General features: G+C 42.3%; 3 protein-coding genes, 1 non-coding gene and 2 pseudogenes across 5 annotated transcripts; 5 read left to right on the plus strand and 1 right to left on the minus strand.

Moving 5' to 3' along the window:
• Positions 1-13,295: 13,295 nt before the first annotated feature.
• Positions 13,296-61,261, plus strand: SEL1L (SEL1L adaptor subunit of SYVN1 ubiquitin ligase). Its single transcript, XM_070415511.1, has 21 exons — positions 13,296-13,460; positions 19,616-19,653; positions 20,999-21,230; positions 31,965-32,132; positions 34,453-34,558; positions 35,354-35,516; positions 37,612-37,665; positions 37,758-37,817; positions 39,868-39,949; positions 40,529-40,683; positions 41,345-41,401; positions 43,694-43,762; positions 45,612-45,689; positions 46,625-46,687; positions 47,964-48,051; positions 48,366-48,514; positions 49,723-49,888; positions 50,446-50,520; positions 51,519-51,691; positions 54,310-54,438; positions 57,223-61,261. The coding sequence occupies exons 1-21, from the start codon at positions 13,391-13,393 to the stop codon at positions 57,430-57,432; spliced, it is 2,385 nt and encodes a 794-aa protein (XP_070271612.1). The 5' UTR covers positions 13,296-13,390; the 3' UTR covers positions 57,433-61,261.
• A 17,635-nt stretch (positions 61,262-78,896) lies between these two features.
• On the plus strand, positions 78,897-213,113 carry STON2 (stonin 2). 2 transcript variants are annotated; one of them, XM_070415525.1, is made up of 8 exons: positions 78,897-78,984; positions 111,834-112,089; positions 114,045-114,323; positions 130,209-130,406; positions 155,666-155,845; positions 195,877-197,712; positions 205,770-205,972; positions 207,744-213,113. In XM_070415525.1, the coding sequence occupies exons 2-8, from the start codon at positions 112,002-112,004 to the stop codon at positions 207,825-207,827; spliced, it is 2,868 nt and encodes a 955-aa protein (XP_070271626.1). In that variant the 5' UTR covers positions 78,897-78,984; positions 111,834-112,001; the 3' UTR covers positions 207,828-213,113. The 2 variants fall into 2 exon arrangements, with proteins under 2 accessions (XP_070271626.1, XP_070271636.1); XM_070415535.1 differs by lacking the exon at positions 155,666-155,845.
• On the plus strand, positions 149,621-149,747 carry LOC139001385 (small nucleolar RNA SNORA42/SNORA80 family; annotated as a pseudogene).
• An 11,919-nt stretch (positions 213,114-225,032) lies between the features above and the next one.
• On the minus strand, positions 225,033-227,591 carry LOC139002042 (small ribosomal subunit protein eS27-like; annotated as a pseudogene).
• A 167-nt stretch (positions 227,592-227,758) lies between these two features.
• On the plus strand, positions 227,759-275,008 carry GTF2A1 (general transcription factor IIA subunit 1). Its single transcript, XM_070415549.1, has 9 exons — positions 227,759-228,214; positions 231,445-231,546; positions 247,829-248,033; positions 250,253-250,317; positions 255,243-255,318; positions 256,941-257,074; positions 260,174-260,494; positions 263,882-263,971; positions 270,128-275,008. The coding sequence occupies exons 1-9, from the start codon at positions 228,185-228,187 to the stop codon at positions 270,233-270,235; spliced, it is 1,131 nt and encodes a 376-aa protein (XP_070271650.1). The 5' UTR covers positions 227,759-228,184; the 3' UTR covers positions 270,236-275,008.
• LOC139001466 (small nucleolar RNA SNORA79) lies at positions 249,537-249,680 on the plus strand. The gene has a single exon (XR_011470033.1). It is a non-coding gene; the product is annotated as a small nucleolar RNA SNORA79 (small nucleolar RNA).
• Positions 275,009-288,358: the final 13,350 nt, after the last annotated feature.

Consider the following 288,358-nt stretch of genomic DNA (forward strand, 5'->3'; position numbering starts at 1 on the left):
CATTGCAGGGACATTCAGCCCTGACCCACACTCACTCAGATGATGGAGACACACTAACGGACCTAAGGTGCACATCTCTGTGGTGTGGGAGGAATCCAGAGTCCCCAGAGAAAACTCAAGCAGACCTGGGAGAACTGCAAACTCCACATCGACAGTGCCCCACCCCCAGCATCAGTTGTTTTCTGGTCAATGATACAACAAAACAACATTAAGCAAAACAACGTTATTCAACAACCTTCTGTGTTGCATTGTATGCCTCCATTTTTTAAGAATTAAAAAAAAAAAACAGGGGTTATAGGGAACAGTAACAAGAACAAATGATTAGAAAAAATACCTCAACATGTTTGTCTCATTCAGGAAATCACGTGATTGACAATGCGCTCCGTGGCCCTGTGGAACTGGCTCTTGCTTCAACAGTGCTTGGACGAAACAGACCCAGGACACCCCTTCTTCCCACCTCCCATGACCCTCCAACCTCTTTTCCAGTCAAAACCTTACAAACCATTTGCTCAGCCACCTGCAACATCCTGGACCAGCCGAGAGCCAACACTTCTTTGGTTTCTGTTTTGGAGGGAGGGGGGTTGTGTTGGTAGGGGGTAGCTAAGCTTTCTATTACCCAGCAGCCAGGAGCTCCCAGATTCACCAGAATTACTCCACCCCGATAGAGGCGGGTCAACCTGCATCTGCAGGCCTCCTGCACCTACCTCCCTCTGGACCACGTGCCTGCGGAGGACGGGGGGGCCACTTCTTACTCGGGTTGGGGGAGAAGCTGGAAAGCACCTGGCGTCTCTTGAAGATGGAAAACCATTGGAGAGGAAGTGTCCTCTTCCAGGATGTGCAGAAGTCGTTCCAGGATGAGTGGGGCAAAGCCCGGGAAGCCATGGACGCTCTGTGGTCACGGAGGAGATCCTGAGCCAGACCCATGTGGACACGCATGCCCCGGGGTCCGTCTGCGCAGATGCCCCTTCTAGGCCACTTCCTGCAGAAGCGCTTCCCGGGTGAGGAGGTGAAACTCATCAAGAAGATGAGCGACACCTGTCTGACCGCCCTGGGCTGGGCGAGAGTCTCTTTCAAAGCTCACCCTGCCTGGTTTGGCTCACTGGTTAAGCAGCGGTTCTCAACCTGTGGGTCGCGACCCCTTTGGCGGTCGAACGACCCTTTCACAGGGGTCGCCTAAGACCATCCTGCATATCAGATATTTACATTACGATTCATAACAGTAGCAACATTACAGTTATGAAGTAGCAACGAAAATAACTTTATGTTTGGGTCACAACATGAGGAACTGTATTTAAAGGGCCAGAAGGTTGAGAACCACTGGGTTAAAGCGTCGGTCCACACACTGAAGGGTCGCTGGTTCAATTATCAATTATGGTCAAGGGCAAGGGCATGTACCTCGGTTGTAAGCTGATCCCCCACCCTGGTGGGGGCACATGAGGGAGGCAACCAATCGATGTCTCTCTCACATCGATGTTTCTCTGTCTCTCCCTCTCCCTTCCACTCTCTCTAAAAACTATCCTTGGGTGAGGATTAACAATAAAGAAATAAATAAAATAAAAAGGTTCACCCTCAAGCATGACTAGGAGCCTGTGGAGCCCAAAGGCTTCTGAGGGGCCCCTGCACTCCCCAATTCTGCCTGATCCTCTCCCTGCAGCCACTAGGCAGCCTTTGAACCACCCTGGAGCCCTCTCACATATAGTGGACCAAATAGATACAATAAAGCTTTTTGCAGAAAAAAAAAAAAAAAAACAAGAAGTAACTGGTTTTCCCTGTTGCTGCTTTTCCTAATTTTTAAAAATTAACACAACAGCCCTAGCCAGTTTGGCTCAGTGGATAGAGCGTCGGTCTGTGGACCAAAGGGTCCTGGGTTCGATTCTGGTCAAGGCCATGTACCTCGGTTGCAGGCTCCTCCCTGGCCTGGGCCCTGGTCAGGCGTGTGCAGGAGACAACCAATTAATGTGTTTCTTTCACATTGATATTTCTCTCTGTCTTTCCCTCTCTCTTCTCTCTCTAAAAATCAATTTTAAAAAAAAGTTTTAAAAAAAGTAATAAGACATACACACACTCTATAGTCCCCTGGCCTAGAGCATGACTAGAACCTTCGAATGTGATGGATGTCACTCCTATGATTAGATTACACTCTACAGCAAAGGTGAAGGGACTTTTCATAGATATGAGGTCCCTAATCAGTTGGCTTTGAGTTCATAAGAAGGGAGATTACCCCGGCAGGGCCTGGCCTAATCAGATGAGCCCTTTAAAAGAAGGTTTATGGTCCAGAGATTCAGAGAAACAGACACTCTCACCTGCTGGCCTTGAAGAAGCAATGCGTGTGCTGCCATGAGTTTTATAGCTTCAGGGAGACAAATTCTGCCAATACCCTTGTCAGCTTGGAAGGGGACTCCAGGCAACAGATACCTCAAATGCAGATTTGGGAGACCCTGGGCAGAGGTCTCAGCCACGCTGTGCCAGGACTCCTGACTCATGGAAGCTGTAAGAGATAAATGTATGTTTTACGCTACTGACATTGTTGTAATTTGTTAAGCATAAATAGAAAATAAATACAACCTACTAGGTTTCTAATGAAAAAAGTGTATTTTAGTGAATAAACATAGACTGGAAACCAAGAGATCTGGGTTTATATCACCACCATTATCTAGCTATATGATCTTAAACAAGTCACCTCAAGCATGGAGTTTTTGAAATATGTTCTATGAGAGATAAAGGGATCACAATTCTATGATTCTAAATCTTGCCACAATAAACTCTGAGTTACCATACTTCCCTCCTCCCTGCCTCTGGCTTATAATATAGTCTCTTACTGCTAAAGATAAGAGGCCTTTTAGTTGTGTTGTCAAAGTCTTTTCATAATAAAGAGATTCTCTTAACAGCAGTATTTATTCTGCAAAACATGGCACTTGCCTCACTACAACCCAATTATAATTTGGAATAAAATATGTAGCAAAATGCTTAAGATCAAATACATACAGTCGAGGATAGCACAAAGGAATATTTTATGAAAAGGAAGAAAATCCAGCAAAAGAAGGATTAAACTCCATTTATGCTTCTTAGACTTTAGAATTGGGTTCTGAAAAGGAAGGTTATCAAAAAATAAGGGCAAGCCGTCCAGCCAGAGGAAAGATATAGGAAAGTGCAGGGGCCTGCAAGCAGCTTTAACTGTATCTGAAGCAGAAAATATGTGCTATGGACTGAATTGTGTCACATTCAAACCTTCAAAAGCCACATGCTGAAGCCCTACCACCCAGTGTGATGGAATTTGGAGACAGAGCTTTGGGGAGGTGATTAGGTTTAGATGAGGTCAAGAGGGTAACGTCCTCCTGGTGGGATTAGTCCCGTACAAGAAGAGACACCGGTGTGGCTCAGCTGGGTGAGCATTGTTCCATGCATCAAAAGGTCATGGGGGGGCCCTATCAGGAGTACACCAGATGTTCAAGGCCACTCTGAGCAAGTGAAACAGGAATTTTAGGGGAATATAGGCAGATTTAGGGAATTTTTAGAATTAGGGTCCATGGAAAAACACAGGGCTACAAATGGGGAGAAGGTACATCTCCATAACACAAGGAAGCCAGGTGCAGGGAGCAGCAACAGTGGCATTTACATAAGACAAGGGAGCTGGAAGTAGCCAAAAAGGTCTATATTTACAAAATAAAGAAGAAGAAAGAAAGCCAGAAAGAAAAGAACAATGAGGGAGGAGGACATCACATGTCCCATGTGGTGTTTCACCTTTGAGCTCAGGAGTTACTATAGTAACCAGTCTAAAGGAATAGTGACCAATCAGAGGGAATATCAAGGCACCAGGATCTGCAGCCTTTATAAGCCATAGGGAAAAGGAACTCAGTGGGACCCTTTTCCCCCTCCTCCCGTGGGAGTTCATTCTGTGGGACTCTTTCCTTCTCCCCATGTGGGAGTCTGTACTTGTTCTTCAATAAATTTCCACCTTTGCTATACCACCTTCTGTCCGTGGATTCATTCTTCGACTCTGGTGGACAAAGAATTCGGGTTCCAGTCCAAAAATTTCGTTTCACAAGGATACAGTGATTGTATTGTATACACTGCACAGGCATACTTTTTATAACCCAAATACTGATGTCACTATTTGGCAAGAAGCCTCTTTTGTCTAAGATAGTATAAAGTGTGTTACTGACCAGCCGGTATGAGGCTGCTTTTATGTCAGTGATGGCGAACCTTTTGAGCTCGGTGTGTCAGCATTTTGAAAAACCCTAACTTAACTCTGGTGCCGTGTCACATATAGAAATTTTTTTGATATTTGCAACCCTAGTAAAACAAAGACTTATATTTTTGATATTTATTTTAAATGCCATTTAACAAAGAGAAATCAACCAAAAAAATGAGTTTGCATGTCACCTCTGACACACCTGTCATAGGTTCGCCATCACTGTTTTATGTAAAGTTGGGCTGCTGTGTGTGCAATGGCTCCTATGTTTGTGGTTGCTTTGTAAGCTACTTTGAAGAACTGTTTTGTGTCTAATGGCTGCTTGGTAGCAATGGCTACTTGGTCAGCAATAAAGCCTCTCTTATACACCTATGACTTCTCATGTCTTCTCCATCTAATACCCGTCATCCGAGAAGGACCTGTGCTCCTACAGTTGGCATAGTCAAGCAGGATCACTTGACTGTAGTCAGGAGTAAGTACTCTGACACTTGGCTTCACAAACAGGATTTAGGGATAAGTGCCCCATCTGCCTCACGGGAGATCAGTTCAATTCTCACTCAGGGCACATGCCCAGGTTTGGGACTCAATCCCCAATAGGAGGCATGCAGGAGGCAGCCAACCAACGTGTCCCTCTCTCTTCCTCTCCCTTCCTCTCTCTAGCAAATCAATACAAACATTTTTGTAAAAAAAGGGTTCTCTTTCTCTTGCCTTCTGGTTCCCCATTACTCTCTCTTGATCTGTGACCTGCACTTGCTTGCCATGTGGCCTTAAGTAGCCACATGACCAGGGCCATGTAGACCCTAAACGCAATGGACAGCAGCTGGGAACACAAGCTAAGCCAGATGCTGGACTGGACTATGCTTTAACACGGAGCAGAAACCCTGTGCAGTGGCTTTCATTCTAGCTCTGCTGAAGACACGGCTGGAATTTTTCCATGGCAGGACAGAGGGAGATGGGACCTTGGAAATCCAGGAGTTTAATCCCACACAAATAAATATCGTTCACTCTCCCATGGAGGTCTCAGGAAATTCTTTTCCCTGTGGCACTCCAAGAACTCCACTTCCACCAGTAACTGGTGGGGACACAGAAGGCACCCCACTGATAACAGTTCAACTACAGGTGTGTTCCTGGTGTTCTTCAGCCAGAGGGTATTGACAGTGCCCAAAAAGTGTTTGTTTAAGAAGGAAGAAAGGAAGGATTATCCTATGAATACAGTCAAGCATGCATAATGACATTTCAGTCAATGATAGACCTGATATACAACGATCCCATAAGATGATAATGGAGCTGAAAAATTCCTATCACCTAGAGACTTCATAGCCGTTGTCAAGTTAATGTCTTATCTCAATGCATTACTGTTTTGTGCAGTCTCAGTCTATCAATAAAACTACAAATGCCGAGGAGCACTCACCTGCTTCTCCATGCTTGAGCTTCCCACAGACATCTCCCCTTTCTAAACCATTGTTATTATTGGACCAACCCTATGGTTCTTATTACATTGCAAGACACCCTACAGCGATAACATTGGGAGAGAAAAAAAAGTTTATTGCCGAGACCGGTTTGGTTCAGTGGATAGAGCGTCGGACTGCGGACTGAAAGGTCCCAGGTTCGATTCCGGTCAAGGGCATGTACCTGGGTTGCGGGCACATCCCCAGTGGGAGATGTGCAGGAGGCAGCTGATCGATGTTTCTAACTCTCTATCTCTCTCCCTTCCTCTCTGTAAAAAATGAATAAAATATATTTTTTTTAAAAAAGTTTATTACTTATAGGCCCTGGAGCACACAAGGCACACCAGGGGGCACACAGTGAGGTGAGAGGGGGATAGGAGAAGAAAGAGAGAGAGAGAAAGAGAGAGACGGGGGGAGAGAGATGGAGAGAGAAAGAGAGAGAGAACAGACCTGGGGTTCTACTTTTATTGGGGTCAACAGTGGTGTGTTATCAAACCCCAATATGTGAGTCCATTTGCCTTCCTGCTTTCGCCAAAAGAAAGTGAATGAGCAGGAATTTCGGTGGAAGAAGGAAGTAGTTTTGAGAAGGCTAAAAGGCTAATTCCAATGTAACCCTGATGTTTGGGGGGCTGTGCCAGTAACCTAATGTACATTCTTGTTAACCTATAATTAAGTCACTGCCCCTTTCTCCACAATCTGGTCTTGTAAGACCTGTTACCTAAATGCTCACATTTTACAGACGCCATAACAATACACAACCCCCGGAGGGAGTTATCAGCGCTGGCGCCAGGCCAGACCCTTAGATATGGTCTCAAGGCCCCCATCCTAACACACAGGGATTTTTTCAAAGCCCACAAAAGGTCTGGAAGTTCAATCCATATTTGGGGGGGACAAAGAATCCAAAGGGGATAAAAGAAGAGCTTCCACCATACTGGTTGGCTCAGACTTTCGAGGCAACTCCTCTGAGACCAAAGCTGTGTAACTCCATTCTCTAAGTGTCGCTTGGGTTTCTCCGTTCTTCTACAACAGTTTATTTGGATTGATGTCAATCCAGAGTTCAGGTGAGCTCATGCTCTAAAATACCCAGCTTCCAGAGGGCAGGTAACTTATACCTTCTACAGGGCAAAATCACAAGACACCATGGATTTGGGATTTGGTGTGTGTTAGGAGCTGATTAGTCAAAGGTGAGATAAAGATAGCAAATCATTTCTTCAGCCCTGGGATCCCCTGCAATATTTCCCTATCTGGTTTCATGGAGAGGTAATTGAGGGGGGTCATTCATCCTTAGGGCTCAGGAGCTGAGACATAACTTAAGTCAAGACATATCTTTAGCCTGCCAGAGGCTCAAACCTTGTGACCCTTAGTCAGAACTGGGCTACTGTCTTCTGCTTCCTCAGGGGTTGCTGATTATCAAGGAGAAAGGCTAGGTCTGTGAAGTGTGCAGAGAAAAATGACTTTTAAAACGAAGGCTATGAATCAAATCAAAATTATGAGGATCCTTGGTATAGGGGCCCTAGGGTTTCATGTTAATTTAAAACATAAAAGAGAAAATTTAAAAGGTGGGAAGAGAAATAAGTAAGTTCAAATGGTCAGTTACAGAAATCAACCAAAAGCTCTAAAACAAAGAAGCCTATTTCCGTAATAATAGGCAGTTGGGGGGAAAGAGTGGGGGGAGGGGGTATTTATCTAGTCTGTGCTGTGCCAGCATGGCCAAGGGTGAACCTGAGGAGGGGCAGTGAAGGATTAAAGAAGACAGACAAAGAGTACAGCTAGAGCTTGGCAGATCTCCCATGCCTGGATGAGGACACAGAAAGATCCAGCCTGCACACCGAGGCTTTATTTTATAGTGAGATCAAAACAAGGAAGTGGTCAACATGTTTACAATGTACTTTCGAGTTTCACCTTGTTTTGGCAGCACTTGCTGCACTTCCCACAGCCCATTATCTACCTAGGAAGGAACTAGGGAGGGCTACAAGGTCAGGCTTAATTATGCTAAGAGGGCTCTGCCCTCCAAGCTGGGACTTGTTTGTGGCCCTGCCACAGGTCAATCTGAGGCTTGACCCTATAGCTGCTCCCTACACTAGTTTGGTGACTCGCAAATTGTTTACTTGAGATAGGCTTCCTTGAATTAGGTGCCCCTTTGAAATGGACACCAGCTTTGAAGTGGACGCCTCAGCAACCAATGCTTAGCTCAGGCACTTGCATTATAAAAGGAAAGCCCAGGGTCAGGGTGTGCACTGCAATCACTCCTGTGTTTGTGGTGATGCTGGTGTAAACAAACCTATCTACCTTGCTGTCAGTCCTATCAAAGTGCAGTTACAGTAGCAGGCTATACCATCTAGGTTTGTGTCAGTGCACGCTATGATGTTGGCACAAGTATGAAATCGCCTAACGACACATTTCTCATTAAGTATCGCTGTCATTAAGCAGCACATGACTGTATCATGTTCCTAACCCAACATTCACACATTAAATGCATCGCCATCTACTCAGGAGTTAAATATTTTTAATTGAATGGGAGCTCCAAGCTATTTATTTCCACCTTATAAAGTTCACTTAATGAAATTCTTATTGGGATTTAGTTTGATCTAATTTCTCTCCAGAATCTACAGTAGTTTAACAAATCAATGGGGAGCAGGGAAAAGGGGAGACCAAAAGATGCCTGTCCGTTTATTCAGGGCATGGACGTATGCTGGCTTTTCCTTTGCCTGATATGAATCAACTCCGCTCAGAAAGAATACACACTTCCAAAGTAAATGTCTCTTCAGGATAAAACTTGGTAAATAGAGCCTGAACACACACACACACACACACACACACACACACCACCTCTTTCATTCTCTCAGCTTCAGAGCTTAGGTGTTTTGTTGTTATTGTTGTTGTTGTTTTTAATATATTTTTATTGATTTCAGAGAGGAAGGGAGAGGGAGAGAGAGATAGAAACATCAATGATGAGAGAGAATCATAGATTGGCTGCCTTTTGCACACCCCCTATTGGGGATCGAGTCCACAATCCAGGCATGTTCCCTTAACTGGAATCAAACCTGGGACCCTTCAGTCTGCAGGCCAATGCTCTATCCACTGAGCCAAACCAGCTAGGGCAGAGCATAGGTGTTTTAAGTACACTGCTCTACAACCTGAGACCTATACTCTGACCTTTATGGCACTTGATAATCATGGAAAGTAACAACAAACATTCAAAGCTTATTTATTTTTATTACTAAACTAGAGGCCTGGTGCACAAAATTTGTGCACTGAGGGGAGGGTCCCTCAGCTCAGCCTGCCCCTTCTCACAGTCCAGGAGCCCTCAGGGGATGTCTTACTGACGGTTTAGGCCCGCTCCCCACAGCAGACTAGCCTCCCTCTTCAGGAGACAACTGGACTGATCAGGGGAAGGCACCACCCCTATCACTTCGCTGCTGCTGCCACTGCTGGCCACCACATCCACCAAGGTGTTTTCATCAACACTGACTCCAGTCCCTTCACCACCAAACAAGACAACTTTCTTTAGGCATTTTCAAGATATCTCCTTCATAGGATATGACATTTCTTTCTTTCTTTTTTTTTTATTCTCACATTAAGATATTTTCCCATTGATTTTTAGAGAGCATGGAAGAGAGAGGGAAAGACAGAGAGAAACATCAATGTGAGAGGCACACTTCGATTGGTTGCCTCCTGCATGAGCCCTGACCTGGGCCCCAGCCAGGCAGGAGCCTGTAACCTAGGTACATGCCCTTGATCAGAATCGAACTCGGTCCCCCTGCGAATTTGTGTTTCCGCTTCAGCCCCAGCAGCCCAGCCCCAGCAACCCAGCACCGCAGCCGCAGGGCTGGGCCTGGGGGCTGGCCCCCCCTGCGGGTTTGTGTCTCACCGGGCACTGGCCACCCTGTCTGTTGTTCTCTCAGGCTCTGGGCCCGCACCAGGCCTCTCCTCTTGAGCTGGTGGTGACCATTACGGTGTCCCAGCCTAATTTGTATATTACCTCTTTAAATATACATAGATATGTAACTGGGATTACAGGTGATATGATAAGGTATAAAGCCATTGTCCAGTCCGGCTGTGGTGGCTCAGTAGTTGAGCATTGACCTATGAACCAATAGGTCACAGTTCGATTCCTGGTCAGGGCATATGCCCAGGTTGCTGGCTCAATCCCTGATCTTGCAAGAGGCAGCCAATCAATGATTCTCTCTCATCATTGATGTTTCTCTCTCTCCCTCTCCATTCCTCTCTGAAATCAATAAAAATATATTTAAAAAAATAAAATAAAGCCATGTCCAGCCCTGCCCAGTGTGCTAAGTGGTTAGAGCCTGGGCCCACACACTGAAGGCTCTTGGGTTCAACTCCTGGTTAAGGGCATGTATCCAGGTTGCAGGTTTGGTTCCCTGCTCTAGAGGAAACCAATCAAGGTGTCTGTCTCACATCGATATTTCTCTTACTCTCTCTCATTTTCTCTCTCCCTCACTTCCCCGCCTCCCTTCTTCCCTTCCACTCTCTCTAAAAATTAATGGGGAAAATATCCTTGGATGAGGGGTAACAACAACAAAAAGAGCCATTGTCCATTTTTTCAAGGAGATCAGAATGTACATGTGAGATACCAGGTTCTATCTCACAATATGGTGCAAGGATTTATATTTTCATTGATCCATGGAAAAGGAACACAAAAATAATGACTTTAATTCACTTCATGAGTATCAAAGAAAATATATTCTCCTCCAAGCTCTGGTGGGGGGGGGGGGCATATTTTACTCCTTGCCTCTCCCTAGTTTTACCCTGGCAGATATGCTGATACAAGCACTGGCAGCCTGCCCTCACTGCCAACTCAAATAGATCCCTAAGAATAGCACAGAAAAGGATATAGTGGACTAGAGTTAGCGACAAACACTCCATTCTCAGGAAAAGGCTCTCAGCATTGTCTCACCATCCTTACATGAAGAGCAGGCTGGATTTAAGTCCTCAACACTTTCAGGAGGGTCTCAATATTTACTGATTGCTTGATTCATTTCAGTGGAATAAGGTTACATCAGTGTTATCCACATAAAAGGCATTTATTATCTGGGCCTTATGCTGTGCTGTAATGCAGAGAAAACAGGTTATCTGCAACTTGGTAACCTATGACAATGACTCAGAACAGTGATATGGACAACTTAAACAGAGTACAGACAGCTGAGCAAATATTAAAGAAGTCTATGAATTAATAAATAATTTTACAGTTTGTGCTAGTAGAGTGAGTACATAACTTTTACTGGGAATGTTGACAGGAAACCTTGAGGAGTGTATGCTGGATAAAGGCTATGGAGAATTCACAACCTTTTCACTAACTAATTGTCATGCAATAGAGCAAGCTGATCAAATAAAGCTGGCTTTCCACAATGTATTCAATACCTGCTTTGGAGTCTTGAAATTTCCCCCAAAAGTCAAGGTCCTATGAGCAGTCTCAGAACAGGTATATCACTCATTGCTGGCTAAAGACAATAGCTCTAAACCTTTTTTTAAATTAAGGGGATGAAACTAATATTATTCATCTTAATAAAACTAACTTTTTCGCATTCTTTGTTCCTTTGCTTCAACCAAGCAATCAATGAGAAATAATATCTGTAATGAAGGAAGAACTTTTTTTCTGCATATGTTTTTTGAACCTCACAACAGACCTGGTGAAGAGGGTATTATTAACATACCCATTTTATAGATGAGGTGCAGATGAGTGAAGTAAATTTTCTGCATAATTGGGGTACAAATGCTCCTTAATATTTCACTGTAAGACATTTTAAGATTAAACTTATAGTAGATAACAAGTACTTTGAATCTTATTATTCAAATGCTTTAGAGGTAAGACATATCTATCAATAAATAATTATCTAGTCCTAGTAGCTGGCAATGCCTATATACGTATATGTGCTATTTACCTACCCAGTGCTATATACCTATACACAGGATTATATAATTGTCTCTGGGCTCAGTAAGCTTACAACCTATTTACAAAGCAAGCTTCTGAATGTCCTGTGGACACTTAGAAAAATGAAAATTAATGAGAATTGGCCTGGTTAGAGAAGGCTCAGTCAAGACTAAATGCAAGTGAAACTGAAAAGATGCCAAAATTGTGAAGAAGAAGAAGAAGGAGAAGAAGAAGAAGAAGAAGAAGAAGAAGAAGAAGAAGAAGAAGAAGAAGAAGAAGAAGAAACGACAGTGGGGAGAAGGTAGGGGATCCCATGAGAAGGTGAGAGTGTGTTAATGAATGTGGAAATCTGGGGAGGGGAAGCAGAGTTTGCCTCCCCAAAATATGCCTTCTTGGGATATTTATTATTTAAGCTGGTTACTTTTAAGAAAACAAAAGGACTCAGAAAGGACCTTTGAACCTCCCCCTTTACTTACCTAAACGAACTCAGAAAAACCTGCTTAAAGGAAGGGAGGGATCACCTTAGCATCATAATATGACCTAAGTGTGGCAGACAGGGGGAAGCCAAGCAAAGTCTGTTTGTTAGACTTCCCTCTGTGTCCTATAGGTTCTGGATGGCCAGCAAGAATTACTTTATCTTATTTTTGCTCTTTCTCATCTACTTGTGAATTGCATACTTTCCCTTAGAAATTCCAGACCCCTGTCTACCTCTTGGTAGTCCTGAATGGCATATAAGCCTCAACTGACCGACGTTTCCTGGAGTCCCATTATTCTTAGGGAACCCCTGTATATACATATGTAATGAGTTTAGTTATTTTCTCCTGTTTGTCTCTTTCATGCTAGATTATTAGACCAGCCAACAAAATGTAGAAAAAAATTTTTTTTCTCCGCTACAGTAGAAAACAGTGAAACAGGCAGGGTGGTTAATTTGTCCAGGTAGCATCTACCATGGGGCCTTAAATAAAGAGGGGCGGGGGAGGGGAGGCACAAGTAGACTTACTTGTGAGTACGTTAAATAGTTTATTTTTGTGTTATTATTTATTAATTATTGTATGGTTTTTTCATAAAAAAAACTGTTAACCTACTTTTGCCTCACCCTGTATATGGTACTTATTTATCTAAGTTTAAAAAATACCTCTAATTCACAGAGAATATATACCTCTAATTCAGTCTACCTGTTGTGTTTTTTTCCTCAGGGCTGATATCACTATTCCAATTAAAATGTTTCAAATTAAACGAAGAGGAAGAGTTGAACACATTACATTGCATGTTTCTTGATATTTATTTTGGCTAACAAAAGAAAAAAAAAGCCCAGGGGTTCAAGGCTTTGAGTTAGTGTCCAGCCCAGGTGTTAGCTAAGTTCTTTTAATTCCAACAGCCACCTGCACTTTTAAAGCACACCCCACGGTGGACTACGCCTCCCGAGAGCACTCGACGAGAGAAGCCCATGAAGTGCATTGTGGCACTTGTAGTCCTCGGGGACTTCCCAGCCCTGGAATCCCGCTCTCATTCCGGGCTGGGTGAATCCGGGAGCTACCAATTAACTGGGGCCATGTCGGTGACGCCGTGGCCCAACCGGGAAAGCCGGTGTGGGAGCATCGCATAATGATTGGCCAATGCATGACCCCGTGGGCGGGGCAGGGAGGAGGGCGGGAAGACCGCGGCGATTGGGCGAGGAGCCCGTGGCGGCAGGCGGGGATTGGCTGCGCTCTAGGGCAGAGGGGCCTGGGAAGGGGTGGGGGCAGAGACGCGAGCAGGAAGAGCAGCGGCGAGGCGGCGGCGGCGGCGGCGGCAGAGTCGGTGGTGTCAGAGGCGAAAGCGACAGCTCCCGGGGGTGGCGGCAGCCCCGAGAGCAGGATGCGGGTCCGGGTCGGGCTGACGCTGCTGCTCTGCGCGGTGCTGCTGGGCACGGCCTCGGCGTCGTCGGGTCAGTATCTGCCCCCTGGGTCGGAGGCCAGGAGCCACCGCCCCCCCGGCCTCCATCCCGGGCAGGGCCTTGGGGGCTGGAGCTGGAGACTCCACTCTCTCTGGTCTCACCTCGCAGCCACCTGTCAGCCGCTGTCGTTCCGTGGGCTTCTTTGGGCCTGAGCGAGAGAGGGTGGTTAGGGGACTAGAGAATGGGGGGTAAGAAGGGGCGGTCCCCGTGCCCACACCTCTTCTCTCTTAGCAAACTTTGCAGGACTCCTCACGAATGAGGAATTGACTCCCTGGGAGTGAGTGCCGCAGCTGGTTAGACCCACAGTGACGCGGGAACCCCCTGGAGCTTGCTCGGCGCTCGTGTGGACTGTGTGCGGCATCGGGTCTGACACTCTGGCTTGGGGATCTGTCTGTAAATTAGGTGTTTGACACCCTAGGCCAGCGGTTCTCAACCTGTGGGTCGCGACCCTTTCACAGGGGTCGCCTAAGACCATCCTGTATATCAGATATTTACATGACGAGTCATAACAGTAGCAACATTACAGTTATGAAGTAGCAACGAAAATAATTTTATGGTTGGGTCACAACAAGAGGAACTGTATTTAAAGGGCCAGAAGGTTGAGAACCACTGCCCTAGGCAGAGCCAGGTTCCCCCAAACCAGGATGTTGACAGTGGTGTACGCAGCCCGAGATGGTCCTGTCTCTCTGATTCATCACGAAAACCTTTGATATAATTGTGTTCATTCCCTCCCCCTTTTAAAGAAGTATTCCTAAGAAAGTGGTGTTTTTTTTTTACCTCGGTGTCACAGTATTTGAGTTGTCCCATGTTTGTTGATAGTAGTTTTATGATTTGTAAAAATAATAATAATAATAATAATAATAACGGTCCCTATACATTTATAAAGCATAGCAACTAATTTTAACTTTTTTTAAAAATCCTCACCCGAGGATATGTTTTGATTGATCTTATAGAGAAGGGAGAGAGAAAGAAACATGGATCGGTTGCCCCTCTTATACACCCTGGGAATAGAACCCGCAACCAACTGAGCCATCCAGCCAGGACCTAGTTTTAACTAGTATGTAGATACAGAAATTCCTGTGATTTTACAAATTAGCTGATTTCTACTCTGGTTCTAAAAATAATTATTTTTTTTTCTTTTAGTACTTTAGTCTCTCTACATCTGGAAACTTCTGTTTTGAAAGTGTGTTTGGTAAAGAAACAGTGTTTCTAAGTGTTGGGGAAATAAATAATTAGTACAGTAAAGCTTGTGAATTTTAATCAGTTTTCGTTAACAAGACAGCTGTTCTGTGGCTTTAACATTTTTTTAGAACAAGGCAGGGTATAAATGTCAACTCTTTTTTTTTTTCAACAGAAAATTTCCCAGATGGTTATTTGAATCCCCAAATTGTCTGCCCTAGTTGTAAGTCAATGCCATAACGTCATTCTGCTTCTAAAATTGGAGGTCTAAACCTAAAGTTCTATCCATAATGTGGTTTGAGATACCATTTCAAGAGCAACAAGCATATGCTAGTTACTTTACTGCCAATATCATGCTTTGAGGTCTGACTCGCCCACCTCCCCTTTCATCGATAGTTTAATGACCAAATCTTTAAAACTTGACATAATTCTTGAAGCACTGCTAGCAGTTATTTGATCGAAGGAAGTATGAAAAGTAACAACTGGTGTAGATGGTAGAGTACTTGATGGACCATGGACCACCTGTATCAGAATTGCTCTTAGAGGTTTGTTAAAAATGCAGTTTTATGTCTGGAACAGGTCAGGGTATCTGTAGTTTAACAAGCTTCACAAGTGATTCTTTACACTAAACTGTGAGAACTATTTAAAGAACATGATATATATCCCTGTGAATTCAGTTTGCAGAATTGGAAGAAAATTAAAGCATACAAACACTTTCCTGCATCTTCTTTTGACTAGATTTTATGTACTTAGAGCTTCATGTCCGTGGAGATGATTCTTGAAGTTAGTTAACCAACATTTGGGACTCTCAGTATGTTATAATAGAAAACTGTTATTACTGAAGTGCTAAATCTTTGGGTTGTGTTGATGTAAGTTCAAGAAATGTCTGCTGTGATTTCAGTTGTAGTTAAATTGTGCCAAAACATTTCTCTGGTAGAGGCAGAGAACTAAATAATATAGATGTGCATACTGACAGATAATAAAGGCTGTGCTGGGCTGATAGGAAGTGCAAATATCATAAAATACTTATGTGAGATAGAGTTTTATAAATTGAGTACGTGGATTTTCAGTTGACTTTTTTATTCATTAAATTGCTTATTTATATGGGATGTCAGCCTCAATTTTAGTTTAGATTTAAAGAGTTGTTTCTATTTAAAAATCTGGGTTTTGGGTTATAATTTTGTGTTGATTTAAAAAGTGCGAATGTTAATAGTTACCCAGAAGAAGTTGCATTTATTAGCAGGTAGAATATGATAATCAGCCAGCAAAAAGAATTTTGATCCTATCACTGTCAGTAGCTATTATCTAATATCTTGTTTTAGAGGCATGTATAAAAATGATACTTTTATGGGAAATGTTTTATTTTCTCTGTAAATAAATAAATTTAAAGGAGGATATTGAAAAGATATTTCTCCTTTATTTTCCCAAGATAATAGTGAAAAGTACTGTAGCTTTTCTCACTTAGAAATACATGTTTTCTTATTTTTGGCAGGAAGAGGCAAATGGTTTACTTTTCTCTCTTTGGGCCAAGCACCCTTACAGCATCTTTTACATTAGGTCCATTGCTAGGTATTTCAAGTAATAGTTGTATTAATACCATATATTCAAAGAATAGATTGGAGATTGCAGGGATGTTTCATTGTGCTTTTGTTCCTCAAAAATATTGTGAGTCAACAGGGCAGATGGTATTATTTTCTTTGGTACATTGAGGAAAAGGAGTCTGAGCAAGTTTGCCATATTGAACCACATGGATAACATCAATGTATAATGAAGTCAGGTTTTGAACCCAGGTCTCCAGACTTCAAAATAGGAGTTATTAAGAATCAGGAGTATCCTAGAATCCGCACAGATTCAGTGGCAAAGCGGAAAACAGGATGTCTCTTTGCACCAAACTCTTTAAGATTTTCTGTTTGAAGGTGTATCAGTGTAATTTACATGATGGATTGGAAAATGAATTTGTAATCATTACTTTTCCTGAAAGAATATCCATGGTACTTTGCAGTTTTGTTAGCTAATAAAATAAAAATGAAAATTGATCTTTTTCAAAGGAAGGTGTGCGATTACTAAAGTAATACAAGCCATTATGCTTTGGATGTGATAGTGTTGAGTGAGAAATCCATAACTCCTCGTTGAATCCTTCTTCATTTTTCCTGTTGCTTGATGTCTGATAAAAGCATTACTATTTTTGTTTTATTGATGCGTAATTTCAATGTCTTTAATTCTTACCTGATTTCTACACATCAGAAGTTTCAGGTTATAAGCAACTTCTTTAAATGTGTTGTGTGAGTAGCTATATCAGTTTAAAAGAGAAAATAACTTATGCTTTAAAACTACCATCTGAGGTAGCTTCTCCCACTTTAGTAAAGGAGAAAAAATTATCTTATTTGCCAGTAACCTTAGTATCTATTCCTGTTTGTGAAGAGAAAAAAGAAAGAGAGAGAAGCATGATGCAATTCACATGAAATAACCCTGATGTCACAAGTTTCCATGTCTCTTGGAGTTCAGAAACATATGAATGCCTAAGAGCTTGTAGTATCTCAAATGTATATGTCTTAAAATTTATTTATAGGCATCTGTATTATTTAATGATTAGGTGCATATGTGCCTGTTGTGACAGGATACTAAATTTAGTGATTTAAGAATTCCAGATAATCTAAAGCAGCGGTTCTCAACCTGTGGGTCACGACCATTGGAAAACACATATAGCATATCAGATATTTACATTACGATTCATAACAGTAGCAAAATTATAGTTATGTAGTAGCAACGAAAATAATTTTATGGTTGGGGGTCACCACAACATGAGGAACTGTGTTAAAGGGTTGCGGCATTAGGACGTTTGAGAACCACTGATTCAGTATTTAGGGATTTACCATTTCTGCTCTTGATTTATTAACTAGTTAATGTTTGTGATTAATTAAATACATTCACACATACAACTTCGATATATAATAGAGATGAATTTTTTTCCCTTTGTCCAAAGATTTGTTGAGAATGGAAACTGAACCATATGTTAGAACTTGGGTGATAACTGTGAAGAAGTTAGCATGCTGGATGATTATTAATTAACTAGAGGTTCAGTGCATTGGCCTGGCCTGCGGGGATCGGGCCAAAACCAACTCTCCTACATCCCCTGAGGGGTCCCGGATTGTGAGAGGGGCCAGGCCAGGCGGAGGGACCCCACTGGTTTGGTGCATGATAAGGTGGGGAGGGACCATGGGAGGGCTCCAGGGAGTGTCCGGCCTGTCTCGCCCAGTCCCTATGGGCTGGACCCTAGCAGCAAGCTAACCTACCAGTTGGAGCATCTACCCCCTGGTGGTCAGTGCACATCATAGCAACTGGTTGAACGGTCAGACACTTAGCATATTAGGCTTTTATTGTATAGGATTGACATCACTACCTAAATGTATAGGCACTGTGGATTAAGACATGCTATACCCTCCCCCCACTCACCAGAATGAAAACATGTGAAAGGTAATCTAAAAGCAGTGATATGAAAGGAGCTGTAACTTAAGCTTCTTTGAATTGACAGCACTTTTGTATATGACAAAACCTCACTAATAGACTTTTTTCAAATATTCAAAAGAAGCCAATACTGTGAAATAGAGTTGTTTGTTTTGTACATAATTTTGAGTTGGTTATACTTATTAAAGGTTAGCTCAGTGATAATACAAATTCCAAAACATGTTTTTGTTATATCTTAGAATTACAGGTTATGAATAATGTAACCATATGAAGTAAAGATAAATGGCAACCATAACACAAAATTTTCTAGTAAAAATCACATGGTCTTACAACATTTTGTCTACTGGTTAATTTCTCATATAACTTATGGAACAGGCAAAACTGAAGCTCATTCCTAGCTAAAATTACGTAATTTTAAGAGTAAATGGAAGCTTTGAGATCCTCTATTTGTTAACTGGCCACAAACATAAAGACCAAACATTTGCATATGGACATGGAGTTGTCAAATGTATTTGTATAAGAACAGGCCCTAGCCAGTTTTCTCAGTGGTTAGACTGTTGGCCCTTGGACTGAAGGGTTGACGGTTCAATTCTAGTCAAGGGCACAACATCTTGGTTGCAGGCTCAATCCCCAGACCCCATATCTCTCTGTCTCTCCCCCTCCCTTCCACTCTCTCTAAAAATAAAAATCAATGGGGGGAAAAATTATCCGGTGAGGATTGACCAAAAAAAAAAAAAAAAGAATAGGAAAAAGAGTAAGTGGCCAGAATAGAAGTAATTCCAGGAAAACACAGAATAATAGAAGGATAATTAATGTAATTGGGCAAAGCCAAAGCAGCAGACGTGAATTTGGAAAAAAGGTGTAATTAGTGGTTGGATTCATTGTCTATTTAATACAAGCTATTGATTTCTTAATAAATATATCTTTTGTGAATGAATACATGATAGTATGATGCTACTTTTTACCTGTATCTGGTTATCTCTTCAGTAAAATAGAACACAACTATCTAAGTATAGCAACTCTGCTGTCAAATAATAATAGTTCTTAGGGTGCATCTTTAGTAGTCTTAGTGAACGAAAAGTGCTAATCAGCACTAACATAAGCTGGTGTAACTCCAGATTTTGAGCAGAGGAAAAGAATAGAATCCTGAACCACAAAATCAGAGACTAATTTTTATAAATTTAGTAACTCACTCTCGGTAGTAGTCTGAATATATACAGAAGAATGGTATCTGGTTTTGGTGTGGTAGTTGTTGGTCTTCCTACCTGTATAACAGATCAAACAAATGTCTTTCCTGGAAAAACTACCACCTCACCCCCTTTTTCTCCTTTCAGGTAATCTTTTCTGAGCTGTTGTTGAATACAACCAGCTTTAGAGAATTCTAATTTTATTTATCCAGTGTCTGATTATTATTTGTTGTACTTATCAAATGCTTTCTTTTATTAATACCTGTGACTTCCCAACAAGAAAGATGACTAAGTTGTCTTAAAATTTCTTTACAGATGATGAAAGCGGCCAGGATGAATCCTTAGATTCCAAGGTATGTACTAACATTTGCATTGACTCATATTTGATGCCTGATTTAAAACAAAGGATATGAAATCTACATGTTTTGAGCAACAGAATTGGATTTAAAAAAAGAAAAAGAAAAGATAGCAGGTATCAATATAGTTCCAGTTTTTCGGTAAGAAAAAAACCACTGACCTATGGGAGAGAAAATAATAAATATTTCCATTAAGAGTGTTGGTTATTAGGTTTAATTTCAACTTGAATGTTCCCACATGTGTTTTTGCTTGTGTATGTGTATGAGCCTTCAGGCTCTTATTGCTTAACCAGTAGCCCTGCGCACAAATCCGTGTGCCAGTAGTTCGCTGCTGCCCTCCAGTAGCTCTCCATGCCCCTCCCTTCATAGCTTGCTGCCCTGCCCCCTCCTGTAGCTCTCCGCCTCCCGCTTGTAGCTCACTGCCCCACCCTCCTGCTGATTCGTGATCTGGTCATTACATGGTCGGTCATTATGTAATGACCATTTGCATATTACATCTTTATTATATGGGATGAGAGATTGATTTTATTCTTTTTAATTTTTAGTTTTTTAAATTTTGAAGACTCTCTACCATTTATTTTTACTTACATCATTTAAAAAAAATCTATTGAGTTATGCACTTAAAATGCTTGATTGAATGGATAAAGCTAATTATTATGTATCCAAGGAGAACAACCAGTTATAATCCCTGATCTCTAGATTAGAGGGAATATAGATAAGAAACAGGAAGTTATAGTACAGGGCTATCATAAGGGGAAATATAAGATATGTTGGGAGCATGTATGGGAAGATCCTAACCCAGACTTTAGGAATTAAGAAAGGCTTCCCAGCCCTGGCTGGTATGGCTCATTTGGTTGGGTGTCATCCTGTGGTCCTGTGCACCGAAAGGTTTCTGGTTGGTGCACATGCCCAAGTTGCAGACTCAATCCCCATGCAAGACTCTCTCCCTCCTTCCCTCTCTCCCTGCCTTAAAGAGGCTACTGGTATGTGTGTCTTTTTATGTTAGGTTTCCATTTTGCACAATCTATCCCTTGCCCAGCTCAGCTCTTTGCCTTATCTGTGTTACTGTCACTTTAGCAGAAATACAGCAGCTGTTTGCATCAGAAAAAAAAAAAAAGGCTCCCTGGAAAAAGTAACATCTGAGTTGAAATTTGAAGAGTCAGAGTTAGGCAGGTGATGCAGACAATGTGATGAACACCTACAAAAACCTATAGAAATGAGCAAGTATGGCACATTCAGGGAGCTGTAGGAGAGATATCTTCTGTATTATAAAAGTAATGGTCAGATTAGATTGAAGCAAATTTTGGTACTGTTGATAACTAAAAATATTTTCTGTTCTCAGACTTCTTTGCCATCAGATGAGCCGGTAAAGGACCACAGCACAGCAGGCAGAGTAGTCGCTGGTCAGATATTTCTTGATTCAGAAGAGTCGGAATTAGAATCACCTATTCAGGAGGAGGAAGACAGCCTCAGGAGCCAAGAAGGGGAAAGTGGCACCGAGGAAATCAGCTTTCTAGAATCTTCAAATCCAGAAAACAAAGATTATGAAGAACCAACGAAAGTACGGAAACCAGGTAGTCTGGACTTTTTCTTTGCTTTTGCCTAATTTAGGAAGGAAATGACTGAAATTTTAAAGCTAGTGTAAAAAGATGCAGAAATCTGGGTTTAGTGATTATTAACCACATATAATGTATAAAATTTAGTTTTATAAGATTTTCACATATCAAAGTTAAGAGTTATTCACTTAACAGATTTGACCCACTTTACATTGGCCAAATTCAACTGTCAAAATTGAATTTGTATTATATTTATTCTAACATTTATTTTTGGACCCCAGTATGTAATAATCTGTGAGAGTGGTACACACAATAGAAACTCAGGAAGGATTGTCTAACATGCTACTTTGGTTATTTTCAGAATTGTGTTAGGATTTTTACTGCCGTACCTTTTCAGTCATCCTAGGTAATTTGATCTAGGTATTTATTCCTCTGAAATTGAAGCTTACATAAACTTTAATCCTCTTCTGACTTTCACCTTGACATCCTCTGTTTTTTAATTTAAAACATGATCTTTATCACAGCAGAGGTGTGTCCACTATGCCCTATCCCTCCACACTTCTAACATTTTGTTCAAAGATCACTGCTATGCCCATTTATTATTCCATTGTTAGCCACTTTCAGGACTTGATTGAGATTTTCACCTTTTAAAAATATAATTTTTAATTACAGATATTCCATACTCATTAATAGAAAAACCAATCTAAAAAATTAAAAATACCTTAATCCCATCAACTAGAAATAGCAGCTATTAACATCACGGAGAATTAATTACTCTTTCCAGCTTTTTTGTAGATGTATGGTTTTAAGACTAAATTGGATCAAAATGTATATGCTATTTTACTGCCTGCACTTTGCGCTTAACAGTTTATCTTAACCATTTTCCCATATCATGTATAACTTTGAAATAGGTTGTATATGTATATATTGCTGGGAGATCATTGTAGATGTTTCTTGTGCACATCTATGAAAATTTCCTGAGAATTGGTTCTTAAAAGTGAATTTGATGGACTAAATGTAAAATTTTAAAAGACATTTGATACATATTACTAAATTATTCTTCAGAAAAATAAGTTGGTTTACTTCCTTGGAAACTACCTTTTATTCCAGTATCTAGGCCAGATGTCTATTACCATTTTTAAATTTGGGCCAAGTATTATAGTTTAATTCATTCCTTTTTCTTGTTTATCTTTTCCTTAAATAATTTTTTATTTTTTAATTACAATTGACATACAACATTATATTAGTTTCAGGTGTACAACCCAGTGACTAGACATTATATAACTTACTAAGTCAGCAATCTTCAACCAATATGCTGCAAGAATTTTTTAAATGTGCAATACCTGATCTCTTTCCCCTTAGATAGTGAAATAAAAAAATGACAACAGCCAACACAACAATAGCCATCCAGTATGAATGAATCAAAATTATACCTTTTGGGGGGTCAGATTGGCAAAAAATACATTTTTTGGTGTGCCCCAGAATTTTAGTAATTAGTGCCATGAGATGAAAAAGGTTGAAAATCTCGGTACTAAGTGGTCATCCCGATAAATCTTGTATCCATCTGACACTATACATTGTTATTACAATATTATTGACTATATTCACTATGTTGTACTTTACATCCCCATGACTATCCTTTAACTACCAATTTGTTCTTCTTAATCCCTTCACCCTTTTTACCAATCTTCCCAACCCCACTCCTATCTTGCACCCATCAAAATGTTCTTTGTACCTATGAGTCTGTTTCTGTTCTGCTTCTTCATTTATTTTGTTTTTTAGATTCAATTGTTGATAAATATGTATTTATTGCCATTTTATTGTTCATATTTTTTATCTTTTTTTTTTAACATTTCATGTAATACTGGTTTGGTGGTGATGAAGTTGATAGCTTTTTCTTGTCTGGGAAGTTCTTTATATATCCTTCAATTCTATGATAGTTTTGCTGAGTACAGTAATCTTGGTTGTAAGGTCCTTGCTTTTCATCACTTTGAATATTTCTTGCCAATCCCTTCTGGCCTGCAAAGTTTCTGTTGAAAAATCAGCTAACAGTCATATAGGAACTCCCTTATAGCTGACTAACGGCTTTTCTCTTGCTGGCTTTAAGACTCTCTCTTTGGTTTTAACTTTTGTTATTTTAGTTTTGATGTGTCTTGCTGTGGGCCTCTTTGGCTTTGTCTTGTTTGGGACTCTATGCTTTCTGGAGACTTGTATGTCTATTTGCTTCAGGTTATAGAAATTTTCTGTAATTTTTTTTTTACATAGGTTTTCAATTTCTTGCTCTCTTCTTCGGGCACCCCTAGGATGTGAATATCGGCTTGGAGACTGACAGGTCCTAGGTTCGATTCCAGTCAAGGGCACATGCCCAGGTTGTGGGCTCGATCTCTGTTTGGGGGTTTGCAAGAGGCAGCCAATCAATGATTCTCTCTCATCATTGATGTTTCTGACTCTCTCTCCCTCTCCCTTCCTCTCTGAAATCAATAAAAATATATTTAAAAAAACAAACAAAAAAAACTTAAAAAAACACATAAAACTTTCCCTCATCAACTATTTGGTTACTCTGTAATATAGTCCATACAAGGAAAGCAGGATAAATGCTTGATTCTTTTCCTTGAAATATTTTCAAATAATAATTTGGTGTCCTAGCAGCATCCAAAGGAAACCAGTGAGCATGTTTTTGTTTGTTTTGCTTTTGAGCATCATTACAAATTCATGGGTTTTATATACGTATGCTTCATTCTATTGACAAATTGGACTCTTGGGAATCAGATCAAACATGACTAAGATTTTCAAAGATACAATGATCGCAACACATAGGCAACGTGTGCAGAAATTCATGGCAGCCAGAGCTACTCCCAGGTCCTGTCTTGCCTCACTTAGGATGCACTCTGGCCCAGATTTCAACATGTGAGGCCTCTAAGTGATGTGTGTGGAGTGTGACTTCAGCCAAAGAGAGCTATTTCAGTTTTGAAACATCTCCAGTTTATTCTCTAGTAACTGCATAGCTTGTGTGAAATTTTCTAGGAAATCATGCCTTATGAATACATACATCTCAGGTTCATCTCAGTGAGCAGTCTCGATAGACCACGTGTACCCTGCGAAAGCATTCCATAAGTAAGGACTCCTGGTGGTAAAAACCGCTAGTGTGCTTGTCAGAAGGTCTCTTGTTAGCAAGTTTCTAAGATGATTTGATTGTGACACCTTTCTGTTTCTCTGTTTCTTGAGCAGTAAAAGGAGAGAATGGGTTGCAGATCTGCTGCTAGCCCTCTCTACCCATCAAGGTTTTTGCTTCTTCCTTTTGTTTGTGTTTCCTTTCCCTGATGCTGAAATTCTTGGTACCTAATGACATTAATGTTATATTGCTTTATCCTAACATGTATGTATCCATAATTATCTATAATAATAAAAGCGTAATATGCTAATTAGACAGGACAGCCAAACGACCTTCTGGATGAAGCCGCGGCTGTGAGGGCTGAGCCCCTTGCATGAATTTCATGCATCAGTCCTCTAGTGTATATCCTATATAATAAAAGGCTAATATGCAAATCCAACCGAATGGCAGAATGACCAGTCGCTATGATGCACACTGACCACCAAGGGGCAGACGCTCAACGCAGGAGCTGCCCCCTGGTGGTCAGTGTGCTCCCACAGGGGGAGCGCCGCTCAGCCAGAAGCCCTGAGCCTGGCTCACGGCTGACAAGCATAGCGGTGGTGGCAGGAGCCTCTCCCACCTCCACAGCAGCACTAAGGATGTCTGACTGCCGTCAGTCGGACATCCCCCGAGGGATCCTGGACTTCAAGGGGGCATAGGCCGGGCTGAGATCCCCCCCCCCCCTCCAGTACATGAATTTTGTGTACCGGGCCTCTAGTATAGTTAATAACAGTGGCCACCTTACCACTAACAACAGGGACACTGAATGTAGTTTAAGATTCCTTTATGGTTCTTTTTGTTTTTAGTAAATATTTTACTAGATATCTGTAATAGGGTATTATTAAATCACTTGAATAATTTTGTGTAGTTATGCCAACAACTTTATAAAAATTTAGATTCACTTGTTTTGGCTTTTAAATAATTATTTTATTGTTTTCTGTTATTTAGACTTGTTATTAATATATTATTAATATATGAAAAGCTTATGTAACATAAATTGCATATGCATGGCTTTGTGTGGTTGCAGTCAGACTACATTGGAAGTGGGTTATATGGCAATTGCTTCTAGACTTGCTTCCTTTGTCAGCCTCCCAACCATGTCGCTGTCATATTGCTTCTCCTAAAGAAGTTCAGCTTCCTATCTGGTGTCCCTGCTTTCGACCTCCCCACCTCCACCCCCATTGTCTAATCTTTCTTCCTGTTGAGAAGCCTCCAGTGGCTTCCTGCCACATGTAGAATAAATCCAGCTCCTTACCTGTACTAATGAGGCCTTCCATGATCAAGCCCCTCCTATCTCTCCAACTGCATCTTCTGCCACTCCTCTTTACTCACAGGATTCCAGCCATACTGCCTTCTTGCTGTGTCCTGAGCATTTTAAGCTTATTCCCAATTATGTGGGGGATCTCCAAGATTGCAACCCCAGGCTTGATGATTCTCTAGTACAGGGGTCCTCAAACTACGGCCCGCGGGCCACATGCAAATACAAATATTGTATTTGTTCCCGTTTTGTTTTTTCACTTCAAAATAAGATATGTGCAGTGTGCATAGGAATTTGTTCATAGTGTTTTTTTAAACTATAGTCTGGCCCTCCAGTGGTCTGAGGGACAGTGAACTGGCCCCCTGTTTAAAAAGTTTGAGGACCCCTGCTCTAGAAAGACTCATAGGACTCAGTATATAGTGATATTTATAGCTATGATTTATTACAGCAAAAGAATACAAAGCAAAATCAGCAAAGGGAAAGGTGCATGGGGTGAAGTCTAGGGAAACCAGACACAGGCTTACAAGGGGCCTTTCCTAGGGGAGTCACACAGTACATGCTTAATTTCCCCAGCAACAAGTGACAACCCATGTGAAATGTTTGCCAGGGAAGCTTGTTAGAGACCAAGTACCTGGAGTTCTTATTAGGGGCTGGTCACATAGCATAGGCACTCTGTGTCTAGTGTGTACCAATTGTCAGACTCCCAGAAGGAAAGCAGGTGTTCAGTGTAAATCGTATTGTTTGTATCGTTGGAGTGAGCCACTCTTAACAGTTAGGGTAGCGGGAATCCTTCAGAAATCTAAGCTCCCAGACACCAGCCAAGGGCCAACTTTGTAAGCAGGCCTCTTCAAGAGTGAAAATCTAGGCCTGCTATGTCAGATCTTCTCTGCACAGTCAGCCCCGTGGTGTGGTCATTGGCCAAATTGTCTTCACAGCAAAATTATTATCAGTAAGACCCAGAAAGCGGAGCGAGGCCGACCTGCAGTAATAATTTCAGTTATGCCCTTCACAGGTCCTGGACTTAGCCACTGATCATAAAGATGGCTTCCTCAAGTTTCTGTATTAACCTTTTTACCTGGCCCTAAGCATCAGTTCAGGCCTAGCACAGCTCTGGCGGTAAGGTGAACCTGCCCAGGGCTTAGGCGGTGTCGTGGTGGTCAGGGTGCACGTACAGAAGCACTGTCCCAGAGGGCCATGAGTAACACTGGAAACGATTTTGTAATCGTTGGGGGACACAAGCAGGACACACTTCAGGCAGTACAATGTGGCCTCCCATCCTTGGTGTCTTTTCCAAGGGTTTCCAGGACAAATAATTTAGTCCTTGGTTTCAGAGAGACTGCCAGTCAGTTCCAAAAGGTTTTGTTGTCCAGGACACCAGGTCATACACCTCATGAGTGTGGACAACGTCGGGAGGTTTTCGTTAGGAGAGCGCAGGGCTGGGCCACCACCCCTGTGGCGTGTGATCATGGGCTCAGCCGTCGGAACTCAGAGCACTCTCCACAGCTGGGAAAGGTGTGCAGGTGCTTTCCTTTAGGAAAAGGGAGGGGTTCCCAGAAAAAGTTCTGAAAAACAAAGATCAGAATACCGTCTCCCCTCTCTTGTGCTTCTCCAGTGCAGGAGTTTAGGTTTATTGTCCTTGGTTGTTGCCAAATCAGTGTTTCCATTCAGTTATCATAATTTCATGTTTTTTCACAATCATCCCCTACTCTCATCCAGACCTTCCATCCGGAGGGGTAATGTGCAAGAGGGGCCAAACACCTTCACAGAAAAACATTTTTGTACAACTGAACTAGAAAGACATCATGTTCAGGAATTATTTAAGACAGAATCCTGAATTTTCAAAAAATTTCAAAATCAGTTTACATAACCTCCTTCTCCTTATCCAGTGAGCAGCCTAGAAAAGGTCAAGCCCTCTTTGAAATATGTTTTTATTGATTTCATAGAGAGGAAGGAAGAGGGAGAGAGGGATAGAAACATCAATGATGAGAGAGAATCATTGATCAGCTGCCTCCTGCATGCCCCATACTGGGGATCGATCCTGCGACCCAGGCATGTGCCCTGACTCGGAATCGAACTGGGACCTCCTGGTGCATGGGTCAGTGCTCATCCACTGATTAACACTGGCCAGTAGGTCAAGCCCTTTCTGAGGCGAGCTGCATTGAATAATCCAATTCCACTAGGAGAAAGGTGAGGGAAGCAGAGTCAGGTAATCAGTTGATTATTGCAAACAGCAGCTCATCAGGGGAGCCAGATACAAGGACCCCACCACAGTGAGACATGTTCCCGAGGGGGTCAGGAGCCTTTTCAGCCTGTCAGCAGTGAGTGGAGGGTCACAGCCCCTGAGAGGTATCCTCTCCCAACTTGCAGCTTTGGGCAGGTCACAGGTTAAGTCAGTCTCTGTCAGAACATACAGCTGGTCAGCAGCTTGATTTCAAATGGTCCCAGCAAAGAGAAGCCCTTTTCTGTGGACATTTGTATGTGGCGCAGACAGTTTAGCCCAGCATTCTTGATTTCCTCTCGGTGTAGGCCCCACGGAGGGGGGACCTAATGTGCAGAGGTCCCTGTCTGAGTTCTGTTTATGGAGCCCAGACCTGCTTTCAGTTCAGCTCACACTGAGCCTGGAAGCTATACCAGACAGTATCAGCTTGTAGCTTAGAATCAAGCCCAGGCAGTTAGGATCTGTAAGTTAGGATTTTTTTAAAAGCCAGAGGCTTTTCTACGGCAGCACCAAAGCCAAGATGCTGCAGGGCCGGAAAGTCCCCGTGGCAGCCAAGGCTTTCCTCCACCCTTTTGTCGTGTCTTTGAGTCCAAATTGACCCACAAACCTGCACGTCTGTCTCTAAGGGTCAGACTTCTGCTTTCACAAGCACTCACTAGCAAACTGAATCTGCTTTATAGAACTTCAAAAGTGTATTTCCATCTGTGGATCACCTCTTTTTCTTAATGTGTCCCTCTTGCCAGAGGCTCCAATAAGCAGAAGTCTGTATCATCCATGTGTGGGAGAGTGGAAATTTCCCCTCTTTTTCCTCATTGTTCTTCTGGCTGATCTAATAATCAAATAGAGGATGAGACAGGTTAATAGGAGAAAACAATCACATTTATTATTTATGTACATACGGGGTTTTGTAAGAATCTGGGAAGGGTGGACAAATGGGGCAGTTGAGACTTACATATCGTTTTGAGCTAAGGAGAAGGGGGGCTAGGATAGCGGTTTGGACTTCAAAGGGAATGTAGGCAATTCACGGGTAGGTGGAAAGGAGCAAATATTTAGTGAACAAATTCTTGCAGGGCCACCCAGAAAAGTGGGACAGGAAGGGGAGTCTAGCAGACTTTTCTGGGTTTCTCCCTGTCTGCCTCACTTAGTTCTTATTACGCTAAGGTGATCTTCCTTCCTGAAGCAGGAGTTTTTTAAATCTGAATTCCTTTAGGCAGGTAAGGGGTAGGGGGAGGGTAAAAGGCTCTTCTTGAGTCTTTTGTTTCTTAAAAATAACGGGCTTGCCCTGACTGGTTTGGTTCAATAGATAGAGCATCGGCCTGCAGACTGAAGGGTCCCAGGTTCGATTCCAGTCAAGGGCATGTACCTTGGTTGCGGGCACATCCCCAGTCGGGGGTGTGCAGGACGCAGCTGATCGATGTTTCACTCTCATTGATGTTTCTAACTCTCTATCCCTCTCCCTTCCTCTCTGTAAAAAATCAATAAAATATACTTTTAAAAAAATAACCAGCTTAAACGATATCTCAAAAAGTCATATTTTGGGCTAGCAAACTCTGCTCCTCCTCAATAGCAAAACCCATCAGTTATAGAAACTTGTCCTGTTTCCAGTACTCAGTTTAAATTACAACCCACCCACCAGTAGCAAAAAGCATGGAAGCTGTGTCCCTGACTCGTTTTTTTCTGTGCAGCTTTCCCTGATCAGGATGATTCCTCTGGCATATATGGGATTACAAACATTTAACATTTTCTATCCATTTTTACCATACGTTCAGATGTGATAGCCACAAAACACAGAGCCACTGCAATTTCCCCCCTTTACCCCCCCCATCATTACAAATTTACTGAAAACTTTAACATGTGCTATGTTAGTTAGCATGACAGCTGCCAGGGAAGATCGGGCTGGAATGCAGGGGAGGAAGGGCAGTGGGGGAAGCTACTGCAGCTGCAGCTAGGCTGGGAGAAAACTGCTGGAATGTTACCTCCTTCCCCTTTTTTCTGGTTTATCTAAAATTTGGCTCCAGGCCTAGGACCTAATTTAACTCCCTTCCCCTCACCACTACTCCCTACCCCCATTTTAATATTTTGACCCTTTCAACTTTGGGAATTTGGGGGAGAGTGGGTGGTCCTTTCTCCTTCTATCCAAAGAAGAGAACAAACCCAAAGGCATCACCACTTTAACCAGGATGGCCCAGAGCAGCTGGGGACCCAGCGAGCCTGCTCCCCTGGAGCTGGATCTGTTCTCAAGTTCCACAAGTAGCTTTTACCTCTCACACACATAGCGCTCAGCTGCTGCTGCATGCCAGGGATGACTCCATAACACCGGGGAACCCGAGGTTCATCATACCCTGCCCTTATCCTTCCTTTCCCAAACAACACCCGCACTGGATTTCAGTGAGTCAGGGTCATTCTCCCGAATGCCACGTCTGATGTCAACTAATGTTGGGGGTCCCCAAGACCATCCCTAGGTTTAGTGATTTGCTGGGAGGACTCAGCATATAGTTGTACTCAAGGCTGTGATTTATTATAGTGAAAGAATACAAAGCAAAATCATCATGGGGCGAAGTCCAAAGGAAGCCAGGTGCAAGTTCCCAAGGAGAGCCTTTGGACCCACTTAAGTCCCATAGTACATGCGACAGCACGGGAAATGTTCTCATCAGAGACCCAGCACTTGGAGTATTTAATGGAGGCTAATCATGTAATCACTCTCTGTCTAAGCATGTACCAAAATTACAGACTTGAGAAGGAAAACAGATGTTGAGCATAAACCACATTGTTTTTCTAAACAGTTTAGATATAGTGAGTCACTTCGACCTGTTAGGGAGTGGGAACCTTTTATCTTAGTAAGGACAACCTTCTACTCACTTCCTAAAGCCTAACCCTGGGAGCTTCCTTGCCTCCTCTCCTCTCATCTGCACATCTAGTCAGTCACTAGGTAGTACCATATCTACTTCCTTAGCATCACTTTAGATTTTCCACTTCTTTCATTCCATGATCCTCTTCGGGCTTAGATGACTATCACAACCTTGGATTGGTCACCTTATCCAACCCTCCCTCCATTCTGTTGTCCATTCTTTTAGTAAAATGTGCATGTCACTCCTACTTAAAACTCTTATGTGAGTTCCACTGTTCTCAGGATGAAGTTCAAACTCTTTAATAAGATTTGTCAGGACCTCCCTAGTCTGGCTTCTTTAGCTGCTTCTCTCATCTACTTTGGCACTCACACTGCATGTTCCAACTTCCCGAACTCTTTATTTTGTCTAATGTACGTTGTTTATTTTCTTTACTTACCACACCTGTTCCCTCTGTCTATACTACTCCCCACCCTACCCTGCAGCCTTTCAACCACTCCCTCTGGGACAGTGGTAGCCAACCGGTGGTCCGCAGACCACTGGTGGTCCGTGAGGTCCGAAAGGTTGGCGACCGCTGTTCTGGGAGGTTCAGTGTGTACTTTAGTTCCGGGGAGGAGAGGCTTTCCTTTCCATAACATCGATCACACTTTTGTTTAATGTTTCTCTTCCTTACGAGGCAGTAAGTTCTGTAGAGCAGAGACCTCTGCTCCACCTCATTCCTGGCACCTAGGAGATCCTCAGAACTTATGGAGCAAATTAAAGATAATGGTCTCCACCCTTAAGCTCAAAGTCTAGTGGGAGCTAGAGTATGGTAAAGAAAGAGCCTCAGTATGTATTATAAGTGCTCTAATAAAATGCTGGGGGATCATTTTCCTTGTATTACTTTATATTATTGAAGAAATTGACTTACAGCAGTCAGATCGAAAAGAGGAGAGTTGTGCCAAGCAGTGGAATTGATTCAGTTGCATTTGCCTCATTTTTTGCTCACTAGTTGGGCAGAAGTTGGACAGTAGACTGCATTCTAAGGTTATTGTATCTCAAGACCTTCAGCAATCCTAAGCTAGTTGCAGAGCTGGGTAGTCAGCTAGCCATGCTCACTAAGTTGACTCACCTTCAAGTCACCCCTAAACAGGATTCAAGGATTAGTGCTGACTTTTTGTATATTCCCCATTCCAAATCATGTATCTTCATCTTTAAATTCTAGTAGCTGAAATTGACAGTGTTAAATCCATGAGTACCACAGGTGCTGTTCATGTTTTGATTTTTCTTATCTTTCCAGCTTTGACCGCCATTGAAGGCACAGCACATGGAGAGCCCTGCCACTTCCCTTTTCTTTTCCTGGATAAGGAATATGATGAGTGTACGTCAGATGGGAGGGAAGATGGCAGACTGTGGTGTGCTACAACCTATGACTACAAGGCAGATGAAAAGTGGGGCTTTTGTGAAAGTAAGTGTTGATTTGTAGGAGGAATTTCCACATTGCTCCATGTCTTGGACAGCATCTTTAAGGCCTCTGCTAGCCATCTTTTTCCAGCCTTGACAGACATGGTCAGTGTTGATAATGTGGTTATAGCCTTAAAGAACAGACGTTAGCACAGGAAGCATGCAGTGTACTTACTTATTTCCAGCCTGTCACTCAGGCAGCTTATCACACGGTCTTATTTAGAGAGGTTTTCTGTTGGTGTGCACAAGTTGTTCTGCAAACCCTCAGGCAGGCTGCTAATTCAATAAATGTAAAACATTTTTTAACAGTAAAGGAAACAGCATTATGGAGAGGTTAAGAGTGATAGGAAGAGCCTAGCTTGTGTGGCCCAATGGTTGAGCGACGAGCTATGAACCAGGAGGTCACGATTTGATTCCTGGATTGCTGGCTCTATCCCCAGTGGGGGACGTGGAGGCAGCAAGCTAATCAATGATTCTCATCATTGATGTTTCTAGCTCTCCTTCTCCCTTTCTCTCTGAAATAAATTTTAAAAAAAAATTCTTTTTTAAAAAGAGGGGTTAGGAATAATAACTTTTAAAAAACACTTTGAGCCCTGGCTTTTGTGGCTTACTTGATTGGGCGTCCTGTGCAATGAAAGGTTGCCAGTTAGATTCCCGGTCAGGGCACACACATGGATTGCAGACTCGATCCCCAGTAGGGGACGTGCAGGAGGCAGTCCATTGATTTTCCTTTCTTGCATCGATGTTTCTCTCTCTCTCCCACCTCTACCTTCCCCTCTCTCTCTCTCAAATCAATTTTTAAAAAAATCTTTTAGCCCTGGCTGGTTTGACTCCATGGATAGAGTGTCAGCCTGTGGACTGGGGGGTCATCGGTTCGATTCTGGTTAGGGGCACATGCCTGGGTTGCGGGCTCAACTCCCAGTGGGGGGCATGTGGGAGGCAGCTGATCAGTGAGTCTCTCTCATCATTGATGTTATCTAATCTCTCCCTCTCCCTTCCTCTCTGAAATCAATAAAAATATATTTTAAAAAATCTTTCAAGAACACTTGGAGTAAGATGTGCTGTGCTTAGTAACATTTAACAAATCATGTATGTTTCACCTTCCTGCATGTTAATGTCAGTTTAAGGGGGCTGACCTCTAAAGGTATTTTTTCAGGAAAAACTTTGTAACTAATAAAGAACAGAAAATCTTAAACATATCTCCTTTGATTCCAAATAACACTTTCAAAATAATGGCTCTGGTAGATAATTAGGCACTTCTAGAAGATAACATCAAATATAGCCCATCTTGGGCAGTGGTCGGCAAACTCAGTCAACAGAGCCAAATATCAACAGCACAACGATTGAAATTTCTTTTGAGAGCCAAGTTTTTTAAACTTAAACTATATAGGTAGGTACATTGTTATTAACTTAATTAGGGTACTCCTAAGGCTTAGGAAGAGCCACACTCAAGGGGCCAAAGAGCCACATGTGGCTCTCGAGCCGCAGTTCGCCGACCACGGATCTTGGGTATAGGCCAGTATGATTAGGTACTTTGGTATAATATCATCAGATTTTTTATATATAAGAACTCCTGTTTCTATAAATATTGGTCCTAATGAAATACTCAGATATCTCTTAATGAGTTCTAGATTTCTGGTACAATACTATATTACAATAGCAAAATAATTTTTGGGAAAAAAATAAAAACAAAGTGTCCTTTGACTAAAATGGTGTTTTTCTGATTATTTTTAAAAAATATATCTTTATTGATTTCAGAGAGGAAGGGAGAGGGAAAGAGAGTTAGAAACATCAGTGATGAGAGAGAATTATTGATTGGCTGCCTCCTGCACGTCCCCTACTGGGGATTGAGCCCACAACCCAGGCATGTGCCCTTGACCAGAATCAAACCTGGGACCCTTCAGTCCGCAGGCTGACACTCTATCCACTGAGCCAAACCAGCTAAGGCTAACTATTGTTTTTTAATATCCTTCTGTCCTTCTGATTTTAGCTGACTTGGCACATAATCATAATTTGCTACTGAAATTTCAGTTAAATTATATTAAAAGTTTTAGAATTACTAGCAGAAAAGTACCCTCCAAAAGCAGGTTGATAGTGCTTTCTCTAAAAGAACGTGATGTAGACAAGTTGGGTTGTTTTTAAGTCTTATCTTTTGTCAGGTAAAGGCCACAGTTAAATTATGTGTCTTTGGAGTCAGCTTTGTAAAGAATGAAAGATCATTAATTGTGTTTGTATTCTCAAAAGGCAGAATACATGCTGATGCTTGATAAATAATTGGTGTAGAATTAAAATCCATTTAAGTGCATCTGACATTTTGTTTTTAGCTGAAGAAGAGGCCACTAAAAGACGGCAAATGCAGGAAGCAGAAGTGATGTACCAGACTGGGATGAAAATCCTCAATGGAAGCAATAAGAAAAGCCAAAAAAGAGAGTAGGTAGCACTGCAAGTACATGCCTCCCCTAAGATAGGCCATTACAGAGATAAATAGCGAAGTTTTTTTTTTAAAGTGTTTTGCCAAAACAGAGGCTTTGTTAAGTTGCATTATAAGAAGTTTAATACCATATATGGACTTCAGTGGCATTGTTTTTTTATCAGACATTAGCTTGTTAAGATAAAAAGGTTGTAAATACTGATCCCAACAATGTACAATGAGCAGAATGGAAATAATGGACTAAAGTTGTTGTTTCTGAGAACCAAGAATACATATGCTATTCAGAATTTAAAATTACATAAAGCAAAAAGAGTTATTGTCAGATGTTTGTTTTTTTCGTTTTTGCTTCATAATATTCTTGCAGACAAAGACTAGAATTTAAGAATTTATGCTTAGAAAGAACGTAAAACAAGTGACTGTCTTCTAATGTTTTATGTCCCTTTAATTTCAGCAGGCTTATATTCTATGCAAAGATTTTTTTTTAAATTGCAATGGTTATCACTGGATTATTTATGGGACACCATATTATTACAGTTCTTTCATTGCACATGTAGTTAATGTTTTCAGAAGTTTTGGGAATTACTGTTAGTGTAATTAGACTATTCCAAGATGTTAGGATGAGAGAGAAAACTGGTACCTTAAATAAAAACAAAGTAGCCAGGATGTTTTCTATACATAAGTAACATGACTATAGAATAAGCAAATTATTTATGTTGCATTTCAGTAGATCTTTAAAAAATGTAATAAAAGTTCCAGATTATTGCTGATGTGTTTTTAATTGTTTACATTTAAAGAGCATATCGGTATCTTCAAAAGGCAGCAAGCATGAACCATACCAAGGCCCTGGAGAGAGTGTCATATGCTCTTTTGTTTGGTGATTACCTGACACAGAACCTCCAGACAGCTAAAGAGATGTTTGAGAAGCTGACTGAGGAAGGCTCTCCCAAGGGGCAGACTGTAAGTGAACTTGCATTGGAGAGTTTCCTCCCACACAGCACTTGTTTATTTTAACAGCAGTTTACTCTTTGTGCCCTGACTTCTTTTGAAAAATAAGAATAAAATATCTTGCCCAGCCAGTGTGGTTCAGTGGTTGAGCATCGACCTATGAACCAGGAGATCAGGGTTCGATTCCCGGTCAGGGCACATGCCTGGGTTGCAGGCTCGATCCCCACTGTGGGGCGTGCAGGAGGCAGCTGGTCAATGATTCTCTCTCATCATTGATGTTTCTCTCTCTCTGCCTCTCCCTTCCTCTTTGAAATCAATTTTGAATAAAATATCTTTGAATATCCGTCTTTTTCCTTTGTCTGAGAACATTTATGGTCACTTAAGGCATCTTGCCACAATTATGTCTGTAGTTTTCCAGATTTGATCTGTAGTGAATGAAACATGAAGTAATTGGCTTTTACCTAAATTACTCACCAGTGCATTTCTTTCCAAAGTTCAGCTGCTTCATCTCTTATTGATCTTGATGTTTTTAAGCATATACATTACAGAAGCAGTATAGAGGTCCATTATAAGAAACTAGAAATACAAACTAAAAATGCTAAGGAAGTCAATAATGCATATGTACAACTAGACATGAGCATTGGTAGTATGTTAGTGCATGCACAGCCTTCTAGACCTTTTTCTTTGTGTATAGATACATACAAATTCTTGATTAAAATAAGATGTCATTGTCTGCTGTTCCATAACATGCTCTTCTCAATCGTTAATCTTCACCTTTCCTTTCCAGTAAATTTCTACAACATATAATAACCTTAGCATATTCAGATGGTATTGAACAGAACATTTCCTTTATATCAGTTTTGTCCAAACCTAACCCCGGACTATACCTTATATTTGGTTGTTATTTCTAACATTGCCATCCCCTTTCTTTTTTTTTCTGTGTTAGGGCCCATTTTCTGCAGAATGTCCTAACTCAGTTTACCCATTTACTTCTGCATGGTGTCCTTTAGTTTGTTTTTTCATCATCTATATTTCCTATAAACTGGCTATCACAGCTAAAGACTGATGAACTCAAGTAAAATATTTCTGGCTGGACTGCATTATGGGGATGTTCTGCATTCCATATTGCATCACACCATTTGATACAAAATATCTGTTTGATTCCCTATGGTAAGGTTGACAACTAGGTTTTAGGGTGCCACCACATTTATTTAAAATGCCTTCAATAGCCCTGGCCGGTTTGGCTCAGTGGATAGAGCATCAGCCTGCGGACTGAAGGGTCCCAGGTTCGATTCTGGTCAAGGACATGTACCTTGGTTGCGGGCACATCCCCAGTAGGAGGTGTGCAGGAGGCAGCTGATCAATGTTTCTCTCTCCTCAGTGTTTCTAACTCTCTATCCCTCTCCCTTCCTCTCTATAAAAAAAATCAATAAAATATATATTAAAAAAATAAAAATAAATAAAATGCCTTCAATAATTCAGGTTTACTGAAGGTTTTGGATTTGCTTAGTCACAGTTAGAAGCCTGTTTTCAGACTATTTCAACATTAGTTTATACTTTGATGTTGTCAAGGCAAAGGATAGGACTTTACTAGTGCATTCTTTGATTGGTTGAATTTTTTTAGAAAATGGTGTGCTCTAGGATTGTAAAGTGACCTTCCTTGACCACTTCACCTTGACCTCTGGCTGCCTCTTTGTGTTCCTGGGATAGTGGATCTTGGCAGTCTCTTATCCATTTCCATTGTGTATGCACCTTTGCGTTGATGTAATGATATAGGAGTTGTTCTGTCCTTATAATAGTTGTTCATCAAGATCAAGTAAAAGCCATATTTGTGTTCAACCTTGTTTTTCTAGTTAATAAGTTATTAAATTATCTTTAATCTTCAAGCTAAATATTTTGACTTGTTTAAAGTTGTATTTCATTGTGTAATTTGTAAAACCTTGAATGCATTTCTGAGGCTCTTTAACTCCAGGTTGTACATACTTGGACAATTTAAATTGTTTCCCATTTACAGATTCGTTCATCTTCTCATAATACATAAAACTATGTCTGTCTTGGATAAACTTCCACCACAGGCAGAATTCTTACTTTTATCATTTTATTTCAGGCTCTTGGCTTTCTCTACGCCTCTGGACTTGGTGTTAATTCAAGTCAGGCAAAGGTAATATTATTAAAACTTTAATTTATATGACACTTTCAATTGAGTAAATACATGTGCCTATGTTCAATTAAGTATCTTTTGTTCATTCACAGGCCCTTGTTTATTATACTTTTGGAGCTCTTGGGGGCAACCTAATAGCCCACATGATTTTGGTAAGTAAGACTTAAATGGAAGAATACTAACATTGAGTAGCAGAAGAATTTTTGGTCACGACTTTTCTGACTTTCATGATTCAAATTTACTTTTATTCACTAAGACCAAATACTCAATTGAATATTCTTATTAATGAATACAATAACAATCTACATGTGGATGAAAACTGTTAGAGTTCACAATTTTTTATGAAAATGACTAGTTTGGCTGATTGTCCTTAAAATAAATATCTGATAAATGGCTCTTTTTTTAAGTTGTAATTGTTTGTCAAAGTCATTTTTTTAGATTGGTTGTCATAGATGTTATATTGAAATTGATGAAGGACTTACTATGTAAAGTATCTATAAAGTTCTTTAAACCTATAAAGTGGTCCTTTAAAGTTCATTACAGAGTATCTTTTATGTGCCATTTGATACCATTGATCATTTAAATGGCTTAGTGGTGAAATAGAGAATTTTTCCACTAAATTCTTTACTGTGGTGTATTTAATCTGCCTTATACTTCATAAACTGACTTTGGCTAAGTCACATGACCTCCAACTCATATTACTATGTTTCAAATGAATATATAAATTCATTCTTACAAGAACATAAAGGATAGAGTAAGCAGAAATGAGACTGAAAGCAGAAAAAATGTGGAAAAGAGTTTACAGCTTAGTCATTGATGAGCTATGATACTTTAAAAAGAAGGAAAATCTATTTCTCTGGCCAGCTGGGTGGGTCCTAACTAATTTTACTCATACATTTCCAAAAATATTCATTGAGTACATGTCATTGGGATACCAAAGATGAGTAAGATATAATCCAACAAGCTTTTAATCAGGATAGGGAGGCACAGGTAAGGAGACCATTATAGTACAGCCTGAGAATGTCAAGGAATCACCTAGAAAGTGGCATTGGAAGGAGAGGGATTTAAGGAGGTACTTCTGAGGAAAGAAGCAGCCAACCCTGTTCTTGAAGGGTAAATTGTGGTGAGGGAACATAAAAAGCAGAGGTATCCAGGCAGTGGTTCTCAACCTGTGGGTCACGACCATCGGAAAACACATATAGCATATCAGGTATTTACATTACGATTCATAACAGTAGCAAAATTACAGTTATGAAGTAGCAACGAAAATAATTTTATGGTTGGGGGTCACCACAACATGAGGAACTGTATTAAAGGGTCTCAGCATTAGGAAGGTTGAGAACCACTGATAGAGGGATAGCAACAAGAGGGAATGTGATGTTTGCAAGAAAACACAAGCACTTTAGTGTGGCCAGAGAGTAGAATACCTACCAGTAGTTCACAACAGGGCAGGTGAACAGGAATCCCATAAGCAGCTGTATGTCATGCCAAGGAGCATGGACTTTGTCCTGTTTACATGGACTCTGTCTTGTTTACAAGGGTAAACTGCTGAGGGGGTTTAAGTGAAAAATAGGGTTTGTTCTAATTACTTATCAGTCGTCTTCAACAGCAGCTACAGATTAAGAACATTAAATATTATACATGCTATTATACAGTAATGCCCTAAGGATTGTTAAAGCTTATAAAGTTATTTTGAGTCTGTGCTAAATGACTCCAGAGAGCTCTACTTTCTGTTCCTTGCTCTTTACTATTAGCTCTCTTCCCCGTATTCTGAAGTCATTTATTGCTGGGCTGCTTCTAATAGTCCCTTGACTTCCCTATTTTGCTCATTTGTTGCTTCTTCTTTGCTAATTTGGAAGAGTAACCCTTTTTTAAAATTGTGTATAAAATAAGAATAAAATCTGTTCCAAGCAAGACCTTAATTTTCTCCTATAGGTAAAATGCGCACACTGCATAAAGTTCATTGCACCAATTTTGATTGCTCTAGGAAATTTATTTTCTAGTTCTTAGTCATTTATAGTCTGCTTGTTGACGTGGCTAAATAAATTGCCTCATGACCTAATGCTCAGGAAAAATGGGGTGATAGTGTCCTTGGACCAGAAGACAACAGAATTGCATGCTGAGTATGGTTAGCTGTATTTGTTCCAACGGATGCAATGAAGCACTTGAAACTGCCATCTTCTCACTGAGGCTGTGTTGCAGGGCTACCGCTACTGGGCTGGCATCGGGGTCCTCCAGAGTTGTGAATCCGCGCTGACTCATTACCGTCTTGTGGCCAACCATGGTATCTATGTTTTTGCCTTTCACCTTACAAAACAAAAACCAATAAAACAATTAATTTTAAATACATCTATTTTTATTGCACCACTTGAAATGTCATGAATGGCTCTTTTCAAGTGGAATCGTCCTTACCCTAGTTCAGGGATGGGGAACCTTTTTTCTGCCAACAGCCATTTGGATATTTATAACATCATTCACAGGCCATACAAAATTATGAACTTAAAAATTAGCCTGCTATCTTTGGTCAAACTTTAGTTAACTCACCCCTAATGCCTTGGCAGAGCCAGATCAAATGATTTTGCAGGCCTTACAAGGCCTGCAGGCTGGACATTCCCCACCCCTACCCTAGTTGATTAAGAAGTACTTAACCTTTTTTTAAATTTTGCTATCGACTCCACTTCTTCAGTATTTTGTGGAAAAAACTAAATTTACTTTAGATTGCTGTTTTATATCTATAAACTACTATAGGAACAGTTTCCTGTAACATAACATCTGTCAACAATTTGGCAACTCGAATTGTACTTCTCTCTGTGGGACACCTGCTGACTTTCATCCATGTCCTTACTTTGTCCCCCTGTTTCAGTTGCTAGTGATATCTCGCTGACAGGAGGCTCAGTAGTGCAGAGAATACGGCTGCCAGATGAGGTGGAAAATCCAGGAATGAACAGTGGAATGCTAGAAGAAGATTTGATTCAGTATTACCAGTTCCTAGCTGAAAAGGGTGATGTACAAGCACAGGTATGCGGTTCAACATCTCATGTACTGTCTTAATGCATTATGTATTACAGTCTCTGGGGCAAGCACTTATATCTGTAAGTAACATTTTTATTGCTCTTAGCAGTTATTAGCTACGTTATTATTAGCTATATACTCTCAAGACATTCCTTTTGGACTCCTCTGGGATGTGGACTAGGCATTCATGGTTCCTAAGAGCTGGCAGGGTGACTACTGTGCACCCCAGTTGAAAACTGCTGCTTGAGTGGAGCAGCATTACAGTGATGATGAAGGCTCTTCCTGGAGTCACCAAGGACAAAAACTGCCACTTTCTCCATAAACAAAAAGGCTCCGGGACATGTGGGATTTCAGATTCTCTTCAGAACTGTTCATGTTTCCTTTGCTCATCTTAGATCATAATTTTCTCAGACTAATTAATACTCTTGAGTATTTCCTTTAGAGTAGATTCATTGGTGGCAAATTCAGTTTTGGATTAAAAGCAGATATTTTTAGTGTTTAAGAATGTAGATTAAAGTAACGTAATATCTTCAGGAGGTAAGGCTAAATCTTTCAATTTTTGTAATAAATAAAACCCTTTTTATGACCAAGTGTTTTCTTGTTGGTTTAATGGTAATCACACTCCAGATGCTACCCTTGACTTTTGCCCCATTTTTATCATTTTCAGGTCGGTCTGGGACAACTGCACCTGCACGGAGGACGTGGAGTAGAACAGAACCATCAGGTAACTTTTCTGTTCCTGGGGCTTTGCACTTCCTGTTGTAGCAAGAAATAATTCTCCAGGTGTATTTCTGGCTAAGTCAGTGACAATATCAAGTTTGTGTTATTAAGACAGCCATCACAAATGAACCTTTGAGATTTAACTAACCCCTGAGGAAGCTGAAGAATAAAAATGTGATTATACCTCATAGGGTTGGGAAATGTTTTATCAATTCTAAAATCTAGTTCTTAATAATGCCAAAAATATATAAACAATGTATTTTTTTCTATAGGTATGTGATTGAGGTATATCTTAAAACTCCCATTAGAAAATATTTTATAGAACTAAGGAAAATTCATTGTTGAGTTTATGAGAAATTAGGAGTACACAATGGTAATAGTCAGATCTATATTCAGTCATCAAATTTTGTCTACTTTATGTCCTAAGTGTCACCATCTCTTCCCTTTTCTTCCATCAGGACACCTGTCACTTGTGTGAATTACCTACTGCTTAAATTTCCTGAGCAGTAGCATGTCTTTGTGAACCAGACATCTGATCATATGGCTCCCTTGCTTAAAACTCTTGAGTGGTCCACAGTTTCTAGTAGCTTAAAGACCGAAACCTTTACATGGCCCCTTAGGCCCCATTCCCATCTCCGTTTACCTCACCAGCCCCTTGCTTTCTCAGTCATAGGCACGAGGATCTTTTCTCAAGTCTTTGAAAATATCAAGAACCTCTCTGTCTCAGGGCTTCTGGAATGCTGGCCTATCTGGCTAGAGTAAATATTACCCCACCCCTTTCTTCATATAGCTAATTCCTTGTCATCCTCCAGAGCTCAACTGCAGTATCTTTTCTCCTAATGTCTCCTCGGGCCTCAGCCCCACTCCAGGAATAAGTCATGTACCACAGTTAGGATTTCTGAAAATCTATATTCCTTATGGCCTTGTCCGTTGTAAATTAGTTAATTATGTAAGTTAGTTAATTAAGTTGTTTCCTCTGCTAGAACACAAGGTCCAAAAGCATGGGCTGCATCTGCCTTGTTTTCCAGTCTTTCCCAGCACCTCACACTGCCTAGCACATAATAACTCCTCTATGAATGCTTGTCAGATTCAAAAAGCTTTGTTTTTCTCCCATGCCAGTTAAGTATTCTAGTGAAGGTTACTTCATGTACCCATGTCCCATCAACTTTAAGAATTAGATGTATCAACACAACTATGCCTAATATCTACTTTTAAAAATTCAGATGGCATTTTGACAGCTCTTATTGTCTTTGGGTCATTAAAATGTATGTCACTAGGCCAGTGCAGCATCAGATAAAATCTTAATAAAAACATTAGGTGAGAGGACAGAATTCTGGATAAGTTTGTTGCATACCTTTTGCACAACAAATTTTGAAATATTTTTGGTGTGTATGCCACTTACCTGTGAAGCAACTGCACAAATAAATTATTTTACAGGCTATGAAGAGGGAAGAAAAGGATTTCCCAGTACATGTTAATTCAACAAATATTTGCATGCCTACTATGTGCCATTCACTGCTAGGCATTTCAGATACAATGCTTCAGTCCTTAAGTCCTTACAGAGCTTCAAGTTTAATAAAAGAATTCGATACTTTTTATTTTTTTTTATTTTTTTGCATTTGCTGCTTTTTAAATGATCACAGCAAAAATAGGTAATAAATTATGATTGTTGTTATTAAGGAGAATTAAAGCATCCAATAACAGATTACTGAGTGGGAGGTGGCAGTTGTCTCTGAAGAGAGATGGGTGACATTTAAGTTGAGCCTGGAGGTAAAATTATTCCAGACCAGAAAGAACAGTATGTACATAGGTCCTAAGGCAGGAAGGACAAGGCTGGTATGCCCAGAGTGCAGAGAGCAAGAGGGAGCAGTACTGAGATAAGTAGTGCCTGATCATGACAGTATATTTTCTACAGAACTGCAGGGGACTGTAAGGACCAGCATGAAGAGATTTAAGAACAGTCGCTTTGGATAACCCCAGAATAAAAAGCAGGGAGGTCAGGGGAGTATTTTAGAAGTCAGGTGAGAGATAATGTAGCTTTGACTAGAATTGTGGTAATGGAGGGTAGAAGATAGATGGATTCAGGATGGATTTGGTGATAACAGGACTTATTGATAAATTGGATATGGTTGGGGGGGTACCTTGGAGCAACCAATAGGTGTCATGTTGCCATTTACTTAAACTGAGATTCTGTCATGCAACAAGATTTTTTAACTGTTCCTGAAATAACTATTTTGGTTAAAAACCAAGGGCAGATTCTATTAAAAACTATTTTTAATAAATTCTTTCCTCACAGAGAGCGTTTGACTACTTCAATTTAGCAGCGAATGCTGGCAACTCACATGCGATGGCCTTCTTGGGAAAGGTACTGTATGTCCCATGAATGTATTGTGTAATAGCAAGAGGTATTTGCAGAGTGAGTACATACTGTATTCAAGATCTACAATCTACCCACAACAAACTGGAAATAACATTTCCAGGGCAAAGTTATTGTGTCTTATCCTAAGGCATTTCCAATCTGAGGCAATTTCCTAGGTGACTTAAACCTAATAGCATTTATTCTTCAGTATGTTAATTCTCCACTGATATTAACCACCACTATTCAAGCTCCTACTTTTCATATATCATCTATAATAATATCTGTAATAATAAAAGTGTAATATGCAAATTGACAGAATGGCCCAACAGCGGAACGACAGTCCGGACATCCTTCCGGACAACCTTCCAGGTGAAGCTGGGGCTGCAAGGGCCGAGGCAGCCGGGGCTGTGAGGACCTACTCTTGCACGAATTTCATGATAGGGCCTCTAGTATAGAATAATGAGGAATCAATGCTGTGCGGATTTCTGCTTGTCTGTCATAATTACCTGTTAACTTCCATGCTGAATAAAGGCACTTAGATTTTGTTGGAATTTGTCTGCAGACCTTTTCATCCTCTTAAATGAGACAGCCATTACCCACCTGTCAGTGCGGTCCTTTTCTCAAGAGGACATTTAAGTCTAGAGACTTAATGAGTAGATTCCATATGTCATAGCACAATCTATTAACTTCCTTTTTCATTATTTTGAAAGCTATTCTAATGTAAACTAATCAGTATTTTCATCTATAACCAAATCCTAATGTTAGGAAGCTCAGATAGAATATATCTCAAAGGTTTTTCCAAATAGAAAAATCTAATCAGTATTTGCCACAGGATCACAGTTAATTGGGGCCTAAGAACTTTACATTTAGATTTTAGACAATAGTGGTGTTCCTCACGATTCTTGTTAAGCATTTAAGAACTTTTCATTTGAGCCCTTTCAATCTTTGCTCTAATTATTAGCTAACCCTATCTCAGAAATGATGTCTTTGTCGTTTATGTGTATGTGGATAAAAACAGTATTGGTCATTCTGTTCTTTCTTTTTGTCCTTTATCATGATCCCTGAGACTTTAATCATTTGGTGCTTGAAACCTTTTAGAATAACCATTTAGTTGTTTCTTTTCCTGAACTTTCACTACCTTCAGTCTTAGCCTGGGGGAAATAGTGGTAGAGGAGAACGGAAAAGACATTGCTGATAGCCTTCCTTTCCTCGTTTAATCACAGGTCCCAAGCAATGTGTCAACCCAGTTAACTGCACTGGGATAGAGTGAGAAAATAGATTCCTCTGGGGGTTAAAGATTTCTTCTCCTGAGATTGACCTATAAGTTGATTTATATATTTATGTCTTTATATATTTACCAGAGGCCAGGTACACAAAATTTGTGCATGGGTAGGGTCCCTAGATCAGGGCCGATCTGCGGGGCAACTGGCAGGGCGATCAGGGGACCCCTGTTGGCACCCGCTGTGACTGGCCTGGGGCCTGCGGGCTGGGGGCAGCTCCTGCGTTGAGTATCTGCCCCTTGGTGGTCAGTACATGTCATAGCGACCGGTTGTTCCACCAGTCATTCCACCTGTTCAGTTAATTTGCATATTAGGCTTTTATTATATAGGATATTAAGTTCATGGACCAGATGGTCATAAGGTAAATCATAAATTTGATATGACAGAATGTATAATAGTATAAAAATGTCTACTTTTTAGGTTTTGCTTTTAATTCTAAAATATCCTTTGGGGAATTTTAATTTTGTTAAAAGATTTCATGAGATCTAACAAAAACCAGAATGAGATGAGATAGGAGAACAATGTAATTGGAGAGAGGATTATGCCTCATAATAAAATTGGGGTCTGTTTTCCAGATGTACTCAGAGGGAAGTGATATTGTGCCTCAGAGTAATGAGACAGCCCTTCACTACTTTAAGAAAGCTGCTGACATGGTAAGACCTTGTGACTCAGTACATTCAAATGTGTATCACGTTACTATTATTTTAATAAATAAGTTTATTATATTAAAAGATGAATCATGACTGTCATGCCATAAATTAGTGAAAGCATTCATGTGAATGAATTGAATGAGGAAAAAAGCTCTCAATAAAAAGCAATTTTTTTAGGGACCAGATTATTGTATATTAAGCCTCTCTCAAAATTTTACTGAGAAATGTCCTGATCAGGGAAATGTGATTTTAGTAATGGAATTGAAAGTTACATAATTTTCCTTATCTGTGTTGCATCTTGAGGTTTAAAACTTACACAATTGGATAATTTTGATAATAACAGTACATAATTTAGGCATTCTCTGGTGCAAAGAAAGCAACCTATGAATACTTAAGAACCTATATGCCTCTAGTGTGTACCATACACATATCTCTTTGCCAACTAAAGTCTCAAAACAATGGTTATCTTTGGTTTTGGACACTTCAATAATCGTAAGCATTTCTTTGCTGCCTAATCCCAGTATTGCTGTTATTACATGGTTGTTGACTCTACCCCATGGAGTCTCCCTTCTTGTTTGAGGAGGAAGCTTACTAATTAAAAAACTACCCAAGAAAGTGACCTGTTTTTAGTCTTTAAAAGATGAAATATGTTAGTTATGTTTTATATCATAAATTCATGGAACAGATGGTCATAAGGTAAGTCATGAAAATTTAATTCTAAATGAATTTACTATTTACTCTTTTTCAGAAAATTTTAAAAACCCCAAATACCTAAAAGTCAATATTATGTTTAGCTTGATGGGAAGGAGAAAATTTTATTTTGAATTGAAAAGTGCTAAGATGGGTTTTGAACATGCTTGTAAATTGTTTATTTTGCAGGCATTTAGTCTTGCCTACTTTGTAATTAATTCTTTCACACTCTTGTCTCTGGTTTGCAGGGCAACCCAGTTGGACAGAGTGGGCTTGGAATGGCTTACCTCTACGGGAGAGGAGTTCAAGTTGTAAGTTTCCCACCTAACATTCTGATTTTAACAAGGAGTCAGTTGGTGAGGTAGGGAAGTATTCCTTAACTAGCTCCCAGCCAGCCTAGGCAGGCCACTTCATTATAACCAAACCTAAACTGTTTCCTGTTGTCCTTACCATCCTTCACTCTGTATTCGCTGTACCAACTGCCTTGTTAGAATGGCTCTGACTCAGGCACCTTCTCCTGAAGCTGTTTCTCATCCTTCCACCAATGCTCTCTACCCTATCTACTCTTCCATCTCTCCTAGACTTGTACTTCTTCACTTAAGCCTAAGAAAATGCTAAGGTATCTCCCATTTAGAGGAGAAAAGCTTTCTGTTCTACCCTTTGCCCTTCTAGCCACTACCTCTTTTCTCTGCAGCCCTTCGCTGCACAGCCAAGTTTTTCCAAAAAATGAACTATATGAGCTGCTACCGCTCACTCATTAGCTCAGAGCAGTCAGGTTCTGCCTCATGAAACTGCTCATACAAGTCATCCAGAAACCTCCTGAATGTCAACTCCACATTTTTTGGTTGTATATCATTAGCACTTTCTTCCCTGGAGTTCTGTGACTGCAAGGGCTCTTGGTTTTCCTGAGCCATTGTTCTCATTCTTCTGTGCTACTTCCTGAGGTGGGATGCCCTGGAGTCTCCTTGCTATCCCCTTTTTCTGTGGGATATCTCTAAGCAATATGTTCTTTTTATTTGGGCCTGAAACTAAGAGCTAGGTTTGGGATTCTAATCTGTAGACATTCCTTAGCATAAGAAACAGTAGTGTGATCTCGTTTTTATTCCTTCTAGTCATTTTAGGAAACTGAAGTTCCGTAGTGATCTTTGTTTCAGTTTATCTCTATGGATACATGATATTGGAAGTTTAATGATTGCATAATGTTCGGATGATTACCCTTATTTAATATTGGAAGAATTGAGGTTTTAAAAAGGATTGGTTGGTTAACAGAAAAGATACAACTGTTTCTTAAATCCTGTCCTTGTGTTCCACTGGTGGTGTTTATGCTTTCCGAGAGCCAACATGCAAATTGTCTCACAAAAGCTCGATTTGCTTTTCTTCAGCATCTTAAATATAATTCCCCTGTGACTTCAAGTCTATTATTGTCGGCTATAAAAATTAGAAGGTATTTCTTTTAATGGCTCTTCAAGACTATTTTGTGTGCTTTATTAATTTTTTTAAATAAATTAATCTTCTGACTTTCGAGTATGTCAGCCTTTTGAGGTTTCTCATCATGTGATTGTGTAATGAGATGATCTTTTTTTACAGAATTATGATCTGGCACTGAAGTATTTCCAGAAAGCTGCTGAGCAAGGCTGGGTGGATGGGCAACTACAGCTTGGCTCCATGTACTATAGTAAGTGACGGTGGAATTAATGATAAACACACCAAGATGTAAATTACCTTTTCCACTAGATGTCACTATGATATGGAAATGAGAGTGTTGAATACTGGCTGATTCATGTTCTCCCAATTCAATGATCTGTGCATCTTGCTTTTTATTGTAAATTATGTTGATATATATTAATGTACAGATCTGTGTTGATAGGATTCACATTTTTCCCGAGTAAGAATTCTGAATTTTATTTTGTTTTATCCTCTACTTCTCTGATGCTTCAGCTGAATCTTATCTGAGACTGTTCCTGACCTTTCCTGTGATTTTCCTTACAGATGGCATTGGAGTCAAGAGGGATTATAAACAGGCCTTGAAGTATTTTAACTTAGCTTCTCAGGGAGGCCATATCCTGGCTTTCTATAACCTAGCACAGATGCACGCCAGCGGCACAGGTGTGATGCGATCCTGCCACAATGCAGTGGAGGTGAGGGCTCTTCTACCAACTTCTGTACAGGAAATGAATTTTCCCAGTCGGAAGTCTACTGTTGTTTTTTGTTTGTTTGTTTGTTTGTTTAACATATTCTTATCTCAGAGAGGAAGGAAGTGGGGGAGAAAGAAATATCAGTGATGAGAGAGAATCATTGATTGGCTGCCTCCTGCACGCCCCACACAGGGAATTGAGTCCACAACCCTGGCATGTGCCCTGACCAGGAATTGAACTGTGTCCTCCTGGTTTATAGGTTGACGCTCAACCACTGAGCCACGCCAGCTGGGCGGAAAGTCTACTGTTTTTTTGTTTTTTGTTTTTAAATATATTTTATTGATTTTTTACAGAGAGGAAGGGAGAGGGATAGAGAGTTAGAAACATCGATGAGAGAGACACGTCGATCAGCCGCCTCCTGCACATCTCCCACTGGGGATGTGCCCACAACCAAGGTACATGCCCTTGACCGGAATCGAACCTGGGACCCTTCAGTCCGCAGGCCGACTCTATCCACTGAGCCAAACTGGTTTCGGCAAGTCTACTGTTTTAATTGTTGTTTTCTTGTGTGATTTCTTCTAGAGTTGAAACAGACTCGGCCTACTGGTATACTGAGGGAAGACGGGGGGATCTGTGTGGGGCCGTCATACTTATTTCATTTACCCTCCCTTTTAGAATCAGTGTTAATAAGGGCAGATACTGTGTCTGCTGTCTCTAGCACCTAAGACAGTATCTGATACATAGCGTCAAAAAAGCATATGCTAAGAGGCTAAATGAATATTACAAAGGGGTGTGCTAATATCTCCTAATTGGCACTTTAGAGTGACATCGATACATGTTTACAAAGTTTCTAAAGCTCTCTCTGATCCATTTTCCTTACTTGTAAAATGTAACTGTTAATAGGACTCACCTTATAGAGTGGACTCAATGGGAGAGGGTTAAGTGAGTTAGTGTACATAGTATACATAAATCACTATAACAGTGTCTGACCAGTGTCAGTGGTATATAATTGTTTGCTATTATTTGTATAAACTATTCTAAAGATTAAGTGAAAGCTTCAAATATATATCCCAGACTTTACATATATTCAGTAAAATTACCCGACATTGAAAAAGCGTACTTAACACTCACGTGGCTAATGTGGAAAATGATTTTCTAGCTTATCTTTCTTACTCTTCTGTTATTGTTTTTTTTCTTTTCTGTTCTCACAGTTGTTTAAGAATGTGTGTGAACGGGGCCGCTGGTCCGAGAGGCTTATGACTGCTTATAACAGCTATAAAGACGGCGATTACAATGCCGCCGTGATCCAGTACCTCCTGCTGGCCGAACAGGGCTATGAAGTGGCACAGAGCAACGCTGCCTTCATCCTTGACCAGAGTAAGGTTCATCTGAGTGCTACCTCAGGTTCAGAATGCAAGGACTCACATCAGGTTACCTGTCTAAAAGGAAAAGCCACAAAGAACGTTCTTTGTTGCTGTAAACAGAATTTGTCCCTCTTGTTTAAGTTATTTTACTTCAGATCTCTCACATCCAACTTAGTTTTATCGAATTGACAGTAGAAATAGATTTGACATTCATCATAAAATTGGCTGCTGCTTTCAGCAAATAACATTTTCACAAAATAGCAGATATAAAATACTGTTTTTCCAGCTTATGTAGGTCCCCAGAGTGGCCCAGTACTCAGTCTCATTATTGGTTCTGTGGATAAAAGGTGTTTCAGGATGTAATGTCCTAAATGCAGTGATTCCTTGGAACTCAGTATTTTCTTCTAGTACTTATTTAATTTTAATACAATATATTTTTCATTTATTATTTGTTATATTCCAATTCTTATTTCAGTTGTGCTCCACATACTCATTCTAGCTTGAAAATGAAGCCTAAAAGTCTAGTGTCTTTCCCTAAATGCCTGGTTTGTGTTACCTCTTTCCCTGTAGGAGAAGCCACCATTGTTGGTGAGAATGAAACCTACCCCAGAGCTTTGCTCCACTGGAACAGGGCTGCCTCGCAAGGTGAGTGGTTGGTTCATCTTAAAGGATAAGGAACCTCTCTTTATTTTGTTTTTTTGGGGGTGTTTTCTTAAATCTCCCATAAAAATTAAGTCCTGTCATTCATCGCCTTAAAATTAAGCAGAGATACTATTGCTTAGCTTGTTAGCATCGCGATTGGTATTTGTTCTTAAAATGGAAATTCTAGTCCCAGGGCTTCTAAACTGAATTGCAAGGTATTTGTACTAGACGTTTAAGTCATGCTATGGTTTTCTCTCTGGTTTTTAGTTTGAAACCCGTATATTATGTAAATGAAAATTGAATAGAATATTAGTCCAAACCCCAAAAGATTTTAACCTTTCTCCAGTTTTCCATTTGATTGCATTTCTTTCTCTCACAAACTACTCTCCATGTTTTGTGCCTACCATCCCTTCTTCAAGCATAAACAAGGGTCCAGTTAAACGATTTTAAAATGTAAATGACATCATAGAATAGAGCATGATCATTTAAAGAATATTATTGGAGCCTAGCTGGTTTGGCTCAGTGGATAGAGCATCGGCCTGTGGACTGAAGGGTCCCAAGTTCGATTCCAGTCAAGGGCACATGCCCAGGTTGTGGGCTTGGTCCCCACTAGGAGGCATGCAGGAGGCAAGCCCATCAGTGATTCTCTCTCATCATTGATGTTTCTCTCTCTCTCTCTCCCTCTCTCTCTCTCTCCCTTCCTCTCTGAAATCAATAAGAATATATTAAAAAATAATAATAATATTATTGAAGACATGGCGGGGTGTTGCCACCTACCTTGTTCTACCTCTCCTTGACTATTACAAAACCCTCTTCAGAAGAGTAGTTCTAATTTAAATTTTTACTGAATTTATAGCTTAGCTAAAGGTTGGTTGTAAAATTTGTGTACTACAAATTAAAATTCTGTTTTATGTAATCATGTTAATAGGAAGAGAAATAATAGTGTGATCTGTTTTAAACACTTTATTTATTGGCAGTTTTGCATTTAACTTTTGTTTAAGGCTATACTGTGGCTAGAATTAAGCTTGGAGACTACCATTTCTATGGATTTGGCACCGATGTGGATTACGAGACTGCATTTATTCATTATCGTCTAGCATCTGAGCAGCAACACAGCGCACAGGCTATGTTTAATCTGGGATATATGCATGAGAAAGGACTAGGCATTAAACAGGTGAGCAGTGCTTCAAATTAATGTTTGAATAATATAAACTGTGATTTGGGGAGAGGTCTGCATTTTTATAGAAAATAGGCTTTCTTTGGAATGTGCTCAGATTTTAGATACTAAGTTGTGAGGCAGTTTTGCAATATTTCACAAGATTGCCCCTGCATCTCTCTCATCTTCCAGCATACACACATATTGATATCCACACTCTTATATTTAGAATATTAAGGCAAAAACAGATTCATGAAAACAGAAAGGCAGTGCAAGCTTCTACTGATAACTCCTCGTTTGAGAAACTATCCACCCATAATCAGATAAATTCTATTGCTTCTAAATTATTTTGAAATGAATTAAGATGGTTGCTATTGATAAACTTATTCCTGATTTTTTTCAATTAAAAAATGTTTTGTCAATTACAGTTACAGTCAGTATTATTTTATATTAGTTTCCATTGTACCACAGTGATTAGACAATCGCGTATTTTACAAAGCGTTCCCCCTGATATTTCCAGTACCCACCTGGCAGTATTCATAGTTATTAAAATATTATTGACTATATTTCCTATGTTGTACTTTACATCCTATGACTACTTTGTAACTACCAATCTGTACTTCTCAGTTCCTTCACCTTTTTCACCCAGTCCTCCACCTCCTCCCCTTATTTCTGACTCTTAAGCCTTCCTAGTGAAGTCTAACCGTCTTTAGACCTTAAGTTTTGTCCATGTACCGTTAAAATTTTTGAAAAATTATATTATCTCGTGCATTTTTAAGTTGACATTTAAAATTTTTCATCATAGCCCAGCCAGTATTGCTCAGTGGTCTACACCTGTGAACCAGGAAGTCAGGGTTTGGTTCCTGTCAGGGCACATGCCGTGTTGCTGGCTCAATCCCCAGTTGGGGGTGTGCAGGAGGCATCTGGTCGATGATTCTTTCTCATCATTGATGTTTCTCCCTTTCCCTTCCTCTCTGAAATAAATAAATAAATAAATAAATAAATAAATAAATAAATAAAAATTTTCATCATAAGTTTCAAAGGGTCTAAATTCTAGCTATTTTAAATAAGAACATTTTTAATAAAACGTTTAAATTGCTGTAAATAATTTGACATGCCCATTATTACTTTTTTAAAAATGTGTAGTAAATTCTTTAATTGCATATTGCATATTTTTCTTTTCTCCCTGAATTCATAATTTTAGTCTAGTATTCCCATTGAAATGTATGTAATTGTTATGTTTGATGACTAATATAAAAATCACATGTAAGTTGTGACCTTTATAGAATACACCTAGGAATCAAGATGACTAAAGTCGTATAACTCCGATACTACTTTTGTAATAGATTATAAAACAAGAACCTAATCAGTGTGCTTTTCTCATCTCATCATTTAATTTGTAATGTAATATGATGTATAGCTTATGTAAATTCTTACGAAAAAGAATGTGATAAAAGGCATCAGAGTGATGAGAGGGAACTCTAGGATTCAACTTTTAAGAATAATTAATTATGTGTAAAAATAACAGTAAATCCATTCGTTTTTATAAGACATCATAATGACCTTTTCCCATTTTGTTCTTATTTTTTAAATGAAAGAGACATTCCTGCTACTAAAAACTAATCAGCATCTAGTATAACTAGAAAAATATTAAGTATTAAATAAGACCAGGATTGGTTATAATTGAAATAAATAATTCAGGATATATTTGATAGCTTCAATTTAATTACCCCTATTTACTCAAACACATATAGCCTGTATTATCACATAGTTTTATCCATGAACTTGAAAAATATGGCAGTTCAAAAAAATGTTATATATATTTTTAAAAATCAAAGACACTGACCATACTATTACAGTTAGCTGAAGGTGCCCTTCTTTTCAACTAATGACCCACCCCAGGTACATATAGGGAATAGCTGAAAGCAATTGTTTATATTTAAATATGTGGGGGGAAGTCATCTTTAATGCTTAGCCTTTCTTTCCCATGTCTCGTGGAATTTTTTCCTAGGAGGATGATATTCTTTGACAGTAGTCAGGGTATAGAAGAAGTAAGTTTGGTAAATGAAGATTTCACAACTCCCACCATCCCATTCTACATATATCTGAATACTCCAACCTGTGCCAAAATTACCAGTGACTTGCCCTTCACAGAAATCTGTCTAAGACAGGGAGACACAGGATGTGCCTTAACAGTGTCCCTTGGGAAATCTTGATTGTCTACTCCAGTTTGAAGTTCACTGCTCCAAACTGAAACCTGGAGCTGGCTGAAGTTTTAAGTAGGAAAAAATTAACTTGCAACTCACAGGTCGCCCTTGGAAGTGTCCAGATTAACAGTGTTATGTGTAGCTGTAAGACGGTGCAGCATTTAACTCTGAAAGTCTACACAGCAAGTGGATGTCAGGTTGGGAGGGGAGCATGAATGAAGTCTTAAAAATTTTCAATTAAAATTTTCCAAATTAAGCTGTTAGGTAATTAAAGAACTTTTATCTAATTACAACTTGGGTTTTCTTTAGGTAAGGGAAATTTTAAAATGAAACTTGAAAGATAAAATAAATTTTCCTAATGTATAAACTAAAAAACAATGATTCTTAATTTAGCAAGAAATGAATTTGGGTTTATCACCTATCTTATAGGATATTCACCTTGCAAAGCGTTTTTATGACATGGCAGCCGAAGCCAGCCCAGATGCACAAGTACCAGTCTTCCTAGCGCTCTGCAAATTGGGCGTCGTCTATTTCTTGCAGTACATACGGGAAGCAAATGTAAGTGGCCCACGCCTTTCAGTTAAACACAAATGATGTAACCTCAGTCCAGAGGCTTGTATTTTAAATGTTGGGGGAGAGGGGAGGGGTATCCTGGGGGTGTCTGGTCTCTTCCCTTCTTCCCCCAGGTGAAGTACCCGCTGTCCTCATCAGGGAAGGGATGAATGTGGCCACAAAGCTGTTAGTAGTTTTCAGGTAGCATCACAAGTGGTTCCCAGTGCTAAAGCATTTTGCATTGATGCAGATGTTTTCTGGTTTGGGGAAAACTGAGACTGACCCATGGCAATTTGAAACAGTAGTTAACTAAACATTAAATCAGATGACTGCCTGCCTAGAAGTGACTCAGACCTCCCTAAGAAAAAGAGAATTTAGAAAAGGAGGAAGAAGAAGTAGAACCTGAGAACCTGCCTAGGCTTTTGCACTTCAGATTCTTGTGATAGTGAAACATGTTAAAACCACTACCAGAATTTGTTCTCTAAAAATACCTTGAACTATTTAAATAAGCTAAAGGCAGAACCTAGAGAGGAGATGGGTTAGCCATTCTCTTCCAAGCTACTGACTTTAGTTAACAACACTTATGTGTTGCCCTTAGGTTCTCCAGTTTTGCATTTTGTTTCCAGTACCTAGAGTTCCTCAAAATGGATTAACTAGTACAGCATTGAACTCTGAAAGTCTTCAAATATATGCAGAAACAAGGGCTATTTAACTTTAATTCATTCCTGGAAAGGATGGTGTTGAAATCTTTGGTTAACATCTTTCAGAACAGGTGGATACCTCATCTCAGCAGTGGATTCCAGAATAGAACCCTCCTGTGTTACACAGATATAAATGTAGTCCATGCTGCTCCAGCATCTATAAAGAGAAGTTTGACTTCCCCCTCATGCAGCCCTAGCCCGTGCTACTGAGGGCTCCTGTGTATAGGGCTCCAGAGGACTGAGATGTTGGGCTCTGTCCTACCGATATCTTATGCATTTGTAATGGCAAATTTATAATTGCTTGGTAGCCTGGGCCAGGGCTGAACCCCTTGTTAATTGACAGGATCTTTGTTCCTTCAGTTAAAAAGCTAACAGTGTGGTAGTGTGCTGTTTCTCTGCCAGGACTATTCCAGACCCTGTCTCTCACAATTTTTAAGACTAATAAACTATTGATTACAGTCTAGGATTTGATTATGCAATAAAATATATTCTTTCTTTTTAAAACAGAAATATAAAGACAATAAAATGCCTATAATCCTACCATGTAGATATTCTACCTTAAAAAAAAATAAGTAATACTCTGCTGGTGTGGCTTAGTGGTTGAGCGTCAACCTATGAACCAAGAGGTCATGGTTCGATTTCTGGCCAGGGTACATGCCCGGGTTGTAGGCGCGATCCCCAGGAGGGGGCATGCAGGAGTCAGCCAATCAGTGATTCTCTGTCACCATTGATGTTTCTATCTCTCTCTCTCCCTCTCCCTTCTTCTCTGAAATCAATAAAAATACATTTTTTTAAAGTAGTAAGTATTCATGGCAAGGAAGTTGAATAGTAAGATAAACACAAAATCTCCCATCTCCATTCCCTCCCTAGGAAATGCAGTTAATAGTTTCTTGTAATCTTTCCAAAAATATATAGTGCCTGTACCTGCAAATATATATTACTAGAGGCCCAGTGCATGAAATTCGTGCACGGGTAGGGTCACTAGACCTGGCCAGTGATCAGGCCTATCAGGGCCTTCTAGCTGCCGGCCAGGGCCTCCCTTCCCCAGCTGCCAGCTGGGGCCTTCCTTTGTTCTGCGCTGTCCCCTGGTGGTCAGCGCACATCATAGCAAGCGGTCAAACTCCCGAGGGGACACTTTGCATATTAGCCTTTTATATATATAGATGGGGACCTTTTAAATGTAATGTTATTTAAACACAAGGGATTATACTTGTCTACTTTCTTTGTGAATAAATGGCAGTCAGAAAATAAGAGGAATCACTTAAGTGACACTAGGACAATTAAAATATCATAGACCAGCACAGCCTGTGTGGTTCAGCAGTTGAGCATTGACCCAGGAACAAAGAGGCCATGGTTCGATTCCAGTCAGAGCACATGCCTGGGGTTGCGGGCTTGATCCCCAATAGGGGGCATGCAGGAGGCAGCTGATTGAGGCTGTTTCTTTCTCTCATCAATGTTCCTATCTCTCTATCCCTCTCCCTTCCTCTTTCTCTCTCTAAAAAAAAAAATATATATCTATGTATATTCTATATATAGCATAGACTAAAACCATGACTTTTAAGCTCAAATTCAGGTGTTAAATATTTAGTTAAATCCTGACCAGAAAGCATTATTCATTCCTCTATGAAACATTTGCACTCTGCCATCTTCAGTTACCTGAGAGAAGGGATAACATAGCCCTGTGTCACTAGAGCAGAGCTTCTTAGCCGCTGTGCCCTGACTGCAAATGGGCGGTGGGTGCACCGAGACTGACAATTTTCCCTGACCCTCCATCGTCCCCAGTGCTCATCTCAGACATTTCCTGGGGGAAACGGTTGGGAATGAGTGCATTAGGTTGCTGATGGAAGGAAACCCTGCCAGGCACTTCACATACTCAACTGTTATGAAATAATAGCTGTTCCTGAGACACATTATTTTTTGAGTTTCAGTTCAAGGCTTTTAAAACCTTTTTAAAATAAAAACATTGTAAAATGTCCCTAAAACCAATTATTTTAATAAGTTCTGTATTTATCTCTAATTGGTGATATAATTTTCCTGATTTCTTCTCTGACATGTTACTGAGCATAACGATTTTTCTATTCCCATTAAGATTCGAGATGTATTTACCCAAGTTGATATGGACCAGCTTTTGGGACCTGAGTGGGACCTTTACCTCATGACTATCATCGCGTTGCTGCTGGGAACAGTCATAGCTTACAGGCAGAGGCAGCACCAAGACATGCCCGGCCCCAGGCCCCCCGGGCCACGGCCAGCACCACCACAGCAGGAGGCGCCACCGGAGCAGCAGGTGCCACAGTAATGGCTGCGCCCAGCCTTGATCAATGACAACTGAGGGAATCCTTTGCAGAGAACACCTGCGTTTGATCTGGGACTCTGGCTCCATGGCCACCTCCTGGAAGAGGCACAAGGAAGCATTGAATTCCTACAGCTGCTTAGAATCTGATGCCTTTATTTTCAGGGATAAGTAACTCTTACCTAAACTGAGTTGAATTTCAGTGCCGTTTGGAATAACAACTCTCAGTGGCTTTCCTTTTTTTGGTTTGTTCTGGAAACATACGTGAGACCCTCAAAGTAATGTCTACTGTATCCAGCTCTCTTGGGTCCTTTTGGTCATTCTCTCAATGTGCATAAGTTCTCCGATCAACCATCTTCAAGGTCTTGTGCATCGACACTAAAAACTGATGTGTGAAAAGGAAAACCCAGTTACTCGCAAGTTTAACCTTAATATATTTGAAAGTCTGGAAATAGAACTTGCCTTTAAAGTAAAAAAAAAAAAAAAAAAAAAAGGCTTCAAAGTGTTTCAGAATGGCCATAGCAGAAACTTCTACCAATCCACATGCAAGTACCACGTATTCAGCACATTTGTTACTTTAAAAGGGAAGGAAGGGAGGTTTCTGACTGCTGGTGATTGTCATATTTTATCCCACACTTCTCTCCTTCAGAGACTGAAAGGCCTTGTTAGCATTGTGTGTGAATTTCATTTCTTTGGAATGGAATATCTATAAAACATTGTGAACTGATTCCTTGAGCTAACACATGCGTTTGCCCCACCTACTTAATGTAATTTGCTTGTTTTAAGTACACAGAGCCTTGATTGGAAGCCAGAGGATGGACTAAGTGGGAGAAATTAGAAAGCAATTATTATAGAACCCTGCATGGGGTGCTAAGACCATAGACATCCTTCCCCAAAAGTTGACCCAATAGTTCCCAGGGCTTATTTAGTTTGCATTCCTTGTTGCAAAGGAACAGGTCACCCTCCTGAATTCCCTTAAATATGAAATACTGCAAAGGTACGGCATATGTTGACTACCATGATAATACTAAGGCTGAGACAGGATCTAGGGTGCATGAAACTCAGTGGTCGAGGACAGCCAAAGCCTGTTCACACTGTTCAGGTGGATTTTCACTTTTGCCGTTTTATGTGACAGTAGAAAATCAGCCACTTTCTCAGCTGTCATAGTCATCACCCTCCCACTGTGAACACTAGGAAAAGAAGGCTATTCCACTCGAGAATTGTCTGATTAAATTGTATAGGAAATAACAGTGAAGAAAGCCTGCAAACTTCACATATCTTGCAAATGAAAAAATTAAACAGTTTGTATTTCTTTCCATTGTCTGAGACTACGTTTGCACCTGAGCAGGCTTTCTGGGCCTACTGACCTCAGTCTGTTTTCTTAACCTTTATACTCTCTTTCCATAACCCCTCACCTGCCAGAAAACTTGAAGAGTTTGTTATTGTAGAGTTGTAGGACTGGTTCCTGAAGTTGGGGTTGCATTTAGAACCAGATTTAATTAGTCAGTAATGAACATGAGGGCTTTAAATGTGATGATGTATGCTTTTTGCTTAGAGTAGATTTTACGAGACACCTGGCAAGCAAACTCTCCTCGGAGGTAATCGCCTTCAAATCTGAAGAGGTGATCACAGCGAGAACCCTGTGTCTAAAAGTATATCCGGAAGGCAGGAAATGTTACTCTCAAAAGTATAATGCCACTTTGGGTAGCTCTTGTGAATATTACAACTTGTTTGATCTCTTACACTTGGCGATTCGGGAGCAGTGGATAGGATATGGGGATGTCTTTACTGCCTCTGCCCCCACCCTTCAGAATCCTATCAGCCACGCTTCATTTCAAAGGAACTGTCTTAATTGATTTAAAGTTTAACTTCCACTTTTTCCCCTCTACCACCCACCTACTTTCTCCTTTAGCAGCATTTTATCTCTCTCTCTACTTCCCTCCAATACTTTGGAAAAACATGTCCTATAACAGTGTGCACTACCAAAGCTAGATGGGGAAGGGCAGTCTGTTCTTCATGCAGTAAAAGGCTTCCTACCAGTTTGCCATTCGCTGTGTCCTTTTTATTATTAACTAGAGGCCCAGTGCACAAAATTCGTGTAAGAGCAGGCCTTCCTTTCCCCGGCTGGCGGCACCGGCTTCCCTCTGGCACCCGGGACCGGGGACCTGGGCTTCCCTGGCAACCCCGGCTACATCGTGTCTGGTCTAATTAGCATATTACACTTTTATTATTATAGATACTCCAGATCCCCCTTTCTTGGCCTTTTCCACTTCCTGTTTTACCGTGGGTTTTTTGCTACTGGAAATTCAAACGGTATACTTAAAATAACTTAGTTCCTATGGCTTGGTGACGTCAGTCCTTCTGACTGTCTCAAAATACTCTGCTCCCTTCTCAAGGAACTGGTGTTTCTCCTAAAATAATGCTCAATACTTAACCTAATCAAATGGCATCCATTTGAATAAAATGACAGTAACTAAAGCTAGTTAATGTCAGTGACATTAAACTGACTCCGGGACTCAGGAGTTTTAACAGTAGCATTTAGAGTTAGCAGGTAGAGTGCGGCTTCATTTCTCCGCGGTAGCCCATCACTCCCGTCCCGTTCTCTGGTCTGTCTCTACTTAGGGCATCTCGCTCGTGCATTTGGTGGTTGCTCACTCAACTGTTTCAGAGTCTCCACATTATCCGTTTGCTTCCATTTTATGTTGCAAAGGTCGCATTGGTGTTTGGGTTTCTTTGTTTTTCTTTTTGTGTTTGGAGTTTTTGTTTCTGTTTTCTGAGTGAGGCTTATCTTTTTTTTGGTTACTATTCAGAGGCACAGAAAAATAATTCAAAACTCCTTTTTCAGAGTTCATTATTTAACACTTAAATGAGGTTAACTTGTATTAATCTTAATACTCTTGACGATGTGTTACCCTTATGCACATAAGATTAATTTGCGAGAGTTTTATTGCTGAGCTGTCTTATCTTCCTGCCATTGGGAAGTTGTAGAAGCTTTTGTGATCTGGTGGTGATCTGATGCTTTATTTAATTTAAGGGCTACTCTTGCCTCCAGAAAAATTAAGTATTTCATATAGGATTTTTTTTTTAATTTTTGGCTTTTTTTTTCCTTTTGCTTTATCTGCCAGGAAGGGCAACATGGTACATTTGCCCCAATGACATCTCATATTTGTTTTCAAAGTAAATGTAATACATGTTGCACAATATTAGGACTAGAGGTGTTCAAGAAATAAAGCAAAAGAAACTTATATTTTCATGAAGATATTTTTATCAGTCATTGCTCACAAATATAAATGAAAATACAAAATTTCTGAATACCACATTGTCTGAGGCAATTAGTGCCTGATTTTTAATGTGGAGCAGTCATTGAGAAGTAGCTAAATTTCTCCTTCCACTTGGTATTTCAAGAAAATACAGAATAGCCCAGGTAAAAAAAGATTCGTGTTTTAAAGTGACTATTTACACAAGATCTGATTTTGTGTGCATGAAAAGGACGTCTTGCTTATGTGCAACAAGTCATCTCACATGTGCTATCTTTTCTATTTGGAATGACACGCAAGCTGACGCTATTCTCTGATTTATAAAAAGAAATCAGTGTTGAAATGATCAAGGTGCAACCACTTTCCATATTGAGAAGCTTTGAAAGACGGTAAGCTGGCATCAGAAGGAACATCATGGCAGACTCTTTTTGTAAATTTATTTTGTATTTAATTAAATACAGTATAAAGGCTGGTAAAGTGTAATATAATTGTGTAAACAAATCCTGTTAATAGAGAGATGTACAGATTCGTTTTGTACTGTACCTTGAACCTTGTGAAATAAAGATCCCACCTGGTTATCCTGTGTGCTGGAATGTGCCACGACCAAGCACCTTCCCCGTCGGCTTGTGCTTTAAACACCAGTGGCTCCATTTTTAATGAACCTTTTTGAAATTTCAGAAGCCTCTGGAAACCTTTATTTGGGGAAGTTTGAATCCATCTTTCCTTTCAACTCCTGAAATTCAGGTTTCTATAAGTTGAGTCTTAACCCAGGAGAGACCATGAATTTGCTAGGAAATGTTACCATTTTTTTTCAGCCTATGATTCATAATAAGCATGATCCACTTTAATCCTGATGACAGGAAAATGTATCTCAAGTTCCTTTATGCGTGACCTTGTCCCAGAAAGTTTTAAGAGGGTTTACAGAGCTGCGTATCATACAAAGATATGATCTAAGGGGAAACAAAAAAGAAAGTATTAAGGCAGAGTGAACTTTGTACACAAAATGCACAGCAGAAGTAGGCTGACAAATCTGACCCTCACTTCCTAGACGCCAACTCAAAAAGGAAATTGAGCTAAAATGTTCCCACTTCGAAGCATCCGATCGTTGGCTAAGAAGTCTGATAATGCAGACTGCGGCAAGTGAGAAATTAGATCTCAGATTTCACTTCTGGGAGCACAGCCAGCCACCCCAGATGTCCTTGACTGACCTTGGCGAAAATAAAAGCTTTGGGGAAGTCAGAGCCTTAACATGAGCAGTTGGCTCATTCAACCCACAGTGGGGTGTGATGCTTATTTACCACTGAGCCCCTTTCTGACAAGTCGTGAAAATGAGTCCTCTGTCTTCATTGGATGTGACTTGATGAGAAACAGCCTAACTTTTTATAACACTAACTTTGGTTATACTTGCCTTGAAATTTGCTTATACTATGTTACAGCAAATACATAGATATATGCAAGTAAAAAATTAGAAGTAATTTCTGTAGAAGAAACTAGGGTGGAGGGGGAGGAAGAGAAGGAAGATTTTTCTTGCTCTCTGGATATTTGTCAAATACTTGAATAGTCAAGTAAAAATAAAACAAGCTTTAGAATCTCCCAGTTCAAAAGGAAGTGCAGCAGTGATGGGTCTTGTACATTTCTCCCCGTGTCATCTCTGCCACGACTGTGGAAGCCAACAGCTTAAACAGCTTATGATTGGATCCCGAAGATTCTACTAACCTTGTAATTTTTTGTTAGTGTCACATTTTGAGCAAAACTCTGACATTCCTGGTGGCCAAATGTTTTTCATCTGGATTAACTTCTTTTAAACATGACCTTAGTGTTAATGCCAAATTGTGTATTAAATCCCACATAATTTTCTCCCATGTAAGTTGAGTAGAATGTGGCCATTTAATTGACTTAGAGATTCATGTATCTATGTTCAGTTGTTGCTCAATCCAGTTTCCTTTTACCTTCTCTCTGCCTCGCATAGAACTCCATTGATTAGCCTGTCGGAATTAAAAGGGATTTCTCCTAAGTCTTGTAAGTATTACATAAGAGATTCAAGTGTCCTAAACAAGGATTCTAACTTTGAAAATAAAGACTGAGTCACTGAGTTTTGCATGATTCAAGATTTAAAGGTGAACAACAGAAACTGCCATTCTTGGAAACAGTTATATCAAGATGTGAAAGCACAGCTGTGAGTTTCAGAATTGGCACCTCTGGGTTCCCCCGCTCTTCCCCACGCCCTTGCCTATAATTTGTTTTTTCTTAGGGAAATTTGAGAGATTGATTTGTTTGCTCTGGATGAAATCTTCTGAAATGGGCAGAAACTAACCCTGGTTGTACAAGGGAGGAGGGGAAGAAGGAATCAGCTAGCTGGTCTTGTCCCCTTTGTCACTAGTCAAGCATTTACTTGAATTTTTCCGGTCTGCAGATCTCTGTTATCTTTTCTGGCATACTATTTGCCGCATCAGCAACCTTGGGAGTTAATAAATAGTCCATCCTTATGGAAATCCTCAGTCTTTGATTTGCTTCTAGATAACTTCTCTCTGAACATAATTCCTGCTATTAATTGTGGGTACACAAGAGGGTGACGTGGACCAGCATCAGCTCCAGCCGCAAGGAGGATTGCTTTTAGCAAGGGCCTCCAGGACCGTTTCCTGATTTCACTGTTCAACAGCTTCTAATTTAACTCCAAATGCTAGCAACCCAAATTGTCTACAGATTTGACCCTAGACCTCCCATATCTGTTTTCCTGAAATAGCTGAAGTAACGGAAAAGGTGAATAGATCTCATGGAGACTTCTGGGCATCGATTCTACAAACTGCCTTCCGTCCCCTTTGGCCAGGCCCACTGTCCCCTCCAGTCCCCCTTGGACTTGCCTAGCCCCTCATTAGATCAGGTCCATCTGCTATGCTCCCCGCTGTATTTTTCCTTGACAGCACTTTCTATCCTTGATTACTCACAATATTTGCTTCATCTCGGTCTCCCTGTTGGTAAATCCTTTGAGGACGGACGGACATCATGTCTGTGTTACTCACCAGTGTGTGCCCAGAGCTTGGCAGGGTGCCTGACACAAATCAATTCCTTTAAAGTTTGCATTCGTGGATGGACTTAGAAATTTATAAAAGACAATTAAGACCCAGAGTCAGCTCTTGAGAAAAACCTTCTTAACCACAGATGCACTGGAACCGTTTATTATTGTGTAATTTCCCACATAAGGTAGGATTTCTCCTGTCAGCCCTTCCCCACCCTCTTCCCACACAGTCAGGAGAACTCCCTGTGGGAAAACAGCTGGGAGGTGGAGGAGGAGGGAGAGGCAAGTCAGTGCTCCTGGCAGTTGCTTTTAAGGCCTACGGAGGGCCCAGGAATGACAATTCCCACCCGCTGTGAGGGGGCAGCTGCAACCCAGTAAAGAGAGGCCCCTTGAAGTGACAAAGCCCTCTGCAATTTGAAAAGCAGGAAACGTTAGCACACGAGCCACCACTGAAAAGAAACCAAGACAACCTCTGAGTGGCTGTTCCACTCAGCACTGCCCGGAGGCTTATTATGTGGTAGCCCCTGTGCCAAGAAAGAGGGGGACTCTGACAGGGGTCAGGGGTCACTGGACGGCAAATGGACCGGGAGGGCTGCTGGCTCAGCATCTGGGAAACGGGCCTTTCCACACACATCTTTCTTCATCCAGCAGACTGATGCTGTCATGGGAGCATAATGATGAAAATCGTTACAGAATTCACTTGTTTTTTCCAAAAGTCTTACTTAGTAAATATTACTATTAAAAACTGACAACTGCCCAGCTGGCCTGGCTCAGTGGTTGAGTGTCGACCAGTGAACCAGGAGGTCACGGTTCAATTCCCGGTCAGAGCACATGCCTGGGTTGTGGGCTGGATCCCCAGTGGGGGGCATGCAGGAGGCAATCGATCAATGATTCTCTCTCATCATTGATGTTTCTCTCTCCCTCTCTGAAATCAATAAAAATGTTTTTTTTAAAAAACTGACAACTAAGACGTTGTAAATATCTCTTGCTTCCTTGGGATTTTGTGGCAGGGAGATCCATGACTACCTTTATTCTACTTTCCTCCCCCAGGTGGCCTCCCTGGACTGGGTTTGTTCCTATACAGGGGCAGGCAGCAGAGAGGAGAATGGGAATCCACAGGCAGGCGGTCGGTCCCCTTTCACTCTGACCAGCATCGTTTCTCTCGAGGGTGGACAGTAAGCTGTACTGGGTTAAATAGAGACGCCCCAAGTTCCTTTGGTGGTTGTTGTTTAATAGCTAATCATTTTAAACCTGCGGAATCGTTTCCTCTGAGAATTAGGACTGTGTGTTACCACATGTTCCACTAGAGGGCGCCAAAGGCCACCTCGGAGGAAAGGCCACAGTCAAGTGGTAACTGTTCGAAGCATCGCCTTCGATGTTAGTCATTGTAGTGGGTCCCAACAAGACATGTTCATGTTTTAATTCGTGTATCTCCCTGTCACAAAATCCCAAGAAAGCAAGATATATTGAAAACTTCTTAGTTGTCAGTTTTTAATAGTAATATTTACTAGATAAGATTTTTGAAAAAAACCTAAGAGAATTCTTTAAATGTGGCCTTATTGGGGGGGAAAGCTAAGCATCTGGAGATGAGCTATTCTGAAGCATTGGAGTAAGGCCCAATATCTAATGACAGGTGTCCTTAAAGGCAGAGAGAGATTTGACACAGAAGAGTCCCAGTGAAGACAGAGGCAGAGACTGGAGTGATGCAGCCACAGCCAACCAAGGCCCTGAGCCACCAGCAGGTGGAGGAAGCAGGAAGGAATCTCTCCCCAACTTCCCCCCCCCCCCCCCCCCCCCCGCAGGGTGACGGTGGACTTCTGGCCCCAGAACTGAGAGAGAATCGATTCCTGTTCTTTGAAGTCATCAAGGCTTGGTACTTTGTTGCAATACTCCTAGAAAATGAACAGTCACCACCATGCATTCTCAATGGGGGTAACATGGCCCATTGAATCAGAAAACTGATTCTTGGTTGGGGGGAAGTGTGTGAAAAAGTCTTAGATAGTACAATGGTTTGTCACCCTCCAAAGGACCACAGTACACAAACAGATACTCAATATACGTGTGGTATTAAATTTTTATTATGACAGGGGTTGGGAACCTTTCTTCTGCCAAGGGCCATTTGGATAGTTATAACATCATTCTTGGGCCATACAAAAATATCAATTTAAAAATTAGCCTGCTCTGTTTGGCCAAACATTTAATTAAGTCACCCCTAATGCCTTGGCAGGGCCAGACCAAATGATTTCTCAGGCCCTCCAGCTGGACGTTCCCTGATTTATGGGGGCAGAGAGGAAAAGTAGAATTTGAAGGGGGGAAATGAAAGGCTCCTTAAGGGGATGGTATTTTTTTTTAATATATTTTATTGTTTTTTTACAGAGAGGAAGGGAGAGGGATAGAGAGTTAGAAACATCAATGAGAAACATCATCGATCAGCTGCCTTCTACACACCCCCCACTGGAGATATGCCCACAACCAAGGTACAGTGGGACCTTGACTTACGAGTGTCCCTACTAATGAGTTTTTTGAGATACCAGCTGTCTCTCCGCCGATTTTTTGCATTGAGTTGATAGAGTAATTTGAGTTAACGAGCTCCTTAACGAGCTCGGTCTCGGAACGAATTAAACTCGTAAGTCAAGGCCCCACTGTACATGCCCTTGACCAGAATCAAACCTGGGACCCTTCAGTCTGCAGGCTGACACTCTATCCACTGAGCCAAACTGGTTAGGGCTAGGGAATGGTATTTTTTTAAAAGTTAAGAATCATCACCTACGCTGCATATACATCAGTGCTACTCTCATGGACTCAGCATTAGTTTCACTCTTTTTTAAGAAATATATTTTTTTATTGATTTCAAAGAGGAAGGAAGAGGTAGAGATAGAAACATCAATGATGAAAGAGAATAATTGATTGGCTGCCTCCTGCATGCCCCCTACTGGGGATCGAGCCTGTACCCAGGCATGTTCCCTGATGGGGAATCAAACCATGACCTCCTGGTTCAACCATTGAGCCACACTGGCCCGGCTGGTTTCACTCTTGACAGAACCTGTAGCTTCTGTCCAAAACCCACTGCCAGGGCATTTGGTGGTGATTAACTTGTATAGAAACATGAACCAAAACCCTCAAAAAAACCATGGAGGATCATTGCATTCTTTTCACAGGCTGCAGAAGCACTGCGAATATCAAGAGGCCCCATCTCCCATGTCCACACGGACAGCAGTCAACAGTGGTGGCACCATTGTGTTGGTATTGTTGGTACTTCACCTTGAATTCACCAACATTTAATTTTTTAAAGCTTGCAAATATGATTTTTTAAAACAACTCAGTACTGCCACCTTAGCTTTGGCGGAAGGGCCCAGAGCTCCCCTTGGTTGATGTAGCCTGGCCAAGAGTGGGGGTGCAACCTGAGATCTGTGGGGGAAGGATGGGATGCGGCCCGTCCTTCTGAGGAGCTGGGGTTAGCGGGGGTTGTGGTGGGTCAGGAGCATGGGGCTGTTAAGGAGGGAGGGATCATAGGGCACCCTCTATGGGGCTCTCCTGGGTGATGGAGGGCCCAGTCCAGCAAGTCAGCCTGCTGCAGTCCTGGTGAATGAGTGAAGGGGGTGTGACCTGGGGCTCCAGTCCCCGGAGGCTGAACCTCTAGTCCTGGTTCCAGCCTGAATGGGCACCAGTTGGAAGCCGTTTCACTTTCTTTACAATGGGCCCCTCTGTGTCCTCGCCTAACAGCTCTTGCTGGTGCCCAAAACCCTTAGAGATGACCACACGGCAGTATAACATTTTAAAAAGACAGTTTTTATCAAATTAGTTGTCGGTTGTCAGTGTGTCTGTCTAAAAGTCAATAAAAAATCTTACAAAAATTAGCTCTTTCTCCCTAGAACCCAATTCTTTCTCATTCCAAGGACCTCTATGTAATAATTGTCATATTTTTTTATATACTCAGTTAATGAACTAGGAAGGCCCCAAATGCGTTTACCAGCGGCTTGCGATAACTCCAATGTCCACCAGGGGGCACTAGCGGACATGTTTTAAACCAGGTGTCTATAGGCCAGTACACAATTAGCTTGAGGATGTGTCTTCTAATAATTAACTTAGTTTGCTGACAGATCTCCCTGAACCACTAATATAAAGAATTTGAATAACTGTCCCGGAGAGATCTGCGGGATGACAGAAAAGCATAGACCTTAGAATCTGAAGACACGATTCCAGTCCTGCCTCTGCGTGTGTTGGCTGGGCCTTCTTGGCAAATGATCAACCTCAAGTTGCAGTACCAGGCATCACAACAACCCACACCCTGCCTTCCTCATAGATTGAGCCACCCCATCAGGGTGATGATGTCTGTTTGCTTATTCATCATGTAAAGGGAGGAGGAGAACTTGTAATTCCATCAGTTCCCAAGTGTTGAGAGGCGGGGTCACGTCTTTCCCAGGAGCCTGGTCAGCGCTGCCCTGGCCCTGCCGTGCCCGGCTCTCTCTCCCTCCGCTGCCCTGACGCACGAGGGCGCCCGAAGCCCACTTGACCAGATGCCCGGGGACCAGGGCCTTCCAGACCGCAGCCTGGACCCTGCGGAGCCGCAGTGAGCCACGGTGAGGTCACCCAGCACAGCTGAGAACTATTTCAAGGAAACAGGTGGCAGCTCTGGCCTGCGCCAGGGCGACCTCAGAGCCCAGCATAGATGCCTCTGTGGTGGGGAGGCGGGAGTGCAGGGTGGCCCCTGTCCTCAGCAGCCTGCAGATATCACCTCCTTTCAGAAGGGCGGCCTCAGCCCCAGCCCCGGCGGCACTCAGTCTCCGGGAGCTAGAAGTCTTGTGCAGAGGGATAGGGTGGGGGCTGCACACCAGGCCTGCACAATTGGACTCCCTAGATGGGGCTCAGGGGCCAGCATTTGAAAGCTTCCCGGGGATCGCACTGTGCAGGCAAGGTCAAGACCACCGGTCTCGCCCTAGCCGGCTTGGCTCAGTGGATAGAGCGTCAGCCTGCGGACTGAGGGGGTCCCAGGTTGATTCCTGGTCACGGCACATGCTTGGGTTGCAGGCTCGATCCCCAGTAGGGGGCGTGCAGGAGGCAGCTGATCAATGATTCTCTCTCATCATTGATGTTTCTATCTCTCTCTCTTTCTCCCTTCCTCTCTGAAATCAATAAAGAAATATATTAAAAAAAAAAAAGAAAGAAAGAAAGACCACCGGTCTCACCCTCGAAACTAGTCCCTGGAGCGGCAGCGCCCCCTGGAAGTTGGATACAAATGCAGAATCTCAGGCCCCCTGGGCCCAGGGAATAGAATTGCGTTTCACAGGATCCCAGGGTTCGGAAGCAGGGCTGTGCCAGGGCTGGGAGAGAAGCCCACGGGCGGGGGGGGTGGGGGGGGGCTTGCAGAGGGGTGCGATGCTAGCAAAGCCCCTGACTGCTGTGTGCGCCCGAGACCCTGGAACCTCTCTGAGCCTCATTATCCTCGCTAGTGTCTGAGAAAGATCATAAACACCACCACCCCCCCCCCCCACCCAAATTGTGATGACACCGCTGAGGTGCCTGGTCCTCAGCACTCAGCCACTGTGAGCTCCAGGTTTGCTAGAATCGAACTGTTTTTAATCCTGAAACACCACCTGCTCCTCTGTCCAGCCTGGGGTGAGCATGCCGGCCCTGCTTCTTGCCAGCGCACCCCCCCAGCCCTCCAGCTTCCCTCCAGGGGCTCAGGCAGGGGGACCAGAGAGCCCTCGCTCAATGCAGACCGTCTCCGATTCCAGAGTTGTTTTTCCTGGGGAAATCATGCGATTGCTCCATCATTAGGAAAAGAAAAACAATAAAAGGGAGTCGGTTCTCGTGATGGCCATGGAAGCTGCAAATGTGGAGTGTTTCTGTGCCAGCTGGCCAGCAGAAGGCCTTGGGGGAGGGCAGGGCCTGGTCCCCACGCGTCTGGGCGTCAGCATTGCTGATTAACCTCAGACTGAGGGCCTGGGAAGCTGTGCGAAGGCCTCCCCCTGGTTCCGGGAATGAGACCTGGATAAAGACAAGCGGTGGACAATAAGTTTAAGCAGCGCTGTGCTTTCAAGGGTCCACAGCTCCCTCCAACAATAGTACTGTTTTGTTTGATTTTTGTAAAAGCCCTTTTCATTCACTTAAACATTAATTGAGCATTTTCTAAATGCCAGGCATTGTGCTCTTATCTCATGTAATCATTCAAGTTTCCCCTTGAGGCTGGTACTATCCTCACTTTGCAGGTGATAAAATAGGCCCAGAGTGATTTGGGTTGAAGGCCAAACAGCTGTTGAATGACGGAATTGGGATCCAGACAGAGCCTGTCCCAGGTCCAAACCTACTCTCACAGCTTCTCCCACCCCAGGGCAGCTCTCCAGTTAAGATGGCCTTGTTGTTCTTGGTGTTTTTTTCCTCCTGATGGTGAGAAGGCCCATCTCCCTAAATCCTCCACTAATATTTTTCATCTTCTGAGAGGGAGGCCATCGGTCCCACTGTGAACTCCAGTTCTATATTTGTCTAAAAACCAATGAGAGTTTAAAATCATGTCCTGCACTCTCTGTCACCTTCCATCAAAGACTCATTTGCTGAGAATGCCAAGGAATGCACTGATGAGGAAAAGGCGAGGAGTACTGTTTGAGGGACCAGCGCACGAGAGAAGGAGCCCTGGCCTATGGCAGTGGAGAACACTGTTATGCCCAGATTTCAGGATCCCCAAGAAACCACACCAGGGAGCCAGCCGTGTCCGATGCAAAAGCATAAGAGTCTTTATTCAAGCCCGGGCTTGGCTCTCCTACCCTCCTTACTGATGCGGCAGCAAGTGGCAGAGAGAGAGCTAGCCCTGTGGGAAGAGGGGTTTTATAGGGGGTTAGAGTAAGGGGAGGAGAAAGGACTGTGGGCCCTGCCGATTGGCCAGGTGCAAGTCGGTGTCTTGTTACACAGGATGTAGTCATCCTGGGTGTGGCTAGCAGAGGCTTGGGCTTCTGGGAAGAAGCCTTGCCGAGCACATGGCTGCCCAAAAATGGAGGATCCAGGGTAAGATGGAGGGCATAGCCCTTACCCTGGGGCAAGATGGAGGGCACAGTCCTCGCCCTTTCAAACACATGGTGGTTTTATCATGAATAGCGCTTAATTCCTAACACTGTGTGCCAGGTGCTGTCCTACACGCCTAATGCACATGAACTCATTCACTCCTCACAAGAACCCATTTTAGAAAGGAGGAAACTGAGGCACAGAGAGCCTTAGTGACTTGCCAAGGGTCTTACAACATTTAAGTGACTGGACCAGGATTCAAACACAGGCCTCCTGGCTCCTGAATCTGTGCTGTTACCCACCTGTTATGTCATCTCTCAAATACCAGGAGCTCTAACCTATCACTGCAGCCTCTGGCAACTTCACTTTGAAAATGTTTTCTTCTCAGTTGTTTCTAGTGCAGAGAGACCTGCAGCTCTGCTACAAATATCTGTGTAGTAAACGAATCCTATATAATAAAAGGGCAATATGCAAATAGACCAAACTGCAGAACCGAACAACCAATCAAAGCATACTATGCTAATGATATGCTAATGCTGCTCAACTGCTCACTATGACGTACATTGACCACCAGGGAGCAGATGCTCAACCGGTAGGTTAGCTTACTACTGGGGTCAGGCCAATCAGGACTGAGCGAGATGGGCCCGACACGACCTGATCGTGCACTGGTGGGGTCCCTCAGCCTGGCTTGCACCCTCTCGAAATCCGGGACCCCTTGGGGGATGTCAGAGAGCCAGTTTCAGCCCAATCCCGCAGGCCACTCCCCTTGGGAGGGTGCCAGAGGCAGGGCTCATGGCTGGTGAGCTCTGCTGCGAGCCTCTCCCAATTGGGACTGGTTGGGCACAAGCCCACGGCAGGCACAGTGGGGCCAGGATGAGCAGAAGTGGCAGGTAGGAGGCTGGACTGTGGTTTTGGCCTGATCCCTGCAGGCCACTCAGAGGGACCCCACCTGTGCACATATTTGTGCACCGGGCCTCTAGTAATAAGAAGAAGAAGAAGAAGAAGGAGGAGGAGGAGGAGGAGGAGGAGGAGGAGGAGGAGGAAAAGAAGAAGGAGGAGAAGAAGAAGAAGAAGAAGAAGAAGAAGAAGAAGAAGAAGAAGAAGAAGAAGGAGAAGGAATATTAGTTATCAAATACCTGATATGTGCCAGGCACAGTGCTAAGGTCTGCATAGACATCTCCTCCTTCATTGGTCACCAAAACCTCTGATGCAGTGTATTATTACCCCCACGTTATAAATGTGGGCATGGGGCTCAGACACGGACCCAGGATCACAAGGCTAGGAGTCAGCCCCAGGCCTTCCGACAACATTCCAATGGGGCCTTTTTATCTTGGGATATTGTTTCCCTTTCCTCTTCTTTTGTTTTCTCATCTGTCAAATGGACTAATAGAAATAACTAATTTATGTGTATAATTGTGTAGATTAGAAGGATTCTCAGGTGTATGATCTCATTTGAATCTCACAGCAACCTGATCAAGGTAAGATAACACATCCTCCAACCAGATCTTCTCTAGGTTCTCATCACTGTGTTCCTGGTATGTGACCTCTTTCCGTGCTGGTCACGCCCCTGCCTGCCCTATTCCGCCACCTGTGGTCTCTATCACACAGGCATGCCCATCCCTCATCTTCACAGCTGACGACTGACCCGGGAGAGCGTGATGTCAGCTCTTCAGTGGAAGGAGAGGAAGGACGCGAGCCAGGAGAGCCTGCTGGCATTGTGGAGCGAAGGGCTGGAAAGCTCATGGGTAGGGGCGGGAGGGGGTGCTGGGGTAAATGCACAGAGTAGAGGACCTCTGCCCCGGTGTGCTCGGCTGCTCCTTGCTCTGTGCTTCCCGTGAACCTTCTGCACATCTGAGCCACACGTGGTAGAACAATTCCTGCACATCTGAGCCACACGTGGTAGAACAATTCCTGCACATCTGAGCCACACGTGGTAGAACAATTCCTGAGCCTCCTCACGAGGCGCTGAGCTGCTCAGTGACCTGTCTTTCTTTTTACCCACAAAATGTTCTGGCACAAAATACCCATTTGACAACAAATGAGTCTTGCTCGGGGGGCACCACATTACAGGAGAACATTTAGAACGCCATTACCTTCTACCAATTTCAAGTTCCGTGAAAGGTCACGGAAGGGAAAGATCAACATAAACGGGGGTGGGGGGTGGACTGACGGCATTAATGACATTAAGAGGATTGAGTTGGAAACAGGAAATCTGAATAAAGATTCTTCGACATCAATTCAGCATCTCATCAGCAAGATCCCCCACTTGGAAGTGTATATGATGTGAGAGAGGGGGATGTTGGAGGGGAGAAGGGAAGGAGCCAGGTCCTTGCAGGGAATTTCTCTTGTTCCTTCTTCTTTTCAGCCTCTAGAAGACCAACCCTTTGGGAGATTAAAAATGGTGGCAGAGTAGGAGGATGCTGCACAGACATGCTCCCAGGAACAAGCTGGAATTACAACTGAAATATGGAAAGGCTTCCAGAATAATCAATGGAAAACTCACAGGAGAGAACCCTGATACCCAAGGACTAAAGGTGGAAACCGCATAGAGACTGGTAGGAGGGGCAGAGGTGCAATAGGGCTGGCCGGGCACCCACAGACGGCTACTGAAGTCCCAGAAAGATATCTCAGCTGTGGGGGGGTGCCAATGAGAACTCCGGGATATAATCCCAAAGCTGGGCTCCCCAGCAGAGAGCACCAAACTGAGGAGGGTACCCACATAACATCTAGCTGTGAAAAGCAGTGGGGTGCTGTCTGCCAGGGAGTGGCAGCTGAAAGTTCAGGCACCCTCTTAAAGGGCCAATGCACAAACATTCCCTGTGGAGCCACTGACCTTGTGCTCTGGCAGAGGGAGGGTGAAGTGGACTGGAGCTGTGAGAGCAGAACCCAGGACTGGGGACTCGGGGGATAGAGCTCAGAAGGCAGACACCCCAAGTTTCCTGGGCTGAGTCATTCCCTCACACAGCGGAGGACATCTTTCCCACATAGACATCTGCCCTGCCTGGGGAGAAGACAGTCGACACACCCTATTGGAAAACACCTTGCCTTGAGGCCACTTAAGAGATTAAAAGTAACAATTATCCTCCAGGCAGAAGCAACTGCCCCACCCTGTTGAAAAAAAATTCTCCCTACACCTGAGGATGATTGCCTGGAGCAATTCAAGTTAGAATGCTATTAGTCTGTAGACCAGTGGTTCTCAACCTTCCTAATGCCTTGACCCTTTAATACAGTTCCTCATGTTGTGGTGACCCCCAACCATAAAATTATTTTTGTTGCTACTTCATAACTGTAATTTTGCCACTGTTATGAATTGTAATGTAAATATCTGATATGCAGGATGTATTTTCATTGTTACAAATTGAACATAATGAAAGCATAGTGAGTAATCACAAAAACAATATGTAATTATATATGTGTTTTCCGATGGCCTTAGGCGACCCCTGTGAAAGGGTCGTTCGACCCCGAAAAGGGGTCACGGCACACAGGTTGAGAACCGCTACTGTAGACAGAGGAGGTCTCTGGAGGCTTTGAGTCTTAGCCTGAAATAATTAATCAGAAACAACCTTTAACACTGTCCTGCACTAGTTATTGAAAGGTATAGAGGATCTGCCTAAAACATAGTCACAAAACCAAACAGACAACCAAAATGAGGAAACAAAGAAACAATCCCCAAATGAAAGAACTATCGAAAGAAGAGATAAATGAAGGAGAGATAAGAAATTTATTTGAAACAGAGTTCAGAATAATGATGTTAAAAATGCTCAACAGTATGAAAAAAGATATAGTAACTATGAAAAAAGAACAGTCTGAGATAAAGAATGACATAACACAAATAAAGAACACATTGGAAGGAATACAGATTAGGGGAAGCTGAGGCAAATCAGTGAATTAGAAAACAGAGTTGAAAATATTACTCAATTAGAGAACCAAAAAGAAAAAACAATTAAAAAATAGGAGGACAGCTTAAGGGAGCTGTGGGACAATGTGAAACATAACAATATTAGAATAGTAGGTGTGCCAGAAGAGGCAGAAAGGGAGAAAGGAATAGTGAAGGTGTTTGAAGAAATAATGGTAGAAAACTTCCCTAACCTGGTAAAGGGAAAAGTCACACAAGTTCAGGAGGCAAAGAGAACCCCAAACAAGAAGAACCCAAACAGACCCATGCCAGACACATCATAATTAAAATGACAAAAATTAAAGACAAAGAAAGAATCTTAAAGGCAGCAAGAGAAAAGAAAACTGTTACCCACAAAGGAGTCCCCATAAGGTAGACACCTGATTTCTCATCAGAAACTCTTCAGGCCAGAAGGGAATGGCATAAAGCACTCAAGGTTATGGAAAGCAAGGATCTGAGACCAAGATTACTATATCCAGCAAGGCTATCATTCAAAATAGATGGTCAAATAAAGAGCTTCCCAGACCAAAAAAGGCTAAAGGAGTTCATCACCACCAAGCCAGCATTACAAGAAATGCTAAAGGGATTGCTGTAAGAGATTGCTAAGTAGAAGAAACAGAGAGAGAAACCTAGCCATACAGAATTAAAATGGTTATAAATAAGTACCTCTCAACAATAACCCTAAATGTAAATGGATTTAATGCTCCAATCAAAAGGTGTAGGATAGCTGAATGGGTACAAAAACATGACCTGACTCTATGCTGTCTACAAGAGACCCATCTCAAAACAAAAGACACACACAGGATGAAAGTGAAGGGATGGAAAAAAAATTTTCCATGCAAATGGAAAAGACAAAAAAAAAAAGCTGGAGTAGCAATACTCACATCCAACAAAATAGACTTTAAAAGCATCATGCTAAGCGAAATAACCCAGTCGGAGAAAGATAAATATCATATGATCTCTCTCATTTGTGGAATATAATGGACAACATAAACTGGTGAACAAAAATAGAGCCAGAGGGGGGAAAATATACTAGAATATAATAGAAGTAATCCTGTTATTTGCAGATTTTTAATATTTCCTACAACTTTTGTGATATCACACTATGTTAGTGCAGTTTTAATAATCTATATATATAAAACCCTAATATGCAAATAGACTGAACGGCGGAACAACCGAACAACAGAACAACCAAACAAGCATCACTATGACATGTGCTGACCACCAGGGGGCGTGCACAGAACATGGCAGGCATCGTCAGCAGGCGGCAGAGTGCGGAACATGGTGGGCATTGGCTGAGGCAGGATGGTGGAGCAGGTGAGTGGGTGTGCCAGACCAAGGCAGGGCACCGGTTGCTGTCATCAGGGCGACCTCTGGTGGTTACTGAAAATTCTTTGCTCCCGTGCTCCACACTTGCACCCACTGCTGGTGCAAAGCACGGGTCCTGATTGCTCAGCAAGGTCAGCGGGTGTGAGCAGTGGCTGCTGGCTCTGATCGCCCCTGAGGGCTCCTCCACTTCCCCCTGCTTCTGAGGGGGAATTGGGGCAGCAGCCACCGCTCGCACCTGCTGCTGGCACCGGCCCCATTTGCTCCGTGCTGTCAGTGAGTGGGAGTGGGGCTGCCAGCAGACAGGGGACCGGGGGTCACGGTGGGAGGAGCCGGGCGGGGGCTCGGAGGATGGGGGCAAGACCCACCCCTGTGCCCACCACAGCCTCGCAGCCCACAGTTCCTTTCAAGGTGCACGAATTTGTGCACTGGGCCTCTATTATTATTATACTTAAAATCCTTTTATTCTTGAAATATTAATGTTTATTGCATGTAATATTATTATATGTAAGATCATTTTTCGTGAATAATTAGTGTTTATTGCATGTAACATTATCATATTTAAAATCGTTTTTCTTGAGATATTAATGTTCATTGCATGTAAAAAAATATTTTGAAATAACAGGATACTGAAACATTAAAAAGAAAAAAGACCAACCCTTTGGATTTTGGCCAACATTGTCTGCAATCCTTTCTCTTTCCAGAATTCCACGAAGTGCTGGGTCCATAAATATTTGTGGAATGGGAGCACCTTGCCATAAAGACAAAAGTAAACACTGCATTATTGACACAAGTTCATTAAGAGTTCATAGAAAGGAGAAGGGTGGGAGCAGTGAGATCTTACTGAAGAATTTCTAGTGGATTTAGGCTTGAGCTGGGCTGTGGGGCATAAAGACATAGACTGTCCCATTCCCATGCCCTGCAGTATTTTTTCAAGCTGCCAGTGAAGACGGCTGTAGTCTTCTAAGCCAGCAAAAGCTACACTGTAGGCAGAGTAGCCACTAGCCACACTTGACTATTTAAATTTAAATACAATTTAAAATTCAGTTCTTCACTAACCGCATTGGAGTGGCTAATAGCCACATGGGCTTGGGGGCTTCCATATTGAATAGCTCCGTTAAAGAGTATTTCCATCACCACAGACTCTTTCATGGGACAATGCAAATCTAAGGAGTAAATCCCCTCTGGGTTGCTGAAGGTGGGAGTGTGAGGGGGGGGCAAGGCAACTTTTAAATATTTTTTTATAGGTTCTTCTGTTCCTCCACACTTTCATACTTTTAGCTACTACTCTTTAGGATTTAACTAATGTGTCCTTCAATGATGGTTTCCACTCTCAGAATGCAGGATGTGTGTATTTTTACATTTTTTGATTAATTTTAGAGAGAGAGGAAGGGAGAGAGAGAGAGAGAGAGAGAGAGAGAGAGAGATGTTGTTCCACTTATTTATGCATTCATTGGTTGATTCTTATATGTGCCTGAGGGGAGATGGAACTTGAAACCTTGGCGTCTGGGGATAATGTTCTAAACAACTGAGCTACCCAGCCAGGGCACCACAATAAATTAAGAGATGTGAGTGTGTGTGTAGGGGGGGGGGGGGGAGACCTATAGGAAAGTGGTTACATACTTGCTTTCAAGACATTAGTGCAACCAAAGTCAAATATGAACTGTGCTATTTATTTCTACTCATTGTCTACCCAGGTGTTTGTGGGGATCCTTTTGTGAGGGGTGGACCAGAGTTCTGGTGGCACCCTGATTGATAATGGTTGTTTTTAGTCTTTAGAAAGGTTCAGGGCAGATGGGAGAAAATGCCAGGAGGAATAAAGACTATGGGAGAAAAAATGGGAGGTGTGAACAATTTTTTTAAAACATATTTTATTGATTTTTTAAAGAGAGGAAGGGAGAGGGATAGAGAACTAGAAACATCAATGAGAGAGAAACATCGATCAGCTGCCTCCTGGGGATGTGCCCGCAACCAAGGCACATGCCCTTGACCGGAATTGAACCTGGGACCCTTCAGTCCTCAGGCCGATGCTCTATCCACTGAGCCAAACCGGTCAGGGCAGGTGTGAACAATTTTAATTCCCGACAATCCCTCTCCACTCTCATTTGAACCTCTTCACCGTAGTATGGAGTGACCGAGTGTGTCTTCCAGATGAAAATCTCTCCATCCTCAGAACTGATATCGCTTGTCCACACGTTTTCCCGGACATGTGGACGTCCGTAGGACAGCTGTATTTCTGAATTAAAATACGCAAAAACACTTTGAAAAGTGCCCACAAATAACATGCGCCATAGAAACAGTAGCGTGGTTGTTATTGCTTTCATCATTATCCAGCCTCATTTCCCCAGCGAGGTATAAGTTCCTTGGAGATGAAGATATCATCTTTCTTTCTCACTGTTAAACATTTGGTAACGTGATGAGGACCTTGGAGAAGCCGCTTTGCGCGCCCAGGTTGGACCACATAAAAGTCGTGTGTAATAGTCCGACCGGAGTCCCCAAGCCCAATTTGGTACCCACTGTTTACAAGCCTCTGCCCTGTTTATAGTCAAAGTATCAAAACGAACAGGTAGTCAAACCCCCAGGGAGGAGTGCAGCCGGAGGAGCAATGGTACCCACGGCCCAGCATGGGCGCGGGGTGTGGGAGAGACTCCATGGCGATCCCCACCCCCGACAGCCCCGGGCTACTCTCAGAGATGCTTTTCGCCCCTCCCGCGCCTGAGAGGCAGGCCCCGCGCGGCGCGGAGGGGCAGGACCGCGGGGTCAGCGTCTGGATGGGGCTGCGAGTGCAGCCGGGATGCCAGCTCCGGCGCCAGGGCGCGGGGAGTAGGTCGGGGCGGCGCTGGGCGCCACCCACGGCTCCCGGCCGCCCAATCAGAGCGCGGCTCGGGAGCGCGCGGCGGCCAATCAGGAGCGGCGGGAGCGGCGCCAGGACCGCGAGCCAGCGGCGGCGCTGCGATCCGAGCGAGCTCGGTGGGAGCCGAGCGTCGGGAGGGGATCCCGGGCCAGCGCGGCCGGCTCGCTGCGGCCACCTTCTGCCGACACTCGGGACCCTGCGGGCGGCGTCACCGGTAACCGCGCCGCGCCCCGCGGAGGGAGGGCGAGCGTGCGGGCGAGGGGGCCCCGCAGGTGGAGCGGGCAGGGGGCGGGCCGGCCGCGAGGTCCTAGCGCCGCGGTGCTTCCCGGGCCCCTCGCGCCCCGCGTCTGCCTCGGCAGGTGTCCCAGGGTCCCGGGAGGCGCGGCATTTCCACGCGCCTCGAGCGTCCAGGAGTGGGAGGCGGGGAGGGGAGTTGGTCGAAGCGGGCGGGGGTGTGGGAGGAAGACCCCTGCGTCCCCCGCATTCACACTCAGACACTGTTTGCCAGCGAGTGTCTTCCCCGACATCTGGGTCCCGGGACGGTTTCCTTGTCCCGACTGGGGAGGCGACAACAGGTGTCTCCGGAGACGGTGCCCCCTGCCCCCCCTCCTGGAATCCGGCTTTGGCGGTCCTCCCCAGCTTCGGGGTGTCCCGAGGCAGGACCCCAGCCAGGGCTCTCAGGCGCGCTGCCCGCTGGACAGCGCCCAGCGGCCTCCTGGACCCGCGGACCCCGCGTTTGGATGGAGTTTCCTCCGAGCGTTGCCAAGCAATTACGCGGACACCCGCCTCTGGCTGGCTGAAGAGTTGACGATGAGAGTGTGTTTATGAGTGAGTGAGTGTACAGCGTGTGCGTGCATGTGTGTGTGTGTGTGTGTGTGTGCGCGCGCGCGCTTGCGCGCGTACAGTGTGTGTGAGTGTACAGTGTGTGTGGGGGGGGGCTGGGCTGGAGATTTGAAGATGGGAGTGAATTAGTGAGTGAGTGAGTGAGTGTATAGTATGTCTGTGTAAGTGTGTGTGTCTGGCTGAGATGAAGAGTTGAAGATGGGAGTGTGTTTATGAGTGAGTGAGTGTACAGTGTGTGTGTGTGTGTGTGTCAGCCCTTACTGAAAAGGGCCTGCGGGCTGTAAGTGAATCATTAACTGTGGTTTGGGCAGCTGCTGGCCCCTGCCTGTCTCTTCATGTCCGTCATGCCCTCTGTGCCTCACTCTCCTAACCTGTAAGGTGGCAATAATGACTGCACCCACATGATAGCGTTTGTTCTGAGGATTACATGAGGCAGCATCTGAAATATATCCGGCACTGTGCTTAAGTACTCAGTTATTGCTGGCTCTTATTTACTATACGGAGTGGATGGTCTTTTAAAGCATAAATCAGAGGTGTCTAGAGTGGCCCGGTGACCATTTGGAGCTCCAAATAGCTTTCTGCACTGGAAGGGGAACCATGCTATTAATGTTACTGATGGCATCATTGAAGGGCAATGTATCCCTTGAGGGGACTCCATTGGAATGGTACGAGTTAAATGGAGTCCAACTAGTGTCTTAGAAAACCCTTGTAACACTTGAAAAAATTGGTATGAATGTTGTGTGAAGAGAATATCATGGTACTTTGTTGAATGCTTGTCTTTTAGTAGTGTGGCTGATTTTGGGGGAGAAATTTGAAGTTTCTTATACTTTGTCCTCCTCCCTTAAACAAACAAGGAGAGAGGAGAGAGAGAGAGAGAGAGAGAGAGAGAGAGAGAGAGAGAGAGAGGAGAGAGGAGAGAGAGAGAAAGCCTAACCACAAAACAAAACTCCAGCAGCTCCTGGAAGTCTAAATTGCAGTTGCCACTTGAGGCGGTTTTCACATGTTTGACTGGGTGGTCTGGTTCAGTTCTTTGCCACTGTGTCACTTTCCTTTTCTTCTTTAATCTGAAGAGTCAGAGAAACATTTGACGCCATTCATTTTTCTTTTTAAAACCTGAAATAGCAGGATGTAACAAACCCTTTTGGAATTCTGAGCTCTCTGCTACTTACCTTCCTACCCTGTGACAAACCCAAAGGACCTTCCTTCACAAAGCTTCCTAGGGCCATGTACTAAGTGGAAATCTTCTTGTCTTGCCACACCACAGTACCCCCATAGCTTGAGACGTGGGAAAGGCACAAAGTGCCCCAGTTCTCCTAGGGCCGTGGTCGGCAAACTGCGGCTCGAGAGCCACATGGGGCTCTTTGGCCCCTTGAGTGTGGCTCTTCCTAAGCCTTAGGAGTACCCTAATTAAGTTCATAACAATGTACCTACCTATAGAATTTAAGTTTAAAAAATTTGGCTCTCAAAAGAAATTTCAATCGTTGTACTGTTGATATTTGGCTCTGTTGACTAATGAGTTTGCCGACCACTGTCCTAGGGTTTCCCAGGCCTTTCCCAGGAGCCTTAAGAATAACTGCATCTTCTTAGAGAAAGTGATTATCTTCTCAGGGGGTAGGAAGCCCACTTCCAGATGCAGATTTTGCAAGTGTCAAATGAATTCAACAGCTCTTTCAGTTGTTGTTAGGGACTAGACTTTTACTCTCTCTACTAGAGTGGGAGGATCTGAAAGCTTGCTGCGGGAGGAGGGAGAGAGGGATGGGGGGCAGGGGAAGATTGCTCAGGTCAGAGCCAGAGCTCTACCTGGTGAGAGATCTGTCTTTATGGCTGATGGCCGAGGAAACCTGGGCAAGTTTGCTTTTCTGAGCCAAAGTCTCCCATTCTGTGAAATGAGGACTCAATTTCTTTTGTCTTTTTCTTTCTTTCTCTCTCTCTCTCTTTTCTTGTCTTTTCTTTTCTTTTCTTTTCTTTTCTTTTCTTTTCTTTTCTTTTCTTTTCTTTTCTTTCTTTCAAAAAGAGTTGTTTTAATGAATGGAAAGGCCCTAACATAGATCCAGGGACACAGTTACAGGTCTGTAGCATCCAGAGGAGGTCCTAAAGGTAGGAGTGATCTTTTGTACCCGGGAAATAAAAAGATATTTGAGGGGCTAAAACCTGAACTGAGTATAGAATGCTGAGCCAATCTCTTATGCAGGCAGGAGGGAGGTGGGATTGGAAAGAAGGGTAGAGCCAAGGAGTGAAGACATTCCAGACCAAGAGGATATAGGAGATCAAAAGTACTCTAATAGTTTAGGCTGAATAGTGGCCCCCAAATCTCAGTGGCTTAAAACAGCTAAGGTTCATTTCTCACTTACACTGGATGTCCATTGTACATCAGTTGTGGTTCCGGCTCTGATCTGTCTTCATTCTGGACCCACTGAGGCTTAAAAAATAGCTTCTTTCTGGGACAATCTTGATTTCACTTACGGGAAAGGAAAGAAAGAAAACATGACTGAACACATAGGGCACTGTGAGTCTGTCCAGACCTCACTTTAGCTTTCAAGCTATTGGCCAAATAAGTCACATGGCAAGCCTATAGTCAGTGGCTTGGGACATTATAACCCCCCTGCAGGCAGTGAGGTGTGGCCAAGGAGGAAGGGAAGTGCAGAAGGCAACATAGCCGGGGGAGTGGCCCAGAGGCAGATGACCAAAGGCCTGGGTCAGTGTCAGGGATTCGGACTGTATCCTATGGGCAGGGAGCAGCCACTGAGGATTTTAAGCCACTGAGGGCTTGACATCAGATTTTAAGGCCAAGTGTAAGCAGAAGATGCTGAGGGCCTGACCTAATACAGCAGCCTCAAATCTCACTCACGGTCTGGTCTGCCACATGACTTGACTTGACATTCCACTATTAGAAAGTGATTTGGTTGGCACTTGAGTGGTTTGTTTTGTTTACGAGTCCTCTCCTAAAATGCACACGTTCTCTCATCTTAGAATCATCCTATATAATAAAAGCATAGTATGCAAATTGTCCCCTCCACCGGGAGTTCTCTGGGAGTTTGACCAGGGGGCCAGGCTGGCCAGGGGAAGGGAGGGAGTACCTGGCCAGCAGCCAGCAGCCACTAGGAACCTTACCAGTGCACGAATTTTGTGCACTGGGCCTCTAGTTATTTGATAAGATCATCTACAGCAGCAGTTCTCAAACTTCAGCATGCATCAGAATCACCTGGAGGGCTTGAGAAAATGCAGATGCCTGGGCCTCACCCCCAGAGTTCCAGAATCAGTAGGTCTGGGGAGGGGCCTGGGAGTGAGCATTTCTGGGCATGCTCAGGTGATGCTGATACTGCTGGTCCAAAGGCCACACTTTGAAGACCACAGAATAAAAGGGTAAATTGAGACATGGTGGAGGAAGAGACCTGAACAGAGGGCCTTTTGGAAGGGAAAAGTCTGGAAGGTCTCAGCAATCTCCATGGGCACATTTGCTAAAGGCTGACTCCGGCCAGAGCAGTGGGGTCTGTAAGAGTGACAGTCTGTCGGTGCACATTAAATTGCAAATGCAATTCTCAGCTCGAGGAGATGAAACGGCTCGATTTTATAGACTTCGAGTACAAGGCGAGGAGAGTGCTGCTTTTATCCCCTCCCTTTGTCATTCTGCCCAACTCCCCATTCTGTCATAGGCACACACCCTCTCGCCTGGCTCTGACCTCTCACTCAAGCCTGTCAGTGTAGTCCAATCCTGACCCATCCCATTTCTTGTCGTCCCCGTATTAATTTCTGGAGCTGGGTTAGCCCACCACTGGGTGTATTATTTGGCTGCATTTTAAGAAAGTCAGACCAAGAAATTTCTCACTTTAGTTGAGGTCACCTTTGTAATGAAACCTGTGTATCATGTGATCATGCAAATTGTAACCAACTCTCCCCCTCACATCCCCCCTCTCTCCTTCCACCCCTCCCCCCCCCCCATGAGAAACCAAAATCGGCCTTGGTTTGGCTTTCACCAGTGGGTGGAGCAAGTCGCAACAATTCTCTTAACTGTGACTCACCACTTCTGTAATGAGAGAGCATTCCAAGAGTGGACATTAAGGACAAAATATGTTGGTGTGTATAATATGACACAAGAAACAAAACATAGTGAGTGTTTGTTTTCTCCTTACTGTATGTTTCTCAATCCTGGATGTGGCCAAAGTTTGAACTCTACCAGGGTCCAGATAATTAGCGAAATGCCTGTCCAGCAGACACCGTATGAATGCATGAAATACTTTCAGGGTCAACATTATTTTGAGTGCTGGCTAGCAGGTTACAATGTTTGTTTCAAGGTGGGATGAGTGTAAATTGGTCCATTGCGGTGTGGATAGGATACACTAGGAATTCTACACGTTAGATTTTTTTTTTTTTTTTTTTTTTTTTTTTAATATATTTTATTGATTTTTTACAGAGAGGAAGGGAGAGAGATAGAGAGCTAGAAACATCGATCAGCCGCCTCCTGCACATCTCCCACTGGGGATGTGCCCGCAACCCAGGTACATGCCCTTGACCGGAATCGAACCCGGGACCTTTCAGTCCGCAGGCCGACGCTCTATCCACTGAGCCAAACCGGTTTCGGCTACACGTTAGATTTGCATAAAAATAAGACCTATCTTGGTGGGCCCAAGCAATAAAATGAAATCAGTGAGATTTGAAAAGACCCTTTTCTTGATTGAGATTTGACAGGAAAATGACACTTTAAAGGTGTGCTCTTGGAGACAGGAAAATTCCCTAGGATTCTGTGTGCCGCCGGAGTGGGGTGAGGAGGCTTGGAACCAACACCACCGTCCTGGAGGCCTGAGGCCAAGGCCATGGATCAGATCTGTCCGTTTTTCCTCTGGGTAATTTTGTATGACTTTTCCTCTCCTCCTGCAGGCTGGGCCTTAGTGGTACCTTCTCTTGGTCAATTCTGCAGTGAACTACCATGGTTCCCTCCATCTCAGATCTCCAGGAAACTTGGTCTGAAGTTTCAAAAGATATAGCAGATAAAGCCCTAGACAGGAGTGAGAGCCCTTGAGGGAAAGGACTGACACTAGCCCAGAGGGATTTAAAATGCTGAACATATTTTTTTTAAAGTTATACAAAAATATTTATAGTAGCTTTCTTTTCTTTTTTTAAATATATTTTATTGATTTTTTACAGAGAGGAAGGGAGAGAGATAGAGAGCTAGAAACATCAATGAGAGAGAAACATCGATCAGCTGCCTCCTGCACATCTCCTACTGGGGATGTGCCCGCAACCCAGGTACATGCCCTTGACCGGAATCGAACCTGGGACCTTTCAGTCCTCAGGCTGACGCTCTATCCACTGAGCCAAACTGGTTTCGGCAAAAATGCTGAACATATTCATTAGAAAGTGTTACAGCCTGGCTGGTGTGGCTCAGTGGTTGAATGTTAACCTAAGAACCAGGAGGTCACCGTTTGATTCCCGGTCAGGGTACATGCCTTGGTTGTGGGCTAGATTCCTGGCAGGGTGCAGCCTATCAATGATTCTCTCTCGTTAATGATGTTTCTATCTTTCTCTCCCTCTCCCTTCCTCTCTCTGAAATCATTAAAAAGGTGTTACAATTTCTGTTGGGTAGCATTTATCTGGCAATTTGACACGTAAGAAATATACATATCAAATCACCAGATAAATAGTATCCTCTCTATATGTTTACTAGAGGCCCGGTGCACGAATTCGTGCATGGGTGGGCTCCAGCTGACCCCACATTAACCTGGACTTGTGCTCCCAGGTGGCCTCACTAACAGGTGAGAGATGGTCATTGTCCTTTGTGATACATAGTCACAATGAGGAGTGTGAAGCTACTTTGCAGATTGTTAATGGCCCAGGAAAATCTTTGCAAGGTGGCTTCATGCAAAGGGCTTCGAGCATTTTCTGGGTGCAAGGCTCTGAGGACAAGGCTGTGAGGAATTCAGAGAAGTATAATGCTTAGTGTTCTGATACAGCCTCTAATCTGAGAGAAAAAGGTCATAATATTTATGCAAATAAGTAGCAGTTAAATAGCAGTGTGGCCAACAGTAGGCAAATAGTCAAAGGGCACGCCACTTTGTTATGAATTCAGAGATGGGGACTCTTTCTTAGATTGTGCCGGGCTGGCAAGGTTCATGGAGGTGCAGTCACACTGGATTGGAGGGAAGAGTAAGATTTAAGTGGAACAAAGGGTTGTAGGGAATGGACCTAAATTTACTGTGGCTCTGATTGTCAGCACAGGCTTGTCCCAGGTCTGTGAGGAGCCATCTGGAAGGTAGGAGTCAAGGAGGAGAGAAGGGAAGTCTGAGCTCTCCTCGCCCATTGTTTTTTTTTTTTTTTAATTAGAGAGAGATGAAGGGGGAGAGAGAGAGAATAAGATAGAGAAAGAGATATGTGAGAGAGATACGTCGATTGGTTGCCTCCCCCACGTGCCCTGACCGGGCATCAAACCTGAGACCCTTTGGTGCATAGGTTATGCTCTAACTACCAAGCACACCGGCCAGGGCATGTCTGAGCTTCTTAAAGTCTTTCTTTTGTGACTGCCATCTGACCATCTAATTGGCATATTCTGCCTGCTTGCCTCACCTCCTGACCAGTGAAGCCACTGAGTGATTCATTAGCAGATGAGTAACCCTGGACTCTAATTCGACCTTCCCATGTTCCTTTTATTAATAGGAGTGCACTTTGCAACTAATGGTGTCAGACCTCTTTGTAAATAAAATCTAATCCCACCATAAACTCTGTCAGACTGGCAGGCAGTAGGTCTCCTTCCACTTGCAAAATGACCTGGGAAGGTCAAGCACCTGGTTTAAAGTCTTGCAGGAAGCCTCTGGCACTTCTGTATCCCACCTCTCCTGACATTTGGTGATGCCTATCTTAAGTGGCTTTGCAGGTCTCCATAGGGAGGGTGGTGCTGAGAACTTGGAGCCCCTGGATTCTAGTTAGGATTTTCTCCCTTTATATTAGACCCCACGGAGGCCCTCCACTCTAAGTCCAGAAGGTCCTCGTTACTTTTAATTTGCAGGGGATATAATTACACCTGTCCCTTCAGGCTAAACCCTGGCTCCCCTTGAAAGAAGGTATCATTTTAGTGCTGTGGGTCTGTGCAAGCACACCATCTGAATGAAATGGCATTGGCAGCCCTTTTATGCCAAATGTCAGTTAACATAGAAGGGCTATCAGTAGCTTTCAGTTGACCTGAACTTGGAAGTGAGACACTACACTCTACCAGCTTCATAGAATCACTCCATTGGTTGCCTTCCTTTTTTTTTTTTTTTTAATTTTTATTTTTCGCTAAAAGTATTACAAAGGGTATTACATAAGTGTCCTTTTTTCCCCCCCGCCCTTAACAAGCCCCTGCCCTCCCTTACCCCCCAGTGTCTTATGTCCATTAGTTATGGTTATATGGATGCATACAAGTCCTTCGGTTGATCTCTTACTCCCCTCCCTCCAGTCCCCCAACCCTCCCTGGTCTTCCCACTGCAGTCCGACAATCAGTTTGAGGCAGCTCTGCCTCTGTATCTATTATTGTTCAAAAGTTTGTAATGGTCTTAATTATCCATGAAAGAGTGAGATCATGTGGTATTTTTCCTTCATTGACTGGGTTGCCTTCCTTTTGAAGTTAGCTAATTACCTACAAAAAAAAGTGAGATGAAAACATTTTATTTCACCCTGCCACCGTGGCTCAGTGGTTGAGCATGGACCTATGAACCAGGAGGTCACAGTTCGATCCTAGTCTGGGCACATGCCTGGGTTGAGGGCTCGATCCCGGTGGGGGGCATGCAGGAGGCAGCCAGTCAGTGATTTTCTCTCATCATTGATGTTTCTATCTCTTTCTCCCTCTCCCTTCTTCTCTGAAATTATATATATATGTTAGAGGCCCGGTGCATGAAATTCGTGCACGGTGGCGGGGGGGATCCCCTCAACCCAGCCTGCACCCTCTCCAATCCGGGACCCCTTGGGGGATGTCCTAAACCGGCAGTCGGACATCCCTCTCACAATCCTGAACCACTGGCTCCTAATCGCTCACCTCCCTGCCTGCCTGCCTGATCATCCCTAACTGCCCCCTGCTGCTAGCCTGATTGCCCCCAACTGCCCCCCCTGCTGACCTGGTTGTTCCAAATTGCCCCCCGCTGTCGGCCTGATCGCCCCTCATTTCCCCCCCGCCCCCCCCCCCCGCCCCCCCCCCGCTGGCCTGGTTACCCCATGCAGCCTGCTGTTCAGTTGTTTGGTCGTCCCTCACTAACCCCCTGCTGGCCAGGTTGCCCCATGCAGCCTGCTTGTTCAGTTGTTTGGTTGTCCCTCACTAATCCCCCTGCCAGCCTGGTCATAGGCAGCCATCTTGTGAGGGTGTGAGGGTTAATTTGCATATTACTGCTTTAATATATGGGATATACATAGTAGTATATCCTATATAATAAAAGCCTAATATGCTAAGTGTCAGGTCATTTGTTCGTCCATTCAACCAATCAAAGCATAATATGCTAATGATATGCTAAGGCCACTCAATTACTAGTAAGTAATGTGCACTGACCACCAGGGGGCAGATGCTCCGACCAGTAACTTAGCTTGCTGCTGGGGTCTGGCAGATCGATCAGGACTGAGTGAGATGGGCCGGACATGCCCTGGAGTCCTCCCATGGTCCCTCCCCAGCTGGCCAACTTCCTGCATCCCTCCCCAGCCCCGATCGTGCACTGGTGGGGTTCCTCAGCCTGGCCTGTGCCCTCTCTCAATCTGGGTCACCTCAGGGATGTCGGAGAGCCGGTTTCAGCCTGATCCCACAGGCCAGACTGAAGGACCCCACCGATGCTTGAATTTGTGCACCGGGCCTCTAGTATATATATATTTAAAAAAAGAAAACATTCAATTTCTCTGCTTTAGAAATGGATTGTATTTGTCTATCTTTCCTGAGTTGAGCTTTGAAAAGGGAAAAGTCATAATGTCATGGTTAAGCAGAAATGGTGAGCTTATTGAATTATACATTGTTTAAATGTTGTCCATTGTGTCAATCCATGGCCATCAACAATCCAGTTTTACTTGTGTATTTTCCTGCTATTGTCAAACATAAAGTACTAATTTTTTCTACATCATTCTTTGTCCCCACATTTCCCTCAACTTTAAACACTGAGCAGTTGAGGGTGTGAACAATTTTATTATTGAAGTTATCAGTCACTATGAACAGCGATCATTCATCCAGGTTTACTATATTCCAGGTCCTCTATACTACATTATCTCACTTAATGTCCACCTCAACTCTGTACGGTCGGGGACAATAGCATCTCACTTAACAGAGGAGACAGACAGAGGCTGGACTTACTAGTAAGTAATTTGTCAGAGTTTGTAGTAGACCTGGGCTTTGAAACTCTCGTCTAACCTCTTAGCTCTGTGTCCCTAGTCACTCCTGTACCTACTAACAGAAGGAAAGTGCTCTAAAGCATTCACAGGCTCTCTGTCCACTCGGGCCACACCCGCGAGGTCCTGGTGGCGGGAAAACTGTTCTGTTTTGGCTGTCAGTTCACACCATCAGCAGGACTGTTGGAGCACACTTCCTTCTCTTCCTTGCCCTATCTCTTCCACCTTGACTTTTTTTTTTTTATAAAGTATCACCTAAAAAGGTGGCGAGTTGGGAAGTGGGAATCTGTTTGCATAAATCCCACATGTCTCAGTCACTCACCAGCAGCCTAATTGGCATGTGGGTCCATGCCCTCTGCAGCAGCCCATCCAGATGTGCCATCCAGCACACCCTGGGGCCCGGGCACTCAAGTGCTCTGCTGTGGTTGGTGTTCAGTTCCCGATCCATAAGCAGGCTGTGGGGAGGCAGTTCCAGGGAATCAGAGTTATTTACTGTCAATATTAGACTCGGCTGGGAGGCTTGGCTAGTCCCAGCACAGTGCCCACAGGGCCAGGGGCTTTGATCACCTGTCATCTGGCTGCCCCTTTCCTGTGAAGAGGACAGAGAATGTCCATCTGGTCTTGGCCAGGCTCCTGGCAGGAGTGGGTCCTGGCCATAAGAAAGGAAGATCATATCTTAGGTTCATTTATTCACTTAAGGGGGAAGTATGTCTCATGGACGGAGCACGCAGAATGGTTAAGATCTCGACTCGGAAGCCAGCCTGTCTGGGTTGGAATTGTGTGGTCTTGGGCATTATTTAACCTCCCTGTGCCTCAGTTTCTTTACCTAAATAAATGGATAATAATAGTACCTACTTCATAGGGATCTTTCGAGGATTACGTGAGGTATTTAATTAAATGGGTTCGAAAGCCCTATGAGACCAATGTCTGGGAGAGAATAAGTGTTACATCATGTTTATCAAATAGTACATTAAAATAAAGTGGTAGGCGAACAATTGCTTGTAGGTAAACAGTGTTATGACAGTGAAGCTCACCTAGCTACTTCAGTAAACATTTTCGCGATGACTTCCATGCAAATGGAATCTTACTAACTCTACAAGGGGAATTTGCCATTTTATTTACTAACTAGAGACCCGGGCCCCTCAGCCTGGCCTGCGCCCTCTCGCAATCCGGGACCCCTCAAGTAGGGTCCCTAGGCCTGGCTTTTCTTCCCCTGGCTGTCAGCAGCTGGCCTCGCCCCCACTGCTGCTTGCCATCTGTGTGGTGCTGCCCCCACCCCCCGCCCCCCCCCCCGCCACTGGTTGCTTCCCTCTGTGGGCCACAGGGGTGGGGTGCAATCTCTTGGCTGGCCTGGGTCTCCCTCTGCGGGGCGATTGCTGGCTGGCCCTGCACACCTGCCACAGCATCGCTGCCAGTGGCATGGGCCTCCCTCTGTGGCACAACTGATGGGGGGGGGGGGCAGGGCAGATTGATTGCCTCACAGAGGGAGGCCCTGCACACCCGCCACAGCGCCGCCAGCTGGGTGGCCTGGGCCTCCCTCTTCGGCCTTCCTCTGTGGGGTGATTGTGGGGCGATGGTGGCCCCCCCGCCCCCGACCAATCACGTCGCACCTGCCTTGCTTGGCCTGGCCCAGTGCGTGTCATAGCATGGTCGTCTGGAAGGTCATCCGGACTGTCATTCTGCTGTTTCCTCGTTCGGTTGATTTGCATATTATGTTTTTATTATTGTAGATTACAGGTGACATTCAATATTATATTCATTTCAGGTGCACAGCATAGTGGTTAGACATTAATGTAAGTTACAAAGTCAAGTACCCACCTGGCACCATACATAGCTGTTACAATATGAGGGAATTTGCCATTTTAAAGAATCATATGACAAAAATGTTTGTAAACTGCCTTTTTGTGTCCAGCCAGTGTAGCTCAGTGGTTGAGTGTCGACCAATAAATCTTGAGGTCACCATTCTATTCCTGGTCCAGGCACATGCCTGGGTTGTGGGCTTGATCCCCAGTATGGGGGTGTGTGGGAGGCTGCAGATTAATGATTCTCTCTCATCATTGATGTTTCTGTCTCTCCCTCTCCCTTCCTCTCTGAAATCAATAAAAATATGTATATTTTTAAAAACCTGCCTTTTTGTAAAATGGACATGAGGAAAACAGGAGGAAGAGGGAAGTCCAGGATGACTTGATATTTTTGACCAGGGCTCCTGGGAGGGTAGAGCTGCCATCATCTTGGGTGGGGAAGGATTCGGTGGAGCCATCTTTGGGGGAGGGAGAGTCGTGGTCCAAGTTTGGATGCGTTAATTTTGAGAGGCCTGATAGATGGTGATGATAGTGCTCAGTGGGTAGCCGGGGAGCCAGGTGGGAAATCAGGGCTAGAAGCATCCCTGCGGTGGCCCTCTTCATAGACATGGTCTGCAGCTGTGAGGGAAGGAAAGTAGACGGAGAAGCGGAGGAGTCCTGGACCAGGGCAGCCCAGCTCCTGTGGAAAAGTCAAGCCAGCTCTAGGTTGTTCTTCTCGCTTTGCAGGTGTAAAATGAAGTGTGGAGCTGTCGGTGCTGATCTTTGGTTAGCTATCATTTGACCTCTCTGATGTTTAGACTTCAGTCAAGAGACTGGGATCTGATACCACTTGACCTCTTCCTAGCTCTGTGACCTTGGACAAGCTACTTACTCTCTGAGACTCAGTTTCCTTATCTTGAGGTGGGAACTGGTAATAAAAATGCCCATTTCAGAGGTTTGAAGGCTTGGTGAGAGCAGCTGTGTTCATCATAGGATGCTGTTCTTGTCTTATCGCTGTGAAGTCCCCACAGCTCTTGTCAGTGTCTGCGAAGGGAGGAGCGGTGACAGCTCACACATTCTCAAGCCCTTTGAATTTTCCCTGAACTGGAAACCACATTTTAATTCAGCCCACACTGCTACTGTTTTCCTTCTTTTTATTAAAAATAAAGGACAGAGGTCAAGGAGATAGTGCAATAAATCCCACACACATACGCCAGCTACTTACGCTTCCTCTGTAATTGAAACTCAACATCCAGAGATCAAGTCTGGCCCCTGTGTGTGGCAATTGGGACACGAATCACAGATGTACAAGTTTTCAGAGACCTGAAAGCTGAAATGCAGAAAAATATGGGTACCCCCTGGCAATGACCATGTGCCCATATTACATGCACCAGGAGGCGCCAGGTAAGAAGGGCCTCATTCTTTTCTAATAAACTAACTGATCCTCCCCCACTGCTTTAAATTCAAGTTTTATACTTGGTTGGAAAATGTATCTAAGACAGTTGGTTTCACTCAGCAAATAATATGCTTCTGAATTTTTTTTTTTAAATCCCTCTCTCAAAGCTAAAGAAGAATCCAGAAATATGGACACTCAAATTCTGAAGTCTGTTTTCTCAGTTCTCTAATTTAGTATGTCTGCCATGTTTGCATTTATGGTTTAAGTGCTTTGAATTTGTGGCTTTTCTGTTTTGCAAGAGTTACTGTCAGGGAGAGGTCTACCAAAAGAAACACGACTATTAGTGGTGGCAGGGCCAAATATATGTAACGGTGTGGTTGGTTTCTCAAACCCTACAAGAATTTTTGGGAAGCTGTCTCCAGACGGAGGTGGTGATGTGAGGACTGAAAGCAAACATGAGAAATATACCCAAGCAGACAAATGAATAAGAAAGAGCTTCCAGTGAGTTTCTTTCTGGTCTTTCAGGTTGAGGAAGTAAAGAGAACTGGGGCATAAACGGTGGGAAATTTCCATCAACGGGAAAAAACAATAGACTAACTAATCCTCAACCCCAAGGTGAGAGCCCAGGGTGTCACAAGGTCAAAGGATCCTGCCCCATTTGTCTGTGGTGACAGCCTCCCCCCCTCCCCTTCTCCCTCCCCTCTTCCCCTCTCCAAAGGAATGCCTCACCCTTAAACAATAGCAGTGTCCCTGGGAAGCTGAAAAGGTACATGCAAAGGGAATTTTTAGAAATCAAATCATTTCAAAAGCACACCAGTGGTTGTGCTTTTCTGTATTTTCCAAGTTTCCTTAGTGAGAGTGTATACCTTTTGGAATTCAAATATATATGCAAATACTATTAGAAAAATAAATTTAAAAGAAGGAAATACACTTAGGTGTGTGGGGATGGGTGACTTGTCACCATTTAAAGGTGCTGAGTAGCTCAAATTTAAAAAAAAATAATGAGGATTATTTTGTCCTACAAGTCGTAACACTCCCTAACATATCTGCTCTCTAAATTTACAATCTATAAAGAAGTACCCAGTGTCAACAGTGCCTGTCACCCATCAAAACCCAGGACCCTGCCCAGCCCGCGTGGCTCAGTAGTTGAGCATCGACCTATGAACCAGGAGGTCACAATTCGATTCCTGGTCAGGGCACATGCCTGGATTTCAGGCTTCATCCCCAGTGTGGGGCTGCAGGAGACAGCTGATCAGTGATTCTCTCATCATTGATGTTTCTGTCTCTCTCTCCCTCTCACTCTCTGGAATCAATAAAAATATATTACAAAAAAAAAACAAAACAAAAACCCAGAACCCTGCTCTACAAAAGCAGAGTAAGCCCTCAGTCAACACATACTTATTCGATGCTCACGCTGTGCCAAACCCACCCAGTAAGTCCCTGTTCCTGGCTCTTGTTCCTGGCAGTTGGAGACACCCTCGTGCTCTGCCTTAGGTTGGCAGTCACGAACTCGGGATGTTTCTTGTTTGCGAGGGGCCGGCTTCACAGCTGCAGCCCTGAGGCCCACGGTGGTGTTGCAGTGTCTGCTGGGTTGTTTGGGTTGTATGTTTGTGTGTGTGTTTTGATGGGAGAGGATGGCGGAGGGATTCTTATAAAAGGGAAGGAGATATCCTCTGCAGCCCTGAAAACGGAAATGAGGAATTATCAGCTCAGGGTCAGCAGAAGCCACAGCGCCTGGCTTCCTTCAGCTCCGCTCCTCTGGGATGGCTCTGTTTTGTTTTGAAAGGTCTGAAAGTGACAGGAGCTAGATAAATTGTTCTGGGGGGAACTTTCAGCAGGGAGTCCAGAGGTCCCCAGGGGATTTACTGAGAGATTTTGGGAATGGCATCTGTGAAGCACTTAAAATGATTGTAAATACTGTATGTGTATTTTCCCAGAGAAGAGCTCTCTGGCTTAAATTATATCCCAAAGAATCCAGAAATTCATACATGTTAAAATAATATTCAGAACCAGTTCTACCTGGCTGATGTGGCTCAGTGGTTGAGCGACGACCTATGCACCAGGAGGTTAGGGCACATGCCTGGGTTTCGGGCTTGACCCCCCACTAGGGGGAATGCAGGAGGCAGCTGATCAATGATTCTCTCTGATCATTGATGTTTCTCTCTCTCCCTCTCCCTCTCCCTCTCTGAAATCGATAAAAACATATATTTTTTAAAAAAGAACCAGCCTTAGCCAGTTTGGCTCAGTGGATAGAATATTGGCCTGTGGACTGAAGGGTCCCGGGTTTGATTCTGGTCAAGGGCACGTATCTCAGTTGCGGGCTCGATCCCCAGCCCTGGTCAGGGAGCACATGCAGAGGCAACCAATCCATGTGTCTCTCTCACATCGATGTTCCTCTCTTTATGTCTCTCCCTCTCCCTTCCACTCTCTAAAAATTAAGGGACAAATATTCTCAGGTGAGGATTAACAAACAAGCAAACAAAGAACCAATTCTGGGGGAGGTGTTCAATTTGGAGTTGTGCATCTGGGCCTTGGCCCTAACTGGAGAACTCTTCCTGGTAGATGTCGTGTGTATGTAGTGGAAGTATCTGTGTAAATGTGTAAACCATCTAGGGCACCCACAGAAGTCCATGTTGCAGGAGGATGAAGAAGGTTTCACTTCTCCAAGTGCTGGAAACCCAGAAATGCACAATCCCTGCACTTCTGTCTAACTCTTCCTATTCTCCTTTCTCCCAGTTGTCCTTGAACCTAGGCAGAACTCCTATAACTCTGTATTACCTGAACAGTTCACTGTTGAACTGAACATTAATACCTCTTTTACCTGGTCTTCCACTGGTTCTAAGCAAACCAGGTTGATTTTCCCTGCAATGGAAGGTTGAGTTTGGCCCAGGTCTCCATGGTGATGACAAGAGAAGCATTTCTGCTGAACTTCTGAGCATCTATTTATCCTGTGCCCAACATGTTAATGTTGACTCTCTCACACTCGGTTCTTCTTTCTCCTCATAGTAAACATTCCCTCTGGGTAACCTAGTCCAAACTCACGTCTACTAATAACCGGTCAATCTGTATTAGCAACACTCATCTCTCTTCTTCTGAGCTCTTTATCTACCTGTTTAACAGGGCCTGCAGACATTTCTCACAGGCCCATCAACACGCTCATCATATCACTACCCCACCTCAAGCATTCTCCCCCTTGAAGTTCTTACCTTGGTGAATGGCTTTAACATCTATCCAGTTTTCCAAGGATCTTTTTCATCCACCCACCACATCACTACTCCCTCGATCTCAATGAGCCCCAAATAGTCTATATTCCCAGTCTTGATGGTCTTACATCTTAAATGGTTCATAAAAAAAAAAAATCCTTCCTCTTTACCCCTCATCTTGTGGTGCCTGATCACTATATTTAGTAGCAGGTCTTCCCACCTTCCAGTCCCCTTCCTCATTGCTTCCAGAATGGTCCTTCTAGAACACATGTTATTTTTGCCCAGTTGGCTTGGCTCAGTGGTTGAGTGTCAGCCTATGAACCAGGAGGTCATGGTCAGGGATTCTCTCATCATCATCTCTCTCCCCCTCTCTCTTTCTCTCTGAAATCATTAAGCATATATTTAAAAACATAAAATGCATGTTATTTCCTTACTTAAAATTGTTTAATTGATCTCCTTAATTCGGTCTTTAACCCAAAACTCAACCTTCTTGGCATAGCCTAGAGAAGGTCCTGCCTGACCTGACTCCTAACCTTCCTAAACTCTTCTGGCTCATTGCTTCAGTCAAACTGAATTATCTATAGTTCAGAAAACACAACGTGCTTTCATTCATCTCCTAATCTTTGTATGAACAGATTACATTTTGTTACAGCTGTTTTGCTTGGGGGCTTTATAAAAAAACTACTACACTTCTCGGTCATGTACAAAACAAACACCCTTTTTCTAGCTCCGCATCACCCATCTCTTCCTCCTCCGTTCTTAACAGGAACTCTGTATCTCAGGCCATCTGTGAACTTGAACCTCTTTCTTAGCCCCATCTTCCCTTTATACCTTATCTCTAGATAAACCTTCCCCTTATCTCTAGTTCCTACCCTATCTCTAACACATACTCCAGGGCTGTTGGGGTCTGTGATGGGTGATGTTTAAGAATGGGGTTAGGTGGTGGGGAGGTCTGGGGATGGATGAAAAAGTCAGGCAAGTCTGTTGTGCACACTTTCTGGTAAAAAACAATGGTTTTGCATATTAACTGTTTAAACATGGCTAAGTAAAACGACACCCTCTAATTGACCCTATTGTATTGTCTTGTTTTGATCTTATAGATGTCATACTGCCAGCTTGGAATGTCCTTTTTCCCTGTCCCAAACTAATTTCTGTTCACCTTTCAAGCCCCTGCCCAGATATCACCTTTGCTGACCCCAATGGCACTGGGGTTTCTCTGGGGAAGTGGGATCACACTGTATTGGGATTGTCTGTTTATTTGCTTGTCTCCCTCAAGGCAGGGTCTGGGTCTGGGTCTGAGTCCTCTTTCTAGTCCTGGAATTTCACCAGAACATGCCTAACAATGGGAGATGTTCAATAAATGCGTGATAAAAAGCTTTTATGGAAGTAGTGTCTACTGCTAGGTATTTTATTTTGTTGGAGAATGTGTGAAGACCACATAGGGTTTGAGACAAGTGAAATCTGCTTTTCCTCCTTTGGGTATTTTCAATATATTTGCAAATAAGTGTGTCTATCAATTCCAAACCAATAAATTTGTGGACACAAAAGCAAAAGGATTTGCGATTTTTCTGTGGTCATTCGGAGAATTTGTGACAGGAAGATCCCAGGAAATAGCCTCTTGCCCCTCCTCTCAGGTGAGTTTCAACATATGCCAGGTGAATAGAAAAGTCCTTCCTCCATGGAAGCTTGTAATGAGGATTAACTCTGTGTATGCTGGTCATTTTTTGCCTTCTTTTAAAAGCTGTACTAATCGCTGCTCTACTCTATTCCACGAATTCTTGTTGCTTTCCTCCTGTGTAGCTGGCCCTGACCTTGAGAAGGGCATGGACATCCCTCAATGAGCTAACACTGCAGTTAACATTCTTAAGGGTCAGCACTGACCATCCAAGCCCCCATAATGTCTTGGTACAGCGTTTATCACTAGAGAAACCTTGAAATTCTCTCTCGCTTTCATGACCCTGGAGGCCTCTGGTTTTTCTGTTTCTCTGTCTGGCTCTCTCACTTTGGGACCCCCTATTTTTTCTTCTCATCTCCACCCTTTCCCATATGTAGGCATGCTCCAAGAGTCAGCCGTCTTCTTTAATCTATCTTTTCACTTTCTCTGTTGATAACCTATTAATTCTCTTGGCTTTATATCCCCACCCTCCATTTTTACCTCTAATTAGATCCCTAATCTATATATACTACATCCACCCTCTTTCCCCCAATCCTTGAATCTCAGCATTTCCCAAACTCACTTTTTATCCCCACTCCCAATTAAGTCCACATTTCTAGTGTCCTTAGGATGTTTATTGGGACCATCTTTGCCCTTTATCCAGCTCACCTTCTCCTAATCACCCCAGCTTAATTGCTGTTTCCTATCCCTGTTGTTTCTTTTATTCTGTTGAAGAAAGAACAAGCGATAGGTGTTTATTTTCATCTTCTTTCCCAGTCAAGTTTTTCCCTGAACATTTGACATTTTCCTGCTTTTTTCTTAAGCGTGGGTGGTGAGGTGGGAGGGTGTGTGTTGTTGCGGGGCTGCTGGATTGCACAGCTCCAAGAGCAGCATTCAGATAAAGGGGCACACCCCCATTCCATCGGTGTGAGTGGCGCCTCCTGGAGTTGTGCAGCAGGTGCTGTGGGAGCGTTGGTGCAAGCTGATGGAGTGTGGGTAAGGGTTACTGGGAGTGAGGCACTGAAGACTGGCATGGCAGGGAAAGAGTTAAGGGGAGTTGGCAGTTCAACCCAGGAGGAAAGTTCTATTTCTTTGAAAGAAGGAAGGACAGGGAAATTGTTTTTCTCTTCCTCATCTGCCTGGGAGAATAAAGCTCTGTGTTTTCCAGACAAATCTATGTTGAGCTAACTTTATATTAGAGCTACCCCCCACCCCCAAGCTTGAGATCCGTGGCCTAGAGCTCTGTTAATTTCCTTGTTATTCTTGATATAGGGAGCATTGGCAGGAGCCTCTAAAATGAGTTGTCACGTTCCTGCAGCTGTACTGATAAATTTGGATGGTCGCGGGCTCTCTTGTCACCATTGGACTCCTTTACATGTGGTTTCTGTGTGGTTTCTATATGGTTTCACAGTGCGGGTCACACTGCTGCCCGCCATTTACTGAAACAGCCAGATGACATGGATACATCAGCAGTGGGACCCGTTGGCTGGTGCCTGTAGCAGTGATGTCCGCTGTCCAGGGACCCTCAGAGCACCCAGCCAGGCATGCTGCTGCCTTCAGCTGCACCGGCTGTGCAGTGCACTCTACACAGACACTGCTCACATGGATGATCATACAGATGGGCGCCCAAAGCTATCCAGTGTGGGGTCCCTGCCTCCAGGACCTTCTCTCACAAGGCTTTCCCAAGCCAACTAATGCCTGGCATCCTGCTGGCCAGGCCTTTGGCTGTCTCAGACTGAAGCTCACACGACTACTTCCTTTTTACCCCCAAACTTCTGAGATCTCCCCCTTTCTTCCACTTTCACTTCCTGAATGCCATGACCACAGGAATGAGATCAGCAAGTTCTTGCCTTGTTTCTTTTACCAGGCTAACTCCTACTCATTCTTTTTTTAGTAGAAGTAATAATGGTAATAGATAACATTAATGGAGAACTTATTCTTCACTGTGCTAAAAGTCTTCCATGCAGCATTTTTCTCATCCTCACAGGAATCTCTGAAACTATTAGGTGAAATTCATGTTTGGAGAGTTTAGGAGACATTCCCATAGTTACAGGTAACAATGGTGAGGATCTTGGCCTGCCTGACTGCAGAGCTTGGTGCTCTGAATCAGTGTGCTGTTCATTTTCCTAAGACCCAGGTTATCTATAGCCTCCTCCAGGAAGCCTCCCTGGGCTCTTCTACCCGGCCCCTGGTTCATCCTCTATAGTAACCTATGTTGTCATTTAAGTTCAGGGCCTCTTAGAGGTGGGAGAGATCGATGTTTCTTCCCTTTTCTGTTAGTTGATTGAATGACTGAGTCAATGGATTGTTTGAGAACAGTCTCCAAAGTCAGAATGGTTTTGGTTGGACTCCCAGCACTACCACTTATTAGTTCTCTGACTTGGATCAAGTTACTTAACCTCTCTGGCCTCAGCTTTTGTTGCCTTTAAAATGGTGGTGTGACTAATAGCACCTACCTCAGAAGGTTGATGGGAGAAGCAAAGGAGATGATGTGCCTCATTATGGAATGACAAAGTGTGCCTCTACGTGCGTAGTGCTGGGAGTCCAGGGAGGGGAAGGAGGGAGGTCTGTGGATATCATCGTTAATAAAGCAAGAGCTATTCCAGCTGCTTCCCCTCCTCGAGCCTTTACCTCCCTGACCAATCAGAGGTAGTGATTCCCAGGAGCGTCAGCAAAGCACCCAACTGTTCTGAGGGCCCCATCCCTTTCCACATTCTGCTGCTTGGTTGACAGCAACGTGCAGACTTTGTTTTTTCGAATAATACTCTGCAGTCCACAGAGCACTCTCACCCACATTATCTCATTTAATAATTATTCAGAGTTGTAAAATTGCCTGTAGTTTCAGGAAATTCCCACCCTTGTTGTGGTATGACTGGTACCTTCCCCTCTCCTGCTGACAGTTATCACCTAGGATATTTGCGCCTGTCTATACTGAGTTCTTTAGCAGCATATTCAAACATTTCTTTTTCAAGTCTAGAATTCAAAGATTCTCATTTCAGATTCTTCTTATTTCCAAGTGAGTGGCCTTGTTGGTTCAGGTCCTCTGCCTTGGATTGAAGGGCAGAACGTGACAGCAGTCGCTAACCAGTCATCTCTTCTCTTTTTGGTCCATTTGAAGTCACAGGGTTCTAGGTCTTGAATGGAGCCTCATAGAGAGTGCTGCCTCCACATGCACCAGGTGCCTGTGTGAGAGCATCGGCCATTCCCTTTTTTGCTACATAGATGATCAGATTCATTCTGTAGAATGATGACTTCCCAATTTGCATCTCCAGCCTTGAGTGCCAGACTCCCATGTCCAGATGCTTAGTTGACATTGCACTTGGATGTCTCAGAAGCATCCTTATTTAAAAGCATCATATTTAAAAAGAGACACTGAAAAGAAGGAAAGAAAAAAGAAAAGTTAAGAAGAAATGCTTATTTTACCCCTAAATTTGGACTCGTTTCCTCCACCCCAGTCAATGGCAGTATTGTCTACTCAGTTGTCACTCTTCCACCTTTGCCCTCCCTCCATATGGTATCATCCATTCAGAAGATCCTGTAGATCGTACCACCAAAATATATTTTAGCTACCTCCTCTTCTCCGTCTCTATTGCCCCATCCTGATTCCAGACAGTCATCTTTTTTCCTGAAAGAAATAAACTATTTTAATTTTTAATGTTTCTAATATTTTAAATTACAATGTAGTAAGTAATATTCATTGTATGATTTTTAAAATTTATCTATTTCTCAAGACCTAATATCAACAGTAAGAATTTTTAGTATTTTGGCAACAAGTTTTAAAGGTCACAGAACAGTCATATTTTTCCCTTTGATTATGAAGATTGCTTTACATAACTTCAGCTTGCATAGTTTTTTTAGAGAATAATTTTTAAAAATTTAGTTAAAATACATATAATATAAAACTTACCATTTTAATCATTTTTAAGTGCACAGTTCAGTGGCATTAAATACATTCACATTGTTGTGCAACCATCACCACCATTCATCTCCAGAGGACTGGTTGACTCTCTGTTGGCCTCCTGATGCTCAAAGGAAAGATACCCAGAATTATTCTTCAACATTTTGCACTAAAAATGATCACCCTTCCAGCCTTGCCCCAGGTCTCTGGAAAGGCCAGCTAATTTTGCAGTGGCCTAAGTAATAAACAAGGCAGAATAAGAAATTAAACCTTCCAGAAAGAGAATTCCATACAAAATATGTCCGAAAGTGCTACATATATAATTGTGTTGTTTTTTGTTTTGTTTACTATTTTCATTATTTTTTATTTACTCTGTACTATGGGTAATAGTTGATTTAATTGAAGTTCAGTCTCTTATCTATAGAGGAAAAATTATTTAAAGAAGGCTTTGTCTAGGCCTCCAGATATTGAGTTATAGAGTAAATTCTCCCATTTTAAACTACTATCCGGCACAGCATGGGTGTGTGTTCTGCGTAGAGTAACACAAGGCTGAAATTAAAGGTTGGCCACTATGTCCTCACCTGGAACTCAGGATCTCCTCCAAGCTTATGCCTGTTGTTGACAGAAGTCAGTTCCTTGTGGTTGTAGGATTGTAGTTCCCTTTTTCTTGCTGGCTATTGGTTACCACTCTCAGCTCCTAGGGGGCTACCCTTACCCTCCATTTTCGCCTCCTTCGTCTCAGTAGTGGAGAGCCTTCCTCTCACACTTTGAATTTCTCTGATTTTCTCTTCTGCTACCAGCCAAAGAAAACTTTGCTTTTCATTGGCTCAATGATCAGGTTAGGCTCACCTGGATAGTCATCTTATCTTAACGTCAATTGATTAGTAACCTTAATTGCATCTGCAAAATTCCTTTTGCCATACATTATGATGGCAACAGTAACACCAGGGTGTAGAGATCATGGGGGTCATTGTAGAATTCTGCTTGCCACAATTTCTCTCTCCAATTTTATTAGAGTTGCATTCACCTGCATGTAGAAAACTTGATTTTAATACCTTAAACAAAAAATTTTCACACATAATAAATATAGAGATGCGTGATCATTGATATTAGTTCAGTGGCTCAGTGACATCAAGGCCAGTGACTCTGATTCTTTTAGCCTTTCCTCATGGCTGTAGTATGATTAATGTAGCTCCAGCCATCATGACCATATTCAAGATAGGAAAGAAGAGAAAGTGAGAAGGATTAGGGATGCATGAGCAATACCTGTGAAACAAAACAAAGACAAAAAAATCATTTCTCAAAACTTTATTTTCTCATCATACTTCTGTTTATGTTTCATTGCCCAAAACCTGGCCAAGTGCCTATCCTGAGGTACAAGGGAGGCTGGGAAAGCAGGAATAGGAATTACAGTGACTGACTCAACCGATGATACATCTTCTGGTGCCAGATGACGATAGGAGATGAATGCTGGTGACACAGCTAACACATTTGTTATACCTGTTTTCTGGAAGGCAGAATGTGGTATAATAGAATAGAGACTTGTGATTCTGTCCCAAATCTATCATGGTTAAGCTGTGACCTTAGACTGGTTAAGCAACCTCTCTGAGCCAGTTCCCTTATATATCAGGTGAGAGAAATGTCTGCTTTACTTATCTCAGGGCTATTATAAAAATGAATTGAAATAATCCATGACGCCCTAGCTGGTTTGGCCCAGTGGATAGAGCGTTGGCTTGTGGACTGAAGGGTCCTGGGTTCGATTCCAGTAAAGGGCACATGCCCAGTTTGCGGGCTCGATCCCCAGTGGGGGGCATGCAGAGGCAGCCGATCAATGATTCTCTCTCATCATTGATGTTTCTATCTCTCTCTCCCTTCCTCTCTGAAATCAATAAAAAATATATTTTAAAAAGATAATCCATGACCTTTTTTGCAAACTGGAAATATAGGCTAATTATAATTTTGTTAAGTATTTGGAATAAAAATAAGAATGTATTTCATTGATTCTAAGAATTATATGGATGTATATACATATTTTAAAATACTTTATAATCTCTGAAATTAGATGCATTTTACAATCTATGGCATCTTCACTTGAATGAAATATAACATTTTGTTAAGCTTCTTGGAAAGTATTAGGGTTATGCCCTGGAAATATGGCCATCATTGGGACTCACAGCCTTCTGTAGTCTCCTAGGAAATTGACAGTCTCGTGATGGAACATTCAAAGTGATACACTCATGACTCTAAAATATAGATGGAAAGAAATGATCCACACCAACTCTACCTTTATACAAGCACAATGTTAGTATCCCTATTCCAGATATGGAACTGAAGAAGTCAGCCAAGATGAGTTTACCTAGATGGACTAAGCCAGTGACTCCTAAGAGTTCAAGGTACTGGAAAGTGTTGTGTTCTGCAGATTTTAAAGCTTGACCTCCTACCACGGTCATTCACTGAACATGACACACTGTACAGGTACCTGGGGATATCCTTCTGGGTCACTGCCTCAGGAATGCACCAAAGATCAGAGAGCCAGTTTTTCAAACCAAGTGTGACTTAGATCCTGGACTCCGAAGGTGGGGCCATGGAACTGATGAATAGCACAGCCACCAGGATTTTTACAAATTATAACCTTGGGATGGATAACAAATATATATAACTTGTTATATGTGTGTGTTTATTTATATGTATATGTATTTATACAAATACACACAAATAATGTGACTTTAGAGGGAGCAAGAACAGACATCTAGGGATAGGGGATGATGGTATGTGTGATTGCAAGAGAGAAATAGGAGAGAGTTACTTTATAGAGAATCATGGGTAGATATTGATTATAGTTAAAATATGACATATATTCCTTTTGAAGTTCTTTCTCATATATTTGACTTGAGGCTGGAGTGTTCATTCTACCCACCAATTTCTGATAGAAAAAGAGTGGTCAGTCTGTTTTTAAAGAAAGGAATATTTAAACATAAAAATTATAAAAATATAGGAAAAGCGAACAGCCAGGGCCACTCAGTATTTCCCTTTCAGGAATATCAAAGCACCTGTTCATTGAAGTGTGTGTGTGTGTGTGTGTGTGTGTGTGTGTGTGTGTCCGAGTGTGGGTGCACACGTGTGCTCATTGAGAGTGTGTATCTGTTCTCCAGTGAACTGTGCTCAGGTTCTATTGACATGAACTCTGATGTTCATAGGAGAAAAGAATTTGGAAAAGGAAGAGGAGGGGGGAAAAAAAAAGAAAGAGGAGCAGTATTCCAAACCCTTTATCTGATGAAGGCCTTTGCCATAGGGCAATCGGCGCCTTCCTGGCTTCTGTTTATTCTGGGAAGTTATGAAGCAAGTAGCACGGTTACTTTGACTTCCTGATTAAACTTTTATGATTTCTCTAGCCCACTGTGACAGAGGTCTCAGAATATAAAACCGTGCTTCATATTTTGTGTCCTTGTAACATGCACAATTCTGAGTACATAGTAGATGCTCAGTAAGTTTGTTGAATGTCTTGTTTTGAAGAAAGCTCTAAAGAAATATGTAAAATCCATGCATTCTCATTTTTTCCATTCTTCCTTTTTTTCTCAGTTTTCCTTTTGACATTTCGATGCTTGTTCTTGATCAGAAAAGAGCTAAGGCCTTACTTAGGGGTTTGGAATTGGCATTGAGATCTAATTTTAGATCTAGTTTAAGATGTTTCTGCATAAACCCCAAACAGACAGCTGGACAGTGTTTGCCAGTAGCCTCACAAGCCAATAAGTGGATGCAGAAAATTTTAAAGGTGCTGTCTAGTTGAATACATGTGGCAAAGAGATATAAGGCAAAGATAACCCCTTTTGGATCACTAACCAAACAAGAATTATGTAGTGGTATTATAGAGCATAATACAAAATAAAGCTTTGTCCCAGTTCTGAAGGGATGGAATTAATCCATCTAGCTACATGAAGCCCTCCTTTCCTTCTCAGATGATATGATTTATGAAAGTTCTATTTAACTCCTAATTGATATTTCCTGGATATCAGTATAAAAATCACCCTAATTTGGATGATCTAAACTGACCTTTTTTAAAAAAATGAGCATAAGTCAGAAAGGAATGTTTCAGGGAAGGGCTTCCAATTCTGGCTGTAACTGGCAACAAACCAGTCCTTCTGCAGTAAACAGTCACAAACCTGGATGAAATAAATGTATGAGATACCTCTTTCTAGGTATTGGTCAACAGAAAGCACAATATTTTGATCCTGAGAGAAGGAAACTCATGAGGTGAGTCTGACGGTCACAATCTTGGCCCTCTTCCAAGGAAGAGTTTTATGGTTGGAGGTAGTATGTTGGAGTCTACTCTGTCACAGCAGTCCTGTTGAAACAAAGAAACAGAGATCAGAGCATGGGGTAATTGAAGCATCTGGAATCTGCAGAGCAGGGCACTAGAAAGGAGAGAGTTGCATGGGAAAGGGGGGACAGAAGTGAGTCTGGGTGTGCCCAGGGAATCCTTGGCTGGGCCGGAGTGCACATATACAGATTGAAACCATATGAAATTTGCCAAAAGTGTTGTCTTCAGGATTGAAAATGGGCTTTTCATAAATCCATCCAACAAAGTAAAAGACCAAGCCTACGAAAGATCAGGGTGAGCAGGCAGATTGACTACTGGTAAAAACCAGGTCTCTTCAGAGAAAGATCAAATGTAGAAAGTCTTCAGGGTATCATTAGCTATGATTAGGTATGCAAAGAAATAGTAAAATATTACTCATATTAAAAAAAAAAAAAGTCAACAGAAACTAATCCCCAAATGCCTCAGAGGTTGGGTTTGGCAGACAAAGCATTTAAAGCAGCTATTATCAATATGTTAAAAGAACTAAAGGAAGATATTGTCATAATGAGTGAATATATAGGGCATTTCAACAGAGAAATAGAAACTATAAAAGAATCAAAAGAAAATTCTAGAATGGAAAAGTTGAATAACTGAGAAGAAAACTTTACAAGATGAGCTTAACAGGAGAATGAAGATGATAGAAGGAAGAATAAATGATTTTGAAGACAGACAAACAGGAAAAGAGATAGAGAAAGGAGAAGAAAACCATTGATGTGAGAGCAAGACATTGAATGGTTGCCTCCTGCATGCCTCCTACCAGGGATTGAACCTGCAGCCTGGGCATGTGCCCTGACTGGGAATCGAACTGGCAACCTTTCATTGCATGGTATGATGCCCAGCCAAGTGAGTTGCACCATCCAGGGCCTCAGTAGTCTTTTAAAGCCCTTACTCTTTGCTGTTAGTGTTGTTTTTTTTTTTTTTTTTTTTTTTTTTAATATATTTTATTGATTTTTTACAGAGAGGAAGGGAGAGAGATAGAGAGTTAGAAACATCGATGAGAGAGAAACATCGATCAGCTGCCTCCTGCACACTCCCTACTGGGGATGTGCCCGCAACCCAGGTACATGCCCTTGACCGGAATCGAACCTGGGACCTTTCAGTCCGCAGGCCGACGCTCTATCCACTGAGCCAAACCGGTCCCGGCTGCTGTTAGTGTTTTGATGGGTAACCTATCAATAGTTTAGAAAGACTACTGTGTGATTGTTTTATGTTGCTGTTGTACCTCCCTGCAATCTACTGTAAGCTACTTGAGGCCTGTGATGCTGTCCTGCTTGTCCTTGAACCTTCAGGCCCTGAATGGGCCCAGCACAGGCACCCAAGATATGCTCCTGCTGATGCTGCCTCCTGTCCTTTGGGACACATTGAGGTCCTGTTGTGGCCGATTGCTTCCATCATCAAGAGTCTGAGGAAAGTTAATCTCCCCTAGCTTGAGTCACTCTTGAACTTTCAGTAGCTTCCCATCTCCCATTGAACTCTTCTTCTCAGCCGTTAAGGCCACCAATCCTTTGTCTCCACATTTCCTCAGTAGACATCTCAGCTCTCATCAGACTGACCTTTACATTGGCCCAAAAACAAGCCCCACAAAGGTCTGAATCTTAATCGTCACTTATGCTGATCCTCTGTCCCAAGGATGTCCTTACTCTTTCCTCACAAAAGTCCAGAACCAGGGATGTCCTTCAAATCCAAGAAACCAGCCCAGCGCCTTATGCTTCCAGCCCTTGCAGATCTCTCTGTGGCTAAACAGCATTTCCGGTATATCCTCCAATAGGCAGTTCTTCCTGGATTTCTTGTGTTTGCTCTTCTGTGTAGCTTCATCTCCCCAGCTAGTTTGCGGTCTGCTTGCGGGTCACTATCTCAAAGGGTGCCAGTTGCATTTCTGGACACACTGGGCTCAGGAATTCCTGTAACAAATCTATTTCTATGACTCCCAATCCTATGAGCCAACTGGTTTCATTCTCCACCCCCAAATTTTAGTGTGTAAGGGATGCTGAGAAATAAGCTTCTCTCTGAAATGGCAACCTGGAGACTTCAATGAAATATGTAATGTCTCTCGGTCAATGCTGCTGCTGGGACTGAGTCACTGCTCATTTGTGGTGATGATCCTAAGCCTCACTTTGTGATTCATGTTCTAAAAATGGGGTGAGGTTTTCACAGAGAAACCAATCCAGTGTGAACTTACCCTCACAATTATTGGGTTCCTCTGTGGTAGCCAGCTGCTAGCACAGCACTCCTCAAGGTATGGTGTCTGATGGCTTATTGGATGATGTGACTGTATCTTGACAAATACCTGGAATTCATTTCACGGAGTTATGATAGGGGGTTCTCTGTAATAGATTTGTTCTGCCAGGTATGGGACTTCTCATTATCTAACCAGCCTATACCTGGATCTGAGATTCCCGAGTATGGGGTAGATAGATCCTTGGGGCTCTTCTTTCATTCATACTTTTGGTTAGTAGTCTTGGTTCCTCAGCCTATATCTATAAAGAGTAGGCTGAGTGCTTGACTCCCCTAAGCATCTAGGACAGTGGTTCTCAACCTTCCTAATGCCGCGACCCTTTATTTTTATTTTTATTTTTTAAAAATATATTTTATTAATTTTTTACAGAGAGGAAGGGAGAGGGATAGAGAGTTAGAAGCATCGATGAGAGAGAAACATCGACCAGCTGCCTCCTGCACACCCCCTACTGGGGATGTGCCCGCAACCAAAGTACATGCCCTGGACCGGAATCGAACCTGGGACCCTTCAGTCCACAGGCCGACGCTCTATCCACTGAGCCAAACCGGTTAGGGCATGCCGCGACCCTTTAATACAGTTCCTCATGTTGTGGTGACCCCCAAACAAAAAATTATTTTCGTTGCTACTTCATAACTGTAATTTTGCTACTGTTGTGAATCGTAATGTAAATATCTGATATGCGGATGTATTTTCATTGTTACAAATTGAACATAATTTAAAGCATAGTGATTAATCACAAAAACAGTATGTAATTATGTATGTGTTTTTCCAATAGTTTTAGGCGACCCCTGTGAAAGGGTCGTTTGACCCGCAAAGGGGTCTCGACCCACAGGTTGAGAACCGCTGATCTAGGAGAACTGCTCTAAAAATGGCTGAAACGGGAAATCACTAAAACCAGAATGTGTTAATGACAGAAATGGGGTGGTTTCATGAAATTTGTATGCTAGTCCCAAGACTTCCACTAATGACCTGTGTGACTTTGGGCGAGTCATTTAGCAATGGCAGTGATGGCTGGAATGGGGCCTGGCACATAGTAGGCTCTCTGTGAGGTCCTCTGCTATTATCATTGTCTTTGATATAGAGGGTAATTATTCCCAGTACTAAGCACTGGTGTGTATTATCTTACTTAATCCTTAAAATTATTGAGTTTTGTTATTCTTGCTGTCCCAGGGTGACCTGAGGACTGAAGTCTGGACAGTTTTAACTCCTAGGCCCATGCTTTCAATCTCCATTGCTACACCTAATTTCCTTAGGCTTCAGTTTTCTCATCTGTAAAACTCGAGAGCTGGACTATTGGTCTTTAAATCCTTCGAGCTCTAAGATTTCCAAGTATTTCCTCCATAACCTTCACCCTTTTCCTCCTTTTTCCCCCCACAACCCTTTCCCACCCACACTCTCATACTGTGAATCTCAGTGAATTCATTATCACGAGATCTACAGGATGTTTTCCCCACTGAGCTGTAACATTGCATGTGTCAGCATGTGGACATGTGTTGTGGCTCTTTTGTTGTTCTTGGACCTGGTTTACATGTTGTTGCTTTTGGGAGAGGAGGCATCTGACTCTTCAATTTTACTGTTTTATCTTGGCCTGCAGCCATTTCCACATTGAGTTACTCGAGCATTTGACTGGGCCAGAGAAAGGTTTCATGGGAGAAGCCTGTGCAATCAGCTCTTGGGGGCTGGGCTCTATGTGGTTCTTTGGGAGACCTGGTTTGTAGCACTACATTCTCCAGACGGTTTGCACATGTCTGGTCCGTGGCTGGTAAGGATCTTAGGAGAGCGACTTGGGAGAGAGATTTCTGGGCCTTGCATTTTCTGTACAGCTTGGGTGCCCTAGCGGGTTTCCACATGGGGAGTTTCACAGATCATTTCATCATGGTTCCATTGTAATTGATGTTTGTAAATTGTTTCAGTTGAGTGGTAGTTTTTTTATATTCTCTAGTACTTTTTTGTGTCTTTGACCCAAAGATTAGAGTGTTTTGGCATTGAAAGACCTGGGTTCAAGGGTCATATCTAACATACCTGCTTGTTATGGCCTCTGCTGGATCATTCTTTGGGTGACATTTATGGTGGGGGGGGAAGGGTGGAGAATTAATTTGTCAGTGTCCTGGGATATAAGAATTCTTTCACTTATAAGCCTGGAGAAAACATCTTAGGAGCTTAGAAACAAAACAAGGACCTGGAAATAACAACAACAACAAAAAAACACAACTGTTGGATAAATCACTTATCCAACGCAGATTTCTTCATCTATAAAATAATGATATTAATACCTGTCTTACCCTATTAAAGTGACTATTGAATCAAATGAATTATGGTGTGAAAATACGTTTCTGAAAATTATAAATTCTATACAAACATTAGCTGTTTTTAGGAAGCATCATACAACAAAACTAATTGTTTTAATTACAAAAAAACCCCAAAGCTGTTAATGTTTTTATGCTGATTTTCCACAGCACAGATTACTTACTGCAGGTAATAACCTATAATAAAATTTTCTTTTTATTGTGAACCACTTAGAAGGCTATGAGTTTAACTCTTCTAGACTAAAATGAATACTGTGAGTAGTGAGTTAGTTAGAACTAATATTGTACAAGGTGGATGGTAGCTCTTTTGCAGAAACACATTAATTTTGCATTAATTCAGATTTTATTAAGTCATCATAAAAGTAAGAGCAAGGTTAAAGTTGTATAAGGGCAGTAATACTAAAAACAAAATTATAAGTCTGTAAAGTATCCTTCTATATACTTAGAATGTAATTGCAGTAAAAGTAAAGGCTAGGCTTTTATGTACTAATTCACATCGGCTTAGAATCAGAATGTGTTTAACGCACATTTTACACTAAAGCAAATATGCCCTACCCCCTTACTCCAAATGAACAAAATGACTCCATTTCTCTTTTTTTTTTTGATTGGTAAACCGTGCTTGGATATACCATCTGGAGATTGTTGGGTTTCTGCCAACGTTTTAACTCAGGCTTGCCAAGAGCTACCTGCCTAAGGCAAGAAACTGCACTGATTTTATAGGAAAGAGCATGCTTTTACTTCACCATTTGGTAAAAGAATGTGAAAGGACTTTGGGCAATTTTAATAATTGTTTTACAATGATGGCATTATATTATAGTTAGAAATGTTTCCATACTAAAATAATTGGGGAAACTGGGGGATCTAATTGCTTAAATTTGTGTGATTATTTACAAGTCTGATATGGAGGCACATGCAGAGATCTTGATGCTAAAGGCAAATATTTCCCTGTGAAAAGTGGGAGCAAGACAGGGGCACAGAAAAGTAAGGCCAGTGGGCACCACCCAGGCCTCCTTGTGGGTAGTGTTGAAAGCCCTAGACCTCCCTGGCTGGCGTGGCTCAGTGGTAAAGCATCATCCTATGAACCAGGTGGTCATGGTTCGATTCCTGGTAAGGGCACTTACCTGAGTTGCAGGCTCAATCCCCAGTGGGGGGGTGTGCAGGAGGCAGCCGATCGATGATTCTATCTCTCTCCCTCTTCCTTCCTCTCTGAAATCAATTAAAAAAAAAAAAAAAAAAATATATATATATATATATATATATATATATACTAGAGGCCTGGTGCACAAAAATTTATGCACTGGGGGGGGGGGCGGGGGGGGTCCCTCAGTCCAGCCTGTGCCCTCTCGCAGTCTGGGACCCCTCGGGAGATAACGACCTGCTGGCTTAGGCCTGCTCCCGGGTGGCAGAGGGCAGGCCCAATCCCTAGGTGCAGCCCCTGGTCAGGCTCAGAGCAGGGCTGATTGGGGAGTTGGGGCGCCACCCCCTGTCATGCACAGAGCAGGGCGGATCGGGAGGTTGTGATGGCACCCTCAGTCATGCTCAGGGTAGTGCTGATTGGGGGGTTGGGGCACTGCCCCCTGTCACACTCAAGGCAGGGTCGATGGGGAAGTTGTGGCGCTACCCCCTGTCATGCACAGAGCAGGGCCAATCAGGGGGTTCGGGCGCTGCCTGCTGTCACTAACAGAGCAGGGCCCATCAGGGGGGTTGGGGCGCTGCCCCCTGTCATGCGCAGAGCAGGGCCCATCAGGGGGTTGGGGAGCTCCCCCCTGTCACTCACAGAGTAGGGCCGATAGGGGAGTTGGGGCACCGCCCCCTGTCACACACAGAGCAGGGTGGACCAGGGGGTTGGGGTGCCGTACCCTGTCACACTCAGGGCAGGGCCGATGGGGAGGTTATGGCTCTACCCCGTCACACACAGAGCAGGGCCCGTGGGGGGGGGGGGGGGTGTTGGGGCACCGCACCCTGTCACACACAGAGCTGCAGGGCGATCAGGGGGTTGGGGAGCTCCCCCCTATCAGGCACAGAGCAAATTTTTATTTTTTTAAAACAGATTTCTTCTTGGCAGATTAATCAAAGACAATCTGTCTACATTCTGAGTGCTGCCACCTGCAAGATCACCGTAACAGACTCCTAGGCCCAAGTCCACCCGCTACCACACCCTTACCCCACCCCAGACATGACTCTGGGGTCTGCCTGAGGCCAGCAGTGTGAAGATGACCAGCACCTTCCTAGCATGACGACCTTGGACCATGTGATCGCTACCCAGCAGTCGGAGTGGGTCTCCTTCAATGAGGATCCACTCTTTCCCATCCCTTCTGAGGGTAAGCGGTGCTTTCATTTCCTAAGGGAAAGGATTGGCAAAGAACCACACCTGCTTGCTGTGGCTTCCACTTGATTATTCTTTGGGTGGAATCTTCATATGGAAAAAAGAGCCAGTCTGTCACTTTCCTGAGATGCAGGTTCTTCTGGTTAGAAACCTGGAGGAAGCATCTTAGGAACCTAGGGTTCCCACACAAGGGCCTGGAAACAGCACAAGTATTGGCTGCTTTCTTCCAAGTAACATAAACTTTCTATTTACAGTGTACTTTACACTCAGCCCTTTGGGTTGTTACTCCCAGCAGCAACTTGGATTTTCTCAAATTTTAAAGTGTAGCTGTTAAGAGTGACAGGCTGTAGAGGCAGATGGCTTGGGCTCAAATCCTGGCTCCATCACAGATGAGTGACATGCCCTTGGATAGATTTTTTATTCAACATCTCTGTGTGGCAGTCTATGTGCAGCATGGATAACCACAGTACCTACCTCACGGTGGTTGTGAGGAGTAAATGAATTAATGTATGTGCCTGGCTCATGGAAAGCTCTGTAGTTGTCACCCATGATCATGATGAGGATGGCCAACCTGACCTCCAAGGAACTGGTGCCAAGGCACGAAGTTCAAGGTCGGGTACAGGAGACGGTTGCAGAGCCATGTCAGCTGGTTCTGTTCTACTGTAACTGCCTCTGCTAAACCGAAACCAGCCCGCTTCATTCACAGCACCTGGCAGGTGTGAGTTCCGAGGTGTGCTTTCATTATGAGTCCTGGAGGTGTGGCTAGTCTGCACTGAATTGTGCTAAAAGTGTGAAGTACTCACACTGGATTTCAAAGACCTAGTACAAGTTAAATTTTTCATTAACAACTTTTATGTCATTTACATGTTGGAATTATAAATTTTCAACATACTGGGTTGAAATATATGTTATTAAAAGTAGTTTTGCCAGTTCCTTCTTCCTTTTTTTAATGTGGCTACTAGAACATTTAAAAGTACATATGTGGCTTATTTATTTATTTATTTATTTAACCATGCTAATCTAAAGGCTTTATTAATTTATTTGCTAGTTTGAGTTTTTAAGTTTTTATACAGTGCCTGGCCGGTGTGGCTTAGTGGTTGACCATCAACCTATGAACCAGGAGGTCACGTTTTAATTCCTGGTCAGGGCATGTGCCCTGGTTGTGGATTCAATCCCTAGTGTGGGAGCAGGGGTAGGGGGAGAGAATGCAGGAGGCAGCCAGTCAATGATTCTCTCTAATCATGGATGTTTCTATCTCTCCCTTTTCCTTCCTCTCTAAAATCAATAAAAATATATTTTTAAAAGTTTTTACACAGTAAAATGGACCACTTTTTATATACAGTTGATGAATTTTCCATGTATAGATGTGTGTAACTACCACCACAACCAGAGTATAGTTCTTTAAAAAAAACACAATTATTTGAAGGCTGTTAAATGTTTCAGGACCGATAAAGTGAAACAAATTGAGGGAAGAGCTTCTGCCATGTTTATTTATCACTGGTGCAGGGTTTGCACCTGGTAGCCTGCAGGTGTGTAATTAGGACTGTGTGGAGTTTGAGGTTTAAATTGAAGTGTCTTTAGTCCAGACAGGAGCTCTCCAGGTCAGCCATACTCTCTATTAGTCCCTATTGCCTTTTGCTTTCCTCCTTCGACTCAGCTATATTTCTTGCTTGGCCTCTGTGGGCATTTTTAGTTGTGACCCTCAAGAATTGGTGTAGATGCTGAGATAAGAACAGTGAACAAGACTACCCCAGTCTCAGCCTGGTCATGCTGAGGTTATAGTTTTGAAATCATTGCTAGGAAAACACTCCTTTGGCATAGAGGCAAATGGGCATGACTGTTGCCTTACCCTCACTCACTGTAATGGTGAGTCCTGTGATCACCCCTTGCTCATCCTTTGTTTTTCCGTCCTCGCACGTGAAGTGATGTGCTGTCTGGTGTCTGTTTCAGGGGCCACTGAAGGGCATCTCCCGGGACGGTCATCCTCCTCAGACCAGTCCGAGAGCTCCTCCGGGGAGAACCACGTGGCGGATGGAGGCTCTCAGGACCTTTCCCACTCGGAGCAGGATGACTCCTCCGAGAAGATGGGCCTCATCTCTGAAGCGGCCTCTCCTCCTGGGAGCCCTGAGCACCCCCCACCTGACCTGGCCTCGGCCATCAGCAACTGGGTTCAATTTGAAGATGACACACCCTGGACCAGCACTTCACCACCTCCTCCTAAAGAAACAGGTGGGACAGGTGGGAGGCCAGGAAGGGGTCCGGCTCAGGTCTGTGCTCCTCCGGGATGCTTCTCCTTGAGAGTGTAGAAGGCTGCGAGGTCTACTTGACCTGCTCCCAAGCCTGAAGCACTGGCCACAGAGGGGAGAGCAGGCAGAGGTCTCATCTGGCTTAATTCTACAAACCATTTTTGTGTTTGTTTCAAAAAATATATTTTTATTGATTTCAGAGAGGAAGGGAGAGTGAGAGAGATTTAGAAACATCAATGATGAGAGAAAATCATTGATCGGCTGCTTCCCGAATACCCCACACTGGGGATCAAGCCCGCAGCCTGGGCATGTGCCCCGACCGGGAATCAAACCGTAATCTCCTGGTTCATAGGTTAATGGCTCAACCACTGAGCCATGTTGGCTGGGCTGCAAACTGTTTTTGTTATCATCAGCATATGGAAGGATTTCTGTGTTCTGGGCCATTTCCAGCCTTTCACTCTTGTCCCTTGCTATTGACCTGTCTGGGAGGTATGCATATTGTTTTATCTATTAGGGATTAGAATTGCATTTACTCTGTACCTAAATTGTCAACTCCTTACGCATAGAAATGAATGTCTCTGAGTGTGAACCACCAACCATCTCTAATAGAATCACCAGTTAAATATGGATATTTTTGTGTCCCAAACCTCTTGAATCCAAGTCTTCAAGGGGGCACTGTCTTTAGTGCTAAGTACCTGATTTTGTGGGATTTCAATGGCCAGAAGCTGCACTGGAGAGCTTGGCGAAGCCAGAGGAGTTGCTAGTCCTCACCTAGTAACCTGGCTGCAAGGGTGACTGGATAACCGTGGGGGGCTGTGTTCATTTTCTATTTACAGCTGTAACAAATTACCACCAACCTAGTGGCTTAAACAGCACAGCGTTATTATTTTACAGTTCTGTAGCTCAGAGGACCAACCTGGATGCCACTCGGCTAAAATCCAGGTGTTGTCAGGCCAGCATTCCTTTCAGGAGGCTCTCAGGCAGAATGGGTTTCCTTGAACTTTCCAGCTTCCAGCAGCCGGCCACATTCCTTGATATGTGCCCCAGGCTCCATCTCAGGAGCTAGCAGTGCTGCATCTCTCTGTGCCTTTGTTCTGTGCACATCTCCCTAATTGACTCCTGCCTCCCTCTGCATTTGAAAGGCCCTTGTGATTACCTTGGGCCCCCCAGAATCATCCTGGATAATTTCCCCATCTCAAAGTTCCTTTTGCTGTATAAGGTGCCCTACTCACAGGTTCTGGGTATTAGGTGTGGACATCGTTTGTGGGGGGCATTATTTTGTCTGCCACAGAGAAGAGCAAAAAAGCAAGGCTGATAATTTTTTCTGTTGATAAGTTAAATGTTTTGCTCGTTTCAATTTTTTAAAAACAATTCCTTTGTTTTTCAGACATGCCTTTAACACCAGAAAAAACAATTTTAGGAAAAGATGAAGTGTAATTCTACCATATAATAAACACTTCCACTTTTACTAACCGATTTGCCCATTACTATATGCGTTTTCCTATTTAAGCATCAGATTTCTCTTGTTGGTGAGAAAGCCTCTGCCCTAAAAGCAGCAAGAATGAAGTGACAGGTACAGACAGGCTTCCCGGTAGCTGGAGGGAAGCAGTAACCTTTTCTAACACCTGACACTGGCGAGACAATGGGCTGATGAAGCACTTATACATGTGGCGAAAGTTACTGAGTGCTGGGCAGTGAATCAATACACAGTATGTTTCTTATTTTTAGTAAGATAACTCGTACTGAGTGCTTACTCTCCCAGGCACTACGCTCAATGCTTTGTACTCCTCACCACAATCATGTGAGGAAGGTATTAATATTATATTCATATTATACACGAGGAGACTGATGAGACAGTGGTTTTGGAAGTTGCCCAAGGCTTTGCTGGGAAGTGTCAGAAGAAAGCTTCCGACGCCAGGCAGGCAGGTCCCAGGATCTCAGAACAGCCTAGGCATGTTCAGTGGTATGTTCCGTGGATCTGTCTGCCCAGCTGTAGTTTCCTCCGCTCTCTCATTCCTGGGAGGCTGGGAGGTGAGGGAGGGATGGGGTGGTATTTCTCCACTCGTTTGCCCTAAAATGGTCGTTGATTATATTCATGGCATTCAGATTCTTTCACATCTTGTTCATTCATACCTGGTCTTTGGCCTTAAATATGGCTCAGAACTATTTATAGGACAGATGAGTTAATTTGCTTCAATTCTTCACCACTTATTTTTGCAAACTAACTGGGGATAACCATAACTATGTTGCCCCCATTTGACTGAGGATCCTGGCCTGTAACGGATGATGTTATGGATAGTGTTGAAAGCTTATGGCTCTGGCTGGGTGCTCAACTGGTTGAAGTGTGTTCCATGCATCAAAAATGTTCTGAGTTTGATTCCCAGTCAGGGCACATACCTGGTTGTGGGTTCAATCCGTGGTCAGGGCGAGTACAGGAGGCAACTGATTGATGTTTCTGTCTCTAGCTCTCTCTTCCTTCCTCTCTCTCTAAAATAAAAAAAAAAAAGCATATCCTCAGGTGAGGATTAAAAAATACAAAATAAAAGCCTTATCTTTTAAGGCAGCAGTTCTCAAAGTGTAGTCTATAGATCCAGGAGGATTCCGAAGACCCTTTCAGGAATCAGAGTGGAGTCAGAGTGATTTTTATTATAACTCTAAGATGTTATTTACCTTTTTCACTGTATTGGTATTGGCATTGATGGTACAAAATTAATGGTGAGTAAAACTTCTGGCACTGTGTACTTACTTTAAAAAGTCAATCTCACTTAATATCCTTGATGAAGTAGTACAAATTCTTAATTTTATTAAATCATGATTCTTAAGTATATCTCTTTAATATTACCTGTGACAGGTTGGGAAATATGCATAAAATACTTCTTCTCCATATCAAAGTATAATGGTTCTCTTAAAGAAAAATGGTTACCTAGAAAAATAATTGGGTTTTAAATTTTTTCAATTAAAGAAATAAATTAAAAAAGTTAAAATTGTCCTTAAATGTTTATAATTAAAACTAGAGGCCCTGGTTTTTGTGCACTGGAGGGGGGTGTCCCTCAGCCCGGCCTGCACCCTTTCTAATCTGGGACCCCTTGGGGGATGTCTGACTGCCAGTTTAGGCCTGCCTTCCCCTGCCAGCCTGATCGCCCCCTAACTGCCCTCTCCTGCCTGCCTGATCGCCCCTAACGGCTTGCTTCCCTGCGGGCCTGATCGCCCCTAACTGCCTCTGCCTCAGCCCCTGCCACCGTGGCTTTGTCCAGAAGGAAGCCGGACGTCCGGAAGATGTTCGGTTAACCCCGTTTAACTAGCATATTACCCTTTTATTAGTATAGATAATGCAAAAAAGTCCTTGAATAAAATATTAATATTTTAAAAACAGATCCCCCAACACTTACATGACTGCCACACACATCTCATCCTAATCCCAACACTAGTTGTAATAAGACATGCTTTGTAGGTCTCCCTTCATTTGCTTTTAATTCTCCCCCAGAACTCTTACTCAGTTTTGCCCCAAATCAGTAGTGCCCACTGAAAAAACGGGCAGGGTGGGGCAGCTTATATAGAATGAGTGACTGGTGTTTTTTAGTCTAATCTGACTATAGAAACGAACTATCTGACTATAGAAACCATTTACCCATCCTAAAAATGCTTCTCTTAGCTTATGAATTTCCATCAATCAGATCCTGGATCTATAATGGGCTAAGCTTCAGTATATCAAGTAAAAATTATGTTGGTATGGATAACACATGAATGAATTGGAATTGAGTAAGCAAGATATTTGATCTGTTGTATTTAAACATGCAGAAATTGAACCTATGGAGAATGGTGGAATATGTAGGTGTGTCTCCATGCATAGCAGGTAGTGAAGTTCAGCCAGAAAAAAAGGGCTCCATGGGAACTGAGTTTTGGCTTCAGCCATTTTCCCAGTCACCTAAGTATCAATAGAACAAACAGACTCTTTCCTATAAGATAGTTGCAATTTCTTTCCATTTCATTCCTCGTGTCCCATTTGCCTGTATTAAATGCCCAGCACTTCTGATAAGACAGAGGTCTCTGTGTCAGGAGAAAGGGAAAATGTATGTCTTGGATCTGTCCCTTGCAGCTTCTCTGTGAATATCCTTATATGAGAAGATTATGATCTTGGCCTAAGAGAAATAGGTGGGAGGACCAAAAAAAAAAAAAAAAAGAGAGAGAATAAATGGGACCAATTAGGGCTGTTCCTAGTCTGGATTTCCAGAAGCAGACAGTGGAGCCTTACTTAGCCAGCTGTGCCATGCCTTAACATCTGGCTTGCAAAGAGAAGTTAGGAAAGAAAGAAAACACACACACGCACACACACACACACACACAGTAGCAGGTGAAGAAATGTTTTTCTGGGATCCTCCTCTTCTTCCCCCAGTTCCCATGCCTTCACTCTTTCCAGTTTTTCAGGCAGATGAAGCACACACACACACACAAAAAGAATTTATCCTTTAAGCTGTGCCACCTAAGAATAAAGGCTGGGGAGCATTGGATTTCAGCCTGGAATGGGAATGTACTCTTGGCCCTAATTAAAATGCAAGGAGGCTGTAGGCATGGTGGAGTTAGGGACAAAGAGACTGTCATGAGTGGTAAATCTCTTATTTTTGTGGCATTTAAATACCAGAAGCTGAGCTGGTAGCTTAGGGAAGCCAGGGAGTTGCTAGTCCCCACCCTGGTGACCTGGCTACTTAGTTTATTGTTCACTGAAGCATACCAAGGTCGATTGTATAACCTGGAACCACAGCTGGTGGGGAAAACAACTCCAGAAATGCTTACATCCGTCAAGGGAACAAGTTTCTTTTGGATTTCAACTAGGGCAGGATTTGCAGTGAATTAAGTGCCATTGTGGTTGGTCTGGGGAAAAAGAGATACAGATCTCCCTTAGAAAAAAAAAATTAATAAAAGCAGTTGAGTGACAAAGCCCTTCTGTAACCATATGTATAGGAAAGATGACTGGTATCCTTGGACCTGAGGATACTAGGCTGAGAGGGCACATAAAATCATGCCTCTTGAATCGTTTGTAAAAATTGTTTCCTCCATTCCCTGACACTTGGTGTAGGCCAACTTTGGGATTCATATCTCTTTGGCTTAAGAAGACCACTTTGGCTCAGACTATGTTGATAAATATTATCTTTAGAAAGATTTTTATTAGAGTTTTAAATGTCAGATACTTAAGACTTAAAACAGCCAGAAGAATACTGTTCACATCTCCAGTGTGAAGATGCCATATGATCTATCTGCATTACATGGTGAAAAATATAGAGAAATGTAACTGAAAACTCATTTGCTGAATCTTGAACTAAATGCATAGCTATTTTGTTAAACCCTGAGCAGAATGAAAGTGTTTTGAAAAATGAGCTTCTGGTGAATCTGTTCAAGTAAAAATGGAATCTTTATATTATTATCTAAAAAATATTTTGAAATGAACTTCAACTCAGGTAGTGTTTTATTCACACCGGGGCCTTTAGCTATAGTGTTTCTGAGTTTTCCTAGTTGCAAAAAGTTTTCCTAGCTTAGTATTTTGCCTTCTCTGGCTTTAAAATTCCACTGCACACCAGGAAGACTGTAGTGGCCATTCTTTACAAAGATTCTTTCAGAGCAAAGACTGATTTTAAGCATTATGCAAGTGTGTGTGTGTGTGTGTGTGTGTGTGTGTGTGTGTGCTTAGACTGTTTGCAAATGCATGCAGACAAATTGACTGGACGAGCAAAGTTCATCCTCAAAATTTTAAAAAATTAAGGCGTTATTATCAGCATGAGGCTTCCTGTTCACTTGTCATGCTTTGCACTGACCTTCCTCTGCGGACATGGCCATTTGATAGCAAGGCCAAGGCTGAATTGGACCCATTATGCAGATCCTGCAGGATATGCATAGTTACAAACTTAAAAAAAAACAACCTTTTATTTCCGGAACATTTGTCCCTCAGCCCAAGCCATATACTTGTATTCCCTTGTGCTTCAAATGTTTGCCCCAAAGACTTGGGCTAAGGCCTTCCCATTGTGTCTGGGGAAGCTCATTATCTGGGACCAGAGAAAGAGCCACTTGTTTGGGGAGGACCAGTGATGATGTCAGCCGTTCAAGAGGGAGGCAGGGGGGACAGCTGAGAGACTTAATCCCGGGGAAGTCTAGCCCAGCCCAGCGGGTAAATTCTATTATGTTTTTCATTCTGCCACTGGGGGTGAGTGATGGGTGGGGTGGAATAAGATCCCAGACCCTTGGTGACTGTAGCTGCGGCCCACTGCATTTGGCATGCATATGTATATCCCTCCTCAACAGAGAAGGTCTTCTTTTCCTTTAATACCTTGAATTGTTCTTCTCCACTTTTTAATGTAATTCGTGACCTTTCCGGAATCCATCTCAGACAGGGATGTCCTCAGGAATGAGTTTTAACAGAGCCCTTCTTCCTCAGGGCCCTCTCCACTGGGCTCCACACTGCTCTAATCGCCACCTCTCTTGCTGTTCCCAGCAAGCTCTTTTCTGTTCTTGCTGTTCCCTGCATCCCTTAGAGCTCGTCCACATTTTCACTCAGAGCTCTGCTCAAGCGTTTTCCCCCAGCTTTTCCCGCTTTAAATGTGTACACCCCGTGTCTCTACCCAAAATTAGGTTATATATTTGTTTCTTTGGTTATTGTCTCTCTTCCCCAGTAGAGGGAAGGGACTTTGTCCACTTCATTCACACACTGTCCCAGATTATGGTGCATGGAACTTAGTCGGTGCTCACTTAGCATTTGTTGAATTAATGAATGAAAAGTGAAAGATGTACTATGTGAAACCTGCTATGGAATGACTAAGTGACTTCTGTTTATGGGGGTAATGGGCTGTTAGGTTGAAGGACAGCCACCTCAATAAAGTGAAATTTTTTTAACAAAATAGGTAAAGAAACTAGGCCAGTCTCTTCCTCATCATGCACTTTTTTTATTAGCTGACTATTATTTGACTTCCCATTGTTATACACACAATGCATATACATATATACATATAAACATGCCACATACATGTACACAGACTCATAGCATATACACATAAAGTAACATACACATACATGTGCACACACATATGTACATATATACAGAGTGGGGCAAAGCAGGTTTACAGTTGTTTGTATGGAAAATAATACAATAATTTACAAATAATATTAGAAGAATAAACTATTCCTCAAACTCACAACTGTAAACCTACTTTTGCCCCACCCCATATGTGTACGAACACACGCATACTTTTCCTGGGGGCTGCCTTAAAAAAAACACACTTAAAACTGTCCATTATATTTTTGTTGGATTTGAAGGTACCATCATGTCATGGGGGGAAAGGGGTCTCTCAATGATGGCTTTTTACAACTACCTAAAAGGGACCTTGAAATATTTCACTAGAATGTCAATATTATCCTTTTCCAGAGCCTGTGCTAGCTCACCCAGGTGGCCTTGTGGCCTGTCTGACCCCCTGTGTGGGACACAACACCGTACACTAGGCAAGCACACATTTCATTAACTCGCTCATTCATGCAACAAAATTTAGGTGCTGGGAAAGCAATTATGAGAAAGTTGGCCACAGTCCCTGCCCTCTCCAAGCTGAGGCTGCCTAATGGTTGGGCAATCTGTTACCAGTGAAGCCTTGTGGGATGAGAGGAGTCCCTCCGAGCCAGTCCTGGGGCAGCCGCTCCTCGTTGCCAGCTGTGAAATCGCAGGGGAGTCACACAGAAAGACCACGATTTGATCTGTTTTGGACTCATGGATAGGCATGTTTATAGCATTGGAAATATCATATAGCTCTAGTGCGTAGACATCGAAGTGTAAATAAAGGACATGACATCAAAATGCATGTAAGTATTGAAAATGTTCATCTACCCAGGACCCCAAAGGATAAAGAGAAAGAGAAGTAATGTATTTGCTGTGTTAGTGAAGCTGGCAACTTGTACATTTATTATTCATTCAACCAATGGTGCCTTGAGCCCCCACTGTGAGCCAGTCACTGTTCAAGTCACTATTCCTGCCCCGTGGAGCATGTGTTCGGTTGGGGGAGCCATTCCAGAAACACCATAAAGAAGTAGACAATGTAAATGTGTTGGGTAATGTGGGAAGTGGGAAGGAGAAAAAAAATGAAACCCAAAAGGGGCTGCGTGAGGGACAGTGTGAAAATTTACAGAAGGCCAGGGAGTGTCTGTGCTGCAACTTTTGAGTGAAGACTTTAGAGAAGTGAAGGAGCAACCTTGCAGAAATTGGGGAAGGAGGCTTCCAGGCGGAAGAAACTGCAAGCGAGGAAGGAACTAACTACAAGTGACTGGTCTCTGAGGGACACCGTGTTCCTGGGGTGTGACTGCAGTGGAGGGAACGGGGGGGGGGGGGGGGGGATGTTGGGGGGAGAAGAGAAGGAGACAGGCAGAGAGTCCTGGGACTCAGACCACGCCGCTCCTCAGAGGGCACGGTGAGGACTTGCCCGTTTACTGTGGGTGAGATGGGGAACTAGTGGAGGGTTCGGAGCACAGGTGTGGGTAAAATTTGACTTAAGTTTGAACAGATAATTCTATTAAGACTGTGGCTGAGGCCCTAACTGGTTTTGCTCAGTGGATAGAGTGTCAGCCCATAGACTGAAGGGTTCTGGGTTCGATTCTGATCAAGGGCATGTACCTTGGCTGTGGACTCGATCCCCAGAAGGGGGCATGCAGGAGGCAGCTGATTGATGTTTCTAACTCTCTATCCTTCTCCCTTCCTCTCTGTAAAATCAATATTTTACAGAAAGAAGAAAAGAAAGGTGTGGCTAGGACAAGTGAAGAAGCAGAAAGAACAGGTGGGAGGTATTTGCAATGAGCCAGGCAGGAGAGGATGGTGGCTGGCACCAGGCTGGTAGCTGGGAGATGGTGGGCAGGGATAGGATTTCAGACATGTTCTGGAGGAGGGACTAGTGCAAGTTGTGATGGACCGAATGTGAGAAGACTTAGGGATGACTGGAAGGTTTTATTCTGAGAACCTGAAAGGATGAAGGAGCTGGTGTGGAGGGGATCACAGGAACGCAGTTTTGGACACGGAAAGTTAGATCCAAGTGGAGATTTCAAGTAGATTTGGACATAAGGATTTTGTCTGGAAATGATAACAGCTACCACTGAATTATATTTGAGTACTTCTTTTGTGCCAAGCACTTCTCCAGATTTTTTGTCATTATTAACCTAATCCCCTTCTGAGGTGGGTACTATTTATAGCCCCATTTTACAGGTTAACATGCAGAAGAACAGACGGATTAAGTAATTTGCCCCAGGCTATAGGGCCAGATTCAAGATCCTTGTACATACCTCATAGGCGAGGGAGAGGCAGATTTCTATCTTTCATCACTTTTTTTCTTGCCGGATGGGTGGGGCTGGGAAGCACTGGGAGGAGGGCCACCTGCTGCTACCAAAGGCCCACCCCGGGGGAGAAGAGTTCAGGCTCAGTACTTCAACTCTTTTGTGGCCTGAGGGCATTCAGCTCAGAACCTAAATAAAGTGATTCATCCAAGATTTCTAAGTGGATAATTAAAGTACATTAGACCAAATGAGAACAGTCTGTGAGATGTAGGGACGGTGCCTCTCCCAGCTGCATTACTCTATGTTTCTCTTTCAAGGGAAATATTAAAACGTTCTCTAAGAAATGTAAAGATCTAATGTGAAAATGTAAATAATTGGAATAGCTTTCTTTCTAAGTCGTTGGAGCCTTTTGATATGTGGTTCTAATAAACCTTAACTATTTTAAGGAACATATTTTAAATGTATATTAAATTTTTGTTTTTTAATAAAAGGAACCTACTTTAAATGTATACTAAATTATAAAGATCAATAGTTCAACCCATCACCCAGTTTAATAAATAGAATGTTGTCATCACCCAGAAGCCCTTGGGTTTCCCTATGATCATTTCTTCTAAACATCCTCTTCCCTCCCTTCGCATCACCACTTTTCTGTTTTGTGTTTTGTGTTAATAATCACATTACTTAAGATTTTTAACAGCTATACTACCTACACATGTATTAAGAATGATATAATTGAATTTCACCTGTTTTTGAACTTTATATAAATGGAATAATACTGTATATATTATTTCCATGGCTTGCTTTTTTAACACACAGTCTGAGATTTTTCCATGTTTTTACCTGTAATAATAGTTCCTTTAGTTTTTATTGTTGTGAATTCCATTATATTAATATCCCACAGTTCATTTTTCTGTTCTATTATTGGTGGATATTTGAGTTCTTTCTACTTTTCTGGGAATTAAGAATGTGCTTCTTTGAGCATTCCTTTTGTGTCTTTTTTCCTGGAAAGATTCTAAACATAAATCCTGGTGAACATGTGTAAGTGGTTCTCTTGTATAAGAAAAGTTGGAGGGGCCCTAGCTGGTTTGGCTCAGTGGATAGAGTGTTGGCCTGGGGACCAAAGGGTCCCAGGTTCGATTCCAATCAAGAGCCAGAGTACCTTGGTTGCAGGCTTCTCCCTGACCTGGGCCCTGGTCAGGGCTCATGCAGGAGGCAAGCAATTGATATGTTTCTCTCACATTGATATTTCTCTCTGTTTTTCCCTCACTCCCCTCACCTCCCCCCGAAAAAAACAAAAAAAAAAATCCTCGGGAGAGGATTAACAACAACAACAAAAAGTTGGAGGGAAATTACTGTGCTGTAGGGTATGTTTATCTTCAACTTATTCAGATAACACCAATTTATCTCCCATCAGCCATCCTATATAATAAAAGGCTAATATGCAGAGTGTCCCCTTGGGAGTTCGACCAAGAGATTGGGAGTTTGATTGCTTGCTATGATGTATGCTGAACACCAGGGGGCAGGGTGGAATATGGTGGGCGACCAGCGGCAGCGGTGGGGTGCTAAGGGAGCAAGGGAAGGAGGAGGTGGGGAAGCTGGGAGGCAGGGAACCTGATGGGCCCTGATCTCTGGCCAGGCCTAGGGACCCTACCTGTGCACGAATTTCATGCAGCGGGCCTCTAGTATATATAAAAGAGGCTTAAGCCTCACTTGCTCACTTACACTTGGAATTGTCATTTCTATCTTTGTCATGGGGAGGTAAGGAGATAGGAAAGGGAGGTAAGGAGAATGGTATTTCATGTGGTTTTAATTTGCATTTCTTAGATTACTAATGAGGTTGAGCATCTATTTTTTTTCATTTGGATTTTTTCATAAGATGCCTATTCAAGTATATTCTTGTTGGGGTTTCTCCCTTTTTTCTTGCTGATTTCTAGGAGTTTCTTGTGGGTTTAATGAATGGTAGATATTACCTCCTACCCTGTGGGTGGTCTTTTCACTCTCTTTATGGTGCCTTTTTTGTTCTTGTTAATCCTTACCCATTTTTTCCACTGACTTTTTTTTAAGAGAGAGTGTGAGGGAGAGACCGAAGAAGGGGAGAGAAAGAGAGAGGGGGTGGAGAGAGAGAAAGAGAGAGAGAGAGAGAGAGAGAGAGAGAGAGAGAGAGAGAGAAAGAGAGAGAGAGAAAGAAAGAAAGAAAGAAAGAAAGAAAGAAAGAAAGAAAGAAAGAAAGAAAGAAAGAAAGAAAGGAAGACATCGATGTGAGACACATGGATTGATTGCCTCATGCATAAACCCTATCAGGGCCCAGGACCTAACCTGCAACCCAGGTACATGCCCTTGACCAGGAATTGAATCTTCGACCCTTTAGTGCATGGGCCAATGCTCTAACCACAGAGCCACACTGACCAAGGCTATGGTGCCTTTTGGTGAAAATAAGTTCTTAATTTTAATGATATGACTTTTTTTTTTATGCTTAGTGCTTTCTGTGCCCTATCCTGAAGTCATGAGCATATTTAGCTATATGTCTTCTAAAATAGTTCTTGTGTAGCCTTCCACACTTTGACTTTCAGTCCACTTAGAATTGATTTCTCTGTATAGTGTGAAGTAGGAATCAAAATTTTTTTCATATAGTATTTCCCCAATATTATTTCTATTATTTTATTTATTTCAAATATGTATATTTTTAAAATTCTATTTCATTCATACCTAATAGCATGATGCTGCTCCTTAATATGAGGGGGGGGGGCGTGGAACCATGCTAGGATTTTGATTGAGGATGCAATAAATCTATAAACCAATTTGAGAAGAATTAACATCTTCACAACATTAAATTTTTCAATCCCTAAATATAGTATATTTCTCCATTTAGATCTTCTCTATGGTCTATTAATAAACTTTAGAATTATCTCCTGAGGACTTGCACATCTTTTGTTAGATTTATTACTATACCCTTCATATTTTTAGTTGCTATCATAAATGCTATTTTGTTTCATTTTTTAAACATTTCTTGCTGTTTTTCAGAAATACAATTCATTTATATATACATATTAGTACCTTGTTAGAATTATTACTTTGGTAATTTATCAGTAGGGTCTTTTGGTTATTTTATGTGCACAAAAATATTATCTGTATATAATGAAAGTTTTGGATTGCTCTTTATTTTACTCCTCCTTGCTTTCTGCCTTATTGCACAGGCTCTGCCCACAAATATGATATTGAATTGAAGGGAATGGGCACCGTCATCTTGATCTGGATTTTCTTTTTTTAAAATATATTTTTATTTATTTCAGGGAGAGGGAGAAAGAGAGATAGAAACATCATTGATGAGAGAGAATCATCGATCGGCTGCCTCCTGAATACCCCCTACTGATGTGTCTTCTGTAAACAGCAATTTGGATTTCATTTGTTTAGTCAGCCTAACGGTCTTCCTTTTAGTTGGAATATTTATTTCATTTATGTTTATTATCAAATACTGATACGTTTTCTTTCCGTCATCTTATGTTTCTTTCTCATTTTTTTTTCTTTCTCTAAGATTAATTGACAGCCACTGAATTGGTTTCTCTTGTTGGGAAAGCGATCATCATCCCAATCATTTCTTTGAAAGTAACCTAAAAGCCGAAACCAGTTTGGCTCAGTGGATAGAGTGTCGGCCTGCGGACTGAAAGGTCCCAGGTTCGATTCCGGTCAAGGGCATGTACCTGGGTTGCGGGCACATCCCCAGTAGGAGATGTGCAGGAGGCAGCTGATCGATGTTTCTCTCTCATCGATGTTTCTAACTCTCTATTTCTCTCCCTTCCTCTCTGTAAAAAATCAATAAAATATATTAAAAAAAAAAAAAGAAAGTTACCTAAAATCTTCTCTTTGTCTTTGTTCTTATATAGCTTTTTAAAAAAAAATCCTTATCCCAGGATATGTTTATTGACGAGAGAGAGAGAGAGAGAGAGAGAGACAGACAGAGAGATCAATGTGAGAGAGAAACATCAACCAGTTGCCTCCTGAATCAAACCCTTTGGTGCACAGGATGACGCTCCAACCAGCTGAGCCACCTGGCCAGGGCTTATAAAGTTTTGATGTCCACTAGTGGAATTGTTTTGGTTACCCTGCTTGTGGTATCTTGGGATTTCTAATCTGACAAGTAAAATTTTTAATAAATTCTGGGAAATTCTTAGCCAGCATTTCTCCAAATATTGCCACTGCAAACGCGGGAAGATTTAATATTTAAACCCCTGAACAAAGGAGTCCCCGTGGCTCTCTCTCTTGCTGCTCCCGCCTGACTCCTGGCTTGCGGGGCTCTCATGCCCTACCCTCGCCCACGAGGCCCACAGCTATGTGGACTCCACACCTGGACGGATTGAATCTATCCTGATGCTACACCGAACCCCCCCCCCCCCCCCCCCCCCCCATGGAATGGAAACTCTGGACACTGGTCCTATTTCAGCTCCACTAAAGCCCCAGCTCCACCTTTTTCAGGACTGGGTTAAGGGCATGGGACTTTACCAGCCCGAGGAATGTGTCCCATTCCTGAGATTGAGAAAGTCGATAAGTCGAAATTGAAGAAGATGCAAACGCAAGAGAAAAATCCACCACCTTCAAAATACTAAATGATTGAGCAGGAGAAGCAAGCAGGCGAATCGTGATGAGACACACACTGCCACTATGTATTGTATGTGCCACAAGCATTGCCTTCTTGTTTTACTTCTTTCAGCTGTTTAACTTTGTAAGATGCAAAGAGCTTGGGTCAGTTTAAAGGATTGTGCTGCCCCATTTCACACCAGAGAACTGCTGACAACAAAGGCCTACCTGCCTCTCTCTCCCATCGGCCTGTCTGGCTGGCGGGGAAGGAAAAGAACTTGTGTGTTGGTGGAGGAAGAAGCTGGGTGGGACAACAGTGAAATCTGGAGTAAAAACCGACCTGGTCCAAGGTGTCCTGCAGGCTGAAAAATGCAGTTTAATCAGAGTGCCTTTTTTGTTGTTGCTCAAATGCTTTTAATTATTAGAATGCCCATTTTAAAAAATATGCTAATAAAAAGTTTTAAAACTTGGAGGGGGGGGGGGGGAAGGTGTGTTAACCTAGATACACAGAAATAATGGATAGGGCTTTCTTAAGGCAAAAGTAAGCTTTTCACTAAAGTTATATTCCTGGGGTGTGACTACCCACCGTGACCTGCCCAGTTAGGAATTTATGATCATCTCACCCTGTGAGATTACTTTCCATAGAGCCCCTTTTTTCCTGTCCACAGTGGTGTTGAACCATGACAGAGAAAAGAACTACATGTTTTATAAATGCCCAAGAGAATACAGAATGAACATTCTCTGTAGTTTTGTTTTTCTACTATACCACAAATAGTACTATTTATTCTTTCTCCTCTCTTAAAATCTCAATTTTCTCTTCCTATTGTTTAACCCAACTCTGTAATTTTAATCCAGCCAGGAGAACTGACTCAGTCTTCTGGGTCAGCTACTTCACCTCCGAGTCCCTTTTCTACTCTATAAAATAAGCCCATTGCCTATTTCTCAGGCTTGATGGGGATGAGCCACTTGTAAAGGTGGCTGACATTTCATGGGTACTTGGTAAACCCTTATTTCTTTTTTAATCTTCCTTTCTCATCCATACTCTTGTCAACACTTGTTTTCAGTACTTCTCAGTAAATTTGCTATAAGAGTCTTTTGCAACACCGTGGAGAAACCTAGTGGAAGTCAATGAACTAGACAAACTAGGAGCATTCAAAAACTCGACTTTTACTTTATTATTTTTTGTTGTCAATATTGCAGATGTCCCCCATTTCCCCCCTTCTGTCCCCCTTCACCCAATCCCTGCCCTGCCCCAGGCCTTCCCCACACTATTGCCTGTGTCCATGGGTTATGCATATATGGTCTTAGAAAATGTAACTTCTAAAAAAGAGACTTTCTGAAGTGATTTTGAAAGGCTGAATTTGGTGCTCAGGGCTAAGGAGATAAAGCCAAGCCCTGTGCATTTTCCCCTTAGAGACATGTTTCATTGTATCGCTTGTCGGCAGCCCCAGTAAATGTCCAATTGCTCATGTAACGATGTGCAGCACCGCCAGGTACAGCCCAACCAAGGCGTGCAGGGGCTTATCACATTCATATGTAAATACATATATACTCCATATCCACACTTATCCCTTGACTCGATGTAGACCTAATTTTGCAATGTAAGTTGGTGAGTTTTCTTGAGCTCGTTGGCCTGCCACTAAAAATGGACAAAATGTAAGGGTAAGGGTAAAACTGTAAGACTCGTGTAGTTTGGGTTTGAACGAAGCTGAAATCTAAGTTTAGAAATAAAAGTAGACCCTAAAGTCACTCATAGTCTTTAGTAAAATTTTGTGTTTTGTTTTGAGGGTCATGAGACCTCAGTGGTATCGATTTTGACACTCACAGTGGGGTCTCAATTGCTTTTCCCTGCTCAGTATCATGAATGGTACTTCCTACATACTTCCTTGCCTTGTGCAGCTGTTGAGATTTCATAGGGTCTGAGCAACATCGAAGTAAGACAAGCTCTGAAGGAAAACAAAGGACAGTTACTTAAAGTGTATGCTTTTGGTTTGTGGTCTGTCCCCAGGCCTACCATTGACCTTGCCTTGCTGGACATGCCCTTCCTTCAACTCGCTGGGGAGATGCCCTCTGACCTCCGAGAGCAGCTGGACCACACACTCTGAAGACACCAGTAGTCCTAGTTGCTGCCCCTCATACACAGACCTGCAGCTCATCAATGCGGAGGAGCAGATGAGTGGCAGGGCATCTAGGGCCGACTCTACAGGTAAGGCGGAGCACCAAGCCACAGGGCTTTGCAAATCATTCTCAGTGACCTGTAGCCCCTCTTCAAATCTCTGTAGCCAGCTTTGATTGCAGAATGAGGTCAGGCTTAACCATCCAGTCAAAAAGCTAGACTCCTGAGTGATTCAAAATTACATTAGAAGAAAAGAAAACATACACAGATTGGCTGATTGGTTAGAAGATGATAAATATTGGGAAACCATTTGACAGTGTCTTCTTTGTTATTATTTTTTATTGTTTGAAGTATTACATATGTCTCCTTTCCCCCCCAAGGACCTCTACTGGGTTGCTTCCACTCTCCAGCACATGCCCTCACTCTCCTACTGTCTGTGACCATTGGTTATGCTTATATACATGCATACAAGTCCTTTGGTTGATCTCTGACCCCCACCCCCCAGCCTTCCCTCTGAGGTTTAATGGTCTGTTTGATGCTTCTCTGTCTCTGAATCTATTTTTGTTCATCAGTTTATGTTGTTCATTATATTCCACAAATGAGTGTGATCATGTGATATTTATCTTTCTCCGACTGGCTTATTTCGCTTAGCATAATGCTCTCCAGGTCCATACATGCTGTTGTGAATGGTAAGAGTTCTTTCTTTTTTACAGCAGCGTAGTATTCCATTGTGTAGATGTACCACAGTTTTTTTAATCCACTCATCTGCTGTTGGACACTTAGGCTGTTTCCAAATCTTAGCTATGGTAAATTGTGCTGCTATGAACATAGGGGTGCGTATATCCTTTCTGATTGGTGTTTCTGATTTCTTGGGATATAATCCTAGAAGCAGGATCACTGGGTCAAATGGGAGTTGATTTTTAATTTTTTGAGGAAACTCCATACTGTCTTCCACAGTGGCTGTACCAGTCTGCATTCCCAGCAGCAGTGCATGAAGGTTCCTTTTTCTCCACATCCTCGCCAGCCCTTGTTGTTTGTTGATTTGTTGATGATAGCCATCTTTTGAGACAGCATGAATGGACCTGGAGATTATCATGCCAAGTGAAATAAGCCAGTCAATTCAATGAGTTTGGCATTACTCTGGTACTGAAACCAAAGAAACAAGGTCCCGCTTCCTCTTAGCTCCAGCACCAGGGTGAGGCTTTGGGGGATACAGACACATACTAGCAGGAACTGGATTATCTGGTTCGGGGCAGGAACTCGGGGGTGGCTTTCTCCCAGATGGAGAGATGCTCGCAGGAATCATAGTTCCTATGCTGGGACCTCCCCGGTCTCAGGGCTGACTCAACAGTATGTCTTAATGTGTTATTTTCCTGATGGTTTGGTACAAGTACTGTTCTCTGTCAATTTTGCTTCTCCTGGGATAACAACTATTGGTAATATTCTCAGAATTGAATCTTGCATCCTACCACCCTCACATCTTTCCTCTTCAGCAAAAGGCAGGTAGATTTAAGCAGAGAAAAAGTAAATGTTATATGAAATGGAATGAGAATCAGGACTCAGCCATTGTGTCTAGACTACAAATCATTTTGCAGTTATATTTACTCTGTTGGGCCTGAGTTGAACTATGTACATCAGCATGCAGCATCCCGGGGTCTCATTGATTAAATTTCCAGTAGGTGTAGGATGGAATGCCGGCTGGCTCTGTGGGTGGAATATGGCCTATCAGCAAGCACCATACTACATGTTAGGATTAGGATGGCATTGGAAACATGTGGTGTGTTCTTGGTGTTTTGGCTGTTGGGCCCAAGAGATTGTTTTCCTTTGAAAGGGGTGGAGTTACTGGTAGTTTCTCTGTGGATGAAATTACCCAGTATGTCCAATAATGTTTTTCTTTCTCAAATGTTGTTTAGGAATTTGTCTCTGAATCATTTTTCAAACTTGGGTAACATTTACCCTCATGCTGTGTACTATTGGGGGTTCTACAAAGAGAAAGGGTTCAAACATGCCCAGCTAGTGTGGCTCAGTGGTTGAGCGTTGACCTTTGAACCAGTAGATCACGGTTCGATTCCCAATGAGGGCACATGCCAGGATTGTGGGCTTGATCCCCAGTGTGGAGTGTGCAGGAGGCAGCTGATCAATGATTTTTCTCTCATTAATGTTTCTATCTCTCTATCCCTTCCTTGCTGAAATCAATCAATAAGTGTGTGTGTATATATATATATATATATATATATATATATATATACACACTAGAGGCCCGATGCACGAAGATTCGTGCAAGAATGGGCCTTCCTTCCCCTGGCTGCTGGCACTGCCTTCACTCTGGCTGGAGCCGCCTTTCCGCCTTCCCACGCTCCCCAGAGGCCTGGAGCGGCTGGGGCAGTGTGGAATGCCTGCGTCGTCGCCATAGGGACGATGCAAGCATCCCGCTCCACCCCCAGCTGCTTGGCACCTGTGTATGCAAATTAACCTGCCATCTTTGTTGGGTTAATTTTGCATACTCACTCCTGATTGGCTCGTGGGCATCGCAAAGCTATGGTCAGTTTGCACCTTTCTCTTTTATTAGTGTAGATATCCTATATAATGGATGAAATATGCAAATTGACTTTCATACCCTCACAAGATGGCTGCCTATGACCATGCCAGTAGGGGGGCTTAGTGAATTTAGTTTGGTATTTGATAATATTGCAAAGAATTCTAGTTTAACACACTCTCTCTCTTTTCATAAGCTACAGTTCTTTCTAGCATTTTGTTTTCACAGACACTCCCTCAGTTCTGCTTGATCCCCGTGGTTGATGATCAGGTCAGTGGCTGATGATTCGATCAGTGGCTGAAATATGCCCCCACGCCCCCATCTCCCCGTGTGGAGCATTTCCTGGTGGCAGGGCACTGTCGGGAGCTGAGGCTGTGCTTCTCCTCCTCGCTTCTCCATGCTCCCAACCTCCTTGCCAAGCCTTCCCGCAGAGGACACAGATGATGTATTGGTTCAGGGTACACAGACTCTGGAGTGATCCACAAGGATGCAGTTTCTTCCCTTGCCTGCCCCAGGGATCTCATTAGGTGAGAAAGGTGGAAAACGGGCTCCTCGCTGCAGGAAAAGTCAGCATGTTTCTATTCAGGCTCTTTTTTTCAGTGGCCTCTCTACTTGGGTGAAAATTGCTTTAATACCTGAGGTTCCAGTGATGAAATCAGAGCCCTAGCCTGAACTGGACATTATTACTCTGTCTCCCAAGCTTTAATAGTCTCCAGTTATTTTTAGTGTCTTTTCTAACAGTGTTACAATGGGCACTGAGAAAGCCTCCGCCCTGTTGTTTCAGTCAGGGTCCTGGCAGGAAGCAGATGGAGTCCTTGGAGGGGTTTATCTGAAAAGAGTGTAATGAGAGGACTGCTTACAGAGGCAGCAAGAGTTAGAATCATGGAAGAGGGGCTGCCCCACAGGGTCCAGAAACCCAAACACACATCGACTAGCAAAGTTGACTTGGATATGCAGGCTGTTGCTAAAGTGTTGGGAAAACAGAAAAAAAATATTTTGACAAACTTCCCTGGATTTACAAAGCCAGCCTTACTTTGTCTCAGGCTCTGTTATACCTCTGGCTATAGAAGGGACAGAGCCACTACCAGGGACTTGGCGAGGTGGGGAGAGTGAGGGATAAATACCCAGATTTGTGCTGGTGTTTCCCATCAGCAGATCCAGCTGGAAGCCAAAGGGCCAGGAGACCTGGTGAGGCAGCCCACAGAGATCGGCCACCAGGCCACAGAGCAGGTGACGACAAGTTTCAGTGGGTTTGGGGTCACAGGTGGTGGTGAGCAAATAGAGAATCGGCAACACTCTTTAACCCCCATCAGGAACTAAATGGCCCGTAGGCTAGGGTCGCTCCACAGCCACAGATGCAAAACCAGGACTAAAGAGTGATGAGTGATGCTCTCAGTTCTCTTCCGTGGCTATAGGGAGGCTGGAGGTATGGTCTTGGGGCAACCACCCTCTCCTCAGTAGAATAGTCTCAGCCAGGACTCACTGTGTACTGTGTGCCAGGTGTGTGCTATCTCTGGTCTTTACAACAATCCTGCAAGGCAGGTATCATCCTCCCCATTTCCTAGTTGATGCTGAGTTTTTGGAAGTTTAAGAAACTGGTCTAAGAGAATGCGACTAAGAAACGGACAACCCTGGCTTTCAATCCAAGTTCCAAAGTCTTTTCCAGTGGTTCCCAAATCTGGTGGTGCCCCCAGAATTATCATGGTTATCAGTTTGCTGTGTTACCTTTCAGACCTTCTTTAGAGATAGGTATTATAGAGGATATATGTGTGTGTGTGTGTGTGTGTGTGTGTGTGTGTGTGTGTATAGTTGTTATTGCCTTAGGGTTATTTTTAACCTAAATAGGATCAAAGGGATTTTAAATACTGGTATATGAGTAGCAGGAAAGCTTGAAGAATAAACTGATGTTTCCTTATCAGATATGAGTGTTTGCAGATAACTGCTGTGTGTCCACAGTACTGTGTTATGTAAACAAGTTTCTAGGCACTGCATTGTGGAAAGAAATACCCAATTCTTTAGTAAGGCAAGGGTCTAGATGGACCCAGGTGCTAGGGAGCGCCCCCATCTGCTTATGATGGAACATCATCCTTTGTATCTCACCTCCACCTGTTCCTCCAGGCCCAGAGGTGGCCAGCAGTGTCTCCAGGGCCCTGGGAAAGGGAGAAGCCCTGAGGTGGGTGATCGGGAGAGCCCTCCCCCAGGCGGAGTGGACAGTCTGGATGCAGCCGCAGCTGTGGGAACCCCATGAGGCTCTTCCTGAACACGCTGACCTGTGTGACCAGGGTTGAGCCCTGGCTTTGAAAAGCCTTTAACCCATCCTGTATACCAGGATAGAAGGCGGGTAAGGACAAACAAGGTTTAGGAGAATGACCATGTGCTTCAAAACCTCTGGCATTTATTTACCTGCCCAGCGGTGGGGAATTTATAAATGCTGTCAGTTGAGCTATTGAGAGCTTCAGAGAAATCTGGCACCAGGTCTGTGGCGGTGGCTCTGGGAGAGCTGACCTTCGAGGCTGGACGGCTCCGTCAGGGTAAGCTGCACCCCCCTGAGGCTATGGAGCAGATCTCATCTGTCTGTCTCCTCCGGGCAATCCTTTCCCCAGAGCTGATTCCTCATCTGTGAAACGGGGCTGAGCATCCCTGTCCAGGTAGGGTGACATGCGTGGGCGCAGGTGCTTCGTACAGTGCAAAGTGCTGTAGGACTAAAAGAAAATCCCGACTGACTAGCTCTGGGCCTCATTTCCCTGTGATATGGGGAAGGAGGATAGTTACCACCTACACCTTTCTTGTCCCAAAGAGGTCTGTCACCCACACTCGTGGTGGGATGGGGTCCCAGGAGGGCTTTGCAGCTCTCAGCAGGGAGCCACAGGTCAATGCAGAGGCCTGTGGGGACTTTAGTGTGATTGGTTTCTGTGCTAACAGCTTGGGGGCCTTTGGGGAGAACTGCCTTAGGGAGACTTGTCATTTATCTGTCCCTTTCTCCCCCCGAACCCCCCTTCCCTTGCCGAACTCCCCTTCCCTTGCCGTGGGGAAGGAAGTAGGGGGTGAAGAGTTGCTCCCTCAGCCCAGGTGCCCTCGGCTTTCCCTGGTAGCAATGTGTGAGGAAGCCACTAGGCAGGTGCTCCGTGATTCATCTCCTGTGTGGAGAGGGATTACGGAGGCCCTGCCCAGCCTGTTTATCTTGGCTCATTGCTCTGAGCTGTTGCTCCTCATGGGGCGCAGGGAGCCACAGCCTCCTCCCTGTCGTGGAGGCAGGAATTCTGCAGGCAGTTGGCAGATCCACAGGGCCATCCGGATCCCAGCATAATTGTGGAGGAAAAGACTCTGTGATCAGCCCCCACTTTTTTTCTCATTTCTCACCAAGGGGATAATTAGGAGGAGGCAGGCAAACAAATCCCCTCTCCTTGGCTAAACCACAGGTGTGGGGCAGAGCTGGGATCAGTGCTGATATTTGCTCTGGGGTTCAGCTCCCCAGAGCCAATGGCAGGAGGACTGGGAATACGCAAGATTCCTAATGATTCTCGTTTCGTCTTTCACCCCCTATCTCCCAGGGTCCCCTTTCTCTAGATGACAGGCGCACCCTGTCATAGTGACAGCCGAGTAGCTCTGTGATGCTGCTAGTTTTATACGGGTGGGTAAACAGCAAGAGGATGGAGGGAACAAAGATAAGCCTCTGCCTTTGAAGCCATTGCAACCGGGAAAGAGAGAGCACAGAAATGTTTGCAGTAGCTCAAGCACCTAGTAAGTGGTGAGCTTCCATTTGGGTTTTTTTTTAAAGCATAAGAAAAGTGTAGATTTAAGTGTGGGATTAGAATGCTCAGGCTTATATGCATTAGCGAGGAATGACAAGACTGGGTGAAGCACATAGCAGGTGTTTAATAATTATCTGGTGAATGGATCCATGAATGAACGCAGTGAAGGTGCAGGTGGTGAGTCATCTGCATCGCAGACATCTATGTCTCATTGGGTTAAGAGTCCAGCATTCCTCCCAAGTGTGTCTCATGGAGCAGCCCAAGAAAAGCCCGGATGCTGGGGGCCAATGCATTAGATCATACTGTGTCCCCTCTGTTGGAGATTCATAGTATCTATCAACTTATTAAGGACTTTGAAAAGGCCTGAAATTATATGTATGTATGTATGTATATGTAGAATTTATACATATATGTGTATACATATATTTATGTGTGTATATATGTTAATATATGTATATATGTAAATTTAGTCTTTCTTTAACCCATCTGGTCACCTGGTACAGAAACCCAAACACATATCAATTGGCCAAATTGACTTGGAAGTGCAGGCCATTGCTAAAGTGTTGGGAAACCAGAAAAAGATATTTTGCCAAACTTTCCTGGATGTACAAAGCTAGCCTTACTTTGTCTCAGGCTGTTATACCTCTGGGCCTTTTCTTTTCTTTTTCTTTTTTTTCATATATTTTATTGATTTTTTACAGAGAGGAAGGGAGAGGGATAGAGAGCCAGAAACATCGATGAGAGAGAAACATCAATCAGCTGCCTCCTGCACGCCCCCCACTGGGGCTGTGCCTGTAACCAAGGCACATGCCCCCGACCGGAATCGAACCCGGGACCCTTGAGTCCGCAGGCCGACGCTCCATCCACCGAGCCAAACTGGTTCTGGCTCTTTTTCTTTTTTTTAAATTCTAGATTCAGCAGACCTAAGACTACATTTTCCCAAACTTTGTTTGAATCTAAACCCTCAGGGTCTTGAAAACAAATATAGACCAGATGTTCTTAATTTATTTTCATTTAATTGATCACAGTGGAATTCTGCCAGAGCAGTAGGATATCCCCAGGGGTTTTGGAATCATTTTTTTTCCATCAGAAACAAGTGTTTATGCTGGGTAGAAAGACAAGGACTTGAGAACCCAATTTTTGCAAGAAGAACTTTTTACACTTTCAGAAGGTTTCTCCTGTCATTCATTACTGGTGAAGGGTGATGATATGAGAGCATCGCCCGGGCTGCATGCCTCTTTACAAGGTGTAGCATGTGTCTCTGCTGTCCTGTCGTAATCCTACTGCAGCTGGAAGAGCATTAGACAGACTCCGGGGCCCACATTTCCAGTAAACTGCAATTAGCATGTGCAGGATGGGTTACAGGGGATTTTTGATGGTCTTAACATTTGTTTTTGTGTTGTTGTTGTTTTTTGGTTAATCCTCACCTGAGGATATTTTTCCATTGATTTTTAGACAGAGTGGAAGGGGTGGGGGTGGGGGAGAAACATCAATATGAGAGAGACACATCGATTGGTTGCCTTCTGCACATGCCCTGACCGGGGCTGGGGATCAAACCTACAACCCATGTATGTGCCTTTGACTGGGAATCGAACCCAAGACCCTTTGGTGCACAGACATTCTAACCACTGACCCATGCTGGCCAGAGCAAGGCACTTTTGTATTTTATGATTATTTTTAACTTTGAATATATTTTGCTTAAGACACAAAAATAAGTTAACTTATTCAAAAAATTCTTTCTCCCAGCTACAATCCTGAATAGGTTCTCTCCTGAGTTTTACTCTAGGTCAGTGGTTCTCAACCTTGGCTGCACATAAGAGTCACCTGGGAATCTCTTTAAAATCCTGATTTCTGGGCCTCATCCTCCGGAAATTCTGTTTCTTTGTTACTAATGTTGTGGGCCCACCCCATAACAAAGAAACAGAATTTCCAGAGAGTGAGCCCCAGAAATCAGGATTTTAAAAAGATTCCCAGGTGATTCTAATGTGCAGCCAAGGTTGAGAACCACTGCTCTAGGTTGTGGTCCCTGTACCATCTGTTCAATCTCTGAGAGGCGTGTTCTTTGCATGGAAGTCATCTCCCCATCAAACTCAGGGCCTCCGGGGCAACAGTGGGGTTTTCCAGTTTGCATTGTCCCTACAGTCTGGTCTCTAGCACCATGCCTGGGCCCAAGGAGCTGTCCAATGAACATTTTTAGTTATATTTCCTCTTTTGATCACATTACATCAGTATTATGCCCTTGCCTCTCACCTCAGAAAAAAAGAAAAGCTTGCCTCAAAATACCTTAATCCCAAGGATTTAAGTCTAGAAAGAGAGTTGAGAAAAATAGAAAAGAGTTCCTTTGCTCATAATTTTTAATTATTCTGCTGAATGTTTTAAATGTAGGTCATCAAATTCCCCTGTGAAGGATGGGGTTTCCCACTTTAAGTAGCTTCCCAGGTGAGTTATCCAACATCACTGCTTTATGTGAGATTAGGAATTGCTCACTGAAGCTCTTGTGCAAACCATTCAAGACCCAGCAAACTCAGGCTTCAGAAAGAATTCTGAGCTGTGCTTTTTTCTCAGTTAAAGAAGTTAACTCTGATTCAACAAAATATCAGCTGACAGGTGCTCAAACCGTAGTGGCTCGCAGAGTCCTCTCCCAAGTATTTATTGTCATTAGCCCCGAAACCTCTGGAAATAGATCTCTTCTTACTTGGTTTAGGTTCACAGTGATTGGTTTGGAGTCAGACCTTTAAAGTTAGAAGAAATTTAAGAGATTATTTAGTAGGATTTCTCCATTTTCCAGGTGAGGAAGCCGAGGCCTAGAGACTTTTAGCCGCAGAGCCAGGCCTTGTAATTCCTTGTCCCTCACCCAGTGTGTGAATCATTTAAAAACCTGAGAGATTGGCCAGGCACAACTGGTTATTTTTCATTTCCTTCTCTTGGAACATTTTCATCTTCTCCTTCCTCCCCACCCCCACCCAGCCCCCAATTAAACAATAGAGCCTCTTTCTTGAGGATTCAGTTCACTTATGAAAGTCAAAAGCAGTGGAGCCAATGGAGACGGAAACCCTCAGAGCCAAGAAAACATTTTAAAAAATATATATTTTTCTTGATTTCAGAGATGAAGGGAGAGGAAGAGGGAGATAGAAACATCAATGATAAGAGGGAATCCTTGATCGGCTCCCTTCTGCACGTTGGACTGAGCCCACAAGCCAGGCATGTGGTCTTGACTGGAATTGAACCTGGGACCCTTTGGTCCGCAGGTTGACACTCTATCCACTGAGCCAAACCAGCTAGGGCAAGAAAACATTTTTTTTTCCTTAATAGTAAGTTTGACACATTAGTGAGATGTGGTCCTAGAAAGTCTCTTGACTGAAGCTCGTGTGTTTGAGATCAGACATTTCCTTTCCTGGTCCCGAAGCCTGTGGGGCAAGGTCTGGGTCTTTCTAATTCCCTTTGGGGGCTCTTACAGTGATCCGCAGTCCATCTTCCTGCCATCTCTTCTCACCCACCTTCCTTTATCTCAGGGCCATCTCTTCCTTCCTTTCGCAACTCCTTAGACCTTTAAAAAGCTCCTTAATGTTAGAGTAGTTTTTCATGTTTGTTTCCAGGGAGAGAATGAGTTCACAGCATACCCTTGGGTCAGATGAGGAAACAGGTCGCACAGCTGTAAAAGGGCAGCTGCCTGGTAGAATTCACATCTGCCATGAGTCTCAAGGACAAGTTCACGTTACCATCTCGGGGTTCATCTGGAAACACAAATCAGTGCTCTATGCAGGTTGCAAACATCAATGAGATGTCAGCCCTTTCCAATGGTAGCACAATGGGCGCTCCGCCGCCTCTTTTGTGGTGAAATGGACACCTGACTTTTCCTTAGTCTCATGTGGAGTGCTGTGTGTATTAGTTTACTAGTGCTGCCCTAACAAAGAACCACAGACTGGGTTAAACGACAAAAATTTATTTCCTCACAATCCTAGAGACTGGAAGTCCTAGATCAAGGTATGTAAGCAAAGTTGGTTTCTTTGGAGGCCTCTCTCCTGTTTCTTCACCTGGTCTTCTTGCCTTTGTGTGTCTCTGTGTCGTCATCGCTTCCTCTGATGACAGTCATACTGGGTTGGACACATCCTAATGACCTCCTTTTAACTTCACTACCTCTCTAGAGACCCTGTTTCCAAATATAGTCACAAACGGAGGCACTTGGGGTGAAGACACGACATGTAAATTTTGAGGATACACAATTCAGCCCACAATACTAGATAAACACCACTTAAAGCCCCCCTCCTTCCCTGCACAGAATAGCCTCACGGACACTAACCCATCTGTATCGTTTTTCTGGAGGCATCATCAGCGTGCCACTGGTGTAGAGACTGGATCTGGGCCTGACACTCCACGTTCAGCCTACTTCCCACAGCTAGAGTCAGGAGAAAGGAGTTGTTCATGCTTGATAAACCCCTCGGTCAGCCCGGTCACCTGCTTATCTGCACAGTGGCCTGCTGGCTCACCAGGGGGGCTGGTTTATCCTGCCGGACTCAGTGGCTTACATGACAGTTCAAAAGTCACAAGAGAAGAAATGCAAGAAGTGATTGATGTAAAAAGGTGATCAATCCCCATAATCAGCTGTGCAGATTAAACAATTAGGCATATTAGCTCAATGGAGTTTAAAGGAATTAGACTGTGCAGTGTTGGTTGGAGAGTTGGGAATTTGCATGCAAGGGCCGTGGAAAGACATTTCTAGAGGTCATTCCGGCCATCGGTGCCAGTTTAAATGTCACACGCTTAGACTGTGGCCTTATCCCCAGGAAATAATTAGACACATGCCTGTACGTGCAATGCAGCACTGTTTATATTAGCAAAAGCAAACAAAACCAAAACGTCCAACCAAATACCAATTAAAATGGAATGCTATGCAGCCATGGCAAGTGCTCCCATTATACTGTGAATGGAAAAAGGTAGGTTGCAGAATAGCATGCATAATAGTTTTGCTATATTGGCCTACATATAGTTTTGTTACATTAGTATGTATGTGTATGTGTGTACATATACACGTACATACATTTCTGTTCTTAAATATATAGAAAAAAATTTTGATAGACTGTATCCCAAACAGCGAATATTGATTATTTTGGGGTCGTGGACTTTCATTCCTTACTACATTTATTTCTATAGGATATGAATTATTTATAATAATCATGGGATCCCTCTGAAACTCAGAAAAAATAAGAATGAAAATATTTCTATTTAGAATGAAATATGTTACATATGTTACTGGGGCTATTTTAAAATATTCTTTCACGCTAGATGTGTTTGTTTGCGGGTTGACCTATTTGAGGGTTGGCTGCTGGTTATTTTGCTGTGGGTGGAGCGGGCTAGGCTTTTCTCCGTGAAAGAGCCACGCGCTGTGTTTAACCTTGCACCGCACAATGCTAGGTGCCCATTCTCTGCGGGAAGTGGTGTGGTATAATGGAAAGCTCTAGTAATCTGAGTTGGACAGACCAAGGTCAGACACCAGCTCTGCTACTCCCTGCTCTGTGATATTCGGCAAATTTTTTAACCTCTACGACCTTTAGTTTCCTCAACTGTAGAACGGAAATAATAAGGATCACCATGAGCTTGCACGTTGGTTTCCAGGGTTCTATGAGACCAGGTACACGAAGTCCTGGAAAATAATAAGGAGTAGCCATTAGGATGAGAGCAATATAATGTAGTTTTCATATTTTAGAGCTACGATTTAGTCTATGGGAAGAAAAATGTTTAAAGTTGTGGAAAAAGAGCTAAATCAAACCCAGAATAAGTTCTATTTTATGTCCTTGGCCAATTTTTATAAACCGCTTTTCCAGAAAGGCAATGTCTTTCATTCTTTTAATTTTCATTGACTGAAGGGTGGGCTCACTTGATGTGCTTTGTGAAACCACTTGTGTCTAAGGTATTTTTCTGCAGAATTGGAATCAGGAGGACAATTTTTCCTCGAGGAGAGGGGGGAGGGGGGCCAGGGTAGGGGGAGGCAGCAACTGCCAGGTTCACTTTCACAAATTGGCCTCCCCCTCCTCCTCTTCACTATTGGGTTGTTTGTACAAATTGGTCGCCTCAAGCAACACATTATTAGTTTGAGCCAGAATGTATCCCGGGAGACTTACTGTTTCCCCTTTGCCAAGTAATTGTCCTCTTCCCGCAGAGGATGCTGGGATTGTGGGGGCATTTTCCACACTGTCATATTTCAATCTGGTTCCCCCACCTTCCACTGAGCGCCTGCTATTTGCAAGGCACTGTGTCATTTTACTGCATGTAGAAAGCAACCAGTTGTGGGCTCGTAATCTGTATTTTCCACCCCTGGGTTTTTCCCTCCTTCCTTCCACCCTCAGTACTGGCGTCTGAGGAAAGAAAATAATATCACTGGTCAAAATAGTCACTGTCCCTCCCTATGCTGTAGGCCCCCAGACAACAGGATGATATTCCTGCCCGGTGGACATCAGGCTTGGCCATGTGACTCACTTTCGGGCCAGTGACATGCAAGTGGAAGTGACACTTCCCAGCATCAGTTTCCATGTGTTTCCACCACATGCCTTTTCCCCTTTGTCTAGGTTACTTATACTGCCCACCTGCTGCCCTCAGACCCTTGCTTGGACCCTGTCCAGGTGCTCCTCTGGCTTCATGCGCCCCACTCCTCACTCCTGGATCCCAGTCCACGTACCCAGACTCCAGAGTCCTCTGCACAGACTGCGCAGCCTGCTTCCAGGCCCTCCTGGATGTATGCATCTGAGTGCAGCCCACACTGCTCGGGATGCCCCAAGGCCTGCAGGGCTGGGAATTGAGCTTGGACGGTGGACAGTGCAGCCTTCACAGTGCAGGATGGAGCAGGGTGGGTGAGGGAGCGGAAAGGGAGCCGGCCTCAGGCCAGGGGCCACTTCTCCCTGCATGGGGATGTTTCTGCCTGGAGCTCCACAGAGTCCAAGAATTTGCAATACCATGTTAACCTTCTGAGTTGTTATGAACATATATTGGCCAAGGAGGAGAGGACATACTTTATTTCACAGTTTTTAGCTTGGTCTACACTTTTAAATACTTAGACATACATTGTGTGAGCCTACACCTGGAGTCTTAGGGCAGTGCCCACGCAGGCTGGAGATTGTTGTCCTGGACGGGGGTTCCTCTTTCAGCCTGGGCCCTGGAGTGGTGTAGAACAGAGCCAGAGCTAATTCTCCAGGGATGTAATGGGAGAAAGAAATCTTGTCATTGTCAGCCATCGAGATGCTGGGGTTATCTGGTCCTGTGGCATAATTTATTTAGATTGGTGTCACCCGTTCTGAAAGGAAGAGGTGACATTCATTGAAAGTGTCTGACTTCGCCCACTTTAAACATGGGATCGCTGGGATGTTTGGTATTGAATGCACGGCAGCGCTGCCCAGAAGAGGGTAGAAGAAATCCCAAGAGCTGCCTGGAGTTGCGTGAGTGGGTGCATCTGCGCCTCTTCACACGCCCGGCTGCTCTCATTGCTGCTGCGTTGCCGCATTCAGTGCACAGTGAGGCCTGTTTCCCAGTGGTGATGGTTGGGGTCATCAACACATCTGTCTGGCTTCACTCCCCTTGACCCTCCAGAAATAGAATTCAGGACCACATCTTGGGAAAATAAACATTACGTGAGAAGAAAACATAAAAAAAAGTCTTTAACACAAAGAACTTATATCTTTATTTTTAAAAATGTATCATCTTTGAATTTACATTTTAATGTATCCACCACCCAACCATCTCCCATCTTGTGCCAAAAAGAACTGTCCCAACAAATGCTTTTCAGGTCCTATCTGTTCCAATCATATCAACTCGGAAGCAGATGCTGGGACTAAGGGTAAGTTCTTTCTGATTGGGAACAAAGAAAAACCACCTGGTCCTCACTGAAAGTAAAGCCGTGAACTTGGCCTAAGGAAATTGATGCAGATATGTATAACAGCAATTTTGATCATTGTATTTCAGGTGAAAAACACACTTGTTTTCAGCAAGCTTTCAAATGCATAATTTTATTCATTCTTCATTATAACTTATAACATAAGCAGAACAATGTCCTCCCTTCTCAAAAAGGAGGAAACGAAGGCTTATTAAGTTCCAGTGATTTGCCCTTTGTTCTGCTACCAAAATTAATATTGGTACTAGGGATATTAATATACCAACTCATATATTAATGTGTATTATATAACACACATTAATGATTAATATCATATAATGTACTTTATATTACATATTAATATCTATTAATTATATGTAAACAATTTATATAATATCCTTACCCAGGAGACTTACTGCTGTAACAGCTTCGCAATTTCAGTGGCTCAACACAGTTCAAGTTCATTTATCATTCACCCACTGTGAGTGCAGGGTGGTGACAGGGTGCTGAGCTCCAGAGTTCAGGGACCTAAGCTACTCTGCATCCTAAGAATCTCTTCCATTCCGATGGCAGGTGGGAAATGGAGGTGCATGTTCCGCTGGCCACTTGCTGTTCTTTGCCTGGGGGCTCTTGCTATTCCTTCTGACTGGAAGGCATTCCCTCACTGCCCACCTGTCACCTCCTCACAGAGGCCTTCCCAGATTACCCCATCTAACAAAGGGCCGCCTGTGCCCAATTGACTCTGTCTCTCTACCCTGCTTTATTTTTCTCCATTGCACTTAACCCCACTTGATAACAGCAGTCTGTTCCTGAGTGTTTGTTCATTGATTGGCCACCCGAACTCCATGTGCACAGGACTTTCTGAGTGTCACTAGTGTATCACCAACTGCCTGGAACATAGTATAGTAGGTGCTCAATAATTATCTGCTGAACCAGTGAATAGTCACCACCAGATTGCACTATGTATCTGTGGCTGTGCCTTGAGGGTAAAAGCCATGTCAATGTCTGGTTCATATTAGATCATCTCAAACACATTGGCTGCCATAGTATATAGTAAATATTTGGCTGAAAAACGAAAGGCAACAGTAAGGAGAAAATTTCTCAAGGTTCATGTGACCCCACTTCAGTTTCAGCCCTAGTTGGTTTGGCTTGGTGGATAGAGCATCAGCCTGCGGAATGAAGGGTCTTGGGTTCGATTCCAGTCAAGGGCACATGCCTGGGTTGCGGACTCCATACCCAGTAGGGGGCATGCAGGAGGCAGCCAACCAATGATTCTTTCTTTTTCTTTTTCTTTTTTTCTTTTTTACAGAGGAAAGGAGAGGGATAGAGAGTTAGAAACATCGATGAGAGAGAAACATCGATCAGCTGCCTCCTGCACGTCCCCCACTGGGGATGTGCCCGCAACCAAGGTACATGCCCTTGACCGGAATCGAACCTGGGACTCTTCAGTCCACAGGCCGACGCTCTATTCACTGAGCCAAACTGGTTCTGGCCCAATGATTCTTTCTCATCATTGATGCTTCTCTCTCTCTCTCTCCCACTCCCTTCCTCTCTGAAATCAATTAAATATATATATAAAAAACAAACAAATGAAAAATAACACTTCAGTTTCAACCTAAGGTTATTGAGCAACTATAACTGCCAGGCACCATCAGATACCTTTATATACGTTGTCTCCTCTCAAGCTCACATGATTTTCACATTCTCACACTAATATTCCAGTTAGACCCTTGGGACTAGGACTTGAAACCTTGGGGAAATTCCAACAGCCACCTCCTTTCTTGTCACTAATATAGCCCCTACCCCTCCTGACCCATGGTCTCCCTCAGCCCTGCTATCGCCGACTATCCATCTGAGGTCATAGCCCCTCTGCCCCACTCACGAATTCATTCACTCACTCCATCCTGAGCCATCTTGTATCTTTCAAACCTTTGTAGATGGTGAGAAAGTAGTTCTACCTTCTCTACCTTGACATTCAGCCTCTTACAATTCCTTGTCCTAAAATAGCCTGTCTTCTCCTCTTCTCTCTGTGGCCTAATTTCCTGAACTTGGAAGGACCGGCACAATCTCCTTTCCCCTTGGTTACTTTTATGCCATTGTTGAGCTGCCCTCACTCCGCTTTTTTTTTTTAATCCTCACCCAAGGATATTTTTTCCATTGATTTTCAGAGAGAGTGGAAAGGCGGGAGGGAGGAGAGAGAGAGAGAGAGAGAGAGAGAGAGAAAGAGAAAGAGAGAGAGACACCAATTTGTTGTCTCCCACACACACCGGGATTGAACCTGCAACTGAGGTATGTGCCCTTAACGGGATCGAACCCAAGACCCTTTGGTCCAAGGACCGACGCTCTAACCAGTAAGCAAAATCAGCCAGGGCCTCATTCCACATTTTTAAATAACCCCCCAGTGTCCATTTCTACTACCTTCTGCCCAGGTCATGTATGTCGCATTGCTGGCTTTGGCCCTTGCCGTGAGTCGTCTCCAAGCCCATCTTCCCCTTCATGGTATCTCCAGTGCTCTCACTACAACAGCTGCTGCTCGAACGACTCTCAGTTTGAAGGGTGCGCTCTCTGGGAAGTCAGCCCATCCCATGTGCAAGCAGTGTTACTGTCTACCCATTGGTCCTTTGGCAGCTGCCCAGCTTGAGCAGTGGCTTCCCTATTCTTCATCTGTTTGTCCTTGCACAAGACACTTAACTTTTCTGAGCTTCAGTATCCTCATCTACAAAATTAGAACAATCATAGTAATAATTTCATAGAGTTTTGAAGATGAATAAAAACATATTTTATGCTCTTAGAAAACTGCTTGATATTATGGATGTGCTTACTAAGATGTCAGCTCTTCCAAGAAAATAATAATAATAATAATAATAATTATTATTATTATTATCACCATATCTTGGATCCATAAAGAATAAATTGAACCTTTTTTCCATATGACAGTTTCTTCCCTATTTGAAAAGAGCTAACCCTGGTCAAGTGGCTCAGTTGATTGGAACATTGTCCAGTGCACTAAAAGGGTTGCGGGTTAGATTCCTGGTCAGGGCACATACCTAGGTTATGGGTTACATCCCCGGTCGGGTGGTGTATGGGAGGCAGCCAATCAATGTTTCTCTCACATCGATGTTTCTCTCTCAATCAATCAATAAGAAGCATATCCTTGGGTGAGGATTTTAAAAAAGAAAAAAGGAGCTAAACATCTTCAGTCCAAAAGACAGTTTACTGGTAAACTCTTTACTTGAACAGTTTGCCGTTCAGCTGGTTCTAAGATGACAAAATCATTTCAAGGCACTGAACTAGGGTTAATATACTCAAGCCCATTTGGAGACCTCAACAGTAAAATATTTTTAATATCTGTATAATGATGACTGCTTCCCTGGAATCTCTATCCCCAAAAGAGAGATTTTATAAAGCAGAAATAAAAAAAAGTCTAACAAGGCAGCGGTTCAATTTTCTTTGCTAATTTCAAAACTAGTGCTTAGTTATGATGTATTTAAAGTGCATTCTTTGGTCATGTATGTGCTATATACTTGAACATTTTAGAGTATGTGAACGTGACTTTTTTCAGAATCATCCCAAATCTGTAAAGCCAGCTGGATATCCTCATTTGCAAATAAGCCCATAACTTTGAGGCTGGGGAGGATCTGGCCTAAAGAGTGCCGCCCACCAGTGGCAGCCACACAGCGGGAGTGTGGCCTCCACCAACCTCCCCCGCCCCCACCTTGTGGTGACACCCAGGGACTTGGGAGTTTGGTTTTGTCAGGCCTGTGGGCGGGGAGAATTCCCTCCCCTACTCTAAGGGGGCTGTAAGCCCATATACATGTTTATGACCCATTTTATTGCTGACTTTTTGTTTCAAAGGAGGATCTGCTGTGTGGAGAAGAAAAATCAGACAGCCAGCCTTGAGTTTGCTCCCTGGGAGATGACAGGCCAAATCTTTATTACCCTGTTGAGGAATGGAGGCGGGCGGGGCTCCCTTCCCCTTCCCAGTGTCTGGCAGTGGTGAGGCTAGGAGGTGGGCTCCTGGGAGCCTTTTGTTTGGTTTCCAGGGTTCTAACCCCAGTTAGCTGCTCTGCACCAAGAGGAGGGAGAGTGCAGCTTTTAAGCCTAGTTTGGTGGCTTCAAGGGAGTTCTCTTTTTCTCTTCTGTCCAAGGCTACAGATATGCATAGAGGCTGGCTTTGTCGAATCATTTGAGGGTCTTTGTCAAAATTCATTGCCTATATTGGTGAGCAATGGCTGCAGCTGTGGGAGAGAAATGGCTAGGAACTAACCATTTTGCTTGAGTGCTCTCTCTCTCCTCCCTCCCGATTGTGTTGAACTGTGGTCGTGTAGAAAGTCTGTGCTGAGTCAAAAAGACATGAGATCCAATCCTAGCTCTGTCTTTTCCAGGCAGTTTCCCCACCGCTGAAACAGGACAAGTATTACCTGGTAGAGCCTCTGAATGGAATCAATAGAAGAGCAGCTATAAAGAAGTTAGCACAGTGTCTGACGGTGTCTATCCACATTTCCAAAGATGTATGGGTCGAATTCCCCTTGTTGCTTCCAGTCTGTATCCAAAGCACCCGTGGCAGTCAGGCAGGGACAGTAGAATTCTAGAAGTCACCGAGAAGGCTTTCGTTTGCTGCAGCCTTCGGGTGGCGTACACCTGCCAGCACGCAGCACGCACACATCTGCTCCCAGGTGCCGGTGCCTCCCCGTGGATCTTGGCCACATGTGCAGGCTTTGCCCTGTAGTCTTGGTGGTGCCATTTCAGAGTGAACCAATAGGAAATGATGAAGCAGACCCTAAATGAGTGCAGGACTCTTAGTCATCGTCTCTTCTGCTTCCTTCCTTGCCCTAAGATAACCATTAGGCAGCTTGTTGTGGCTTGTTTTCCAGAAAGGTCCAGAGAGGTCCATTGCATAGTTCTGCCTGTAAGGCAGGCCAATCTTGGGGCACAGTGGGTTTTTGAATAGGGGCTAACAGATGGTGTGAAAGGAGGCAGTTCCTGCCCTGGGGGAGCTAATCTGGGAAAATAAAACCAGCATCCCTGAAATAATTAGGCACCAATCATGTCCTAGTGACCCATTGTTGGAGTGCAGTGTGGGTGAAGATAAATGAGAGGGCGGGCACTGTCTCCCTAGGTACCGAGTGCAATGGTGAACAACGTGAGACTAAAATAAGTGCAATTTAGGGCACGTCCATCCCCCTGGGCCTCTCATAGTGCCCCACGCCAGAGCAAACTGTGGCCTTGAACTATTGCCTGGCCTCTACCCATAGGCAGCAGGCACTGAAGCGGGTTACCCAGTGGAAAACAAACAAACAAATAAATAAATGCATGTGGCAGCTTTCCCCACATTTAAAAAAAATTCTATCAGAGTTTTAATTTTAAGCATTTCAGTATAAAACATTATTAGAACATTAAAAGACATTTTAAGAAAGAAAAATAAAAGCCATGTCTAATCCCACATCGCTAACACACTTAATTTATCAAAGACGAAAGCTCATTCTTAGTCTCTCCAGTGTCCAGCCCAGTGCCTGGTACCCAAAGGGGGCTCCATGAATGTGAGGCCAACACCACTCATTACTGTTAGAAATATCCAGACAGCAGCTTTGTAAAGGGGGTGCCATACCAGCAGCTCTTGCATCCCAGTTCTCTGCTGAATTATTGCACTGACTTCTCAGTGGGAGGGGCGTGTAGGCTCAGCATGGTTAGGCAACTAGGGCACTGCTTAGAAGCATCTCCAGTAGACCACTGAGCCTTCCAGAGACACAATAAGGATGGAGAGATGGGTACCCAGGATGGATTGCTTTCCCCACTGTGTCTGGATTGTGTTCAAGTTTCTGCTTTACACCCCTGGAAGAGGATGTTAAAAATGTCATCCTGCCCCCTCCCCCTCCCCTCCTCCCGCATCCCTGCCACATTCCACAGAGAGCTCATTTCAAAGGTATCAGTGCCAAACAAGTCTGAACCTTCTGCTTCCCTGCTTTTCAGGTGAAGCAGGCTTACGTGCTGGTACTCGCACAGCTTTGAAGAGTCAGTCCCAGGCCTAGCTGATGTCAGACAGATGAAAGCTGATTCAGCTTCTCCTGTCTAGGTTTCCCTCCTCCTTTCCTCTTTCCCATCAAACAGTTGAGCCGCAGGAAAGCTGATTGGTCCATACCTTTGCTCTGGGTTCACTGTATATGTTAGTTACCTGGGGCTGTTGTAACACGTTACCACAACCTGTGTGGCCTAAAACAAGAGAAATTGATTCTCTCACAGCTTTGGAGGCTAGAATCTGTCCCTTCCTCTTCTAGTGTCTGGCATTTACTGGCAATCCTTGGCATCTCTTGGTTTACGGCAGCACAATTCCAATCTCTGACTCCATTTTCACTCTGTCTTCTCTGTGTATCTGTGTCTCCCTGTCCCTTCTTCCAAGGACACCAGTAGTTGGATTTAGAGCTCACCCTGATCCAGTATGACCCCATCTGAACTACAGTGCATTTGTAAAGACTCCAAAAAAGGTCACAGTCATAGGCTCTGATAAGGACTTCAGCCTATCTTTCAGGGGGCAGGGAGGGTATAGTTCAACCCACTGCAGTAGGTGAGCCCTGAATGCACCTCAGGCCATGTCAAATGTAATAACAGCACCAATTTAGTTTTCTTTGGAGAAAATGGATGTATTCTCAGGTCTCTGGTGATGTAATTGAGTTGATCCCGTGTCCCTCCTTGCCCCAGTCTTGTGTGTTACCAACAGTACTGTTTTCAAAATAGCTAATTAACTTGGGGGCAAATAATGAGCTTTTTCATCCAACAGACTGACGTATTTCAGAGGGAAGGGGAGGGCATGAAAAGATTAGCCAAAGAACTAATATTCATATATGCATAACCCATGGACACAGACAATAGTGTGGTGAGGGCCTGGGGAGAGAGTGGGAGTGGGGTAAAGGGCATCAATGGGGGGAAAAGGGATACATCTGTAATACTTTCAACAATAACGATACACTTTAAAAAATAATGAGCCTTTAAATTCCTACTTATGATTAAATGTAAATTCATGAGCAGATACTTAGTTTTGTTTATTTTTATGTCCCCAGCATATTGAAATATTAAAGCCATCATTGGCTTGGGACAATGTAAAGCTAATTGGCCCTATGCTTATTCACCTAACATTTATTGAGCAACTGCTGTTTGCAAGGCACTGTGCTAGGTAGGTATGGGAGAAATAATGGTAAAATTTGTAGTAACTATTAATTTATTGAGAATCTACTATTTTTTTTTTTTTGGACACCAGAAAATGTTCTTTGCATAATTTTTCATGAGTCCTTACAAAAGCCATAAGGTAAGTATTATTATCCCCATTTTATAGAGAAAACTAGGGGTAAAAATGTTAAAAAAAACTTTTACCAAAGTCACAGAACTCACAAGTGACAGAATACAGAATCAAGGTTAGATATGAATGATATACTGTGGGACAATCCTGCTCCATCCTTTGATTAAAGGTTTCTGAATAATGTTTCTTCGCTTTTCTCCCAGAAATCTAATGGCGTAGTGTGTATTTTTTTAATGAAACCAAATCATCTTTTTGTATAATAGATTTTTAATGAAATATGTAGATAGAAAGGAACTGATGATATATTTATCATCTACCATAACTCCTTGTGGCCAAAAACACAAATGGAAAATATATGCTTTCATTTAGGCAAATGTAAAACCTTTAATCATAATAGCACCCTGATCAATAAATGAAGAAGTAATGGGAGAATGTGACCATTTTCCAGTCTCTATGGACTGATACCTAAGCACTGACTATATTAGTTGGCTGCTAAGTCAAAAAATTAGAGGTAGTCAAGTATGAGTTGCCTCCTCAAGGAAAACCACCTGTCAACTACTATTCTATTCAAAACTCAAATCTGAATTTGATCAAACCTCCAGATCTTACTATGAATTCATAAGAAATCATGCCATCATTAAAATGTGGATTATGGGACAAGCTATATGACAAAAGAATCAAGTTATTACCAAATAAATTGCAAGGAAAAAATAAAGCTGGAAAAAAACTTTAGATGAATAAAGGCAATATTTATCAATTAATTGCAGGATTGATTTGAACAGAGTGAAAAAAATTTTTTTACGCATTTGGAGAAAATTTTATACTGACTGGATATTGGATAAGATTTAAGTAATTATAGTTCCTTTTGGTTTTGTTTATAAGCAGAGTTCTTATCCCTTAGAAATACATGTAGAAATGGTTATGGATAAAATGGTGTGATACTGAGAATTTGCTTCAAAACATTCCCGAGTGGGTAGGGATAGAGGTGAAACAAGGTTTGATTGAATTGCTCATTGTTGAAGCTGGTGATGTGTACCTTTCTCTCACTTAAAAAAACTTTTTTTATTGTGTGTGTGTGTGTGTGTCTTGTATTTAATTGATTTCAGAGAGGAAGGGAGAGGGAGAGATAGAAACATCAATGATGAGAGAATCATGGATCAACTGCCTCCTGCACGCCCCCCACTGGTCAAGCCCACAACCAAGGCATGTGCCCTGACTGGGAATTGAACCCTGATCTCCTCATAGGTTGATGCTCAACCACTGAGCCATGCCGGCGGGGCAACCTTTCTCTCACTTTTATATGCATTTGAAATTTTCCATCACCAAAAGTTTAAAATTAGTTTCATAAATATGTGAACAGGAAGTAGTTCAGAAGGTCTGATAGAGCAAGAGGAATGGAGGAAAAGGTTTGAGTCCAAAGAAGCTTGGGGGAGAAAGAATGAGTGCGGGGGGGGGGGGGGGGGGGGGGGGGGGGGAAGGGCAGGTAAAAACATCTACATGAAAATAAGCTGGTCCATTTTCTACTGGAACCGTGCTCTCGAACTAGTCAATGTTCTGATGGACCTATTCTGGGAGCAGCGGCTGAGCAGGCCAAGGCTGGGGGATCATGAACGACAGAAATAACCTGGTTCCTCTGTTAAAGCAGTTCTCGGGCTCCAGCTGGCATGTCTTGAGAGCCAGGAGCTGTGCCAGTCACTACCTGCTATTTGTGTGGTACTCTGCTGTTTATAAATGTTCTACAACCTCCTTTTAGCTAATCTTCCATCAGAGCCTCCTGAGGGAGGTGCTCTCATGCTCACTCCAGAGACTAGGAAGCTGGAACTCCCACCTGTGGCTCGACTGGAGCATCCATAGCAGAACTGGGACCCAGGCCCTGCCTTGGGCGCCGCTGACCACTGCTGTTCCTTCCCTACTCCTGCTCGCAGAAGAGCCTTTTTATCGTTTAAACATGTGCGCGCATCAGAGAAGGGCTGCGCTATTTATGCCAGGTGTGCACTTCTTTCTGGATGGATGGTCCTTGTGAATGTGAGAAGAAGAAGCAAATGCATTGGGCATGGAGATTATGCTAAATTGGAGGGCAGGGCAGGGACAAACACCCCCAAATGAATAAATAGTTCAGTCCCACTTGTGTTATTCTTTAAAGGGTATGCATATATGCCTTATATGCATAAACATTCCTTAAGCAGTTACACAAAAAATTTTAACAGTGCTTACCTTTGGGAAAGGGAACTGGTTGTTAGAATAGGTAGACTTTGACTTATAAGTTCAGAAAACTTAAAAAAAAAGACCATAGAAAAGGAAGGTGTCTTAGTTTTTTTCAGGCTGCTATGAAAAAATACCACAGACTGGGTGGCTTATAAACAGCAGAGATTTATTTTTCATAGTTATGGAGGCTGGAAATCTGAGATCAGGGTGTGAACATGATCCGACAGGGGTCCTCTTTCTGGTGTATCCTCACATGGTGGAAGGGACCAGGCAGCTCTATGGGATCTCCTTTATAAGGACACTAATCCCTTTCACCAGGGCTCCACCCTCAGGCCCCACTTCTTGACACCATCACATTGGGCATTAGGACTCCAACATGTAAATTTTGGGAGAACACAAACATGTAGACCCAGCAGAGAGAAAAATACAGGAACCTATCTCTTTAACAGTGCTTCCCAAGCCCCAAAGATCTCTTCCTTCTAAACAAAAAAGCTCTGGGGAAGGAAATATAGCACTCTGTAAGTCCCAAGCTGGGAAATTCACAATGTATATTAGCATAGTAAAGGTCATGAGACGCTATGGTAAAGAAATCTGTATAAAACATTTTTTCTTACCTCTATTGTATCTGTTATCTTGCAGCATTATATTCTATAGCATATCATTTTGCAATGGGTATACATATTTAAGAAAAGCTAACCTAGCCTCAGGTCAATGCAAGTGAATACTTCTTCAAGGATGTTGGAAGACTTGCCCCGGGGGTATGGTGCCTCAAACCTGGGTCTTAGATTCAGGCAAACTGAGGCCCGGATCTTGGATCTTCCACTCACTGGCTGGCTGAGCCCTCAGCAGGTTGCCTAACCTCTGGGTCTCAGTGTGCTCACTCACAGGTGAAAGAGAAGCAATGATGCCTCCCTCCTATGGGCATTTCCAGGATTAAATGAGAGAAGAACCTGGTCCTGAGTGGTACTAAGAGGTGTTAGTTCCTCCTCCTCACTCTCCACTCCATTGGCCCATCTCCTTCTATAACACTGCCGTGCCTGTTTGCGAACACCACACTTACCAAAACAAATTACCCCCAGATCCCTCCATTTATGTAAAGTTTTATTTTAGGCTTTATCAAAGGCCAGGCTATGAGGTGGCAAGATTTTTTTTTTTTTTGCATTTTCAATGGGAATCCATTTCTAAACTCTTGATTTCCAGATACCTATTTTAAGAATGTGCTTCTTATGCAAGGCAAAGAATCCTGTTTCTCCACAATTCAGAGCCCAAAAGACAGCGAAATTCATTGTCTGAATCCCATCCAGCTTTGCCTGCTCCGGGCCATTCCAAGCCCATGCATCAAGGGAGCCCCTTCCCCGTGCTTCCCAGGCCATGTTCAGGCTCAAGCACAGTGGAAACCGATTTCGGAGTTACATCTTAAAGTGTGTGTGCTAAAGCATCGCCTTTTCAAAGTAACCTTTGCATTGAGCCCTGGAATCTAATTACTCAAGTGTTATTTGCCTCCCCAGCATACCCATGCCCGTGCAGGTTGTTTAAAGTTCAGGAAGTATTAACAAAAGGCGTCAGAAGCAAGATCTCGAGCCCTGCCTCTGAGGAAGCTCCCTGTCTGCGCCTTGCCTCTCCCTCCTCCTGGGTGTGCCCGCCTGCCTGGGAAGGCCAGTGAGTAACCTGAACATTTTTTTTTCCATCTTGGCCCTTCCCACCCAGACGAGAGGACGGAGTGGCAGACAGGCAGGCAGACGGCGGTGAGTCCTGTTCAGGCATGCACGGAGCATACCTCTACCCGCACCCACGTCCTGGACCCCTCGCCACCCTCACCCCACTCCAGGAGGAGCCAGAGCCCTTGTGAGGGTCCAGAGGGTCCGGAGGGGACCTCCACGCCCAATGGTAAGGCTACCAGCAGAGGGACCACTTCATTCATTTTCTTTGCTTTGGGGTTGGCTTTTCTTTTCTATTGTGTTTAGACGGGAGAGTTTCTGATGGAATTGAAGGGTTTTGTTTGGTTGATTTGTTAGTTCTCAGTCATCCCAAGACAAAGAAGTGTCCTTTCCCAGCAGGATTTATTAGAACTTGTAACCTGATAGCCTGGCCTTGAAACAAAACTTAATGTACTAATTACCTCTGGTTAGTACAACTTACCCTTTTGGCCCTGTAGGGGGGAAAGAAATTAAAGACTACATTGCTTATCAAATATGTTTTGAAGAATGAAAAGTGCTAAGGAGTGTGGGCATTTTATGGGCACCTCTGACTAATTGAAAAGTAGCCTAAGTTTGTTATTATAGCTTTAATATAGACCACGATGACGTTTTGCCTCAAAACAAACCAAACCAAGTAAACAGAAAACCCTTTTTAAAAGATTTGCGTGTTGAATGAAAGATGCCAGTGGAGGGTTTGAGTAAAAGAGTTTAAAGATACGTTGATCTAATTAAATATAGATGAACATGGAAGTATTGAATTAAATCTGTGGTGCTCTGTGACGAAAACAGATGCTCAATGTGGGAGTCATGTGGGATTTAAGGGAGAAAACAGAGATCTTTGTATGGTGTGTCGAGAATTCTTTGAGGGGAGGGTTGGAAGGCACATGGAGGAGGCTGGGGAGCAGGTTTGTTCTGGGGGGCTGTTGCCAGGCCTTCTCCCTCAACTGCTGTGGGTGAGAGAGTAATTCACAGTCATCAAGCGCTGCATTGTTAACATCAGGCTTCTGATTTCAATATTTATTCCAAACGCAGGCTATGGATTGCATGAGCATAGAAGCAATACAACTTATCCCAAACACAGGCTATGGATTGCATGGGCATGTGCAGGAATACAACTTATTCTAAACACAAACTATTGCCAAGAGGTTATGGTTCGATTCCTGGTCAAGGCACATGCCCAGGTTGTGGGCTCGATCTCCAGAGTGTGTGTGTGTGTGTGTGTGTGTGTGTGTGTGTGTGTGCAGGAGGCAGCAGATCAATGATTCTCTCTCATCATTGATGTTTTATGTCTCTCTCCCTCTCCCTTCCTCTCTGAAATCAATAAAAATGTTTTTTTAAAATAAACACAAACTATTGGATTGTATGGGCAGATGAAGGAATACAACTTATTCCAAACACAGGCTAAGGATTGCATGGGCATGGAAGAAATACAACTGCTGCCTCTAATGCTGGCCGAGCCCAAACTTTCATACCTGGGGAGAGCTCAAGAAAAAGGCTGACGGAAAGAGAAAGCTATGGTCACGCTAATTTGATACTATACTAGTAGTCCATCTGAGACGGCCCTGTTCTTTGAACAGACTCGAGGAATTACGTCCTGATAACATTAGAGTGTGAAGGTGCTGAGCTAAGGAGTTTTATAGGAGAATGGTGCAGGGAACTGCCCAGGCCAGAGGCACTCCCATGACACATGTGGAAGTTTGGCCTGTGCCCAGGTATCTCTACGAATGCAGCAGTTTCTTTCTTGGCACCGCTGTGTGGGCAACTTACGGATTCTCTGTAATTAGCAACCTACATTTACCATATCTAGGTTTTTAGATGAGCAAAAAAACAACAGCCCTAAAATATGGTGTACCGAAAAAAGGTAGGAAGGGCACAGGCATACCCTTAGAGTGCATACCCCTCTGCTAAATTTTAGGAAAGTAGAGTTTGTTTTCTTGTTGAAATCAATAACTCTTCGTCATTGCCATTATAATGTTTCTGTGATAATAATGCCAGTACTCAGCTTCCTTATAGCTTAGGTTTCCCTTTGGCTAATAAATCTAAAGCATAGAGTGACTGCAGCCCGATCAGCCAGCTCTTTAGAAGACAATCCAAGAATGCCACTTATTTTGTTGCCGAGTGAGCAAGAAGGGGGTGGGAACCATTATGATGATTTTACCAGAGATTTGAGGTTTAAATTTGTGACTCTTTTCAGTTATGATTGAAAAGCAAATGGATGCCACTCCAAGCCACCCATGGGTGTAACAATACTGGTAACCATCTGGCCCCCGTAGGCATATGCACTTTCGATACTATGCATTAGGGTCTAGAAACATCGTCATCCCTCCCATACCCACTTCTCTCCCAGACTCAGTGCTCAGGGACAGAATCCAGTGTAGAAGAGAGTGGGCAGTGTTTGCTATTTTTTAAAAATATGTTTTTATTGATTTTAGAGATAGAGGAAAGGAGAGGGATAGAGAGATAGAAACACCGATGAGAGAGACATCTATTGGCCGCCTCCTTCACACGACCTACCGGGGATTAAGCACTAATCCTGTCAGGTGCCTTGACTGGGAATTTCGCCGTGACCTCCTGGTTCATAGGTTGATGCTCAACCACTGAGACACACCATCTGGGCAGTGGTGTTTGCTATTGATGGCCTATTCTGCACAGTTTCAGAATTTCCTAGGGTTTCTTCATAAACTAAATTGAATGCGATTTCTTCTTGAATCTGGCTTTTCTGAGGCATCTTCATGGTGAATCTAGCATTTCTTTTTCTTTCATCGTGTTTTCATGCACTCCTTTTGTTTAGTCTTTTAAGCAGTGACCCTACCAGGCAGATTGAAAACCGGCCTTACAAATGGGAACCAAACTGGGTACTTTCGACGACCTTGCCTTTGAGCAGCATATGCTTTCTTTCTCCTCCCACTCTCTGTATCCCAGCCCAGCCTCGGCCACTTCTCTGCCATCCTGTGTTTTCTGGAATTCATTTCTCTACCACCCCCTGCTGTCCCAGACCTCACAAGTAGGTGTTTAGAGAATTGAGTGGAGCTAACCAAAAGGTCATGGTGATTTTTTTTTAAACCAGAAAGCAGCACCTGGTTGTAGGGATGCTATAATAACTATGGCTGCACCACAGCCAGGCTGCACCGCAGGGCCTGGGTCAGGGAAGACAGCTGCGAGTTCAGCCATCGTAGTTTTAGTGCTTTTCCTAAGTGGTCACAGTCGGGGCAAGGGTGAGCGAACTAGGGATATGGAGTGAAGAGGGCTTAGCCACAGCGGGTGGCTACAGTGTAATTAGCCCCAGCCTGTAATCTTCAGTGAGCTCCAGTTTCCTGCTCCTCAGGCTTTTCGCTGCTCGGGGATGTTATCTTTTCCCTGTAATATTTCTTACGACCCATTGGTGCTCCTCCTGTTGATGCCTCGGATCCTTTGGAGGATGTAGCCCTGATCCTCCAGCCACATTTCATCTGTTGGCACATCCCAAGCCAGGAAGAGATATCAGAGACACTTGCCCTGAACAATCCCCATGAGGATGGCGTGTCATCCACACCACCTTTAAAACCCCCGAAGGATAATATAAAATAGTGCTGAGCCCTGGCCAGTTTGCTCAGTGGAGAGAGGGTCAGCCTGCAGCCCAAAGGGTCCTGGGTTTGATTCCAGTCAAGGGCACATACCTCGGTTGCAGGCTCCTACCTGCAGGACCCTGGGCGGCATGCAGGAGGCAACCAATCGATGTGCTTCTCTCACATCATTGTTTCTGTCTTTCCCCCTCCCTTCCACTTTCTCTAAAAGATCAATGGAAAAATATCCTTGGGTGAGGATTGATAAAAATAAGTAAATAAGTAAGTAAGTAAATAATAAATAGCGCTGAGACAGATTCTTTTTGCTTTAGTTTGAGACCAAGATCTTGAAGATTAAGTAAGATGCATTTGTGTGCAGGCAGTAGAAATGAGGAATAGCTGATGCAATTTCAATCTGGGGATTTTATAGTATTTGAGATTAGAGCGAAAAGTTTGGCCTACGCTTAGAAACCACATTTGGTTGCAGGTGATCTTTTTCTCCCATTACATTAGGTGTGTAATACATTGGTTGCCAAATGACCCTAGTGATTCCCCTCTTTAATCTAGTTCCTTGTGATGTGGTTTTGTAGCTCTTTTTATCAGGTAGAGTCTGGCCCAGTGGTATGGCTCAGTGATTGAGCATTGACCTATGAACCAGAAGGTCACAGTTTGATTCCTGGTCAGGACACATGCCTGGGTCAGGGCTCGATTCCCCAGTAGGGGGCATGCAGGAGGCAGCCGATCAATTGTCATTGATGTTTCTATCTTCTCTCCCTTGCCCTTCCTCTCTGAAATCAATTAAAACAGCAACAACAAAAAGAAGTAGAGTCTGTTTCCCCAGCCCCTGAACCTGAGGTTGGCCTTGTAACTTAATTTGGCCAATAGAATGTGCAGAAGTAAAGGTATGCATTATACTGGACCCCAGCCTACATCTTAAGAGGCCTCGAATACTTCTGCCTATTCCCTCAGAATCCAGCCCAGTCACCATACAGATACTCATGGACTTGCTGTGTCCCAGAGACCCTTGTCACCCTAGGTGACAACAATCTTATACCAGACAGGTGTGTGAGTGAAGCAATCCTAGACCAGCCAGCTGACCTCACACTTGAGTGGGCCCAGCAGAGCTCAGACAGACTGATCCCAGACCCACAGACTTGTGAGCATCATCAGTGCTTATCCTTTTAAGCTACTTGTTTTGGAATAGTTTGTTATGCTAACAATGACTAATGGGTACACGTGGTCACCTGGAGATGGTCCTTCTGTGTTCGCTTTTGGGTCTATTAATGTCATCATAAATGCTTAGCACAACTCAACATGAGACTCAGTCACTGGACAGAGGAATTCTATTGTGGGGATGCAATTCTTGTGATCATCAGCATTACTTTGAGACCTTTTAACAACCCAGACACCTGGGCCTTGTGCCAGAATATTCAACTAAATATAGATGAGAACTAGGAATCTATAATTTAGAAAGTTCTGGTGATTGATTACCCTGGCCTTGTGGCTCAGTTGGTTCAGTGTCATCCCATGCACCAAAAGGTTGCAGGTTAGATTCTGGATTGGGGCACATGTCCGGTTGCGGGCTCAGTCCCCAGTTGGGGCCATGCAGGAGGCAGTCGATTGATGTTTCTCACATCAATGTTTCCCTCTCCTTTCCTCTCTCTCTAAAACCAATAAAGACTTTTTTTTAAGAAAAGAAATTTCTGGTGATTGGCTAGGATTGAAAACCAATAATCCAGTGCCCTTGTCAGTCCCTTTCATTACTAAAAGTTGCAATGATTCCAGTTCGTCTTTACTTAAGTAACAACAGTGAGGTAGTTCAGAGTTCATTTCTGACTTGGTATACTTCCAGCTGCATAAGTAAACTTTGTAATCACCTTTGGACTAAAGCACATTGACCTGGTCCTAGTTGGGAAAAAAATTCACAGGTGCAGATTGATGGCTGGAACTATGTATTGCTTATCATTGTATCCCCTGGGAATTAGAACATTTCTCCATGGTCTCCATGAATTAAATCTTAGGCATTGGGGATGTAATAGGATCCAGCATTGAGGACTGTATAGTCTAATGGCAGGAAAAAAATCAGAGATCCATTACTAATGTGTTAAGAAAACAAAGCAAACAGTGTTTTAACCTTTAAAGTGCAAGTGGATTTTTACTATAGTAGGTCTATCAGCTGTTGCTATAAAACTGCTGCATTACAGACAACCACAAACTCTTAGTGGCATCCAAACATATGCATTTATTAACTCCTATGTGTCTGCAGGTTGGTGTGGGGAGAACCAGCTGATTTGCTGGGCTTACCTGGAGTTTCCTCCTCATGTCCCTCATCCTCCTTCTGGGACCAGCTGTCAGCTTGGGCATGTTCTCATGGCTGTGTAGAGACACAAGAGCACAAGCCACCAGGAGCAAGCTCATTTCAAGCTTCTGGTGATGTCATCAATCTATTAACCTCCTGTTGGTCAAAACAAGTTGCATGGCCAAGCCCATTGTCAAAGGGCAGGGAAATTTATATTTGCAGAGATAAACTGCAAAGTCATGTGGCATTGGGCATGGACACTGAGAGAGGTGAGGAATTAGGGCCGTGAAGGTAAGCCTCTGCGGTGGGAGAGGACATGTGAGGGAGCTTCACTTTCTCCTGTTGAGAAATGCTGGTGAAGTCATAGCTGGGTCCCAGAGTAACCTAGAGGCAGAAAGTGTCCATCATATGGAACCAGCCTATTCCTTGTCATGTGCAAGAAGCGTCAGACTCTTGGTGGCTACTATGATCTAGCCCAGGGGTGGGCAAACTTTTTGACTCAAGGGCCACAGTGGGTTCTTAAACTGGACCGAAAGGCCGGAACAAAAGCATGGATGGAGTGTTTGTGTGAACTAATATAAATTCAAAGTAAACATCATTACATAAAAGGGTACGGTCTTTTTTTTTTTTTTAGTTTTATTCATTTCAAACGGGCCTTAGTTTGCCTACGGCTGATCTAGCCAATGGAATTTTAAAGGGAAAAGATTCCTGCAAGTACCCCAAACTTGATAGGCACGGAGTACCATTCCATTGGCACTAGCATCCCAAAAGAATGCCTCCATTTCCACCCTCACCCCATCCTTCGCAATGTAAAGGCCATGGGTCACTGGGCTTGGTTGCCCACTGCCCACTTCCAGGAGGGGCATTATTTAGAGTAGAATCTTTACTTCAGATTATGCAACATCCCCGTGCTATCACCACTTCTTTCTAGGGCAAAAAGTTTTCATTTAGTCTAAACATTTGGGACCGTTTCCCAAACCCTAGCCCAACACTGCTGTGGTTAAAAGAGATTTTGGTGACTATCTCTTGGCCTGTCTTTCCCTGATTTGTTTTGTGAAAGGCTTGTAGCCTATGCCTCTGATTCAGATAAGAAACCAGTTTCCTAAAATATGATTGAGGTTCTCAGATAGTCTCCAGGGTAAAAACCGTGTTATACAGGGTTTTACTGAGAATACTAATGGTGTACTTTATGACAGGCCACTGATTTATAAGCATTGCTGTGGATGACTGTGCCTTTGGAACTGTGTGATGTATCAAATGTACGTGGGAGGAAACGGGGGGTACAGAGGATTATGTAACTTCCCTGAGACCACGTCTACTGGCCAACAAAGATTAGCAACCTGTCCTTTTGGTGTTTCAGCTTTTGTCTGGCAATCTTATTGATGCTGTCTTCTTTCACAAAAGGCCCATGAGGATATCATTACCTACTGAGTTTATTCTCCTAAGAAACCCTGCCCTCCTAGTATTTTTGCTCCATGGGGAACAAGGAAGCCTGGCTGGGAGGTGTTCAATAATAATGAGATTTCCCCACCGCAGTGTTAGGGGAAGTAAACTGGATTAAAGATACTTTCTAAGTGGCATTTCTTGAGTTTACTATCTTGGCCACAGAAGTAAATTGGGGTGGGGACTGTTCAGAAGACCTCCTCCTGGTTGAGCTTCTTTTTGTGTATTTTCTGAGCCCTCCCTGCCATTTCTGTTGTATGGTGACTGTTCAGCAATTGGTTGCAATTGTTCTCTGACAAAAAGTGTCATTTCTATTTTATGTGGGAAACTGATTTGATTAAATAACTCATTTGAACTAATGCTTTGTAGGAGGCATAAGTGGAGCCAGCATTTCTATGGTGTTTTTGTTGTCAAATTCATACATGCAAACAAGCAAATAATTGCAGTGGCCCCGGATATATACGGTCTTCTATAATTAACAAATAAGGTGATTATCTTGGCTAGGTTGTTTCTATTCTGGTGATGGCTTGCTGAAAACCTCATGGGTTTTCCATACAACACTGATGCTGCATAATATATTGTTCTTTTAGCAATGACTTAATCTCCTACCCCTCCTCTTGCTCAATGCCTGGGGCCAAATCTGCATTGTTTACCACTGGAAACCTAGGAGCCAGCATAACAGAATCTAAATTAATAGCTGTTGGGTGAATGAAGGAGTGAGTGAATGCTAAGACTACATCGGATTCTAGCTCCTAAGAAAAATTTAGGACTTTTTTTTCCCTAGGTGCTTCTGCCTTGAGAAAGGGCAGTGAAGGGTTAATGTTCTCCTTGTAGCTGGAGGGATTTGGATATGGATCTCGCAGAGCTGCTCGTTCACATCACATTCCTTCTGCTACTATAGCAACAGGTTGAGAATTTTGCAGGCACTGCCTACGTTGGAAATGCCTGTGTGCAGGCGACTCCATTGTCTGGGGGACAACTGCTTTTTTCTGTGATGTTTCAATGGAGCAGCTTCTTTGCAGAGGCAGAGAGGCCAACACAAAGCAGGGGCTAAGAATCACTGAGAGGCAGAGAGAGATCTTGTTTTGATTGGAGGGACATTTCCAACCTTTTGTCCCCTGAAGAGGTGTGAGGCTGGGAAGGAATCGAGGTTTAATCCTTCTACAATAGCATCTTTTTCTCCCTTCTTAATGAGGCCTCTCTTCTGAGAGACACCCCCTGGCAGCACTTAGAAAACTCACTCACTACCATTGCTTAATTGAGTGATAGTTAGGCGCCTGGATTACTGCCTGGGTTCACCTCTTAAGTGTGGAGATGCCCAATGGATCAGAATGTAGGTTTCTCCCTCTGCATTCAGCAGCTCTTCCAATCAACTCTGTACCTGCCTTGCTTACTGAGAAGGAAGGACAACTAACCAAGAGTGAGCAGTGGAGGTATTCGTTTTTACTGGGTGGAGCAGTGTCGTAAAGGGAGGAAAGAGAATGAGGAAGCTGTTGAGAAAAGTTGCTTAGGTGGTATTAACTTCCCAGGATGCTGCACGGGCTCTTTAAAAGTGCCCAGCCTAGCCCTAGCTCAGCCATGGGCAAACTATGGCCCAGGGCTGGATCCGGCCCGTTTGAAATGATGTTTACTTTGAATTTACATTAGTTCACACAAACACTCCATCCATGCTTTTGTTCCGGCCCTCCGGTCCAGCTTAAGAACCCATTGTGGCCCTGGAGTCAAAAAGTTTGCCCACCCCTGCCCTAGCTGATTTGGCTCAGTGGATGGAGCATCGGCCTGCGGACTGAGGGGTCCCAGGTTCGATTCCAGTTAAGGGCATGTGCTTGGTTGTGGGCACATCCCCAGTGGCGGGTGTGCAGGAGGCAGCTGATTGATGTTTCTCTCTCATCAATGTTTCTAACTCTCTATCCCTCTCCCTTCCTCTCTGTAGAAATCAATAAAATATATTTAAAATAAAAATAAAAATAAAAATGCCCAGCCTAGCCCTAGCTGGTTTGGCTCAGCAGATAGAGCATCGATCTGTGGACCAAAGGGTTCCAGGTTCAATTCTGGTCAATGGCACATGCCCAGGTTTCGGGCTCAATCCCCTGTAGGGGGTGTGCAGGAGGCAGCCAATCAGTGATTCTCATCATTGATGTTTCTATCTCTCTCTCCCTCTCCCTTCCTCTCTGAAGTCAATTTAAAAAAAAAAAAAGAATGCCCAGCCTGTTACTAAGGGCTCCTTCCTGTGTAGTCTCAGGTGTGGTGACTGTCAGAGCTTAGGGCTAATTGTAGTTCTTGCTGGGCTAATGGATGAAATCAGTGGGCATTCAGTATCACTTTGGGTTGACTTTTCACATGGCCACCTTACCAGTATGCTTCTCCATGTTGTTTTTATTTTGCATACAGATGGGGAAATCTGCCTGGTTCACTCTTTGTTCCTGGTTTACAAATACATTTTGATAAAAAATACTTGAACATATTGAACCATTCTTCAGAAGCAGCACTGTATTAAAAGTTTAATTTTAAAAACCTTTTATCCCCAACCCACTGCATACTGTTCGAATATGGGATAAGCCCTTGATCTTGTGTGGGCTAAAAAAAAAAAAAGTAATAGTTTTCTTCCCTCCTTCTAAATTCTTCTAGCTGGGCTATTACATTAACAGAGACAGATTAATAAGAGAAAATAATATTATAATACATGTGCATGGGGAATTCACATATGCATGAAGAGTACAAAGACAGACCTGGCCAGCTTGGCTCAGTGGATAGAGTGTCGGCCCGAGGATTGAAGGGTCCCGGGTTCGATTCCAGTCAAGAGTCTGTACCTCGGTTGCAGGTTCGATCCTCAGCCCTAGTTGGGGCACATGCAGGAGGCAACCAATCCATGTGTCTCTCTCACATCAACATTTCTCTCTGTCTCTCCCCCTCCCTTTCACTCTCTATTAAAAAAATAAAAAGGTACAAAGATAGTGAGGCAACCTTGGGTATATATGACATTTTGGACAAAGGAGAAAAGGTTGAGTGGGGACTGGGTATAAGATTTCAGAAGGGAGAATGGGTGGTTTACAGGTAGTTGAGGAAGAGCTGAGTACACATGGCAGGCAAATTGTTGGTAGGAAACTCAGAAACAATGGAACACAGGGGGCACCTAGCTAAGGGGCACCTGCCCATAATCCTCTTGTTTACCACACTTAATTCAAATTAGGCTAAGGTGAAATCCTAACTCAGTGGTTCTCAACCTTCTGGCCCTTTAAGTACAGTTCCTCATGTTGTGACCCAACCATAAAATTATTTTTTGTTGCTACTTCATAACTGAAATGTTGCTACTGTTTTGAATCGTAATGTAAATATCTGATACTCAGGATGGTCTTAGGCGACCCCTGTGAAAGGGTCATTTGACCGCCAAAGGGGTCGCGACCCACAGGTTGAGAACCGCTGCTCCTTCCTGAAGCAGGTTTCTCAGTCTGAATCTCTTGGGCAGGAAAGTTTCTGAGTCTTGTTTCTTAATAACCATCTTAAACTCGATATCCCAAAAGGCAGCTTTAGGGTGATAAAACTTTGGTTCCCTTCAATCTTGATGTCTCCAGAGTCCTGTCATCACTGCCTTTAAGTCTGTTTTGGCCACAGAAACTGCCTTTCTAGTTGTGTCGTCCAAAGCGTGCTTTCAAGAGCTCTGGGCTGGGAGCCGGAACGGCCTCGTCAGCTCACGCAGGGACTTTAATCCCTTAGTTGTAAAATGAAAGATTCAGATGACATTTCTAGGGTTTCTTTTACACCTCTCCCACACACACGAAAAGTGGTACTCCAGTTATTTTAAAGTAGAAAAGCCTGTGCTTTGCTGAATGTTTTACAAGTGTAACTCCCTTAACTCCCACTCATACTCAGATCTTTGCTTCAGTGTCTCCTCCTCCAGGAAGCCTACTATGACCCCCAGGCTAGATGAGGATTCCAGCCTATGTTTTCTGATAAGTGTGTTCTTTCTTTCATCACAGTTTGTAATGATCTATTTCTTGGTGTGTGTTTTTAAAATTGATTTTAGAGAGAGAGAGAGAGAAGAAGGGAGAGGGAGAGAGAAACATTGATGTGAGAGCAAAACATCAATTGGCTGCCGAAACCGGTTTGACTCAGTGGATAGAGCATCGGCCTGCGGACTGAAGGGTCCCAGGTTCGATTCCGGTCAAGGGCATGTACTTGGGTTGCGGGCACATCCCCGGTAGGAGATGTGCAGGAGGCAGCTGATCGATGTTTCTCTCTCATCGATGTTTCTAACTCTCTATCTCTCTCCCTTCCTCTCTGTAAAAAATCAATAAAATATATTTAAAAAAAAAACAAAACAAAAACATCAATTGGCTGCCTCTTGCATACCCCCCAGTGGGGATCAAGCCCACAACCTGGGCATGTACTCTGATCACGAATCAAACTGGTGACCTCTCAGTGCATGGGCTGATGCTCAACCAATGGGCCACACCAGCCAGGGCTATTTCTTGGAGTTGTTTTTTTTTTTTTTAATAAATTTTTATTGATTTCAGAGAGAGGAATGGAGAGGGAGAGAGATAGAAACATCAATGATGAGAGAGAATCATTGATCGGTTGCCTCCTGCACAACCCCCACTGGGGATGGAGCCCACAACCCAGGCATGTGCTCTGACCGGGAAACCATGACCTCCTGGTTCATAGGTTGACGCTCAATCACTGAGCCATGCCGGCCAGGCTCTTGGAGTTTTTAAAAATCAGTTTTCTCTCATGCCCACAAGACTGAAGACTACGTGAGGCAAACGCCCAAACTGTTCACCATTGATTTTGCATATTAAAGGCATGCAATAAAGCTATGTTGAATGAAGATGCTGCGTTAGGCTTAATGGGAGGCGCAAAGATGACTATATCTCAGTCTCTGCTTTCAAGGATCTTAAAATTCATATTCCCTATTTCTTTTCTCCTACCATCTCACCTCACACCCAAAATATACTGGAAGAAATTAAAACCAAAATCCTGGATTCTGGTCACTGATCTAATCATGAGATAGGTTTGTGGGGGTCAGGAAAGCAACTTTTCTCCCACCTTTCTAAGTTCTTCTGACTGGGCTGATAATCATGAGACCAATTAACAGAAAATGTCCAAATGTTACTATGGATATGCAGGCAGGGGTGCCATAAAAATATGAGATCTGAAGTATATTGGCCAGTTGAGGTTCATATGCCATTTTGGACAAAGGAGGGTTGGGGGCAGGGATCTGGGATTTCAAAGAGAAGGCAGATACCTTACAGGTAGACCAGAAAGAACAAATGCTGTGATAAACAAAGTCTTGCTGGGTAACCAAGAAACAGTGGGACCCAGGGAAATTCAACAGGCAGGTTCTGCTAGATTCTCCCCGTCTGCCACCTTTAAGCAGGTTTTACTATCTGAATTCCTTTCAACAGGTAAGGGGGAGGGTCAGAAGTTCTTTCTGAGTCTTTGGTTTCTTAATAACTAGCTTAAAGTCAATATTCCAAAAGTCATATTTTGGGGCGGCAAAACTTGGGCCTCTGTCAGGTTTTAATTTTCCTTGATTGGACTGATTAGTCTTTTGTGACAGAATCCATGTACTGAAGCAAGGCCCAGGAAGGATAGAAGGACAGAAGGTCGTGTATAGAATGGACGCGGTGGACTGAAAATAAAGGAAAGTGCCCAGTTGACGTGGCTCAGTGGTTGAGTGTCAACCTATGAACCAGGAGGTCACAGTTCGATTCCTGGTTGGGGGCACATGCCCGGGTTGCGGGCTCGATCCCCAGTAGGGGGCGTACAGGAGGCAGCCAATCAATGATTCTCTTTCATCATTGATGTTTCTATTTCTCTCTCCCTCTCCCTTCCTCTCTGAAATCAATAAAAATCTTTTTAAAAAAAGAAAATATAGGAAAGAAAGAAAGAGGAAGAGGGGAAGGAGGAGACCAGGACACCAAGAGGAGTGAAAGCATGGGGCTCTGTCTTTTTAAATAATTTGCCTGTAAGGGTTCTTCTCTTTTGACTGCCAGGCTTTACAAGCAAGGGCATGTTTCTTAAAAAGCATTCTTACCCAAAGTGTTGAATAATGGCACAAAGAGTTTGCTTCCAAAAGATGATTGATTACATACACACAAAAAGTTAACCAGACTGGACTCCGGAAATGTCTTTGCTTTAAAAGCTAGAAAAACACCAATTTCCAAAATAATTGTCAGGTTCCTGTAAATCAGTATAGTATGATCAATACAGACAAATGCATCAAGAATCTAGGCAGTACACATCTAAACAGTGGGGGGCCATTTGATTTAAACACCAAACCCAATCTAGATAGTAGGAAGGAGCAGCAAAAATTCCTTAGGTAGGAGGTATGGTGGCTGTTTATCCTGGTCTCACTGAGTTTATAATTTGCAGAAAAAGCGGTTTAGGGGAGTTTCACTAAGTTACAGTAGAAAGTATGAAATCTCAAGCTTCCAGAAGCCAGTGCAGCCTCAGTTTATCTTGAGAGCAGGTATAGAGGGTCTGAACAGGTGTGGCAGGTGAAGTTCCTCTCCTGACCCCTCTTCCTAGGAGGGTGTCAGTAGCCTGCTGTGGTGCTTGGTCTATGTGGGAGCTTAAACCCCAGCCAGAATGTATCCTACCCAAAGCCATTTCAGAAAAAGAAGAATGACTAAAACAATCACACAATCTCCTTTCTCTATGAGGAGGAAGGAATTTTAGCCAAGAATGCAAGGTGTGCCTTGAGCTTTGTGCATACACTGCCACAAATTCAACACATTCTCTCTCTCTCTCTCTCTCTCTCTCTCTCTCTCTCTCTCTCTCTATCTCTCTCTCTCACACACACACACACACACTGCTTACTCACCTACTTAGATGGAGACAGTACGGTATGCCATGTTGATCAAAGGCCAGGAAATAACTGTATTGGTTTTTTTCAAGTAGCAAAACCAGAAGGCTCATATGTCTCACTGGGCAATGTTCATTGGTCACACCTTTATTGATTAAAACCTATACAACAAAAATAATATATGAGAATATGGTGCTTTCCTACCTGATGTCCCCTGGCTAGTTCCAGAGAAGGTCAGTGATAAACAGTCTCTTGGATTCCTAGGGGTCACCTCTTTCTAGACCTGTCAGGAGTAAATACCATTTTAAAAAAATTCTTTCCAGAGCAAATCTCTTTGTTTCCACTAGCAAAGCCTTTTAAATCTCAGCTCTGCCACTTCTGACTGTACAGCTCAGGCATGTTATTAACCTCTCTTTGCCTCATTGCCTTCCGCTTTTTATACAATTAATAATATCTTGCCCTTAGGATTCTTATGAGAAGTAAGTAAGGTCACCTCAGAAAAGTTTTTTTTTTTTTTTTTTTTTTACTGTAGCACAAAATGATTTTAATTTTTTTTCTTCTTTCTTTTTTTATTTTTTAATTGTTTTATTGCTTAAAGTATCACAAAGAGTATTACATATGTCTCCTTTTTCCCCCGCCCTTAACAATTCCCCGACCTCCCCTACCCCCCAGTGTCTTATGTCCATTGGTTATGCTTATATGCATGCATACAAGTCCTTCAGTTGATCTCCCCGCCACCCCCCCCGCCCCCCCGCCTGTCCCTCAACCCTCCCCGGCTTTCCCGCTGTAGTTTGACAGTCTGTTCAAGGCAGCTCTGCCTCTGTATCTATTTTTTTTCATACGTTTATAATTGTCTTTATTATCCATGAGTGAGTGAGATCATGTGGTGTTTTTCCTTCATTGACTGGCTTATTTCACTTAGCATAATGCTCTCCAGTTCCATCCATGCTGTTGCAAATGGTAAGAGTTCCTTCTTTTTTACAGCAGCATAGTATTCCATCATGTAGATGTACCACAGTTTTCTAATCCATTCATCTACTGATGGGCACTTAGGCTGTTTCCAGATCTTAGCTATGGTGAATTGTGCTGCTATGAACATATGGGTGCATATATCCTTTCTGATTGGTGTTTCTGGTTTCTTGGGATATATTCCTAGAAGTGGGATCACAGGGTCAAATGGGAGTTCCATTTTTAGTTTTTTGAGGAAACTCCATACTGTCTTCCATAGTGGCTGCACCAGTCTGCATTCCCACCAGCAGTGCACGAGTGTTCCTTTTTCTCCACATCCTCTCCAGCACTTGTCGTTTGTTGATTTGTTGATGATAGCCATTCTGACAGGTGTGAGATGATACCTCATTGTTGTTTTGATTTGTATCTCTCGGATGATTAGTGACTTTGAGCAAGTTTTCATATGTCTCTTGGCTTTCTGAATGTCCTCTTTTGAAAGGTGTCTATTTAGGTCCTTTGCCCATTTTTTGATTGGATTGTTTATCTTCCTTTTGTCAAGTTGTATGAGTTCCCTATAAATTTTGGAGATTAGGCCCTTATCAGATATGACATGGGCAAATATGTTTTCCCACGATGTGGGCTTTCTTGTTGTTTTATTAATGGTTTCTTTTGCTGTGCAGAAGCTTTTTATTTTGATGTAGTCCCATTTGTTCAGTTTCTCTTTAGTTTCCAATGCCCTAGGGCTGTACCGGTGAAGAAATTGCTTCGGCATATGTCTGAGATTTTGTTGCCTTTGGATTCTTCTAGAATTTTTATGGTTTCCTATCGTACATTTAAGTCCTTTATCCATTTTGAGTTTATTTTTGTGTATGGTGTAAGTTGGTGGTCTAGTTTCATTTTCTTGCATGTATCCGTCCAATTTTCCCAACACCCAGAAAAGTTTTTTGCATGGTGCCTGGCACATAATATGAATTAAAGAATTGTTTTTGCTTTTAATATAATAAAGAGGCATCTCGGCCTTTTCCTTTCTCCTTTGCCCCTCCTGAATTAGAAACACCCCTTGACATTTGGTCCTTCTCAGTATCAGGGTTCTGTCCTGATGCTAAGGAGAGGAGAGCCGAGCAGAGGTGATTGGGCACGAATGAGGCGATGAAAGGCTATGCCTGTATTCTTCTACTCACTCCTACTCCATCGCTCTTTCCCGTATATTTTACCTGCCAATGACTGGATACAAAACTAGGTGCAATACAAAAAGGAGTACAAATTTAGCTCTATCTTTCAGGAAGTGGGAATCTAAGTTCCAGTGGGGATAATTTTTTCCTGTTCTCCAAGTCCTAAACATGCACTTGCCGTTCAGCTCAAATCCTAGCTCAAACCTACCACTTGAACCAATGCCTAACACAGAGCAGGCGCTCCAGGGATATCAGTTAACTTGACCATTGAAGACAGGTAGTCATTGAAACATATGGCGCTTAGAGGAAAACACTTAAAAAATCAAAGAGCAAGTCCAGAATCAAACTTTCTGAGCCATCCAATCTCTCATGACTTTCAGGCTTGAGAGGAAAGGATGTGAATCACTGAACCTGGAAAGAAGGCACAGGGGAAGGAAAGGGGAGATTTCCTGTCCATCTCCACTGTGAACGAACTGTCAACACAATGCAGCCGAATAGCATGGCTAGGACCCTGGGCTTCTGTAACCCTGGTTTCCTGGCCCTTCAAAGAGGGTGATCATCACATAGTAAATGAAGCGATATATCTATATAGCACATGACTTTATGACCTGGCATGTGGTAAGTACTCAATAAATATTAGCTGTGATTAGCTCAGGAATAACACCTGGATGCTCGGCCATTTGGAGGCCAATTAGACTTCTCAGTTCTACAGAACTTAAACTTGAACACTGCCCTGATGCTGCCATTGCTCACCTGTTGACCACATGAGCAGAAGGAGGTACTCTGTCTGTCTGCAGCCCTACATAGTCTTGACAGTTCATAAGTTGGAATTAAATGATCCATTTTGAGGGTTCTCAGATATTTTTCTATTGTTACTATAGATGGTGAGAAAGAAAGCATATATGACAAGCAGGCACATCACATGACTTCAGGATGATACTGTAACATCTTTCTCTTTGGCATGAGTTCATAGTTTATCATTTCTTTCAATTGTGTCTCATCAAAGCAATGTCACATTCTTTGATCAGAGTGGGGTGGGTCACACTGTTTTCTTTCATAATAAAAAAGCAGAAGAATGGATATGAAGTACAGGGTTTTAAAGACAGGACAAACTCAAGATCACCTAATCTAACCCTTCACTTTACAGAAGTGGAAATTGAGGTCCACAGATATTCAATGAATTCTCCACGTGGCGTAAGGATAGGTCTTTCAGCCCTAAATCAGGGTACTGAATATGTGGTGTTTTGCTTTATTGACCTTCCAAAGTGACCTTGGACATAAAACAATTGGAGAGTCAGTGTTTTGAAATATAAGGGTCATCATCTGTGTGGAGGATTCTAAAACTAGATAACAACACCTTTGACCCAGTCTCTTCCTGTCTTTGGCACATTCTCTCTGACTCTCCATAGGAAATACACATCTGTCTATTATGTGAGAGAGGCAACAATGACAGAATGAACAGCTCCTGATTTTCTGCTCCCCCACAAACTCTGTTACTCTGTGCTCTTAGAGACAGAGTCATGATCAAAACAGATGCAGAAAGAATATTTCACAGTGGAACCACATTCTCTAGCAACTTCAAGAAAGGTGAGGTCTGCAAAGGAGCTGGATATTTATGAACAGATTTTCTCAAGGACAATTGATTAAGTGATTTTTAATTCTCTTAACCAAATAAAATTGTGAGATATACGTAGATCAACAAGAATGTATAATGAATTTCATGAAAATATACATTCAAGATGTACAATTGGTCCAACCCAGATTCAACAAATTCTAGAATTAGCCAGGCTTGACTAAATTTTTCTCTCCGTCTAGAAATTAATAGTTTAGATCCAATATTTGGCATCTCCTTTTTTGCTTGAAGCCACTTACAATAACTTATTTATCAAGCAACTGCTGTATGCCAGACACTATAGTGAATGCTTTTCATGAAATCTCATTAATTTGCATAAGTACTGTAAGGTAGGTGTGATTTTGCTTATTTTATTGATAAGGACACTTAAGCTCAGGATTCAGATTTTTGGGTGTTTGATGACCCATTTCTGTTCCCACAGAAGCAGGGCAGGACATCCAAGATGTGCAGTTTTAGGCAAACACCAAGGAAAGTTTGCTCATCCAGTTGCTGACCCAAATAAAGCTTTCCTATCAGAAGACCAGTCTGTTGTACCTGGCTGGCACTGCCCCAGAAACCAGCCCTTCTGAGTTTTAAAATTCCAGATTTTGCCAATTGAAGCAGCCTGTCTGTCCCTAATCCTCCCACAGTCCCTCGGTGTAGAGTCTATGTGTGAAACATGTCCTTGAGAATTTATTTTTCCTCCTTCAGTTCCTTCATTTTTCATAACACCAAAAGCCACCCTCTCTTCATGGCTCATTCCACCTCCCCTGAGTTTCTGGGGATGGACTCAGAATAGCATAATTGGCTGGGATTTGTCCAACACCAAGGGACATACCTGTGAATAAATGCCCCAACTCAGTACATAGACTCTGTGATTGTGTTTTGTGTGCTGAGAGGCCTTTAAAAAATAATTTCTGATTGAGCTGGATCGGCTCAATCCTGAGATAGTGTAATCCATAAACTCACTAATAACTATACCAGTCCTAGAGCTTATAAACTTGTGTTTGTGATGTGCTTTTAGAACCTTACATTCCAGAGTCAAAAGTGATTATCCTTCCTTTAGTCATAGTAATGAAAGCTAAAGATAGAAAGCTTCAAATACATCTACCAACCACACTGATCAGATAGACTTATTCCCTCCTTCTGCTTAAAGACATTGAGGCTCAAATTGGCTGTCTTGTGTTTAAGAGCAGACACTAGCAAGTGTCAGAATCCAGATTCTCTAACTCCATGCTCTGAATAGCTATATTTTATTGCCCCTTTTAGAAAAAGAGAAAATAAATTTATAGAAATTTACTCACCACCTTTGACTACAAGTGAGTTTTGACTTGAAATATAAACCCAGTCAACCTCAGGAATGAAGATTTGCCACCACTTAGGTCAAGACAACACTGCGGGTTCTGAAAACATTTCCAAAAGATGTAATCCAGACGCCTAACATTACACATAACTGCAGCAGTGCAATATGAGCATGGCGCACCAGCTTACATTCATTTGGAACTATAACTTCTATTGTTATTTTTTAAGTCTCTCTTGGTAGTGTTGGCCTGCACTCATATTTTGTGAAGCATGAAGAGTCTGAAAGAGCGATTGTTGAGATGAATCTTCAGGTACCGTTCCAGTTAGAACACTCAGTGTTTCTATAGATTGGCACCTCCTCCCCCCATGCTGACTAATCAGGATAAGTTGGAGTTTTAGAGGTATTTCTTATTTAAATTATATTCCACCCAAAGTATCGTTTGCTCCTCTATTTAAATTATTGGTGCTCATTGTTGTCCCTGCCAGCTAAAGAAGATGGTAGTTACCATGCTTAGGCACAGCGGCAGAGCTGCCTTTGCTTGATAATTTGTTATGGGCTTCATGACCTATTGTACCTTTTGTTTGTCTGCTTTATTGCAGAATGCCCACTTTTAGCTAAATTTCCCCTTCTTCGTTTCCCTAAGAGTCAATGAGTTAAAAATGAGTCAATGAGTTGTTTTTACTAATGTGGTGAGTGTCAAGGCAGAGTGATCTCTGGGATGTCAGGAAGCTCATAGTTTTTTAAAGCTATACTGAAATCATGAAAGGAAGAGGATTGAGTTTTGAGAAGGTGGAGTTTCTTGTCTTTACAGTGTGACTGATCATGCAGGCCCTAGAGTAACAATGCCTGGGTTTGAATTCTGACCTCATCCCTTCTTCACAGTGTGACCTTGGGCAAGTGATTTAATGTCTCTGTACCTCAGTTTTGTCATCTATAAAGAGATAATAGTAGTACCTATCTCGTTGGATTGTTGGAAAGTTTAAATAAGATAATCCAGATAAAGTGCTTAAAACAGTGTCAGATACACAGAAAGTAGAAAATAAGTGCTTAGCCCTGGCCAGAATGATCAATGGTTAGAGCATCGGCCCATGCACTGAAGTGTCTGGGGCTCGATTCCTGGTCAAGAGCATGTACCTGGGTTTCAGGTTTGATCCCTGGCCCGGTTGGGGCGTGTGCAGGAGGCAACCAATCGATGTGTCTCTCTCACATCTGTTTCTCTCTTCTTCAGTCCCTCTCAAAAAGAAAATCAATGGAAAAACTATCCTCAGGTGAGGATTAACAAACAAAGCAAAAAAAGAAAAGAAGTGTTTAGGCACATATATTTTGGAGTAATTGCTCCATACTAGATGTACGCAGTGGTTCTCAACCTTCTGGCCCTTTAAATACAGTTCCTCATGTTGTGACCCAACCATAAAATTATTTTCATTGCTACTTCATAACTGTAATGTTGCTACTGTTATGAATCGTAATGTAAATATCTGATATGCAGGATGGTCTTAGGCGACCCCTGTGAAAGGGTCGTTCGACCACCAAAGGGGTCGCGACCCACAGGTTGAGAACCTCTGTAGAATGTAAAAAAGTATAATACTCTGGCCCCAAGGAACTTATAATCATAACTAGAGGCCTGTTGTACGGATTCGTGCACTGGTGGGGTCCCTCAGCCTGGCCTGCACCCTCTCGCAATCCAGAACCCCTTGGGGGATGTCGGAGGCCTGTTGCATGGATTCGGTCCAATCTCTGCAAGCCAGGCCGAGGGACCCCACCTGTGCACGAATCCCTCTGAGATTCATCAGTCTGTTCCATGTTCCCATGCCTGTGCGTTGAGCGTCTGCCCCCTGGTGGTCAGTGCACATCATAGCTACCAGTTGAATGGTCGAACGGTCACTTAGTCTTTTGTATATATAGACTAGTAGCCCTGCGCACGAATTCGTGCACCAGTAGCTCGCTGCCGCCATCCTGTAGCTCCCCTCACTCACCCCCCTTCATAGCTTGCTGCCCTGCCCCCTCCTGTAGCTCTCCGCTGCCTGCTTGTAGCTCGCTGCCCCACCCTCCTGCTGATCCGTGATCTGATCATTGTGTGGTTGGTCGTTAAGTTATGTACGACCATTTGCATATTACATCTTTATTATATAGGATTAGAAAGATAAGATATGGAAAAAACAAACAAAAACAAATAGTTGACCCTATAAGAAAGTATTGGGAATTTCTTTAGGTGGTACAGAGAAGAAAAACCTATGAATTCAATGGGAGGAGAGATTACTAGAGATTAGAGTGTTCTGGGTACAACTCACAGAGTAGTGAGAAGTCAAAATAGTGGCTGCCCAAGGACGAGCGAGTGACTGATGAGAAAGGAGTACAAGGGGACTTGTTCCTCAATCTGGGTGCTGGTTACTAAATGTGCTCAATTTGTGAAGATGTATGGAACTGTACTCTGATGATATGTGCACTGCTCTGAATGTGAATTATGCTTCAAGTAGATGAAAGGGGCATTGGTTTGGGAGTGTGGTTGATATCTGACCTTAAGCAAGTTATTTAACCTTGGTAAATTTTATTAATTTATAGAAAACTGATCCCTCCCATAGGGTTGTCATGAGGATTAATGAGAGCAATGTATGCAGAACAACTAGTCCAGGATGAGACACTTGAATATTTCATGCACCTGATCTGCACTCTGGGGTGGAAGGTAACACATTGGGCAGACCTTTCCTGCGTTAAGACTTGGAGCTTCTATCTATGGTTGGTTGCTTTGTTGGGGGAGTGACCTCCTGTCATGACTGGTGTTGTGAATGGGGCCTGTAACACTATTTCAGTGTGATGGCTCAGTGACTCAACCCTTAGGACAAAGGGCACTTCTGCTTATCAGAGCCATTGCTTGACAATTGTCCCCAGCACCACTGTGGGTTTCCTTTTCCTGTGTTTAGTCATAGCCACACCTGCAAGTCAGAGTGCAGCACCAAAGCCAGATGTGCACTCAGTACATGTTTACTGGGTGTCTGCCGGGTGCCAGGTGTTATGTTAGACTCTGATGGAGCACGGAATGATGACTAAAAACCGGGTAAGAAGTAAAACATAGGCCTTGCCTGTACAAAGCGTATAGTCAACAAGGTATACATATTTCTTCTGAAAGCTACTTTTTCAACCCTTTCTCCCCTCTTTCTCTCTTCTGATAGCCTCTATCCAGCCAGTACATATTCTCTCATATTCTCATTCTCTCCCTCTCTCTCTCACCCTTCACTGAACTCCATTCCATGTAAGCAGGCTAAAAGTCATTTCACATGGCCACTAGCCAACAAAAGCAATCAACTCCTAGCATATATCTTCTCCTTGGCTCTGCTGAAACTATAGATGACTATGCCTTACATTAATTATGATAACAAATAACCATTTATTAGGTGTCTGTTACATGCGAGGCACCATGCCAGGCAATTGTCTACATTATGTGTAACTCTCACAACATCCCTGCTGGGCATCATTGTTCCATTTCATAGGTGGGGGGCCTGAGGCTTGGAGAGCTTATGTCATTTGCCCACATCACCCACAGTCTGTCTGTGGCACGGTGCAAGCCTGCAGTCTCTCCATGTGCCATGCTCCTTGTAGAGCTGTTTGCACTGATGATTAGATAATGTAAACACCCTTCTGCATCATCTGTTCACCAGTCAACTGTGCACGTAGAAACTCTGTGGTTAGGAGAGTGGTCACCCTTGCTGTAATTATTCTAATTTGACTGGAAATCTCAATAAAGAGCCAGTCAGCCTTGCAAAACTCTGAGCTCTTGTTTTGTAAAGGCTTCAGTAGCCAGCCCCAATAACTGTGCCATCAGAAGGAATGCTGAGTCTGTTTTGTTATCTATATTAAAATCTTGGATGCAGGCGCCTCGAGAAGAGCCTCTTCGTGGAGAAAGTTCTGCCATTTCGCTCCTACCTGCCTGGGCGGTCTCTGTCAGATGAATTTGATACTGACTGCTAGCCTCTGTTCTGGAAATCTGTAGGCCGATAGGGGAATCTATTGAAGATTGTGGTGAGTGTTGCTGTGAGCTGGGCACGGAGGAGGCTGCTGATGAAGTGCATGATCTGAGTGGTTTGTACAAGGAGGCACAGTGTAGAGGGGTGTGGTTCCCACGAGTCCAAATGCCTTTAGGTCCTGGCCTCCACGCTTCCATAAGCCACTCAGATGGAGACAGCGGACTCTACTTAATCCACAGCCTCATGCTATAGATTAGGGCTCAAGTCAAGTTCAAGTGAGGAGGGAGGTCAAAAGCCAGCAAATCACAATGGCTTTAGGTCTAGTCTTTAGCTTCCCAGCTTCAGGAAGTTAATCATATTCTTGTTTTGAGAGGTGAGGCTTTGTGGAGACAGATACAAATTTACAATAGGAGATGTATGTTGGCAATAAGACTAAGGAAGGCCAGTTATTTGTTCAAAAACTAAAAGCTACTATAAATCAAGTTTCTTCTGCACCTGCTTCAGTCTTTACAGTACTATTTCCTTTTCTCACAGCAACCCTTCATGTTGTTGGATAGTTACTCATATTCCACAAATGTGAATACTGAGCCTGCCTCCCGACCAACTGTATTTAGTTTCAGATCTTGAACTCCTCCTATTCTCCCTCAGTGCCTGAAGGCATTCTGTCTGCTGTGACATTACCAATTGAGATGCCACTTGAACTTCAATCAACTCAGCCAGGATTTTCAGTCATTTCACTTTGTATATACCTGCAAGAGCTCTTTCTGTTGTATCCTCATTGCTTTTACTGCATTGTAATTGGTTGCGTAGCTGCTTGCTTCTCCTAGACTCTGAACTTAAAGGTGACAGTGACTTATTCATTCTTTTATATGTTATGTCTGTCACAGTACCTGGCAGTGTTGTGTAGTGAACAAACTGGATTTAAAGCTTGTGTCTAGTTTTGTTGACTTCTTCAACACATGGGACACTGTCTGTTGGTAAACAGTATATGCTCAGTAACTATTGAATGAATTAATAAATGAATGAAAATAATCTTAGATGTTATTTTTTTCTCTTCAAATCTTTTTTCATTACTAAAACTGAGGAATAATAGTATCTACTGTATAGGGTTGGTATGAGATTAAATGAATGAAATGAAACCAGGTCAGCAATGGTGTCATAGTGACTTTTGAGATTCAGATAGTGGTGTTAAAGCTCATCATGTTGCTGCATGTCTAGCTAGTTCACTTGTGTTTATCTCTATAGTAGTGCTCTCTTATATGCATATGACACAATATGCTTATCTGTTCTATTGATGGATATTTGGGGTGTTTCCAGTTCTTTGCTTTTGTGAATAAAGCTGCTATGAACATTCTTCAAGTCTCTTTGTGGATGTATTTTTCATTTCTCTTGGGCACAGACATATGAGTAGAATTGCTGGGTCATAAGGTAGTGAGTGTTTAAATTTATTAGAGGCTGCCAAGCCATTTTGCAAAGTGACTTTATCAACAATATAGAGTTCCAATTTTTCTACATCCTGTGACACTTGATATTTTATTACACTTTCTAATTTTAGCCCTTCTAGTGGGGGTGTAGTATTTCACTGTAGCTTAATTTATACACTTCCCTAGTGTCTAATGATGTTGAGTACCTTTTCATGTGCTACATGGTCATTGACATAGCTACTTTTATGAATGGCTTTTTTTTATTGGGTTCTTTTAATTATTGATTTGTGGGAATTCTTTATATATTCTAGACACAAGTCTTTTATCAGTAGTGTGCCTTTTAACTTTTTAAATTATGTCATGATAAATCTTTCGATGAAGTGCAATTTATTATATTTTTTTCTATCAAGGTTGTGCTTTTGGTGTCCCAAGAAATTATTGCCTACCCCAAGGTCATGAAGAAAATTTTCTGTGTTTTCTTCTAGTAGTTTTATAGTTTGGGCTTTCATATGACCCCTCTCTGGTTAATTTTCACACGTATATATGTGGAGAGAAAGGTTAAGATCTCTTTAAAACAATTTTTTATGTATGTCCAGTTGCTCCAGCACATTTAAAAATATATATTTTTTTTATTGATTTCACAGAGGAAGGGAAAGGGAGAGAGAGATAGAAACATCAGTGATGAAAGAGAATCATCAATTGGCTGCCTCCTGCATGCCCCCCACTGGGGATTGAGCCCACAACCTGGGCATGTGCCCTGACTGGGAATCGAACCATGATCTCCTGGATCATGGGTTGATGCTCAACCACTGAGCCACGCCAGCCAGGCTTCCAGCACATTTTACTGAGAAGAACTTTCCTCTCCCATTGAATTACATGGCTCCTTTGTCAAAACTGAAATGACTGCATATCTATGACTCTACTTCTAGTCTCTACATTCTGTCCCATTAAACTATTTGTCTCTCCTAGTATACTGCCTTAATTACTGAATCTATCTAGTAAATCTTGAAATTTAGTAATATAAGTCGTACAACATTTTTCTTCTTCAAGATTGTCTTGGCTATTGACAGCCTTTGCTAGAAATTGACAACTTATCTATTTCTACATAAAAAGTCTGGGCATTGCCCTGGCCGGTGTGGCTCAGTTGGTTGAGCATCATCCCATGAACCTAGAGGTCATGTCACAGCACATGCCCGGGTTTCAGGCTTGATCCTCCAGGGCAGCTGATCGACATTTCTCTCCCTCTCCCTTCCTCTCTCTCTAAAAAATCAATAAAAACATGTTTTTTAAAAGTCTGGAAATTTTTATTGAAATTATATTGACTCTACAAATCAATGTCATAAAAATTTTCATCTTACCATGTTGAGTTTTCAAATCCATGAATGTGAAATCTCTCCATTATTTATGCCTTCTTTAATTTCTCTCAGCAACGTTGTGTAGATTACAGTGCAGAAGTCTTACATATTTTTATCAAATTTACGTCTATATATTTGATATTGTTATGCTATTGTAAATCATAATTTTTAAAATTTTATTTTTCAATTATTTTTTACAAGTATTTAAGTATCTAAGTTTTCAAATAATGACTTTGCATCCTGAGACCTTGAGTCTTCACTCATTAGTACTATAATTTTGTTGATATCTTTGGATTTGCTCAGCACTCAATCATGCCACATGTGAATAAAGGGAAGTTTACCTCTTTTGTTTGCTTTTCATATTCTATTCTTAACTTGATGCAGTGCCTAAGGACTCCAGTATGATATTGAATAGAGTGGTAAGATTGAGGAAAAGTGTTCAATATTTAACCATTGTGATGTTAGCTGAGTTTTTTTATATACATGCTCTTTATCAGATTGAGTAAGTTCTCTTCCATTCTTGGTAATACCAAACCCAGGTTCTGCTGCCTGCCATTCAAAAACCAATAACCAAGAGACAGGGACTGGTGGAAGGAAAATTGGTTTATTCAAGAGCTGGCAGATTGAGAAGATGGTGACTCATGTCCCAAAGACACGCTTAACATCTTAGTGCAGGCAGAGGTTTGTATAAGGAGGGAGATGGAAAACAGAACAAAGAGATCAAGGGAGGGAGTTGAAAAGTTCTCTATGTGCAGAACAACACAGTCTATTTATTCTAATAAGGACCTCAAAACTGGTCTGATGTGTGTCAGGTTGATAATCAGCAAATCTCCCAGGGCTGGAATGACTGATGGGTGGAGTCTGCATCTTTTGAAATTAGTTACTAGAATTCTTATAGAAATGTGCTGTTTATCTACAAGTTGCATGTTAGTCAGAGTCAGCATTTACAGAAACAATGTCAGAAGAATGGAGAGTTTTTATCACTAATGGATGTTGAATTTTACCAGATATATTCTCATCATTTATTTAGATGGTCTCACAGTATATTCTTATAAAACTCATTATTCTTTTTATGTTTGGATGACTTCCATAATATTCCTGGTAGGTGCAGAGGAGTTGCCTGAGAGGAAGAAGTCCAGCATGTATTTAAAGTGACCACCAGACCCTAGTAGCATGCACAGTTTAATGTCACATGACACCCATTTGATTACTGCAGTCAACTTATGAATACTTTCAGCTGTTGTTCTCTTTAGTTTCTCCATCATCAACCTTCATAACAGCACAGATATTTCTTGTTTTAATGGTAAAGGAGGAACTTTGTGTGCTTTTTATTATTTCTTTCACTTGTCTGTATTTTCTACATTTTCTTCAGTGAATGGATTACTTATGTTAAAACAGTTCTTAAACTTCTATATAATTATGCTAGGGGCCCAGTGCATAAAATTTGTGCATGGTGGTGAGGGGGGTGTCCCTCAGCCTGGCCTGCACCCTCTCCAATCTGGGACTCTTTGGACATCCTTCTCACAATCCAGGACCACTGGCTCCTAACCACTCGCCTACCTGCCTACCTGATTGCCCCTAACCACTTCTGCCTGCCGGCCTGATCACCCCCTAACCACTCCCATGCCAGCCTGATTGCCCACAACTGCCCTCCCCTGCCACAACCCGCCGCCTCCGCCGGGACCCACCTCCTCTACGCAAGGCGGCAGAGACACAGAGCCTCAGGACCCCCAGGCTTCACTGTGCAGAGTGGCCGCCAGGCCCTTCCTTCGCTGTGCACGTGGCCATCTTGTGGCGGCCATCTTGTGACATCACACGAGGGCATGATGCCACCTAGGCTTTTATTATATAGGATTATAAATTAGTAGACTTTAGGCCCATTCCTATCAGATCATTTTGAAATTATATCCAAGTCACCTTTGATTCCATTAGGTGTTTCCTAAATGTCTTAAAGTAACACATTCATAAACCATTTAATGGTGTCTGATTAAACTCTTCTTTGGTGATCCTCCTATCATTTAATTTCAGAAGATGCTCATTTTCCCCTCTCTCCCAACTTTGGGTTCCTAAATAAAGTTCTCAGCACAGTTCAGTTCAAGAGGACTTTACATAGCTTCTCTTTTCTAGGAGCTTACTGCCCAGAGTGAGAAAATAAACACAAAGAGATCATTCCTACGTGTGCTGAGGTAGAGGTATAGATGAGGGACTTCAGCCCTGCTTGGGAGTTTAATGACTCCAACAGATAGGGTCTGAGTCTAGGGAGACTTTGCTCACAGGTAACTCTTTCTAATCTTGGCTTTTAATTTCTGGCATTGTTGTCCATCTGAAACAGTTGAAGCCTTCAAGGCCTGGAGCTGGAGAAGCCTTCTTCAGACTAGACTGAGACGGGCAGTGCTAGGATGTGGAATAGGTAGGCTGTTGTTATTTCTAGGGGCTGTGCTTTATCACTGGAGCTGTGGAGCCCCCCAAGGAGCCATTCAAAGTCACTGTCTTGTCAAAATAATCACCTTTTTTTTGTTTCTAATCACAGGTTCCTGATACAGGGAATGTTTTCTGCTTTTTCTCAATACTTTATCTGCCTACCAGTGAATGTCAGTTATTTTCATTGCCTATGTTGACTATTAAAATTAAAACTTTGCCGAAACCGGTTTGGCTCAGTGGATAGAGCGTCGGCCTGCGGACTGAAAGGTCCCAGGTTCGATTCCGGTCAAGGGCATGTACCTGGGTTGCGGGCACATCCCCAGTAGGAGATGTGCAGGAGGCAGCTGATCGATGTCCCTCTCATCGATGTTTCTAACTCTCTATCCCTCTCCCTTCCTCTCTGTAAAAAATCAATAAAATATATTTAAAAAAAAAATTAAAACTTTAATGCTAAGGAAAGAAAAACCTTCAAAATGAAGAAATAAGTGTCCTCTTTCTCTTCATCAGTAATAATTAAAATAATTTGAACTGTATAGCATGCCATCTTTTACAAATGGCATTCACGTGTCTCCTTTGGCCCTCACAGCCATGTGGTGGATAGACCAGATTAGTGTTATTATCCATTTCAAAAATGAGGAAACCGAGGCTTAGCAATCAAGTAACTAGCTCAAGAGTAGATAGTCCTAAAGATGTCCAACTGCAGTCTCAATGCTGCGTATACCACAACAGTCCAGCTGAGGGTTGGGAATTGTGACCTCCTGGGTTCACATTCTATTTCCACCACTTACTAGTCTGTGACTTTGGTCAAGTCACCTTTCCTCTATGCCTCAGTGTCCCCAGCGGTAAAATATTTTTAATAGTAGTACTTACCCGTGCAAGTGTCCCCAGGGTCAAATGAGATGGTTTCAGAGCAGCTCTAGGCAGCTCCTGGCCTAAGATCACTATGGTGGAGTGCAGCTGTTGTCTCCAATGGATGTGGGTCATTATCCCTATTCCACCTGCCCCTCCTGCCCTAAAACCTGACGTCTGATCCCGAAGTCACCAGAGTACTCCAGGCACACTCCAAAAGTCACCAAGAGCTCTGTGGGCTTAGAGAATCCAATGCCAAATTAAATACTTTAAAGATAGCTTTTCCCGGCTGAATTTTGCCCTGATTCTGAAGACTGTGTGTGGTTATCTCTCGTTCACACTCTTTACCCCTTTTCATCGTAACCAGAAATCCTAAGCTTTTAGATAGAGTAGTTACATTCTTCCTCTCGAAATATTTTTGGGACTATTTATTCTTCATTGGCTAACAGTTTTTATCAAATTCATGCTGACTAGTGTATTTGCCACAGTCTGCTCTTGAAGATAGGATGGAAATTCCTATGCTATAGTGCATGCTCTTGAAAAGTCTTTGAGGAAGCAAACCTCTGTGTTTAATGTGCAGCCTGCCCTATAATGTAACTGAGGCTCTTGCTTATAGGTGGCAGACGATTCCGCCTTTATGTCCTTTGCTTGACTTCTCATATATGCAAAGAAGAAGAGGCAACAAGTAACCACACATTAAAATGAGCTGTGTGTCCAACTGCAGAGGACACTTAATGTGACCCCTAGGAAATGCCTTCAATGTAGGACATAAAGGTTATTATTTTTAAAGACCGGAAGACAGCATCTTTGTCAACATTTCACATATTGTCACATGTGTGTCACAGCCAGGCAAGAAACTTTAGATTTGAAAATAGAAGTTCTGATCTCCTTATATCTGTCTAATGACATCCCTGACTTTAAGTGTCAAGAGGAGTTAAATTTACTTAATGAAACAAATCATCAGCATTGGCCATCCTTTATCCGGTGACACACTTTCTTATTACTTTTCACATATCCTGCACAGCTCCACTGAGGCCGCCAGACATTGCTCATATGACTGAAATGAACATGTTCATGCTCTGCCCTCCAGAACCTATTAGCATACACAATGCTCAAACCAACAGCTCCATCAGGTACTGCCAACCAGCCCCTCTCTCGGTGCTTCCTGTCTTCATACTGCCTATTTTGAATGTGGCCCCATGAAAATCCTCATTTTAAGGATGTTAAGCAGTGAACCACTTAAATTCAATGTCCATTAATGGTCTCATTTATCCTCACAACAACCCTATGATATGGGTACTGTTATTATTCACCTTAAGAACTGAGAAATACTGGGGTTTAGAGAGGGTTAAGTAACGTGCCCAAGATCTCACAGTTTTCTAATGGCAGGGCCAGGTCAGCCTGACTCCAGAGCCCAAGCTTTACCCTCTGTTGCCTGTAGTGGCACAAAACAGGCAGTGGAGACCAGCCTGGGGACAGGAACTCAATCCAGCATTAGTGCAAACCACTTTTAGGCTAGCCTTTCCCTCATGGGACTTGTGTCCACCCAGGAGACACTTGATGCTCTAGCAAGTCAGGGAAAGTACTGAGTATATGAATCATCTGGAAATAGCTTTTTACTCTGTTTTCCTGTAGATTCCTTATTTTATGAGATTTCTGAAAAAATTGAGAGGTTCGGGAGTACAGATAGAGCTCTGCCTGCTAGGATAAATTTATTGTTGTGCTGGAAATTAGTTTTCCTATTTTTCTAAGAGATTATTTTAGTTTGATATGTTTACAGTTTATAAAATTGCACCTACCATTAGTCTGAAAGAATGTCTCCTTTGATCTTGGTAACTAACAGGGAGCTGGACAAGTACTGAAATGAAATCTAATTACCAACTCCTAATTCAATTGTGAAGAAGTGGCTTACTGTGAGCTGGGGCTCTTTGGTTATTTTGTTGTTGTCATTGCTGGGAAGTCCACATAAAGTACAGTGGGTTTGGGATAATATAGATGAAAGGGAATCATTGGAAGAGATCCTTTTTAGCTTTCAGGAACTGCCCTTACCTTTCTGAAACTAGACAACCAATTTCACTACTTGAGCCAATTAAGCAGAGATAGGGTTGAATCACATATGAGTGTTTATTCCAATAATGCCGGCAGTATGGGAGAGCAGCAAGTCACCCACAAAAATCTGCTGTATTCCCCTCCCCCTCCATAAGCCAGTTGCTTATATTGGGTAGAAAGACAAACATTACATGGAAACTTAGAACTACAGGCATAGGAAAGTAGGCAAGGTATAATAGTTACAGATTACAGGCCATAGAGGCTGGGGTGGGGATGCAGAGGGTAGGCAAAGGGCGGGTATCTCCAGTACTAGATTGTTTCAGCAACAAGATTGTTAATCTTTCCATAATGATAGGCAGTTCTTGGGAAAGGAGGATGGACTGCATTCTGATGTTGGCTCCCAGCCAGGTTAGAATGTGCTTTCTCTAATCAGAACAGAACAATCATGGTTCACAGAGCATGATTAATATTTCCTACTAGAGGCCCGACATTGGTGCATGGGGGCGGGGGGTGGTGTCCCTCAGCCTGGCCTGCGCCCTCCCACCACCACTGCTATGTTTGCCAGCTGTGAGCCCGGCTTCTGGCTGAGCAGTGCTCCCCCCTGTGGGAGGGCACTGACCACCAGGGGGCAAATCCTGCATTGAGTGTCTGCTCCCTGGTGGTCAGTGCGCGTCATAGCGATCGGTCGTTCCGCCATTTGGTCGATTTGCATATTAGCCTTTTATTATATAGGATACTTATAGCTAGTTCTTGCTATTCTATTTCTACCCCTAACGTGTCTATGGATACTCTTAGCCCAACTGATTGTGTACCCTGCCCCCAACAGATCTTTTGAGTTTCTCCTGGAAGCTACATTATAGCCTAGCATAGTTAGCAAATGCAAGATAAACAGGCTTGATACAGACTCAGTTAGAATGCCTGCCCCCTCCTCATCCCCAGTACACATGTACACATGTGTAAGAGCCCCCAGTTCCATTTCTCTGCCCCCTGACAAAATTTGCAGAATCAACTTTAAAGAGTTAGCAGTTCCCATTGCTAAGGTTCAAAATGATCAGACTCTGATCTACAGTAGAATGGCTCTATGATGTAACTGTTTCAGGACTGTGAAGGGAAAGAAGGCATTGCTTGGTGTGCATAAAGTATATAAGCCCATCAGGGTAAGACACTGCCAAGCAGATGAGACTAATAAGACTCCCAAGCTTCTCCCCTAGAATAAGTGGGCACGGTCCGTGCTGTGGTGCAGGTGGATGAGCCATGCAGTGGAAATCATACTTACAGGTGTCCATGAAGAAGAGGAGTCCCAGCTCCGCAGGGGCATATGCTGATTGGTGGGGCATTAGTAACAGTTAAAAGTAGACACATTGAAGGGAGCAGAGAGGGAAATGACAGAGTTATTGGTGAGACTCAAACCTTTAGGTTGATTTCATTTGGTCTCTTTGACATCCTCTCTGAGGTATTACTGTTTTCTCTTATTCCATGACCAGGATGATAACCAAGCTGTTATTCTTGGGTGCTTCCTAATCCTTAGTAAATTTGGTCCTTTTCTTGTCTCTAAGTATTGCAGTTAAGAGATGGCAAAGGCCCTGGCCAGGTAGCTCATTTGGTTAGAGCATCATACCAATATACCAAGGTTGTGGGTTTGATCCCCAGTCAGGGCACATACAAGAATGAACCAATGAATGCATAAGTAAGTGAAAAAAAAGTCTCTCTCTCTCTCTCTCTCTCTCTCTCTCTCTCTCGCTCTCTCTCTCTCTCAAATAACTTTAAAAGAAAATGAGATAGTAAATGTAGTGGGGTATCTTTACCTTCCTTGAAAGTTAGGATTTGAGGATCATTTGACAAAGCCTGAAACCTGATTTTTGCCTGCTTGTCCAAGAGTGATGAAGCTCTTAGCAATTGAGATCTCTGACCAAATGTAACAGCCAGGTTCTGCCCCTTCTTATCCTACTTTGGAGTGCACTTATTCACTGTAGTCCTTCACTAAAGTCCAGGATCTTGACTATCCCCCTTAGGAGTGCAGGGGTTCCTTGGATCTTACAAGCATCCTGGATTGTTGCTGGCGTGTGTGGTGACCAGGTGAATAGTGAGTAAGGATGTAGAGCAGCAGTTCCCAATGTGGGGCACATGCCCCACAGGAGGGCAATTTGATTTTTAAGGGGGGGGGGGCAATTCGAGAATGAGTTATTAACAGTGCATTTTTTTGCATGTCTTATGATTCTAGGGGCCTCATATACAGTATATAAATATACTACTATATTGTGACATATTTATTCATTTCAGTTCTTTATTGTATGTTTTAAAATGTTATTTGCTGTTTTTTCATATCACTTCATATTATTATTATTTTTTTAACAACAATTTCTTAGTGATTTCTTTCTCAGTACTTCAGCTATCCTTTCGTTCTTTTATTTTTCTCTTTCATGGGTGCCATGTTCTTTGGAAGCTTCTTTAGACCAAGTTAATGGCCTTTTAGGCTTCCTCCACATGAATAGGAGTTCACTTTTTAAATAATAAGAATTATATGTCATGGGGGGAGGGCATCAGGATTTTAGAGATGCTTAGGTGGGACGTGGCCAAAAAAAGGTTGGGAACCACTGAAGTAGAGTTACACACAAGTGAGACTTTCCCTGTGGCAGTGGGACAGGCAGCCCTGATGAGTCACGTGTCCTGGACACAGTAAGAGCATGGGCACTGGAGGCCTGCCACTGTTGCTGAGACCTTGCCCAGTGTTCCTCCAGGCAGTCCTTTTCCTGGTCCCCAGTCCTGGCACATAAAAATTATGCCTGAATCAGATGGAGACCCCTTAATCCCCTTGCTACTTCTATATGTTTTCCTTACAGTAACTTCTGAATGCTACTCCTCTTCTAAGTTCCTAAACCAAGAGAGCCCTTTCCACTTCTTGTCACAGGAGAATTTGATGGTTCATCAAGCAGAACTTCACAGCCCATCCCATCATTCTAAAAGTCCAGATTCTAAAAGTCCTCTTTGTTCCATCCTCTTTGGGCTCAGAAATGGGTGAGGCTGAGAGGGAAATGCAGAGGACTTTTGCTATGGCAATAACAAATCAATAAAACACAGCTTAGGTTCTCAGCTGGCCTCATTATTAATGAAGTCTTTGATACACCCTGTTACATAAAATATTAAGAGATTAATTTATTAAATGGAATACTAACTTTTCAATCTACTGTAGATATCGCAGTCTGGCCCTAACCCTGCCTATGACCTCTGCTGGGAAGCTGTGTTTGGCCCCATTAGACAACAGCGAGATGTTATAGTGGGATCTCTGCCCTGGTAAGCTGGAGAACAGAGCCTTCATCTAATACAGCATGAGGAGCTGATATCAGAAAGACAACGTAAGCCAGGGAACCAGTAAGGCAGTTGAGTGGAAGTGTAGTTGTTAAAGGAAGAAGCCAAAAGCAGGGACCCAAGGGTTGAGTATTGGGGAAGGCATGGGCAAGTGGTCAATGGTAAATCAGAGGCAGATGCTTAGAACCAGAGAGAACAGGTTGATCAGGAACACACAACATACAGTGGGGCCTTGACTTACGAGTTTAATTCGTTCCGTGACGGAGCTCATAACTCAAATTACTCGTATGTCAAATCTTAAAGTGAACGAGTGAGACACGTGATGCTGGGCTGATGTTGTGGCGTTCACTGTGACATTCGCTGCGCCAACTAGCAGTGGGGTATCTGAAGCTGGCTCGTAACCCGAATTTTAGCTTGCAACTCAAAGCAAAAAAATCGGCCGAGAGACGGCTCGTATCTCGAAAAACTCGTTAGTCAGGACACTCATAAGTCAAGGCCCCACTGTATTGGGGATGTTCCTGGCCATTCATCAAACTTAAAGTCGAGTGCTTGCTTTTCTAGATGAGAGAGAGAGAGAGAGAGAGAGAGAGAGAGAGAGAGAGAGAGAGAGAAAGAGAGAGAGAGAGAGAGAGAGAGAAAATATTGGTTCATCCCCAGCCCATCTTGATTAGCGGGAAGTAATTAGCAAACTGGACCAGTCATTTGGAGAAGGTGCTGAGTACTGTTTCGGAGGTCCTCCTAGCAAATACAAACCAGAATGTAGTGTCAAGTGTTCTTGATAGGGATTCTGTCAAGTAGTGGTAAGTGGTAGTTTGGTGAATTGGCTTCTTCACTTGGGGGTATCTCTGACCATGTAACTTTGCCAGCATCAAAGCATCCTCTCTCCACGACAATGCTAGGACGGATAAATAGACTCTGACCCTCTGGTTCTTTTTTTTTTTTTTTTTTTTTTTTTTTTTACCAGTGTGTTTGTGATGATAACTAAGTTCCAGTTTATTTTACTTAGATTAGACGCTGCCTTGATAAGGTTAGATGACTAGCTCCTTTCTCTCACCAACACACTTCATATGTCAGGGGGTGACATTCCTGACCCCATGCCCAAAAGCTTCTCTGTATAAGTGGATGTTAATCCTTGTTTAGCTGAGTTCTTTTCCTCTCTGAAGAATGCTCCTAAAAAGTTGTGTCAAGATAACTCTTGCCAATCTAAAAGGTAATGGGGAAAAAATTAACCAGATTTTAGCTTAACGATCAAGCATTAAGAAAATAGTTAATGATTAAACGTAGGACTTGCTTTGTAATCTCACCTTGGGCAGTTTCCTTAAACTCACGGAGGCCCAGTCTTCTCAGCAAAATGAACAGATCAAGTTCTATTTCTAAAATCTCTTCAAGCCCCCCAATTCTGTGATTTGTGTTCCTCTCTTCACTTTACATATGACAAATATTTAAGTGCCCACTGTGCGTCTGAGGCTGGTCATACAGTTTTAACTATATGCTCTTGTATAACAGTGACTGCTGCTATCTCATGTTGAGAAAACTGTGATCATCCAAGAATATTTCTTCTTGCCACTGCTAATGAATTCCAGTGAACAGCTCCCAATAAGATTTTTTCATTTGCCATTGCATTAACAGCAAATTATGCTACCCAATTAGGGGGAAAAGATGGCAGAGTGTCTGCTGGATTTACAATCTCATAGAAACGGTTATTTTTTTCTCCCCATAGTTTTTACATTTTCTTCAGTTTGGTGGCTTTGATTACCATTGTAATCATTTCATTTAATCTTCTGGGAACTGAAAATAGACTGTGGTCTAACATGAAAAGAATCCACCATTTCTCTTTGGTTTGCATCAGTTAAGACACTAACCAGAAAGCTCTTAGGTCCTGCAAACCCCCCTGTGGTGTAAAAAAAGAACCTAACCTCCATCTGTGGCTTTTGTTTGGCAGCAGCCTAGTTCATCATAAGAGCAATTTGGAAGTAGCAAGTGGAAGAGATAGTACCAGTAATTAAAATAATGCTGGATTTTTGGTTTTGGTTTTATTTTAATGAGTCAATAAAATAGAATTGTGGATGATAGTTAATTTAGATCTTAAAATAATTAGTTTGCTGATTTCTTACTGGAGAAATTTGCTTGCTTCCTCTACCATTGTTTCCAGTATCAGCCACACCAGGTTGTGGGTTCGATCCCCAGTTGGGGCATCTATGGGAGGCAACCCATCGATGTTTCTCTTTCACATAGATGTTCCCCCACCCCCCCACCCCCCCGCCGCTTTCTCTAAACTCAATAAAAACATATTTTACAAAATGAAAGAAATAAATTTATTGTAAGAAAATTACCTTCACTGGAAACAAAGGCCTTTTTTCCCCCTTCTTTTTTGGCTTGGGAAAGGAAGATGAGAAATACTATTTTGGGAACAAGATTCCCAACAGACGGGAATCCTTTGGCAGTTTAGGCAGAAAGCGGGCCTCCAAAGGAAAAGGACTTTAGCTTGTTTTAAATCAGGGAGTGGTGATGAGCTCCAAGGCGGAAAGGATGTCCCTGATACAAGGGTGGGTCAGTGCCAGACAGGGTGGGTGGGAACTCAGCATTACAGAGACTCCATAGAGCCGATTCATTAGAAATTGATGGGTTTCGAGGTTCACTCCCTTCCCAGCTCTGTAGGGAGGATCAGTTATAGCTCTAAGGAAGTGATTATATTTTACTCAGGGCCACATTGTTCCCTTAGTAGTAGTAATACATAAAATATAAATTCTAAAACCTGCGTTGTTTCCTGACCCCTTTCCCTTTATTTTCCAGAAAATAAGTCACATAGGCATCTATAAAAGTGGGTTTGAACCAGAGAGAACAGGTTGATCAGGAACACACAACATACAGTGGGGCCTTGACTTACGGGAGCTGTGGTTGGCCCCATTAGACAACAGCGAGACGTTATAGTGGGATCCATTATTTTGATGGATAGTGTCTTTAATTTTAAAATGCTTTGAAACCCTTTTATGGTGCTGTACATATAGAAAATACTTTTTGATCTGTATATTTCTAGGGTGAATGTGGATATAAACCTATGCATGCTCATGTATGTAGCCTACATTTTCAAACTGACATTTTCAGTAGAGGGAATTGCTGTTTGTGTGAATAAAAATCCTTGGAAAGATGGATGGCAAGCCAGCCTTCCCATCCACGTGTAATTACATTTGCAATTATGGGTGGCATTTCTGATTTGTTATGGTTGGATATGATATTCATGAAGGTTGAGCGAGGCATTTAGAAAACTCAACTATTTGACTGGAGCATTTGAGTATTCATTTCTCTCTGATTCCCAATTCCTGGCAGTAGAAACACTGGGTAAAATAGTGGCAGAGATCCCTGTACACATTCCTCTAGAGCAGGGGAAGGGAACCTTTCTTCTGCCAAGGGCCATATGGATATTTATAACATACTAGAGGCCTGATGCATGAAAATTCATGCACTCAGGGGGGTCCTTCAGCCCAGCCTGTGCCCTCTTGCAGTCTGGGATGTCCATCCACGAGCTTAGGCCCACTCCCCAGGGGATCAGGCCTAAGCTGGCAGTCAGACATCCCTCTAGCAGCCCGAGAGCCCTTAGGGAATGTCCACCTGCCAGCTTAGGCCCGCTCTCTGGGGGATCAGGCCTAAGCTGGCAGTCAGACACCCCTCTGGCAGCCCTCAGTGGGTGTCCACCTGCTGGCTTTGGCCCACTTCCCGGGGGATCGGGCCTAAGCTAGCAGTCAGACATCCCTCTGGCAGCCCGGGAGCCCTCCAGGGATGTCCGACTGATGGCTTAGGCCTGTTCCCCGGAGGATTGGGCCTAAGCCATCAGTTGGACATCTTTAGTGCTGCCGTGGAGACGAGAGAGGCTCCCGCCACTGCTGCTGCACTGGCCAGCCTTGAGCTGACTCTGGCTGAGCGGTGCTCCCCCTGTGGAAGCACACTGACCACCAGGGAGCAGCTCCTGCGTTGGTCAGTGCCCATCGTAATGACCAGTTGTTCTGCCCTTTGGTCAATTTGCATATTATTCTTTTATTATATAGGATTCTCGAGCCGTACAAAATTATCAACTTAAAAACTTGCCTGTTCTATTTGGTCACACATTTAATAAACTTGTCCCTAAAGCCTTGGCAGGACCAGACCAAATGTTTTCATGGGTCTTATATGGCTAGTGGGCTGGACATTCCCATCCCTGCTCTAGAGGACAGAGAGAATAGAACTTCCCCAAAGCAGAGTTTCTGTTCTCATTCATTCAATTATCAAACTTTAACTGAGTATCTACTATATGCCAAACACACAGATTTGTTTTCTGTGTCATTCCTTCATCCAAATCTGCTCCTCCTTGCTAAAGGCCTCATTTCCTCCTTCCTTCCCACAGCAGACACAAGGAGTATATGCTATTTTGAAGTTTTGGATCATTCCTGCATGGAAACTCAAGTCCTATATCTCCCTTGAATGCCCTGCTAGGGTGGAGCTTTATTTGCAAACACCCTTTTTTTCCCTTTCTTAAAATAAAACCCTAAGATAGAAAAGCATTTTAGAGAAAAAAGAAGAGATTATATCATACTTGTAAACATTTTAATGGTATTATTCCATTGTGTGCCTCAATTTCTTAACATTCATCCAAAATGTGGTTCACAGTTTGGGTTTGTCTCCTTAAGGCATTGTTTATGAACAATTTGTAAGGCCCGTCACAGTGCTAATCCATTTCCACAGAGTTTGTAGCATCTTACAGTCTCACTAAAGGTCTGTTTACTGCTCATATCATATCCCCCTCACTGAATACTAAAAACTTTAAATCTTCACTGGTTTTTTAAATGTGAATTTGCATTTTTATTATTACTAGTGATATTGGACATTTTTACATGCTTATTAGACATTTTTAGTTTCTCTTTCTCGAGTCGTCCGTGTATGTCCTTTGTCTATATTTTTATTGGACTTTTTGTACTTTTCTTATTCACTTGTGTGAACTTTTTTCATATTAAGGATATTAACATTTTATCTTCAATGTTTATTGATCACATTTGGGCAGAAATCCCTCCAATTATATTATTTGCAATCATATTATCACTTAGACCAGATAACTAACTTGTTTTATTCAATGAAATCAGCTTTATACCATTTTATGTGGGAGATGGTTTTCAGTGTTTAAAAATTAAGAATACAAACTTTTGCCTTAGCTGGTTTGGCTCAGTGGATTGAGTGTCAGTCTGCAGACTGAAGGGTCCCAGGTTCGATTCCAGTCAAGGGCACGTGCCTGGGTTGTGGGCTCAATCCCCAGTAGGAGGCATGCAGGATGCAGCCGATCAATGATTCTCTCTCATCATTGATGTTTCTATCTCTCTCTTCTCCCTTCCTCTCTGAAATCAATAAAATTTTATTTAAAAAAAAGAATACAAACTTTAGAGCAAAGAAAAAAATCTATCCTAGAAACTCATAAAAGTGAGAATGTATAAGAGTTCAATTGCAAGGGAACTTGGTCCTACCAGTGCTTCTGTATCAATAGACTTATTTGTATTCTTACTGTATTGGACATAAGGCCCTTCTTGTGTGCTTATTACAAAATTATGAGATGTGTGCCCAGACTAAGCACTTGAGACAGGTAATGAGCTGCTTTGGAATTTATTGAATTCCAGATAAAATTCTAGTCATCCCTCATTCTCATACCTCAGTTTCCCATATTTCTAGGTGCCCTGGATAGCAGCCCTCATGTGTTTTCCTTTTCTTTTAGACAACTCGTCCTCACTCCAGGAAGATGAAGAGGTAGACATGGAGGCCATCAGCTGGCAGGCCAGCGGTCCTGTCATGAATGGGCATGCTGCCACTCCGGTGACCTCTGCTCGTTTCCCCAGCTGGGTCACTTTTGATGACAATGAAGTCAGCTGCCCTTTGCCACCCATCACCTCTCCTCTGAAGTCAAACACGCCATCTATTGCATCTCTGACCCCAGATGTACCTTATTACTCAACCGGCTCATTTAAGAAGAGGGAACGTCCCAAGAGCACGTTGATAAACTTCTCCAAAGTTCAGAAGCTGGACGTTTCCTCCTTAAACCATCCGCCTCCCATAGCCGAGGCTCCACCTTGGAGGGCCACCAACCCTTTCCTGAATGAGACTCTCCAGGATGTACAACCCTCCCCAATCAACCCTTTCAGTGCTTTCTTTGAGGAGCAGGAGAGGCGCTCCCAAACCAATTCCACATCTAGTACCACAGGCAAAAGCCAGAGGGATTCTCTCATTGTCATCTACCAGGATGCCATCAGTTTTGATGACTCAAGCAAAAACCAGTCACACTCTGATGCTGTTGAAAAACTCAAACAACTCCAAATTGACGACCCCGATCACTTAGGCAGTGCGACACTGCCTGATGATGACCCAGTAGCCTGGCTCGAACTCGACCACCCGCCTGGTTCAGCACCTTCCCAGCCCAGGGATGGGTGGCCAATGATGCTAAGGATCCCTGAGAAGAAAAACATCATGTCCTCCAGACACTGGGGACCCATCTACATCAGACTAACAGATACTGGTTACCTGCAGCTGTATTATGAGCAGGGCCTAGAGAAGCCATTCCGAGAGTTCAAGCTGGAGATCTGCCATGAGATTTCAGAACCCCGGCTCCAAAACTATGATGAAAATGGCAGGATCCACAGCCTGCGGATAGACCGCGTCACGTACAAGGAAAAGAAGAAATACCAGCCCAAACCTGCTGTCGCCCACACCGCCGAGAGGGAACAAGTGATTAAACTGGGCACCACCAATTACGATGACTTCCTGAGCTTCATCCGTGCGGTTCAGGACCGTCTCATGGACCTGCCCGTGTTGTCCATGGACTTGAGCACAGTCGGCTTGAACTACCTGGAAGAGGAGATTACCGTGGATGTCAGAGATGAATTCTCTGCCCTCGTGAGCAAAGGGGACAACCAGATTCTCCAGCACCACGTCTTGACACGGATCCACATCCTGAGTTTCCTCTCGGGGCTGGCAGAGTGCCGCCTGGGCCTCAACGACGTCCTGGTCAAGGGGAACGAAGTCGTTTCCCGGCAAGACATCATGCCGACCACCACCACCAAGTGGATCAAGCTCCACGAGTGCCGTTTCCACGGGTGTGTGGACGAGGATGTGTTCAACAGCTCCCGGGTTATCCTGTTCAACCCTTTGGACGCGTGCCGCTTCGAGCTGATGCGGTTCAGGACAGTGTTTGCCGAGAAGACCTTGCCTTTCACGCTCCGGACGGCCGCCAGCATCAACGGGGCGGAGGTGGAGGTGCAGAGCTGGCTGAGGATGTCCACCGGCTTCTCCTCTAACTGTGACCCCCTCACTCAGGTTCCCTGTGAGAACGTGATGGTTCGGTACCCTGTGCCCAGTGAGTGGGTGAAAAACTTCCGCAGGGAAAGCGTCCTGGGGGAAAAGTCTCTGAAAGCCAAGGTCAACCGGGGGGCCAGCTTTGGCTCCACGAGTGTGTCTGGCTCCGAGCCTGTCATGAGAGTGACTCTGGGGACTGCTAAGTACGAACATGCCTTCAACTCCATCGTGTGGAGGATAAACCGGCTGCCTGACAAGAATTCAGGTAAGTGGAGGGTTCTCGTCTGTGAAAACCACTGCCCGGTTGCCGAGGCAGCAGGATCAGAGTTCCACATCCTATTTCCCTGTGAAGTGCTGAGTTTTGGTGTGTGATGGGGATGGGGACGGATGGGGAGTGGGACAAGAAAAGCAAAAATATTTGAGCAAAGTAAGTAACAAACACTTCGCTCCATCATTTCACCTCCTGAATGGTCACACGTCTTGCATAAAGCTCTGCATTCTTCTCCACTGAGCTGCTAAGTGGCTTTCCAGGGCAGCTATGAATTTATATTCCTTTCTGACTCATTAAAACATTATCTATGCTGCTGGAAGCTATCCATGGCCAGATCCTAGAAGGCTTCTGGGTTCTGAAGAGATGCCTTTTAAACTATGCTCTGGCATAGATAAAAGGGCCGGTTCATTACAGCTGATCATATGTGCAGTACAGGTGAGGAGTATATTTTTATCCCAGCCATGCCGTGAAAGGCCTGTCAATCATAACATCTTGAGCTCAGAGTTGGGATCTGGGAAAGGGGAAGAGGAGAAATGGCCTCTGATCAGACGGAAGGTCCAGCCAGAATATGACGGTCCAAAAAGGCTGAAATTCTACCAGACAAAAAGTAGAGGAAGGAATGTGTGATTTAAACAAAGAGATAAAGCCGGCCAGCCCTAGCGGGCCTGCTCACAGCTGTCAGGGATGGTTTTGTGCTTGCATGAGCCCGGGAGGCATTGACTTTCCTTGTGGTTCCAGTGAGATTCAGCGAAACCACAAAACTAGGGAGCAATCAAGTCAGCTCTATAGCCTTACTTATGAGAGTAAGTGTGGGTGACCCCAGTGGCAGGCAGTGCGCCCATGATCCTGTGCTCTTTTAAACCACTTCTCTTCTTGTTTATAATAAACTTGGCTTATCTGATCGCAAAAGTGGGTATCCTAGCCGAGCAAAGAGAATACGGTTTGGGGGAACTCTTGATTGGAATGTCTTTCTCTTGTGAAGATATTCTTTCCATTCTCACCATGAAATCCTAACAGTGTTCTGTGTCTTCATTTCCTGTTCTGTGTGGAGAGGCTGTTATCATACTCTAAATATAATACGATGGGGTGGCAAGAAGCAATGGGATCTGGTCAACTCTCCAGGCATCCCGAGCCGTGCAGGCTGTGTCAGACACTGGGCGTAGCAGGGCAGACCAGGGAGACAACTGGACCTCTGTGTCTGGGGCTGGATTTGCCACCCTCTGTTTCTAAACTGACAGAACTTTTAAGATAAAGTCTTCCTCTTTGTGCTTGTTAATTCATCCTCCCTGAAAGATCCGTGTATTCTGGTGTTTCTACCTCAGCCACAGGCCCCTCTGAATTAGTGGAGGAAAGGAGAAAGCCTGAATTCTCTGCCACAGAGGCCTTGGGAAAACAACTGAGGAGATAGGGAGAAAGTTACTGTTTAACCTGCTAGACACTTGACATGGGGAAAAACAAGGCTTCCGGTGTACGTTTATTGGGATTTTTAGCTCTTGAGTGTACTATTAGGCATGGACTCAGATAACTTTATTTTGGGACTGTTGGGTTTTTCAAGGTGGAAGGGATGTTGGGGACAACTTACTCCAACTCATCATTCTGCATAGGAGAAGATTAAGGGCCTGGAGGTGACATGACTCGTCTGAAGTCACAAAGCCACATCTGGGCTCTTTTCCCAACACCACGGCTGCTTCTACATAAACGACACCAAATAGACCCAAACTTGAAATAATTTCCACTGTGGGGGCTGAGATGTGCAGTTTTCCCAATGTATACACACATCTACCATTTGTTTCAAACTTCTTTCTCTCAATTATTTGAAAGCATTACCTGAGGGATTTGGGGTTATAAGCCGCAAAGACTGGCTGGCTGCTTTAAGGAAAAGGAAGCTGTTGGAAGGATCTGGGCAGCTCAGAATTGAAGGAAGGACAGCTCTTGATAGGAGGAACTATGGTGTCTCCTCAGGCTGCAGCCAATGGGACTGATCGCAAGCCAATTTCTGTCCTTGTGCCACTTGGCTCGAGTCAAGGAGGACAGTGCATTTTGACCGACAAGCCCACCAAGATGACACAGTGCTGGGGAAGATTACTTCTCAAAAAGGAGGGGGGGGGGGGAGGGAGCGTGGGGGATTGTCACCAGAAGAAATGGGAATGGATCCAGGACAGGGGAAAATAGGTCGTCAGCAAACACTTTCCTAATGCTTCCCAGCGGGCAGTGTTCAGTAGGCTCAAGGCCAAGTAAATACAGCTTACATATTACATATGTATTTCCAGATGACTGTAACCTTATTTGTAAAAGATTTTTGAAATACAGGGAAACATAGGGATATTTGGGCATGTTTCTCACTGAAATTTCCTCTTCCCCCCATCCCAGTTACTGCTTTTGCTGTCTTGGTTATATAGATTTAGAAGTGAAACCACCAAAAAGGGACTCTTGTAAAACTGCTGGCCACTTCTGGATCAGTTTAGGAAATGGATAGCACCCTTTCCTGGAAACTGGAGGTGTACAGGATCTGAACGCCAGTGAGACTGCAGGTTCTCACCATTGCTGGTACTCGCTGCGCCCAGTCCTGTCCTCCCCATCCCATGCCAAGAAACCAGAGGATTGATGATCTATTAGTAGTTGTCCCTTTTTTGGAGTTCTTCTGTCCTGGTCTTCAGACAGCCTTGGGAAGGTGCCTTTTGTAGATTACTTTTCATAATCCTCACCCTCCATTTACAGTGAAGGAAGCCTAAATCTCTGCACACCCATTCCCACCTGCAGTGGCCCTGCATCCCCAGCCCCAGTGGGCAGGGCAGGCAAAGCACAGGCAGCATGGGCCAGCAGGGCAGCACCTCTGGCTTTGCTGGCAGCCCACACCGCCTCAGCCACAGCAGGTGTGTCCCAATCCCAGCCCTCAAAAGACTTCACAAGCCGCCACTGGGAGCCAGTCCAGCCATGTGCGTGTGCAGCCCCCATCTCTCTGCATTCTACAGGACCCCTCCCACTCTATTCCCAAGTTTTTCTTAATCCTAGAAGGCACCGGAACAAAGCACCAATCCTGCTGCTTTCCCGGATTCTCCACCAGGAAACAAAACATTCTGTCCTGCCCAGGTAGCTTTCTTTGCTGGAATTCCAGTTCTCATAAGACCAAGTGCAAACAAACCCAACATGAGTCCCCATTTATGACAAATAGAAATCTGAATTGTAATGTTAAATGTTCTCAAATCCATCCAGGAAGATGACATGATGCATGGGCTCATTAGCTCATAACCATAAATTAAACCACACTAGCTTTCAAAATTGTACTTCCCTATCTGTTCACCAGCCCTACACATCCATTAGTTGATGCTGGGAATCAAGAAAGAATGTTGTTCTTAGAGAGTTAGCTGTGAATACACTTTGGTGGGGTGACAGAAAAGGGTCAGTTTTGTGGACAGTAATGATTTCTCGATACTCAAAATGTGTAAATAAGGGTCCTTATGTAAAACTGTTTTTCAGGTTGCTATTGAATGAAATTAGAAACTCCTCTATATACGTTGAAGTGATTTAAATCTACAGCAGTACATTGAGAGAAGTTTCAGCATAATTTAGAGTCAGGTCTGTTTTATTCCCAGTACTACAACTTAATGACTCTGTGACCTCAGGCAATTTACTTAACCCTCTCAGAGAAATCTCATTTTCCTCATCTATAAAATAGGGTTATTAATACCTAACCCATTAAGAATGAAATTAGAAAATGCTTTTAAGTGGTTGGCACAGTCTCTGGCCTATAATAAATGCTCAATATATGATAGCTATATAATTACATCTGTGGCACACAATTTTTTAAAAAAATGAATGTCACCCTAGCTGGTTTGGCTCAGTTGATAGAGTGTTGGCCTGCGGACTGAAGGGTCCCAGGTTCGATTCTGGTCAAGGGCACATGCCCAGGTTGCGGGCTTGATCCCCAGTAGGGGGCGTGCAGGAGGCAGCCGATCAATGATTCTCTCTCATCATGGATGTTTTTAGCTCTCTCTCCCTCTCCCTTCCTCTTGGAAATCAATAAAAAAATATATATAAATAAAAAATATATATATTTTAAAAAATGAATGTCTTTTTAAATAATATAATTTTTACTATTACATGTATCTTAAATTCCTTTCCTAATACCAGTGCAAATTTTTCAATTAATTTCCTAAAGTTTTACTCTTTAGAAAGAACCAGTGAAACATTTCACATTTGTGGAACAGAGCAAAACAAATACTTCACTCTGTAATGTTTTCCTTGGAGAGAGGGTGTGTGGAGGGCCTCGCTTACTGAGATTAAAAAGTCCCTCCCAGACCAATAAAGGAACTTGGAATTGTTTATTTGGGAAAACTCAGATAACTAAGGGCTGTTTCTGTTAGGTAATGAAATCAAAGCCGTGTAACATTGTTTCTCTGTAGCGAGTTGCTATGTGTGGGTTCTTATAGCTGACTTCCCCTGCAGACGTTGTCACTCCGTAGACCTTGTCACCCCAAAGACCTGGTCTTAAGATTTGGAAACAAGAGGTTATGACTCAGACAGAGTGGTTAAAACAATTTGGGGTCAGATGGCTGGGCTCAGTCAGGTCTCAGCTCTGCTTCTTTGCAGTAGAATATAATGTTATGACCTCCAGATTCTGTTACAAAGCGACTGTGAGAGAATCTGCAGAATGGAAAACATTCAGCACAGAACCTGGCACAGAGCACTCAACAAATGTCCTGCTGCATCTGATGAATGATGACGACCACAGAGCTTCATGAGTGACAGTCACAGAAATAAGCTCTAACCCTTTCCCCTCAAATACCTAGTAATAATTCTCCATGAAAATCCAACCTTGAGTTTACTATCCAAGTACAGTAGAATGACCCATAGATGAATAGAATCAAAGAATAGGAAGGGTTTATGCTTAGCATTGTCCAGTCCACCCTTTCCTACTACCACTGCTCCCCCACCCCCACCCCTCACCGCCCCATGCCCGCCTACCCAGCTGCCCTACTTTACAGATGAAGAACTGAGGCCTGGAGAGAATAAAGGACTTGGGTGCAGGATCTCTGCTGCTTAGCGGGAGAGCTGGACGTCAAATCCAGGGATGCTTGCTGACTCTTAGTCTGTGTGCTCTCCAGTGTTTGCTGCGCTTCCCTAGTGTAAATGTGCTTATAAAGGCGCTGTCATTTTCATATGTCATTCACCCACAAAAGCAGGCCAAAAACATTTTTTTAAAAATATGAAATGCTATTAAGAAAATTCAATTTATCTTTGAGAAACCAAGATGGCGGCATAGGTAAACACCGGAGATTGCTGCTTCGCACAACCACTTCAAAAATACAACTAAAAGATGGAATGGACATCATCCAGAACCACAGGAAGGCTGGCTGAGTGGAAATTCTACAACTAGAAGGAAAGAGAAAAGCATACCGAGAATCAGAGGAGGCGCAGTGCAGAGGTGAAATACTAAGGTGCGGAGGTGGGTGCGGAGCAGACTGGCGGCTGAGGGCACAGTTGTCGTTTTCAATCGGGAGGGAGTCTCAGGCTCTGAGCTCCAGTTCCGGGCGAGTCTCTAGGGACCCAGACTCATACTGGAGAAGCGGGACTGTCTGGCATCGGTCAGAACCCAAGGGCAGCTTTCTCTCCGAGGGGCTTGCAGCGATTAATGGGACACTGAGAAGCAGAGTCTCTGAGGGCAAGACTGAGAGCAGCCATAATTGCTAACTCCGGCTTGTTGATCCCGTGGGACCCGCCCCACCCAAGCCCTGCAGGGAGACTTTTGCTGGATAGCCTCAGGCAAAGGCTAGATTAGCACCTCCCTAGAGATCCAGGAGCCAGGAAGCCCAGAGGTCAGAGTGGGACCATCCAGTTTGCAGCTCCGTGGAACCATAAAAGACACACTCAGGGGGCAGACTCAGTGAGCACCAAAGCCCCATTGAAGCAAGTCTAGCCCCAGAGGGGTGTCTCCAGCACAGTAGTTCTCCCACTGCAGACACAGCTGATTCTCACAGCCAATTGGCCTGGAGGTCAATTCCTCCCAGTGATAACTACAACAATCAAGGCTTAATTACAAGACTGTGCACAAAGCCCACAAGGGGGTGCACCAAGAGTGTCTACCTTAGGTAATTGGGACACTTAGCACAGAAAGGCACTCTATCGACACAGCGAAGCATAAAAAATGCCGAGACAAAGAAATAGGACACAAACGACAGAATTGGAGGAAAGCAAACTGCTGGATATAGAGTTCAAAACCACACTTTTAAGGTCTTTAAAGAGCTGTCTAGAAGCCGCCGATAAATGTGAGATCTTCAAGAAGGCTGGTGAGACTGCTGATAAATGTTGTGAGATCTTCAAGAAGACTGGTGAAACCCTTGATGTTGTGATAAAGAACCAACTAGAAATTAAACATACACTGACTGAAATAAAGAATATTATACAGACTCCCAACAGCAGACCAGAGGATCGCAAGAATCAAGTCAAAGATTTGAAATACGAAGAAGCAAAAAACACCCAACCAGAAAAGCAAAATGAAAAAAGAATCCAAAAATACGAAGATAGTGTAAGGAGCCTCTGGGACAGCTTCAATCGTACCAACATCCGAATTATAGGGGTGCCAGAAGATGAGAGAGAGCAAGATATTGAAAACCTATTTGAAGAAATAATGACAGAAAACTTCCTACCTGGTGAAAGAGACTTACAAGTCCAGGAAGCACAGAGGACCCCAAACAAAAGGAATCCAAAGAGGACCACACCAAGACACATCATAATTAAAATGCCAAGAGCAAAAGACAAAGAGAGAATCCTAAAAGCAGCAAGAGAAAGAAAATCAGTTACCTACAAGGGAGTACCCATACGACTGTCAGCTGATTTCTCAACAGAAACTTTGCAAGCCAGAAGGGAGTGGCAAGAAATATTCAAAGTGATGAATACCAAGAACCTACAACCAAGACTATACTGTATCCAGCAAAGCTATCATTCAGAATTGAAGGTCAGATAAAGAGCTTCACAGATAAGAAAAAGCTAAAGGAGTTCATCACCACCAAACCAGTATTATATGAAATGCTGAAACGTATGCTTTAAGAAGAGGAAGAAGAAGAAAAAGGTAAAGATACAAATTATGAACAACAAATACACATCTATCAACAAGTGAATCTAAAAATCAAGTGAATAAATAATCTGATGAACAGTATGAACTGGTGATTATAATAGAATCAGGGACATAGAATGGGAATGGACTGACTATTCTTGGGCGGGGGGAAGGGATGTGGGGGGTGAGGGAAGAGATTGGACAATAATCGTGCACCTATGGATTAGGACAGTGGTTGGGGAGTGAGGGCGGTGGGTGGGGTGGGAACTGGGTGGAGGGGAGTTATGGTGGGAAAAAAGAGTAACTAATGTAATAATCTGAACAATAAAGATTCAATTTAAAAAAAAAAAAAAGAAAGAAAATTCAATTTATCTTTCAAAGGAAATCGATTTTGCTCCAGGTGGCTGTCACTGGTGTTTTATTAGGTGTTAAGTGCTAAGCCCTTTTATTCCTCTCTGCCAATCTACAGCCCCCATTTCCTAGTGTTTGTGCTGTGCTCACATGTCACCCTGATGTGAGCAGGCAGAATGACCTCTGCTTCTCAGCCATGGTTCCATTGCTAGGATACCAGGCTACTGTCATCAGATAGTGTTGTATCAGAGGGTCGGAGCAATTTCTGCAGAGGCAAAGCCTCTGCTCACAGCTGGCCCCTCCGAAAGACTTCCAGGCCTCCTTTGTTGTTTTGTGTGTGTGTTTAAATCCTCACCTGAGATATGTTGTTGTTGTTTTAATTGATTTTAGAGAGAGGAAAGGGGAGAGAGAAACAATCATTGATGTGAGAGAGAAACATCGATCCCTTACACACCTGGACTGGGTATCAAACCTGCAACCTGGGTATGTGCCCTAACCAGGAATGCGACCTTCCAGTGTACAGGACTATGCTCCAACCAGCTGAGCCACACTGGCCAGGCCTCCAGGCCTCCTTTGTTACTGAGGTGGCTCTTCCACTTCCTCCCCAAAGAACCTGATCTGTAGATTCTTTATCTTTGTTTCATAGCTTCTGGTCACCCACACTGTTTCTTCTGCCACCTTGAACTTGGCTCGGACCGGGAAGTGCCTTCCAGATTTGCCAATCACGTGACTGTCGAGTTCAGCATGCCCACCACTTCGGCCTCCAAAGCTGCTGTAAGATCCATCTCTGTGGAAGACAAGACTGACGTCAGGAAGTGGGTCAATTATTCCGCACACTACAGCTACCAGGTAGCCCGGGAGGCATCTGGCTGATGTTCCCCCTCCCCCTTCCCCCCTCCCCCCTCATTCCTTTTAGCAGTGCCTGCGCTGGGTGCAGTGTTCTCTTACCTCCTTGGAGGCGGCTCGCCATGGTACATAGCCATGGGCGAGTCTGCTCTGATGTAAAGGAACAATCTCTCTGTGGGCAAGAGGAAGGTTGGGAAAAAAATAAGGAAGCTGATGAAAGAGGAGAATATAATGTCATCATAAACAACAACATAAAAAAGAGGACTGGGATAAAGGGATTTTATTATCCATTCATAATGTAATTTATGTTGCAGAGTAGTCAATTTGGAAATCAAGAGGAGTGTCAGGAAAGTGCTAGCCCAAAGCATACATTGCAGCCACAGGAGTTGATGATGTGGGTCTGAGTAAAGTTAGGACATTCATGACCTGGTCACTGGGCTGTCACAGGACAGAACTCAAAAGCCCAACCAGCTTCTAGATTAGTAACAGGATCAGGCTGTGGAAGGAGGACAGACACCAAGCTGGGGTGTGCTGACACGAATGGTGACTATATCCGGGGGAGTTAGCGATTCAGTGGGAGGATATTAATGCCAGGGATGGGAAATGGCTTTTGAAAAAGGATTTTGCAAAGTGGCTTAATAATTTTCTATTCATAATAATATCCTTAGAATAATATGGTCATTTATTGGTTTTTAATTGCCTCCTTAGTTGTGTGGTCTACCAAAAAGAACACATACTCCATCTTGTGGCCAGAAAAAAAAAGAAACAGCACTTTCCTCAGACATGGAATTTTCAACCTTTGTCATCTCATGGCACACAAACTAATTACTAAAATTCTGTGGCACACCAAAAAACATATTTTTTTTGCAGATCTGACAAAAAATAGATATAATTTTGATTCATTCACACCAGACAGCTATTTTTGTGTTGACTGTTGTCATTATTTTATTTGACAGTCTAAGGGAAAGGAGGTCAGTGCCCGACTAAATAGTCAGGTACTGCGTGTTTTAAAAATTCTTGCAGCAAATCGCTGCCCTAGTCAACTGTTCTGTCTTGACTTTTTCCCCTCGTCATAAATGTCCACTTTGGTGTTGAGGAAAGCAGCTTTAATTATGAAGCTTCCTAGCTTGAAGGATCCCCTGCCAGGCTTACCCAAGGCTCCGGTTGAAGTGTGTCGCTTTCAGGGCAAGATTAATTTCTGATTCCTTGACAATTACAGCTACAGTGTTTTGCAGACAATATGGGTAGAACTGAAAACACTGTAATACTTATCAGCTTGGAAACTTTTTTAAAGAGATACAGTAATGGAGAGTGTAAACAGCCAATTGCAAAGGAAGCCATTCATTTATCAACCTCTGTGCTTGCCTGCTATATGCCTACATTACTGGGATGCAGTAGTGACTAGGGCCAGCCCTTGTCCTATGGAGCCCATGGTGCAGTGTAGAAGGTACAGTGGGAATACGCACCGGGGAGCGCCTCACTCTACCTAAAGAATCAAGAATAGCTTCACAGAAGAGATGACCTTTGAGCAGCTGTGCAAGACGAAGAATAAGAATCTTCCAGGTGGACAGTGAGGGAGAGGGAATCCCACACCAAGTGAAGAGTCTGTGCACAGAGAGAATCATCATAGACACGGGGCAAATGGCACCAGGGAACCCCAAAACATGACAAAATCACAAGGAATCTAAACCCAGTGAGGTATTCTCTCTTGGTTTATTTATTTCTTGGGATGTTTTCTCTTCTGATATTTCTCTCCAACTTTTATTCCTGACAGGTGGAGATTGAGCAAAAAAAGAGTTTGAAGCCAGACTTTGAAGGAGAGGAAGTGGAAAACCCCAAGGAGTGTGGGGTCCAGTGACAAAGCCTCGCTGAGAGGCCGTGACCTGAGAGTTCCAATAGGACATCTTCCTAATAGCTGAAGTTCAAGTCAGTACCTACATGACTACCCCATGCTGGGAGCAGTGTATCGGACCTTCCTGTCTGTAGTTGCCTATATGTGAACAGGAGACCCGAGGCGGCGGCTGCGGAGAGGCTCTGCCTGCCTGAAGCAGCTGGTTCACCTGGCTTGGAGCTTCCTCATTAAGCCGCCTCTGCCTCTGCTTATCTCACAGCACTTGGGTGTGGTTTGTTGTGACTAGGAGAGTCAGGAAAAGAACCTCCGCATCAGTGTTGGCATGATTTCCTTCCGGTGTTCTTCTGTCATTTACATGAATTTCTGGAAAACCCGGTCTTGAGAGGTTAATTAAGAACCCATCTCTGTCACTCCCTCCAGAAAAGGTTCAGAAAAGGTACAAAACAAATTTCCTCTTTAGGTTTCCTAGTCCTTTCGCAGGTGTCTCCATTCTTTGTATATGAACACTATGCAACAGACGTTTTCGAGATTCTAGACTGTTTTGAATGAAACACTTTTTCTGTCTCTCTAAGGTTTTGGTCACAGGATGGGAAAAAGGCACAGGAAGATACTCTTTTATTCTGTGATTAGCCCCACATTCTGCAAAGGGTGGCCGTTGAAAGGAAAGCAAAAATGATGCTTTCCTTATTTTTCTTCATTCTGGGGAAAAGGGACATTCATTGTAAGGTTATATTCAATTCAGGAGACAGCTTCAATCTCAGTGAATTCCCAAATTCACATTGAAAAATATAGGCCATTTCTGATTTCTGAAACAAGTGGATATATATGTTATACCTCAGGCATTTGGGAGCTCTTTTTATACCTCATAGCCAATAGAGAGCACATGTCTCTGTAACTCGGACTTTTCAGGAAACGTATGCTGAAGAGATCATTTCAAAGCTGTTTTAAAACTGAGCTTGTATGAGCTTTTCCCAGAAATTCAGAGTTTGACAAGCACAGTATTGTAATAGATCTAAAAGGCAGAAGACTCTAGGGTAGAGATGGTGGGAAAGCCATACTTTTTAAACATAGATTTTAAGAGTCTGGGACACTCAATCTTCTTTGCCTTCATCCGTTCCGGCTCACATTCTGCACCTCTGCTTCTTATTTGTACGTTGGTGTTTTCTTACCACACAAGAAGCTACATCAGCCATCCCGAAGGGGATACCTGCTCAACAATTCAAAGACAGCCTGTCTCTGCCTTTCTGTATATCCATGAAGAATGGAAGAGGGGGACAGAGAGCATATTGATCAGATTTGTAGATGACACAGAAATAGACATATATCTAGTCTGTTGACCAACCGATTCAGGATTAACTTATTCAATGAATAGTCACTGAATTCTAATGATGTACTGACACTAGGATATAGGAATCATTATAATTTTTTGAAATACCTGAGCATAAGACTGAAATTAAAAAGATGAAATTGAATATTAATGAAAAAATATATTTTGAGTTTTCTTAAATGCAACCCTCTAAGAACAGCATGGTATCTGTGTTGTGTATTTGTGGATGTGTGTGTATATTGTGTGTGTGTGTGTGTGTGTGTGTGTGTGTTGATGGGAAGAGTGTTGGAAAGTCATGGTTTCACAGCAGTTCATGTAGAAATGTTTTCTTATGGAAATAGGAGTTCAGTTTTGAATCAGGAGTATATTGTGGCTATTCATAAAGCTATTTCATTCAACCTGTGGTAATAGAAGTCCAGGGAGCCCTGTAAGCTGCACTGGTAAGACCACATCTGGATGGAGGGTTGGGTTCAATTCTGGGTACTATATTTTGAGAGAGACATTAATACATTGATTGTGTCCAGAGACAGGTGGCCAGGGTTGTGAAGGGTCTGATTATACAAGGAACAGGGGAATAGATCCCTAAAGAACAGAAGGTATAGCTGAAAAGGAAGTGCAGGAAAGGAGGAAATGATATAATAGGTGCATTAAAATTTCTGTTGAGTTATAAAATAGGAGAGTACTTAGACTTATTCTGTGTAGCTTCAAAGGGCAAAAATAGGAACAAAGGGAAACTTGATACAGGACAGATGTTTGCTTCAAATATAAGAAAGTTTTCTAATAAGAGTTGTTTTAAAGAGGAATGGACTCAATAGCAAAATTTCCTGTTGCTGCAAATGCTCAGGCAAAAGTTAAAATAATGATCTCTCCCAGATGCTTCAAAAGGTTCTCTTACATTGGATTTGAGCTGATGACTAAGATCCCTTCTACATATAGTAGTAATAGGGCTCTCTGACTCTAGGAGTGGTTTTCATGCTCTTTGAAATATAGCAGGGTCCCCCAGTGAGTGGTGTCAAGTGAGGGTTCCACAGTATTTCCCTTCCCCACTTGTACTAAAGGCACATGAGATTCCTCATAAAAACATCAAGGTGAATTGAAGACCTAGCAAGGTGAAGGTCATTCCGGCACCTTCCTTACCCAAGGTTAACATCCACACGCCCTCTCAAGAGCTCTGCCTCACCTATTAGCATCACATGTGTATTGCTTGTTGGACCTTGTATCCCCACTGGCTCAATTCTGATTGCTTCATGCTTTCACCTGCACTTTTTTTTTTTAACCAAGGGCTGGGAAAATCCCTTCCATGCTGTCTTTAGATTCAGCAAGCAAGTTATTAATATTTAAAAACCTAGCACTTTGATTTCATAAAATTTGTTTTTCCTCTACTATTTTGGGGAAACTGATTAAAGGTAGCCTTTAGAGGCTTGGGGAATATAATACTATATATTTCCAGACCTAGTGTTTTGCTAGTCACCTACACAGAAAACACAGTTGGGCAAATTACCTTTTTAAAACAAAAACATTGTTTTATTTTTTATTGATTTCAGAGAGAGGAAGGGAGAAGGAGAGAGAGAAAAAAACATCAATGATGAGAGAATCGTTGATTGGCTGCCTCCTGCACACCCCACACTGGGGATTGAGCCTGCAATCCAGGCATGTGCCCTGACCAGGAATTGAACCATGACCTCCTGGTTCATCAGTGGATGCTCAACCACTGAGCCACACCAGTGAGGCTCTCCTGAGTTCTAAAGCTGTTTTCAAAACATCACCAAGGTCTAAGTGCCATTTCTTTACAAATCACCATTTCTTCATTATGCTCTTTAGAAATGAAACTTGCTTTGGATATTATGACTCATTTTATGTATTTAAGGAATTAAAAGTGAATGAGACATATGAGGCAGTCATAAACATAGAAAAATAAGTGTGCGTATCAATAATGTTTTCCCATGTATTAGCTAAAGCAAGAAAACAGAATTGTTTCATTTCTTCTAGTGTGCCTTAGCAAATCTGATTGAGAGTCTAGTTCTTGGTTTTTATTTTGAGAATTGAAAAAGAATCTCTGACCTTGCAATTCCAGGCCTTGTAAAGACACTATCCATAGTGATATGTTCAGTAGTTCCTGGAGAGAGGTAGATAACCATTGTATGTCATGAAAAGCTATTTAAAAACAGACTCCAAAAAATAGATTTTCAATATGAATGAGAATAGAGAGAGATGACAAATATAGCACTGGCCATCAAGCCTCAAATTCCTGGACTTGAGGCTATCCCTGAAAAGTAAGGAGCCCTAAGAAAAATAACAGATTGCATAGCAGGGATACACAATAGAATTAGTTCAAGTCAACGAGTATTTATCAAGTGTCTACTTTGGTCAAGGTGCTGTGCTAGCAGCCAGCTTCCCTAAAGGGAGCTACAGCCAAACACAAGGACACTGAGGATTGCTGGTGTAAACTCATTGGTGGGATTAAAATTGGGGTTTCTATGAATCTTTAAAGGACATTGTCATGGATTGCATGAATTGCATGTTCAGTGACTTGCAATTTTCCCAATTGGGCTTCAGTAACCTCAGCGAAGAAAGTTCCCTCAGGTCCTTTCCAGTTTTATGGATTATTTCACAAAATACCCTTTGGTGCCATTGTCAGTGATACTTCATGTCAACAGTCCTCTTCACATAGTCTTAAGAACCAAGACATTTAAACTTTGAAGATTGGAAAAGTCAGCTGGCCCATCTTTTTCCTTTTCATGTCTCTATCCTTTACCATCTGCCCAGACGATAGAAACACAGGAAACCCTGCAATCCTCTATTTTGTAGTTGCCTTCAAAGAAATAGATAAATATGGAGGATCAAAGGATGGTGAAGATCAACAGGAACACTGCTTGGGAAGGTCCACTGGGATCACCCAGCACAATGTATGAGTGTGAGGAAGAGCAGAGAGCTCTCCAAAATAGATGTTGTATTTGGGTACTACTTACAGTAGAAGTAGGTCTAACCCTCCAAAGTACTAAGGTAAGTTAGGATGATCAGCGATTTATAGGTATATCCTTTTATACAAAAGACTGAAGAAATTGAGGGAGGAAAAACCACTCAGTAAACATCCTAGGACTATGTCATACAGTTATGGCAAAATGAGATGAAAGGGTCAGTCCTCCCTATCCACACTGTCTCCTAGGAACATAAAAATGTAGCTTTTGAATTTTTTCAAACATGTACAAACTACAAAATAGCATCTCTTCTGTGGTATGTGTTAGTATGATTTTAATTTCTTGTACTTAGATTTGGTCAAATGGAATGGCTCCATTCGAACTGGACAGAGCAAGAAATTCCCGCATCCTCTGCCTCTGATCAAACTCTCAATGCTAGTTTTGAATGCCATCTAGCCACACTGTGACTGAAGCCTTAAGTACCATGTGCTTCAAGATCAGCGACCCCACTTGGTTCTAGGGAAGCAGATGTGCAGATCCCAACAGCAACCTGTTGGGCCAAAGTGTTTAAGGGTTTTAAAGTATGCGGGTGACAGAAGAGATGACTATGAACTCCTCTGACCCTAAGCCAACATTCATTTAACCTTTGTGTCCAACTGCCAACAGAGCCTGGAGAAATTTTCACTATGTTCAGGAAATTAAACAGACAGTGTTTTAGCCAGAGAATGATAAAAGTGCACCCCTCCTCACCCTGCATTTTTATAATGTCCATAGTGAATTTCAATGTGTCAAGATGGATGGACCCAAGATCCAATGAATGATTCAGCTGATCCAAGGCTTGTATTTTCCTTCATTCATCATCTATCTTCATTTGATGAAAATTTCTTGTACTATTGTGATTAATTTTATGTAAAATTGCTTTACTTAAAAAAAAAATATGTGCCTATGTAATAAAGTCTACACACTGGCTAACTCTGTAGAGGTTGAGATTTTGTTTTTAATTGTTCTGCTGATTATCATCTGTAATACCTTTTTGAACTATGAAAATGAGCTATTAATAAACATTTCTAAGCAAAATCTGTCACTGTACAAGATTTAATGAGATTAGACATAAAGAAAAATATTTATTAAAAAAAGGCCCATCACCCAATTAACATGATTAGTGACCATAAGTTGACAAGTTAACAAGTGGCCTGTTTAATTATTCCTAGTTAGGTTTATTACATATGTAATTTACTCAGTTCAAGATATATTTATGGCATCCCATTTCTCTCTCTTGAACAGAACACACAATTTTATGGCCTGGTTAGTATGACATCAACTGATATTAGGTACACAAAAGGGTTTATAGCCAAATAAGAGCATAAAATTTTATAAGTTGGGGATTCTGAAGAGTATTCTACTCTTTCTCCCTATTCTTCAATTCCTATAAATATTTCTCTCTTTTCCACGTCCAGCACTGCTAGAGAGCAGTCCAGTTCCTGAGTAGGGGCAGCTGGGGATTGAGAAAATGAAAGAAAGAGACAGACACAGAGATAGAAGGAAAAAGCTGGGGCTAGGTGGGACAGCTATCCTCTGATGGAGAGACAGTAAACCAGAGCCGATACAGCTTTATTTTATACTGCAAAATACCAGGAAGTTTTACTAAAGCCCAAGACAAAGGAGATTATGTGCATTCTTGTGGCTTCTTTGTAATCGTCACTTCTGGGTGGGCCCAGATGATCGTGTTTGTTACTGGTGCTTGTCTGGATTTAGATAATGAAACCCACTCCCTGGCACCTGAGCTGAAGGTCAGGCTGACAACATACCTGCCTCTGGCAAGGTATGTTTCCAGGGCATGGCTCTGCCGGGCACCGCTGGATTCAGATGACTATCAGCTCAAGAGCCTTTCCCCGGTGATCTCTACACACTTCTATCTGCCCAAACTCCACTTGAACAAGTTTTGAAGCCTACTTGCCTAGGTCCCACATTGTCACAAGGTTTTAGCTTCCTATGGTCCCCTTTCCCTTTAATAGCCAAGTGGAGCAATGTATTCAAGTAACTGTTGGGAACCAAGCTTGCTCCTTAATGTTCCTCAGGATTTGGGGGAGGGAACTTGAGAATGATAAGAAGTGAAGATGAGAATGTAAATGTCCTCAGTGTCCCTTCAAACTCTTCCCAGCTTCTCCTTGATTACCTCCAACTAACTGCTCTTGATTCCTCCATGCTGGGGAGCTTTATGTATTCCTAAAGCAGACCAATATGAGTTAATATTTATGTCATGCTTCTACTTTGGGCAACTGCTTATTCTAAATATTTTAGATGCTGCCCCCTCCATTCTGCGAAGTACTAATAACTCAAGGCTGGTGGTACAACCAATGTTTACTAAGGATTAACAATCAATGGTGAGTATTTACAGCACAAAACAGGAAAGAACTTAAAACTACATATCAGACATCCTTGCTCCTAAAGCTCATTGCCCATCCTCCACAGCAGGAACCTTTATTAAGCATCTTTCTCCCTTGACTCTACCCTGAGTAAGTGGAGCCAACTCCTCAAGTCCCCAAAGTACTGTCTCTCCAACTGCCAAGGGAAAACTGAAAGCTTTTCTTAAAATCCCATGTTAAGTGGGGATTAAGTTCTAAAGTCAACACTCTTGAAAATCACTTAAATTGCCCATAAAAATAAAGTAGACTAAGGCATGTCTTCTTTAATAAAAGTTGCTCTATGACCCTAAATTAATTTTTCAGTTTCTTCATTGAGGATACTGACACGGTCATCACCACCCAGAATCCTAGCCACCTGAATAATGTATTCCAGTTCATGGTCAAATGCATCACACAATGATTCCCTGAGTTTTACCAGATTGAATTGAGGGTTTCAGACATGTCAGTATTCTTTATCTGCCTCACAAACCCACTGAGTGGGATGGCAGATTAAGTGACTTGAATAGAAGCATATTGAGTCTTCACTATACTTTACTCTATTGTGCAAAGCAAATTTTAGTTCCACTCCATCGCATCCTGTCATGGACCCTAACCCTATCTTTCCAAACCAAATAAGAAGTCTATCTTAGATCTTCAAAAAGAGCTAATAAGTTTTTCCTTAGAGGTCTCAAAAAAGTTACAGATAATATTTTCAGGTGGAATTGACATCAACACATCTGTACTTTCCTCCCCCAAAACGGTCTGGTTCAACAGATGGGACTAAGAAAAAAATCTATTCACCTACCAGGAGCAAACCCCAGGCTTATGACATTTTTTCTCTTCTCTCCTTTTTTCTCTTCTCCCTTCTCTTCCTTCTCTTCTTTCCACTAACAGGCATGGTGTCCTGAGAGCCTAGACCAGTGGTTCTCAACCTGTGGGTCACAACCCCTTTGGGGGTCGAATGATCCTTTCACAGGGGTTGCCTAAGACCATCGGAAAACACATATATAATTACATATTGTTTTGTGATTAATCACTATGCTTTAATTATGTTCAATTTGTAACAATGAAAATACATCCTGCATATCAGATATTTACATTATGATTCATAACAGTAGCAAAATTACAGTTATGAAGTAGCAACGAAAATAATTTTATGGTTGGGAGTCACCGCAACATGAGGAACTGTATTAAAGGGTCGCAGCATTAGGAAGGTTGAGAACCACTGGCCAAGACTGATCTGGTGGCAGTGGCTGAGAAAGGGACATATTTCAGAGTCTAAACAGTTTCCAATTATTTCTTCCCAGGTTGGACTCTGAACAAACCACTGCTGCATATTTCGTCTGCTGCCTTTACCACATGTGAGCTGCCTTTCAATGTTTTATATTTTTTAGATTTATCCTCATAAAAAGCATTAGGTGACTAAGAGAATTGGCTTTCTCAGTGTGTGGCAAAAATGGACTAAAAGCAATATGAATCAGCAAACGTAAATCAACATGCAATCAAATGTGACTGAAATTCAATCTGTATTTTAGTAAAAATTTCTAGCAATCCCTTGATTGCAGCCTTCCCTTCTACCTCTGAGCCTCTGTAACCTGAAAAATAGTCTCTCTGCTTTTCTTCCTCTTCACAACTCAGAGGTTATTGCTGCCAGAAATGCTTCAAGAACATTTAATTCTGAATCGACAGACAGTACAAAATCTACCCTCTTTTATTCTCCTAATACATGCTGGGGGCCAGCCCAGGCAGTCCAGGGGTTCCCAAAGGTGTGGACGGAGTCGGCAAAGAATGTTTTACACGGAGACAGTGTTCAGAACTCTCCAGCTCTCTTTAGTCTCCGTGGATCTTCCTGTGTCTGGCTGAGGCCACAGAGAAAGATCCGGAGGCAAGCTGAGCCTTTATTTTATAGTCAGAGGTAAACAAGGTAGTGGTTTCCATAGTTACACTGTTCTTGTGAGTTTCACTTGTTTTTGTTCTTGTTCTTGCTGCACTTCCCTCAGCCCATTAGCTTCCCAGATAAGATCTAGGCAGCATCATAAGGTCAAGCCTAATTATGCTTAAGAGGACTGTGCCCTCTCAGCTGGGACTTGTTTGTGACTTTGCTAACAGGTCAGTCCGAGGCTTAATCCTATATCGGCTCCCCACAAATACACGACTAATAAGGGAATGACAATTGCAGTGAAAAAGAAAGGCTCAATGCAAAGGGGGAAGATACAAGTGAGAAAGAATCAACAATTTAGAAATACTGAACCTGGTTGTGTTTATCCTACAAGCCTGCAAGTGGGCTATCAGAAACGCAGTGGTTTTCGTGTTATTATTGTTGTTGTTTTAAACATATTTATTTTGCTATAAAAATACCAAATAACAAGCTTATAATACCAACTTATACTCCTGAGATTTTTAAATTATGAATTTAAAGCGTTCTCAAGACATCAATTTTAAGGCTCGTTTGGGAAAAGCTTACAAGAAAGTCTATATGATTTGTTAAGAAAAACATATAAAGGGGGAAAAAAACACCCAACTGCATAAACAAAGAAAAAGTAAGCAAAACATCATAACACTTCATAAAGGTGAACACTCACTTCTAAGGGAATGAATAGACCTGGTCTCTACTCAACGTCTGTGACCCCTTTTCACAAAAATGTCAGGGATGAGATTCCTACTCGCAGGGAGGCAATGCTTCTTTTTGGGGGATGTTTCCTTTGGCAAGGCAGCACCATCAAGTGGGGGCTGGAACTTTGAAGCCAATGCTCCTTATCTCTAAACCCAGACCTAAGTTCTTTGTGCTCTGAGACTTCTTTTTATAAACCATTTCATGCTTCAATAACAGCAAAGCTAATCTAATCCCCTTCCCAACCCCGTGCTGTCTCTGGAATCCCACCTGGGGTGGGGGGAGGGGAGAACTAAATACAGCAGTAACTAAAGCATCCCAAATCCTCTAGATCTTGGCAGTACTATTTTCAAGTACTTGTTTCAGATTAGAAGTGTTTTTTAATGTGCCCTGGGAGATGTGGAGACAGCACCTCCAAAAGTTGTACAATAAACATCATCATCATAGCAATTTTTTGACCCTCCTACATGGTCTCTCCCCTTAACACACTATATTTCTACTAACTAAACATAATGAGGAGTTGGAGGAAATCAGGCAGTTTAGGGTAAGGGCCACAGGGAGGGAAGATGGTAGGTTAGGAAGAAATAAACCAGATGGTCAGGATGTGAGCAAGATAGGTGGAATGTACCATACAGCTGTAGAGCTTCCCTTCCCTCTGAACCCAAGAGCAGGGAACTAAAAGTGGGGACATTAGAGCAAAAGGAGATTGGCTGGTGTTTTGTTTTTGCTTTTGTTTTTTTAAGGGCCTATAGAATGCAAGAACAGGAAAATTTAAAACCCTAGACTAGTGAGCTCCTGCGGCAACCCGTTCAGGTCCCCTTCCTAAACTTTGCTTATCTCTTGGTCTGTGAAACTCATTCTTTGATTTCATGAGACCACAAACCTGGACTCGACTGGAATTTTGGTATCATTTTGGGGGGCTCATCTGGAATATTAGAAACTGACACCTTCACTTTGTTCTTTCACTTTTATATTGGAGGTATAATTGTGGGACCCTGTGGGCCAGTTCAAAGTGATTAGCGCAGCTGCTGTACTCCAGACTCAGGGGACTGGTTTCTTGGGGGCAATGGGTCTAATCCAGGGGTGGGCAAACTTTTTGACTCGAGGGCCACAATGGGTTCTTAAACTGGACCGGAGGGCCGGAACAAAAGCATGGATGGAGTGTTTGTGTGAACTAATATAAATTCAAAGTAAACATCATTACATAAAAGGGTACGGTCTTTTTTTTTTTTTTTAGTTTTATTCATTTCAAACGGGCCGGATTCGGCCCGCGGGCCGTACTTTGCCCACGGCTGGACTGAAATGTCATGTCTAAGAGAGACATATTTGGACTCTGGATGTCACCAGAAAATTTGAAGGAATAAAAACTGACTTTGAAGCCAATAAGAGCTCCTTGGAGGAAGCCTGGTACCTTGCTAGGTCACATGGTTCATGGCAGTCTTTCCAGATAAGGAAGGAATGAAGGTTACTTTCCTGAGAGATGACAGGGAACCTCAAGACATTTTTGGAACCTCAAGAATTTTAGGAATTCACCCAAGTCTACAGGTATTGGTTGAGCATCATCCCATGCACCAAAAGGTCACCGGTTCAATTCCCAGGTTTTGGGTTTGGTTCCTGGTTGGAGTGCATGTGGGTGGCAACCAATCAATGTTTCTCTCTCACATTAATGTTTCTCCCTCTGTGTGTCTCTGTCTCTCTCTCTCTCTCTCTCTCTCTGCCCCCCCCACCTTCCTCTCTCTCTCTAAAATAATTTTTTAGAAAAGTAGGTAATATTACTGCCATTTTACAGATGAAGCAACTTGTTCAGGGTCAAAGCAAAAACAGGCATCTTGGTTTATCTGACTCCAAAGCTCACACTCTTGGGTACTTGCTATACCACTATACATTGCCTCTTCTAATTTATTGTGCAGCAACATTGGCACAGGCCCAATTTATTTTTCTATCTACACAATGGGAGTTATACCACTGACACATTGGGTAAAAAAAAAAAAATAATCTACCTTCCCAATGTTCTACCCCTAAAAATGGTCATCCTTAGTTTTCTTGACTTATGAAAGCTTTTGCTATCCTATATAATAAAAGGCTAATATGCAAATCCACCAAACAGTGGAACGACTGGTTGCTATGACATGCACTGACCACCAGGGAGGCAGATGCTCAACGCAGGAGCTGCCCCCTGGTGGTCAGTGTGTTCTCAGAGGGGGAGTGCCTCTCAGCCAGAAGCTGGGCTCACGGCTGGCGCATCGGTGGTGCAGGCCTAAGTTAGCAGTCGGACATCCCCCAAGGGCTCCCAGACTGCGAGAGGGCACAAGCCGGGCTGAGGGACCCCGCCCCTCCAGTGCACGAATTTCGTGCACCAGGCCTCTAGTCTTACCTAATAATAGACAAACATGGTAATTGACCATACCTTCGCTACGCCTCCCATTGGCTAATCAGCGAGATATGCAAATTAACTGCCAAAAAAGATGACGGCCGGCAGCCACGGAGCTGGAATGAGCAGGAGGCTTGCTTGCTCCAGTGATGGAGGAAGCCAAGGTTCCCCACCTGCTGCGGCCTGCTCTAAGCTACACTCAAAGCAACAAAGTTTCAATTATAGAAGGTAAACAAACCCCAGATACCTCCTTTCAGCCAGGCATGGCCACGGAGCTGGAGCCTTGGGTTGCCCCTGGCGATGGAGGAAGCCAAGCCCTGGCTGAGTCTGAGCTCCACTCCAGGTTACAAAGTTTCAATTATAGAAGGTAAATAAATCCCAGAAAAAAAATAAAAAAAGGAGAGGCTGGGAGCTTCTGTCGCTGGGGAGGCTTGGCCAGACTGAAAACAGCCATCAGCCCCTCACCCAGGCTGGCCAGGCACCCCAGTGGGGACCCCCACCCTGAAGGGCAAACCAGCTGGCCCCCACCCATGCACCAGGCCTCTATCCTATATAATAAAAGGGTAATATGCAAACTGACCCTAATAGCAGAAAGACTGGGAATGACTGGTCCCTATGACACACACTGACCAACAGGGGGCAGACGCTCAATGCAGGAGCTGCCCCCTGGTAGTCAGTGCGCTCCCACAGGGGGAGCTCTGCTCAGCCACAAGCCAGGCTGATGGCTGCCAGTACAGCAGTAGTGGTGGGAGCCTCTCCCGCCTCCTCAGCAGCACTAGGGATGTCAGACTGCAGCTTAGGCCTGCTCTCCACTGGCAAATGGACATCCCCCGAGGGCTCCCGGGCTGCCAGAGGGATGTCTGATTGCCAGCTTAGGCCCAATACCCTGGGGAGCGGGCCTAAACCAGCAGGTGGTCATTCCCCCAAGGGGTCCAGACTGCAAGAGGGCACAGGCCGGGCTGAGGGACAGCCACCCCCCCCCCCCCCGCACAAATTTTTGTGCACCGGGCCTCTAGTATAATTATAAAGCTAGACAGAAATGTTTTGATTATAGAAAATATTGCTAGAAAATGGCTGTTCTTGCCAAATTCAATAATTGAGTGCTATTTGGAATGGGAAATAGATTATTTTCAACTGATGTAGAAACAGAGAAACCAGTTACTTAAATGATTTAATAAATGCTTTTTAATGATGCTTTTATGAAAGCAATTACATTTAACCAGGGTAAAGTCTTGGTTTCACCTCTTAATTTTGTATATGCTATAGAGCTTCTTCTTGCAAATGAAGTTTGAGACATTATATAATTAATATATATATTTGACAAACTTAGGGAGCACATGATTTGATTTAAAAGCTTATATTCTCCTGGATTGATAGCTTCTTATTTCTAAGACAGTTGGAAAGGCCCTTGAACTTGTACCTCTAAAATTTCACAAATAGCAATTAGATTTTGGGCAAGTCCCTGCTTAAATTGAGTCTGTTTCCTATTCACAATAAAGGCATAATATTGCTTATCTCATTTGTCTGTTATAAGCTCTGAAGGAGATACCATTTCATCAAAGCTTTAAAGTAAATCTATTATTGTTGCTATTGTTTCTCAACTTTGCAGTTAATACAAAGTGCCTAATTCCTCACTTTAAAAAAAAATCCATTTTTTCCTGTTTAAATATCCATTCTTCTTGCCTACTGGCTCTCTCATTACTTTGAAGAACCATTCTACAACATTCCAGTGCCTTGTTCTCAAGAAGGTATTTGAATTGCACTCCTGGATTTTCTCACAGAAACCTTTGTTTAAACAAAGACTAACCTTTGATATTTATGCAGACTCCTTATTTTCATTCTGGTCTGGAATCTATAATAATTTTTCTGCTCCGTCACTTTTTATAATTTCTACTATTTCTACTACCAGAGGAAGGTATGTTATGAGGAGAAATGAAATTTGTTCATGTAGCCCTGGCTGGCATGGCTAGTTGGATGGGTGTTATCCCATGTATCAAAAGGTTGCTGGTTTGATTTCTGGTCAGGGCACATGCCTGGGTTTCAGGCTCGATTTCTGGTAGGAGGCAGCCGATCGATGTTTAACTCTCACATCAATGTTCCCGTCCTCCCTTTCCCTTCCTCTCTCTCTCAAAATCAACAAAAATATTTTTGAAAAATTGGCTCATCTAGTTTTAGTTTCGGTAATAATTCTCTAAGATGTAGTTTGTAGATTAACCACAGATATAATTTACCTTCTATGATGTATTTTATTAGAAAGTTGTCTATGTAGAATTATCTGTAGTATCAGAAACCTCAATCAAGGTAAAGGAACATGAGTAAGTAGATAAAGTTGCCAAGTAAATCAAAGATAATTTGACCACTAGAAGAATACTTTAATACTATTCTGAGCCAGTCTTAGCCAGCACTTTAATTTTCACCATTTTTAACTGGTGAAAATCACAGCTGTTCAAGTTGTAAATCAAGATAAGGCATATGTAGTTGAAAGCCAAGAATCCGAGAAAGAGGAAACCCATGTAATTAAACACAGTGTTTAATATTAATTACATTTATAACACTACCAGGCCTTCTTGGGAATACTCTCTTTGACTAGAAGACAAGCTGTGTGGATAAAGAACCATTACTGATTGTAAAATAAGACTTTGTTGGGTTTATTCTTAATTTTTTAATGGAATATTTAATTTAATTCAATAACTTTAATTTCATCAAATAGCCAGTAAGTATTGCAATTTAATTATCTCATAATTGTCATCTTTGTTTTGAAGTTTGTTTGAATTAGGATCCAAGTAAGTTTCCCACATAGATTGATAGGTCTCTTAAGTGTCTTTTGATCTGTAGATTCTCTCTTCCTACATTTATTTGTTGAAGAAATTGGATCATTTGTCCTACCACTTCCCAGGGTCTGGATTTTGTTGGTTGCATTCTTGATATGTAGCTTACCATGTTCCTGCATCCTCTGTATTTTTTGTAAGTTAGTTGAAGTTTGATCACATTCAGGGTTTATATTTTTGGGTGGTGGTGTAGGGGTTAAGACTAGCTTATAGGTAATAGCATGGTCTTCATCAGGAAGCTCATAATATGTGTTTCCTTTTCTGTGATGTTGGCAGATATCAGTACTTAAAGCCTTCATCTCTTAGTTGCAAAATGTTGATATTCTTTCATTCCTTATTCACTTATTTTTATTTACTTTATTTTTATTTTTTAAATATATTTTATTGATTTTTTACAGAGAGGAAGGGAGAGGGATAGAAAGTGAGAAACATCGATCAGCTGTCTCCTATACACCCCCTAATGGGAATGTGCCTGCAACCAAGGTACATGCCCTTGACTGGAATCGAACCTGGGACCCTTCAGTCTGCAGGCCGACGCTCTACCCACTGAGCCAAACCAGTTAGGGCTATTCACTTATTTTTAAAAAATGTATTTTTATTGATTTCAGTGAGGAAGGGAGAAGGAGAGATAGAAACATCAATGATGAGAGAGAATCATTGATCAGCTGCCTCCTGCACACCTTATTCACTAATTAACTGCCATACTTTTTCCAAGAGAAACTTCCTCTCACCTACTGTATTAATTTCCTGAGAGTGTTGTAATAAATAACCACAAACATCAAGACTTAAAAACAACAGAAATTTATCTCACAGTTCTGGTGGCCAGAGGTCCAAAATTAAGGGGTTCACATGGGAGAATCTGTTTTCTTTTTTGAACTTCTGGAGGCTGCTGGCCTTCCTTGTGGAGGCATCGCTCCAATTTCTACCACTCTGGATACATTTCCTCTTCCTCTTGTTTGTTCACCTCTGTGTGTCCCTTATAAGGACAACTTGTCATTGGATTTAGGGCCCACCAGTGTATATTCCAGTATGAGCTCATCACAAAATCCTTAACTTCATTACACTACCAAAGACCCACATAAGGTAATATTCACAGGTTCAGGGGGTTAGCACATGGGGGCCATTATTCAACTCACTACATCTACTACTTGGTACTTGGTGGTTCAGTTCATGTAGGAAAGGCTGCATATGTGCTTGATTATATTTTTTTATTCACCAATCTTCAAAAATAATGAGTTATTACCTTAATGTCCTCCAATAGTGACCAATTTGAATTTGCATGTTTTGTTTTTTAGCTTCATTATAAAGTATTATTTGATTTGGGTTCAACTTGCTGCGAGTATCCTTCTATTGATATTCAAAAGTGTCTCATCTTGCTTGGCCAGCATTGCTCAGTGGTTTAGTGTTGACCTATGAACCAGGTGGTCACAGTTCAATTCCCGGTCAGAGCACATGCCCAGGTTGTGGCCTTGATCCCCAGTGTGGGGTGTGCAGAAGGCACCCAATCAATGATTCTAATTCATCATTGATGTTTCTCTCTCCCTCTCTGAAATTAATACAAACTCATATTTCTTAAAAATCCTAAAATATTTTCATAGCTGCCTCAAGAGTAGATCTTAATCCTTAACATAGAGAAATGCCTTCATATATGTAGGTAGTTTTTCTTCTTTCTTAGCATTGTTGCTTAAATAATCATTTGGACAATAAACATTTAAATGTTTGGATACATAAGGGTTGGTGTTTATTTTGTTTATAGTATATTAAAATAGTATGCATTGATTTCCTCCCTTCTTTTGTTTGGCAGTTACCCAGTGTTTAGGCAGAATATTAAGAGAAAGAAGTAACTTTTTAATCTCCCAAATGAAAACATTTTGAAGAAAAAAAAGAATTCATCACAAAGAAAGAGCACTATTATGTATTTATCTGTTAAGTATATGACTGTTACAAAGCATGAATTCACAAACTGAAAACCCAGTATAAATGTTTCATATGGTTCAAGGACTTGCTAAAATTAGAAGGGTTAGTTAAGCTTTTGGGCAGAGAGAAGAAAAAGTTCAAATAAAAACTATTTAAATATGATTCTCAATCCAGTCTTATATGGGAGTTTTCTGTTCACAAATTCTCAGTTTTCTCAAAGGGCTGTAGCCTCCAAATTACTCAGATCCACTATTTTGGCGCAAGATCAGAAAATGTCTTTTTCTGAAACTAAACTGACTGGCACACATATTTTGATTGAAAACATATTATCATTAAATGAGGACTGAAAAACAATGAATGGGAATAGAATCCACTAATTCTTAGATGCCAGGCATACTGGGGAAGAGATCTGGGCAAATATGAATCAAGCACTTAAGCAATGTTGCAATTTACAGTGTGTGGAGAGGCCAACTCAGACAGGGCCTTGAGGGAGTTTGAAGGTCTTCAGGAGGCCAGCACTGGGTTTTCTGCCTTTTTAATCCAATAACTATATTCCATTATTTATTAGGTCAGACCCATCAGAGCATACCCATGTCATCAATCCCTACAGGAGTAATTTTGTGAAGAGTAAATCTCATAGATTCTTCCCTTATCCTGTCTGCAGCAGTCTTACCCTTAACTGATGGTAAAACACTTGATAATTTAGTTAAGAATACCAAGTGGTACAGTTAACGGAGGGAAGAGGGCTTTGTCTCCTTCAGTTGCTAGTGGTAATGGGCTTCTTGCAATATCCTGAGAAAAGGAATTTTCTGAGACTCACACAGGAGGATAAGATATGGTAGAAAGCTTTATTTCTGTGGAATTAAATCCCTGGGTTTCCAAAAGTCCCATTTCCCTTGGGTCAGTCATAGAAGAAGTGTAGCTGGGGTTCCAGGAGAGCTAAAATCAGAGCCAGTGTCCAGAGTTCCTTTCCATGTTGGAGCCGGGTCCAATCCAGCATCAGGCTAGCTTAGCTTTTGTTTCCTGCTGTAGTCCATTAGTCCATTGCACGTGGGGTCCACATGGCCCCCAGCCATACAGAACTTAAGGAGCCAGGAATCCCAAGTCACCAGGCAAGTGCATAAGTGCAACAAGAAAGAGAATTCCTTTCTTTAGAGGATTATGTATTCCCAAATTTTTGCAGGCTTGCAGTGGCCATGCCCATTCTGGCCAACTATCTCTGTCCCTTGGTGTGATCTGACAAGCAAATACCTTCCCTATGTTACCTCAACTTTACTGGGCATATGTCTATTTCCCTTTGTTGGATCCCTTCCCCCAGAGATTAACAGGGAATAGGCTGGTGGCTCCCTAGGGAGTACAAAGTTCCTGATGAACTGCTCAGATGACATTCCTATGTCTGGCCTTCCCTCTTTGTTCCTTTCTTATTAGTAACTGGCTAATTACATTGGAATCAGTAGGGGAAAAAAAAAGTGGAAGGTGAGGGATTCCATGTGCAAATGGTAGTATGTACAGGGTGTCCCAAAAAAACATATACATACCACTTTAACAGCTGATAGCTCAATTTTGAAAATGAAATGTATTTTAATAAACACTGTCTTTATAATTATTCAAAGTGTGTATGTACATTTTGGGGGACATCCTATATATAAGGAAGTAATAAGAAATCCTTTTAAAATACTGCAGTGAAATAGACTAGGGATGGTATAACTTTCCAGGCTGATATTGGCAGCTGATATTAACCGAATTACAAATGTTGACACTCATAATTTTATATATCAAGAACACTATGATTTCCTGTGCATTTTTAAAAATCCAAAATGTACTTGTGGGGATGGTTCCCCACTCATCTTGATATGAGGTGCTTTTAGCGCTGCTTCCTTCTGAAGGAGCATCCTTCTGCAAGCCTTGCTTTTCCTCCTGTTGGCTGACAGGGCAGTGGAGCAACTAACACATAAGAAAAACTACTGTTTGTACACGGCCAAAGACTGTGGTAACTTTATAACATCCTGGACATTTCATATCCATGAAATGGGAATTGGGGCTCTGCACCAGGTCTGCTTCTTATTTCCTCTTCTCTTTGGAGAGGGCTGCAGGAGATCCCTAGCCAGAGGCATGTTGATCTGAGGAGGTCCTTACGGAGGAAAGCTCCTGTGCATTTTTAACAAGTGCTCCCAGTGCCCCCAAACAGGCGGCCATGCAGGGAACTGAGAAGCAACTGAATGTTAAGAGTTGAATGGAGGATCATATGGCCTTAAAAGGAATCCCAAGGTTAATAAATATTCTTTATACCTATTCACAGACCTATCCACAGCTTCCCATTTTCTGAGTATTACTGGCCTCTGCCTTCTCTAATCTCTTCCTTCATGTCCTGGCAGGTTGCATCCGTTTCTCTCTCTAGTCTAGTAGGACGTCTGGTATTCTTCAAATCTGGTTTCAGCGGCATAAAACTTTGACATTTTCTTTTGCTTTGCCCTTTGAGGATCAACTCCCTCACTCGTCCAGACTACATTCCATGTCTCTCGAAATCCCCAAGGGCAAGAAAATTAGGTCCTGTGAATTGTACCTTCTAATCTACATAGAGCATTCTCTGTTCTGTGTAAAATGTGGACAGAACGGTGGGATTTAGCTTAGGCACAGGTCAGCACTCTAATTTGTACACTTTCTGCCAGCTCTCTCGCAGCGACAGGCCACGTGAGTTGGTGCGTTGGGGCAAGTATTTCAGACATTAGTACATGCTGGCCATGTGCAGTCACAGAATTTCGGCATTAAAAAAAAAAAAACAACAACCAGAGAATTACCCTTCTGTCATAATCCCGTAGTGGGTGCTTGGTTTGCTTCCTTGGGGAAACTTAAACCCAGAGACTTTTTAAGCTGTCCCGGTGGCGACACACAACTCCGCCGATTTCAGAACGTTCAATTCTGGACCATGTGAGCGGCGGGCCCACATCAGCTCCCATCGTAGTTAGGAACACGTACACAATGTTGCAAGCGCAAAGCCCACGCTGTGCGAGACGCGCCAACGCCGTAGCGCTGAGTCCGAGCCAGCTCACAGCCTCGGAGATGACTCCGCATTTAAAACTCTGCCCGCAGTGCCAGCGCGCCCGCGCCCGCGCCGGGGCCCGGAAGCGGGGCCACGTGACCGGCCCAGCGCAGCCATTCCCACCCCGGCAGCCGCCACCGCCCCTTCCACATCAACCCGTTCCTCCGCGGCGGGGAGGAGCAGAAACGCCCCACAGGAGGTGGTCCCAGCGGCGCTGAGCTCGAGTGTCACCAGTATTTACGCTTTTTCCAGGAGTGGTTTGTCTGCAAGCTGCTCACAGCGAAAAGAGCTGTCGGAGACTTCCGCCTGGGCGCCAACCACGTGACCATGAGCCTTGCGAGGCGACGGACCGGCTTCCCTCCTCCAGTCCCCGACTCCGCCCGCCCAGCGCCCTCCGCGCGCGTGACGAGCGGCTCTCGCGGTGTCTCGCTCTCGGCCCCGCCCCCTGCAGCCCCCGCCCTTTCCGCCCCTCCCTCCCCTCCGCCCTGTCTCTCGGCGGCAGCGGCGGCGGCGGCGGCTCGCGCAGCTCGTTGGCTCACTATATAAAGGGAAGACGCGGGCGGACCGGACGGCTGGAGCTGCAGCCGGTGGCGGCAGCGGCGGCGTGGGGAGCGGCGACCGGTGGTGGTTTCCCTCCTGGGCGCGGGGCGGGCAACGCCCCCCGGACCCCTCGAGGGTCTTGGATTTTTTTTTTTTTTTTAAAGGGCGATTCTTGAGGTTTTGAGCTTCGGGAGGACTGCCCCCTCCCTCCTCTCCCCGCTCCCCTCTACTTCAGGATCCGATTTTGTTTTACCATTTTCCCCTCTCAGCCCCCCCCGTCTTGCGGTGGCTTGCTTGGGTCACCCTCCGGTGTTTTGGTTTCTTTTTTTTTTTTTTCCCCCTTTGGTTTTGTTTTTTAGCTTGTTTTCTCGGGGTTGCCCCCCTCTTGTTTGTGTTGTGTGTGGAAATGGCGAACTCGGCAAATACAAACACCGTGGTAAGGACGTGGTTCGGTGGCCGGCGGGGGTTTCGTTCAGGCGGCAGCAACGGCCGGACCGGGCGGGGGTGGGGACGGCGGCGACTGCCGGCCTCGACTCTCCCCAGCCGCCCGCGCGGCCGCCGCAGCCGCTTCCCGCCTCCTGCCTCGGGCAGAGCGGGCCGGGGCGCCGGGCGGCGGGCGCGGGGGGGCGCCGAGGGCTCGCGGCGGCGGGAGGGCGGGGGACGCCGGCGGGGCCTGGGGCCGCCGCGGGGCGGTCCCGGCCGGAGGCCGTTGGGCAGGGGCGGACGCGCGGCCCCGGACCCCAGACCCCGGCCGCCGGGAGGGGGGGGGGGGCGCGAGGGGAGCCGCCGCTTCCCCCCCGAAGTCGGCCGGCCGCGCTGGCGCGGGAAGGGCTCCCCGCGCAGCCCCCAAACCAGAGCCGCGCCCGGGGAGTTGGGCGAGTTCCCCAGCCCGCCGCGACCCACTTTAAAGCAGTGGAGGCTCCTGGCTACGTGGGGCGTTACTTGGGGTGTTTCTGGCGGTCTTGCTTAAGGAGCCTTCACTGGGGCCATTTTATGTTTTCGTTTTTTTTTAAAAAAAGGACGAAGGTTGAAAAGCACTTATCTCGGTTCCTTCCGAATCGGTAAAATGGCGAAGGGGAAGCAAAACCCCCACGGTATCTCCGACTAGCAAAAGCACCAAAAAGCAAACAACAAAAAAAACCCCAGCCTACAGTGGTCCAAGTGCCCCCCGTTTATTTCGCCTTGAAATTTGCCTCCGTCTCCCCGTTTGTCCCTTTTTGGTTACTTGGCGATCACGTAGGTTTGCAAAAAGCAGTCACATCAATAACCTTTTCAGTCACCAACGCAGTGTGATCACGAGTCCACCCCACTCTGATTTTTATTGTGACCATAAAAAAACACCTTTTCGCCCGGTCCCGAACGCCGCAGACCAGCCCGCGGCCGCCCGACCCCGTACCGTTGGCGGCTCGGGCCGATCCATCATGGCTGCGGCCGCTTCCCCTGCTTTTAGGTCCCTGAGCCTTGTGGTCCTCCTCCCTTTGGCTGCCCTGTTTATATAGAGCCATTGCCGCTCTCTAATATAGACTCTGCCAGGATGGGAAGGTGCTTTTCAGGCCTACGTCACCGCCTCTCCATTTAAACACCAGATCCGGCTTTAAATAGTGAGCGCTGCTGCGCGCGGGGCTGGGAGGTGCGCGCTCCCTGGGCGAGTGGCAGGCGCGTGCGGAGCTCGGCTCCTTTCTAGCTCCTCTCCTTCGGCTGTCATTTCGCACCCGGCGGAGGCCGCTCTCCCAGCCCCAAGTTTTTGTTTTAAATGCAGCACCTGGGGTTTGCCGTCTTTGTTAGGAGAAAATAAAAATGCTGTCCCTTCTTTATATTTTATTGTTTAAGAATTTTAGCTCAGATGTCTAATCGTTGTTTTTTTTATATTAGCATATGTATATGTATGTTGTCGGGAATTTTTAAAATTGCTATCTCTTAGCTGCAGAGGACTTGCCTTTGTAGTATTTTGTTCACCAGGTATTCAGGAAATATGTTAGGAATAGAACTCGTCGTATTGCATTATGTTTTTCTGTAATAAATATAGGAGACATGAAGCTTTTCAAAGAAATAGAATTAAGTGCTTAAAGGTAGGATCTTATGTCCACAATACATTTATGTATGAGGAAATTGTGAGTAATGAGAGTGAGGCGGCTTTGTGCAAACTGGATTTTAAAAAAATTAAAATTCTAAATAGATGGTATTTTATTACGTTGGATATTGATAAATGCAATACAGAAATTAATCCAGTTTATTTCCTAATATTACACTAATGGACTAACTTTTGAAAGGAACCTTCTAATCATTAGATAATGCACTATGGCCCTTTAAGCTTGGAATATCTGTGTATTGAAAAACAGGACAAACATCCTAAATTACTTTGGATTTCATAAAATGCAGAAACTTTGGCTCAAGTAAAATTTAGCATTTTGAATAATAATTTGGAAATTACTTATTTCAAATAGTGCCTATGTACCCACATACTTTTACAAATGTAAGTATTTTGAGGGCAGTTCTGCTGAATTATTGTTAATGCATATGCTTTATGAAGACTACACATTTCCCTTTCTTGAACTATAGTACTAATGAATCCATTATGTTAAGTTGTGGGTAGCCTACTTATGGGTAATCTCTTGAGTAACTACTTTATAAATGTATTTTTGTAATTTAGTAGTTAAATTGTTATAATTAAGGTGCTACCCATAGGCAGGTATGCTTTCCTTATATATATAGAATCAGAATGTTAAATAAGGAGGCACTGTAGAAATGCACAGTTTATACATGAATAATTTAAAGTTCACAGGCAGATTTAGCAAAATAAAAAAGCAAGTTAGTGAGTAGAATAGCAAAGACAAGAACCCACAAAAATGAATTGTTTTTCTGGATGTAATGAAAAAGAAAAAGTAGTTCTTAATGGTTGAGGCAAGTTGTATGGGGGAACTCATTATTTGTATTTTTGCTAGGCAGGGGCACATATTCTTAGAGGATTCCCTGAGATAAGGTTATTGTTCATAGTGATGCTAATGAAACATTTCTGTTTCAGGTTTGCTTATGAGAACAAACCATTGGTTTTATTGAATAGCCAATAACTTTTCCCTTAAGCAAGATACAGAACACAAATAAAGAGGCCTATTATCACTGGTATACAAACAGTTTAATGGGATAATCTTAAAAGTACAGACTAGGTTAAAAAAAAAAGTTAGGTGATTTTAAAATTTGAATAGTCATTAGGTTCTGATTACATCCAGGAAATAACTATAGTACATAAGGTTCTCTAAAGTCTAAGACTTAGTGACAAGTTTATGAGATATAATAGGGATCATCCAAGTAAGGAATAATAGGAACCAGACATTGCAACCCATAAAGCTTTGGATCACAACAGTTGTTTTGACCACAACATTGGTAATTGTATGACCTTGTATGTGTAGGGACCTTTTCTGTATATGAATTACAGTAAATACTCTTAAAACTTTTATTAAAATATGCATTCATCAAATAATTCCATTTAAGGTAAATGACGTTTTCTTGGACGGCCATGTCTTTTAACATTGTATCTTCTAAAATAAGTTGTAGATAGTTGAAAAAATTACTGTTGTATTACCTTGAATTTGTGAGAACGTGTTACACATTTTTATATGTGAAAAGTTGATAGTTTTATTTAAAATTTTTTTCATTTTTAATTTAAAGCCTAAATTATACAGATCCGTGATCGAAGATGTTATAAATGATGTGAGAGACATCTTTTTGGATGATGGAGTCGATGAACAAGTTCTGATGGAACTAAAAACTGTGAGTTTGTACTTCTCCCCCTTTAAAAAATATTCTCTTTAACCAGAGACTAATCCATAATTTTTCCATAGGATGGACATTTGACTTTGTTTTCAGAGGAGAATAAGTGAAGGGTGCTGTTTTAAATCCCAACTCTACCTCATTCTTCCTGTCACCTTAGGCAATCTACTTATATTTTAGTGTCCTTATATGTGAGATGGGAGATAGTACTTACTGTACAGTTTTGTTTTGAGAATTAAATGTAATAACCATATAAAGCTTAGCACAGTGCCTAGCAATAGCATTTGCTATTATTAATGGACAGTTAATAATCTACACTTACGGTCTAATTATTTGGCATATCTACAAGTTTTTTTATGGCCTTAGTGTACTGTATTCTAAAATGTGTTTATGTTATAGAGATTGAATAAGTGCTTGAAAAAGAATTTCATGTTCTTGAGTTTGATTTTTTTATATTGGCCAAATATGGGGCTTATGATATATATATTTTACTTTGGGAGTTGGTTTTCTGTCTTTTGGATTTCCTTGAATTTAAGCAGAAATAGTTAGATATTTTTATTTAGCATTTGTGTTTTCTTGGTGGTGTAATGACTCATGAAATTGTGGAATATTTTGCCTTATTTCTCAGGAGAGTGGTTCTCAAAGTATGGTGTGTGGACTCCTTTGGTTTTCCCACAGGCTCTTTCAGGAGTCTGTGAGGTTGACCAAATGCCCAAGTCCAAATAATCGTTTGTCACATTTTAATGTAAAAGTTGTGTTCTGTGAAAAGTGATCAGTTCCACTCTCAACTCAAATGCACATGTGCTTTTCCTTGAGATAACAATTCTATATGCAGCAAAAGTTATTTATGCATACTCCCCATATGATGCACTGAAATTAAAAAGTTGTTTGGCCTTAACCAGTTTGGCTCAGTGGATAGAGCGTTGGCCTGTGGACTGAAGGGTCCCGGGTTTGATTCCAGTTAAGGACAGGTATCTTGGTTGCTGGCTCCATCCCCAGTAGGAGGTGTGCAGGAGGTAGTTGATTGACAATCTCTCTCATCAATGTTTCTATTTCTATCCCTCTCCCTTCCTCTCTCTAAAAAAAATCAATAAAAATATATTTTTAAAAAAGGTGTTTGCTTAAGGTCAAGATGAGATCAGCGTTGATATTAAGAAATGCAAGTATTTGATATTCTATAATGAAATGTGTTAATATTTGGAGTATCTGCTTAATTCACTGAATTCATTTTTTCCAAATGACCAATGCATGATGTTGCAGAACTGGTTCAAAATGAAAGATAGCCCTAGATGGTTTGGCTCAGTGGATAGAGCATTGGCCTGTCGACCAAAGGGTCCTAGATTTGATTCCCGTCAAGGGCACATACCTTGGTTGCAGGCTCCTCCCTGGCCTGGGCCCTGGTCAGGGTTCTTGCAGGAGGCAACCAATTGGTGTGATTCTCTCATGTTAATATTTCTCTCTGTCTTTCCCTCTTCCACTCTCCCTAAAAAAGAAAAAAAAGATCAGTGGAAAAATATCCTTGGATGAGGATTAACAAAAAAACAACAAAAAAGTGAAAGATAAAGTAATGGATCTTAATCAAAGAGTATGTCAGGCTCATTGGTATATGGTTTCAGATTCTACGTTGCAGCTAATTTTAAATAAATCATCACTTAAAATACTTTTTCCTTTTCCGAATACCCAACTATGGGAAGGCAGATTTTCTTCATTTACTCAAACCAAAATGACAAAGTGAATGCAGAAGCAGATATGAGGTTCCAGCTATTTTTCTTTAAGCCATTTCTCACTAAACTTTATTTGCACAGAATTATTTTCATTAAAAATATGTAATTTATGTTAATGTGTAATGACTACATTACTTTTAAATGAGTTAGTAAACGTTAAAAATAATATTTTTAAATGCTCGCCTGAGGATATGTTTATTGATTTATAGAGAGAGAGGAGGGGGGAGGAGAGTGAAACATTGATGTGAGAAAAATTGATCATTACCTTCTATACAGGCCCTGACGTGAGATGAAACCCGCAGCCTACATATGTTCTCTGACGGGAAATCAAACCTGCAATCTTTTTGGTATACACAGGTTATACTCCAACCAATAAAGTTACCTGGCCAGGGCTAGTAAACATTTTTTAAAAATCTTAGTTATAATTTCATAAAAGTTCTTTGAGTTCCTCAGTGATTTTTGAAAGTGGTAATGGATCCTGAGACCAAAACATTTTAAAACTGCTGGCTTAGAAATTGGGCGTTGAGCTCATTTAGAGCTATGTACAAATAAGTTAATGAATGCTAAGGAACATTTGTTGTGGTCTTATTTATCTATTCAGTGGAAGTGTAGAGGCTATAATTTAGAAACTTACAAGTAAATCTCACCTTTATTATGGCGATGAAATATATCTTAGAGTGTTCAGACAATTTATTCTGGGCATGTAGAATTTTCAATAAGAACCTGCCCATGTGGGGAAGGAAAAATAGGTTTGAGTGAGATGAGATATTTATCTTGAGAGAAATGTAATGGTTACTAAAACTGAAGAGTAGGGATCTAAAAATATAAGTGAAAGAATGCCAACTTTGAGACATGAGTTGGAAGAAGAGCAGTATAAACTGCTCAAACTGCTTTAAGTATCTTGGGAAAATGAATAAGAAGAGAATAAGCTTAAAAACAAAGGAAAGAAGAATAATTTGATACATGGAGTGAATATTTTACAATTTATGTTACACTTATAAAATTTTTTCAATTGTCCTTTTCCTGTGACCTTAGGTAGAAGATATGACACTTTTAGGTGTAGAAAATCAATCCCAAAGACTTTAATTTACCCCAGGCCAACCTCTAGTGGTCAATCCAGATTGTGTGTTATCTCTTCCTGCTTTTCAGAGAGTCTGGAGAATTGATTTTACCTACTGGTCCCAGTATAATCCAGGCATTCTTTACAAAGAGAATGAGCTATCTTTGAGACCAAGTAGCTCGACCTGCATTTTTAACACATTTGGATTTTAAAAATATATATGCATGTTTGTGTGAATGTATACATATGCACACATACGCACATATACATATACATGTATGTATAATATATTGTATAGAATATGTAAATAATACAATTACATATGTTTTATAGGTTATGCATTGATTTTTTTGTTTAATGGTTAGTGTTTTTATTTTTTTTAAATTGATTTCAGAGAAGAAGGGATAGGGAGAGAGATATAGAAACATCAATGATGAGAGAATCATTGATTGGCTGCCTCCTGCATGCCCCCAGACTAGTGCTCGAGCCCACAACAGGGGCATGTGCCCTGTCCAGGAACCGAACTATGAACTGGTTCATAGGTTAACACTCAACCACTGAGCCATGCTGGCCAGGCTAATGGTTGGTTTTTAATATCACAGATTTGGACATCTTCAACTTCGAATCCCCAGCTTCTACCACAATACCTGGCATAGGTGATTGGCATTCAGTAAATATTTGATTTAACTGGTTAATAACAAATGTGACTCCAGTATCTAACTGAATAAAGTAGTTTAATTTTTTTTTTTTAATGGAGCATACTTTTCTATTCTCGGTTGTAAGTGGGTTAAAAATAAAACTTAGATTAAAATGAGTTTGTTATTTTAATTCTCTGCACTAATTTCTTCAGCATCTCATTAGAATTTCTAGTATGTGTCCTAGTTTTAACAGTTTGACAGCTGCGGTGTCTAATAGAACTTTCTGTGGATATGGAAATGTTCTATATTTGTGCTGTGCATGATGGCAGCTATTAGCCACATGTGACTATTTAAGTACCTGAAATGTGGCTAGTGGAATTGAAATGAATTTTTATTTAATTATAATTAATTTTCATTTAAATTGCCATGTGTGGTTATTGGCTACTGTTCTGAATCCTGTAGTTTTAAACATTCTTGCTAATAAAAACTAAAATTAATTTTGTATTTTATGGTTTATAAGGGACTTTGTCATTAGCCCTAGACCCTTCCTCCTTTTTGCCCATTTCACAAATATTCATTAAAAGCTTCCATATGGCTTTAAAGGATCAGCGATTAATTAGATTATGAATTAAAATGAATAATGAGAGTGCATGTAATTTGAAATTTATCTAGATAATGCAAGAAGGGGGGATGTTTAAAAAATTTCAACCTCATTCTTGAGGTTTTCTCTTAAAACACTGTGAGCCTACTTTAGTGTGTTATCTATGAGAGACAGGAAAGTCATAAAACATAGTCTTAATTTTCATTAAATCTATATATGAATATAAACTGTGTTTTGGAATGGTGAGTGACTATGGGTGGGAATGATAGCCTAGAAATTCTCATTTTAAAGTGAATGATAAAGTCGTCTTGATTTCTAGATTGAGAACTACCCATATCCAAACAGCAAGCACTACGGGAGGTAGAAAATACAGCCTTTCTTCTCAGTAAAACAGAGAAGACTTTCCTGAATTTGGAGACAAATCTGAAACTCAGTTTATCTTCCTCTGGGTTAGGTTTTTCAACCTTGGCACTACTGGTATTTTGGACCTGTTAATTCTTTGTTAGAGAGGGCTATCCTATTACCGTAGGATGTTAGCAGCATAACTGGCCTCTGCCCACTAGATCCCAGTAGTACCCCTCAGTTCTAACAACCAAAAATGTCTCCAGACATTGCCCAGTGACTCTGCGGGGGGAGGCAAAACCACTCCTGATTGAGAACCACTATTCTAAATATACTGTAGTTTATATATAAATACTTGGATCATAGGTTGAATAATCTATTATTCCACTTCATTTGCCTTCAGGGAAAGCTCTGTTCTCAAACATCATTTCTTTTTTATTTTTAAAAAAATATATTTTATTGATTTTTTACAGAGAGGAAGGGAGAGGGATAGAGAGCTAGAAACATCGATGAGAGAGAAACATCAATCAGCTGCCTCCTGCACGCCCCCCACTGGGGGTGTGCCCGCAGCCAAGGTACTTGCCCTTGGCCGGAATCGAACCCGGGACCCTTGAGTCTGCAGGCTGATGCTCTATCCACTGAGCCAAACCGGTCAGGGCTCAAACATCATTTCTTATGTTTTATTCAAGAGCTAGATGTTTTGTGAATTAGGAGAATCCTTCAGAATTTCTAGCCCAGCATACAGCCAGGAAGCAGTAGATCTAATCACATTTTAATAGGTCACAAAATAGACTTTGAGAGGGAATATGTTTTATAAAGTCATTTAGCAAGTGATAGAGACTTGAATGTAGGTCTTTGTCTCCAGATGACATATATAATACTTGTCAGTAAAAAGGAAGATACCGGAGTTGTGACTAGACCTGTTCTGATAGCAGCAGTACAATTTAGAGATCATAGACTTGGACCAGAGTTGGGATTATGGGGAGGCCAGTGAGATGCCTAGGACACAATATTTAGAGGATCTTCATTCTTCACTCTCAGGGTCCATCCCTGACTGTTGAACACTAGAGTCAGACTGCCTGGATTGTATCCTAGTTTTGCTTGCTATTAGTTGGTGATGTTGGATGAGTTACATAACTTAATGTTCCTTGAGTTATTTTCTGTAAAAAGATAAGAATAATGCCTATCTTATGGGATTTCTTTTGTGAAAAATGAGTCTGTACATCAAAGTATTTACAAAGTAAGACTTTGGTATCTACTTACTATAGTATACAGATGCACATCTGAATCATTTGGGAACAGAAAATGAATTTTCTCCATGTCTGATTTCAGAGAACTGGCAAAGATTGCTGAAGTAGGGCTGCTCAAAACAGTAGTAACTGTGTTGTGGAAAAGAGTACTATAAAAATGAGGAGGAAGAGGATTTTTTCCTATTTACTAAGCAAAATCTGTAATAATAAAAGCATGATGTGCTAATTAGACCAGATGACCTTCTGGATGAAGCCAGGGCTTCGAGGGAAGCCCAGGTCTCGGGTGCTAGAGGGAAGCCGGTGCCAGCAGCCAGAGGAAGGAAGGCCTACACTTGCACAAATTTCATGCATTGGGTCTCTAGTAAATAAATAATAATTCAGCATTGTTGGTGGTCTTTAGTACTTTTAGTATAATTACTGTTGCCCAAACAGTATTACATTGTTTATTTTCAAACTACTAATATTTAAAAGTAGAATGTTTCGATAAATAAAATTATATAAAAAGTGAAATTGAACATTCAACTAATTAGAACTTTACATTATTTGATATTACAAGCTTAATGCTAAATATTTGTGTGGTACCACTTTTGTATTTTTTACATTACTTAGAAAAGTATTTGGTGCTTAGTAAATATTGATTCTCAATACACTGCTCCAACACCCCTTTCCCAAAGCAGTTGAAAATGTGTGGGGTCATGTTTGCTTGTCATAGTGACTAGTGGACACCTTTGGCATTTAGTAGATTAGAGCCAGGAATGTTGCATTTTCTGTACACTTCCTATTTTCTACCTTGTACGATAAAGACTTGTCCTGCCCCATGTCAGAGGAGCAGCATCTGTGCAAACTGCTCACACCCATCCAAGGAGCAGCAGCTGTGCGAGCAGCCTGCCCCCGCCAGCCAGAGGAACCACCACTGCTTCGAGCAGCACTCACCAGAGGAGCCGCTGCCAATTGAGGAGCGGCCGCTGCTGTGACTGCCCGAGGAGCTGCTGCCACATGACTGGACACCTAGATCCTTTGGTGAGAGCAAAAATGGGGAGTCAAAGAAACCTCCAAAGGAAAGAAAAGGAGGAATTGCCAGGAAAGCCGCCAAGTGAAACAGAGGCATGCAATATGTCATAAAAAGAATTCAGACTAAGGGTCATAAGTTCATAAACCAAATGGATGAAAAAATCAACTTAATGTAAGAATCAAGAAGAAATAAAGAGTGGTATAGCTGCAATAAAAAACACCATGGAAAGTTTCAACAGTAGGAGAAGCGGAGGACTTAATTAGCTAGTTAGAAGCAGGGAAGAAAAACACACCCAAACTGAACTGTAATTGGAGAAAAAAATTAAGATAGGAGGAGAGCCTAAGGGAGCTTTGGGACAACATGAAACGAATCAACATATAAGTAATAGGGGTGCCAGAACGACAGGAAGAGGAACAAGGGTTAGAAAACCTATATGAAGAAATAATGTCAGAAAACTTCCCTGATGTGGGGGAGAAAAAAGTCACACAAGCACAGAGAGTCGCAAACAAGATGAACCCGAAAAAACCCACACCAAGAAAGGTTGTAATTACGATGGCAAACGTTCAGGACAAAGAGAGAATCTTACAGGCTGCAAGAGAGAAACAAAGTTACGTACAAGGGATCTCCCATTAGATTATCAACTGATTTCTCAACAGAAACACATGAGGCCAGAAAGAAATGGAAGGAAATTTACAAAGTGATGCAAAGCAAGGGACTGAATCCAAGAGGCTTATCATTCAAAATTGAAGGGGAAATAAGGACCTTCATAGACAACAAGAGGCTAAGGGACTTTATCACTACCAACCCAGCAATGCAAGAAATGCTAAAGGGACTGGTGTAAAAAGAAGAAATAAAAAGGGAAGAGGGAACACAGGCACAAAAAAAAGAAATGTCTACAAACATGTACCTATCAATAACTTTAAATGTAAACAGACTAAATGTTCCAATCTAAAGACATTGAGTGACTGAATGGATAAAAAAAACATGACCCATATATATGCTGTCTACAAGAGACCTGTAAATCAAGGGACTCACACAGAATGAAAGTGAAGGGATGGAAAAATATCTTTTAGGCAAATGGAAATGAAAAAAAAGCTGGGGTAGCAATACTTATATCTGACAAAATAGACCTCAAAGTGAAGGCCATAACAAGAGATAAGGAAGGCCACTTCATAATACTAAAGGGATTGATACACCAATCCTATATAATAAAGGCCTAATATGCTAAGTGTCTGATCGTCCATTCAACCAATCAAAGCGCAATATGCTAATGATATGCTAAGGCAGCTCAACCGCTTGCTATGACGTACACTGACCACCAGGGGGCAGATGCTCCAACCAGTAGGTTAGCTTGCTGCTGGGGTCTGGCTGATCGGGACTGAGCTAGATGGGCCGGACATGCCCTGGAGCCCTCCCGCGGTCCCTCCCCAGCTGGCCAACCTCCCGTGTCTCTCCCTGGCCCCAATCGTGCATCGGTGGGATCCCTCAGCCTGGTCTGCGCCCTCTCACAATCCGGGACCTCTCGGCGGATGTCAGAGACCTGGTTTTGGCCCGATCCTGCAGGCCAGGCCAAGGGACCCCACTGGTGTACGAATTCGTGCACTGGGCCTCTAGTATGATATAATCCTGGTAAACATATGTGCACCCAATGCAGGAGCACCCAAATACATAAAAACACTCCTGGAAGATATCAAGGGAAAGATTGATAATAGTAAAGTCATAGTAGGGGACTTTAATACCCCACTGATATCACTGGATAAATCCTGTAGACAAAAAATCAGCGAAGAAACAGCAATCCTAAATGACTCACAGGATCATATGAACTTACTTGACATCTTCAGATCATTTCACCCCAAAGCCACGCAGTATACGTTCTTCTCAATTGCATATGGGACATTTTAAAAAATATATATTTTATTGATTTTTTACAGAGAGGACAGGAGAGACACAGAGAGAAACATCGATGAGAGAGAACATCGATCAACTGCCTCCTGCACACCTACTGGGGATGTGCCCACAACCAAGGTACATGCCCTTGACCGGAATCGAACCTGGGACTCTTCAGTCTGCAGGCTGACGTTCTATCCACTGAGCCAAACCGGTTAGGGCAACATATGGGACATTTTCAAAGAGAGACCACATATTGGGTAACAGGCAAAGTCTCTCCAAATTCAAGAAAATTGAAATCATATGAAGCATCTTCTCAGAACACAATGGCATATCTACACTAATAAAAGAGAAACATGGTAATTAGTGTACGACCGCTACCCTTCCCATTGGCTAATCAGCATATCCTTATGCAAATTAACTGTCAGCCAAGATGGCAGCCGGCAGCCATGCACTGAAGCGAACAGGGAGGCTTGCTTGCTCCAGTGACTGTGGACTCCAACGTTCCCCGCCTGAGTTGCTGGCCTCTCAGCTGCAACTCTAAGCAACTATGTACTATGTTGCAAATATAGAAGCTAAACAAAACCCCAGAAACCGGCTTTCAGTCAGCCTGCCTTCAGCCAGCCTGACCGCAACATTGTATCGATGTTTTCAGCAGCTGAGGTCTCAGAGCTAAAGCTGGTCCAGAATAGAAAAAAGGAGCAGTTGGGAGCTTCAGTCACCCGCCAACGTGAAAACGGCCCTCAGCCCCTCAGCCAGACTGGCCAGGCACCCCAGTGGGGACCCCCACCCTGATCCAGGACACCCTTCAGGGCAAACCAGCCGGCTCCCACCCGTGCACCAGGCCTCTATTCTATATAGTAAAAGGGTAATATGCCTCCCGGCACCGGGATCAGCGGAGCAGCGAGGCCTCCCAGCACCGGGATCAGCGTGACAGGGGGCAGCGCCCAAACCCCCTGATCGCCCTGTGGCTCTGTGAGTGACAGGGGGCGGGGCCACAATCTCCCTATCCACCCTGCTCTGTTAGTGACAGGGGAAGGCGCCCCAACCGCCTGATCAGCCCTGCTCTGTGCCTGATAGGGGGGAGCTCCCCAATCCCCTGATCGCCCTGCGGCTCTGTGTTTGACAGAGTGCGGTGCACTAAGCGCCGCCCCCCCCCCCCCCCCCCCCCGCGGGCCCTGCTCTGTGTGTGACGGGGTAGAGCCATAACCTCTCCATCGGCCCTGCCCTGCTTGTGACAGTGGCGGCGCCCCAACCCCCTGATCAGCCCTATTCTATGGGTGATAGAGGGTGGCGCCCCAACCCCCCCACGGGCCTTGCTCTATGTGTGACAGGGTAGAGCCATAACCTCCTCATTGGCTCTGCTCTGTGTGTGACAGGGTATGGAGCCCCAACCCCCCTGATGGGCCCTGCTCTGTGAGTGACAGGGGGCAGCACCCCAACCCCCTGATCTGCCCTGCTCTGTGTGTGACAGGGGGCAGTGCCCCAACTCCCCTATCGGCCCTACTCTGTGAGTGACAGGGGGGAGCTCCTCAACCCCCTGATCAGCCCTGCTCTGTGCATGACGGGGGAGTTCCTCAACCCCCTGATGGGCCCTGCTCTGTGCGTGACAGGGTACGGAGCCCCAACCCCCCTGATGTGCCCTGCTCTGTGAGTGACAGGGGCCAGCGCCCCAACCCCCGATTGTCCCTGCTCTGTGAGTGACAGGGGGCAGCGCCTCAACCCCCTGATTGACCCTCTCTGTCCATGACAGGGGGTGGCGCCCCAACCTCCCCATCGACCCTGCCTTGAGTGTGACGGGGCGGTTCCCCACCCCCCCCCAATCGGCCCTACCCTGAGTGTGACTGAGGGTGGCATCGCAACTTCCCAATCCGCCCTGCTCTGTGCCTGACGGGGCGGCGCCCCAACGCCCCAATCGGCCCTGCTCTGAGCCTGACCAGGGGCTGCACCTAGGGATTGGGCGTGCCCTCTGCCACCCAGGAGCAGGCCTAAGCCAGCAGGTCGTTATCTCCCGAGGGATCTCAGACTGCGAGAGGGCACAGGCCGGGCTGGGGGACCCCCGCCACCCCCCAGTGCACAAATTTTTGTGCACCGGGCCTCTAGTTAGAAATAAACTATAATAAAAACAATAAAAAAATTCAAACACTTGGAAGCTGAATAGCATGCTATTAAACAATGATTGTGTTACCAAAGAGATCAAAGAAGAAATTAAAACCATCCTGGAAGTGAAAAACTGTGGGACAAAATCTGTGGGACACAGTGAAAGCAGTCATGAGAGGGAAGTTTATAGCTCTACAGGCCTACCTCAAAAAACAAGAAAAAATGGTAGTAAATCATCCAACTCTACAACTTAAAGAATTAGAGAGCAACAGTGGAAGCCCAGAGGACAGAAGGAAGGAGATAATAAAGATCAAGTAGAAATAAATAAAAAACAATACAAAAGATAAATGAAACCAAGAGCTGGTTTTTTAAAAGGATAAACAAGATTGATGAAACTCTAGCCAGGCTCACCAAGAAGCAAAGAGAGAGGACCCAAATAAACAAAATCAGAAATGAAAGGCGAAATAACAACAGACCTCATAGAAATACAAAGGATTGTTAAAAAATACTATGAACAACTCTACTCCAACAAACTAGACAACCTGGAGGAAATGGACATATTCCTAGAAAAATACAACTTTCCAAAACTCAATCAGGAAGAATCTAAAAATCTCAATAGGCCGGTAACTATGGAAGAAATTGAAGCAGTCATCAAAAAGCTTCCAGCAAACAAAAGCCCGGGGCCAGACGGCTTCACAGGGGAGTTTTACCAAACATCAAAGAAGAACTAAAACCTATCCTCCTCAGACTATTCCAAAAAAATTCAAGAGGAAGCAATACTTCCTGCCGGCCTGGTCCCCCCTAACTGCCCTCACCTACAGGCCTGGGTCCCCCCAACTAACCTCCCCTGCAGGCCTGGTCCCCCCCAACTGCCCTCCCTGCAGGCCTGGTCCCCCCCAACTGCCCTCCTCTGAAGGGCTGGTCCCCTCAACTCCCTCCCTGCAGGCCTGGGTCCTCCCCAACTGCCCTCCCCTGCAGGCCTGGGTCCTCCCCAACTGCCCTTCCCTGCTGGCCATCTTGTGTCCACATGGGGGCGGCCATCTTGTGTGTTGGAGTGATGGGCAATTTGCATATTACTCTTTTATTAGATAGGATGCCCAAAGTCACTAATCATCCGAGAGATGCAAATCAAAACAATGAGATACCATCTCACACCTGTCAGAATGGCTGTCATCAACGAATCAACAAATCACAAGTGCTGGTGAGGATGCAGAGAAAAAGTAACCCTTCTGCACTGCTGGTGGAAATGCAGACTGGTGCAGCCACTGTGGAGAACAGTATGGAGTTTCCTCAAAAAATTGAAAATGGAATTTCCATTTGATCCAGTGATCCCGCTTCTAGGAATATATCCCAAGAAACTAGAAACACCAATCAGAAAGGATATATGCATCCCTATGTTCATAGCAGCACAATTTACCATAGTTAAGATTTGGAAACAGCCTAAGTGCCCATCAGCAGATGAGTGGATTAAAAACCTGTGGTACATCTACACAATGGAATACTACGCTGTGGTAGAAAAGAAGGAATTCTTACCATTTGCAACAGCATGGATGGAACTGAGAGCATTATGCTAAATGAAATAAGCCAGTCAGAGAAAGATAAATATCCCATGATCTCACTCATTTGTGGAATATAATGAAAAACATAAACTGATGAACAAAGACAGATCCAGAGACAGAGAATCATTGATCAGACAGTCAAACTTCAGAGGGAAGGTAGGGGAGGGTAGGGGTAGGAGAGATCAACCAAAGGACTTGTATGCATGCATATAAGCCTAACCAATGGGCACAGATACCAGGGGGGCGAGGGCAGGAGTGGGGAGGGGTGGGAAGCAATGGGGGGGGGGATAAGGACACATGTAATACCTTAATCAAAAAAAGAAAAAAAAAAAAGAATTGCCCTGCCCCAAATGTCAGTAGCATCTTACAGAGAAACACTATTCTCTAAGATAATCATTTGTTTTCTCTTCTCTACTTTGGATTAATATTAGACATCTGGTAAATTCTTGGTCATTTTGTTAGCTGCTGAATAATCTCTGCCCTGAAGGAGTTCTTTAGTAGAGATGGTTGACTTCTCTAATTTTTGAATTAGTATGTCTAACAAGTTCTTAAGTGATGTGTGAAAAGAATAACAATATTTTCATTTTATTTGAAATCTTTTTTCTTGATTTGAGAGAGAGAATGAGGGAGGGAGAGAGAGAGAAACATCTATGTGACAGTGAAACAGTGATGGGCTGCCTCCTACATGCCCCCTGATTGGGAATCAAACAGGCAACCATTGGTGCCCAGGACGATGCCCAACCAACAAAGCCATACCAGCCAGAGCTATTTGATTTTTATATTTCTGACCAGGGATTGAACCTACAACCTTGGAGTATTGGGACAGTGCTCTAACCAATTGAACAATCCAGTCAGGGCTTGAAAAGTATAAATATTTTTGAAAATAAGAAATATCTCTTAAGGTATAGAGTCAGTGAGAGATTTCTTTGAGGCTATGTAGCTTTGACATTTGCATTGTTTTGGGAATTAGAGGGAAGACTGCCCATCATGAGGCTCAGACAGGAGATAATGTATACTATAGTCAGGGAACTGCAAGTAGTTTGGCACTATTAGGAAATAGAGTGTAAATTAGAGTAGCAGTTGGAGAGGTGATATATACCATGTGAAGCTTGGTCTTTAGAGTGAGAGGGGTTATCTGGGATGCTAGTTAATATGCAGGTTTTTAGACTACTTTACAGAGAGTCTGACTTGATAAGGGTACAGTCTGATATTTTCTTTTTATTTGATCGCATTTGCAAAAAAAATTCAAATTGAATTTTGATAATCCATTAAAGGTTGTGATCTTCAATTTGGAAAGCATTTATTTAGATTTTAAAGCAGCAATTCTCGCTTTAGCATGCATCAGAATAACCTGGACAGGTTATTAAGAGAGATTTGTGGCTCCTCCCCCAGAGTTACTGATTCAGTAGGTCAGGGGTGGCGCCTGAGAATTAGAATGTCTAACAAGTTTTTAAGTGATGTTGACGCTGTTGGCCCCAAGATTGCATTTTGGGGACCACTCATTTATAGAAGATCGGCTGTAAGGATAAATTTCCACTGGGATGTACTCTGTGAGGTCAAGGGATTTTTGTTAGACTTGTTCACTGTCTGTTATCAATGCCACTAACAGTGTCTAGCATAATTATATTTAGGATGTATGACTTGATGTGGAGAACTCAGTGAGCTCAGTAATTACTTTGCAGTAGTGCTGGTGGGGAGTAAAGGACTTGAACCAGGGCCATAATAGCAGAGGTAGATTGGAACAGTGCTTTGGAAAGGAAATTGACAGTACTGATGGCGATTTGGGGTGGATTCTGACTCATAGGTCATTGACTTGGAAGGTTAGGTGAGTGGTACCCAGCATTAGCAATACATAATATATATTCACTTAGAATTTGCCATTACCATGGATGCTTCATGAGGTGGGTCACATTGCAGTGGGTAGACCAATTGGAGATGATAAAATTAAAGCATTAAAATTTTAAAATATGGTTTAAATTTAATGCTTAGTATAGTTTTTTCACTTTGACTTTTAGCTCACAGAAGCTAGTTTTTTTGTTTGTTTTTATCCTCACCCAAGGACATGCTTAGGGAGAGGAAGGCAGAGAGAGAGAGACAGAGACAGAGAGAGAGAGAGAGAGAGAGAGAATGAACCAAACATCTTAGAGAGAAACATTGATCAGTTGTATTCTTGTATTCTGTATGCGCTCGGACCAGGAATCAAACCTGCAACCCAGGCTTGTGTCCTCACTGGGAATTGAACCAGCATCCTTGATGACACTCAACCAACTGAGCCACTCTAACAGGACAGAAACTACTTTTTATGGAATGCACTAAGTGCCTATTTGCTACTGTGTGCAGTGTTAGGTGGCCACTTGACAGAGATGGATCAGGCACAACATGGGCTCCCAAAAAGTAGTCCTTTGTACCTTGGGAAGAACCCTAGCTGTTTTTAGTCTGGGACTTACAGAGACTTAGATTTATTAGCTGGAAGTGAGTTTAGATGTATAATCTAATTCAACTTGTTCTCTTTTAGATGAGGAAAATGCTCAAGAAAGATAAATTATTTGCCAAAGCCAATTAGTGGCCAAACCAGAACTAACTGGGTTCCTGACTTCTGGTGTAATGCTCTAATATTACCATAATTGTAATTTTAATAATTAACATTTATTGAGCACTGACTGCTTGACTGTGAGAAATGTTTTACATAGATAGCTTATTTAGGCCTCACAACAACCCATGAGATAGATACTGTTATTGTCTCTTTAAGAACAGTCTTCAGGCAAGCCTAAATACTAAACCTGATAGGGGAATGGTTGATCTGGGAAATTGACCTTTACTTTTTTATTACGTCATTAGAGGTGTGCTGGAATTGCTAGTAACATATAGATACAAATCTAGAACAGGTGGAGGTGTCAGGAGATTATAAAAATCCCTATAAGTATGGCAAAGGGAGCTTCTTGAAGGATCTGATAGAAGCCTCTCAGGTGATTTAAGCAATATCCCAAGATAAGATTTTGGGGAAGAAAACAAAGTGTATGTATATGTATATGTATATGTATATGTATATGTATATGTATATGTATGAACAAAATGACTGAATTAAATTTCATTATATGTTTAAGGGATAGTTTGTGACTTTTTATTAAAATTTTTTTAAGTTGATTTGAGAGAGAGAAAAAAACCCCACATTGATTTATTGTTCCACTTTTTTATGCATGTGCCCTGACCAGAGTTCTAATCCACAACCTTGGCATATCAGGATGATGCTCTAACCAACGAGCTACCTGGCTAGGGCTAGTTTGTAACTTTATTTGCCAATTTCTTACAAGGGTTGAGGCTCTCTAGATTGAACACAACCTAATAGAGAAGAAATGTGTTAGGGAGAAAGATGGAATAGTTGTAAATATTTTCTTTTCCTTCTTTCTTTTGCTCACTTCTGATTTTTTTACTTGGTCACAGAAATTCTCTTAGGGAGCGATGAGAAAAATAGAAATGGCTAAGCAGAAAAAGATTGTCAATCCTTGTCATAATGCAAGAGCTCAGGAGGGGAAGTTGAAGAATTGTGGAGGGTTAAGAATACCTCTAAAAGCATTAGGCATTTTTCCCCCCCTCTCATTATGTAGAATTAGAGAGATGGAAAGTTGGGCTTCTCTAACTTGAGGATTGCCTTGTTAATGTTTCTCATTGTTCAGATCAGATAGGATGTATTTATGTTTTGTATGCTATTTAAGAGTTAGAAAACATTGTATTAAGGAAAGATTTCCATGGAAATAGTTAATAATAGATTTAGTATAGAAAAGGATTTTCTTTGATTACTAAAAATTTGCTTATATGAAATATGTCTAATAATTAATGAATTACCATAGAAAGTTTGTTGAAATATAAAAAGAAACAAAAAATTATTTTGTACTCTGAGGTAGCAAAAATGAGGTTAGATACCTAAAAAGTTAGTTTTTATTGATGCATACACTTGGGTAAAAAAGATTTGGTTGATTTTTGTAGTTGTATCAGTTTTGAAAATGGAAGGATTTTATAAACAGACTAATAAATAAAATACGTTATGACCATATGTCCAGAGTTATCTTCCCTGACTTTTACTTATAAATCTTTAATGTTCTTTGTCTTAGCTATGGGAGAATAAACTAATGCAGTCTAGGGCAGTAGATGGATTTCATTCAGAAGAGCAGCAGCTTTTATTGCAAGTTCAACAGCAGCATCAAACCCAGCAACAGCAGCATCACCATCACCACCACCACCAGCAAGCTCAACCACAGCCTACGGTACCTCAGCAAGCGCAGACTCAGCAGGTCCTTATTCCTGCATCACAACAAGGTGAGGAGACGAGATATGTTTTCCTACTTGCAACTTGGAGATGAAATTTGTCATTTTCAAAGAAGAGAAATACTCTGGGTTTCTCATTTCTATTGGTTGAGGAGGGTATATATGTTTGTATTAACATAGATTTGTATGAAATGTGGATCCTGTTTATATAATAATGATATAATGATAAATAAGTAATTCACTAGTTACTTATTAGTGAATAATAAATTCACTAATTGAAAGCCTAACATATTCAGATAAGTCTATTGATACTTTCTTCTGAAAAGGCTACATAATGGTGGATTTCCTAAAATAAGTCAGATCTGTAAAGGTTTATTTACTGTTTCATTGTTTTATGTAGTTAAAATCATGGTCAGCTTTCTTTATGAAACTGATTTGTTCCTTCAAAGACATATTTGAGTTTAATCTTTGTAAATAAAAGCATCTTTGTAAATAAAAGCAAATATTAGAAGGACTTAATTAAACATAGAGGATTTTTATAACTATACTTTGGCAATATGAAATTTCAATTTCTTAGTAATTATGTAAGTCTAAATAGAATTAGATTTCTTTTCAGCGAAGAGTGGATATATAACATTTTAATGTAAGAAAAAACAAGTATTTACAGATTGTGTCCATACTGCTTTGTACTCTGCAAGTCATTTTATAGATTTTGTTTCATTGAAGCCTTACAAAGGCTTTGTGAAGTAGCTCTTACAACATTTCAAAGTTGAGGAATATCTGAGCCTTGAAAAAGCTAACAAGCTTGATTGTTACATATAGTAAGTATTTTTGTCATGACAAATTGTAGAGTAGTCCTCCCTTATAAGCAGTGTTGCTTTTTGCAGTTTCAGTTACCTGTGGTCAACTGTGGTTTGAAAACATTAAATGGAAAATTCCAGAAATAAATAATGCACAAGTCTTAAATTGTGTGCCGCTCTGAGTAGCATGATGAAATCTCGAGCTGTCCTGCTTCGTACTGTCTGGGATGTGAATTATTCCTTTGTCCAGTGATCCATGCTGTATATGTTGCATATGTAATAGCTCTCTCAGTTATCAGATCATATCCCCCTCAGATGAGGGCAGACTACTGTATTCTGTTATAAAACCACCCAGGCATTCCAATGTTGTAAATCTTGTTATTGGAGAGGGGAATGAAGGTAAATGAAAATATTATTTTAAGGTAAACTGTTTAGTTACCTATTTACCTCATTTGAGAATACAGTGGGGCCTTGACTTACGAGTTTAATTCATTCCGAGACCGAGCTCGTTAAGGAGCTCGTTAACTCAAATTACTCTATCAACTGAATGCAAAAAATCCGCCGAGAGACAGCTGGTATCTCAAAAAGCTCGTTAGTCGGGACACTCGTAAATCAAGGCCCCACTGTATATAGATGGTGATGCATAGCAGAAATGTCTATTTGGGTTATTTTAATGATTATATCAAATAAAACTTCTAATACTTGGTTTTATTCTATACCTTGCTTCAAATACTTTTATCCTTTCAATCTGTTTTGATGACTGTTCCTCCTATTGCCTTCAGCCCTGGCACTAGGATTTTAGGTCATCATATATTAAAATCTGATTTTCTTCACTCAGAGAATATTAGGATGATGGGATTATCTGTTTATTCTCTGAAATTTGCGGAATCAAACACTTAATTCCTTTTACACTTAAGTAATGTTGCCATTATTTTTGATTTGTATTTTTCAGAAGTTGATGGAAAAACTAAGATTCTTGCCCCTGTCAAATTGAGAGAAAAGGGCTATGTAAATTAAAAAAAAATACACACCTAATTCTTTAACTTTTTGAACTCACTCTTAAAGGGTTAATAACTCATTTCAACAGTTACATTATGTCAATAAAATGGTTTAATGCTAAGTTAGCAAGACAAGTTTAACAAGTTCAAGTTTAAGAATGCAAGAAATGTATATGTTTAGGTTATAGGTAGGTATCTCACTACTTGTTCCCAGGTTTCCTTGAGTCCTTTGGTATAGTTACTTAAATCTTTTTTTTTTTTTAATTGCTGTTTTCCAGTAGAAGGTGAGTAGTAACACAGTTGTTTTTTACCATAGAAATTTATGACATTCTGAGATATCAGATGGTTGAGTGCAGTTGTTTGAAGACAATGTGGAAAGCATTAAAAAAGTTTTCAGCATTGCTTAGTGTTCTTATGATTATGAAATAGCCTCATGGTTCCTTGTTCACATGTATGCTTGTGTTTTTAATAGCCGCAGCACCACAAGTTATTGTTCCTGATTCTAAGCTGATACAGCATATGAATGCATCAAATATGGTAAGAGTCAGAACATAGCACTATGTTTGGCTCAACTTATTCTAACTGAAATTGTGATTATGCCTAAGTAGATTGTATATTGGCAAAGTTTATTCAAGGCCTGAGCAAAATGGCTGTTTTATTTGGTTTCCTAAATACTGGATTTAGAAGTAAATCTAAAGTTTAGCTTGCTACTTGGAACTTGAGAATCATAAAATCTTGAGAGGGGAATACCAAAAGAGTGATGCTTTGTGGGAGCTATTTCAGTCCCTGCTATTTTTGGAAAAGAGATTTAGGGGACCTACCAAACTTATTATGCTAATTATAGTTCATTTGCAAAAGATCCATTGTTAAGATCTATTAATTGCAAGATGTCAGGAATGCTACGAATTAAAAACTTAAAAAAATGTTTAGGTACTTCAAAACACTATTTTTAAGATCAAGCATTTAAAAAATGTTAAGATTTAACGATAGCATAGCCTAATAAGTTTTATTACAATATACAAATTACTACTTTAAAATGCATTTTAACCAGTTGCAGTTATTATACACTAGAGACCTGGTGCACAAATTCGTGCACGGGTAGGGTCCCTCTGGGTGGCCTGCAGGGATCTGGCCGAAACCCACAGTCCAACGCTGCCTGCAGCTCCTACTTGCCACTCCTGCTCATTCCGGTCCCACTGTGCCTGCTGAGATAGATGGGGAGAGGCTCAGTCTACCACAGCAGCGCTCGCCAGCCATGAGCCCTACGTCTGGTGCCCTCCCAAGGGGAGTGGTCTGCGGGATTGGGCTGAAACCAGCTCTCTGACATCCCCTGAAGGGTCCTGGATTGTGAGAGGGCACAGGCCAGGCTGAGGGACCCCACCCGTGCACGATTGGGCCAGGGAGGGCTCCAGGGTGTATCCACCCCATCTCGCTCTGTCCCGATTGGCTGGACCCCAGCAGCAAGCTAACCTACCAGAGGATCTGCCCCTTGGTGGTCAGTGCACATCATAGTGACTGGTCGACCAGTTGACTCTCTGCCCCCTGGCAGTCAGTGCATGTCATAGAGAGCGGTTGAGCAACCTTAGCATATCATTAGCATATTATACTTTGATTGATTTGGTTGTTCTACCATTTGGTCTATTTGCATATTATCCTTTTATTATATAGGATTATTACATAGGATTAGACTTTAGATACTTCTAATGGATATCCACAGAACTTCAAAGGTTGTCAAGTATTCAAATTTTACTTAGGGCAGATAATATTTTCCATCAAATGTAGTAGAGTATAGTAGTAAAATTGAAAGACCCCTCCCTTCAGATCCTTGAAAAGTCTTTATTTATATCCTTAAAGATTAAAAATAAAAATAAAACAGTAGAGTAGTTGTTCTAGAATTTTCTCATAAATAGCTTTTCTTTGTTTAAAATATATAGATTGGCCCTGACCAGTTTGGCTCAGTGGCTAGAGCAGCCGTGGGCAAACTACGGCCCGCGGGCCGGATCCAGCCCGTTTGAAATGAATAACACTAAAAAAAAAAAAGACCGTACCTTTTTATGTAATGATGTTTACTTTGAATTTATATTAGTTCACACAAACACTCCATCCATGCTTTTGTTCCGGCCCTCCGGTCCAGTTTAAGAACCCACTGTGGCCCTCGAGTCAATAAGTTTGCCCACCCCTGGGCTAGAGCGTAGGCCTGTGTACTGAAGAGTCCCAGGTTCGATTCCGGTCAAGGGCATGTACCTTGGTTGCGGGCACATCCCCAGTAGGGAGTGTGCAGGAGGCAGCTGATCCATGTTTCTCTCTTATGGATGTTTCTAACTCTCTATCCCTCTCCCTTCCTCTCTGTAAAAAATCAATAAAATATAAAAAAATATATTAAAATATATAGACTGTAAGTGGTATCTTAGCTGTGGCATTTTATTCTTCAACTTAGCCAAATCTTTAATTTAAAGGTTAGAATCATTATTTAAAAAAAAAAAATCTATTAACCCAGTGCTAGCAATGATATGTTTTTTTTCAGATCCAGTTTTTTTATTTTTATTTTTTTAAAGAAAAAGCAATATTTTAAAAAACGATGTAGATTTGGTGAGTGATGAGTAGTGAGCCTCAAAGCTCAGTTGTGATTTATAGGCCAGATAGGAAGCAGGGTTTACCTACTAGACAAATGACTTCTTTATGTATACCAGCCTTATAAATTCATAACTTGGCAGAATTGCAAATTGCACATGGAAGTAGAGATTGTGATTTTAAAATTCTCGAAAAATCAGGGATTCCTATTTGTGTTTTCAGTTCAAGTTGTTGGCATCAGTTTTTTTGTATGAAAATCATACAATCCCATGCCTAGTATTTCTCACAGGAATTTTTATTATTTGAAAAATATTTATTTTGAATCCAAGGCCCCAAATTAACCTTCGCCCTTAAAAATAAAAGTCTCACTGTGGGATTCATATTGCAGGTAGTACTATTGGGATTGTTTCCTAGAGAATAATTTATGTCATTTTAAAACAAGTTTGGTAAAAATCACTTGTAGTAGTAGGCTCATCTAATTTTGAAGATTTTTTTTGGTTTTGTTTTGTTACTCCTCACCCGAGGATATTTTTAGGGAGAGTAGAAGAGAAAGGGAAAGACAGAGAGAAATATCGATGTGAGAGAAACACATCTATTGGTTGCCTCCGGCACAAGCCCTGACCAGGGCCCAGGCTTGGGAGGAGCTTGCAACCAACGTATGTGCCCCTGACCAGAATCAAACCTGGGACCCTTTGGTCTGCAGGCCAACGCTCTGTCCACTGAGCCAAACCAGCTAGGGCTAATTTTGAAGATTTTTGAATACTGTGGGAGAGAATGTGTTTAAAGAAACCTGGGCAAAGTCAGTGGCCTATCTCTTAACTGATTTTGTTACGCCTCCTTGATTCTGCAGAGCATGCCTATTTTTAGATCAGAGTTCAGAAACTTCCGTCAATAAAATGTATTAGCATTTATGTTGTGTATTTCAGCATTTTACTTGATGTTTTCAGTATTTGCTCCATGTATTTGGCATGTTCTGAAGCATAATCAGTATAAGCTTTTTACAAATAAAAGTGTTTTTTAAGAGTTTTTAAGAGTTTCCATTATTATTTCTGATTTAAAGATATCCATTAAAACAGTTTTGATTTTTTAAATACATTTTTTATTATTGATTTTAGGGAGGAAGGGAGAGGAAGAGAGAGATAGAAACATCAATGATGAGAGTGAATCATTGATTGGCTGCCTCCTGCACGCTCCACATTGGGGATCGAGCCCACAATCCATGCGTGTGCCCTGACCGGGAATCGAACCATGACCACTGAGTGACGCCGGCCAGGCCCAGTTTTGATTTTTTAAATGACTCTGCTTTGGAAATGAACATAAATAATAATCATGTAATTTTGTAAATATATGGTATAGTGATATTAGGTAGAGCACTATTTCAGAGAACTTAGAAAACTACTTTATATCATACCAGTTTTGCAAGTTATTTTTTTTTAAATGATTGCTCTAATGCATTATTTATGGTAGGGATACTTCATAAAATACAGGAAGAAACTTTCGGTAGAGCATTGATAAAAGATGGTTTCTATGTGGTACATCACTCAACAGATATTTATTAATAGCAACTTAAATGTGCAGAGATTTGTGCAGGTGGCAATTCTGTCATATGCTGCATGGAAACTACTGTCAGTTTGCCTGTGAAGGGAGATATATTAATCTTATATGAATTATAGGCAATTAATATTTCTCAATAACAAGTGGTTGTTAATATATTCCTAAAACGTAAATTACCTTTTATTTGTCTATACAGGCTAGATTTATTTGAAATTGGGTAATTGGATATCCTGCATTTGATAAAGAGAACTTGGAGGGCTATAGCTGGATTCTAGGAACTAGTGGGAATTTCAGACCTAAGATGTCAAAATTACGTAGGCCTATCAAGTGGCGACAACAAGCATATTTTCTTGGAGAGCTATACCTAGAGCCTAGACTAGATAGTAGTTGTATCATTAACCTACTTGAGAATAATTTTCCAAGTTTTATTGGCTTCTGCGTTAGCATCTCCTAGCCACAGTTCTATTTATTTCTTAAAAAGCTTCTATTCAAATAGAGGTGTTTCTAAAAAATGTATAGATTAGATTGGGTTATATGAAAGCTTGGTACCTTTAAAAAATTGAAGGGGGAGGGGAAAAATCTACCTATATATAATTATAGTGAGGTACATGGAAATGCTTTGAGCACAGAATTGAAAAGCAGACTATTGTGTGATTCTTTTGGAGGAAGGGGAGACGTCTCTAGGAGCAATAAATCAAGAATTTCTCCTGAATTTAAAGAAATTCAGAGTATAATTCCATATATAATTTTTAATCCTCACCCAAGGATATGTTTTTATTGAGTTTTATGTTTTTTGTTGTTTTTTTTTAGAGAGGAAGGAAGACAGAGAGAGAAACATTGATGTGAGAGAGACACATAGATTGGTTGCCTCCCACACATGCCCCAACCAGGTCAGGCATCAAACCTGCACTTGACCAGAGAATCAAACCTGTAACTCTTTGATGTGCAGGCTGATGCTGTACCCACTGTGCACACCAGCCAGGGCTCAAGTATGTTAATTTGCAATAAGGTTTTGGGAATAAGGAATCAGAGTAAGAAAGGAGATACTGGAATGGATATTTCATATGTTGAGTACAGCATTATTAGTGTGGGTGAGATTTATTTAGAGCACATTGTCAAGGGAAAAACCAATTACATTATTCTACTTGATTTAAGCTTGAAATAATTAGGTAGGGCATTTAGGCTAGGTGGTCTTTATTGTACCATTGTCAGTACTTTTCATTTTAGTAAATATTAAACGATAAACTTTAAATACTGTTAAAATATGCCAGAAATAAACTGAGTTCCTGTTATGCATATAGGTGGTTTTGATTTTTTTCTTTCTTTATTTTTTTCAGAGTGCTGCTGCTACAGCTGCCACCTTAGCACTCCCTGCAGGTGTGACTCCTGTTCAACAGATACTAACAAATTCAGGTAATTAGAAATAGTGGAACCATTATATATGTATAACTTTGTAAGACAGAAAATCTTATTATTTCTTTTACCATTTGGTTTAGCTTATTAAAATAAGATTATTCGAGGGCTATAGCACATATACCGTATTATTGCTGAGAGTGCAGTACAGAAGATGAGAACTGTACTTGAGTTTTTGATCCTTGAATGAGAATTCTATTATTGAATGAAGTATGATTGTATAGAAATGCTTATTTATTTAGTTTTTTGATAAACTCATTTAACCTGCCAAATAAGTTAAATTTGAGTCATTAGAACTAATTTGTGATATCAAACTAAACACTTAATGCTTATGGTATCTTAACAAGTATATTGCATTCTATTTTACATAGTATCTCTGTGTAGACTGACAAAATTTACTGGGATTTTTGGAATATTAATGTTTGAAGAACTTACATGGACTTTAAGTATTTTCTCTATAATCTTAATTATGTAATTTCTTGTTATTTTGTTAATTTCTATATTTGTGAAGAACAAACTAGGGCAGTGATGGCGAACCTATGATACGCTTGTCAGAGGTGACATGTCAACTCATTTTTTTGGTTGATTTTTCTTTGTTACATGGCATTTAAATATATAAAATAAATATCAAAAATATAAGCCTTTGTTTTACTATGGTTGCAAATATAAAAAAATTTCTATATGTGACACGGCACCTGAGTTAAGTTAGGGTTTTTAAAAATGCTGACACGCCGAGCTCAAAAGGTTCGCAATCACTGAACTAGGGGCTTATCTTGCTATATCTATATTTATAAAAGCCTAAGTAACCGTTACGACCGAATAACAAAGTTGACCTGTAGCTATGATGTGCACTGACCACCAGGGGCAGATACTCAATGCAGGAGCTGTTCCCTGCTGATCAGTGCACTCTCACAGCCAACCTCCCACAACTGGCCAACCTCCCATGGTTCCTCCTCGATTGCCCTGATCGTTGACCAGGCTGAGGGACCTCACCTGTGCACGAATTCGTGCACTGGGCCTCTAATATTTTAATAAAATATAATTGTTCACTTTTTTTTCCCCAATTGTTCACTTTTTAATTAATTCAAGATTCTGGGTCTTTTAAAACATCATGTAAGAAAGATTCAGTTTTGTATGTATAAGCCAGTCATGCTATTAATGTTTTGTGACAATGATAATTGGTTCAGCAAACTTTAATTATCTTAAACATTTTTGAAGCTAAATACTATGGTGCTTTGGTTCAAAATATTAATGAACTATTATACTTTAAAGCTTTAAAAATGAACAGCCTTGAAATGTCTGATATGACATATTGCTCTCATGATTCCTAACATGTTAGCAAAGATAATGTAAGCTTTTAATCAACTCATAATTTGCTGTTAGAATTTTGTTGGAAGACAGCTTTGTAAGAGTGATAAATAAGGAAAATAAAACATTTTAAGCAATGTATTTGAACATGGATGGAAGTCAGTAGTTAAGGATTATAGTTTACTGTGTTTGGATGACAGCCTTTAAAACTTAGTCGTTTGACTTGATAATTTCAAGAGCCTTTGGTGGTTAGACATTCACTATGAATTCATGTATTTGAGACAATAACTTGAAATACATACTTTTTGCTTTAGGCCAGCTTCTTCAAGTGGTCAGAGCAGCCAATGGTGCTCAGTATATTTTTCAGCCTCAGCAGTCCGTGGTTCTACAACAACAGGTTATACCACAAATGCAGCCTGGTGGAGTACAGGCTCCTGTTATACAACAGGTAAAAGAATGATCAGCATGGGTTCTTTTTTCTTCTTCTGTATGAATTCTGTAGGTGGTTCCCTTCCCTTTTTTCATAGCTTTATCTACACAAATTCTTAGACTCTTCTGCAGTATTACACACCCTGTCATTCTAAATTCTTATATAAGTCACAGCTTAATTTTATTCAGTATGTTTAAGACTAAATTGATGTTATCCCTATTCACCACTCTCTATCTAGCCTCCTAAGCTAGTTATTCATCATCATTCAACAAGCATATACTGTATGGCTATAAAATAGGATTTCTGCAAGGGACTGGAGATTTAGGCATGAACAAGGCAGGCATGAACCTGATTCATGATATCCAAAGTACCACAAAATCCTACCAATTTATAAAAGTTCTTTCTTTTCAGACTGCAGTTTTAACATATGTACAGTTTCTTAATATGTTTAAAACTAGCTTTCTCAGACTCTTGTTGTTTCCTTAGTTCAGGCTTTCATACTTTCTCCCTTAAAATACTGTATCAGGTTAATGATGCGAATTTTTTTCAATAGATGGAGTTACATGTGTTGATGTATATGCGATTTGATATATATGCCATTTTGTTGTATTGACAGCAAGCTTCAGAACTTCATATGGCAAATTTTCTGAAGGTGTTAACATCATAGATATTTTTACGCTTAAAAATGTCGAATTTTGTGCCAAAAAAAGAGCATTTGCGGGAAGTTTTAATTCATAACTTTACTAGTATTTTGAAGAAAAGTGCTGCTGAAAGTTTTCGTATTCTTTGGGAAGCTTATGGTGAACATGCTCCATCTCAAGAAACTTGTGAACACTGGTTTAAACACTTTAAAAGTGATGATTTCAATGTGAAAGACAACGTCCAGGTCAATCGAAAAAGTTTGAAGACCAACAATTACAAGTATTATTGGATGAAGATGCGTGTCACACTCAATAACAACTTGCAGAAAGATTAAACATTGCTCAGCAAACAATTTTCAGTCATTTACAAGCAATGGAAAAGATTTTAAAGGAAGGAAAATGGGTGCCACATCAGCTGAACAAAAGACAAATTGAAAACGAAAAGTCATCAGCAAAATGTTGCTTCAACAGCACGAAAGTCTTTTTTGCATTGAATTGTGAGGGGTGATGAAAAGTGGATTTATTTTGAGAATCCCAAATGCACAAAACCATGGGTTGATCCAGGTCAACCATCAACATCGACTGCAAGGCCAAATTTAGTTATCTGCCTGGTGTTCTCGTAACATATCATCCTTCTGTTACATCTTCTATCTTTTTGAGTTATTTCTTTGTCTGTTGCACTACTAATCTGTAAACTTCTTAAGGGAAATACTATCTCATTATTTTTGCATTCCTTGAACCTAATGGCAAGTAGTTGCCATTCAGTGCTTTTAATTTATCACTAGACATTATCTACTTACTATTTATTAACTCTAGTTATAAATGTGTTCATTGTAACATACAATTAATATTTGTTAATGTGTTCTATTTTAAAAATATTTTTATTGATCTCAGAGAGGAAGGAAGAGGAAGAGGGGGGTAGAGAGAGATACATCAATGATGAGAGAGAATCGTGGACTGGCTGCCTCCTGCGTGCCCCACACTGGGGACTGAGCCTGCAACTCGGGCATGTGCCCTTGACCAGAATCGAATCTGGGACCCTTCAGCCTGCAGGCCAATGCTCTGTCCACTGATCCAAACCAACCTAGGGCTATTAATATGTTCTTTTAAAGTTGTGGTTTATTTTAGAATCTTAGAATGCAGAAGTTGGAAGGAACTTTAGAAATCATCTGATCTGGTAGTTATCAGCTGTGGATACATGATTAGGAAGATGAAAAGATTTTATCTCACTCCTATATTACATAATAAAACCCTAATCTGCAAATTGACTGAATGGAGGAACAACGGGTTGCTATGGGGGAGCACCGCTCAGCCAGAAGCTGGGTTCACGGCTGGTGAGCGCAGCAGCTGTGGTGGGAGCCTCTCCTGCCACTGTGGCAGCACTAAGGACTCCTTGGGGGATGTCCGCTTGCTGGCTTAGGCCCACTCCCTCCAGACATCCCCTGAGGGTTCCCGGACTGTGAGAGGGCGCAGGCTGGGCTGAGGGTACCCCCAAAACCCCCAGTGCACGAATATCGTGCAGCAGGTCTCTAGTTAAATCAGAATATTAGGCATGGAGCGTGCATATCAGTGTTTTTTAAGCTACCAGGTGTTTATAATTTATAGCCGGTGTTAACACTGATCCTAGTCTAATAGTAAGGTGACTACAGGCAGTCCTTGGGTTACTTCGGACTCGATGTACATCATTTCTTGGTTACGTTGCCATCTCCCATTTACAGTATTTATTTAAAAAAAGTTTCATCATTTTGATGTATGTACATATGTACTTTATGTTTTTTATTATTTATTTACCACAAGTAAAGGTCAGGAATTGTTATCTTTCTTTTAAATTTTTTTTACTGTTTCACTTCATTACTGCTGTGTATGTGCTCCATGTGAGTGACGTAGGTGCTTATGTAGGTGGGTTCCGACTTAAGACTTTACGTCGCGCCGTAGGAATGGATCTCCAACGTAACCCGAGGACCTACTGTAAAGCCAAGAGAAGTTAAACAGCTTGTCTCTGCTACATCTATATCTGTGATCTTATATAAAACTTGAACTCAGAAGTTCATATTTTCAGTGCAGGGTTCTTCATAGAGAGGCAGTGTAGCATCATAATAAATTAAGAGAGAAGTAGAAGCCTAGGTTCACATTTTGCCTTTTGGTGACTACAGGCTTAGAAAGTTACTAAACCTCTCCCTACATCAAGCAAATAAACTACTAACTTGTGTAACTCTTGGCCTGGAATCTGGCATTAAAATGCTTGACAAGTGAAGTAGTTATCTGCAGAAAATCTTTTTTCCTAAGAAATTTGAATTGTAAAATGGAAAATTAGTGGATCAGCACACTAGTGAAATATTTCTTTGTGCCTTTCTAGTTTTAACTATTTATGAGAAATGGTCATTTTTGGTGTTTCTTAAGCATTTGTATACCAAGTAATGAAACAGCTCCTTGATCCCTTTAATTAGTTCCTAACATTTGGTTTTCTTTTCCTTAGGTTTTGGCCCCTCTTCCTGGAGGGATTTCACCACAGACAGGTGTCATCATCCAGCCTCAGCAAATCTTATTTACAGGAAATAAGACTCAAGTTATACCTACAACAGTGGCGGCACCTACACCAGCACAAGCACAGATAACTGCAACTGGCCAACAGCAACCACAGGCCCAACCTGCTCAACAACAGGCTCCATTGGTATTGCAAGTTGATGGAACTGGGGATACATCATCTGAAGAAGATGAAGATGAGGAAGAGGACTATGATGACGATGAGGAGGAAGACAAAGAGAAAGATGGAGCTGAAGATGGGCAGGTAGAAGAGGTAAGTTTCTAGTAAAAGACTTGAAATTAGAAGCTATGCAACCATTTCTTCTTTTACGTGGTGCCAAACTTGAGTTATATCCTATTTTTTCAGGGGCTGTTAGGCTACATTACAACATAGGATTTTAAATATAGTTAGATTGTTCTAACTTAATAAGGTTTTATATTGTTCTGGTTGCATTTATCTTTATAAAATATTGTTCATATAGCTGTTAATAAAAATGAATGTATACCAAAGTAAGTTTTATTTATAAAGGTGATGGAGACTGCAAGTAATTCTAATTCTTTGGTTTATGCATTCATGATTAGGCTTACATATAAAGACATTGGTAGAACAGATAGTTGTGGTTAATCTCTTATTTCAGTAATTAAAGGGACGGCAACTTTTGGGAAAAAAGGAAACTTGAGAAAAAAGCTAAATGTGGCAGATATTTTTCAGAACCTCCTTTTGGTCCACATTCCATAACATTTCCTTCGATAACCTCTTCTATTCTTAGTGTCCTTCCTCAGTTGAACATCCTTTCTTATTTATCTTTTACTTATACATTAGAAGCATATAAATCCTTGTTTTTCTGTGTTGTAGCTTAGTTTTGTTCAAGGTGTTTGTCTTACCACTATTTTAATTGTTAATTTCCCTCTGCAGCCTCAGATGTAATTGTCTTGCTTATCTCAGTACAGCGTTCTTCTAAACTGATATTCTTCTAAATACTATTTTTATTGATTTTAATTTATTTTAAATACTGGTTCAAAATATTAATGAACTATTAGTATTTTAATAGTTCAAGGCATGCCTAAGGATTTTTTGTAATATATACAAATGAGTTAAAAATATTTTAAAATATAAATATCACAGTGTCCACATTCAGTTAAAAAAAATCCCATTACTTACTTAAAATCCCTAATCCTCTTCTTTTCACCATCTGAGTAACCATGCTCATGAATTTTGTGTTTATCATTAACTTTCCTTATATTTTACCATATGCATTTATATTCCTAAAGAGCATATTGCTTAATTTTGCATACTCATTTATACCTGTAATTATTTTCACTGTTGAATATACCATAACTTTTTTTAATTTTAATTTTTTAAAATGTTTTTATTGATTTCAGAGAGGAAGGAAGAGGGAGAGAGAGATAGAAACATCCATGATGAGAGAGAATCATGGATTGGTGCCTCCTGCAAGTCCCCCACTGGGGATTGAGCCCACAACCTAGGCATGTGCCCTTGACCGGAATTGAACCTGGAACCTTTCAGTTCGCAGGCAGATGCTCTATCCACTGAGCCAAACCGGCTAGGGCTCTTTTTATTTTTAATGTGATGACTTGTATCTACTTGTTTACTGTTGTAAAATATTCTAGTATGTGTCATCTGGAGACACATATGCAAGAGTTTTTCTGAATTGCCGAATCCTAAGGCATGCACATCTTCAACTTTACAATAAAATGCCAGCTGTTGTACTAAGAATACTCCTGCCATTCATTATATGATGGTGCATGTGTCTACACATCTTCACCATACTTACTATTGTCAGACTTCTTTTGCTAGTCTGGTAGGTAGAAAATGCTGTTTCATTTTGGTTTTAATTTGCATTATCTTGATTTCTGATGACGTTTAGCCTTTTCAATTCTTTTATGTGTTCTTTGTATACAGTCAAATCAAATATGAAAAATGACACTTTTTCTTGCCTTGTTGGCTAAGCCCTCCAGAATGATACTTATTACAATTGGTGATGGCAGGCACCCATATCTTAATATTAAAATAATCCTTTTTATAGTTCACTATTAATTATATTTACTACTAGAGGCTCGGTGCACAAAATTCATGCAGGGAGGGGAGTGTCCCTGAGCCTGGCCTGCACCCTCTTGCAATCCAGGACCCCTCAGGAGATGTCTGACTGCCACTTCAGTCGAACATCCCTCTCGCAACCCTGGACCGCTGGCTCCTAACTGCTTACCTGCCTGCCTACCTGATCGCCCCTAACCACTCACCTGCCTGCCTGATTGCCCCTAACCGTCTCTGCCTTGGCCTCAGCTGCCACAGCTTCGTCTGGAAGGATGTCCGGAATGACACCTGGAAGGGCGTTCAGCTGTCTGGTCTAATTAGCATGTTACGCTTTTATTATTATAGATAGGCTTTTTGTGGATATCCTTCATTAGGTTAAGGAAGTTCCCTTCTGTTCAGATTAACTAAGAGCTTTGCTTTGTTTTCTAAAGTATAATGATTGATGAATTTTATTAAACACTAGGTAGTCATGACTTCTTATTTATAATCTGTTATTTTTGATGAATTGCATTCATTAATTGTTTTTCTATTTTGTGTTCCTGGGATAATACAACTTGATCATTACATATGACTCTTTTTATGAATTGCTAAATTCCCTTTGTTCAGGACTCTTGCAAGTATAATTATGAATGACACAATCTGTAATTTTCTGTTCTCATACTTACTATTTTCTTTCTCCATTAATTAGAAATCTGAGTTGTATCTTTTATCTTCTGCCACAACTGAGGTCAAGTTTAACATAGTTGATCATTGTATTTATGATCTTCTTGGTCTTTAATTCTTTTTGTTTGAGTCTAGTCCCGACCTCCCCCCCACACACATACTCACTCACTTTAAATCTAATGGTTTAATTAATTATACTCTAAGCCTTCGAGGTCACAATGGTAGATATGCTTATTTGTGTTTAAAATCCTAGTCCCTAATGTTAAGACAAACCAGACGCTAGCCTATTTTATAGTGCTTTTCCCCTGCAATTTCACCATTGTTTTCTCTTTTTAAACCTAAGAAAGAAGATCCATGTCTAGACATATATATTTTTTTAAATATTTTTATTTCTGAGAAGAAGGGAGAGGGAGAGAGAGATAGAAACATCAATGATGAGAGAGAATCATTGATCAGTTGCCTTCTGCACGCCCCACACTGGGGATCGAGCCTGAAACCTGGGCATGTGCCCTGACTGGGGAATTGAAACGTGACCTCCTTGTTCATAAGTTGATGCTCAACCACTGAACCAATGCATCCAGGCCATGTCTAGACATATTAAACAGCTATTACAGAGAATTATGTTGAAAGAATAAAGAAAATAAATCATTTTAGATTATATTAGTAAGTTATAGCTTAACTATTTTAATTGTATTTAATTTCTTGCTGGAATTTTAGTAGCATTGGTTAAGTCAACGCAGCCAATTAACAATATGTTAGTGATATACATACGTGTCTGTCAGGCCCTTAGTTCTCAAAGAACATCAAGGTCATTGTGTTTATTTTCATTGAATATTAGAGTTCTCAAAACACATCATGGTTATTGTGTTTATTTTCATTGAAAATAAAGGGCCCTTTGCTAATAATGCATGAAGTATGAAAAAATAAACTTTTTATTTGTAGGAGCCCCTCAATAGTGAAGATGATGTGAGTGATGAAGAAGGACAGGAACTCTTTGATACCGAAAATGTGGTTGTATGCCAATATGATAAGGTAAGGATTTTATCATCAGATTTCTGACATTTTTTTCTGTTGTGATTACTTCCCTAAACCATCCTTTCTGCCTTGTTCAAATATTTGGGCAGCTGATTGATGCCTTTTATGTTCAGTATAAACAATGTGAATGAATGAAAACATTGTTATAGTTTAGTAGAAAATAGACTGAGAAATTAATACACTGAGAAATTAATTTGTGTAGCTTTATATTTTAAAAATAAGTTAGGAATGAAATCTTGGAGAGATTTGTTAAATCCCAACTTGTTAACAAAGTAAACAGAACTACTTTTGAATTGTCCTTTAACATGAACAATAGCTCAGTGGGATAATTCTATTTTTTTATTTAGTCTAAATTACCTCAAAACTAAAAGGTTTTAATTAAATCTCTGCAACTTTTTTTAGTACTAAGGAAAGAACTAGGGTAATAAGACTAATAACTAATAAACATATACCTTCTTATTGAAAATTACTTTAAAAGTTATTTAACTCTGCTTATGAATTTTGGTATCATTAAGGAATTTTTAAATTAGGTTCTGTGAGAATTGGCTCTTGACTCCTGTTTACTTAATTCTTAAAAAGGGTGCTACTTTCCAAGTATTTTTGTTATAGTTATTGGCATTATTGTTGAGATTTTTGTTATTTATTAAACATTTAATTTGGAATAAGATTTGTTTTCTGACTACAGTAATTAAATTTATAATAAATCTATAAATTATATTGCATTTATAACTTAATTATTAAAATATCCATACTACCAGTCTATAGATCCAATGACATTTTCCACAGGTACAGAACAGACAAACCTAAAATTGGTATGAACCACAAAAGACCCTTCAACCAAAGTAAATTTGAGAAAGAACAACAAAGCTTCAGTCATCATGCTCCCTGAATTCAAACTGTATTACACAGCTATAGTAATCAAAACAGTATGGTATTGGAATAAAAACAGACACATAGATAAATGGAACAGAAAAGAGAGACCAGAAATGAACCCATGCATATTTGTTAGGACAAAATACCCAAGAATACAAAATGGGTAAATGCCAATCTCTTTAATAAATGGTATTGGGAAAACCTACCACTATCATACCATATACAAAAATCAACTTAAAATGAATGAAAGACTTGATTAAAACCTAAAACTGCTAAAAATTCCTAGATGGTAAGCTCCTTAACATCAGTTTGGTTTTTTTATTTGACACAAAAGCAAAACTAATCAAGTGGGCCTACATCAAACTGAAAAGCTGCTGCACAGCAGAGGGAATAATCAATAAAATGAAAGGGCAGCCTACTGAAAGGGAGAAAATATTTGCAAATCACATATCTGATAAGGAGTTAATATCCTAAATGCATAAAGGACTCATACAACTGAATAGCAAAAAATACAGTCTGGTTTAAAAATGGGGAGATCTGAATAGATAGTTTCCAAAGAAGGTATACGAATGGCCAATCCATAACTGAATAGGTCCTCAACATGACTAATCATCAGGGAAATACAAATCAAAACCACAGTGAACTATTAACATTACCTATTAGAATGGCTGTTATAAAAAAAAAAAAAAAAGGAAGTAACAAGTGTTGGCAAGGATGTGGAGAAAAGGGAACCTTTGTGCACTGTTGGTGGAAATGTAAGTTGGTACAGCTGCTATAGTAAACAGTATGCATGTTCTTCAAAATATTAAAAATAGAACTACCATATAATCTTACAATTTCACTTCTGAGTATTTTTTCAAAGGAAACAAAAGCATTAACTGGAAAAGATGTATGACACCCATGTTCATTGCAACATTTTTTTTTTAAATACAATTTTTTAATTGATTTCAGAGAAGAAGGGAGAGGGAGAGAAACATCAATGATGAGAGATAATCATTGATCAGCTGCCTCCTGCACACTCCCACACAGGATCAAGCTGCAACTGGGGCATGTGCCCTGATGGGAATCAAACCATGATCTCTTGGTTAATAGGTCAGTGCTCAACCACTGAGTCATGTGGGGCTGGGCTCATTGCAACATTTTATCCAAGCCATGGAAACAACTTAAGTGTCCATCAATAGATGAATGGATAAAGAAATAATGATATGATATACACACACACACACACACACACACACACACACACACACACACTAGAGTCCCAGTGCATGAATTTGTGCACCAGTGGGGTTCCTCGGCCTGGCCTGAGGGATCAGGCCGAAACTGGCTCTCTAACATCCCCCAAGGGATCCCAGATTGTAAGAGGGTGCAGGCCAGGCTGAGGGACTCCCTTGGTGCACTAATGGGGCCCGGGGAGGAATGCGGGAGGGCTCCAGGGCATGTCTGGCCCTGTCTCAGCCAGACCCCAATAGCACGCTAACCTACCAGTCGGAGTGTCTGCTCCCTGGTGGTCAGCGCACGTCATTGCGACTGGTCAGCCGGTCAACTGTCTGCCCCCTGATGGTCAGTGCACATCATAGTGAGCAGTTGAGCAGCCTCAGCATATCATTAGCATATTACACTTTGGTTGAATGGCCGACTGGAAGACCAGACACTTAGCATATTAGGCTTTTATATAGGATAGTGGTCAGCAAACTCATTAGTCAACAGAGCCAAATATCAACAGTACAACAATTGAAATTTCTTGAGAGCCAAATTTTTTAAACTTAAACTATATAGGTAGGTACATTGTTATTAACTTAATTAGGGTACTCCTAACCTGGCCTTTGCTAAAAACGTCCTCAATCTGATTGAGGTACGTTTGCTGAGGTTGACCCCTTCCAACTCTCCCATCCACACTCGTTTTGTATACTTGTTTCATCTATTTCCTTTCCGAAAACCGACTTCTGCACATGGGCCACGAAGTTTCAATCGCACTGTATGTGTGCGCCCGCTCGTGGTATTTTGTGGAAGAGCCACACTCAAGGAGCCAAAGAGCTGCATGTGGCTCGCGAGCTGCGGTTTGCTGACCACTGATATAGAACAACAATAATACATATAATCTATATTAATACAAGGGTAATATGCGAATTAACCATCACTCCACGACAGATGGCTGAGCCCATAGCCACAAAGATGGCGGCACCAGCCAGAGCCACGGAGCGGGTGGGAGGCTTGGCTTCCTTTGTGAGTGAGGTTCCCTGTCTGGGGGTTCCAAATCCGCCGTTGGTTCCTTTCACCGCTGATTCCCCTCCTTGCAGGTATCCTCCACGCAAAAGCCGTTCCATGCAAATATGTCATGTCCTAATGGGTGAATCCTAAACTGAATGAGTGGCACACCTGGGCAACCTAACTCTCGTTAGAAAAAGGACCTGGGAGGAGGGATTTAGGAATCACGAAGCCATTGTGACCTGCTCGGTCTCTGGAACTGCTGTCAAACACAGGCAGTCTGTGACCCTCCCAAACACCACCTGAGCTAAACCTGAAAACCAAGGTATTTTCAAGGATAAGGGGTCAAGGGACCAAAGCAAGCAGAACAGCCAACTCAACCAGAGACGCAGGAGCTTAAGTTAATGCATAGAAATGTCCTGGCTACTGATGCTCTCCCACAGACGTGGTGCCCACACCCAGCTGGGGGAAGGGGGTGTGGAATTTAAGGCCACCGGCAGGAGGGAAAGTCGAGGCATGCCTAAGGATTTTTTGTACGTGTCCCAGAGTTGAGAAGCAGAGTCAGAATCAAGAAGCAAAGTCTTACCTCAGCGCTGAGGTGTTTAAAAGTATCTAAAAATAGCAGTTCCATCACCGAGTCCACCGCCATGTTTGCTGCTAACGGGAGGCGCATGGAGGACTTCCGGGGCAGCCCTATAACCTCGGCGGCGACAGCGGCTCTGGAGAGGGAGAGATTGCAGCCCTTCAGTGTCCGAAGTGCTAGCGCCGCAAACCTTGGCCTATCTGGAAGTAGGTGCTGCCGGAAGTCGCTGGCCCTGCCTTCTCCAGTGTGACAGAGAAAGGCTGAGAGAGGAGATGCGGGTACAGTGGCTCGAGTGGTCCAAACCCTGTCATTGTCTCACATTACCTAGCCTCGGCGCCCTCCAGGGCAGCCTCAGTGCCAGTGCAGAGGAGGTGGTGGTGAGGGTGGTGAGGAGAATGCTTCTGACTCTGGATACCCAGTGAAACTGCCGTCAAGAGCCTTTCTGGGGCTGGCAGGAAAACGCAGCAATGAGTGAAGAATAATGTCTCAAAACGAAGAGGTTGGTTTTTTTTTTTCTCATTAGCAAAATGTGAATATTACCTAACCCACAGACTTTGCGAAAATTAATTGAAATAAAATTCCAGAAATTGTGTAACGGCCGGGGTGAAGTGGATAGGTTGGTTGAGCATGAGTGTGGTCCTGTGCATGGAAAGTTTGCAGGTTCAATTCCAGGTCAGGGCACATACCTGGCACATACCTGGGTTTCAAGTTGGATCCCTGGTTGGGGCTCCTAAGGAAGGCAACTGAAGGGATGTTTCTTACATTGATGTTTCTCTCTATCCCTCTCCTTCCCACTCTAAAAATCAATGGAAAAATGAACTAATGCCATATCTACACACATGGATAATCTGAAAAAAGAAATAAAGTGGGGGGCTCTAACCGATTTTGCTCAGTGGATAGAGCGTCGGCCTGCAGACTGAAGGCTCACAGATTCGATTCCGGTCAAGGGCATGTACCTTGGTTGCAGGAGGCAGCTGATTGATGTTTCTCTCTCATCGATGTTTCTAACTCTCCCTTTCCCTTCCTCTCCGTGAAAAGAATCAATAAGATACATGTAGAAACAAAAAACAGGGTAAAAGAGGTTGAATATGTACTGTATAATTTAAAGCGTGTAAAATAATATAACTTTTTAGGGGCATATGTGTTATCTGTACTAATAAAAGGGTAATATGCTAAATAGACTGGACATCCATCTGGACATCCTTCCAGACAAAGTCACGGTGGCAGGGGCTGAGGCAGAGGCCATTAGGGGCGACCAGGCCGGCAGGGTAGGGCAGTTAGGGGCGACCAGGCTGGCAGCGGAGGGCAGTTAGGGGCAATCAGGCTGGCAGGCAGAGGCAGTTAGGGGTGATCAGACAGGCAGGGGAGCAGTTAGGGGTGATCCAGCTGGCAGGGGAGCTGTTAGGGGTGATCAGGAAGGCAGGGAGAGGCAGTTAGGGGTGATCAGGCAGGCAGGCAGAGAGGTTAGGGGCATCAGGCAGGCAGGCAGAGTTGTTAGGGGCGATCAGGCAGGAAGGTGAGCGGTTAGGAGCCAGCGGTCCCAGATTGCGAGAGGGGTCCCGAATTGGAGAGGGTACAGGCTGGGCTGTGGGACCCCTCCCGTGCACGAATTTCATGCACCAGGCCTCTAGTGGAATAATATTCAGCCATAAAAAAGAATGAAATCTTACCCTTGCCAGTTTTCTCAGTGGTTAGAGCACCCGCCTGCAGACCAAAGGGATCATGGGTTCGATGCTGGTCAAGGGCACATACCTCTGTTTCAGATTAAATCCCCAGCCCACTATGGGTGTGTGTGGGAGGCAACCAATTGATGTATTTCTCACAAATCAATGTTTCTCTTTCTGTCTCTTCCCTTCCACTCTCTCTAAAAATCAATGGAAAAAATATCCTCAAAAAAAAAAAGAAAAGAAAAGAAAGAAATCTTGCCATTTGGGGTATCATGCTAAATGAAGTCAGTCAGACAGAGAAGGACAAATATCAGTTAATCTCATTTATATGTGCAATCTTTTAAAACAAACTGAACTCATAGTTACAGAGGACAGAATGATGATTGCCAGAAGTGAGGGGTGGGGGGTGGGTGAAGGTGGTCAAAAGGTACAAACTCCCAGTTATAAAATAAGTAAGTCAAGGGATATAATGTACAGCACAGTGCCTATGGCTAATATTACTGTAATGTATATTTGAAAGTTGCTAAGAGAGTATATTTTAAAAATTTTCATCACAAGAAGAAAAAGTTGTAACTGTGGGTGATGAATGTTAAATAGACTTAATTGTCGTGATTATTTCTCTCTATAAAAATATTGGATCATTATGTTTGTTGTACACCTGAAATAAATAGAATGGTACATGTCAATTATATCTCAATTAAAAAAACAATTTGAAAATGCAGTAATGTACAAGGTGAAGGTTTTTTGGTGTGTGAATGGGCTTTTTTGTTGTTTTCTCTGTTGATTGTATCTCTTACATTCTTTTTTTATTTGTTTATTTAGATACACAGAAGTAAAAACAAATGGAAATTTCATCTCAAGGATGGCATTATGAATCTTAATGGAAGAGATTATATATTTTCCAAAGCCATTGGAGATGCAGAATGGTGAAGAATTGGTTCTTTTCTTTTATAAATAAAATGAAAGAAACTTTACAAAAATTTAAAGTGACAGTTTGAAACTTGGGACATACTCCAACCAAAACTTAACTTCTGCATGTCAGACAAAGTGCAGTAGAAGCAAAGCTACTGGAACAAAGAGACCTTGACAACATAGACACTACTTCTAACTGGCAAGCCATGGAACTGTAGCACCTGGGGTTGTTGGGGAAGGGGGCATTGGGGTTTTGTGTAGGAAAACCCTAATTGTCAATTTTAAATACAGGTACCTGCCACTGGTAATTAGCATGTAAAGCTTTGTCTATATTCCTTCCTCTACCTTGGGTTCAATCAGAAAATACTTGTTAGAATGAACTAAAGAAACTTCCCTTTTGATAGATTGAAATGAAACTGCTTATTGTATGTGGTTATATTTGGTAAAAATTGCGTGTGCGCTTTTTACAAGAGGGCAAGAATTATGGTGTTGAATTTTAATTGACTTGTGTAAGGAAACAATTTAGAACTCTCATAATAGGTCTTCAATATTTTTACTTGCTCTTCTCCCTCAGTGATACATACCTCTTCCTTCCCTGCTTTATGAAACATCTGTTTAAGAGTTAAAGGAAGTAATCAATGACCACAGTTCGGAGACAAAATTTGACCCAGGAATGGCTACTTATTTTAATTAGGTTTTCACACTCATTAAACTAGAGTCTTGTCTAAGCAGAATTAAAATGCCAACTTCAATTTCCTTACAAAAATGTTTGTTTCTTTTAGCCTCATACCTTAAAAAGAAACCCTAAAGTGGTTCCTTAGAAATAAGGTTTTAGTCCACAAAGGTACCATTTAGCTGAAATTATATACATGAGAATACAGATTTTTTTCCAGTTGGGCTGAAGTGCATGTTTATGTGGGTGTTTAGTCTTTAAGCTAAACATACATTCAGATAACATTCAGTGCATTGACTGAAGTGTTGGGCAGGTGGTGAGGACCTGGGTTTTTATTAAACAATTTAATAATTATAAAAGTTTCTTGTCTTTACTAGTAAATAATTATAAAACTATTATTTTAATTGAACAGATTTTTTAAAATTTAACTTTGTAATTTGAGGGGCAGTTTTGGGGTAAAAGGGGGTGGGCCACTAAGTACATATTTACCTCTTTGATTTGGTGGCCCTTCCAGGCCATTGATAATATTAAAATACATGGGCTTTAGTTTGCACATCGGGAAGAAAGCATATAAATTTGACTTATATTGAAAATAATAGAAACTTAGTATGTGTATTAAGAATGCATAGCTCTAATTCTGTAAGGGGCTCTAAAATACAAGATGGCAGTGCTGTGTTCAGTGTGCACTAGTTGCCTGGGAGAACTGTAGGAACACTTGTCTTCACCTTGGTTCTTACAGCTAATTCTTTTCATGGTTTATCTGGACAGAATTCAAATGTGTTTAAGTTACTTTTGTATATTGATTTTTAAAAAGTCTTCCATTTTTATCTTTTATTTGCCTTTGTGTTTCCAGAAGTAAAATAGAAACACTTTAAAGTACATTGCAAAGAAAAACTGTGAGCTTATTATATATTGCTTTTTCTTTTTTTTTTAACACAAATCTTTAAAATTCTCAAAAAGGCTAATCTTTTTTTTTTCTGCCTACTTCCCACCCCACATACCAACTTGGTCCCTTTAACTTATGTTCTGAACTTTGATATAAATGGTGGTTTCTGGCATGCTAGTAGTTAGGTTTATTAGATGCCATAACTGGTAATACGGTTTTTATTTTTGCTATGTTAATTTAGTTTTTTGGAGGGGAGATTTGTTTACCCCAATACTCTCAAAGCACACATAGGTTTGTTTGTTTTATTGAGATTGAGAGAAGAGAAGGGAGGGGGTGGAATCACAGAAGTCCTGTTGTTCAGTTGTCTTTCAGTATAGTTGATAGTAGGTTGATATTTACCCAATGAAGAGTCAATGACCTGAACTACCTATGAAAGTTTAGCAGTGCTGCAGTGTTGATCGAAACCTTTTGGCTATCTAGTAGTTATTATGCTACTGAACCTTGTATTATTATATGATATTCAGCTCATGTTTTAGGCCCTCTATGTAGGCAAGCATTCGATATTCATAGTAGAATTGGATACTGGCCTGTTTTTATAATGTTATTTTCAAACACGAAAAACCACTGCTTTCAGAGTGATTCACTCGGGTTATTTTGAAGCAGGAATTAACTATTTGTAGTTGCACCTGTGTATTGCATATTAATTATGGCACACTTGGCAAATGCTTTTTTTTTTACCTGTGAAAATCCTGTAAGCCAGTCCAACAACACTGCATACCAAATTGTGCTCTTATGTATTACTGCATTGTGTTTCTTTTTAATCAAATAGCATGTTTTAGTTTTATTATAGTGGCTTGCTATAAGAATGCCACTTGCTTATCTTTTATTGTACTTGAATTCTTAATCATGCTTTTAACATTGTATTTAACAAATCATTTCATTAAGTTCTATAAAAATGTCATTCCTTTGAAAATGCAAGGATTCCCACTTCAGAATTTTAAAATGAAAATGTTTATTCAAAGAGGGAAAATTGTTCAGACTTGGTTTTATGAAAACAGATAAAGCTTTCAGAAGAGGAATTGTTTAGATTTGCACTGAAGGTTATGGCACCTTTTATTAAAACAAGATTAACATTAATCAACATTGGGAAGGAAAATTTACACAAAATTACTTGATAAAGTGTGGAAATGTGTGCCTTTCAATATAAGTACTCTTTTTTTGGTGGTCATTGGGATAATCAGACCACATGCATGCCTGATAGCACAGTTAATTTCTGTGGAGAGCCACATTTTGCTAAAACAACTCTTTAATGTGCAATTAGTTTCTAGAGTAAAATGTCTGTTATATGAGGGGGATCTTTATATTGGGCTTTTATATTTTTTTAAATGTTCACATTTCTGTTAATTAAATGCCATCATAATACCACATTTATATTGCCTCTCTTAAAATCAAAGCCACCTTGATGTTATTCTAGGAATACATCAAGATTTGAGAAGTGTGTATAGTAATTAAAATGTGTTTTTGAAGAGCATATTCTAATAGATTCTGGTTTTAGACATCAAGAACATAAAAATATAATAGCTTTTGTATAAAGATTTTCTTTTGCTATAGTGAAAATCAAGGATTTGGTTTTCTTATTTTTTCTGCTTTTTATGGAGGAATGAAAAGGGTTGTCTCCTCTAAGACTAATTTTTGATTATCTTATAGCAATAATGTCACCATTCTTTCCAGAAGGTAAATATGCCTTGTGTAGGAAAACAGAAATAATTTCCTCTTGGGAGCTCCCCTTACAACTTAACATTTTCTTCCACTTAGAAAGTTCCTATTTTTTTCAGATTATTTCATCTTGAACTTTTTTGAGATTTTGTGCAATGTAATATTTTATTGATCCATCTTTGTACATTTTCATTTTATTTCATTTGTCTGTCTTCCACCTGTCTGAATCAGCTATTCAGATTTTGAATTCATTGGTTAAAAAATAGTTGTTTTTATATAGGTCCTCATGAGTTTATGTTAAATAGTTTTGCATTTTAATCTATTATGCTATGGAAATTATTCTGAAGTTTATATTCCCCTTTTAAGCCTACCTTAGTCTATTTTTTGTCATTTTTTTATAGTTTAAGGAAGAACACACAAACTTAATATTTTTGTTTATTTTGAGGAACAAAAGAAAACTTTTTTCCTTTTTTAAAGGAAGAACTCATTGAGTTATTAAGTAACTACTAACTATTAGTAAGTTACTATTTACCTAGTTAATAACTATTTCTGTCAAGGTTCCTTAAATCAGTCCAGTATGCGTCAGGGCTACAATTTGGGGGAGGGACTAATCCTTTTTGCTGTTCTGAGCTACTGTTGTCAACTGCTGTTGTACATACTGTTATGTGTAAGGGCGTAAATATATTTATTATGTTTGTATAATTCATCTGTACAATTGCAGATCAAGGTTGCTCTTCTGTGATATACGGGATATTATGTTTTAAAGAACATCTTGGAATACAATTAGAGAACTTAGTATTTTGATGTACTAAGACCTATTTTAAGTTTAATATTTTACCTTTGCAAAACTTTAATTAAAGATGTTATTTAAAGTAATGTTGCTTGCTTTGCTTACTCTAGTGCATAACATTATATAGATAACTGAATAAAAATTATACAGTTTAGAAAGGAAAACGCTTTACATTGTTAATGGAAGTTAAGTTCCATTTATCTAAAAGGTATCATTATGTTCTATACCTTTAAAATTAAGTAGGATGGGATATCATTCTGAATTATTAAGCTGAATTACAAATTCTAATAGCTTTGAAAAAGATAGTTGTATTTCCCAGCACACAGGAATTTAAATTGGGCTAAATCCATACCAACAAATTGTTACTAAAATTGATGTAATTAATGTATTGTATTAAATGAGTATTTCTACTCAAAAGAATAGATACTTAGGATACAATTATTTCAGAATATACTTGTTTTTTAATTCATCTGTTTAGCTAAATCTTTTACTCTTAATTCAGTTTGTAAATAATTGCATAATAGAATCAGATTTCTAAGGTCTATATTATATATTGAATATATTTTGTGTTATATTTGAAGCTATTAAATCACTAGCAGGCATTTTAATTCTATAGTTAATTCAACTGAAACATTAAGAAGCTTGTCTTTTTGTAATTTTTTATCCTGTTATGGACTACTTTATCTAGGAAACATGCAAATTTTAACCATTAAAAGCAATCATAATAAAGGTATTTTATTGCCAGAAAATCTTGTAATTTTGCAGTTTAATACAGGCTCCTACGTTGATGATCTTAACCTTTTTGGCCTCAGTTTTTCTGTCTATAATGTGTATGGTTTTGAGGATTAAGTGAGGTAATACATGTATAGCTCTTAGAATGGATTTTGACATACTTAATAAGTATTCAGATGTCACAATTCAGTTATTTACTTAATTTCATAATTATATTTGCATAATTTAAAATGACTAGTAGTGTTAAAAAAAAAAACATTTAAGTGCTCAAAAATAGCAAAAGAGAATGTGGTCTGATTAAGAAGGGGCAGTGAAAGATTTGGTTACAACCCAACTAAGCCTGGGAGATTGAGTTAAGTTAGCAAAGCAGCTCATCTGGCTGCAGCAGTACAGGAGAGGGGTCATGAAATAGTGAGAAGGCTCTAGGCCAGTGGTTCTCAACCTTCCTAATGACGAGACCCTTTAATGTAGTTCCTCATGTGGTGGTGACCCCCAACCATAAAATTATTTTCATTGCTACTTCATAACTAATTTTGCTACTGTTATGAATAGTAATCTAAATATCTGATATGCAGGATGTATTTTCATTGTTACAAATTGAACATAATTAAAGCATAGTGATTAATCACAAAAACAATATGTAATTATATATGTGTTTTCTGATGGTCTTGGGCGACCCCTGTGAAAGGGTCATTCGACCCCCAAAGGGGTCGCGACCCATAGGTTGAGAACCGCTGCTCTAGGCTTTTTCCTCCCCAAAGTAAACATTTCATACATTATGTCTAAAATAGGTTGAATTTTCCCAAAGTTCAAATTGTAGTAGAACTAGAACATTTTGCTAATTAATTGATTTTCCCAAATATCAATGGATTTTGCCTAGTTTGTTTATGGAGAAAAGCAAAAATACTGAAATATGTGTTGTTGTTCAAAGATATTGAAGCTCTGGTTACCTCACCGACACTGACCTGAATCCCTTTCCTAGTTGATTGTTCACAATCCTATTTCTGGAAGCAAATGACCTTTGTGTCAACCCTCCCACTCACTATCCAAGGAGGAAAGGCAAATATATATAAGTAGTTGCATACCTTTGTTTCTGTTTCGAAATACAGTTTTTCTAGTTAAATAGCGTTAAACATTTCTATATTTTACTACAACAAATAGGAAATTGAGCATAGAGTATATATTAACTAATTCAATTTACTCTAGTGATCTCCCATGGGCCAGGAATTGTAATCAGTATTCTGGAGGATTCCAGAGATGAATAAGACAGTTGCCACCTTTAAAAAGTAGTTAGGCCCTGGCTGGGTGGCTCAGCTGGTTGGAGCATCATACCTTGCACCAAAAGGTTGTGGGTTCGCCCTAACCGGTTTGGCTCAGTAGATAGAGCATCGGCCTGCGGACTCAAGGGTTCCAGGTTCGATTCTGGTCAAGGGCATGTACCTTGTTTGCGGGCACATCCCCAGTGGGGAGTGTGCAGGAGGCAGCTGATAAATGTTTCTCTCTCATGGATGTTTCTAACTCTCTATCCTTCTCCCTTCCTCTCTGTAAAAACTCAATAAAATATATTGAAAAAAAAAAAAAAAGGTTGTGGGTTCAATTCCCGGTCAGGGCGCATACCTAGGTTGCATGTTACCAAACGTGACTTCCTCATAGGGTTGTGAAGATAATAAGATAAAGTGCATAGGTTAGAAATGGTGGATGGAGTGTACAAGGTACCAAAGTTTACCCAAGAGGCTTGAGTGTACTGAGCATGGAAGAGGACAGGTATTTTGGGGGAAAAATTAACACATTCCGTACCGCTCAGGAGTTTTCTCGTGTTTCGCGCGCCATCTGTTAAGGGCCGCTCACGAGTGTTCTCGTTTTTCACGCCCATGGAAAAAGGAGCGAATCTAGATAATTTTGTTTGGTCCCTCTTCATAGAGGAAAATGTTTTATGCAGTACCATACGTTATAAAAGTACTAGGAACTTTAATTGTTTAGTTGTTTTTGTAAATAAAAATGTTATAATTATTGAAAAACAACAACTAAAGTGCATTATGATGATTTAAATAATGTGCAGTTTGCCCAAAAACATGCGGTCCCTGGCGTATGTCTGAGAGATTTCTATGCGGTACGCAATGTGTTAAAAAGATCCATATTTGATATAAAGTTTGTGGTGCCCATTAGATATCCAAGTTGAGGTATTAAGATGACATGAAGAGTATGAGTGGATGGAGCTCTGTGGGAAATGTCTGAGCTGAAAAGTATCTTCAGAGTTTATTATCATCGGGAAAGCATTTAAAGCCATAGAAGTGACTCACCTAAGCAAGAACACAGATAAGAGAGAGAGAAGAGCATCCAGGACCCACTCTAACAGGACTGGCTACGTAATTTGTAGAACCTAATGCAAAATGAAAAATGTGGGGCCCAGTGTTCAACACTTAAAAATTTCAAGATGGTGACAGCAGGGCATTAAACAGTAGAGCCCTGTGTGAATGCACTTGTCATACACCCTTGAAGCTGCTCTTGGGACTCAGTAAGGGAGAATGAGGAAGCAAGGCCAGTGAGTATATTTCTATTTTTTTTTTTTTAAGAGAAGGGAGGGGAGAGACAAGGAGAAAAAACATGATGTGAGAGAGACACATCGATTGGTTGCCTCCTGCATGCACCCCAACCAGCCAGGGATTGAGCCTGCAACCCAGGTATGTGCTCTTGATGGGAATCAAATCCACAAACCTTCAGTCTGTGGGCTGATGCTCTAACCACTGAGGAACCAGCCAGGGCAAAGAGGACTATAACAAGGATCAGGTCCTGGTTGGCTTAAGCCACTTCCCTGGCTATAGTCACTGATTCAAGAGAGTGTGACCTAAGAAGTCTTACTCGGTGAGTTCAGGACTCTTGCTTGAAATGCTCAGACAAAAGATCTTTCTCAGATTTGAATGAGGAAGTTTGTACCTCCTATGGCCTCAACAGCTGTCCTCTGACCTTGAGGAGCACTAAACTTGCAGTAAAGACACAGGGAGGCAGAGCAGGTGATGGAAAAATAATGGGTCCTTAATGACATCTTCTATAATAAAGAAGAATATGCAAATTGACCATCACACCCTTGCAAAAGATGGCTGGCAGGGGAGGGCAGTTGGGGGCGAACAGGCCAGCAGGGGAGGGCAGTTGGGGGCTATCAGGCCAGCAGAGGAGCAGTTAGGCATCGATCAGGCTGGCAGGGGAGTGGTTAGGGGTGATCAGGCTGGCAGGCAGAAGCGGTTAGGGACAGTCAGGCAGGCAGGCGAGCGGTTGGGAGCCAGCAGTCCCGGGTTGTGAGAGGGATGTCCGACAGTCAGACATCCCCCAAGGGGTTCCAGATTGGAGAGGGTGCAGGCTGGGCTGAGGGACAACCCCCTCCCCCCTCCCCCCCCCCCCCCGCACAAATTTTGTGTACCGGGCCTCTAGTCTTATAAATAAACTTGTTAGTAGGTAATTTATTCTATTTACCGTAGATACCGTTCCAAATATCGTAGTTATTTTATGTTTACCATTATTTTTCTTTATCCCACTCCCCCCACCTACCCCCCCCCCCCCCCCCCCCGCCCATATAATTTTCTGTACTTTTTCCTGTTGATTTGGTGGCTTGGTTTAGGCTCAGGTTATGAGACTGTCTTCAAGCTCTTGCTTCCCTAGAGCTGCAGGGGCCAACAAGCACAGCCCTTAGACACATAGTGGAGAATACTATTGTGTGAAATAGCCCAGGCTTTGAAACCAGACTGATCCAGGGTCGAGTGTCAGGGGTACCCACTTCTCTCTGAGCCTCAAATCCCTCATCTATGAAACTGATATAATAATGGTTATCTTGCATCTTTGCTGTAAGGTACAGTGTATATAAAGTGTACGGCACATATTAGACTCTGAAAATATTATGTTAGCAAAATAGGCTTTATGGTTCTACTGGTTTGATCTTCGTAGTCTACAGTGGAGGACTTTAGGACCTGAAGAAGTGATGCAAATTGGCCAACCTTGAGCAACTAATAAAAGGTATAGCCAGAAGATCTCCTGATACCTAGATGAATTCCCTTTCCATGTCCTGAGGCTGGCAACCTACAGGCAGTGATGGGCCCTGGCCATGTTTTGTTGAACTTGTGTTAATGTGCATGATGGTTGTTTCTTATGCTTAGTTACAACACAAGGGTTGCACCTCTCCTTTTCCTACACCAGCCTGCATATTCATGGAGAAAAGCAAAAATACTGAAATATGTGTTGAGTTTTCTAGCACTGAGTCTGTGCTCCCATGTGGCAGCCTGCCAAACCCTCCTCTTGGTTTTAAGAACAAATGCAAAATGATTTATAAAAAGATTCCATTCAATTCAAAGTCCAGAAGTTACCCTGCAGGCCTTTCTGTTTTCTGGGGGCTTATCAGTGAGAAGCTGCTGAAAGCCTTGTTGCCTTTTCCAAATGAAAGTAAATTGTATCCTGGAACCAGGAAGGCTGTTTGCTTAGTTCTGTTCCTCCTTGTGTGGAAATACTCCTAACAGTAATGAGAGAAGCAGCACAGCTGGCTGCTTTGTTGTTTAAAATCTCAGGGAGGTCAGTTTAAAGGAGTAATTTCCATTCCTTAATAATCACCTGTTTCTCAGAGTTCTAAAATGTGAAAAAGCCCAAAATGCTAACACCTTACACATCCCATGGGAGAGGAAAACTTGAGAGGTCCTGAGGGTCTTGTGTGTGTGTGTGTGTGCGTGTGTGTGTGTGTGTGTGTGTGTGTGTCTTTGAATAGCTGTTCACAGACCATCACATTAATCAGAAGTTAGGCAGTTATTAAAAGCCCCAAGAAAAGAATATTTTGTACTGCTCCTTAGAGGGTCGCTGGACTACAAATTCCATTAGGGCTATGCTGTCTTTTACATTCACAACCATGTTTCCAGGACTGAACTCTGTGCCAGGCATTCAGAAGTACAGATTCGTAAAATGAAGAAGTGAGTAATGAAAAGTGGTATGCTGGTTAATTTGAAGAAAGTCGTGGGTCTGTCTCCTTCATTTTGAAAGGAGCCCACTGACTTTTCTGGCGCTGATAGAACTTCCGTACTCAGGATGCCACAGGTTAGGGTGGCAAAGCAGGGCAGGCAGGGCAAGAAGGGCCAGAAAACCAAGAATTCCACCCAGGGCGGTTTCAGGAGGTGATGAGACGAAAGGCCTTGTAGAGCTGTTTAATTTCAACAGGATGAATGAGGGACTTTTGCTGTTGAGACTTCTCAGTATACCCTTCCTATTTTCCTTCATGCCAAGCAAGATGGAGGGAGGGCTATGCCTCTTTTTCTGGCAGTGGAATGGGGTAGGTGATTCCTTACCTGCTTCTGCACCCAGAAACAGGGGCCCAAATCTCAAGGTAAAATAGACAAAATTTACCATCTTAACCAGTCTTAACTGTAGAGTTTATGGTATGAAATTAATTCATAATGTGCTACCCTCACCACCAACCATCTTCAGAACTCTTTCCATCTTGTAGAACTGAAACTCTGTAACTTCCAGTTCTTTCACTAAGCCCCTGACAGTCACCATTCTATTTTCTCTCTCTCTGATTTTGACTGAGTGGAGTTATGCAATATTTGTCCTTTTGTGACTAGCTTATTTCACTTAGCCTGATGCCCCCAGGTTCATCCATTCTGTAGCATGTGTCAGAATTTTCTTCATTTTAAAGGCTGAATAATATTCCTTTGGATGTGTATACCACAATTTGCTTACCATTTATCCATTGATGGACACTTGGGTTGCTTTCACATTATAGCTATTGTGAATAATGCTGCTTTTTAAGACCCTGCTTCCAATTCTTTTGGAAATAGAAGAAATAGAATTGCTGCATCATATGATAATTATGTTTAATTTTTTCAGGAATTGCCATACTGTTTTCCACAGTGGCCATACCATTTTACATTCCTACCAACAGTGCACAAGGGTTCCAATTTCCCCGCAACCTTGCCAACACTTATTTTCTAGATTTTTGTTTATAGTAGCCATCCTAGTGGTTGTGAAGTGGTATCCTATTGTAGTTTTTATGTGCATTCCCCTAATGATTAGTGATGTTGAACACTTTTTATGTGCTTAGTAGCTATCTGTGTATCTTCTTTAGAGGAATGTCAATTCAAGTCCTTTGCCCATGTTGAGTCAGATTGCTTTTCTGTTGTTGAGTTTTAGGAGTTCACTATATATTCTAGAAATTAATCCCTTTCCAGATATATGATTTGTAAATATTTTCTCCCATTCTGTGAGTTGCCTTTTTATTCTGTTGATATTTGTCTTTTGATGCATACATTTAAATTTTTTTTATAAAGTCTAATTTGTCTATTTTTTCTTTTGTTGCCTGTGTCTTTGGTGTCATATCGAAGAAATAATTGTCAAATTCAATGTTGTAAAGCTTTTGCCCTGTCTTATCTTCTAAGAGTTTCATAACTTTAGGTATTACATTGAGCTATTTGATTCACTTTTATTCGTTTTTGTATATGGAGTTAGGTAAGAGTCCGATTTCATTCTTTTGCATGTTGATATCAAGTTTTCTTAGCATCATTTGTTGAAAAGACTGTCCTTTTTCCATTGAATAGTCTTGTGACTGCTGTCAAAAATAATTTGACCATGTATGTGAGGGTTTATTTCTGGGTGCTCTATTCCATTGGACTATATTTTGTCTTTATTCCAGTGCCACACTGTTTTAATTACTGTAGCTTTGTAGTTAGTTTTCAAGTCAGAGGACTTTGAGTTTGAGGGCATGAAATGAAGTTGCAATATCAGTCAGAGGTTTTATATACACATCGAGGCCCAGTGATGTGACAGTGACTGCCTGGGCAAGGGTAACAGTGGCAGCGTTTTGCTGGGACAGGGCCTCCCCTTGCTCAATTCCTGCCTGAGCCTGGTTTTCTAGGCTTTCATTTCAGTGGCAAACTACTCTACCCTTCAAATCTGCTTACATTAACCAGAGTCTGTTTTTGTTGTTTGCAACCAAGAATCCTGATAGTACAGCTCAGTTGATATGGAAATGAGCCACTTTGAGCATTGAGCAATAAAAATAAAAGTCTTTATTAATCATGCAATCAGTCTGTTGCGTGGCTCAATAGCAAGGTTCATGCTTAGTTGCACATCTATGCAATATTCAAATACCTCCACATTTATCTGTTGGTAAGAGAGGGTAAACAAGGTTTGATTCAGCAAAACTGGAAACAATGGGACATATCTTAAGAATCACCTTTTTTTCCCAGCAGTCTTCTACCTTCATATTAATCCCTTCTTCCTATTAGGCATTCAATATCCTATAATCTTCACACTAGATACACAAAATAGCAGTGTATTTACATGATTAATATTATTGTTTATCAGTATTGGTTACAGTTGTGCTTGGATGACTAATTCTCCTTTAGCATAAGAGTTTCAGTTACATTTTGATTATTTATTGTGGCATTCATGTATCGAGTACCCAGTGTGAGTACTATGACAGCTAGACCCAAAATTCAACTGGATCCAGTCTTGGTGGAGTGACTGGTTGGGAGGGTTGGCAGAGTCAAGTCAAGTTGCCTCCTCCCTAGCATAGCTGCTCTCTGTTGGCCAATCTGGGATTTGCTTGGGTGAGGCCACTCGAGGCCCATCTGTAGGAGCTGAAGGAGCATGGCTGTTCCACAGCCTATCAATATCTCCCTAAGTCTGTTCTAGCACAAGTCTGCCTGTGCTGGGCCCCTCAACTCCAAAACTTCTCTTTTCTTGACGTAAACATGTATCAGGACCCTGTGCTCTATCCTGAGGTGGCACTTAGTTTGTAGGTTCTACATTATAAATACTGTGTGTGTGATGTGGACTGAAGTTATTTTCATGCTCTCCAAACTCGCCTTTTGACACGTTCCGTATATTCTGGAGCCTCCCCATAGAATTCTGCTTCCCATGATCAAGAGACCTCCAGTGGGGAGTTCTTGTTCTCAACCAAGTAGGCCATTTAAGATGGAAGGAGAAGATATCTGGCTGCTTTTATAGACACAGCTCTTAGTGGGACAGAAGAAAATTTTGGAAATGCAGGTTTTGTGGAAGGGAAAGAGACTAGGAGTGGATGTTTCTTGAGTGCCAAATGCTTTGCCTGATCTTCTTAAATTCTCACATTAGCCTTGGAGAGCATTTATTTTTAGCTTCCTTTTACAGATGGTTGACTGGGCTTTATGGAGGTCAAGTAATTTGCCTAAGATCATCTAAGCGAAACAACAGTGAAGCTTGGGCAGGTTGGTAGAGTGAGGCCAAGACTGTAGTCATCTCCTCGGATTGCGGGAACAAATGGTTTCACCTTGGCTACACCTGTGGACAGGCGCATGGTCCCTGCAGCAGCCTGGTCTTCTGTTTCTCTTCACAGGCGGCATTCTGGGAACACTTCTGACTCTTCACTGTCCGTACTCACCACTCTGAAAAGACACTCTGACAGGGAGACAAACAAATACAGCGCTGAGTCACGATGGTAAGGTCACCCTGGAGAATGGTTCTGTGCTGACTTGGGGATCAGCAAAATGGTCAATTATGGCTTTTCCCTCCACCAATAGTGTGAAGTTAAATGAGGTAAAGGAAAAGAGTGTTTTCAGAAAGAAAATATCTATATTTGTTCGCCTGAGGGAGAGCTGTCTACCCTCGGTTCACATCACTTGTCTACATGTTTATTCCTGAGAGAGCTCCCTAATGCAATCCAAGTGGTCTGGCTTTTGAGACGTTCATAGCAGGGTGCAGCGGGGAAGTAGGAACCCAGAGGCTGATGGCCTGGGATCATTGAAAAGCCCCATTTTCATTTTTCAATCTAAGTGCATGGGCATAATGGCCCTGACTCCAGGTAGCGCATGCGGCCCTCCTTGGCATATTATGCAGCAGAGAGATGCCCAGGGCGGGCTCAGTCTGGAGAGCAGGAGGAACGGGAGGACTGTTGGCAGAGAATGTAAACACCATAATAAAGCTGATTGAATGCGGTGTGTTTTTATTCTTACCATGGACCAGTAATCCCAAAGAATGTCAATGATAAAACACATCCTACAAGAAATATTTGTTGGTGTAAATCCTAATGGGCCTAAGTACCACAATTAGTGTTGAATTTTAATAATAATATATTTGTTAGCTTCACTCATATTGCATATCTTTTTAAAAAACATTTTTTACACTTTCTACGTTTTACATGAGTGAAATAAGACAATCACAAAAATATAAAGACTGCATGATTCCACTGATAGGAGGTCTCAAAAGTTACTCCAGTTCAGCCCGGCCAGAGCGGCCCCATGGTTGAGCCAGGAGGTCATGGGTTCAATATCTGGTCAGGGTACATACCTGGGTTGTGGGCTGGATCCCCCATAGGGGGTATGCTGAAGGAAGCCAATTAATGATTCTCTCTCATCATTGATGTTTCTATCTCTCTCTCTCTCTCCCTTCCTCTCTGAAGTCAATTTAAACAAAAAAATTAAATTAAAAAAAAGTAGTCCAGTTCATAGAAACAGAAATTAGAATGGTTGCCAGAGGCTGGGGGAGGGGAAATTTGGAGTTATTATTTAATTGGTAGAGCGTTTCATTTTTCCAAGATGAAAAAGGTCTAGAGCTTAGTTACACATCAACATGAATCTACTTAAGTAACACTACTGAACTGTGTGTTTAAAAATAGTTGCAATGGTATATTTTATGTTGTGTGTTTTTATCACAATAAAACAAAGCGTACATATCTTTAATAAACATTGTATTCAGTTTGGAAGTTAATTTGGACAACTCTCAATTATACAGTTAGACCCTAACACTCGGGTCATAGCCATACTCATTTGTTCCAAGAGTAAACCCCACAGGTTCAGAATTGTTCATGCGTAGGGCTCAGCTCATGCATCCAGCTCTTGTGATATATTTCTGTTTTTAATTTTTTTTAAAATACATTTTTTTATTGATTTCAGAGAGGGAAGGACAGAGAGAGATAGAAACATCAATGATGAGAGAGAGAGAGTCACTGAGCGCTGCTTCCTGCATGCCCCTTACTGGGGATGGAGCCAGCAACCCAGGCAAGTGCCCTTACCAGGAATCCAACTGTGACCTCCTGGTTCATAGATGGATGCTCAACCACTGAGCCATGCCAGTTGGGCTATTTCTGTGTTTAAACAGGAGATTAGAAAAGAACAGTTGGGGCACAACAATTGTAAGGAAAGAAATAGAATTTAGTTATTTAATCATATCCTTCAAGGTGACCACTGGGGATTTTTATTTGTGCTTGAATATAAAACAGTGAAACAGTGCAAATTGTGAAGTACGATCATTTTGTTTGGTTCTTCAGGGGTGATAGCAGGAGGAGTTGGCATAATTCATAAAGTGGGAAGAGTGAGTCTTTATACTGCCGCCTTCTCCTTAAAGATGTTGAGGAGTGAGGGAGCCGCTTTCAGGAATGTGATCCTAGGAAGACGGATTTCGCAGCTTCTGTTGTGTTAGGGCTATAACTGGGCAATAGGAAAAAATCAGTGGCCCTTTATGTCTGAAGCACCTGAATGAGTTTCAGATGTCAGAAAGTAGGCTTCAGAAGGTAAAGAACAGAACTAATTTCAGAACCACACCTTGTTTGGCTGTGTTTTTGTTTCCCTGGCCTGTGAAGCAGCGCAGAGCAATTAGTATCATAATATGCTGCTTGAGAGAATGACCTCCAAGGGTGAGGGGCATGGGACCCCTGTCAGTCCCACTTGGGGACAGCTGAAGAGCCTTCAGAGGGGGAGAGTGCAGTCCTGTGGGAATTTGGGGTCTGACACCGGTCACCTGTGAGTGCTTTGAGATGCCCTGATTCTTTTTTTTCTTTCTTTGAACTGACAATTATAGTAAATTTCAAAATCTGAGCAGCAACGTGAATCGTGTTTCTTGAAAAAAGTACAGAGAACAGGGTGGGTGCCTGGTCCGCTGCCCTGCCGCACTCTGACCGGGACCCCTCGGCTCCCCAGCATCCAAACCGGGACCACAATCCACCGCGCGGACTGCACGTGGAGTGGAGTCCGGGGCTTGCAGGATCCCGCCGGCTTGGCCGACTCTTCACAGACCAGGGCGGCCTCCCAGGCGGTGGCGCGGGTCCTGGCCCCGGACCTGCGTGGGGGTGGCAGCCGGGGGCAGAGGTGGCCATGCGGGAGGTGCCCGGGGCGAGCCGGGCCGTCAGTTCTACTTCCAGTGGCCACCTCGGTGTTGGCCAGGGTGCAGAGGAAAGGGGAGCGACATTTTCAAGCAGCTCCAGGTAGGAGACTGTGCCTCGTGTCTCAGCTCAAAACTACTTAACGCGCCCTAGTCTGTTTGCTCAATGGATGGAGCTTCCGCCTGCGGACTGAAGGGCCCCCGCTTAGATTCTGGTCAAGGGCACATGCCCAGGTTTTGGGCTCGATCCCCAGTAGGGGGCGTGCAGGAGGCATCCGATCAATGATTCTCTTCATTGATGTTTCCCTCTCTCTCTCTCCCTCTCTGAAATCAATAAAAATATATTTAAAAAGACAAACAAAAAAAACCCTACTTAATGTCCCCCCTACTCCTCCCTTCTATTTTTGTTCCGCTGGTTGACAATGACCCTTCAGTTTGGCAAATTCTTGACCTTACCCACTGACCTGATTGACAGCTGGGCTGAGGACAGTGACGCAGGCATGTTTCATTAAGGTTCTCTTTCTTTCCTCACAGAAAGGTCATTCAGATCGGGCAAAGAACAGAGGAGCTTTGGCTTTAGGTCATGGTAACCTTCCCCACATTTGGAAAAAAGCATATCTCTTGCCACGTTGTGACTCCGATGCTGGGCCTGCGGGATCCGTTTTGGATTACAATGGAAGAGCCCACCTGTCCAGCAACTAGAGTGACCGAGGACACAGGTGGGAACCTGTGGCTAGTCCAGGGGCCCTTTGATCCCAGAGTGGAAGCATGTGTATATGACTCATGGCAGACCCTCTTGTGCTTACTTTATACAAAGGAAAAACTACAATTCTCCGTCAATTCTCTCATAAAATCAAGCCGAAATTCAAGTTGGCCAAGGAGTAAGGCCTTCCACAAGAGAGGGTACCTGAGCTTTAAAGCTTCAATTTATATTCTTTCTTCTCTATTGCCAGCCTTGGAAGGCAGGGGATTGATTTTGATAAGGGAGTTGATATGCGTTACGGTTGGTAGATTTCATGGTTGGATAAAGGGATTAGCCTCGTTACTGGGTGGCCCAGATTCAGAAATAGGAGTAGAAGCTTCAGGAAAGATCATATAACTGGCTCTACTTCCATGAAATCTTGGGTATCATCAAGATAGAGCCTACAGCTCAGTACAACAATATTTGATATGCAAGTATGGCTTTCATAGTAGGTCACATTACCTAGGAAGAGCCAGTCAGTAGGGCTGAACAGTCAATTTCCTAGCTAAGAGGGACACAAAGACAGAGCAACTGGCAGGAAACCTAGAAAGGTCCCCAACAAAGTAAGGTTGGCGAGTGCCTCTGGGAGCATAACTAGCGCATTCCTTTCCTTCACCAGCCCTCTAATCCTATGTGTCAGGATTATGGTTCCTCATCTTAATGGTGTCATAGTAGCTCACACTTCTGTGGCTTTGCTCATGCATATGTCTCAGTCTGGAATGCCCTTCTCACCATCCTTCTGTATTTTTACATTGGAAATCCTACTCATCTTTTTTTAAATTATTTTTTATTTTTTTTTTATTTTTCGCTAAAAGTATTACAAAGGGTATTACATAAGTGTCCTTCCCCCCCCCCCCCCACCCTTGACAAGCCCCTGCCCTCCCTTACCCCCCAGTGTCTTATGTCCATTAGTTATGGTTATATGGATGCATACAAGTCCTTCAGTTGATCTCTTACTAGCCTCCTTCCTGTCCCCCAACCCTCCCTGGCCTTACCACTGAAGTCCGACAATCGGTTTGAGGCAGCTCTGCCACTGTATTTATTATTGTTCAAAAGTTTGTAATGGTCTTAATTATCCATGAAAGAGTGAGATCATGTGGTATTTTTCCTTCATTGACTGGCTTGTTTCACTTAGCATAATGCTCTCCAGTTCCATCCATGCTGTTGCAAATGGTAAGAGTTCCTTCTTTTTAACAGCAGCGTAGTATTCCATCGTGTAGATGTACCACTGTTTTCTAATCCATTCATCTACTGATGGGCACTTAGGCTGTTTCCAGATCTTAGCTATGGTGAATTGTGCTGCTATGAACATCTGGGTGCATATATCCTTTCTGATTGGTGTTTCTGGTTTCTTGGGATATATTCCTAGAAGTGGGATCACAGGGTCAAATGGGAGTTCCATTTCCAATTTTTTGAGGAACCTCCATACTGCCTTCCATAGTGGCTGCACCAGTCTGCATTCCCACCAGCAGTGCACAAGTGTTCCTTTTTCTCCACAT

This window comes from Myotis yumanensis, unplaced genomic scaffold (genome assembly GCF_028538775.1).
Source record: "Myotis yumanensis isolate MYYU_CA2020_CCGP unplaced genomic scaffold, mMyoYum1.0.hap1 SCAF_1, whole genome shotgun sequence".
Classification (NCBI taxonomy): Eukaryota; Metazoa; Chordata; class Mammalia; order Chiroptera; family Vespertilionidae; genus Myotis; species Myotis yumanensis.

Coding starts and splice junctions, on each gene's coding strand:
- STON2 (XM_070415525.1), top strand. CDS start 112,002: ATGACGACCTTGGACCATGTGATCGCTACCCAGCAGTCGGAGTGGGTC. Junction 112,090..114,044: donor CTTTCCCATCCCTTCTGAGG/GTAAGCGGTGCT, acceptor TGTCTGTTTCAG/GGGCCACTGAAGGGCATCTC. Junction 130,407..155,665: donor ATCTAGGGCCGACTCTACAG/GTAAGGCGGAGC, acceptor CTTCCCACCCAG/ACGAGAGGACGGAGTGGCAG.
- SEL1L (XM_070415511.1), top strand. CDS start 13,391: ATGCGGGTCCGGGTCGGGCTGACGCTGCTGCTCTGCGCGGTGCTGCTG. Junction 13,461..19,615: donor CACGGCCTCGGCGTCGTCGG/GTCAGTATCTGC, acceptor ATTTCTTTACAG/ATGATGAAAGCGGCCAGGAT. Junction 48,052..48,365: donor GCTTGGCTCCATGTACTATA/GTAAGTGACGGT, acceptor TTTTCCTTACAG/ATGGCATTGGAGTCAAGAGG.
- GTF2A1 (XM_070415549.1), top strand. CDS start 228,185: ATGGCGAACTCGGCAAATACAAACACCGTG. Junction 228,215..231,444: donor CGGCAAATACAAACACCGTG/GTAAGGACGTGG, acceptor TTTAATTTAAAG/CCTAAATTATACAGATCCGT. Junction 248,034..250,252: donor TATTCCTGCATCACAACAAG/GTGAGGAGACGA, acceptor TGTTTTTAATAG/CCGCAGCACCACAAGTTATT.